Genomic DNA, 288,358 nt, shown 5'->3' with positions numbered 1-288,358 from the left:
TCAAACCCTCCTATACACGAGTAACACAAAACAGCCCTTCATCGATGCAACATCGAACATCCCCTAAACCTCCCCGAACCTCCGCTCATCAAGAGTCTCCCCCCGGCTGGTGAAAAAATAACAAAGGAAGAAAAATGTCGTCTAAAAGCGCAATCGCGATGCGATAAAAATCCTCGAAGAATAATGGAAACAACCCCATAAGAGATTCCAAGCTCTCTTCCAGCCGAATAAAGGATCCCTAGGTGCGTTTCGGCGGGCGCGCGGGGGGATACGTACGAGCCGACGCTAACGGTCCTTATTAACAATCCACGGTCGAGGATTCCGCGTAAAAACGCAGATAAAACCGAGAGGTCCGCCGGCAGACGGAGGCTCGTACGGTACGGCGATACGTTTTACGGTGACCCATAACGTTAGCGCAGCGAGGGGCGGAGATGAATTGAAGGGAAAACGCAGACGAATGCAGGGGAAACGCCACGGGACGCGGATTATGCCCCCGTAACTCCGCGTAACTGCACTCCGCGACCTTATACGTATGCTAAAGCGGACAAGGGAACGAGACGGAGAAAGTGCAAAGTAACCTTACCGCCCGCGCGACGCCCCCTCCCCGGAGGACGCAAGCCAACAGTGGCTGGGGAGGGCAACGGGGAGGAACTCCGCGGGGTTAAGCGATGAATTTCATTTTACGGGGCTGGCGCGCCGTTTCTACCGTTTCCTACGGACGATTTGCGTGACATTCATCGCCCGCGGAGTCTCTCCGGAGACTGTAAAGATCCGTGCCCGTTTCCTTCCGTGTCCTTTATTTTGATTTTCTCCACGGTTTCCCGGGCGTCCCGGGATATCTGGCCGCGATTAACGGGGCCGCTGGTGGTCACCGGTCACCCACGCTTGTTTCGTGTTTCTTTTGTTTATGCGTTTGCAGGGATGTCATTTCATTTTGAGAACTGCTCCCTCGGGCGTTGATGATAGCGGGATGTCGGTTTTCTAGGGTGTACGGGGCTGTGGAAAGGATTAGTTTCGGTGACGGATCGGAAGATATAATTTTGAGAAGAGTGTGTTGATGGTGGAATATTTGTTTTATGGTGTATGGGAATTGTGGAGATTAGTTTTGATGTGGATTGGGAAAGTGAGGAAAGTAATGTTGATGGTAGGGGTAAATTAGGTTTGGTTAATTTAATGGATTAGTTATAAGTGAAATGATGGTTAGGGTTAATTAGTATTCAGAACTTTGTTTGAATATGTTGCCTATTTTTTGTGGAAAGGATTAGTTTCGGTGACGGATTGGAAGATATAATTTTGAGAAGAGTGTGTTGATGGTGGAATGTTTATTTTATGGTGTATGGGAATTGTGGAGGAGATTAGTTTTGATGTGGGTTGGGAAAGGAGGAAAGTAATGTTGATGGTAGGGGTAAATTAGGTTTGGTTAATTTAATGGATTAGTTATAAGTGAAATGATGGTTAGGGTTAATTAGTATTTGGAAGTTTGTTTGAATATGTTGCCTATTTTTGGGTTAAGTGTTACTAATGATCGTGGAAGTGTATTGTGAATAATTTATGTTATTTATGAAATTGTTTTATGATAGGTGTTTTACTGGATATTTTTGGTAGAATTTTGTTCGGTGGAGATTTTACAGATTTCTGAAGTAATAAAAAACTAGTTGTTGGGAGTGGTTTCATGTTGGACACCCCCTATGTGGAAGCTAGATCACTATCTAATATGTATGCGCAGAGGCTACAAAGGGCAATATGAAAGAGCTGCTGCACCATAATCTCGACGTGCTTAAATTCGCTGCAGCCGCATGTGTAACTAGATAAACAACTAAGAAAAATGATGAATATTAATCTCAAGGTATTTCTGCCTTCAGAACCGCTACATCAATGTCAGATCAATGATAGTTTATTTCCTCCGACTGAATGTTCATGAATTTATTAAATAGAGTGGCTGTTTGAGCATTTTTACATCCCTCTGAAATGCAAACCACGGAAAACATAACTCTGTCATACTTCGTTTTTACAATGTACCAGCTAAAACATTTTAAATCCCACGAACATGTGTGTTATACAATTTATCAAACATGTTACCAACTAAATAAACGCGCTTGCCAAAAATGAATAATATCTATAAATATTTATTAATAATAAATCAAAGATATGTCAAATATCTATCTAATAAATTCCACTATTTACTTTTTACGAAATTCTACACCTTCACCCTTGATATTCCTCAGTCACAACATTAAATGACATTCAACAATAAATAATTCACAAAGAAATTAGATCTCTATTAACATATTCCACCAAATACCCACATTCCCAGCAAAATTAACCGTACTCACAAAAAATTAACGATTTCATAATTAAATCAAAATCCATTCAAAACTTTACACATCTAACATCACATATCCATCTAATAATCTCTACCGCTTACTGTTCACTTTTTACAAAATTCTACACCTTCACTCTATCCTGAATTAACATTCCTTAATCGCAACATTAAATGGCGTCCACCAGTCAGTACTTCACAAAGGAATTAGACCTCCATTAATATATTCCACCAAATATCCACATTCCTAACTGAATTAACCGTACTCACAAAAAATTAATAGTTTCATAATTAAATCAAAATCCATTCGCAACTTTACACATCTAACATCGCATCTAACAATCTCTACCGCTCACTTTTCACTTTTTACAAAATTCTACACCTTCGCTCTATACTGAATTAACATTCCTTAATCGCAACATTAAATGGCGGCCACCAATCAGTACTTCACAAAGAAATTAGACCTCCATTAATATATTCCACCAAATATCCACATTCCCAGCTACCGCTTACTTTTCACGTTTTACAAAATTCTACACCTTCGGTCTATCCTGAATTAACATTCCTTAATCGCAACATTAAACGACATCCACCAATCAGTAATAGCCCATTCGAATATCGACTCATTATCTGTTAAAGTGTACCAAGCCGGATCCACGCGACAATCCGGCGATTGTGTGTCAGTCGTGTTATCGGTCGCGAGTGAGAGGTCCGTGCACGCGTGCCGGAAGCCGCATAAATTTCGATTAGATAATCCGAAAGTCGCGTTCAGGGCTGCGGCACGGTCGCCTAAAATAACAGGGCGAGAGGGCGAGGCGTCCGGCGAGCCCGCAGGCTGAACTTGAGGAGAGGCGAGATCCGCCTCTAACGAGACTTCCGTGGCAAACGAGCCGGTGCTTGAAATTCATCGGCTCCGCCGATTCTGCGGGTATTATAAATAAACGTGAACGGCCGGGAACTCGGCCGAACGACAATTACGAATCGCCCGTTAATGGTGGTGGCTATTAAACTCCGTCACGCCGCGATTAATATTAATGCGCGCGCGAAAACTTTCGCGGTGGCGCGCGCGTTAACTGCGCGCGAGGCTGCGAAGCGATCCGTGGACGAAATTAATGGGGAATCTGGGTCATTTTACACCCTACTCTCTGTGCTTCCTGGCCCTTCCGACGCGACGCGACGCGTCGATCAACGCGCGAAAAGGGCGCACGTCATACGGGCTCGTAATAATGTTTAATTTGGGGAACGGCGGGCCACTTAGTCGATTATCCTGGTAATTTCACTTCGCCCCGCGCTATTAACCCTCTGAGGAATAGATACACGCGAAATCCTTTCTTTCCTTGTTAGACGTGATTCGATTGCTTTTAAAACATTCATTTATCATCTACTCATTGAAAATGTTCTTTAACCCTGATAAAATTTCGTAATTTATATCGTAGATGTCCTGTAAAAGATATTGCGATTTTTTATGTATTTCAAGAAAATCACTTGCATTATTTAATAATAAATATTGTTTATTATATTTATTATTAATACTTTTACTGAATTATCAGATGTTAATGCAAGTGATCTCCTCGAAACACTTCATGCTAAAAACAAATATTTCTTATAAAGAGTTAAGTTTGTACCGGTTTCTAAATAAATTTGATAAGTCTTCATCACATTTATTATTAATGCTTCATTAAATCCATTCAAAAACCATCACAAGGACTATATAAATCAAACCTTTCTAATCACTCCAAACTATCCGTCCAACACGCTTCCACCTCGAACAACAAACTCCAACGAACCCCTAAAAATCACGAAACCCACGGCGATTCATAATCCCCTAATAACAGCCGATATCTAATACCCATCCGAGAAGAAAAATCCTGACGCGCTAACGAGGCAATAATAAATTAGCCGTCGCTTATTGAGAGAAACGAATCAGGTACACTTCGGCGTCGGCGGGACGGCGGCTCCGCGTCGTAGATAAAAGCTGCAACGGTGGGTGGGGTAGTGAGAATAGTACGGGCGCACGGCGACGATAGTGGTTGCCATAATTTAGCCGGCGAGTTTAATAAGGCATGTCGTAGCTCAAGCCTGCCGGGCGCAAAGTGTCAATATGTCTGAGCCGCTGAGTGATATACTTCCGGCGTTCTTCGTAAAATTGAAGAGTCTCCCAGGGGCGAACCGTGCACGGGGTCCATTCGACCCTCCCACGGCCCTCCGTCTTGACACCGAACTCTCCTGCAACGTATCGGCGATCAAAGTCACGAGGCTCGTTCCCTTTTTTTTTCTTCTCCACTCCACCTATCTCTCTCTCTCTTTCTTCCCCTGGGGCGCAAGGAGATCGGGTTAACGACGCCTAAGTTGCACGGCGGATGGCGTCGCGGAAGTTTCAGGGAAATGGAGGGTAATTTTAGGATCGAACGGCCCGCCCGACGACGCGATTTTGGAAATACCGGCGCCTGTTAGCGACTGCCACCGAGGTTTCGCGGATTACGGTGTACTTTCGTTCAGCGGGGATTTCCTGGGAGCCCGATCGACTTTCTATGGGGAATTTTCTTTGATTGTACTGTTTGGCGGGGGGAGTTTACGTCGAAGCTGCACTTGTGGAGTTTGTGGTGTTTGGAGGAAACGGATTTTGGTTTCATGGGTACTGGCTTCTTTTGGTAGCGCTCTGATGGAAGTTTGATTGTTTGGATTTATCGGTGGAATGTTGGTTTGTTATTAGAGCGAGGGAAATTTGTTTTTAGTGTAAAAGGTCTTGGGAAAATGGTTGAAACGTTTTCTGAATTTTTCTGTGGGATAGTTGTGATTTATAATGTGTTAGAATTAGAGGATTGTCTGTGAGTTTTATGTAACGTAAATTAGGCAGCAACAAGTTTGTAAGAGGATGTGAAAGGTAATTTATTTTGTTGCGAGTTTTACAGGTTTCGTGGAGGAAATGAGGTAAATTAAGGGCGTGCAAGTGCATGAAGGACACGTGAAGTGTATATGTTCGAGAATCCAAGTGAATTAATTACATTTAGTAGCTGCACGGAAATGTTATGAAATTACGTAATAATGATAATGTGCACGATGTTAAAGAACTTCTAAAACGTCTAGTCTACGCGGGTAGAAAAAAAAAGAATACGTGCCTTCATATTTTGTCGGGAAATTACATGACAATTTACACCACTAAACTTTTTGTTTCGTCCACAGTGCTTGAAATTTCTCTTGACAAAGGAAAAATTGATGTAATGAATTTCCTGCGAAAATTCAGGGAAACTTTTTTACAACTCTTCAAGAGTTTTAAAGCGACGAAGAAATTCATGTAATAAACTCGGAATTAAGGGAGGTTTATTTTTGCGATATCGCAAAGAATTTATAATAGTAATTAAAACTGCGCGGCCATGTAATTCAAAGGATCTTTAAAAGACGAAAGAGAATTACACAGGCAGTTAAAATATTTTCGTTAACCGGCAAACAATTTCAAGGCAAACGTTACATTCACATCGTATCCAATTTCGGTTTTTAACGAGAATTACACTTCACAATGAAACAATTAAAACATTCCAAGTAAAACCACTTCTCTATTTCCATGCCGTATTTACTTCCCCATTCAATTCCTATAAATCACAGCCGAACATTACACTCGAATTCCATTTTCAATAAAAACAAAACAAACCTCAATATTCACGTAACAAAACAATTCCCAAAAACTCTCCCGATCCACACCAATATTCATCTTCCATCGGCGTCATCCCTCGACGCTCTCGCACACCTCAAAAAAAGAAACCTCAAACAAAAAAACACCGTCACGATGTTAAAGAATTAATTAAGACATCCGGTGAACGCGCAAAATGGCGCATAAGGGTAAACGAAATCAGCCGATCCGCAGAATGGCACTCGAGGGTCCTCTGGGAAAGAAGGAAACACGCGCTCGGCGGCAAACACGGTGGCAACGGACGGCGGAGGGTGGGGGGCGAGGGGGAAAAAAAACGAGCGAAAGGGAAAGCGCGTGCGATAATTAAACAAATATTGGATTTCCGTGTAAACCGGTAGTGGGGCGAGAGCGCCATGAATCTATATAGACATAAATTTCAAATAAACGGCGGCGCACCGCCGTTCGTATTTCTGGCGCGTTTCCGAAAACAATGAGCCCCGCAGCTGGCCTGATGCGTGCATATACCGGGCGTCCCGGGGAACAAAGACTGTCCTGTCAGCAGTCAGCTTCAATTTCGGCTGTATTACGTCCACGAAGTCGCAAGGTGGAAGGGCGACGCCCGGCCTGAACGTAAGCTGGCTGCGTCGAGGCCGTAAAGGATGAGGCTCGAACTGGATACAAAGAGGATACGGCCGACAACAATTCCCACGGAAAATTGGTAACCCGTTCCCGGAGTTGAATTCCAGTCGGATTTCTTCCACCGCCCGGCTCCGCGTAATGTCTCGCATTGTTTCGCATTGTTGCAATTGCTCCCGTTATTCAGCATTACGTAATGCGTCCCGCGCTGGCCCTTTTTTCAATTTTCTTATGCAAAACAGGCGACGGACAATTTTCCGACGAAACTTCATGACACGAGACTTTCCTCCGGTTCTCTATTTTTTTTCACTCTTCTCTTTGTTCTGTTCTTTCTCCTTTTTTTATCGCGCCAAGTTGAAACGCGGGGAGATCTTTGTATCGAGGCGAAGGAACCGTCGCGATGTTTACGGCGATTCCCGTTCACATTGATTATTCCGGGAGAAACGGAATCGCGGGAAAGTTCACTCCGCTTATTAAAGGATTTATACGGGCGGAGATTGTGCGAGAAGCGGTTTTTTTTTTCTACGGTTTTTACTTCCTTCAGCTCGTTCCTTGCACTCCCGGATTACGTAAATGCGTAAAATCCACGGTGTGTTTTATTTGTCGCTGGAGCCATTATCATTGTTTGGCCTCCCCATTGGAGCCTTCGCGTTGCATTCTGTCATTTGTTTGTATTGTCTTCGCGTCCCCCGCCGTGTGATTTTATTTTAACAACGGTTCGAGATTTATTGAAACGCCAAGGATTAATGAATTTTAATAAATCCCCGCTTTCTTTAAACCTCCGCGGACGCGAATATAAAATTATCCGCGAATGTAGAATCCATTAAACTGGTAATAATGTTGTAAGAGGGCTTCGGAATGAAATTTCATGCATTCGCGTGCATCTGCGCATAATTCGAGCTTCATTCTGAAAAATTACAAAAACTTTATATTAAAATATAATTAAGGGTGCACGGTTTACAGAAAAAATTACGTGAAAGCAAGGCGCGGCGAAGGCTTTTTAAAAATTTAACCCAATTAGCAACGTACATACTCTTTAGTATTTCAATGAAAAATATATCACATAATTTCACAGGAAATTCTAACAATGTTTAGCGAGAATCACGGGCTACCGAATCTCGTGTTATGTTTCTCGAAAAGATAAAATTCAAGGAACGACGCAGCGTCAATCCTTACAATGTCTTGTCAAATTCGTGGCGGACTTCTGGTATGCTTTAACGAATGTAAATGTCATTCTTTCGAGTTCAAATGAAACATTATTTGCATAAAATGCAATACGTATGATCTAGAGTAAATCTAGATTACCTGATTCTTTTAAAGTAAATCGAAATTATCTATCTAAATCCAGAAAATCTATACTGTATAAATACGTTATACAATGTTTTACTAGCGCATTGTCAGCGACAAATAGTTACAACGAGTGCAACTGTGAAATGGAATCGTAAGTCAAAGAGTTAAACAGTTACGACGCCTTCCGTCAAGATAAAGTGAAACACGTTCGTTTCGAATAAACTCGATTCGCCCGGTGTCGTTGGATCGCGAGGCGCGTATTCCAGTTCGTAATGAAATTCATGATGCGCCGCGTAATTTTTGCGCCATTCATCGCGCGCACTTTGATGCACGTAAGAGGATAAGACGCAGAAAACGTTCTCCGGGACGCGGGAACAATAGCGCGTCGTTTGTCTGATGAAAATTACAGAGCGATGCTCCCGAAAGAAATTACATCGCGTCGCTCTGGAAATACGACCTAAGGCCAAGCTTTTTCATAAATGAACAGCTGCATCGGTTCGGTTAAACGCGACGCTTTGATGTCTCGAAGAAACGAACGGACGAATGAAATTAAATCTAGAAAAAACAACGTGACGGGATGTTATTCTGTTCCTTTTTCTGGTCGCGGTTGATGATGTTTTGCTTGTATTAGAAATCGAAATGTGAATCGAATTACTAGTTCTGGAAACATTTGACGTGTAGAAACAGAAATGATCGTTGTAATGTTAGGAAATTGTGAAAGATTCAGTGAACGATCTTGGGGTTCTCAAATATTCAAGAGATACATTTTACACTGTTAACGCACTGTGTACTGGTAACGAGAAATGTTTTTATATAAAGACACTTAGCTGTGCAACTTTGCTAATTACCACAGCATTTAAGAAAATGTTAAACTTGATTCCAATTGATTGTTTATTTAAAACATATTGCATAAGAATATGATATTTGAATTTTTCTATATATGTGATGTAAGTTGATCTTACTGAAAATTGTCATCCACGGTTCAGCTCTCTGGAAATTAGCCGGTACGCAATATGTCAATGAATTTCTTAGAGTCCTGGTTGCACGTAGAAGTCTGAAAAGGAATTTACGTAGCATAGAAACTAGTGTGGTCAAAGGATGATGGAAAAATTCGAAATCGTAGAATGTACGTTTCATGTGAATTTCATATTTTCCATTTTCCAGTGAGTTCAAATTTTTTTACCAGCGAACTTTCCAGGATTTGAAGCTTTGAGTAATTCAAGGCTAAATATCCAATCGACGCGAGCAACGTTGAAAATTTGATATATTAATTAGCGTGGCTGGATAGATTTTGCAGGTTGACCACCTTTAATTAATGAATTCACTCGAATAACAAACAAGGGGATATTTATTTCAGCACAAAAAGCATTTCATACGTCACAGCGTAATATCGTTATTTTAATATTTAAGCGGACTTTCGTTGAAAATTGTACGTATACGCGAAATGTTATTCATTTGCACAGTTCAGTCGGGAGCCGACTTTCTCGCAGAATATTCCTCGGTTCGCCGAGGTCTTGTTTATGCTTAATATTTTCATTAAAATTTATAACGCGCAGCTTCACCGTGCCACCCAGTATGTTTAAAATAGATACGTGACGCATAAAAACTTTTGACACTTTGTATGGAGTTCGAAGGGGACGCGATGTGCATCGCCAATTTAAATTAACCGGGAAAATGGAAAAAAGGGGGGCCGGGTTCTTGTAAAACTTTGCCGAAGTAGCGTCGCTCTCGCGGAAGCTAGTCGCTGTTGTGAAATAAATACGATTTATGAATATAAATTTCGGTGGCAACGCAAACTCGGCAATTCGGTAAATCCATCCGAATGTTTTCGTTTGCGTGGATTAAAATCCCCCGTTTCGCGAACGCGTAACCGATTTTTGCACGCCGTTATCCTTTTATTTAATCAATTATACAATGTTTATTGATCCGACGTATCGCATTCCAGTTTCCCTTGAATCTCTCACTTCCCGTTTAACCGTTACCATAGAATAATTTTAGAATCAATAAAAACATCAATAATACCCATTAAACACCTCCAATTTGCACAGTATACACTTAGAACAAAATGAATCAAAACGCACATTCAATATTCTCTAAATTCCAAAATCCTACAATCAAATGAATTCAACATAGAACGAATATAAACCAGAAAATCAAATTTCAATTTAATCTCTATCTAAAATACAAAACTTACCCCTTTCAGTCACGACGTCCTCGTATAAGGACATCCTAAATAAATTCTTGGTATATTCGATAAATTGTATTGTTTGTAAACGTTGTCCTCGTACTATCACAACCATAGATTCTATTTAACAATGGCGTCCTCTTATCAAATTGTGTTATAAAATAAAACTAAAGACGCGCATTCGAGTGAACTCACGAAAAAATAATTCATAATCGAAAGGGTTGTTCCTCTACATCGAAACAAATATTATTAAAATCCTCAATCATCATTACGTCTCATGTCTTCGTACATTTGCATCAAATACAGTCACGTAAGACAAAGAAAACAAAACGTCTCCACGGAATCCAACCGAAAATTTCACATTCTTCGAGCGAACCTCGCGTCTTCGTGTTGCCACGATTTCCCCGAGATTGTCGGCGGAACTCCGTCCAACATAATGGACCACAGATTGACAGAGTAACTGAGTCCTGGGGGTTCCCATTGGTTTGCGTATTAATCTACACGCGCACGTGTATCTGCGTGTCCCCTTATCTATTCATCTATCCATTTCTCCGGCCACCCTCCGCCTCTGTCCGCCTGTCGATGACGGCTTATGCAATGTCGGAAACTGATCGGATTCATTGGGGCGGGTAATAATATTTTGCAGGGTCGAGCAGGTTCGTTCACTCTGACCCGTTCCCGTCCGTGAACAGGTCGTATCGATTAGCTCTCCACCCTGTTCCCTCCTCGCCACCCCTTCGGCCCTGTACCCGCTTTCTTCTTACCTTCCATGTGTTTTCTCGCCTAATAGTCTATCACTTTTCAACTGCACCCCGCCACTCCTTATCTCCCCTCACTTGCATTTGCTCTTGACACCTTCTCGCCTGCGCTCCCATTTTCTTCCCTACCCCGGCTTCCTCTCGTTTTCGTCCTGAGGACCACGAGCAATAAGAAAGAAATTGTACCCACGCTTCCCGTGGATCGATTGGTACCACGTTGCGCAACGCAATTATGGCGCAATGTTGTTAACCCTTTGCGCTTGGAATTTCTTTTGCACTTCTCCCTACATAACTCTGTATTGTTATATTTGAAACGGATTTTAAAGAATAGATAGTTCGTAGAGAGTAGTGTGAACGATTCTTCTTAGCAATAGTATTGAAAATAATATAATGATATAATCTATTTCAAAAATATCTTGAGGAAGGAGTACGTTTATGAAGAAAACTCGAGTCACGCTTGATATAGGAATGCAAAAGGTTGATAATTGGAGAATTGGGGCATCGTGGTCTACAACTTTCTTTGAGAATTGGGTAGCGTCTTTTTGAATTTGGGACGTGACAGGGGTGGAAGTTTTAGATTTTCTTGAGGTGGTTTTGAGGGTTTCACTTGAATAGTCTTTGGAAATTCAATGTTTTTTATTTATTTGAAAGGTAAATGTTATAGTGTAGTGAATGTTTCATTTCTTACTTTGTAGAGTTTTTATAGTGATTTTAATAGTGGAGTATTTGGGCATCACTATATTGTGGATATTTTAAGAACCCGTAACAAAGTTTCAAGTTATATACTGTTTTAGAACTACTTGTATCTGTGGTTTATTTATTGTGACGTTTTGTTGAAAGTTACACATTTATTACATGTATATCAAATTAGCGAGCCTGGCGTTAATGCGAATATTTCATCCCTTATTTCGATCTACACACGAAAAACTAACCTTAGCAAATAACGTTACGGCTCATTAAGCAAACAGTCGGGTATAAGTTAATTACGCGTATTATCATTATACCGAAATTAGGTAATGTTAATGCGAATATTGAATTTGCTAATTTGACCAGTACAATTTTAGTGCTACGATGGAATATATAATACACTAATCTACTCGAAATAGCAACAACCATTACAATAACACATGCAGTTTACAATAGAAGCAAACAAATGAAAATTTGAAAAAATTCAGAACCCAACGAACAATTACATCGATTTGAAAAAGTGCAGAATCAAAGTGCACGGAAATCTGCACAAACCACTTACACTATCCACGTTAAAGATAACAAAATAAACTAAAAGACTTGTCTATTGTTTTATCATTGTTACTTTACTATACTTTAACCTGCTCATTAACCTCGATTATACAAAAACTGAAGCATTCATTCGGCTATGCAACTTTTTAATTAAAAGTTGCCAGGTTTCTTTCTTCGTCGAGCAAGCGATTAAATATTTTTCCGCGATATTACGTGTTTCAATGAAGTGGTCCCGAGATTTAGGACCTTCCGCCAACTCCCCCGTTTGCCCAACAAAAGCAGGAAAGAAGAGTTCGACGAAAATAAATAAACAAACCCATGGAAAGTATGTGGGATAGAATATTTAATAGAAAAGCTGGAGCAACGAAGCCGCCTGGTGGAAAGCTTGATGCCTCGGTTGAAGACTGACTCGAAGGCGGTGTAGCTGTGTTCCAGGTTTAATACGATCCTACAGGAAAGTCCCCGAGAGACTTTCATTAGGGGAATTTACAGGAGGCTGCAAAAGCTGCTACTCGCCTCTCTTATTCCCCACTTCTACTAAATCACTCGCCGTAAATGTCGTGGAATTTATTACGCGCTTTGCACGGACGTGCCAGTTATAACCACGCTAGTGCGGTGTCTTTTTTCTGTTCGCTTTTTTTTCTTTTAATAAATTCGATAGAAGTTCGCAGCAACTTCCAGTGTTTTTGTTTATTAAAAAATTCTGGATATTCAAGGTACCTCGTTGCAGATTCTGTTTAATATAATATCGTTCGTAAAAATGTTATTCGAGGTACAAAATGGAATTATTAAATGGAATAAACTATAACGAAGGTATTAAGCGAGTTGTTTAATGAATATTCAATATGTATTATTTCTCACGAAATATTACTTCGTCCAGAATATTGTGTATTTTCTTGACGTCGCCATTTTTACGCGGAATTGCATTACTCCTTTGGACAGAATAATTTGTTCGATATTGAATTTGTTTATAATCGTATCGGTTATTGTTTTTCTGATATCTTTGTGTTAGTTTCATGTGTTTTCTCTTCCCTTATTTCTATGAAAGATAAAAATGGACAGTTTCCTGCGCACAATCGTTACCCCCTGGTAAAGTTGTTCGCATGGATAAACGCAGGACAGTCCAGAAAACGTCAAATAAATCAGCTCCACGATTTCGTTGCGCAATAGTTCCAAATAATGTCACGTTCACCTGTTGATCGGATTTTTCTCCTATTGTTCGCGTACGGTCGACCGCGCGATGATAATGTTAACGGAGGTATTAGTTCTAACCGCGACCGATGCGTGTCCTAATTGTTCAACTACTTAATACGCACACGTCAAGACCGATTAACAGCCGTCGGTGTTTTTAATACAGTTTTTAACACTTCGAGTGCCACGGTGTTCACGTTACCGTGACATATTGAATTTTCTGCAAGAGTAAAGATAACCCCTTCACTATTGTGAAATACGATATCGCATGATAAAGTAACGCATTGTCGGGGCCACTTGTTGTAAAATTCCAATCTGCACGATTTTAATCGGACGACGCAATTATTTAATCCGCGGTGTATATTATGGCCGTAACGGAGGTAACTGAATTATTCCCCAACAAAAACCTACGCGTTTTCTATTAATTTCTGAAAGGATAGAGAGAAATTCATGTCGAGGCATCATAATGTGCAATATATTTGACAGTCGAACAAGCGTTTCGCAGAGGAAAATATTAAAAAAATGTTCGCGCGAGTGCGTTTCATATAAAGAATAATATTCTACGTGCAAAATTGGAAACTACAAATAACGTACTGTGTATAAAAACAGATATACGAACACAGTTTCTCATTACTTATTGTTTATCATTTTCATTGATATTTGACAGAGTACTATCGAACAATTTACCCTTCCCATGGTTTTCAGTTATAAAATAAATATCGTCGAAAAATAAAATTTTCAGAATAGTAATGAATTTAAAAACAAATGAAAGTTCTTCTAAATTAGCCACAGGATTTATTAAACCATGTAATATAATGTATCAGACTTCTTATTAATGGCAATTTAATTTAGTACGACTAATTATATATTCAAAAATCATACAGTTCTCCATAATCATCGCCACCTTCGCAAAACTGTAATAATTGAATATATTTTAATTAACATGTTGAACGTCGCACGACTTCACAGCGCAAAACACACAAAAGAAATATAATATTAAATCGTTTGATCGAATTGCATTATTACCATTGCACGTTGATTTAGCTGAATGTCGTCGCATTAGGCAGCATTATTTATAATATAGAAACGTTTTCAAATAATCATCGTTTAATTGAATAAATTATACTCATTCGACTTAGCTGTAGGTCACCGGTGGCCCCGATGGCATTCAACGCGTTAACAAAATATTTATTTAACTTTGAAGTCGCATATCAGTATACTGACATATTGTTGATTTATTTCATTTTGCACTCAAGGTGGAGAATAAAATGAAATAATCGGTTACCTGCAACTTTTATACGCTCAAGCGTGAAAGTTTAACGTCACTGTAACTTGAAAGTTGCGAAATATATTCGATGAAATTATGGAAACTATTGAATACATTGTTAATTCGCATTCATACGTGGATATTTATTAATTTTGTACTGCACAGATTTTGTTATACTCGCGAACAAAAATTCGGCTCATAGGGGGTTAATTAAAAAAATAAACCATTTTCCTTCCTCTCCGAATAAACCAACATTTCATACTGCACGACGTAATAATATCGCTTCGAAAAAATTCCACGCTGCCTGATATATACTCGCCCGGATTGGTAATCATCTCCGGAACTGTTGATCCTGAATACGAGCATCCTCGAAAAACCAGTTGGCCCTTATATGGTGGGAGGACACAACGTATGAGAATAGAAGTATTAAAAAAGGAGGATGAACGAAAGAAGAGAAAAAAAGGGAGAAGAAGGGAGGAACACTTCCTGCATGCGCATCCCCCCCCTCCCGCTCACCGCCTAGGGGCACTCTCGTCGCGAATATATAGACAAGCCTGCACGATTTCTCGAGTGGGCCACCTATCGAAATACACAGTCGTTCCGCCACCCCTTTTACACGCTGCAACCTGGAGTGGTCTCTCTAAGAAAGGGTTGAAAGTATACTTTGAAGCCTTTCCCGAGCACGGAACGAAATATGGCAGGATGAACTTATGGCGTCGCTCGGGAACGGTGAATCAAAGGAATTCGTAAATTCTCGCTGTAACGTATCATCATTCGAAGTTGTTTATTCAGATTCAAGGAAATATTCCCGTGAAAATTGTAATTTTTTTGAGAACAATTATTATAGATCGACTGTGTAGATTATACTTTTTTTTGAGATTAATCTTTGGAAGAGTTGTGGTACGGATAAATTGTTTTGTAGTAATCGAGGAATAAATAGAATTATTCGAATAAGAGAGCTCATATGGAAAATACAAGTTTATTTTGTATTATGTTTCACGAATATCAAGGTTTACTCTGGAAGTAGAATGTTATTCCTTGTTCTAAATGTTTGATCGTATTACTGCTGGTAATGATGTGAAACGGAAGAAACTTCATTAAAGTTTTTCTTTTATAGAGTGTTAGAGGTTAGAGACGCTATAAATTCATGGATTCCCACGAGGGAAAAAAAATGTTGACTTCATTGAATTTCAGAGGTTAAGTGTCCCATAAATTCGTGAATTCCCATATAATGGAGAACAAATAAATTTTATGAAAATTCTAATTTTATCGAGTTTTAAAGGTTAAGAACGCCATAAATTCGTGAATTCCCACAGTCTAGTTATAGTTATATATACTTATTCAGCACACTTGATCATTCATGTGTAACGATACCCGGCCCGCGATAGTGATCGCCATAGGGAAATTTCTTTTTACATATCGCATACTGCACAAGAATATCAATTATCCGCACAACATGTAATTATATCACTATCTTGATCTTTTATTGGATAGTATAGTATTATCGTTATTTAACCCTCTATGCCCCGAATTATCATTATTACATTTTACTGCTGTCCCTGTTCGAGATATTTCAGGACTGATTAAACAACATATACACGCGAAACGTAAACGCATAGATACGCATTAGAATCGTTATATTGTGAATGCGTGCGATGGTACTTCGAATGGAATGAAATGAAATAAAACGAGGCTGAAAATAAAAATACGAGGATATTCGGTTCATTGCCGTATTTTAATGAAGGTGCCACTTTAAAGTACCCCCCGGGCATAAAGGATTAATTTATCTAATTTTAATTTAGATAAACATTATCCCACGGCGACCTCGCGTCGAACGTGTATACGTGTTTATGGTCCACGTTGCTCGTTCGCTGTAACCAGTGCATCCACGATATTCAAAGAGTTAATTAATCATTAAATTACCGTGCAATTTAATAATTAAATTTAAAATACCGCAACTGTGGACACAACTAAGCGGTACGTGTGCTGCGAACGGGATTACAATAATCTATTCGAACAAATATACGTGATATATACTGAAGCGTGCAATTGTAAATAAACAATTTCCGCTATGCACGTAGAAAAATTAGCGAATAATAGGTAAATAGAATTACATGAATAATATTACCATCAAACACCATTTCCTCTGGTAATCAGCCGTTAATTATATAAAATACACCATCATTGACATAATTCACGAGTAACAGAATTGATTTCTGGTCCATTACTGTCTCACAGATTTCGATTGACCCTTCTACTTCTCAAATACCAATATAAAAATAATATCCAATAATTATTAAACAATTCCAATTAACATACGACCCAACCACTGAATATTTTTAAAATACATTACATTATTATATTACTTTCAATATTATCAGTAAAAACGATTGTTCACACTGCTTTCTATAAACTATTCCTCACGAACGCATTTCAAATCGAACATTACAATAATACAGAGTCATCGAAAAAAAGGTGCAAAAGAAATTCGAAGCGCAAAGGGACAATCTGTTTAACAATTCAAAACAACAGATCAAACCTGTTCGTCCTCGACAGCACCTCCAAAACCGTCGAGCGGAGAAGAAACAATCGCCCAATCCCCTAAACCGGAACACCCCTTAAAATCAATTACTCAGTCCGTCGCGGAAGCGGTCGATCCGCTGCGAACAATCGATAATCCTCGAATTCCTCCCTGGGGAAGGTATTCGGAAGTAAACGTCGCGGTGCGTCCAGTCCCGTGCGATCCGACGTCGCCTGTACGCGCGGCTTTATGCAGCCGGCGGTCGAACGCGCAACGTCTCCGACGGATTTTCTCGTAAAAAGCGCCCTTAAAGGCGGGCAGCCGTGGCATTAACGAAATGTCGCTGAGAATGGGGAGAAGCCGCGGCGCAACGGCCTCGCTCGGTTTAATGTCAATCCTCAAATGTCACGTAACCGTCCGCAACGGTGTCCTTATCGTTTCGACTCTCCCGAGACTCGACGGCAGTAACGTTTCAACACGGGGCCCCCGCAATGCGTCTTCGCCCGGTCCTCCGGCACTGGCATTCGAGCGACCCTGTCCACCCGCAAGACGTTCATTTTCTTTCAGTGGGCTCGTTATTCCGCCGAGCGTACCGTTCCCGCTAATTGGATATGTATCGCCATTGTGTCGGCTTTCTCGCGCCCGGGCACCTTGGCTCTTTTCGCTGGCGTCAACGGCCCGTGGCGTCCCGGGAAATAATGCAATACTACCGTTCCGTTCTACGGACAATCTCGAGCATCTGTCTATCGGCTCGCAGTTCCGTCTGCTGGAGTTCTGTCGTGGAAAGGATCGACCGTGGGTGGTTTTTGTTGAGATGGAAGCTTATTTTCAGACGTTTCGATCGTTGGATATCGTTGGAGTAACGAGCGTGTTGATATTTAAGTAGGGTATTTTAGTGGGGAATTAGGTTGACGTAATTTTGGATTTAACCCTTTGCATTCGACAATTTTCCATTGGAAATATTCAACGTTTTCTGATATAGGCGACGTTCTTTGGAATCAACCGATAAGAAAGCTTACATGAATCAAGAAACAAAGCTGTTTTATTCCAATATTTCACATATGCTTGCATTATACAAGGATTAATATTATATGATATATGAATTTCACCGTATCACATCAAGTGGTGACTAAAGGTCACCTTCCGAATGCAAAGGGTTAATAGTAAGTTGGTTTAATTCGATTGTAAATATAGTAGGATGTTTGCTTTAGTGAATTATAGATTTGATAGGGAACTGGTTTAAGTGGTGATACATTAAATAGAAAGTTAGTTTAAGATAATACAATTAATTATAGATTGAATGGAAGATTAGTTTAGCTTGACTTCAGATTGAATTGAAAGTTAGTTTAAGCTGATATAATTGTTAATTCTAGATTCGATGGAAGGTTAGTTTAACTTAATTCTAAATTGAATTGAAGATTCGTTTGACTTAATTTTGGCTTTAAATTAGTTCAACCCTTTGTGATCATATGTCAAGATATCTTATTTTATTTTGATCACTATGAATTTTACAGTTTGGTACAATATAGAGGATAAGAATAAATTTTTAGCGAAGGAATGTCTGTGCGAGTTATCTCGTTAGGAGATAATCTCGTGGTCAGCAAATGAAATAAAGTTGTCTTTGTAGATGTCAAGTAAGTACATATGATTTAATTCGTGCCTGGTAGTAAACGTGTTAAGCCAGACGAACAGGAAACACTGTCTTCTAGTTTAATTGCTAATCGAATCTCTCTCGCTGATCAATGCGTGATTTTACTGGCCTATAAACTTTTGTTACAAAATAAACAACTACGGAGGTATTTATTGCTCTGCTTAACCTTATTAATATCTTCCTGGTCTAGCATTAAACGGGGTACTATAAGACCTTTGTATTTATTACACGTGCTACTGAATATAAACGATTATACTGCAAATCCTATTTGGTAGTCGACGTGTTAACAGTGGGACTTCCAGACAGTAAAATTAACTAGCTCCTGTTTTTTATACAAATTACAAGAGTGTGTATTTATTCAAATATCAATTTCACTTTAGAAGGCTCGTTATTAAATCAACCTAATTAATAATACCCTAGAGAAGCATACCATCCATTTTCCAAAGTAATTGCCTAGGTAATTAACAAATTAATTAACTAATCAAGTACTTTAGCACTAAAATTTAAAAACCTTCAAAGAATGAAGTTAGTCACTTTGACATATACGTGACTCTCGACTCACTCGTCTACCAAAGTACCAAAATCTATACTTTTGAAAATTAACAAAATCATATTAGTAGACCGTCAATCAAGAGTATCTAAAATTTAAAATAATTAAAACAATGGAATACATGTAAATAGTTCGCATGTTGAATAATTATGAAAACAGAAACTCACTGTTCGTTTCTTTTTTCATAATTATTAGAATAACGATATTTTAACCGGCTAAACGATCCTAGTGCAACAAACTACACAAGATCCCCTAATCGAAAACCGGCAATTCTGATCACCTGGTATTTCCCCTGGCAGCGTGGAATCAATGGACGCCTGCAAAACCATGTCAAAGATTTCCCAGGACAACAGGACGTCGATCAACAATCGCCGCTAATCAAAGAGTGCATCTAGGGCTTAAAGAGGATTATGCAACCGCCAATGAGAATCGGCGGAAGCGCGCGCGCCGGGTTCTGCGGCTAACCACGGACGCAGGCACTCGCTGTCCCGCAGATAGCGACGGTAACTTGAATTTGAATACGCGTATACCTGGTGTGTGCCCATAATCTTCGGTCGGAGAGCGATTTCGTGTGTGGATACGTAAGTAGACAGTCCGGGAAATAGATGCAGGTCATATCAGCCCTTTGAGGACGAATGTCGACATTTTGGCGACATCAAGCTTTTGTAGAAAAGAGACTTGCAAACAAATAATTTAACTCGCGCGCCGGCCCCGAATTAATGCGGAATTTATAGTCTATCGTTTAATTGATAGTTCTATATTAACGCATTGCGTAGTGGTAACGAGAAATCTCGTTTTTATATAAAGAAACTTAACTATGCAACTTCGCTAATTACCACAGCATTGAAAAAAATATAAAATTTCATTCGAATTGATTGTCTATTTAAAATATATTATATAACAATGTGATATATGAGTTTTTTTATGTATAGTGATATAAGTTGACCTCTGTGACAATTGCCATCCGTACAATTCGGTTTTCTGAAAATTAACCGGTACGCAATGTGTTAACACTAAACCTATCGAGCAGTTAAATTGAATTTTTGAGATTCTTCTATAGCAACTTCAAGGGTGGAGTTTCAGTTTGCGTATTGCTAAATCAATTTCTTGAATAATTTCTCGGAGAAACATCTATCTTTTTAATAATTGCAAAAAGAAGAAATTAGGAATGGGTCATTCTGACCCGTCTGGTAGCTTTAGTGTTAATGTAACATTTTAGATGTATATAACACAAATCCAAGGTAAAATTACAAAAACGAATTCCTTATCCTTTTTAGTAAGTTACAGATTTCGGTTTGATTGATGTTTAAAAATGTAAAATGTTAATTATTTGAACATTAACACTAAAACTACAGACGGGTGAAAATGATCCATTCCTGATTTCTTCTTTTTGCAATTATTAAAAGAATAAAAGTTATTTCTCTCTGCGATGATTAAAAAAATTGATCTAACAATACGCAAACTGAATTTTAATTCAATCAAAGCTCCGATAGATGCACTCTTGGAGTTCTTATAAAGGAATTTTGAAAAGTCAACGTAACTGCTCGGTAGTTTTAGTGTTAATAAATCTATGTGTTCTCTGTGTTTCCAATACTTAAAGATACGATATATAATTTTAGTTTCCCCTTCACCTAATCTCATAAAGTTTATCATACTTGAGTTTAGGAACTGTTTTCATTACCTTCTTTCCAACCGTCAATCCAGGTTGTTCACATTTTTCGGGAGCTCTGAAACAATGCAAATAAAATACAATTTACTACTGTAACAAATAATTCGTTTTAAGAACGATATGACTTAATTCAAAGTTTGGCGAATAATGAAGAGTCACGGTAATAACGTATCATTGAAATACAAATGAAGTTCTGGCTTAATATCAACAGTTAACATCCAATATTAATAAATACAATATCATTGAATGTAATATCATTAAATACAATATCAATCGATAAATCAAGAATAAATATGCAAGAACACAACAGATTTTTCAGCATTCAAATACAGCGCGCTGCGACCTCGGTCGCCAAAGGGTTAATCTTATTGCGGTGGAAACGAGCCCAAAGGGAGTGGCGTCAGAACGCCGTGACACGGCACTGTCAGGCCTCGGCTCCTGTCCGTGCGGATTTCGTAGACGAATTGATTTCCCGGCGACCGCCGTTCAATGCTTTCTCGATTTCGTTTTGCGCCCTTTGTCCCGTTCGATTTGCTCGATCAAATTTATTTCAATCGGGAGACGAGAGGCTGGGCCTCGGCCTGTCGCACCTGTAGCGTTTATTCCTCTTGAATTGTTGCCCCGGGAGTCTTTTATGGAAATTCTTCTTTTTTTCGGCGACCCTCTTAGCTGATATTGTTCGGGAGAGAATCGGAGACGGCGCTGGGGAATGTGGAAAGGGTTTCGGGGAGTTTCGGAGTTGACTGTGGTTCGCTAATGATTACGGGATTTTTGTGGGAACTGGAGTTTTTACAGTGATTTATATTATTTATTATTTTGGCAATGGTATCGAGTAAAACTTTCTGTGACAATTATTAATCGAATTCGATAAGTAAAGAATATTCTTTTCTAAGTGAAAACAGGATATTGGTATATTTCGGTATTACCATTCAATGTTTAGGGGAAATGTAGATTTACGAAAATTTGGATTTTTGTCGGTTTGGTAGACTAATGATTAAATACGAGAAGTGATAGAAGTAAGTATTTTTATCGAGGGAGTCGAATTTGGTTTATTATTACCTGAAATATTTGTTGAGGAGTATGAATAGGTAATTTAATGATTTTCATTTTCTTGTTTCCTCTTTTTATATATTTATAATGCAATCAACTTGTACGCGTCTATTAATTAAAATTCATACGGTTTACTCGAATCATTGAAACGTACTGCACGTTTGTAACGCGAACCGGCTCGCATTAAAAATGAATACCTTAAATTCCATCGTTGCTAATTAACCTGTAATTAGTGTTAATAAATCAAATTGCGTAAATCTTACGGTGGCTCGTATTTCGAATGAATTGTCCCGTAATTTTAATGAAGTCCGTGTTAATTTAATGATACGCGGATCGCGCACCTGCTCTTCGAATAAATAACAAATATTCTCTCTATAAACAGTGAACCGCGGCTACGCTACCTCTAAAACAAAGTAGGTACGTATGCATATCAGAATAATAAACCTAGGAGGAAGAGAATTTATTATTAAAGTATACTTTACGCTTACGTAAACGGTTAATCTTAACTTCAACTACTAAAAACCTCCAAGGATTCCACCAAGGATATCAAAGCACTTGTGAAACTAAAAGTTTACGTATAAAAGACTGCGCACTTCATTTTTACATCTTCCATTCGTGAAATTAATTATTCTATTAAATTAACTGCGTGTGTTCGTTATCTCTCGGCTTCAAGCATTTCACTCTAAATTAAAGAATTTATCGCAAGTATCCATCAGCTCACGATTTTTAATCATTTCACTTTGAATTAAAGAGTATTTAGTTCATATTTTCAACGCTTGTAGCCTATATCAAGATTTTAATATATTTAAAAAATGTCTCTTTTCGATGAAACCGATTATCGAGATAATCGGAACATTTTATTGGTAAACATTTGATTGTCACGCTATTTGCAATTTATCCGTCGCAACGTATTGAGATCTCGGCTCGATACTTCCGGTTATATCTGTCCCAGGCTCCCGATATGTCAGCCAGAGTCGGAGCTCCGTAAAATTATCGACAGTATCCGAGGAAATAAAGATGTCCCTCCAGGCGAGAGACGAAAGTTCGACTAAAAAGATCGCTCGGGTCTACGACGTCAGCGAAACGTTCGTAAAAGACGTTTTCACGGTGAATTGTGCTTTTACATGTAAAGTCTGACTCCGGATGGATGCTGCAAGAACAAGCCCTACATTTTTGCGGCACTGCAGCGGACCCCCGTCTAAGTGCACACAAATGCGACTCCGAGATAAGCGATATTTCACCAAATTCTTCGACCGTTATCGTCGTTCTTTTATCCCTGCTAACTCAGATAAAATCCGATGCACCCATTTTATTGTCTTACCTCATAGTCGAACGATAGATTGCTTTTATAAGAACAGACATTACTTTAGAAATTGCTCTATCACTGCTAAATCCTGAGACCCCTTCCGCACTCTTGGAAATCTAACGTAAAATCTGTCAAAATTATGGTCTTCGTATATCAGAAAGTCTTGCATTCTTTTCAACGTAAACATCAAACATTCAATTTCAACAATGAAATATTCAAAATATAGGTTTCTACGCTAATAGAGATAAAACTAAGTAGCATTCTACTTGAGTATATTAATCATTCACCGATAAGAAACCAAAGAACCAAGAACAAGAAACACAAAGTTCCTCGTAAAAATCAAGATGTACTTCACATACAAAATTGCATCTCAGCTTCTCTTAAAAAAATCTTTAAACATTCAATTTTAAAAATGAAAAAAAATAAAGTCAAATAGAATCATCAATCCAAACCCAAAGAACAAAGAACAAAGGACAAAAATCACAAAATTCCTAGTGACACGGTCGCAACAAACACGATCGAGAATATCAGAAATAGTCGTTAACGCGCGCGAGCAATTAATGGAGCATGAAAGCAAATAAAAAGGAAAAAATAAATTTGATGAACAACCGCGCGGCGCGGCGTGGAAACGAAAAATCCGAAATTCCATCTCGGCCCATTGGCGGCCGGGGAATTTAAGTAACAATTTCGTACACCGTAAATCTATTTTTATCAAAAATCATATTCGCGTTCGGCCGATACCGACCGACCAGGTGTTCAACGAGAAAATCGATCGGCGCGTTACGGGTTTTCGGGCGATAAAACTCGGCTGTGCGTCAATCGGTGCCAAATTTAAGCTTCGCCCGAACCATAAGCCACGCCATCTAAATCCGTTTCAGCTGTACACCGGGGTTGTTTTGGTTGGTCGATTTCGGGCCGATGTTTTGCGTCCGGCAAGTTCGACCACGCGCCGCGGAGTGCACACACGCCGCCTCTGTGATTCTTGCCGCCCCGTAGTACACGCCGGCCGCCTGCAACCCAAGCAACAAGAATCGTTAAACTAGCCCGCGCGCAGTTATGACTAGACTGCGAATTTAACGCTGGTTCGTTAAACGAGTTATTGGAATGCGCAACTAGCTTAAACTCGGGAACAGCGCCGATTCGGACGGATGTATGCGGGATGTTTGCGCGCGGCGCGGTCGAAAAGTTTCCGGAATTCCATTATTATACAAAAATGAATGGCACCGTTGGCCGTTCGCCGGCTCCCTTGATTGCGAAGAACTGAATGGAGGATTATTTGAATCAAACTATGATTTAATTGAGGCGGTGCTTCACGCTGTGTGTGCGTTTATCGTTTAACTAACTTTAGCAATTACCGGCGCACCGATAAACGGGGAAACGGCGTTCTGAAAGGGAGCTAACGCGACATTTTGGTAACAATCGTGGATGGCTTTCAGCTTATTCTTTCCATTCGACGAATTTCTCGTAAATTTTATTAAGAATATCATGTACTTTTATATTTGAGATTAACTTATTATTCAAAAACTATTTATTCAAATAATGAATTACTATAGTACCTAATACACAAGCAACAAACAATACACTACCATTTACACTTCAATATATTCCACAAAATTCATATTAAATTCTATCACATAAATCCACAATTTCCAAAATGCACAAACAAGAAGCAAATAATTCAAAGACCATTTCATTCAGTAGAATACCCTTCACGGATAACCATAGAAAATCATTATATCGTTCTAAGAACAGCGCAACAACGTGTACGGCCAGTAATGGTCCCACAAAACCTCCCGAAGCGTAGAATTTCCGCGAGTGTGATTCCCGGCCGATTCGGTGTCCAAATCCAACTGCCGAGCGCCGACCATTTCGCGCCTGCGAGCTTACACCGTAGAATTCCGGCGAGCGTTGCGGACCACGGACACGGCGCGAGCCTTGTCGCTGGAAATTCTGGCGTTCCAGCGGGTCCGAAACTATCCTGGGACGGCCGATGCCTCCGCGATGTCCATGCGAACGTCACCTACGTCTTATGTAAATGCTCGTATAATATCTGCGCGGTTATATTCATGCACGCGCCGCATACACGCCAAGTTTCCGATACACAGCCAGCGAGAGCGGGCCGGCTGCTGAATATTCAGCCGAGAGCGTCCGGCGGACATTTGAAAATAGATATTTCTCCGGAACGAAACTTAATGTCTCTTTAACAACACTGCGAAACGGCTGCCCGCCACCCTCCGCTGCGGATAGACCATTCCAGAGCTCGGCAATATGGCGACCGGCGTGTTACGTTTGACATGGAAAATTGGAAACCTTCGCAGCTACCCGCCACCGGCGCGGATCGAGCGTACAATTTCAATTCTCTTGTGTTCGCCGTTCGTTATTCTACCATGGAAAGACTAACACGGGGACGAGACGATTTTTATGAAAGCTGCAGCGTATTTCTTATGAAAATGTATCGCGTGCCGCTTTTTCCGCGGCCCGATGTGGGTCAATATTGAATGGATACCACCCCCCGTTGGGGTGGGAGATGTATATTTGGAAATATTCGAGAAGAGTTATACGTTATAATTTTTAAATGTGAAGTTTTGTAAGATTTCCACTGTACTCGGTACGTAGAGTTTAAATAATTATTGAAAGTAATGTTTTGGGTATTGTGGGGTTCTTTTACTAGTTACGGTTTCTTTATTGTAATATAGAAAGTGAGGAGAGTTGTATCAAAGATTTCCTCGAGTTTAAACAAAAATCTTGTTGAGAATGCAGTGAATTGAAACATTCGAAAGAATTGTAATATATATTTCCGTTGTCTTTTGTTTCGATTGCTATCGCCTAAAAAGTGAGAAATATATCAAAGATTTTCTCGATGCAGTTTAAACAAAAATCTTGTTGAGAATGCAGTGAATTATAGAAACATTCAAAAGAATTGTAATATATATTTCCGTTGTCTTTTGTTTCGATTACTATCGCCTAAGTGAGAATTATATCAAAGATTTTCTCGATGCAATTTAAACAAAAATCTTGTTGAGAATGCAGTGAATTATAGAAACATTCAGAAGAATTGTAACATATATTTCCGTTTTCTTTCGTTTCGATTACTATCGCCTAAAAAGCAAGGAGAACGATATCAAAGATTTAGTTTAGTTTAGAAGTACTAAAAATTCCGTTACAGGTGCAATAAATTATAGAAACATTCCGAAGGATTGCGATGCACATTTTCGTTGCCTTTTATTCTGATTGCTACACCGGCTAAAAGTTTCCTACCAAGGCATCCATACCTCTCTGATTTCAATTCCCCATTTGTCTCTTCAAGGTTGAACCATTCTTCGCCGGCTGAAATTAATCTTCCCGACTTTCGGTCTAGCCGTTATCAATACACAATACGTAATCGAGGAAGCAGATTATTACAACAGCCGCAACATCGTGTTCCATTTAATCTCGTGGCTCGATCGTCGATCTCTCATCGCGGCTCCTTTTTCGCCCACGAGGAATTATCTATCCTCATGTTTCTTTCAGCTTTAATATCACTTCATTTCGCTTCTGGCCACATCCCGGTAAAAGAACAGTATCGTAATAAAGCGATTGCACCCCTCCGAAAGGACTATGAATCGTTAATCCTCGGAATTGAGTTCTCCCACGGTGCAGGTGTGGGTAACTCTTCATGCACCGGCCTTTTTTTTCCTCCGTTTAATCAGAAACCACCGTACGTTCTTCTTGATTTACCGGGGCTGCCCAGTAAATCCACTGTTGGCTTTCGCCGTTCCCATTGTTCAATATCCTACGAAACGGCGATGAACCATTTTTTTTCACCTGCGATTATTTCGCGTAACTTCACTGTCTTCGCGACAGCACCGGAATGAAGACTAACCCTTGAAAGGTATTATCGAAGTGGGGCATGCTCAAATAAAATTCTCACCGAGCGAAGTTACATTATTGATTGCCAGATACTGTGTAGAATAATTTGACAAATGATTCGATATTAGATTACATTTTGTTACAGTATCGTAATGTAATAGATGTAACACGATATAATCTGATATTATAATATAATGCCCATTGGTATTTTAACATTGAAATATAATATAAAATACTACAATGTTATTAAACTTTATGAAATTATACTCCAATATTAACAATCTAAATAGTAATTGCAATTTCTGGTACATTCAAATGAAATATAACATATTACAATATTATCTTACCACACTACCTTATACTCCAATATTAACAATACAAATTTCCTCTGGTACTTCAACATTCAAATAAAATAACACATTACAATGTTATCACGGTAATCGTCCAATATTAATAATCTAAATACTAATAACATTATCGATACAATTTCCGCTGGTGTTTCAACATCGAAACAGACTATCACAAAATATTACAATATTATCACACCGCGTTACATTGTACTATAGCACCAACGAAAATTACAATAAAACATTTTACCACGCCATTCCCCTACAATACACGACATTCATAATGTATCTGCGTAATCACAACAATAGATAGCTGCTATTATAGTCGTAAAGCAAGCCCTTCGCCAGATAAAGTCCCCAGTTTCGAAATACCCGCAACAACGGCTGTCTGTTGTCCACGTGTACAGCCTGCGCCGTACAGTCTCAAAAGGGTGGGGAGGGGGCCGGGGAAGAAAGGAGGGGGTCGAAATGTTTATCGAAGTTATTCCGGGGACCGAACGAACCGGCTAACGTAAGCAAACTTCACCGTGAAAGGGCAGCGAAAGCTGATTATGCCTGCTGGCTTTACATCCCGACGAATTAAGACGGCCGCGCGCTGCCCGTTCCGCAGCGCCTGCTAATTACATTTTTTCATTAGTCGCCATAAGGAACGGCAGAAACGAATCAAGGTGCCGTTTGAGCGGATAGGAAATGTCCTTTCGAGAAGCGGCCGAATTAGGCCGAGTACAAATGGAAATTATTGGCCGATGGGACGAGCTGTTTTCAATTTTACCCGATACCGCGGTGTTTCGCGCAATCACGTGCGAAACGAATCAATAATGAGGCGTTAGTCGATCGAGACATTTATGCATTCTCTGTTGAATGCGTGTTAAGATATTTAATAACGCGAGGGTTTTGAATGTGTAATTGTTATCTTGAATTTTCGTTTGATTTGATTCAATGGGGGAAATAGATTTTTATTGGATTTGAATGTTTTTTATTAGTTCTGTAAGGTTTATAAGATTCTATAATAGACGAGGTGGTATTTCTCAATTTTCTATTTTATTTAGAATATATTGTTATTAATGCAATTTATTGTTATTGTCAAATTTAATAATTATTTGATGGTTTTGTTATTGCCTAGTTGAATTATTGTGATAGTAATGATAAATGGAGAAAATATTTTCAATTCGGAGGTTAACGATAAATCTAGCAATTACAGTCACTTATTTCGAATCTCTTATGAAAACTAGGACAATACGTTTCTTGAATGCGAACGCTTGCGAAATAAAAGTACCGAAGTACACCCGGTAGTTTTAGTGTCAATTTACACAGATACTTTAATTAACCTTCGCTCGGTTCGTAGTAAGTCGCTTCTGACCTATGACGTGGAAACTGGTATTCCTAAGGTTGATTGGTCAGCCGAACTGTTGAGGAAGGAAATGAATCGCGGGGCGAATCAAGTTCTGGACGGGCGGGTCTAATCAAAGATGAGGAATTCGTGAATATATAAATTCAAACTGGGGCGAAAGATATGCTGACGCGGCCACGGTATTCCAGCGTGACGAATCTGCGGCAAGAAAGCGACTTCATTCGCCCGGTTACCGTAAAAAGTTGGATAAATGGATACCGCATCGTTTGACGGAGGAAAATAAGCAGATAACGTAAGGTCTCACGTTGCCTCCATGATTCGCAAAAAATAAAGGACGTCGGATGGAAAGTTTTACCTCATACTTTTTATAATCCGGACCGGTGTCCTCGTTTCTAACGCTTTTTCTCTCCCCGTGGCAAACATTTTTTACCCATAACCTCTTCAAAAACGATAAAAAGATCAGAGTAAAACATTCTCGTGGATTTTTTAATTAAGAGATGCCCCGTCCATGAAGAAGGAAGTAGTAAAAACTCCCGTAAAACTGCAATAAGCTAATAAATAGATTTCTTGACCTACTACCCCACTTTGACCATCAAATTCCCCGATTTATATTCGTGCCACGGTTCTAAACGAGGAACCTTGTATTTTTTAATATAGATAAAATTCTCTTGCTGCTTTTAGTGAACTGTTAAAGCAATTTTGATTATTTAATCAAGGAAAATAGATATTTCGATACATATCTTTGGTAAAAAATATTCTTAACGCCATTGGGCTTTTCATTTTATCTGCATATTTTAAATGTTACCAAGAAAATAACAGTAAAATGGACAATAATGCTATTATAAATTTCTCAAAACGAAAATTATGTTCAATAAATACAAACGTAACTAAACCGAGAAGTATTAAACAATTCTAGTAATATTGATACACTTGAATAAAATCTAACTGGATAAAAAATGTTCCAAAAACCTCAGGAACGTTAAAAACATGGAGTTCAATACTTTTCACTATAAAATTCAGTTATACATTCGAATTCTGAAAAAAATCCATATCACAAACTCTACTACTAAACAATCCAACTAACATTACTACACTTAAATAAAACCTAACTGGATAAAAAACGTCCCAAAAGACCACAGCGAAATTAAAAACGCGAACTTCAATACTTTTGAATACCAAATTCAATAGTACATCCAAATCCTTAACCCTTTGAACTCTGTAGGCTCCAATATTGCAGCAGTTATAATATTAAATATTTCAATGAATCTCAAAGAAACTACCCTAAACTCATTCGATTTTCCACACATCCAAATTTCGTACTAACAAGGGAAACAAAAGATCGAAATGTTATAGCGTTTCTAGTTTTCGCTAGGAATACTTTAAAAATTAGCTGCAGTCGCCGATAGATTACAAAACAACCTAGAGTGCTAAGGGTTGAAATCCACGTTGCGAATTTAACGAAATAAAATGATCCGAAACGGAATTCGACGAACAGAATTCCTGAACTCGAAACGACCGAGGTCGGTTCGGTGCCTCGCTTAGGGAACTGCAGGCGTTATCTTTTCGGCTGCACGGCAGTTCGCGCGGCGGAATCGTCCTCCGCGGAGGCAGACGACGGCACGAGGCCGATGGCTCGCTTTTATAAAGCATTCCGGCAAATTAATGCGGAGATATCAACTTTCGAAGTTTTCGAGTGGCGGAAATGCAACCGGGTTGTCGCGGAGGGAAACACTGGGCGCGGCTGGGACCGCGCTCGCGGCTCGAACTTGGAAAGTTTGTATCTCCACATTAATTTGATGGAACGCTGCGCGTGGAATCGGGTCATTGAATTTCATCTTGAATAGTCCGGCGGCCGTAACAGGCGTCCCTTCGGCCGGCTACGGTGGAAAAAGCTCGCTAACGATGTTTAAACGACCCTCTCTACAGAAAATGTGATATTTCAAACAATCGCATTATTCATCTTACAGGCCATTTCACCGTGGACACGACTGGGAATCTCTGGCTCTTTTCGCAATACGCGGAAAAAGCGCTGTCGAAACGGGCTACGAATTTCCTGCTGACAGATTGTTTTCGCTGGTATTTAAGATTCTTTGCGAGACTCGCCGAGGAAGGACAGGATTTCATTTGTAACGGTTGAAATCTAGAGCGAATGAAATTTTTTCGATCTGCATTCGTCTGTTTTTTGGTTAGTCTTTTGCTTCGTGAATTTTTGGAATAAGAATATTATAGTTTTTTAATGTTTCTGTTTGGGAATGTTAAAAGGCTGATATACTTGGATGTATAATTTTTCTGTAATTAGTGTATGGTACTGGTTTAACGTAACGAGTGTTTGATAATGCGAACTAAATCGAAATTTCAAATTAAATTGTGTTCCACGGGAATCTATTTAAATGAGAACGGTGAGTATAATTTCGTTATTCGTATTAGAATTGTGTTAATGTATATTGTTAGACGATTAAATAGATTGTTTAGTAGTTTGAGGATCAATTGACAGGAATGAAACACTTGCCCCATTTAATCAGCGATCGCATTGAACGATTAATTAGCATACAAAGAAGAATACTTCCGATAACTTCCTGACGATCTAACTCGAACAAGATTGCGCAGCCTTTTGTGCAGTGAATCGACAAAGTAAAGATTCGTTTCATTTCGGCGAACACATGAGACAGCCCGGCAGTTTGCCAGGTCACGTATAGACATACATGTAAACGTTTAGTACGGTACCCTTGAATACCAATGCACACGTTGTGCTAGATTATTTGGTATGTGATATACGAATTCAATTCGATTTGCGATCCTAATCACGCGCAAATATTATCCTGTTTATGTTTTCGATATCTTCATTTTAACGGATTTATCAATAATTCAATATTTTTCTTGTCCGCGAATCGAGAGCTTGTAACGTTTAACACGTTCGCTACCAGCGATTATTTCGATGAGGACCTCCTCAATTGTGATATTTTATTTAATCCAATAAATATAAACAAAATATCGATAGAATGAAACTGGAACAATTTATTGAGTTCTTTAAATAACTTTAAATAACAATATCTATAAGATTAATTTCATTTGTTTAATGTAAAATATAAGATCGCGTCTTTATTGACTGTCGTTAATATTACTGGATCATTAATCATTCTAATTTATCGAAATTATTATACCCAGTTTTATTCGGATGTAAGTATAGTCGACTCCGGTCGGAGGAGCAGTTCTCATATTTGGAGCAGCCGCGTGCCTGGGAACAGGATATCCGATTAAAGTTGCGAAATGTACGCGCCAGCACCAACCGGTGTGAACTTCGCTGATCGATACACGTTTCTCGATAAAACGCAAACATTAGGTGTTCCTAATCCGTGACATTAATTTCGATAGTTGAACGCGAAGCAATGCTGCAGCTATGCTTTTGTTATTGATATCACGTTTCTCTTGTGAATAATGAATAAAAAGATGAGTTTGAAACATTTTAATACATAATTAATCAGGCTAATTGAACGGAAAAATGTTAGATTCGTTTGGGGAGTTTTTATAACTCTCTATAGAGTAGAGTTAACATTTTTTTCTTTTGCATCGAGACGGATTCAAGTTTCCCCGGGAAATCATTTGAAAAATATGGAATTTCAATAATAACGCAACCCAATCTACGTGATTTTATAATATTTCTGTTTTCATGATTTCCAATAACGATGCGCCGCTGTTCTTGGTAGCAAAATCAATTAGTTTTATGTAAGGGTAGCACGTTTCAAATTTCAAAATTAATTTTCCTTCGATCCAATGGAAATTTTAATTAAAGTCTTTGGAAAGTCAATATAGCAACATTTACTTCAGAGAGAATTAATGAAACGGTCTACGCTATTCTATGACATTTTAATTAAATACCTCCTTCGTAACGGTTTCAGATATTTTACAAAATTTCAGTTTCTAGTTCGAAGTTAAATATCGCGCGAATCGTCCTGCAGAAATTAATATTACTGGGAACATATTGCTCCCCATCCTTATTTCACATTTTGAATGAGTGTCCTGGCGCAAGTTGTTTCATTAAAATATTACGTTCATTAAATTAAGTCAGTGCCATATACTTTCACTATGTGATGTGTACAATTCTTATGCTATGTCTTTTGACACGTCACACGAACAAAATTAGCTTAAAATTGTCTTCAGATAGCGTCTGTTGTCTTCATTTTCAAATTTAAACACCAAGTCAGTACGTTTCAATGTTTTCATCGATTAATCGATAACAGTCTAATTAGAATTGATATTGGTTACCATTTGTAATTCAATTTATATTTACAACGAATAGTCACTGAAATCATTAATAAATAAATATTATTTTATAATTAAAACGAACCGCCCTACGGCTGTTGATGTATTTAATAATATTACGTATCATACATTAATTGCATAATTAAGTAGAATAATTAGTAAGTCTCACACACGGAAATTTGTAATTTACTAATTTCGTTGTAAATACTACTCGAGCAACCATCCACTTAACACGCTTGTAATTTCCCATGTATATTCTTCGCTGTTTCTTAATTATGTTTAATCCCTTTATAGTGGGATACATTAACCAGAGGTAGTACCAATTAAATTGTACAAAAGCAATTACAAAGAGAGCTACTTTGAACCGACCAGAGTATTACACGGTAACACACATGTTAATAGGAATAGTTTTCGCAGCGAACATCCCGTATTACTTTCGTATATTGCTGTATCCTCGCGAGAACTACACGGGAAGCCGTTTTTCGAATTCCGTCTGCGAAACACAGAGTCGTATGTACCTTTTATGCGAACACCGTGTTCCCGAAAATTTCTACATCCCTATTCTATAATTCATTTACTTATATGAAATTTTAAACAATAATCGATGCTTTAAGCATCAAAAACTACAATACATTGTACAACAAAAACATGTATAGATACAAATGGTGATTTCTCAATTACCAAAGTAAATATAAAACTGACAATGCACACTTTCACAAAGAACAAATAATTCTGCAATAAATACTCCTTCCCAAAAATACTCCAAAACCAAATGTTACCACTAAAACCACCAAATAAACACACTAACTTCCAATCTTCCAAAAACTCGCAAAACTGCATTTTTCAAAATATCCCTACGCTTTCGCTAACAAAATAATCAATCCAAAAAAACTCCGTCCACCAGCTCCATTAAATAAAACTCTACAGTCCCACCTACAAAACGTACACGCGACGTACAAACGTATAAACCACCAAATAATCAAACACACTAACTTCCAATCTTCCAAAAAATCACAAAACCGCATTTTTCAAAATATCCCTACGCTTTCGCCAACAAAATAATCAATCCAAAAAAACTCCGTCCACCAGCTCCATTAAATAAAACTCCACAGTCCCACCTACAAAACGTACACGCGACGTACAAACGTATAAACCACCAAATAATCAAACACACTAACTTCCAATCTTCCAAAAAATCGCGAAACCGCATTTTTCAAAATATCCCTACGCTTTCGCTAACAAAATAATCAATCTAAAATACCCCGTCCAGCAGCTCCATTAAATAAAACTCCACAGTCCCACCTACAAAACGTACATGCGACGTACAAACGTATAAACCACCAAATAATCAAACACACTAACTTCCAATCTTCCAAAAAATCGCGAAACCGCATTTTTCAAAATATCCCTACGCTTTCGCCAACAAAATAATCAATCTAAAATACCCCGTCCAGCAGCTCCATTAAATAAAACTCCACAGTCCCACCTACAAAACGTACACGCGACGTACAAACGTATAAACCACCAAATAATCAAACACACTAACTTCCAATCTTCCAAAAAATCGCGAAACCGCATTTTTCAAAATATCCCTACGCTTTCGCTAACAAAATAATCAATCTAAAATACCCCGTCCAGCAGCTCCATTAAATAAAACTCCACAGTCCCACCTACAAAACGTACATGCGACGTACAAACGTATAAACCACCAAATAATCAAACACACTAACTTCCAATCTTCCAAAAAATCGCGAAACCGCATTTTTCAAAATATCCCTACGCTTTCGCCAACAAAATAATCAATCTAAAATACCCCGTCCAGCAGCTCCATTAAATAAAACTCCACAGTCCCACCTACAAAACGTACACGCGACGTACAAACGTATAAACCACCAAATAATCAAACACACTAACTTCCAATCTTCCAAAAAATCGCGAAACCGCATTTTTCAAAATATCCCTACGCTTTCGCTAACAAAATAATCAATCTAAAATACCCCGTCCAGCAGCTCCATTAAATAAAACTCCACAGTCCCACCTACAAAACGTATATACTCTCCGTGACAAACGTCCTCCATGTTTACTCACAATTAGACAGTAGATAAGGACGTCCTACTTTCTCGACCCACCCCCGCGAAGGGGTGGAAAGTTTCCGCACGGCGATCTAGTCAGATTCGGTAAACAAGCGGGGGCGAAGAAAAAGGCCAGAGGAAAACAGGAGGAAAGGATTCGGTTTCCATGCGTTTAGTCAACGCGAGCGTTCACAACCGCGCGCGCGCGCGCGCGCCCGTATCTCGCGCCATGATTGAAGCGAGTGATGATATCATCTGCACGATACAGTGACGCGGGGAATTCCGGTCTCGTTGTTGTTGTTGCTTTATTTTTTTTTTCGTCTGTGCGCCGGTGGAAAAATAAATTCCCATTGGCCGGTCGGTCGGTTGACTCGTTGCTCATATCTGCCTCGAAAATACGTGTTCGCGCGTTACCCGGGGAAGAGGGTACCCAAAAAAAAGAAGAAAAAAGGAGAGCAAGGAAAAAGGAGAAAAAAAACTGTCGAAACGGCGTATCTGTCCCGATACCGGGCGAATTTAGTTTTCCTTGGTGCCGCGCGATGAATTCCGAATCGAAACCCCGCTGACGTTCGATCCCCGCGGTTTCTGATCGGCCGATAAGCCTCCGCTGTAAAGTGGTGAATTTCTTCCATCATTCTCCGTTTTTCTTTTTTTTTTTCCTCTTCTCCCCGGTCCCCTCCAGTTTTTCGCGACTCGGAATTTAGATGACAGCGGTTGTTGCGGACACTTTTTTCGCAGACTTTACGCCGGGGAAACGATATTCTTGACAGGCAGCGGGAAAGTTCCAGCCGATGCCGATGGTCTGAGGTTTCCTCGGAACTTTTTACGCGCGGCTCGTCGTATCTTGTTTTATGCAATAAATGTTCGGCTCGCGGGATTCTTTCCTTTCTTCTGTCACTTTGCGATGCGGCGTCGGGAACGGTGGTTGCCAGTCGGGAACGGTTTAGCGACGGATTTGGAAGTGGTGTTGAGAGAGGAGAGCTTCGATGGGAAATTATTGAACAGTTGTTTATATTAGTGTTTGAATGATTGGCTGGACGAATGTCTTGTGTGAATGTAGTGAATAGGAGGTATCAATGTACCTCGGTATTTGCGTACTATACTGCTTTGATACGTTAGTGCTTTGGTGTTTCGAATATACCCAATTTTATATTTCAATTAGTCGAAGAAAAATCTTCTGTAAGTACGGTGAACAGAAAATATCAATTTTTGGTCATTTATTATTTAGTGCCTTGGTACCTTAGTACTTCACTGCTTTAATACTTTAGTATTTCAAATATATCATATTTTACGTTTTAATTAATTAAAGAAAAATCTTCTGTAAGTATGGTGAACAGAAAATATCAATTTTTGGTAATTTATTATTTAGCGCCTTGGTACTTTAGTACTTCACTGCTTTAATACTTTAGTATTTCAAATATATCATATTTTATGTTTTAATTAATTAAAGAAAAATCTTCTGTAAATATAATGAACGGAAAACATTAGTATTTGGTAATTTATTATATAGTTCTTTAGAGCTTTACCACTTCAGCACATAGATTACACCAAACTTTATATTTTAGTTTGAATTATTATTACTAATATGTTACCATTTAATCAGATAAAAACTATACAATGATTACTTACATCGTTCCCCATATTTTTCTCAAAACACGATTCACACGACTACACTGTTCCACAAATTTCTCCTTCAAGGATTACACAATAAATACCTAGCCTAAAACATTCACCCTTTGTGTCAGTTTCCAACGAAATAAGCAGAACTATGTGGCGAGCTATAGCTTTGTCAGTCACCGTACACGGCGTAACCGTTAATTCGCTTTATTTTCTCTAAAACAATTTTCCAGCGGTAATGTACGCGAACGCTACACGCGAGGCGGGTGAACACATCAGTTGCTAGGAGACTGATTAGGGTGTTTAGATAATGAGTTTTCGGATACGGGGAGCGCCACTGTATTTTCAACTTTGGTTCTCGTAGACTGATTATCCGAAAAGCCGTTTATTGGAGCGGATTTGTCTCCCTATTAGTTCGGATACTCGACATTCTACTTCAACTTGGTAGTTCATATAATTAGAAAGACTTCGTTAGCGTCAGTTGAAAGGTAACGCCCGCGAATCCCGGAATAAAGGGTTCCACCGGGTTTACCATGAGATTATGGTGAACCGAAAGGATGGTTGAACCGCTTCAGCCGGCGTAATGGTCGACTTTAAATATCGAGCAAGGAATTTTATCATTTATTCGATATTAAGGCCGCTCGCGGCTGAGTTTTCCGTATAAGCTGGGAAACCAGTTGGATCAGCCGGCCCGGTAACTGACAACGGACATTAGCAAACTGTAACGCGTCGATCGTTATGGTTATGAAACTTGGAAATGTTTGACACATATTTCTTTGCCCTGGCCCATATTCCCGCTGAAAGATAAAACTATCCGTTGACGGCCGAAGTTGGAAACCTATTCAACGACGGGAAACCGAATATAGGAAAAAATTGTGGCGTACCGAAGTTTTAATCTATTTAGTTCTGTGATCTAATAATATTCTAGTTTTATCAGTATTTAGATTGAATAGAAATACAGTTTATTAGAATAATAAAAACATTGTGGAATGGATGTATTTGAGTAATGAATGTGTGTGCAATAGATGAATGACGCGACTGTGTGTGTGAGCGTTTTGAACGAATGTTCAAAGCGTAGGAATATTCTAGATTATATTGATTTTCTCCGTATGTTAATAATGTTCTTTTTTTAAGAATCTAGAATATTTGAAATATATGTGAAGTTAATGCATGGTGATGAAAGAATGTTCTAGAAAGTGTGAGTGAGACAAGAGCATCTGAGTATATAAATAGTGTGTGCGTTGTTTAATTTAGTTAGTGTTTTATTGTGAGCTGTGATGAAATAATTATACTGTTTCAAATAAAATTCTCTTTCTCCTATAATATATTAAATTGATAAATATTCGTATTATTATTCGTTCGAAGATTTTCATAAGTACTGAGAAACCCTTGGGTATAATGATTCTTTGACTAGAATTTAATTGAAACGTGGAATTTCAGTTTCTCGATGAAATGAATTGAAATAACGGTAAGAATTTAAAATTGCGGCACAAGGAAGTTGATATTAGATGCAAAAGGCTGTAATGAAGGTTACAATTGTTCCAACAAGTAATTCCGAGACTCAGCCGCTCTTCATGGATCGGCATTACAAATATGAAAGACACCATACTGTAATTAAACCATTCGAATACGTAATTTCTTGGATCCGCTCATTGCAACTGCGGCAGAAATTAATTTAGAACAGTTGTAACTCGAGTCACCGGAAACTCCGGCTTGAATCGCAAATTTTCAAGTTCCTCTTAAAACCTCAAGCTGTTCGCCGCTCGAACCGTGGAACGGAACTTATTTCGAGACGCACACGCTGCGTCATTAGGCGCTCCGCGTGGAAACTTCGCCTCGCATATGCTGCGCCCCTGAAATGTGTCGAAGTCATGATTGTATGCGCATTTTGAAAACGTGAAGTCGGACCGAGGAAAAATGCAAATGTCTACGGATGCACCTGGTGTAAGTCGAGAAAGTCTATCAAACATTTTAGACAAATTGTTTCGAAATACACAAAATTTCAATAAAATAGTAAAACATATAATTAGACGTTAAAATGCTTTATAAGAAAACTGTAGATTATAAATAATATATAATGTAAGGAACGATATATTATTATATACAAAAATTAAATGAATGGATTAAAAAAATCAATTTAATGAACAATAAGACAGAGTAGAATGAAATAATTATTGTCTGTATTATAATTTCTATTTGAGTACTTTCATATTGTATTTCTGAAAGGTGCAAGTCTTTTTCTTGTACGTAAATGTTGATTAAATATAATTCACTATGTGTTACCCCTTTACACTCATTTCGTTAAAAATACTTAACATGTTCGAGCTAGAAAAAGACGATATATTTTTAAATGGACTCAACGAGAAATCAAAAATAAATTGAGAAACAAAACTATTTTATCCCAATATTACACACGCCAATGCATTATGTACAGTTCAATAATAAATATCAAATTTTATAGTTTTACTGCATCAAATCAATCACCTCTCGAGTGCAAAGGGATAATACAAACATTTTTTAATCAATGTGTAAGGATGAAATATTCGAATAAGGGAATATTTCTCGCCAGATTTCCTTCTTGTTCAGAAAACGAGAAACGCGGTTGACGTGATACATCCCGTTCCTCTAGAATTTGAGACAACAGGAGAAAATAGGAAAATTCTTATACATCGTGTCGGATGCTCGTCCAGAAATTCCGATTGTTGATATGATTACCAGACAGATGCCCCGAGCGGCACTTTCGTTTCCTCGTTTCTTGTTGCGCGGATATCTTTGATCTTCTAAAGCGTTGCATCGAGCGACGCATCTCAAATGGAAGAGAACAATGCATTTAAATGGGACGATTCGGAGTGGAAGTCGTAGCTGGGTCGCGTGTACTCTCGTTCGAGCATTAGGGTCCGAAACAATCCCGGATAGTTTTCTCGCCTGCGATGCCCGGAAGAAAAGTTTTCCTTTTTTCTGGAAAGCCACTCAGAAATATTAATTCCCCGAACTCACGGTGAATTGCAGTACACAAAAATTGCATTGCCGAGGCAAACGGTTGCGAGGGGAAACAAGTCACTTAGTAAGAGTTAGAAGTTTCGAGTTACAGCTTCAGAAAATAAGATCTGGCCGTTTTATTAGAAAAATTTTAAATCTTTTGTAAATGTTCAGCATATAGAGGAATGGTTTCTTAACCCATTAAGTGATCTATTAATAGATCACTCACTCTAAATTGTTATAGACAATTTATTTGTTAATAAATAATGTATCTAATGATTAGTATAAATATGAGTTAGTATTTAGAATGAATAAATTGAATCAGACGTTATTTTCAGATAAAATTTATACTTGCACTGATTGCACTGCCGCGAGAAATTATTTATAAAATTTGAAATAACAAAGTTAAAATTTTTGCAATTTGGAATTACAAAACAAATGTTTCCAGAATAATGAAGACTATATTTATATGCACTAACATTGAATATAAAAAATGTTATGAACAATTACATTAGGTGGTCTATGAATATGCCACTGCTGTATATAGTATATTGAATATGTCAGATATTTTCCATTATTTTTCCAAGGTAGTATGGACACTCATTACTCGAAATACAAAATTTCATCCAAAAATTAAAAAACACATTCATGGGACTTAATGGGTTAAATAAATTTAATATATACTTTAAAAGATATTAAATTTCATTATTAAAATTTGTATTAATTTTGTCTAATATCTCATATAGAGAATTTAAATGAATAATACTTCTATTCGAATATCTTAATAAATTTGCGTTTTATAAATTGGCAGCATCGTTCATTCAGGTCAGCTTTCTTGTAACTGAAATCCTAAATTACAGCAGCTTGGAAAATTACTGGTGAAGTTGATTCAATGGGAGTAAATACTTAAATTGTATAAAATAGTTATGGAATTGCTGGTCGCAAGAATTACACCAGGTTTGGATATATTATACTTTAATTAAGTGGTTAATGAACGAGTGGCTTTAAGGGTAAAAAAAAAGTTGGCGAAATTTCCTGCTCGAGGTAGCCAAGGGCGGAAGAATTTCTTTCAAAGGGAGCTTGAACGTTCATTATTTTTTTCTTTAACGTCATTTCGTGTGACACTTAATTAAAGATACTTCCCCACGTAATTCTGGAAGTACCAATCGTATTCAAATTTGTTCCTTCCGAAAGAGGGTCAACAGCTTTCAATTATAAACTCGCGAGGATGAAATCAACTTAACTTTCGCGTTGAAACATTCCGCTGAGGATTTATATGAAAATTCATAAGTTAATTGACAATTACGTACAATGTCATCTGCCTTTTATTGTACACAAATTGTATAATTAATACCAATTAATACCGTTGGCAAATAGAAGAATATTTTTGACCTACATTTAGCTCGAAGCATTAATTGTTATCTCGTTTTTAAAAGAAAAAGAATCGTATCAGATCGATAAAGAGGTCAACGCAGAAATGAGGACATTTACCTAACGTTACAGACGGAAGCTACAATTGCACTTCGGTCGTGCCACATAACTGCGAAGGTGTTAATTAAATGCCCATTGAAATGTTACACTTCAAACATTTCACCAGATGGAACATCGTTCTTCGATATCGATGTAAGTAAAAATTTTAAATTAAATATAAATTATAATTATCTTCCTGCTTCTATGAGAAAAGAATCAATATTCGTTCATAATTCTGATACATAATAAATAATGTTATACTAGTGGAATATGGTTGAAAATATTTTTTCAGGAATATTCATAAATTATTGAATGAGAATAAATACTCCGAGCGTTGTTAATTAATGTAACTCTTAGTTTGCTATTATTTCGCGAAACATAATAAAGACAGCGTTGAAATAAACTTTCATCAAATGTTCATGTTACTTCCAATCCACTGGAACGTTTTATCAAGACAATAAATTTCTATTGGATATCGACCATTGGAAACTTGTCAGTGAAAACAAGAAATTGTAACATCCACAGACTAATGATAAATGTTTCCGCAGCGATCCAAGAATATTGTACTCCGAACCTAAAATAGCGAATCATAATTGGTCCGACTTCGCTGCCAGACTGCTTCAGCTGTATTCCGTCTTATCGAGTCTTATTAACTTTTCGCCTGGAATAAGGAGATATACATAGACTCTTATTCCTGCCTTCTCAACAACTAATTATTCACACATAATATCGCGCATAAGATGAAACACGAGTACATACAATCATCTGTTCACAAAAAACGAACAATAAAGTAACTCTAACCACCACTCATAAAGAAAACCATAAAACAGAAAAAATTAAAATATTTCAAAAAATCCACTTCGATTACCTAAGTCAAACCCAAACTGCTCAACATTGTCAATTCCCTACATCCTCTCTCACGCACAACTGCCAACATCGCAAACATTACAATCTTAACTCGCAGAAATGTTAACGATATTATTCACGTTTTACCGTGAATTTATAATTTATCCGGTGATACGAATGACAAGCCGTGGCACTTACGGGTTATAAATACTCGTTCGAACAAACATCCCCGTCCAAACACAAGGACACCGGGAATCCCACGGAGGAACTTCCGGCAAGGAAAGTGCGAACGGGAAACGGGGAACACGTGCGAAACGCAATGAAGTCTTTATCTAAGGAACAGTTTCCTCTCCGGCCGTGACTAATAATCGCGAAACTCGGGTTTCCCGGCGGCGACAAGCGGCGCGGACCGCGTGCAGTATCAACAAATCGACACTTCCGCCGAAAAAGCGCACGGTCGCGGCCAGATGTGGCCTCTCTCGGGCACGCGTGTGTGTATACCGGTCGCGTTTTAAACAACCGCGCACGCGAAAACTTCCTCCCGGCCAACCGGCCCGTTTTACGCCGCGCCCCGGCCACCGCGATTTTTCGACTGTGAAAACGCTTAGCCGGGCCGCGCGCCCCGGGGCGTCTCGCTCGCAATTCGCGGCCGCCGAAATGTCGCGGAAACGTCGCAATTTGCAACCCCGGAAACGGTCGCGCACCGGCAACAATCAACGCCGCGTCCCACGGGCACGATGGATATTCCTTGCGACCTTCCCGGACGCGATTTATTATACATTCCGCGAACAACGGTGATTACAGAATCGCGCGATAGAAACTGAGTTCCCTGGCGGACCGGGCTCTAGCTTACAATTAGAGCGAGCCCCTTGCCTAGGCGTCTCTAATCCTTTGGACACGGAAGCGACCAGTTTTCAGCTTTTTCTTTGTTGAGTCTTTTGACTCTGTAACCGTAGGATTTTCATGGTGGACAGTGTTATTAGGGAACGAGTAGCTTACGAACGTTTGTTGCCATTCTACTATTGTGTCATTGTTGGTATTCGATGCTCTTCCTAATAATAGTCCTTTTGCAGAAAACCTAAATTGTACTTAGAATAATCATTATAGTACGCGACTGTTTATTTTCAAAATCATTTCAGGCTTATCATTTCAACCGCAGTCTAACTACCAAGCACGGATAAACACAATGTTTAAGTATGAATTAAGTTCCTGTTTTCATATTATTTCATAATAATATAAGATAATCATTTATTGTTCATAAAATAATCATTATATTTCATAACAATCGAGTTTCCTCCTTAAAACGAAGAAAATTGATCTGCAATCTCCACGATATTCTTGAAGCGATTACCATATGAATAATTCCAAAACAGAACTAAAGCCAGTGATCCAAACTGCCAGTTCCAGCGTTAATCGAAAAAGATGATCAAGCAACCGGCGCGCTGAAACATTTCAAGCATTTCAAACGGAAACCTCCGACGCGCACGGCCGTCGTTAACGTGTCAACATTCTCGTTAATATTTTTCGCCTCGACATTTATTCCCATCGAGAGGCTGCAGCCCGGCCGCCTCCATTATTCGTCGCGCGGAGGCCAGGCGGCTGAAACAAACTATTGCTCGTTCGAGGCGGGCGCAACTTCAGCGCTGGGACGTGGAAAATACGCAGCGAGGAAGTAACCGGAAGCAGTCCCCGGTGACTCTTTCCGAGATCGGGGTTGGGTCCACGGAGGGAAACGAGCGTGTCGGGCCCGCGAGCCTCGCTCTCCCTTGGTGATCCTAAAACCGATGCACACAGTTCCATCCTCTTTTTCTCTCTTTCTCCCTCTCTCCCTCTCTCTTTGCTTCCTCTCCCATCAGTTCCCTCTTCTGCAGCTCTGCGCTGCTTCTTCTCAAGCTTTTTCCCTCCCTTAACCCCCGTCGAGTGTTTATGGATCACAGACAACACTTCGACTCGCTCGAGTTCCTTTGTCGACTTCGGCCTCGGCTCTCCTGGAATCGTAACGAGCCCGGGGCGAGCGCGTGTTGCGCCGGCATTACTTAAAACTAAAATTAGTTCCTCGAGTGCACCCTCGTGGACCGACAGCGGCGGCGGCGGCGGCGGCGGCCGCGTCCGGGAAACGCTTGGAAATTGTTACAATGTATCGGGAAAGACGGGATTGCCGGGCGAGTAGCGACGGTTCTGATGGAACTCGACGCGCAACGGAATGAATATTGTTTCCGCGAACGAAATAATTGTTTTGCGGCGGGATTCGAGGGCCCGTTGTCGCCAGCGGGGAGGTTTCAAGTGGCTGCGGACGTTCCGCCGGTTTGTTTGTTTGCGCTTTCGGCGATAATGACGACGGAGGGGTGGGGAATGTATTCGATTGGCGGAACGGGGAGAAGATGCTGGGAATTGTGTGTACAATGTTTTTCGTGTGGGTGATCGTAGATTGTGGAGGATTGTGTGGCATGAATTGTTGTGGGTACTTTTTATTTGGAAAGTTATTAAACGTACAGGGGTTGATGAAATTGAAGAACTGAATTTTGGAAAGAGATATAGTAGTTTGTTATTGTTTCTGTCGGGTAATTGAAGTAAGCTTCTTGCTCGAATGTTTTGTATTTGTAACGATTGGATTGGATCGGTTTTCAATTTATTGTTATTTTTAAAATGTAGGATTGATTGTATTCGTTCCGTCAAAGGTGAAGCAATTTCTTGAGCTTTTTGTCTCATCTTCCTTTCACTTGACACACGAACAGCTTTCCTGGTAAGAACGAGAATTTAATCAAATCCGACTGTAACTCATTAGTCGGGCGGAAGTTTCACGGATTTTGGCTCGCGGAACAGAGTGTAACATTTCTTTTAATTAATGTAATTAACATCGGCGCGAGTAAGAAAAGGGTGGAATAATATTCCTCGTGACCCTCTGCAAGAGAGGGCATCAAAACTGTACCACCTACTTTGTCATTCGCGAGCACTTTTTAATTAACCAACCTGGAATGCGGCGAATGTTATTTGTAAAATTATTCGAATTTTCTTTGCGGAATAATTAAAATTCAAGTTGCGTGATAATTAAAAAGTCTGAATGCCGAGAATTGGTCGTTGGCAACAATGATATTTTGAGTGCGCTCCATTCCTGTTGCAATTAGAAAGAAAAATGTGGAACAATTCGAATTCTGGTTGGTAAAGAATATTATCTGCTTTTGTGTTGCAGGATTTTGTAGTATTCCACCCTGAATGTGTGCAATCAACGCTGCTCTACGTACGGTGAGTTATTATTCTAAATCAAATTATTAGACCATCATATAAACTAGATATATGTAACTAGCGTGAGATAATACTGCGATAACTCACGAATTTCATTCGAGCTACAATTATTCATAAACGTTCTAAAATTGGAAAAGTAAATATGAACTTAATAACATCGTTACGAATTTGCTGGTAAATTGATAGAAATTAACATCTGTAGGAAATTACTTACACTGTATCTCCTCACAATCTTGTCAATCTCAACAAAGAAAAACAACAAAATTTCCATTACTCTCTATAATCACCGATTTCAAGCAACACAATCATTCCCATGAAAACAACCTCTACTCCGAAATTCCTATATCGAGAACCATTCACCCAAACGAACTATTTCCATCGTTCTAACCTAAAAACCTCAATCTCTTTATCAAACCAATATTTTCATAACACAAACATCCAATTCCACGTACGTCCAACATTTCGTTTCCAACGAAATCCTATCGATAGCCAAAACTAATCAACCAGCAACATAGTTGCACTCTCATCAAAGGGTGGTCGAGTGAACGGGACAGCGCGTCCTCCATTCCCGCGAAACTCGGTGGTGGCCGGGAAGAAAACAGGGAGAAAATGTGATAAAATACGGGGCACCGGAATTGCGCATTACAGGCGGGACGTTAAAAATCGATTAAAAAGTTTCGCTTGGCCAGGAAGCGGCAAGTGATAATGGCGGGTCGGAGAGGACATCGGCTCGAGTGTCGATCCTCTGGCTAACAGCGGCGAAATTCCTCGGGTTTAATCGACACCGGGGTTTCGTGCTGGTGTTCTTCTCTTACGGCGTACAAGAGGACGTAAGAAGGAAAATAACACGTGCCGGTGTACAGGGGGTTGAGAGAAAGAGAGAGAGGCTGACGGGGAGGGGAGTGGGAGCGACGGAAACCGAGAAGGGGAGTGGGGGAGTTGGTCAAGAAGCGCCTGAGGGCACTTTCGGACTCGGGAGGGTCTACCGCGAATAAACGCGACAGCGAACGTGGCTCTTCCACTCGGCACGTTTACGACGCCCGATAAAAAGAGGCAACGTGAACGGTCGATCTGATATTCGGAACATCCTTAAATGAGATCGTGACTCCCACCGCCAGCTCCTTTCGTCGAATTATACTAAAGGGGATTGCGTAATACAATTTGATGTTTTCATTGGTTCGAATAGTTGAAGGTTTGAGAATCGGTAGAGTATCATTGGTTGCGATAGATTTGTGCGTGTAGAATTGAAAATTGCGGTTGAAGAATTTCATTGCGTAGACTGTGAAGGATTGTAGTTGGTTTTGGTTTCTAGTGTTTGATTGTGATTTTGTTTTTCGTGGAGTTTTAATGATTTGAGAAATTCTTGTTGAGGGGTAATGGATAAGGTTGTTTTGATTAGTGTTTGATTAATGTGAATGTTTCTGAGTGGAAAGTATTATTGTGTAGGTTTGGTTAGGAGAAAATGGTATTTTAGGATCGATATGAGTAGATTGATTGAATGTTGTGAGATAAAGGTGGTAGTTGGTGTCCGTGTATTAATCAATATTTCTACTTAGTTCCTAATTACTATTGCTGAATAGTGGCTTTTAGCATTTTCTTAATCCTTTCATAATCTAGATGATCCATATAATCCTGCATTTCGTTTCTTAACTTCCGTGATTTTTATCTTACACCATATCTCGTCGCTAATGAGGATGCACGTGCAGTTTCAAGTTTCCTAATTATTCCGTATTTACTGGCCTCATTTAGCACTACAAACTTCAGAAAAAAGTCCTTTCGTCGCATCCTCGTGTTCTTAACTACAAATTTCCGAAACCAATCACTCTTAATAAAATACCTCAAACTTCAACAAACACATGCCTTGAAAATCAAACTAAATTCAGAAAAAGAAGTCATTCTTCTTGCCCTCATATTTTTAATTCCAAATTTCCAAAACCAATCATCCTTAATAAAATCTTCAAACTTCAACAAACACATGCCATAAAAATTAAACTAAATTCAGAAAAATAAATCCTTCTTCTCACTCTCACACTTATAATTCCAAATTTCCAAAACCAATCAACTTCAACAAAGCCCGTCAAACTTCAACAAACACATGCCTCCAAAATCCAACTAAATTAAAATAAAAAACCCTTTCCTCCCATCCTCATTTCCCATTGCACATTTTCAAAACCAACCAACTTCAACAAAATCCTTCAAACTTCAACAAACCGACGTCTCGAACAACCGACCAAAAATGCCACGAATCCCAATAAACAACCAGCGATCCGTCATTCGTTTCCGTCTTACCGTCACCCGTCACGTCGGTTCTTCAGAATTCCGTTCCGGCCTCCCCGCAGTCGTCGGGATCGGCGGGGCTGTCTGCTGGAAGAAGCGTGCCGTGACGTGGAAATGCAAATTCCGTCCATGCGGCTCGTTGAATTATTATTTTAAGTCCCGTAACGGCCATTCGCTACGGGAAAATCTCATGAAAATTAATTTATTTTAATGCACTCGGTCCACGCCGGGACTGTATCCTTCTAGGAAACGGCGAGACGCGAACCGGCCGGGGGGGTGGCGCGGGTGCTGAGAGCGAGGGGAGGGGTGGCGATGTGGCGAAAGACTGGGGAGAAACGGGCGACGTTGAACGAAAACGTAGGAGGAATCCGGGAGAAAGACGCAGACGCCAAATTAACGTTCGACTCGTGCTTCTTTGGACGCGGGGAATCCTGAATCCGGACCAGCTCGGATCTGGATAAAAGGGGTACATTTTGACCGTGCCTCATTGGACTCGTGGATCTCCTTGCACCCCGCCTTTTCGATGCGGATTTCTTGGTCCAGTATTTTGAAAGTTTACCCGCGCAACTATGGAGAGGATGGAAATCGAAGCTTAATGGCTTCTGAAATTCGTGGCCAGTTCCGATTTCAGGTATCGTATTTTTAAGGGATGTTTCTGTGTACGTTGAATACGCGGGATTAAGCGCGAGTCCTATTATTGCTGATTTTTCTGGTATCATCAAAGAGGATTTCTGTTATAAGAGAAACAATTTTTATTTATTGGGATTGGTTCTGTAGATTTTGTGTACTTTTAGGTTTATGGTGAACAGGATTATGGTGATGAAGAGCAATGCTTGAATATTTTAGATGAATTTTCGGGTATATGAAGGATTAGATGAAGCATTGTTAAATGTGGATCTTTAGAAATTTATGAATCCTTAAAATCCCCGGGGCAATGGTGAATGGATGTATATATTATAATATAGGATGACATTAACTGAACAACGCGTCAGCATATGGCTTTTATAACATCCCATTATAATAGATAATCAACCATACCGATGCTCATAAGTGGAAAGTTCGATAAGCCGTGCGTAAAGCACTAATCTTTGAACAAGGGGACCGTGTAGCATGCATAATATAATTGTATGTTTAGTTATAAATATTCATTTTAAACACGAGGACATAAAAACCTTGTAATAATTTTGAAAATAATTCTCTTCGAACTATATACTACACAAACATGAAAATACAGTAACAACTATAATAGTAATACTAAAACTATTCAAGTAATTATCAACTGTATATAACACATTAAACATTCGTTTTAAACGCAATGCGACAAAAATTTCATCAAAGATGGAAACATTGAAAACAGATTTCTCCTAAGTAAACATTACACAAACATACATAAAAAAGAATCTAAAATAACCCAAACAATCGCAAACAATAAATACCATAAATCGTGACGTCACTCGGTACAAGATTCAAACTAAACGACAGAATCGAACAGCGTTTCACGGTATATAAGACATTAAACATTAATTTTAAAATCGTCAAAAATAGAAACATTGAAAACGGATTTCTTCTAACTAAACATTACACAAACATACATAACAGAAAAGCTAAATTCATTCAAACAATCGCAAACAATAAATACCATAAATCGTGACGTCACTCGGTACAAGATTCAAACTAAACGACAGAATCGAACAGCGTTTCACGGTATATAAGACATTAATTCCAGCCAGGGGAGAGGCTCGCTCCCTCACGAACGAATCCCTGGAGCGTCTTTCTCGCAACGAGCAAGAAATCTATCCGAAATCTATATAACGGGGTGGCGCACGCACAGACGCACAACTCCGGTGTGATCCCGCGACTCGTACGAAGAACTTTACGGGACGATAATGGACAGATTTATGAGACGGCTTATCGATCCCCGAGTAAATCCAATTTTCGGGGTCGGCACTCGCGCGCGCCCGTCGCGCTGGGAACACAGGATTTCCCTTGCGGGGTGTCGTAAGGCGTGCGCCAGAACGAAAGGAAATCGTCGCGCGGAATCTCCTCGCGTTTTGCCCCGCGACTACAAATTGAAATTTGCTCTGGCGCGCCGTGGACGCCGAGAGTTTAACGATCGAAACATAAAGCGCGATTTAAGGGTGGAAAACACGGGTGCGCGTCTGTCTGCTCTTGGGGATCGGCGAACCATTGGAACGATGGACGAGGGATAAGGCGGTAGGTTGTTTGATCGTTTTAAACTCTAATCTTTGATGAAGAATAAACTATAATATTTGTGTCGCGTGTGAATTATATTGTTTTGTTTGGGTTTTATTTTGTGATTGGTAGTAGGTAACTTTTGGAAATTGAAATAATGGACGAGGGGTAAGACAATAGTTGATCATTTTAAATTTGAATCTGCGATGAGAAGTAAATTGTAATATTTGTGTCGTGTGGGAGTTTTAGTGTTTTACTTGTGTCTTACTTTGTTATCGATAATAGATCATTTTTGGAAATTGAAATAATGGACGAGGGGCAAGACAATAGTTGATCATTTTAAATTTGAATCTGCGATGAGAAGTAAATTGTAATATTTGTGTCGTGTGGGAATTATACTGTTTCATTTGTGTTGTATTTTATTATTGATAATAAGCAATTGTTAGAAATTGGAATAACGGACGAGGGGTAAGACAATAGGTTATTTGGTCGTATTTAATTTTAATCTATAATGAAAAAGTAAATTACAGTAATAATTATAATAAAAGTAACAATTAAAAGTAATCATTTTTCTCTTGCAATGATTACGTGATATTCTACTTGAACTTCAGGTTATAACCAATAGGTAATTCACAGAAATTCTATGCACCGAACATAAATTTAAAAACCATTTTCCCTATCGCATACAGTTTACAAAAACCTAAACTATCAAGAAGAAATTAAACTATCAATTCCAAAATACACCCTGAAAAAGGACACTAACGAATGAATCACAGTTAAACGTATTATCTTCCATCGGAAATCCAAAAATCGAACATCGCTCCCACAGAACATTAACACAAATCAACCATTCCTGAATCGAAACGAACAACAGCCTCTATTGCAAATCAACTAGAAACCTCTGCCGAACTATCGAACTCCTCTCTAATAATAACGAACAATTAGCGCCGCTCGGAGCACTCGAAAGAAAACCCGAAGGAACACCCACCGTTCTCATTATTCGCGCTAATTTCCCGTCGCCCTATAAAAATCGTATTGAGACCCGGTCCGTCACACCGCACGGATATTCGCAGAGCGCGTCGCAGACCGTAGAAAAAGGGGAGAAGGTGAAGAACAAGAGCGACAAGGCTACCACGACGGATCTTCATTTCCGCGAACTCAGCCCTTGGCTTTCGGACTTCTCGAGCTTTTTCGTGGTTTAAGGACAGCATTGACTCAAGAACGTCTCCTTGCTCGCCTCTCAAATCCCATCACAAAGAATACCTCCCTCTACTTTCGTTTCGCTCCCGTTGTCTCGCTCGCTCCTCGATCCTCCCTTCTTGTCCCGCCGATTCCAACCCTCTTCGTCCCGTCCTCACATTCGCCCAGGGGTTTTCCTTCTCGCTATCGTTTCTCAGGCACGTCGTCGTCGGCTAGCCTCTCTCTCCCCCTCTCTTTTTCTCATCCTCGTCATCGCTCTCTCTCTCCCCCTCTCTTTTTCTCCTTCTCTCGGTTTTTTTTCTTCTTTTTCCTTCTCGCGCAACCCCTCTTCCACAGCTCGCTGTTTCCTTTCATCGTTCGCGGTCCCATTCGACCGACGCCGAGACACGGTGAAAAAGATAGCTACCTTAAGTCGCGAGGGCTCACATCTGACGGTCGATGAATAAGGGAGTCGCTATTTAAATTGTAATTTCGACCGTGCTAAAGATACCGGGGGATTTCGACGGGAATTTTTACGAACTACCGAACTGCGCTTCCCCGCGAGGCGATTCCAGCGAAGGGAAAACTGAGGAGCGCTGCTTTTAGGTAACGATTTGTCGAGGACGGAATCGCGATCGTGCATTTTTTCTAAATTTTAATGTCTTGATTTATGGTTCCCGCGGGAACCCTGGGCGGCAAGGGACGGCACGGTGTTATTAATTTGCCGGTGGCGATGGAATTCTATTAGCATTGTAAATGTATGTTTATTCTGAAGTTTGAATATTGGTAACAGGTAAAATAGAGTTTGATTCAATGGAAATGAACAATATTTGTATGCATTTCGTTCGGTTTGAAATTATCGATACTGTAAGGTGAGGGGTTAATATTGTGCCATTAATGATCCACCGTTCGCCACGTGAAGAAATACGAATGATATTCAGTACATTTCAATCAGGGGAAATTTAAATTGATCGTGCGCCATTCGAATTTCTTCTAATTAATTTAGTTCTCGTTAAATCCATTTCGTAATGTACCACTGTACAATCATTTTTTATAAACCCCTCTGTCCAATATGAAATACCACTACACGCATTCCACAATGGAAAAACGGAAAGGCCACAGAATCAGGGCACAAAAGATTAAACAATAACACTGAAGAATTTAAACGAGCAGAAAGCCAAGCATTTCTTTCACGTTCTTCGCAGATGTTACCGGAATTCAACGGAAACGTAAAGAATATTTTACGTTCCCGTTTCTAATGAACGGTCTTGGCTTTCCCTCATCAGGCGGCGAGCAAACGCGATAGATTATTACAATTTACATACCGAACGAAATTGAAAAGACACATTTTCGCAATGCCCGTCTACTCGACTTCAAAGAAACCGTGTATACACGGAAATATATCGTACCTCCCCTTCAATCTCGAGTTCTTTCACGAAGAATAACTCTTTGTATCTATGTCATCTTCTGTCTCACCGCTCTTTGGCCCCCTCCACGCCGCCCGCCCGCCCCCCGTACTCTTTATCTCTTCCCTCTTTCTTTTCGGATCCTTATTATTCTACCTCTTTCCTTCGTCTAACGTTGAAAGAACACATTCAGAGGAGGGAATAATAGTTTTCTAGCATCGCTGAAGGTCCGCAATTAGTTCACCGTTTTGAAACGCGAACGTGACTTCTTCGAGGATCGTGTTTATTGCATTTTATTACGCGCGACCGCGCCTTTGTGGAACGGAACCACGGCGGAAAGGTATCCCGAGGTAAATTCACATTCTTACAGACAGCTCCATCCGGACAGGAATTACATCGGAATTTATTTTCCTCTGTAAAAGATTTTATTTAGTTAAACATACAATGAAGGCTGAATTAAACTTCATGGAAGTTTCCTTTTCGCTTCCGCGCGTCTGCAAGGATGTTGCAACAATGACGGACATTAAGGAGATTACAGGTAAGGGAAAGCTAGTGGATTAATGTCAAATTGGAAGCATGGTTGAATGATAGGTTCAACGTGAGATCGGTTTGGTAAATACGAGAAAAAGGGAATAGGAAATTCGAATATTATACTTACTATTTTAAATGATTAATTCGTATATCCGGAGTTCAATTCATATATTGAGAACATTGAATTTTGAAATTTTGAAATTTGAGAAGTTTAAGAGTTTGAATGTTTAAATGTTTAAATGTTTAAATGTTTAAATGTTTAATTGCTTAATTGTTTAAATGTTTAAATGTTTGAGTGTTTGAACGTTTGAATGTTTGAAAGTTTGAACGTTCCAAAGTTTAAAAGTCTAAAAGTTTAAAAATTTGAGGGTTTGAAAGTTTGAAAGTTTGAAAATTTGGAGGTTTGAAAGTTTGGAAGTTTGAAAATTTGGAGGTTTGAAAGTTTGAAAGTTTGAAGCTTTGAAAGTTTGAACGTTCCAAAGTTTGAAAGTCTAAAAGTTCAAAAATTTGAAGGTTTGAAAGTTTGAAAATATGGAGGTTTGAAAGTTTGGAAGTTTGGAAGTTTGAAAGTTTGCAAGTTTGGAAGTTTGGAAGTTTGAAAGTTTGAAGATTTGAAAGTTTGAACGTTCAAAAGTCAGAAAGTCTAAAAGTTTAAAAATTTGAAGGTTTGAAGGTTTGAAAGTTTGAAAATTTGAAAATTTGGAGGTTTGAAAGTTTGGAAGTTTGAAAGTTTGAAGGTTCGTAGGATTGAAAGTTCGAAGATTTGAAGATTTGAAGGTTTGAAAGTTAAAAGTTAAAAATTTTGAGAGTTTGACGATTTGAAAGTTTAAAATTACGAGAGTTTGGAAATTTGAAAGTTTAAAGATTTGAAATTGATGTCAATGCCTAACAAATAATACCACGGTCGCGTCCGTCGTCGACAACGAACGAAAGAGAAATGTCCAAGGAAAGGAGCGTCTATTCCTTCCGTTTGAATCGTTTGGATGCTCTTCCCTGTCCATGAATTTCTGTCCTTTATGCCGCGTACTTTCGTCGTCCGTCATTTGTCCCTTTCCTTTTATATTCTGATCCCATCTCGTCTCAAGCACCGCGGAACAAGCATGCGTATATTTAATGGTCTATTGTAAAATAATAGTCCCGCAAGAGAATGACGAAATGCGGAGAATCGGAATTTCGTTTAACTCGGTGAACAAATGGCAAACATTTTATCGTCGCTGAGGATCGTGCCCGGACAAATATGAAATAGTTTTACCAGACAGAATGTTTGTATTTTCTTTTCGCATCCTTCGGAAGAAATTCCCGCTGATCCGCCGCTTTCCTTCGACTTTTCCTACCGGTGACTCGTCCCGCATGCAGGCACAACTTTATTTAAAGACATCGGTATACGCTTTTATGACTCGCAGGTTCAGGCTAGAGGATTATCTCTTTCCTGTCACAACTCCTGGGAAATAAATTCGAACATGAGATTTAAATGAGCTTCTTTCAATTAGAAACTAGAAGCCGCGAATTAAATATCGTTTTATTAACATTAAAACGACAGTTTGAGAGCCAGTTTCCACGTACAAACATGAAAAGACATTAAATAATATTACACATTAACCGATGAAATAATTATTTTATAGATTTATAATCTGATAATATAATTATAATGTCCCTCTTATATGATTTCAACCAGCATACACCACGTATGAAATTTAAAAAATTTATTTTACGTCACTTCAATCCTAAAAAGGATTTTTCCTGGAAAAAAAACATTTTTCCACACCTCTCTAAAATTTTTCCCATCTCCATCAATTTTTAAGATATTCCATAAAATGGGTTTTTCATTTGCAACTTCAAGGGTTATTTTCGCGGCGTAAACATGGAAATGGACAGCTATTAAAAAATACCTGTCAAATATTTTTCGATGTTCCACACGCGTGCCACGTTTCATTAAAATCAGCTCGTTCGATTTGAGCGACGTCCCTTTGTTCGATAAATATTTACTCGAAACAATTCGAGCGACGCCAGAATCTGTTTGTGATCAGTTCCCATTGATTCGGTGATATCAATTTTCACCGACCTAATCGTGACGAGCGCGGTGTTATCGTAATAAATTGAGTCGGATCGGACCGTTCCGAGCGAAATCGCCGATTGATAGTCTTCGATTCGCCGGTGCCTAGTGCTCTGCGGCCGATGAATAAGGGAGGCCCGAGATTTACATTGTAAATGGCCACAATATCCGCGTGAAAGCAAACCTTCAATTAGGCTCAGTTACGGTGGTACACACGAAACACGCGGTAGACAGGCAACCCATCCTCCTGGCCACCTAATAACTCCGAAGGCAATTACGAGGACTGTTCCAGCCTTTTTCCTCCGAGGATCAAGAAATTATTCATTTAAATATTCTATCATTCGTGATTGCCTCAAGGAAACACGTGAGCTTCTAACCTTTAACGGTTCTTGGTTCTTGACGTTACTAAATTGATAGTTTCATACGAAATGTTTCTTTCGCGTGGATTATATAATATAAGCCATTCGTCGATAAAGAAAAATCACTTTAAAAATCAGTTTATCTGTAAAATTCGCACATCACTGAAATTATCGAAGCCATGATTTGATATTATTATACGCTATCAAAGTACTCTCAAAAGGCCAAATTATAATCATTTCAGTTAATGCATTATTAAGTGGAGCAACTGTTCGGTCAATATTTTATTTCGATCGATTGTATACCACTTGTGAATTTATTCATTTTTTAAATAGAATTCGCAACACTACGTCGATGATAGCTTAAAATATATATTAAGTAAGAAATAATTACATTCTGCATCTCCAATCTCATTCTATATATTTTTACCAATATTTACCGAGCCCTTCGTTGCCCAGACGAAATACATTTCTCCAAGACGAAAGATGGCTTCTGGTAATATCGGTAAACGTAATATCGGAGACCGAGTCGTGTCCGATGCGCTTTAATCACCGAAGAGGTTGGCAAACTCCCTATAAAATATTCGTGAAGCATCAATTCGTGAAAGATACTTCCAAACGGTGGAAGCCTCGTACCAGCAGGCAACCAGAATCGACACGAGATCTATCATGGCACGTGGCCATTATTGTCACACACGTGTTCGGCCGAACGGGTAACGGAACAGATTCAATCGTCGAAAATAAATTTCCGCCCGTCGTATCGGATCAATAGTAGAGCTAGTACTTCTATTCAGGCACATGAGAGTCTCGGGTACCCGAGAACCCATGATATACTAAGGTATGTAAGATACTGAGGCAAATTAATTACTTTGACGGACGAAAAGTTCTTAATGAGATACTTAGGTACCTGGAACTTGGCTATTGTACGAGATATCTTGATACTCAACTATCTCATGAGATATTCGGCTATCTGTTAAGATACTCAGGTACCTGAATACTCCGCTACCTCGCGAGATACTTGAGTACCTGTATGCTCTACTATCTCATGAGATACTCAGGTACCTGAATCCTCGGTTACCTCGTGAGATACTTGAGTACCTGAATGCTCTACTATTTCATAAGACACGCAGGTACCTGAATACGCGGCTACCTCGTGAGATACTTGAGTATCTGAATGCTCTATTATCTCATGAGATACTCGGGTACCTGAATCCTCGGTTACCTCGTGAGATACTTGAGTACCTGAATGCTCTATTATCTCATGAGATACTCAAGTACCTAAATGCTCTATTATCTCATGAGATACTCAGGTACCTGAATCCTCGGTTACCCCGTGAAATACTTAGGTACCTGAATGCTCTACTATTTCATAAGACACGCAGGTACCTGAATACGCGACTACCTCGTGAGATACTTGAGTATCTGAATGCTCTATTATCTCATGAGATACTCAAGTACCTGAATCCTCGGTTACCTCGTGAGATACTTGAGTACCTGAATGCTCTATTATCTCATGAGATACTCAAGTACCTAAATGCTCTATTATCTCATGAGATACTCAGGTACCTGAATCCTCGGTTACCTCGTGAGATACTTGAGTACCTGAATGCTCTACTATTTCATAAGACACGCAGGTACCTGAATACGCGACTACCTCGTGAGATACTTGAGTATCTGAATGCTCTATTATCTCATGAGATACTCAAGTACCTGAATCCTCGGTTACCTCGTGAGATACTTGAGTACCTGAATGCTCTATTATCTCATGAGATACTCAAGTACCTAAATGCTCTATTATCTCATGAGATACTCAGGTACCTGAATCCTCGGTTACCTCGTGAGATACTTGAGTACCTGAATGCTCTACTATTTCATAAGACACGCAGGTACCTGAATACGCGAATATCTTGTGAGATACTCGGGTACCTCAATACTCTACTATCTCATGAGATACTCAGGTACCTGAATACTCAGCTGTCTTATGAGATATTCGGGTACTAGACTATCTTACAAGTTACTCAGGTACCCAGGTGCTTGACTATCTCATAAGTTACTCAGGTACTCGGGTACTTAGACACCTTACGAGATACTCAGGCAATGTTGCTCTATTCGGGTATGCCACGGATAATTCAAATACCCGAATATTTCATAAATCCCAGCTGGAATCGATAGGCCGCGGATCGTATCGGTCGGCGCGAGCTCAACAAAGTCGGGCATTCACAAAAGGAACCGCGAGGAAACGGGAAAAGTCGAGTTAATTATCCGGTGCTTACGGGACTCTCGATGACTCGAGTGTACGCTCTGCCGCGAATTGCTCTTGCAAATGTTCGAGCCGGGGCTATTAAACCACAACGAAACGTAATTACCCGGTCGCAATAATTTCTTTGTTGGCCCGTGAAGAGGTCGCTGGGAAATTGGTTTGAAACGGTCGCAATGATGTTGTCGATACACTTTATCTTCGGTTAGGGAAACCTGCCCACCGTTCGTACGAAATTTACTTGGCGAGTTGGAAGTCACCGCCTATTTTAACCCCTCAACAATGGAATTATTGCACCTGTTTGAAGTGAATGGCCCCGGCTTCATTATCCTGCAATTATTGAAATAATAAAGGTTATTTTTATAACGAAATTGTTCCCATAACGAATAGTTCCATTTAGTGGTACAATGGAGGACATTAACTACAAAGGAATCTAATAATTCCCTCAATTATTAAACACTCATTTAAAGAGATATTTTAAAAAGAATTTTCAACATCAAAGCGTTATAAGCTCGTTCATTTTTCCTACATAGATTAAAATATTAATTACCGTAACAAACGAAGAGCTGTTTCGTCCCGTACAATCGGACAAAATATGAAATAATAAAATCATTATTATCAAACGTCGTTACTATTATTAAATGATAATTCTAGATATTTCAAAAAGAACGTTCAACATATCAAAGTATTACAATCTCATTCGTTTTCCTAAATAGATTAAAAAAACTCATTATCGTAACAAACAAGCAAGCTCTTCTACCTCGTACAGTGAAACAAACTATAAAATAATAAAATCATTGTTACCAACGCTATTACTATTACTAAATAATAATAGAGGATGAAATTCGCCCGTCCCTCTCGTCGTATCGTTTCCTTATAAACGGGTTTAGCAGCGAAAGGATAATCCTAACGCGAATGATTCGGATGCCATTGCAGCCGCCGTTTGAAAGCGAAAAGGAAAGAAAAAAATGGCACAGCGTCTCGCATTTCTGGCGGATACCGCGAGGTGAAACGCAGAAGCGGCTTGTTCGTTTCAGTCGTTCAACGTAACGCACTCCAGACGGTGGAATTCTGACGTGACGCATAATACAGAATGCATTCCATTCAAACCCGTGCAACTTCGTATGCGAGCCCGCGCGTCAGCGTGCCGCAAGCTGTCGTGCCCGGTGAAATGTAGTCTTAATGGTGTTATCCCTTGGCATACCAGATTATGATTTAGGTCATTGTCCACAAATCCGTGTTGTCATTAGCCCGGCTAATCATTTCTTTCGTCCACTCTATTACCGTGTAACACGATACGCTTATGCACCTTGATGATTCGGTTCATCTTACCATCCCGAACATACACACACAGAGAAGCCGGATTAATTGTGGATGAATTATTAAAGGTTTACTTCCAAGAGAAAGAGAGCTACCAATGAAATTTTCAACTCAATCTCGTTGTGCAAAGAATTTCAAAAGAACTCTGTTGCTCGGACGAGAACGAACTTCGCTGTGCTCGTTCCATGGATTATAGTTTCGCAGGAATTTTGGATTATTTCCGCGGTACGAAATAGTTTAAAGAACAAATCTGGCAACTGGTATAACCACTTGAGTTTTAATATAATTGGACCAGCATTGTTCATGCAAACTAAATATCTGTTTTAAATATAGGCATACCTTGAAAGGGAGTAAATGTACATAATAAATAAAAAATAGGAAACAATGTTTTCAATTGTTTTCGTATATTTCTTCGTTTTTGAATAAACGGATATTAAAATTTGATCTACTGTGTACGTGTCCACAAACACAATAAGCAGAAACGATAGACAATCAACAGACGCATTATCAAATCCCTATCAAGTACCACTCGTATCTATCCAAAATTTCGTTATTCAAATATAAACCTAAATAAAATTCTATCCTCCAATTCCCACTCAGTTTCCACGATTCGACCCACCGCTTTAAAGAATCAATACCTTTTCGCAACGGAATCGGTTAATTCCGCCCCGAAATTTACAGTTCCCCTAATTCCCGGAAGAATGTTTTAATTCGGATATATAAATCGACTCGAATTGCCGCGGGGCAATAACGTTCAAAGATATTCCGTGTCCTTCTTTTTTTATATTTTAGGGGCGTCCAGTGCTTCCAATATTTATGGGGAGGGTCTCCGTACAAATTTTTCCGGGTCGGTGTATCCGTGCGCGCCGCGGGGGTGAAAAAAGCAGGAGGGATCTGGGTCACGGGGAGCCGGCGCAATTTTTAGCGGCGGGCCCTGCATCGAATCCCATTACACGCTGAAAGCGTATAATTTTAGGCTAATGCGAAAGTCCCCGTCATCTCATTGGACCGAAAGGGCGGCGTATCCGCGCGACGGGAAGGCGCAATATGGCGCTGAAATTGTATTAACAGCGGCGTAGGTATGCCGAGTCATGCCGCGCGCCGTCCGAAGGACGTCAGAACATTTGTTATTCATGTGCCATTATACTATATTATCTTGTTCGAATCATTGTTCCGTTCGATCGGTGCGTCTCGGCTCCGTTGCACTCCACCGTTGAATCGTGAGCTTGCAATATGCAGAACAGGCGTTCTTTTAATCTGTTTCGGATTACGCGCTGCCGCGGAGAGTTTGGTTAATTGAGTGTTGACTTTTAGGTCTGTATCGCGAAGTGGAATTATCGGAATCGAGAAAATTGTAGATTTCAAGTCGCTTTGAGGGAGATTGAAGGTGGAGATTCGTGTCTGATCATTACTGGCTGAATCTACTTATCCTTGTAAGAAGGAAATAAGGTTTCTAGAAGATTCAGGAATATTCTGGGATTGAATAGAAGAATTTGTTAATTGGGGAATATAGGAAATTGTCGAAAGCAATTATTTTAAGAGAATGTAATATAATTTATATATCTTTGCTTTTGAAATATTGTACTATAAAACTATGTATTTAAGAAAATATTTCTTCAGCTTTATTTTATTGCATTTTTGAGACGACGTAGTATAATTTATATATCTTTACTTTTGAAATATTGTACCATAAAGTTATTTATTTAACAAAGGAAATTTCTTCAATTTTATTTTACTGAGCTATTTTTGAGACAACGTAATAGAATACATATAGATCTTGAAATATTGTACTATAAAGCTATTTATTTAACAAGATATTTCTTCAATTTTATTCGACTGCGCCATTTTGCAGACTCTGATTATAACCGAGGCTTGAATTTTAGAAGATTCAGATCACTGTGTTATTCTATTTCGAACAATCAAGCCCTGATAACGAGATGACTCTCCGTCCCCGATTAACGTGTTAATATTACAGCTTTGATAGCGAACAGTGTTAGCAAACACTGAGTCGGATAACAGTGTTCTCGTCGGTGCGGAGCCAGCGTTACACGGTCGATTTGCAGGAAGCGCTCGCCAACAGCCTGCAACATCAGACCCGGGGAACTTGATAAAATGTTTCGTCGGTGACTTTTTGCCCGCGGTAAGCTTTTATCAGTCCTCGAACTGTGGTCGGTAGCGAGATAACAACATCGAATTCGTCGTCGGTGCCCGGCGAACGTGTACGTGCGCCTCGTTCGTAAGAATTGGGACAGCTGCTGGTTTCATAAACAAAAGCTGATGTTTAATTGATCTCGTGTAGCACTCACTCGTCCCTTTTTCCTTAATGTTACAATAGTACAAACGTATTTTTTATTCACAGCGACGAGCATATAAATAAGACACAATCCTTGTACAACATTTTAACATGATTAAGTATTAATCTAAATTAATTTTTCAAATGAATACTATATATCATGAAATTATATTAATAGTAATTTTTTAAATTACACTCCAAAGTGCGTTAAAATGATAAAAATTGATAAAGTTCTAAACTCAATTTAAATAAATATTACTTATGGCAGTGAAATCAAGATTTATTTCATAAAGCTGAATAGATTCAGATATCAAGTTTCGTGGTTTAAATAGAGTATACCGTATTTACCAAACCAAGTACAAATTCGACTATATGTATTATTTTAGAATATCTATTTATTTGCAGTATTCTAAACTTGGTTGCATTGTAATCTCCGAGCACGAAGATTATACAGTTAACAAGAGTATTTAATTGTAGGTATTGTATGTTCCTAAAGTTTGTACTATAATATCGAATGCTCAAACTTTTAATAGTCGAAAACATTATTTCAGATAAGAAGTTCCCATAATTCTAGTAATTTTCCAGCAGCATTTTTAAGGTTCCCTTCATTTTCCATAAATCTCCCAATAATTACGAACTGGGGTGTACATAGGTGCATGTACTTATGTGCAAGTACTTACACGTATGTATATGCGCGGACACTGCGTTTCACGTGCATGCAAACCGGAAGAACTCGCGAGCCCCATGCAACGATCGATCGCAGAAGTTATGTAATGAGTCTCCGCGTGCGCTGGCTCCCTCAGGGCGACCGCCAAAATCTGGGTTATCGAGTTCCTTCCGTTGGCACGCACTTTCGACCTACACAACGGAACTTCCGGTTTTTCAGCGATTTTTTTTCCATCCCCCGCGGCATTTTCCTTTCTCTTAGCAACGATCGCCATTTTCGTGACTGCGATTTCACTACGTCGTGCAGCCCGTCAAGTCTCTCACAGAAGATTCGAGGGAAAAACCGAATTTTAAGTTTCTCCGACGCGTTTAAAAATACTTGGACAAATTGAAATAGTTTATTAGATATTTGGAAATATAGATTATTATTTCTCTGGCGATATAAACATTTCAATGTTAAACATTGAAGTTGAATTATTTGAAATTGCCAAATTTGTGACTAACGTTTCAAACTCTTTGGCGACTTTGAGTTAAATTTAAAGAATTCGAGTTTTCATATCGATCGTCGTAGAGAAATACTATGTTGAATTTATAAATAATAAGTTCTTTAAATGAATACAGTTCTGTAATAAATTCACAATTTTTATTACTACCGAGGAATTACTATGGATTCTCGCGAGCAATGTCATGAAATAAGTCATAAAACAAGGGGTAACGAGTATTCCTGCAAACAGGAAAGTCGGTTTATCCATTTTTGTCTCATGGACAATGCATTGCGCGACGTGACGACATTGCAAAAACGATCCGGCACTTGTTTCGAACGTGCAATCTTAAAATACATTATAAGTTGCGCTACTTGTTAGTTCGCGGGCAAAGCGGCGCTTGCTTGGAAAGAAGAATGCGGAAAAGTTTGATCTTTGTGCAGGGAGCACAACTTTACCCTGGAATTGATGTGCTTACTTTTGAAACATCTTATGCAATGTGTTCCACTGACTTTTCTTCGAGGTAGTTTCCTTTTTTAAACTTTCCAGTGCGAATCATTCTTTCGCGCTACCTAAATCATCGAATTCGTAATCTGTCGTCCCTTCGATAAACACTCGATCAAACATATCGAAACGTTTATTCGCTTTTCGATAAACTATAATTCAATGGGAATTCGAGAAGAAGATTTCCAAAGAATACTTATAACATTCATTCGACTTAAATGATTGTGCTCCAATTGAATTCAAACTCTGGACAATCTAGATCACGGAAAACGGTTAATCGAAGTTTTACTGTAACAGATAAATCGTATTATACGATTTTATTATTACCAATCGATTTTCGTGGAAACTATGCAAACAAAATTGCCAAGTTTTTTTCAGGAATATTCATAAAATTGATTACGTCCCAGATACATATATTGGGAAGACAGACACAGCCAGCAACTGTGGCTCAATTTGACCGGAAGTTCACGATTCCATCGAACGATATTGGTGTTCGCGTATTAATTTCGCCGCCACGAACTCGTTAAACTAGGGACGCAACGCATACTTGTATTGCTTACTTCGGATGTTATGCGGCGACATCGAAATCTGGGTTATCGAATTCTAGTTCCTGAATTTCCTGAAGGCAGTCGTGCTTCACGTCAGCAGATTTTGATAGTTTCGTCTGCATCTTTGCCAGCGGGAGATCGGAAGTGTCACAGGGTTTCAGTATTCCAATTATTTTATCAATGGCGCAGAGGCTGAACGATGCATCGTCTAACGTAACAATGATGTAAATAAATGTGACATCTTGTGCAGAAAGTTTAATGTACTTATTAGAGATGATTTACTGTTATTAATTAATCTGGATGTATAGCATCGAATTAAAAAGAGTACGACGTGGAAGCTAGGTATAATTATTTTTAAAAAAAAACGAATATTTTACGGTTAAAAAATTTGCATGATAGCCTGCCACAAAGGTTTAATTTTTCAATAAATTACATTTTTAAATTCAATTCTGCCCCGAAACTGTAACGCCCACGCCCTTCAAATTTTATTTCTGATCCGTGAGTAAATTTCAAATTCCATGAGGAAACGTGGAAATTTTTCAAACGGAACGGTTTCATTTCATACAGGGCACGTCTCTGAGCGAAATCAAAATGATCAAAGAAGCATTTTCACAATAATCAATTCACAATCTATTTATATCTTACCTACTGTCACCGTTCGATGACAAACCCTTAAACAAAGAACCACGAAACTATCACTGTAGAATTCCTCCCTTTACCTTAAATAAACCAACTACTTTCAAAATATTTCTAAACACTCAGAGTAATAACGATCATTTCGTATTTCCCAAGAAAAAAGCTTTAATAAAGTATCGTCAAATCAAAATCACTGACATCAATAATTACCGCTAATTGACATCACTATCCAATTAACCCAAGAACATTTGACAGAACCTTTCCAACAACTCTAAAACGCCAGTTAATCTATTCCGATCCTCTCGTTTAAGGATTAAACACGAAAATAAAATTTCCTCAATTAAAACGTCCACTTCCGTTGCAGAGAACCTTGCCTGATAAAAATTCCCCCTTTTTTAACTGGAACTGTAAGGCTCACTCGGAATTTTATCCCCGTCGCCGAATAAATTTCGAATTCCGCGAGAGGACGCGAGCGTTTCCCAGGCCCTTTCGGATCGAAACGGTTTCCGGCTGCGCGTCTCCGCGAGCGGGGCAAAAATGATCCGTCGGAAAACAGCCCGAGAGGAAAATCGGACTGTTTAAATTCCGTGGTCCTGATTCGCGCGCCAATTAAATTTTATTGTGATAATCTGGTCCGCCGGGCCAGCTCGGCTCGGTTCACGCGGCGCGCGCGACGCGTCTGGAAGGCCGCGGGGCTGCCACCGCTGTATCCACTTCCTCTTTCATCCAGAAATGGCCGGCTCGATTAGCGCTCGAGGGGACGAACTTTGAAAATCCGTCGAGCACGATAACTTTTCTCTTTCGACGGCGAAACTTCTCCTGCCCCCCGGTTCGCCGCGATCGAGAGAAACGCGAGAGTTGCTCGCGTCGCGAACGGCACGAGCGGGCAAGATAAAAAACTGAAAATTGCGGCCAAAGAAAAAGAAGGAACGGCGGAGTGCAGGGGAACGGGGGAGCGAGGGATCGCGGGACGCGATACATCGTTCGATTTCGAACCGTTTCGGCTCCGGAGAACCGGAAATAAGGATTTTTTGACATTTCGCGACGATCGGGGGCGAGAGTGTGAAGCAGGAATTTTTATAAAAGAGGATTTTATGAAGTGACGCTAGAACAGTGGAACATTCCTGAAAGTGACGGACTTAAATGGTTTTATTCTGTAATTATTGATGTCCTGAAGGTGTCAAATATTCGAAGCGATTTTAAAATCTAATAAATATATGAAGAAATCGAATGAGTCTATTGTTACAATTTTTAGAAGGATTGCGTGTCAGTCGTATTAAACTCTGGGTAGTTCTAGTGTTAATATACTTAAGAGAGTGTTTCTGCTTAATCTTTATTTCTTTGATCCATTGGTTTATAACGTTTAGACAAATGATAGGAATTTCGCAAATGTAAGTTACTGTGATAATCAGTTGAATTAGAAATTAAATGCGACATTTTTTATTAGAAATCGTTGACCTTTGGAATGTGGATATAAAATAAACGTAGAATCTTTTTATTAGTCAATTATTAACGAAAAAATGATTTTAGCAATTGAAGTTACGTGAGAATAGTAGGGCAAAGGACGAATCACTTGAGAAAATGTCGAGCTTGCATAAAGATCCGTAGTCAATGGATAAGTTCTAACCGGGTAGTGTATATATATATAATATTCGCGGTACGTCATTACCGACTATGAATAATGTAACGCGTGGAAACGCGTTTCGAAATCGGCGGGGTTTCCGCGGCGAATCAATTGCGCGGATATATCGTGTGCGTCGTGTTTGCAATCCGGTATATCGTGGCGCGATTAAATTGATCGCTTTAATAACGATCGTAATGGGAGCCGGTGCGGAATCATTTTTCCGTCGTGCTGGTTTGATTTTTATTTGTCCCGGGCATCTCTATGAGCTTCGTCTCATTATTTTTGAATAGGGTATCGATCCGGGGACTACTGTACTTCGGGAAACGATCGCATCGGCATCTATTTTTATTTGTTGCGCCCTTAATGCTCGAGTTTAATACTTTTGTTTGATGAAAAGTTCGAAAGGGAATTCTCGTTCTGTGTTTAAAGAGGTTGTAGGAGATGTAGTCAGCAATTATTAAATAGATTTAAGTATTTATGGGGGTCTGATAATATGGGCTGTGCGACATCTTTAATAAAGGTTTCTCGTCAATTTTTAGGGAATAAATTATATATGTAATTAATCGGTTGAGTAGAGAAGTTTTTAGAAATAATTATCTTTCGATTTCAGTTATATTATTGTTCGTTGTTTAATATAAGATGGTTATTGATTAAGTTTTAGAGTTCATCTGCGATTTTTTAGGTAATTAGTTTTCCATCTTTATTTTCTAAACACTCGTATTTTTCTTTTGAAAACACCGCACACATTTTCAGTAATTAATTTAACGGGTGTTCTGTATTCTGTGCACGTTAAGAAATTAGTCAATGACGGCTGTGATGGATCAGTATATACTTTCACGTGCCAAGCGTTAACTACAAAGTCGATTGTGTTACTCATGGTCGGCTCTCCCACTCTCATTGAAATGAGTCACGGTAGAAATAGAACCGTGGTAGCCTTGAATAATCAATTAATGTTGATCCAATTATAATACAACGAATATCAATGTTAAGCGGACCGCGCGAGCTTTTCTACGAAATTCTGTTGAACTTCTTAAACACGATCGTGTGACAAAGCTATATTTTCAATGAATAAATTTCATACGATATTAAGCACTAAAATATGCTAATGTCGCGAGCAATAAAAATATCTCGAAGGAATAAATAACGTTCGTTTATACTTCGTAAAAAGTCTTATCGTGCCAAATTCAAGAAATAAAACTCCACGGTGGAAATATAAATTGAGAAGATTTTTTATCCGCGCGGCGCGGAATTTTTAAGAAATTTTTACTATTTCGTTGCTGAATCGTGAAAAATAGTGAAAAAAGGAAGGTAGACTTAACGGTGACCCCATTTACCGGAAGCTTTGTAAAACTTTTTATATTTTTCTTTTTATTGTGCCGAGCCGGGAAAAGGCGACGAATAATAATTTTAGGTTTTACCGTCGTCCAGCAAATGAGCTTCCAGCGGAAATTTGAATAATTAAAACGCTACGATATTTATTTCCCACGGTTTAAACGTGACAATGTATCCACAGAAATGAAGCCACTGCACAACTTGGTGATACAGCTTATTCAATTTATCTATATACTTCCCCGAAAATCTTTTACATCCACTCCTAACGTTCTAATTAACACTAGAATCACCAAACGAGCTAAAATAATGCATTTTAATTTCCTTCTATAAATACCAATACCTAAAAATACCAAAAAATTCGTTTACTCCTAGAAACGTTAAAACACGAATCATCCAACTGCACTAGTATCTCTACTATCAAAAGATTCCGACCACCGACTACCCGAAACGCGACCAAACCATACACAAAAACGGAGAAACCCCATTCCTCCCCATCATTAATACCAAAACCGCTTTTTCCCCGTGGAACCAAGAATATTCCGCGGGAATATGAAACACGATCTCCAGGAATCTTCGCCGTAACCCAATTACCTTCTCCCCGATAAACTATAAAGAATATATTACTCTCGTGCCAATAAACTTCAAAATTACTGTTCCCCGCGCCCGTCCGGCCCAATAAAAGAACAATAAAAATTCCACAAAAATCTCCGGAGAAACGGGGTCGTCGGTTTTAAATCCTCCGTCCCCATTCCCCGAAAGCGTGATGGTCACCGTTCGAACAGCGAGGAAATTCTCACGAAAACCCGCGGACGGCGTTTGAACCTGGTGGGTCGCGGCGTCGCCGGTAACCGCGCCACCCGTTAGAATATCGCGAAGAAAAATGACATAAGACATCCCCGTTCCGACTCCGGGCGCCATATGACCGTCTCTGTCTCCTCCCCTCCGCCGCGTCCCGTTCGGCCGTCCTCCCCACCATCGATACCCTACTACCGTCATTCCCCGCCGCCCTCCCCCGCGCCCGGGCACCCCCGTCCCGCACCGATTCGTCCGACCGAAGAGCTACACCCCCGCACTCTCACCCACACGCGCCAACACACGTAACAGCGGCGCGCCACCAGCGAGGAAGGCTCAGTTACCTGTGTGCCACCGGGTAACTCGTCCCCCACCCCGTTGACCGTTCCCCTCGGCGCTCTTCACCTCCCCCCACCGGGATTACCGAGAACGGGCCCGGTGACCAACACTAATTGTAAGAGCGGCTCTCGGTGCATCGTCTCGAGCGGGACGTCGGCCGTTGGAAGAAAGGAAGAAGCCTCTGGAAGGACAGAGACCGGTCCGAGCGAGACGGAACGGCAGCACGCGGAGCTGGCCAGGTGGAGGAACAGCGATCGCCAGTCCAGCCGATGGTCACGGGACTTGCGAGGGGGTCGGGCGGGGGTGTGCGAGGACGAGGGGGGACAGGAGAGGCAGAGGGTAGGTGGGGGACAGTTACACGAAGGCTAGAGAGTAGAACACAAGGGAGAAGGTAGCGAGAGGAGAGCATAGTTTAGCATGGTACGACACGGCATATCCATAGACATATACACTGTGTCTATGGGCATATCGACGAGAGCCGAGCGCGGCCGAGTGGCGCCGAGCGACGCCGACTCGGACCCTGCGCGCTCAACCCAAACCCGAGGTAGCATAGTTGCATTTAAACTGCCATCCCACCGAGGTCTCTCTTCCCGTGGTAGTCCGTGTCGGGCCGGGCCAGTTGCACTCGAGGAGTGCGCGTACACCTCGGCCACGTACACCCGCACTCTCCGGGACACCCGTGTCGCACTCGGCCGCCTTGCCCACTCTCGTCGTCGGCCGCAGTTCGTCCTCGTCCCGCGTCACGGATACGTGCGTGAGCCTCGCTCGCCCGTGCGCCGGATCACTCGGCTGTCGGGGGTTGTCGCGCGACGTTAAACCGAGCAGGCTCATCGCTTATTTTTTTGCCATTCGATTTTCCTCCCGTTCGATCGCGGCAAGTGAGAACGCAATCGTTTTTCCGCGGGACGGTATCGAGGTGTTTCTTTGCTGGCAAGTGTTGGAGGACTTTCGGAGTCACCCTTGCGCCGGGTTATCGGGATTCACCGTTGAACGGATAGGCGATTGGAGATCGATCGGAAGGCTGGAGTCCAGTGGAACGTTTGATCGATTTTCTTGGTGTTCCATGTAGTCGTCCTGTCGTCGGAGCTAGGATTAAGGTTTGGAGAACGGATCAAGGACTGTCAGAGCTGCGCCGGGGATCAGCTGCTTCCGTATGGTACGGTGTTGCACCTGGTCTTCCCCGAGTGCACGTTGAGTTCCCGAGGATATTCTTTCCGGAGCCAGGACCGGGGGAATTCTGTTCTTCGGAGAGGTCGCAAATTGGTTGTCGGCGTTCCTCGTTACCTTTCGGGACGGTTCCCAGCCCGACGGTTCGTTAGCTTTTGTGCCCGACCGAGACAACGCGTCCTCGGCGACCTGACGCGCTGAAAATTTAAGGAGACCCGACGGTTTTCTTCCCTCGGCCGCCGGTTACTTGTTGACTTTCTCTTCTGAGCGGCGCGCACCTAACCCGGGCATTATGTAAATCGAATTTGAATTTCTATGATCCCCAGCCGCTGTCCTCGACCGATGCCACGGAGGACTCGCGTGTTACACTTTCGCGGACCCCCCGGATCCACCGGCGAGATTGCCCCGGCGCGGGTTGATCGATAGAACCGCTTCGATCCGCAAATTGCCCGCCTCGAACCCCGCCGATACTCTTGAGCCGCGAGTCCATCGGGATCCAGGGACGGCCGGTTCGACTTATCGATTCCGTCACAAGCGTTTCTTTCACCTCTCCGTCCAGGCCACCGGGAACACTGTTGCCGGCTGGTCGGGTTAATTACTCCGGTTAATTACCTTCGTTATATCGAGCGGCAGCTTTTCACCCGATCGAGCCGACCGGCGTCGGGGAACATTTTTTCCTGGCGAATTCCATTGTCCCGCGATTTCGCGAACTCTCGTCGGGCGAGTCGAAGATCGTTTCTTCGAAGATTGACTCTCGTTCTGCTCGGAAGCTTATTATCCTCGAGATTTCCATGGATTTCGGCATGGAAAAGGAATCCTGCGTCCGGAGGCACGCATTTTTCGCGTTCCTCGCGAGATGTCCATGCGCTGTTACTACGTGCACCATGACGGGGTCACTTTTAAAGCCGATATTGCGGAATGGCGTGATCGCCATAATGAAATTCTACGAGGTCCTGGAAGAATTTCTGGCCCGCGAGCCGGCGTGTGACCCGCTCCTTCGAGATTTCGAGGACGCCTCTGTCGAGTTACGGCGAAAGGGTATCAGGCGGACGATGAGAAAGGATCAATTGGTAACGAGTCGAGCATGTTGGCGTTCCCCTGCGAATCGGCCGCATCGAACGGCCAAATTAACGCGATGCTCCCGTTCGGCGATATCCGGTCGGTCAAGGGGTGCCAACAACGCGTTCAATATTTAACTTCTCGTTTCACTCGTATCGCACGAGGCAACGGTGCTTTCCCTTCCGCTTCATTCGGCGCACAAGCGCGAATTATCGGCTCGGGATTGAAACTTCTCGCCTCCGGACGATCGTTTTCGAATATCTCGATCCTGGATCTCAACCTGGCTAACCTAATTCGCGGATCGTTCGATTCACACCGGTACCGTTCGCGTCCTGTGAATCCAAGTGTCCATTTTCGGGCTGAACGCCGAGGACGGGAACTGGAAGTTTCAGTGCGGGATCGTTCATTCCATTTTCTTCGGATTATCTGGTGTTTCTATTCATTCGCGAATTCGGTGAGCCGCCTCGAGAGCACTGAATGCTCCATGATTACGAAGTTTGAATTCGTTAAACGACGGATTCGTAGTATTTGAGTTTTTGGAGAGGATCGCTTTAATTGGTCGATTCGAGGCACGAAGATTTCGATGGGGAGAGTGATTAAGTTCGTTCGTTAGGTTTCAAACAGTCTGTGTCGAATTATCTGTTATAAATATTTCCGGTGCATCTGTGTATCTTTAATTTATAATTGACCATGAAAATGGTAGGAATTGTTCATGGAATAGTGGTTTTTATTGGTCTCGTTTTAATCCGTGAGGATGGTTTCGTTGCATTTAGATTCATACCTTAATTACTTCCGACAACATAATTAATTAGTCTTAATTAATGGCAAGTATATATCGGAGTATACACTTGGAAGTGTAATGTATTAACTTTTATAAACGGCAGGAGTGCGTTAATTGTGGTTTTATGAATGAATACGTATTTACATGGAAAAGTACCTTTATAATTTTAGGAATCGTTGAACAGAATATTATAAATGCGTCATTTTAATTCTCCGGGAATTTTTAATTCCAATCAATATTTATAAATGTCACTCTTCGGCTCTTCCATGATCGCTGTACAAAGAGTAACTGAAATGTAGAACATTTTATTGAATATTATAATTTCCTTTAGTTTAAAAATAAGGTTCACGATTTCGGTTGCAACTTAAAATAATAAAACCATCGTGTAACGCTCAGGCGATTATTACTTCATACCTCCGGTAGAAAGATAGAGGGCGAAACCATTAGCAAGAATGGACGAGTCGAATAAATTACACCGTTCTTGAACCGGGTCATTCATCTAAGATATTTGGAAACTATTGGGTCATCCGGAAAACTCGTGTTATTCCCTCCGCGGAATCTTTATTACCCTTTTCTGCCTAAGAAATATACTCTCATTTTACTTGGCAAACAAGCTGTCTTCTAAAAACGTTCCACGCGCATCCTATATGAAACTATCCATCACCCTTTTCATTATTCACAAAATATGCAATACTTCAACCTGGAAATTTTACCTTCAGAATATTAACACCTCGAAAATGTATCATTTGTCAAAAAATATCCACGAGTCCCTTTAAGAGAAACACAAAAACATTCGCGCAACCAATAATGAAATTATTCATAAATACAATAAACCTAATTAAATAAAAACTTGCAATTATTCATAAAATAGGACATAAATCCTGACACAATTCCACGCATCGAAATCACAGGAACTTTTTAGTCCTAATTTCAACCTTTGGCTACAAAATCTTCTAAGCATTTCTCAATTAATTATTCAAACCTATTACCAAAACTGGTACATACGTATTACACGGATCTTCTTTGTCTCCTAACTCGTCCCTTGCTGACCAATCATTTAGGTTAAATCTGAAATAATATTTATTCAATATTAGAACACATTATTAATATTTTATCATCATTATTGCCTCTACCGTTATTATTCCTATTTAAAAATTACTATTAATATCCCATTCCAAAACCAAAGTAGTCCGTACAATATTTAAATACCCTAAAATTTATTATCACCGAATCCACATTGAAATGTCCATTTTGCAAGAACTTCTCGCGATATATTCTTTTCCAGAGTATATCAGGGTCGCGACTAAAAATCCAAGGCGAGCCGCGTCAAGCCACGGTCGAGCCCATTCCGTTCGGATGCAACGTATGACAAATTGTAATCGCGATCCGCAGCTTCTGTAATTACAGCTGATACTTGGTTCCGTGTCGCGGGGTCGTTACGCGCCGCCCAAAAGGTAATTTCTTACTCCGTGTAATAACACGCTCCCGTGGGCTGTGTACACACATCGGCCGCCACTTTTGTGCAACTATTACCGCAATTACTCGTCCTCCCTGTCGATCGTTCCCCGGTCAACTGTTGCACGCGAGTTATCCACCGCTCCGCGACTCGATTCGTTACCCGTTCGTATCGGTTAATTAACTGCTTAACCGCGAACGGGCACGAGGCTGCCGTTCCCTACGTAAAAATGATCATTCCTGGTCCGGCCTGATTGCTCTTGGCCAGCACCACCTATCTCTCGGCCGATAAATTTGCCGTTCCCCGGGCCACTTTCCTTTTTTCCATTGGCGAACCTTTTGCTGCTTGATTGGCAGCCCTTTGGTACCTCGGTTAGGCGGTTCAACGTGTTCATTGTCGCTTCCGTCGTGTTCGGTTGACACTGTGCTTCGTGCTGATCGGGAAGCTAATTTTCATGGTGATTCGTCGAGTGAGATTCGCTGATTGTCAGTGTGCTAAGAGGATTCGCATTCCGTACCTGATTATAGAAGGCTTTGAATTTATAATTACGACATTCTTAATGACTATGAAGAGTCTTTCGGTCAGTGTGTCAGTAAATTAATTGCTTCGTTCGTTGTTACCATTTTATGGTAGATGTATATTCGGACTGGCAATTGGTTCCTAGAGCGAAGAATCTAATTTTGGTGTATCAAATAAATTTAGACTCTACAGGAATAACGATCAATTCTAGAGTTTATCTCCTCGATTTATATATTTAGAGAGCTTGAAACGCTACTTTAATTTAGGAGCCTCCAAATGTATCCCTTCGACTCGAGGTGTGAAGTCGGTGACAGGATTCTACGGAAACCACGAATACATTCCTCAAACGTATTTCCAACAGTACTCGAAACAGGTTTCGAGTCGCGCTTACTTCAACACGAGGGGAAAGGAAAAAAAGAATTAACAACCAGCCGTCGTCGTCAAAGGATCCATTCTCCTCGGTCGAAAACCCGGGATTCGTAGTGAAATTCCGGACCACGAGGTCCCCAATTCCAGTTCCCCGCTGGAAGTTTGGGTTACTTTAAGAAAAGTGGCAAACACGAGACAGAACTTTCCCCCAATTTCCACGGCTAAAGGACTTCCCGGTGAACTCCGGGACTCCGGAGTTGTTCCCCAATTGAAGCGAAATTCCTCGTCTAATTTTAATAAGACGAAAAAACGCGGACGACGGTCTTCCCTCGGCGTGGGAAAAAGGAGGATCGTCCTTGCATTAAGTCGAATATCGGTGTCGATCGATACCCGGGCACGGGTTGAGAATTAAAGAGCGCGCTATTGTGAGAGAACATCGGAAGTAAATTCTCGCGAGTGATGGGGTAGGGGGCCTCGAGGAGAATTGATGAGGATCGATGTCGAGGAGCCGACGCGGACGGGGGACGAGGAACGTGAGCGTCGTCTTCTTGTTCAGCGAAATCGGTGAGTACGAATGAAATCACTTTTATCGGGGAATTTAAACGTCTACCGGTGCGCCGTGGATCGAGGGCTCAGACGCAACAGGGTGACATGTGCGATTCGAATGTGTACGCGTCCAGGCTTCGCTTTGAAACTGATAGACTATAAATCGCGTGCGCGAACATGGCCGAGATTACAGAACACGGAGGAATTCCGGTTAGTCGGGCTGACATAGTGATCTTTCTTCTTTTGCTAGCATTTTTCGGCAGGCTTTCGGGAAGGTTGCGTCCACTTTGTGGGTTGTTAGCTGATACAAATGATGTGGAAATGTGGAACAGTTGTATGGTGGAAGATAGTATTTTAAGGGTTGAGATGTGAAGTCTCTTTATTTTATTTTAGGAGATGGATGGTAATTAGACTTCTTTTACTTGAAACATGATGTCGAGAGATACTTTTTCTTTGCGATCCTATTTTTAAATACTTCTTTGTAAAAGTTGCAACCATTTTGTGGTTGTTAATATAAGTGATGTTTAAATGAGGAACAGTTGTATAATGGAAGGTAGTATTCACAGGGTTGAGAAATGAAGTCTCTTTATTTTATTTTAGGAAATAGATGGTAATTAGACTTCTTTTACTTGAAACATGATGTCGAGTTGAGAGATACTTTTTCATAATCCTATTTTTAAATACTTTTTTGTAAAAGTAGCATCTACTTTGTGGTTATTAATATAAATGATGTTTAAATGAGGAACAGTTGTATGGTGGAAAATACTTTTGAAAGGGTTGAGAAGTGAAACGTCCTCGTTTTATTGTAGGAGGGAGATGATAATAAAATTTTCTTTATTTAAAAAATGTTGTCGAGCTAACTTAGTTCTCTTTATTAACCTTTCTGGAAAGGTTGCTTCCAGTTTGTAATTATTAGCAGCTAAATTATATAAATGATGTGTATTCAATAAAGAAAACTCATCTGAATAAAATTTCCAAGTAAAACCTCTTTAAAATAGATTACGATTAGATTTCATTTATTTAAACAATTATGTCAACCATATAAATGTCATATCAGTGAGAATGTTAAATGTTTGTCTGCTCGAAAGTATTTCAATTAATTTTCGATGCAATTATATGACGGAAAATTATGTAACGTGCATTACAGTGGTAAAATGAAATAATCTAATGCAAATACTTCTTTCTATTTTATTTCTATAAGTTCTTCTTTTACCGCGTGTACGTGGGCACAATTGAAATACGCTTTGCCTGCGTGAAATCCAGAGTTCACTCATTTAACTTTATTAACCTTTTTACTGTAATGAGTTCTTCGCAGGCGTGTGTGATATGAATCCATAAAATTCACAGTCCACTGTTATGAAACTAAAACAGCACTTCTTTTTTAATTTCGTGTCTGCGTGAAATGCGAATTTCAATAAATGTCCTTAGCGCAATTAGTGGACTGCAGATGTTATAAAATTTACCTTTTTTTTTCTAACAAAACTCGATATCCCATCGAAATTAATTTTCTTCCGAAAGAATTTCAATTTATTTAATATAATTGAGAAATGAATGACATTTTTGTTCAAATTATTTCACTTCGTTTCGCACAATTAAATAGGCTATGAATGAATATATATATATATATATATTCGGAAATTGGTGATTAGCTGTCCGAGCATTAATTGCAGAAAGGAATTCTGTACGAATAAAAAATGAATTCTTTTAGTATTAGTTCCGTGGTACGTACTATACGCTTTATGAAAATTCGGGTTTAAAAGTCCACTGACCCACATTACACGTTCCAGCACTTTTTAACGTGCCCACCGTCCCGTATGTAGGACAAAATGGATTTAACGCGTGAGCTTATGAGCAACATATGGCACACGGATGTATTCAACTTATTCTAGGTCGTTTCTCGGAACGTGTGAACAGTTTTCCAGTTCTATTTACGGTGGCTATTAAATCTGAAGCTTCTTTAACACAGAGAACACAAAAACTGAGCTTTCAAAGTGAGGCAACTTTAAATTAACACAATGCTAATTTATTTATAAATGAAAATCCTTTTTTATTATATACCCACTTTTAATGGACAATTGAAAAATGAAAAAAAAAATATAAATATCGTGTTCCAACGAAGGAAATAGATTCTTTAAATAAATGTTTCATAATATAACATTCATCGAACAGTCTAAATTTTGCAATAATATTTTTTTCCTCTTTTAGAAAAGGAGATATTTAAATGTTATCGAGTAATATTAACTTTAATTAATTGTTTCTAATAAAAAAAATTCAATTTAGATAATAGTTTCATAGAATCAAATGTAATTTCCATTTCTATGCAGAATCGTGCAGATTAATGATTAATTATGGGAAACTGTATTGTCTCATTCCGAGAGTCATGGAAAAATTAAGATATCAGACCCCGGGGAATTAAAAGGGTGACACGTTTAACGTCATCGAGTGAGAAAAAAATACCTGTCACCTGTCTGGATTCCATGACACGAACGTGTCAAACTACACATTCCCTGATCCTCCGCAATCGCGTGCCGAGCCCGCGCTTCACGCTTAAATATTAGCTCGCGAGAAACAGGGCGTCCGGTCGATGCGTTATCGGATTTAAGCGTGACAGAATCGTGCTAAACATTAACCCTAGAACCGCCCAGCTGAAATCTTTCTCATTGTTCGCTGCTGGACGGTTAACAAAGGACTGGCAATCTTTTTAGTTGTAATCCTTTAGATATATCTTTCGAGTTCTTTAAGGTAACATTTTCATTTAGATTTCATCTTTGGTTTAATTTAATTACAAATGTAACTGTACGAATTTTCTGTATATATACAGTTAGCTATGTATTATTTAAATAAAATTTAATATATCACGGATTTTTGGACTATATTATAAATATATTTATAATATATTATATATATATTATTATATTATTCCCCGGAGTCTGATATCCTAATTTTTCCATGACTTTCGGAATGAGGCAATACAGTTTCTCATAATTAATTATTATTATATTATATATTATATTATAAATATGTTATAAATATATATTAATATTATAAAAGTAATATTCTGATGTAATGTCGTTAACATTCTTTACAATTGATATATGGATAATCATATATAAATTAAGGAACAGAACTATTTGAATGTTTCATATATTACCTGTTGCAATAAACAAAATTTAATATTGCATATTAACCTTTTTTATTTTGACGTGTCCACCCAAGTAACGATTTTCCCGTGCAATGCATTGAAATAGTGTGTGATAAATATTTGTCTGTAACATATTTAATGGCAATTAAAAAATGTAAAAACATACGATGTTCATATTTATCCAATCGATGCAATAGTATGATAGACTAATGCGGATTAACCGGTTCTTATGGAGCCGGGCCTCAGACTGGGTAAATGGACGTCCGGATAATTTAAGCGTGTATTCGACACATGTAAAATACCATTTATAAATTGTACGTCAGGTCGATAAAATTTCTTTATGATGCCATTGTGTCCATTTTAAACGTCATGTAGGTATTATTCAATAGCCCTTTTCTTCTTCTACAATGCCGCGTATTGAAATTTTTCATTTCACCTCGAAAGAAATTGCAAGACACAGAGCTGCATTGTTTCGCGATAGTTTATTTTCATTCATTGTAAGTAATACGCGACGTGTTCCAGGAAAATGGGGCTAACGTGCAGAAACAACTTTTCGCGAAAAAAATCCTTCCGTGGATATTCACCTCCGTAACGGTATTATATTTCGTTTAACCGTACATTGTGGAGTTAATATTTATTCTACCATACTGGAATTGGTCTCGCTGCAAAAAGCATTCTTCCACCTATAAAAAAAAAAAATGAAAAATTCAAAATCGGCTTTACCGAACATAAACCCCACAATACCCGACTCCATCGCGCGGACGCGAACAATGAACAACAGACGATATTGAACCTTGCTAATTGAAATTTAAAATCGTTCCGACTATTACCATCTACATTCTTAATTTAAAAACCCTTTCTTCTATAAACACCTTCGTCACGACTCATACAGCAACTTCCGCAATCGAACAAGAGCAAGGTGAACATTTGCCTTGAACTTCAACCCCGCTTCGCCATACGCAACAGAATCCTCAAACATCTAAATTCCCCGAACACCTTCGTTCCTATCCATCGCAAGATACTCCCCGGAATCCAACAATTCGCGCGACTGCAGCGACGCAACAGACCGGCAACGACTCATTCAAGACTTTCTCGCAGATGAGTCATTCCGCGGGCGCCTTATTAGAAACTAGGGTCAACGAGCGTGGATCGATCCAGCGAACGAACGATGTCCTTAATCCGGCCGTTCGAACGAACGCGCGGGATCGCGGGGCAGGCTGTTACGACGAAATTACATCACATTTGCCGGGAGGATCCCAACGATCGCGTTCCATCGCGCCCCGCCGACACTTTGGAACTCGAAATTATTTTGAACGACCGTCTTACGCGCTGCTCCACTCGCAATCTGCCGCGCGGGGAGCTAAGAATCCGCGCGCGGCCCGCCCCTATCGCGGAGTTATAACGGCGGCCGTTGCGAGGCTTCGAAACGCGAAACGGAAAGCACCTCCCGGGAAATTGAATCGACGCGCAGCGCACTGGTAAATAGATCGCCGTCTCTCTCGCTTTCTCCTCTTCGCTCGTCGTTTTGTTTTTCACCGCCCCGACGTTCCTTCCCTCTATGTCCCTCTTTTTTCGGGGGGAGGACGGACGCGGCGTCAGAGGAGGTGAATAAGGGCGAACAAAAAAGCGGACGAGACGAAGGAAATCCAATTTGTTCGGATTGCTAAATGTCTCGCCGGTTGCACGCGATGCAAACACCCCGGGTCAGCATAATCTCGGGAAAGTAGCAGAGATTAGAGGTGAAAGGCGCGATTATCCGATACCCGAGGCCCCTCTTCGTCCCCGCCGCAGGACCGTATCCTCTTTGGCAACGCGATTTTTATCGGACGACGAATTCGATTGAGTTATCGGCCGGGATCGGCCCGACGCTGGTAACGGCGATACTCCTCGATTGGGATCGATGGGAATTGAATTCACGGTTTTAGAGCTGACAAATTCTTGTGGAGCGTCGACGCTCGCCTTTTTTCCTCTCTTTTCTTTTTCTGCGGGAAATGTGAACGGTTTCGTCGGTCTTCGGAGCTTTTGTGGCGGATGACGGGGTTGGCGCGGTGGGAATTTAACGGAAGTGGTTTTAATTTGAATTGTTCGGGAAAGTAGAATGGGAATTCTCGATTTTGGGAATTGAGGATTGTCTGGGTCGAGGATTGTGTAGGCTAAGAATTTTCTAAATCGGGAACTCTATGAATTGGGAATTCTTTGAATTCGTAATTCCCTAAATTGGGAATTGTATGAATTCGTAATTCCCTAAATTCGGAATTCTATGAATTCGTAATTCCCTAAATTTGGAATTCTTTGAATTCGTAATTCCCTAAATTTGGAATTCTTTGAATTCGTAATTCCCTAAATTTGGAATTCTTTGAATTCGTAATTCCCTAAGATGGGAATCGTTTGAATTCATAACTCCTTAAATTGAGAATTCTCTGAACTAAGGACTCCAGGAATCGAGTATTCTCAGAAGTAAAGATTCTGTAAATTGAAAATTTGAATATTCAAGAACCTCTTTGTTCTACTTTTGGCTATTTGAAAGTCTTTATAGAAGAAATGATGAATATGTAACAAATTCTTGTGAGATGCACTTTCAAGCACAACGACAGAAGAATTACTTCGTTTAAGAGCAGACTAGCATTTGTTCCCTATTCACTGAATTTCTGCCTTAACGAATTTATTTAATCAGTTGGTTAATCGTTGAACGGTCGATAGCGAGTCTCGACTGACCCAATTACGTACTCGATCAGTTATCGAATTATCTTTCGGTTAGTTTCAATTTTCACAATATTCCTACCCGCGATGGAACCATATTACAAAACGATGCGATCGTATCCAGGGGAATGATTTACGTCGTGTATATTTGCCGTGGAGCGTTCGTTGCGCGAGGCTGATTCGTCCTTTTCACTTTTGTAAATGAAATCGACCCACGTACCGTCTTCATACTTCGTTTTAGATAGAACGCTCCGCCCACCACCGGCAAATATTACTTCCCTGCCGCACGGTAAACTAGATTTCTCATTTGAAGTAGAAAAATAAGATGCAGCTACGTAGACGTATCTCTACTTCCTTTTAAAAGGAACGAATGAAAGTAAATGATTCCTCGGGAACGTCTTCACAGAAATGAAAACTAAACTCGCGGAGGTCGCTTTCAAACTTTGGTTGTGAAATTCGTGATATCAGTATTTTCCAACCTTACTTTGTAGCACAATTTCATATCACTGTGACAATTATTAATATTCATTCCCATATTAATCGTAATACTTATCCTACACAAATCTTAAAACCTGCTTCCTTATAACACATAATAAGAATTCATAATTTCTAATCACGCTCTCAATTGAATTAAAGTTCGCAATACCAAAAACCTACATCACATCTAACTAAATTTCATTTCTTTAAAAATGCACCAAAAGAAATCAATAACTGCCAAGCACAAAGATACAAATTTGAAATTAACTATAACCAAATACCAAGAAACCCATTTATTCTTGCCAACTATCAACGTAACCGAAAATCCGCACACCACAAATGCAAAACCGTTTGTCGATCGCCAACCCCGAAAGTTCCGCATTAACAAACACGCGCACAGCGGTACGTTCGGCGAAATTTTCCGCCCGCAGCTGAATCATTTGGAATCGTCAGTCTCGTCTGCCAAAAAAGATACATACCAGCCAACGCATCGGAGGAAGTGGCGGGGGTGGCGGGGGTTGAAACGGCGTCAGACGCTCGTAAATTCGACGGTGCATCGAATCGCGTTCGTGGGAAGGAATGTCAGGTTCGAGATACTTTGACCCCATGACCTTAATGGTCGTACGCCATGGCGCCCACACGGGCACGCGCGACAGCGGCTCAAAAGAACGGGGGTAGAGGGATGGACCTCGCAAAAGCTGGCGCTAGCCTCGACATTTTTCTGGCGTGGATTGCCAATTGGTCCGCAGGAATTGCAGTGGAGAGAGAGAGATAGAAGGGTGGCGGACAGGGGAGCCGCTGTATAAGCCTTCGCGTGGCGTCTATAGGGTTGCAAATGGTCGGTCGTGGCTTCTTCGTCGCAACGACGGCCGACAAAAGATCTTTAGAAACGGGGGAAAAAGGAGTGGCGTCTGAATTGAATCGCCTTGTCCCTGGTCCCGTCTTCCGGCTCTGTTTTCTTCGCGCTCCAATTCATTTACTTTCATTACGGCAACGGTAGAACCGATACGGGGAACCAGGGTATCGCGCCCGCCAGCTTTTTCCTCGTAGCGGGAAACAGAATAATTGAGGTCGTGTGCGCGGCGAAAGGAAAAACCCAGAGGAGGCTATCCGTCTTCGGGAACGTCTGCGTGTAGAACAGTCGAATGTTTCGGCGAGGAAAGGATTTTATGGTTGTCGACAGTGATATGACCTCTAATTTCATGTGCGAAGGATTCATCGTGTGTAGGTGACTCTTGGAAGTTCGGTGCGTTGATGTTTGATTCTTGTGGTGGAAGGCAACGGGACATGTGATCGATTGTTAATATTTAAATAGGTTTTTCATGGGAAGTATGTAGGAACTGCTGGGTTATGATGTTGAAGATGATTTATTGATTCGTGGTTCTAATGGCTGTTTCTAATTGTGGAACATTTATTGAAGAATCCTTCGCTGGAAATTATTAATGTATTGTATACTTTTATATTGTTTTTAGAAAAATAGGTATACCAAGTTCAGGTGTTGAAAATTGAAGGATTAGGTGTTGTGAAATAACGATGAACTGAGATAAGCACATTGCTCAATTAAAGACAAGTATGTGAGACTAATAAATTTATAAAACTTGAAACTCTTCAGATTACAAGATTCCAGAAATCTATTTTCAAATGAGTCCTGTTTTATCCAAATGATTCGCAGAAAATGACAATTGAAGTCGTTTGCTCGTAGTTAGGTAACTGCATCCATCGAGTGCGCTACAATTTTTATTAATTGAGATCGATAAACGGTCCTCGAAGGTGGGACAGAAAGGATCCAGGAGATTGGTAGGTCTCGGAACGCGGAGGAACTACGTTAGGCGTAACACGCCGGAGAAGATTGGCAATTTTCGCAAAATTAAGCGAATTGAATCGAATTATGTCGAGCCGGTGACGTCAGCCTTGTAACCCGCTGAATTGGCGAGAAATGTGACTCTCTTGCGTCGTCGCTTACACATCGATGACTTTACCCGGCCTGCTTGAGTGTCCTCCGTAAGAACACTTGCTGATGAACCTTAAGCACGGCGATGATTAATTTTTTGCGGGAAATTCGCGTCTCGCGCGGGCGCGGCCGGGGATCTCGATTCGACGCCGAGCGGATTTATTTTGATGGATTTGGGTCGAGTTCATCGGGTCGATCCCACCCGCCGTAGGGGACGCCGAAACCGTGAGCTTCAATCATTCGAAGAATGCGTGACGTTAATGAATGTCAATCAGAGAAACTGTAACACCGCGATTAATATAATGAGAGGAAATGGAACCTTCGGCGCCGCGGTGCGCCCGAATTCTATTAATTCTTCGTTTTGCTCGAATTGTAATTTACGCGGCACGGGATTTGCATATAATGAAGAGACCGTACATGTATATTTGATGCAAATATAAATTTAGGCGGGCTGATTTACACGGACTAAAGTTGAACTGTTGGAAACAGCGAAATATTGAAATTAGAACGTTTCGGTGATAAATAATTAATCCTCGCGGGAGGCGCAGAAACAAACTGATTAGAATATTAGTTTATAGTATTCGAATATTATTAATTAAACATTGGAATACTAATTTATCCAAAATATTACACGTAATTCGAAAAAGATTAGAAAGACCTCTCGAACCGAAATATCGAAAACCCATCGTTTCCCTCAAGAAGAATATTCCAAATGTTATCTGAAAATACCTAAGAGCGATATTTAAAAAAAATCAAAACAAAAGATATCAGAAGTAAACTCTTAAAAAACTCAGTCACCAGAACAACCACGAACGACCTGAAACATTGCCCTCGCCCCCAGACCGCGGTACCCACTGCCCGAAAAACCCCTGCAGCCCACGAAAACAAATTCACCAACGATTTCCAGGAGGAATCCACAGGGGCTCGGCATAAAGAAGTAACTCGCAATATTCGCCGCCACTAATAATTCCGAATACTCGGTCGAATTGATTGAAAGAGGGCCGGAGCTGTATAAATTCCTCGTCCGAGGAACGCGCCGGCGAAAATCAATAACCCAATCGGACAAACTGAATCCCGAGCTGAAAATAAATTCATCAAACCCGGTGGTGGCTGGGGCTCGTGGCGGAACAAAAAAAAGAGAGAGAGAAAGAGAGAGAGAGAGAGAGAGAGAGAAAGGAAAACGGCGGGGGTAGGGAAAGAGAGAAGGAAGATGGCTGCCGCCCGCATCGCGGTGCGAAGGAACAATGGAATTCGACGCGGAGAGGCCGTTTGTTGATCGAAAAGGTCAGAACGAGCTGTCTCGGGGAAGGCGTTAATTGACTTTAAACCACGATGGTTTACAGTGTCGGCGCTGCAGAACGTTGCGGATGGCTCGGAGGGAGAGAGAGGGAAGGAGAAAGACAGACAGAAAGGGAGAGAGAGAGAGAGGGGGGCACGCTAGCGTCAGGAAGGAACCGGGGGGTGTGCGAAGTCAATTAGCATAGGCACGAAGTTTGCGGCTCCAACGCGAAGCTGCCAGGTGACGAGGGTGGCTGGCTCGAGGAAGAGCAAGGGTGCTCCCGGAAAGGGGTTCAGCGGGGTTTGGCGAGATAGGGGGCGCGAGGAGGAACGGGGAGGTAGACGGTAAAGTAGATCAACTGTCGGCGAAGAGAATGTTGCAGCCCGGAGGGCGTTCCGCGTCGGCGTCGATGACTTTATAAAGTCATCGCGGCGGGTCATGGATAATCGGACCCCGTGAAATTTGAACTGTCTAATTGGTGACACGGACGAATCGAATTATCAGTGATACACCGTGAACTGTGACTGATAAGCGACTTCTTCCCCTCGCCGGGGTATTAAGGATCTGCTGAGCTCAGTGTTTCGGGCACTAGCGTGGGTGGAGGGGTGGGCAATCTTTCAGAGTAATTGTCGGTTTAATGGTTCTTGATGGGAATTGATAGTGCGGCCGGTTGATGGATGTCTTGTTGCGCGGCGTTCTGAATTGTGAATGTAGAAATTTGATTGGATTCAGGGTAAGGGTCGATCGTGTTCGTAACGTTGCGGAGTTTGTTTGTGTTCGATTTGAGTGTTGTTCGAGCGTTGTTCGAGTGGCGGTTTGAGGATTTTGGAATGGAGGCAGCAGGATGGAAAAATTCGAGATTGGAATGGAAATCGTTTTGGTGTAATTATGCGTGTTCGGATGCGGGAAGAGTTACAGCGATGCTATGTTTGACTTTTTTTTTAATTCTGTTTGTGCGGTGCCTCTTCGTAACGCGGAACCAAGAAAGTTTTGTAATTCACATTCTTTCTAGCTCTACTGTTTTTCGAGTTACGCAGTTGAATAGCTTTTGCTCGCGAAAGTTTGAAGGGTAGTTTCATCCCTTTAGCGCGAAAGTGGGGCGCTGAAGAAAAATACGTTCTGAGTATTTTTACGAATACCTTTCGTGTGTAACGTTTTATGTGTAATTAGTATGCGACTTGAATGATGTTTTAATTCTCGTTTCGCGTAATAAAATTAATTTAATATCCCACAAATAAAGTCTTATAGACAAAATTTCATTATACATTTTCAAGGTATTTCTGCATGAGGAATCATCTCCTTGTCGGTTGTGCCACCTGTCGCGCATTCTAGAATACGCGAGCCATAAATAAAAATGTAAAAGCGGCTGAAATAATGCCGCGGCGGTTCAGTCTCTTAATTAAATTCTTTAGTACGACACCGACTGCACCAGGTGTCCACTCTACAGAAGATCACTTTTGTCTTAATAATTACTTTCCGTCAAATAATGCCAAGAAAGTAACTTTCATTGTACTGTAATTTCTAACTTAATTATTATCTTGACTTAATTAAACTGCAGAGTATTTCAATCTCTCATTTCGTAATTACATTAACAATGTGTGTTCTTAATATATTATCTTCAACTGATCCTTAATAAATTCTTTTAAACATTATATTATCATGTAATAATCCCATATGTTTCACATTTACTGTATTTAGAAGATAATATTCTGCAACAATGAAATCAATTAAGTCACTTACATAATAATGTACCTTCACAAATGGATCAACCAGAAAATCATCGATAAAAGTGACAAGTACATGCCAATGTTTCCGACAGTAAAAGCCGAGGAGTCGTTTTGCTTTACACGGAATGGAGAAAAAAATTGAAACCTCGAAGCCCGTTATATTTCATTCGCACAAAGCGACGAATTCCATTATTTCGCTGTCCCGAATTTCCGTGGAATTAAGCATCCTGGCATCGGGACGAATTCAGGGGAAATTTGTATCGCGCAGCGAACACGATAAAATTTCAGTTTCGAGCTGGAGGAACATTTCCTCGGGTAAAGCTCGCAGGAAAAAAATGTATGGCTGCCGGTATAAACCGGTTCCCCGGAAAAAACGTGAAAATTCTGTTGTGTTCCGTGTGATAGGAGATTATAAAATATAAAATGTCGGTGCACGCATCCGTGCCGCTTTTAAATTTTCATGTCATGCATAAATATGTGTGTTCAACCACCACCACCACCACCGGCGCTACCACCCTCATCACAGACAACCTCGACCCCTCTCCCCTCGGCGCAACGCATCCATATATAAATTGACTTGATAGATAGAGTCCAGTAGATGGAATATGAAATCGAAGCATAAATTACGGGAATGAATGGGAGCCGAAACAAATATCAATGGAAATACAGCGATTCATCTTTATAGATCGCGGCCCGCGGAGCTGATATGGCGAACGTGTCGCTTCGTGCGTGAATATGGCCATTGGCAGACGTTAATTCTACCGAAAATTCCAACCTGCGTTTAAATCACCGTGTACCTGGTAAACGAACAATTCGCGTTTAACGTTTCGCGAATTTCGGGCATTCACTGATCGTACGAGGAACCTTTTCATAATCTTTCGTTTCAGTTTCTATTCGTTTTATTGATGACGCAACTTGGAGATAGAAAAGATTGTGGTTTCTAATCAAGTTTCTAGTGAAGTTCGTTTCCCTTTCTACGTTAAAGGAGACAATTTTTGCATGTAAAAGTACTGTAATCCTTTTCGCCCCAATGGCTACTCTCAGTGGCTACTTAATTTAGTACATAGAATTATAAAATTTAATATTTAGTATTGAGCTTTGTATAACTCGCCAATGCGTGAAATATTGAAACAAATAGAACTTTGCTGCTTAATCTGCGTATGATTTCTCGTTCAGTCGCTTTCAGAAAATATCGTTTGTATCTAATTGGAAAATGTTCAATATTTCTAGTGACATACCGTCGCAAAGGGTTGAAAAAGTACATTATTCTCTTGTGCATTGTCATGTTTCAGTTTTCAACTCAGAATTTATTTAATGTACTAAAACGCGAAGAATTTTCAATAAAATAGTAATATAAATAACTGGTTTTTTCGTTTAAAATATTTTCAAACAAAATCTCTTACGAATTCTAAATTATTATTGAACCGACCAATTAGCATTCAATTTAGGTACTTTCATTTCGATTGTTTGTTTTTTCATCGTTGCACAGTATTTTTTTCCGTGCCGCGGGGAATGTTATACACGGCGCAATCCAATATTTCCGCGTGACGTTAACAACTATTTGGTCGGAAATTAAAAGCGCGGATCGTTCATAATAGACGAGGGATCGTTTGTTTTCCGAGCAGAGATTTGCGCTGGTCGAATCCGACGCTGAAATATCAGCAACCATTTTGCGAAGGTTTACGTCCATTTCCGGCGGTGTGTAAACACATTTCTGCACTTACAGCGCGAAGATGACGTTTACGGGAGATGCAGTTTCACCGGAAACAAGGCGAGGATGAAACCTCAACTCGCCGAGCATCGGCGTGTGTTGTGATTCAACACCTTCTTGCGTAAATACTTCCGCTGAATCTAAACACGCGAGCGCGCGCGTTAATATACACTGTGAAATTTACTAAACCTCTGCGTCTGCCGCGAAACGATTTCATAAAACATGGAATAAGTCGGTGGGAAATGGAAACGTTCGCCCATTTCCTTTAGAGATCTAGCTGCAAAAGGCGTTAGTCATCCTCTAACGTTCGTTCGTTTTATATACACTTCGTTCATGGAATAAAAGTTAGAAGATTTTCTGCGCTTATTGTTTTATCTGTACGCTCGTGCTGGATGAGAAGAGCTGACTTACGTTTGTAGTTTAACATTAGAACTATCAAATTCCTAAATTCTTCTTTTACAATTGTTGAAAAAACAATAGATCCTCTGAGAAATTTCTAAAGAAATTGTTTTAATAATACTTAAACTCAGTTCTGAATGTTCGAAGTCTTCTATAGAAGAATTATGAAAAGTCAACTTGACTATTTGATAGTTCTAACATGTTGTATTACCTTTCTTCAATGTGAAAGACGAACTAATGAATTTAAAATTATTAGAAGATGGGAATGGATGTGTTGAACTTTAGTACAGTCATTATTGATATTTTACATTCTAGTGAAGATAAGTAATATAATAGTAATTATAAAATAATGATGTGTATTATTTTTCTTTTTTATCATGGTTAATTCCTCTTGAATAATATGGAATGATATTTTAATATGTTTTTTAACAATATAATTTAACCAATAAGTTGTTAGTGCACGTGTTTTCAGAAAGTTTGAGATCGAGTATCGAGTGACACCTAAAAACGGATATCGTGTTTTAGTAAAAAGAGAATGTAACAAAAAAGGTTGTTCCTTCTTGTCATAGGAATATAATAACAGCAAAGTCAACAGTCAGGAATACATGGCTGCAAACCGCAAACCTTAAACCGCAATGTCTCGAAAGTGAAAACACGTGACTCACGTTGTTTTACCTCGAAACCACAAAAAAAGAGCGACACACGAACACGCGTCCGCAAATGCTTTACCTCTGAGGTGCGGAACGTATATTTATTGACCGTTGCAAGTTACAAATGGTTTATGTAACAAACAATTATAAAAACCTATATTTTACGAAGAATCTCAATTTAAATTGAATTGTCGAGTACACGAATAATTGTACTAAACATCTAAAAATCACGCAACACTAAAACTAAATGCACTCTCGATAATTTAATACGTAAAACCTAAATTCGCAATTACCAAAATACTGTTCGATACTCATTTAACTGCATCAAAGTGAAACACAATAACGAAATTTCTTCTTGTTACACACAAATACCATAAAACTAACAGTAAAAACAGTTTAATGAGGAAAATTATCAAACTCCTCAAAATAACTTTCTCACCATCAATCCGCTCTAAAGCGCAAAGTTAAATGCAAATGTTCCAAACTTCACTCTTGCATCCATTCACCGAGCGTACCATCGAAACCACCGAACAAAATTCTCCTCTCCGCACCTAATAAATGCGTATTCTACGACTTTCCATAATTTTCCATAATTTCCCACAGTTTTCTATCATTTCCCGCAACTTTCTACGTTTATCCACATTTTTCCAGAACTTTCCACATTCCAATTCTGCCCATCAAAGCCAGCCCTCCGCGACCGCGCCACAAGACACCCAGCTACTCCGAAGGAACCATCAAAGATGCTAGTGGCAACAAAGATTCCAAACGCAGCCGTAAGAATCCCATAAAAAAAATCTTTGTACAATACCGGTGCCGAACCGGCGTTACGGAATCCACCCTTAACCGTTTGATTCGCGCGAGAAATGGCCGACATCTCTGTCTCCGGGCTCGAGAGACGGAAGGGACGTAACGGACGTAACGTTGCCTAGAAAAATGGGGGTGCGCTGGTAGACGTGTAATACGAGCGCGGAAGACGGGGTCAAAGGTCGAGGGGTGGAAAGATGGAAAAAAAGAAGAAGAAGAAGAAGAAGAAGAAGACGAAGGGTATCGTCGAGCTCGCGGGGGACGCGGCGGGGTCATAGGGTGAGGGGTTGGCAGCGATGGCGAAGGGGGGAGGGGGGCGATGAAGATTTTACTGCCGCGGTTATGCCCGCCGGTTTGCGCAATTTCGGTGTATCTGAATTGACGTAGCAGTCGTATCTAAACGAGGCCGGATGAATCTGCGCCCTCCCCCCCTCCGGAACCCCTCTCCACAGGGGGCACGCCCCATAAAAACGTTGTAACGCTCGGTTCCGAGCGTAAGGCTCTCGCGGGAAGAAACCGGGCCGGATGAATAAAGCAGCCCGGATGAAGGATACTCTATGATCGCTGGATGTAACCGAGCAATCTTCCTCCGTCTGCCGCCCCGAGCGGTGGTGGCTGTATTTAAAGAAGTCGAAACTTGGGTGGGTTCCACTTCTTGCGATCGGAAGAGCGGTTTGCGAGGAAGTTCGGGGGATGTGTTCTTGGGAATATTGTTAATCGTATGAGGATGTGGATATAATGGTTTTAATGCGGGTCTTTGGGAAAGGTAAGATTGTTGAGAGAGATTGATAATGTTGGGATGAAATGAACGTTTGCTGGGGGATTATTGTAATTGTTGAGTGATGTGTAAGTATAATTGAGGCGATTGAGGAAGTGTTATAATTGTTGACTGATGTGTAATCATAATTGAGATAGTTGAGAGAGTGTTGTAATTGTTGATTGATGTGTAATTATAATTGAGATAGTTGAGAGGTTATTATAATTATTGACTGGTGCGTAATTGCTATTGAGATAATTGGGAAGCATTAAGGAGATCATTTAATCTAATGATTTGAACTTTGGACGTTAAAGTTGGAGCTAGTTCTTTCTTTTATGAATAGATGTTATTGGACACTGTGATTTATGTTAATTGTAATTGTGAAGAATGAATTAGTGTCAACTGTAACTTGATATCTGTGGGTTCTTAAAAAAATTTCATTGTATCGGGAAGATGTTCTTTAAAGATTCGATGAAGTCACCCACGTGGATGAAAAAGGAGGACGATTTTAATCCCTGCTAATGAATAAAATATGACGGTCATTGAATCTCGAGTGCTCTGATTTAATAGAGCTTTAAAGAGATCACGTTCGCTGAATAGTCCACCGGGACTGTTCTTTTTAAATACGACTGTTTTAATCTTCAGCGAGAATCTGACCACTTAGCCGAATCTTGAAATTAATTTACCGTCCGCCAAATGTCGGTTCTGAAAAGTCGAGTGATTGTTGACTTAATATTCGTCATAATTATTTGCCGGTTTTGTTTCATCAGCCGTGGAATGAGGATCGAAAGTACATATAAAGTGCTTCTTAAGATATTTGAAGGAGAAATTGTAATATCTCTTTCATCGATTTTTCAATTATGTCTTCTATAGTATATACAGAATACGAGCAAAAGAATATTCGCATTCAGGGAATATAAAACTGAAGGAGCCTATGATGAAACAAGCTAAATACACCTTTCCCAACGTACCAAGCAAAGTGTGCCAAAAGATAGTCTCGCTCGTAAATAAATAAAGGCCAATCCTACTGTTCCAAAGGGCTCAATAACGATAAGGCAGAGGCGAAAAGATGGAAGCCATCCTGCTGACAGGATTTAGGTTCCCATGAACAGGACTCCCCTTTTATCACCACCTTCGAGAGATGCAGCTCGCCGTTTCTCGTTCTCACCCCTCGTTCAACTGTCGAGGTCTACCTCGACACGTTGAATCGAACGAAATTCCAGTAAATTTATTATTAGACATCTGCAGAATTGATGACAGTTCGAGGCATCCGTCTTATACATTATTAAAGAAATTTTGCAAGTTTTATACTCTCCAAGGAACTCCCTGTAGTTTCTTTCAGCTCGAATCTGTTATAATAGTACTTGTACCGCAAAAACGTCGACACAACGTTGAAGAAAAAGTACAAAAATATTAATGAACATTTTCGAACAACTTGTTTCATTTCTCGTCGAACAGGTGCATCGTTATTGTCACGAATAATTTAAGCTGCTTACGCGAGTTGAAATTTACAAGTAAAACAGAAAAATGGAAAGCGAGGTTTACCGCGTGTCTGAAGCGAGACGACGAGGTTCACGCGTTGGAAGAAGCGTGCCCGTGTCAGAAATTTCAGCGACGCGCGAGACGTTTATGAAGTTCCCGCGCAATTTCAAAGTTTAATAACTTTTCACATATGTACGTGTCTCGCGCGAGCGAAGTTCATAGATCGCTCGGAGGAACAATTCGGGAAGTTCTCAGCCGTCTAGGCCGGGAACGCCTCCGCAGGCATCGAAGTCGCTAATTTTCGAGGTATTGCCGCGGTGATCCCTGTTGAACGTGAGGATCCGCGAATTGAATCTATATTGACTCGCGTTAAGTGGAATGCCGGATTCTGTACGCAAATCTAACGCGAGGTTAGCGGTCTGCTGACATTAACGTTGTCGTAACACCTCGGAGTTCGGTGGAACACATGATCAACCAATAGCATCGAGTGTCAACAATGGAGAATTAAAAATGAAAAATGCAGAATTCTAAATGACACTAGAATTTCTTAATATTAAATAAACCCAGTGAATAATATTTTAGTTGCGATGTAAAGAATGTTGAAGCACACGTTACCATTTAAAAAATACACCGACGAATCGAATATAAGATCAGATTAAAATCGAAAGACGTAATGATTTTCGAAAGCGACTACCCAGCGATAGGTAAACGTTAGCCCCTTGAACTATAATTGCATTCACAACTATTTCACTGTTTACAATTCATTGAAAAATGAAAACAATCCGCGCTTGTTCTATGTATATACACGTTTACTCTTTAGCGCCGTAATTGATATTAGAAAACTAATATTCCACTCGAACTTAGAAAGGTTAAGTGAGTCTTTACGATACAAATAATCCTTACAAAACTTCTGACAATAAATGTTCTTCGGTGTTTTCATATATTCAAGTGAAACTATTTATTTTCCAAATCATTTCAGACACTTAACACTTTCAAGATGTTAATAATCGCGAAATAGGAAAATTATTCTGGTGATACTTTAGTGCTACATTACGTACCGGCTAATTTCCAGAAAACTGAATTGTTAATGACGATTTTCAGTGAGATCAACTTATATCACTACATACAGAAAAACTCAGATACCAAATTCTTATGTAATATATTTTAAATAGATAATCAATTCGAATCAAATTTATTATTTTCTGAAACGCTGTGACAATTAGCAAAATTGCACGGCTAAGTGTCTTTACGTAAAAATGAAATTTCTCGTTGCCGGTACGCAACGTGTTAAGAAACGAACGAAAACTAATAATGCCATCGAGATACCAGCGAAGCAGACCAAAGTCAAAAAGCGAAAGCGTAACCGCCGTCGTTGCTAGCTGAACGATCAGAGGGAGCTCATTCGAATCAATAGATAAGACGCAAACTCGTGAGCTCCGGTACCCTAAACGAGTGGAATACCGTCGGGGCTGGCCCGAAACAATTAACAAGGAGGGAAGAAACTAGCGAACTCCTAAACTGACCTAACTCTGCCGAGAGTCGTTATGCGTGATTTCGATCGTGTCGCTGGAATCCTCCCTCGTCGTATCTGGCTTCGCTCGGGTCCCGGTAATTGCTGCTCCGAAACAAGCGCGATAGGAACACGGTCGGAAGACACTTCTGTCCTCCGGTTCTTTTCCGTGAAGGGTGGAGAGAGGCGGAACGAGGCTGCGGGCAATTTGAATCGTCCGTCTTGTTAGCGCCGATAGACAGAAAGAGGAATGGCGGCTGCTTCGTGGATACCGAGCTCACCGCGAGATGATACGCTCGGTTGACAGCACGTAATCGTTCGAATATTTCGAAGAATTCGTTTCTTCTATATGTATTTTCGTTTGTAGATATTTCCGAAATATTATTAAATAGGTACTATAGAACGGAATCTAAGAATTGAAGCTGCAACATTTTGAACGGAATAATTCAAGTAGTGGTTCGGTAAACTGTTTAAGAGATGAAGGTTTAAAATGGATAAAATAGAACTTGTTTCACATAATATTATAGATATATTTTATAAACATTCTGAAAGGATGTCTACTATTGAGATTTAAATTATTGACGAAATTATGACATTTTGGATTAAAGGATTCTAGTTTATTCGAGTTCCAATTAGAACCTATATCAGTCTTTTCCAATCCGTATCACGAACGGAAGCTAACTTTCTCAAACAAAACCTTAACGTTTCCTCTGTCACACTATTATCCGTTCATTTTTCTAAACTTCGAAGAACATTTCGAACAGGCGACAGTAACGGGGAGAATATTCTGAAAATATACGTATCCAGCAAGGTTTCAAACGATTATGCCGGCAAGAAGCAGCAAGAATGACACAAAGGAGCCCACGACGGCAGAGCCACAGGGTAAGGAGGTAAAAGGGTGGATGAAACGTCGGCGGTCTCGGGGTGGAAAAAGGAAGAATGGACGGACAGCCTCGCGCCGCGTGAAATTGAAGTGGATTTGTGACAAGTGGCTGCTAACGACGTGTACACAACCGATGGACGCCGGTCCGCATAGAAAATGAGACCCGGGAAACCCGGTCGAACGCGCGAACGCAGCCCCGTTGTTCGCCACGCTGGAACTGCTGGCCTGCCCATCGATATTCCCCGTTTAATCTTGCCTTCGACGAGTAATGGCGACAGTTGAATTACTCTTCCCGGCTCATCCGTCGTTTTTCTTGTTAAGAGTCGCTGCCCGGGGTGTTTTAAATGGGAACCGGAGCGACAGCGTTGATGACCGTTGCCGCGATGGCCGCCCTAACCCCAAAGGTTTTAACGTCACCGTGCTGTTATGAGAAGACGGACAGTTCGTAACGGGCAAAAATTGTCGGCGACGAGAGTTTTAGATTGTAATCGTTATGGTCCGGCAATTGAAACTTCGCCGCGTTTTTGCTCGAGCGCACTTCAGGCTTTTCAAGGGTTTTCGGGCCGGGCGTGAAACGGGGATGACGCCTCGAGGACTGTTATCGAAATACGCTGTATAACGAGATAATGAACGTGACCCGTGTTCGGTGCTTCTGGCCTAGGATTTGGGAATCACGGGAAATTCGATTGGTAGATCGAGGATCTCTATGGAAATTCCTATTCTCGGGAGTAATAGATTTGAAAGAGGAAAAATAGGAAAATCGATGGAGGAAGATTGATCATTGAGAAAGATACAAAAAAATGGTGTTATTATAGAGCGTGGATTTTCCTAACAAATATTTTAACAGCTACGCTTTGGATATTTCGTATATTTTTCGTATCGCGTGCATTCTGCGCAACTGTGCACTTTTAAATTCCCCTTAAATGTATAAAAATCAGCAGTTTTCTAATTGGGAACGCCAGCGGTTTTCAATGGAATGTTTTTTGGTAATTAGAGATTTTTGTAACGCGCCTGTCGGCTAGGCGGGATGGACGAAGGTATTTTTGGCGTGATTTTTTCCCTGTTGTTTCCATTGGCGAACGGTTCCTCGGAAGTTTGGGGATGGAATTAGAACTCCGGAATAACGAGGCAAATAGATTCCGAAGTTCAGCAACTGTACTGGATTGTCGAGAAGTATTTTGAACCCCCGTATTGTTCAGAACTTCGGACTTTGTAGCTCTGTCGGCTGTCAAACTTTAAAGTTTGGAATTTCAGTGCCCCGCGAAGACGCGATTGTGTGCACGGCGAGATTCATTGGGGTAGTTTTCAATTTTCTTAAGATTTCTTCTGCCTCTTGGTCTTGAACTTTAACAGTTTTCAACTTGCGCAACCTTCTAAATAAGTATACAGGTTGGCTCTGATTAAAATTCATTATTACCACGTTCGTTACCAGCGTCGCATATTTGCGACGATCAACGTTTCGTATTTTGTGCAGAAAAAAAGGGCAATTACATTTATGTGTATTTTCATATAATATTGTAAGGCATGATACAATATGGCGGAAGTCGTGGAAATTTTTTCTCTTGAGTATTATTTATATTCTGTAAAGACGATATGTTGTATTTAAGCAATTAACACCTACAACTTAGTTAATGTAATGAATTATCTACGTCTTTGTTTTAATGAAGTAACTTCAAATAGTCTGACTAAATAAATATATAATGATCCTAACAGTCTAACTGAATAAATATATTAAATTATTAAATGTAGTTTGAATAGTGATATATAAATTGCAATGTATTTTTTACTGAGCTAATGTATACATTCTGTTTCAGGAGGATCCATGACTCCCGAGCACAAAGCGACGCAAAACGGCACTAGCCTCCAATTACAAGTGAGTTTCGCCATTACCATTCGCGTTCAAACGTACAACAGAATCGGAAGTTAAATGAGAAAAAAAAGGAAAAGAATACTGTTTCAATTAATTGGAGAAGTTCATTCTATAACTTCCGTCAACTCCAATTATTTCAGTAGCTTCATTGATTAAAATGTTTCAGGCAAAACCATTGCAAAACAAGGGAAATATAATGACATTACCGGAAACTAAATAATTCCCCGTGGAAGAAATTTCTTTGTAAAGTACCAGATGACTTAGTTGGTTAAAAATTGCGAGTAAGCTCTAAACTAAAATTTATGAGTACAGTTTTATTGCCGTAGCTCTTAACGCGTTATATCAGGCACATTATAGCGCTTGTTCCTTTTAGGTAATATATACAGTGGCCTACACATTCTACGATCATAACGATTGCTTTCACTTGGAATATAGTAATAATCTCTTCTTCGAATTAACTCTTCGGAGCCTCGCAGCTGAGCAGGAATAAAAATCACTTAATAGAGAGAAATCGTAAAATCGGTACGCTCGACGTAAATCGACAAAATCAACTCCGATAATACGAAACACCTCGTAGTGTATTGAACGTAGAATGATACTATGCGAAATGATAACACGAGAAACAAAAGAACTCGTATACCAACAAAATAGATTTGAATTCAAAGCAACCGGCCAACTTCCGGAAGGAGTTCAAACTCTCGCGCCCGTCAATCTTGCAGCGTAAATATTTGTATGTCAATTACTCTCTTTCCTTCCACCTTCACAGAATCCAATTTGCCTCGGTCTGTTCCGAGTATATTTGCTCGTATAAGTTTGAAACACCGAGCGCCATCGCTCCGCCCCGGATAAAGCAATCCTTCGCGACGTGACACCTTTAAGGAACGCTTACGAGTTCGTGGCAAACTTTACCTTTGCTCTTTCTTCAGTTTCCTCTTCCTTCCTCGCCCGACATTGTGAAAAACCACTGGACTGTGCTCCGTGGCGCAGACCGTGAATCTGTGTACAGCGGTTGCGATGCTCGTAATCGTTCCGTTGTTAATCGTGTAAAGGGTTGATCGTCTTGAAGAAAGTATTGTTCTGTAAAGTAGAAAATTTAAAATAAAATTACAATAGGAAATTTCTCTAACGAATATTATAAAAAGCATTATACCATAGATGTGCTGTGCATTTTTTCATATGACCGGAGTGTCCAAATTACTTGAAAATAATTTTTCAGACAACTAATGCCGAATGGAAACGTTGAATGGCGTAAATAACTAGATAACAGTGTAACGTCAGCATTGCGATACCAAATAATAAGCAACTGTTCCCTTTTATCTTTGCCAGAAAGGAACAAGCAATACATTAAACTCCGAAGGTTTTCGTGACAGTCCACGTGGTAACAGACTGCAAATTGTTATCCATTTTTATGCAAGAAATATACACAACCCCCAGGTATAATTCCTTCCATAATATTTCTCAGGAAAAACTAGTTGCCATCGTAATTTTATGTTTCTCAACAATAACCTTAAAATTTTGAATTCTCCGAAAGAATGATTTATAAAAAATTTCCCCTTAACCAACCTATAACTCCGACTCTATAAATCTCTATAATTCTCTCAACGTCAGCTCTATCTTCCAGCCGAACCCACGAACGTCCGCCTAAAAAAGCCAGAACCTCCCCGAAACCTCTAAAAGCACAACCCCGGCGCAACAGTGGAATATTCCCGAAATCCCCGAGCTCGTTTGAAAAATTCATAACAATCAAAGACGAGCCCGCGCAGAGCGGCCGTCGCTCTCGGCGGAATCGTCCCGACGAATAATATTTTCCGAAGCGAGCCGGCTCGTCAAGCATCGAGCGATCGCTGGACGCCGCGTCACGTCGTTCGTTTCAATTCATCGGTCGGAAGAATGATCTCAATGGAGACCGTTTGCTCCAATTATTGGCCGCGTAATTCGTCCGTCTCGCCGGTGTTTCGCATAATTGTGCAATCGGCGCTCGATGCCTCTTCCCGAGCGGATCCTCTCGTAAATGCCCGGCCGGGAGAACAACGAATCATTGTAATCGTCGAAACGAGAACAACCGAGCGGAGCCCGCGTATAATGGCCGGCCTGTGTATCACGGTGACGACCGGCTCCTCGTTATCCTGTTGGAAGCCCGTGAATCACTCGACGTGCGAGAAATGACGAATTAGCGGCGTCGATAGACAGAGCGTTAGTCAGGAGGATCGTTAGTCACCGGCTCACACCTCCTCTGCCGTCGGTCCCGTTCCTCTTTAGTCGTTTCCCTTTTGCTCGCGTTCCCCACCATCGCCTAACGCTGCTGATCCCTTCCTTCTTCGCTCGTTCCTTTCAGACGCCGCTCGTTTCTTCCTTTTGTCCGCTGTTCCTTCCTCGCTCGACGATCCGTTCGACTTTCGAACCCGCCTCACCTTCGATCAATTACAGATCTCCTCTTTTTTTCGTTGTGTTTCGTTTATTCGCTTCGACCGGTTGACTGACACCAGAATTTCTAGCGTTTCGCGTGGTGCCGCTTATTCTTTCGTAATGAAGACGAATGACGTTCGTAATGACCGTTAATGGTTTCGCGTCAACGTTTTTGTGGTTGATATTATCTAGTTACGTAAATGTTTTTATTCGATGCCGATTCTCTTATTGCAATTGTTTTCGAGTGGTTTGACAGATTCGTTGTCCTCGGCGACTAGTGGGTTTGTTGGTATTTAATTGGTATGGGTGTCGTAGCGGTGTTGTGAACGATTTGAAAAATTGCTGGTTTTTATAGAGTTGTTTGTTTAATAAATGAATATGAAACTTTAATTGGAGAGTACTCAACGGCGTAAAAAGAACAGAGAGTATGGATGGAAGAAAATAATAGCGAACGAAAGCGTGGTTAGCTAGTGCTTCTTGCACGGTTGCTTATTGAGCAGTAAAAATGTATTTATTAATAGAAATGTTGAAATTATCATTTTAAATGTGCAATATTTTATGCTGCGGCTCTTTAACTTTTGTCGTAATGAATTACGATGTCGGTAGATAGCTGCAGACAGAGATAAGACAAGTTTATGTGATGCCGGCTGATAACCACTGACTAGCGAAGTCATGTATGCGTGAGAGCGTTGTTAAAATCGCACCTAGATCGAGGTTATTAGCAGCTGTGTAAGATGATTGTTACATTGTAGTACACACAGAACACTCGTTCATTATATTTTTCCTATCCGACTATCTATTCACAAAAACAGTTTCATTCCTCGACACAATATTGTGCATCAACGATTTAAGTTTTGAATTCGACTGATCAATCGGTGCTTGTAATTAACAAGAGAATAATCGTTAACAATCGCAATCGATAAAAATACAAAAGTACGTCTATATAGAAACTTTACCAATGAAGTTTTTGTTTTATTATCAATTATTAAACGTACTGTCTTACCACTGAATTTGTCTCTAAAACAAATCGTTCAAAACATCGTTTGAAGTTAAAGAAGCCACCACGACTGTTCATATATAGTTAACTGGTCGAAGAGCTGCCGCAATACAAACGAATCAATTTTCCAGCCGATTACCGAGACAGGATCGTTCAGTTTGAAAAGAATCTATATCCTCCGGCAGGCCACTTCCTTTCCCACTGCGCGGACCGAATGCCCGCGGCGTTTTTAGAACGTCGATGCGTTACTTAGGCCATTATTTAAGTGGCGCGCTAGGGGGACATTAAGTCGTTTGTGAAGTGCAATGCTATCACGACGTGTCCTTGGCGAACCTGTTATTGGAATTCATGGTGAGTGACACAAAAGAAGGGAAAAAAACCGTAACGACGAGCGCGACGCCTGTGTGCATTGTGTGGGAGAGTCGGTATGTACGAGAAATACAGTATACCACCTCCTGGCATAATGCGAGCCTCGCAATAGAATTACTATCGCGCTGGGCGTGCACGCGCGTCACTCTCTACCAAATTCGCTTTCTAACTTGCATCCGAACAATCGTCGATTAGTCGCACTCGAAACGCGTGACGACAATTCCCATGATTTCCTCTTAACATAGTAATCCTGTATCAGGCGTGATATTATTAGTAGTGTATAATGTAATACGATTAATTACTTTTTTGTGACTGATAATTTAGAAGTATTCATAAAAGTCAATATTTATATGACTTCTTTGGTAATAGAAATCGTTCTGTCGAGTTCCGGTCAGTCTATTTATTTCAAAGATTCTATAACTTTCTTAATTATCGGTAGAATCGTTTCGAAATTTGTTCTAAAATATTATGAGTAGTATAGGGGAATATTGAATATTTATCTAAACAAGTTGTTTCTCTGAAATTAATAATATTCTGGTTCAGATATTCTATTTGGAAAATGTGTAATTAGCTCAGCTGCTCTGTTTAAAATGGAGATAGCAAAAGCTCGTTTATCAGAGGAAGAGAAACTGGACACGTCAAAAGCCAGTTCACCAATTAGGAGCTAAAACGTTTCATTTATCCCTCCGCTTCTCGAACACCGACATTCTTTTTTTTTCCATTCGGCGTCGAAACAATACGAGACAGCGTCGCGTCGCCATTTTCCACGGTTCTCTCTCCGACTCCTTGCGTAATACGCTAGTGATTCACGAGTATTTACTGCCGCGCAGAACTGAGGTCAACATAAGCGTGACTGAACAGCAGAGCCGCCAATAATTCAAACGCGGTATCCCGATATATTTTTACGACAGATTTGCATTTAAATGGTTCGCGATAGTTGCCGACGAGCGTAATACTTTACAGTCGTCGAACATCGCCATAACGAATTCTTCGCTTTTCGGTGTTCGACAGTTCCCATGACGTTTGGACCGGCTGTCGTGAAATAGAAATGGAGGAACAATCGGCGCCAAGGTAAAAAATTAGACGAAAAAGGTTAGAAAACGAATCATCCTTTTATAATATCGTGATAGACTCGTGGAGGAGACTTCGAATATAGTTCAACGAGTTTAAATGTCAGTTTCTTTGAATCAGAATGGAGCATTATGTTTCTTGTTACTAATTTGTATGGTTCAGAGTTCATTTAGAGAAAGGAAGAGCGTGGAAATCGTTATTCTCCTAAAGTAGAGTATTGGCTTAATTAATATAAGTAGATTATTAATCATAAGTATTTTTAACGACATTAATTATGAAATTAAATTATCGGGCAAGGGATCAATGTGATAAGAGAATTATAAAAATTCAGTTCAAGGGTAAGATGGAAATTATTTAACGCTAAAACTATCGGAGCAGTCAATTGTCTCGCTCGAGAATTTTTATTTTGCAAGTATTTAAGTCACAAAAGCGTCGTTGCCGGAGATTTTTAATTAAATTCGTTTATTTGTATAGATACAATACCAGCAGACCCTTCGAATCTCAAGAAACGTGTTCTAATTTTGATAAAAGTTGGAAATGAGTCACCGTAATCGCTCGGTAATTTTAGCGTTAAAACGGTTAGGTTCGATGTGCAGATTATAATAACGTGACAGGTTAGCTGTAAACATATTATACATTCGTTGATAAATGGACGTGACATGCAATATGCGTGTCTAAATGTTATTTAATCCTTCCTTCCTCGGTTAAAATACTTAATGCCCGCTGAAAGATAATATCGTAACGCTACAGATGAATTATAGTTTGAACAACACGGAGAGAAGAATTGGGCTCACAATGGGCAGATAAGGAACTCGCAAACGGCGGGATAAAATGACTATGACTTCCGCGGAATTATAGTGCAATTAGATGGACTTCGTCAATTAAAAATACAATTCGCGTAACGAATTGCGCGAGCGGGTAGTACATACAATGCTGTGAACTCGCGTTAGATAAATATTTTACGATCGTAAGAAAATGGATACCGTGATCCTCGGTATACTCGGTGGCTTTCAAATAACAGTGTAGAGGCTTGTTAAGCCAATTGATGCCTCTCGTTCAATATCTCGTGAAAACTTTGTCGATGTCTAGTCTGCTAACCTTTATACACTCGGTGTCCATAAATATCTAGCGAAGAGAAGAAAAATCAATTTAAAAATGCGAGTATTACCATCATTGATGAAAGAACTTCAATGAAGAACTTAAAGTCTTAATCTAAATCATTAACACGTTCGTAGACGTGAATGCTATAATATTCAAATTTATAAGTCACATTATCATGCATTTAATTCTATATAGCCTTCATTTTTTCAAATTATTATGCACTTCAACCCTGAGAGTACTCCACTTACATTTCTTCTATTTTTGCAGCTCGTTAAAATGTTTGTCTACGAACGTAACTTCCATTTTAAGAATAATCCTATGCCTCAGGTATCCATCAAAATACTTACGTCACTCACTATAAAAACTCTTCACGTTTTCTCAATTAACGGATACAAAGAATAATAACAATTCAATTGAACCACCTTCCTAAGTATCGCATTTCTTTCCCTACCAATTAACCAATTCAATTCCGGCCGACCCTAGCTACATTCAAGGAGACATTTTAACTATTTCCGACTTGATACGTCATCCGGTTCCGCCGCGCCTATTTAAAGTTTTGTAGAGCTGCTGCGAGGCGTAATGCTTATTTCAGGGTTCAGTTGATCAATTCTAGCGAACGTTCAACAAGTTCCGCGCGCGGAAAAGCTGTTCGAGAAAACGTATTCGGGGTCGACGAGAGGCCAGAGGCCAGACTCGCAACTACTACACCTATCAGATCACTTAGCCAAGCTGAGGAATTCCGCCGATTGATCAATTTCCATTTGTTCTCGCCCAATTTTCTATTATTTTATTTCGTAATTCGTAACATTCTCGATTACTAATTTATTATTCGTCCATACGGTCGCAAGTAACCAATGAAAACTATAAAACGGTAAACCAGAAAGACACCTTTTGACCCCATGCGGTCGCGCCAGTCATCAATTCAACTCCCAACTGTTTATAAATGGCACGTTATCGACGGTTCGTCGAAGCGTGAAATTCAAGCAACTCGGTTAATCGTTATTACATTGTATAATTCCGTCGTCGCGTTGCGGGGATCGCGCGTCGATACAGTTGCCTCTTAAAGTGCCCTGGCGTCATGCGTCAGGCATGCGGCGCAGCCTTACAGGCCTTACACCATCGCGAGCGGACACGGAGAGCTCGTTATGTGGGCGCTTCCGGCAAGGGCATGGGACCTGATGTAATTGCATTTGACTGTCATTAGTTAAAATAACCAACGTGAGTAACGCGTTAAAAACGCACAATGGCTGCGTGCGCTCGCTGGAGGAGAAAATCGCGGCCGCCATTGTCGCTCGCGCGCCATTCGTCTCCGCGGACGCATTACTTACCGGCATAAATAAGCGCCGCGCTCCTTGTCAAAACGGAGGACCGTTTTGTCTTCATTATTGCACAATGTAATGCAACGGCGACGCGTTTCGTGAAACGGGAACAGATACGTCGCGTTCGTGTTAGGTGAATCGAGAGGGTTTCGGAGGCAACTTGCCGCTTGTTTGCGGAGAGAAATTGCGTGCGGAGAATCGGTTTGATTTTGAGATGGTTTTCAGGACGAGAGATTTCTTGGTTGATTTACAAATGATTTAGTAGATGAGATTTTTTCTTTGATTTCAGAGAGATGTTGTAGTTGAGTGATTGTTTGTTTGGTTTCAAAATAATTTTAACGATGAGATTTTTTATTTGATTTCAGAATGATTTTACGGTTGATAGATTGTTTGTTTAATTTCAAAGTGATTCGGAAGATGAAACTTTTTGTTTGATCTTAAAATAATTTTGTAGGTGAGACGTTTCGTTGGATTTAGAAAGATGTTTTGTTGTTTAAGTTGATTATATTCGTCGTCGGTGAGAATATTGATAATAAAGTGATCGCAGCGAACAGTGCTTTATATTTATTTCAAAGCTATATTTTGTTGTATAAATTTTCAATTTGAAACTACTGACAACACGATTCCACTGCATTTAATTCGGACTATTATAAAACTCCTCTCTTTAGTGGCGCACGGTACACGTCATGAAATAAACTACGTGTTTTCAGCGCAACGCGGTTATTGGAATCGAAATATTCACATACGTGACAATTTCATTGATTGTCTCTTTTTTTTTTAATGTCATTTGGTCCGAATAGCATGTGGTTTTGACAGCGGGCGGAAAACATTTTCATTAAAAGCTGAATACCGAGCTCGGAAAATTATTCCGTGAAACAGAATATAAATTGACGAGAAGACAGGTAAAATGAAACGGGACTGTTTAAACATTATTTAATTAAACGACTTTCTAACCGAGCCAAATAAGAAGAGCACGATTACTCGAACGGAATAGTATATTTAGTTTTTTCGTCTTTAAACGCGTCGCGGGAACGGTCTAAAGAGAGAAAATATGTAGCCGGGTAATAATTACGACTTCATCTTAAGTCTACTTACAATTTTGCTGCGAATGTTATTAAAAGCGGCAATATTTTCAGCCACCTAAGCCTTGTTTGCATAACAAACGGCGCGTTTCGCGAATAATTCCTTTCCTTGCACTTTCGCGTGCTTATCTTTAATGTTTTCTCCATTGTGCCGCTCTACTTCACTTTTCCCTTTCGCAAACTTTGCGTTAATTAAGCTGCGGGAAAAGTGTTGAGGGTAATTGCGTATTAACTCGAACAGCATTCCCGATTTTTCACTCGTCGCGTCTGTCGCCGTGAAATTCGCTCGGATCGATTGAAAGTTTCCTTGGAAAAGCTTCTCCAAATTGAACGTACCCGTAAACACGTAACATAACTAAATAAAAATTTTTCAAAATAATGAATCACTCGATAGTCCTTCCAATATACTCCAAATATATAACACAAAACTGTAATATCTGTAACATTATCTTAAACACAGCCTTAATCGTTCCAAATTCGAGTATGATAACCACTTTCCTCAAGAAGATGTTCCGTCTCAAATTCCGCGCAAACGAATAAATAGAAACAACCAAAGGAGAGGAAACTCGTTTCACGAATTTCACGAAAAAGCAAAGCAAAATATTTCCGACCCTTTGGAAGGGAATAAATCGAAACATGCGATCCGGGGGAAATTCGTTTCACGAATTTTACGGGAAAACAAAGCGAAGTGGATCGCTCGGCATCCTACGCGCCGAGACAGCCGGCTTTATTTAACTGTTATTAAATTTAATATTTGCAAAATTATTCCGCATAATCCATCCGGACTCTCTCGAAGCTCCCTCATCCCGCCGGAAATGTAAATCCGCGGTAGCTTCGTGCAACGGTTACCTAAAAAGGTAGAGGAAATCCTGATTGAAGAATTAAGGTCCACGGAAGTTTCGCGAGCAATTTCGCGAGGCGCATCGAGCCGCGCGGCGACGATTAGGTTAAACACTGATACAGTTAATCCGAGGCGGGGCTTAACAGGTGTTAAATGGACCCGTTTTCGAGTGTTTAATGAAATACCGTGGCTAACTAGTTAAACGCGTTAACTGTTCTCATTAGGTGACCACTTTGGTTGCTTAATCGCTTCGAAGTGGCCGATTTTCAGCCGCCCGGCAAGTTACACCGAAGTTGAACGCCGTCGGAGATATTGACAGAGGATTAGCGTCGTTATTGCGCTTCCTATAACTGGAGATAATTCGCCGGCAAATAATTATTCTGGATCTAAACGCCGCGAAAATGTATTTAACCCGCCGCCATCCGTGTCGATGTTTCCTTCCCGTGGTTGACGATCGAGCGCTTGACACAGTTAAACGGTCGAAATATTAACGCCTCGGCAGACTTCGTTACAAAATACTAGATTAAAATTCAAATTGAATTACAATTAGAACAAATATATTATATACAGAATATTAACGAAAATATTAACTCTATACCGTGTCACAGTTGTGACGAAGGCTTTGAACTGAGTTTGACGAATCTTATTTACTTCTCTCGAATATTTATTAAATATTACTTTTATCAATCGTTAACCTGTTGAATAATTCTAGTAAACTAACGATAAAACAGCTTCATCAGCTGCGAATGAAATCATACGGATTAAAAAAATACAAATAATTCAAATAAAACGAATTCCCATTATTTCAATGTTCGTCGATACGTTCAATCTACACCAGTTTCCATAATTATTGATAATTTTTCAAGCCCATAAACCGTCGCAAACGACTCGCTACACAGATCCATATTGAACTCAATTTCCAAGTAATACGTTCCCTTGCACGCCGCAAGATCAATTAAATCACTGATGCGAATCATTAACAGTTCATTCCTGTCTCCGTCCATCCGAAGTTTCGAATACGCGTTAATAACTTCGGTCACACCCTGGCAGCGAGCGCATGGGAAGAAGTACCGTTCGAATAATCGGGATCCAACTGTCCCGCTATCGAGAACAAAATCTCTAAAGCTACTTGAAACAAAGTTACAAGTTCCCGGTTGACGATAATCCGGAGGAGTCGACGAAGCAAGGTCGTTCATAATCGATATCAGAAGTTTTCCGTAATGCCCAGGGAACACTATACTCGTGGGTGTGTTTTAAGTATCCGTAAATCGAGATCCAGAAGTTCTTGCTCCTCTCGGAGTCCGCCTCTGCCCGAGATATCGCGATACGAGATACCATTTTTTTCCTCTCTCTCTCTCTCTCTCTCTCTCTCTCTCTCTCTCTCTCTCTCTCTCTCTCTCTCTCTCTCTCTCTCTCTCTCTCTCTGTCTCTCTCCCCCCCTCTCCTCAGCCTACTCTTCCACCGTAGCCCGAGTGGAATTACACGAGGCGCGTCCGTTGTGTCCTTGCAGACGACACCCACGTCGCGTTGCGAACACTTGCACTCCACACCCGATGCCTTATACCTTTTTATTATCCTCCTTCTGCACGTCGCCCGCTTTAATGCGCAGTTCACTTTTTTACCTGCAACATTTACCTACAGCGGCGTATCCGCCGCGCCGGGATGGCTAGCGCTTATTTCGACCCGGTCTAATGCTTCCGTTCCAGTTAGAGTAATTAGGCGGCTTAACGTTTAAAACATCCCTTTCGAGATTTCCTGGTTCATTGTTTGCGTGGCCCGCGTGAGAACATTTGGAAGTATTCGATGGGACTTTTTAATGGAATTATAATTGTACTTGATGTTCTGGGGACATTTTTGAGAGAAATTAACGGAGATCGATGATATGTTATTCAAGTGAGATGAAAATGTAGTTCACTGTCAATGGGATCGTTGTGAAACATTTCTGTTGTAATAGGTACGATTTCAGTTTCAGTGAGTACTGTCTTTAGTGAATTACAGTCGAATTATAGAGACGTCGCTCTAATTAAATGCTAATTTAATGGTTCATTTATTGATCCAGTTTAATTCGTAAAATATTAATATAGCAATTACTTGAATGATTTGCTAATATTAAACTGAACAACGGATGTATCTTCTTTTATTAATAATTCATCAACCAAATCGGCAACCGCTTTAATCAACGATTTACATAAAAATTCCGTTGTGTCATTACACTGAAAAAGCTCAAGAATCTTCCAATCTGTTTGGAAAAGCCATATCGAGGTCTCCATCGAACACCACCCCAAAACTCATTCCCTCGTTCCGACGACCATAAACTATTCTTAATTGCGACACACTCGGTAATGACAAGGGACTTCCTCCCAGAACAAAAAAAGAAATCGTTAACCACGCGTCCGCTGTTCCACCTACCGCGGCCTCGATTGCTGATTCCCATTCAACGATAAATAACGAAAAAGAAAAAAAACGGTGTCCCGGGCCTAGAACGGTTCCGTGAGGGCACGTGGACTGTGCAACGGCGGAATCAGACTCCTCACCTGTTCAGGACAGGTGCAAACCGGCTGAAATGATGGTGGCTGCGAGTCCTGCGCCGTGACCGGAAGAACCCGATGTGGGTTTTATTGAGGGAAAAAAAACACGGGCGATTCGGGACGAAATCCGAGCAGCTGTGTCCGTTGAGCATTTTTGACACTCGTGTGCTGTTCGTGTAATTATCGTACTGTACAATCATCTGGTAACATTGGCACGATGAACCGATTACTGATTACCATTATTATTTCAATCGTCTACATTGGTAACTAGATTTTCAATGGGTTGTTAATTAATTAGTGTTTATTGATATAATGTAGTGAATAAATAGTATCTAATGACTCAATAATATGGCAATATATTAGATGTTACTATTGGTTACTATATTACTATGATTGGTCGTTGTGATACAATAAATTCATAAATTTGAGTTACATTATAAATGATAGGGTGTTATAATATAGTAAATAGTAATATCTGTATATTACCATATCATTGTATTATTAGATACACATTTATTTATGTATACAACAGAACTTCGATCAAAAGAGTTGCTATTTTCTCTGATTCAAATTTCCTACGATCTTAATTAGTTTGGAATTCAATCATTCATACTGCAAGAATATTTAAAATATTCAATAATTTCGTCTCCGACTCGCCATTTATCTACTCGTGTAATTCAATTAGAGGTTATACCGTGTAAAAAAAACCCTGCAACGATAATGGGATATTTTTCATTCTACGTGATCCAAATGGGCTGAAATTATTTCGTAGTGAACCAGTCACTTCGCGTTATCTTAATGCCTTGACTGTTAACATTTTTACTACCGACGACTGTTCGGCCTACTGCTGGACAGTGAATAATTATGCAAATACAAATCTTTCAAAGCTAATTAACGAGAACTGCCGCTGAACAGAAACACCGCTTTTTTTCTGTTATGGATTCAGCGGGGAATTTACGAGTGTAAATTCGTTCTAGCGGAATGGATATTGCGGAGAAGTTAATCAGAAACGGGTGGGAGGAGCATGTAGGTGCCGTTTTATCCGTTGATCCGACGACATTCGTGGCGAAGTGGCGTTTAAACGAGGGAATAAAATTTTGCTTTGTAGAACGGAGACTGATTAATGTTTTCGAAGGCGTTTGAGATGAACGGATAAGATTGGAGTTCGCTGCCTCAGCGTCTGGCGGTGATGACTATGTAAGGGCGATCATAGTTTTACACGGTACGTAAAGCTAAGGGAGCCGCCGGGTCACAATGACGTTTTTAACGAGGCAATTCCGTACTGCGGCGGGAAAGGTGAACGCACGGACCTGTGTGTTGAATTTTTGAATAAATCCTTTCCAGTAGATTATTAACCCTCCGCGGGCGAAAAGTTTTCAAACGTTTAGAAACTTTTACCGGAAAAGATTGAATCACGCGTCGTTGTCTTTAATATCGGGAGAAAGGAAACCGCGTATCAATCTCTCGTTATTTGAATAATTCGATTATTCATTCGCGGCTATCGATCTTAGATGACAGCTCGAAGTTGTAATTATGACTTATTAGCGGTGACCGTAATTCTGTTCTTTATATAAAGACAGTTCAATTGAAACTATGGATACTGTTATTAGAAGGTATGGCATTATAATTAGGAACTCAATAACTCTTGCGTATCATTTCTTTTTCAATATTCTATTTGGAAGATTCGTTGAATTCAATAGAACGACACGTAGGTAATTAAGTGACTTATAAAATCGAATATTGAACAACGACTCGCTATTAATTAATTGAAGGAAGTAAAAAAGAATCTGGTTTAACCTCAGATCTACCATTACGTTAAATCATTTAACGAACACAAGCGAAAAGCATTATCTCTAAAGACAAATTGCTATCCTCGAGGAACGACAAGAAGCGAAATATAATTAAGAAACAAATTACTCGTTACAACGAATAAATTAAGGGTACACGAAACGTTATCCCCAATTAATATCGACAGTTTCACTTAAGGAAACGCTTGCACGTTGTTTCACAAGAAACGAAAGAAAAAACGATAGGGGGAAAGCGGTAAGGGGGCCGTGTAACACGGTGTAGTCGCCGGTGTTACGCGTGTTCGGTTATGCCGGCGTAAAAACGTAATTTAAATGTTCATTGGACATTAACCGGAATGAAGGAACAGTCGTAAAAAAAGGAGGAAGAAGAAGAAGAGGACGAAGAGGAGGAGGAGAAGGAGGGAAGAAGAAGCAAGGCCTGTACCGCGAGTCAATTTTCATTTAGTTTTACCTCGAAAGACGAGTTAACGATACCCGGTTTACGTACCCTTCGCGGGGATTGGCGCCGTTTATTATAGTGCAACCGGTTGTAATGGTCACCGGCGATCGATCGCAGTGCACACTGTACAAAATTATTACGTCATTATCCGCCGTTAAATCGCGATTAACTGCGCTCGCGGGGTAACTCAATTAAACGTTTCCTCGATACGGTAACCCTAATAAATATCAATTCGCTTCAATAGGGCCCCTTTTTTGCAGTTCCACTTAACGCGCCGCGGCTCGTATATCAGGCTCGTAAGGGCGTATTTAGTGTTTCAGGCATTTATTTCACTGCTCCTTTCAGTTACGGCAATCAGGGTCGGTGCAATATTTTCGAACGGACAGCATCGCCGTGCTCCTAGGCTTTATACCGTTGTAAATCGAAGTTCGAATGCCCGTGTAACCGTCGCGGTGTCAATCTACGGAGGACAGATCCTCGTGATCCTCTTGGGTATTAGGTTCAGCCCTTTGAGGACGATTGTCGTCGGTTTGGTGACGTCGGAGTATTCATGCTTCGAGCACGATGCGGTACAGGAGTTATTGAATTATTGGAACAATAGAAGATTGTTTAGCTCGCTCCGCTGAAGGTTTTGGATACTTTGGAACGTATCTTACAAAGTAATGCGAGTTTTTTAGGGTTTCCCGAATGGTTGTAGAACGAACGAGGCGGATAAATGACAAACTAACCATTGTGAGCATTCCTGAAGCGATTGTTGATTTCGTTGAGACATAACGGGGCTTTGGAAACAATCAAACGAACAATAGGTATGTTGTCAAATGGTAAAACAATGCGTTTAAAAGTTAACGAGTCGTTCCGCGCGAGTCCCGTCACAGTAATCAGTAATTCAGTTCTGAATTGAAGTCTCGAACGCGTATGGAACAACGTCGTTTGTAGAGTTTCGTAAAAAAAGGAGTGTGTTCGTAATAACTGTTCGTACTTTTCCCATTTAGAACTAATGGCGAAAAAGAGGAATTTCAAGCGTGATTTTACAGAGAACTCTGTTATTCTACGTTCGGAACTTCAGCCCTTTCGGGAAATGAAACTCCAGCAAGGGAACATATTAACTTCGAAATACAGTCTTCCAGAAATATTCAAATATTGAAAAATAATAAATTCATCAGGAAGCAGCAGAAACCATTCATAATTACAAAAATTCCTAAACTGTATCGATACTAATTATTCACACTTCAACTCAGAATCACTAACAAAGAAACTTCCTCAAACCTACTTTTACACGCCTCTCGAAATACTAAAACGTCAGAACAACCTTTCAAAGAAACCCTAAAATACAAACAACTAACACCCGAAACACAAGAAACTCAACTCAACCCTCAAAATCAAAACCTCCCCAAAACCACCGATACGCAAACCCCAAATCCCCTAACCAAAAGCCAACAAAACCCATTCCTCGACAATACCATTCAAGAAAAATCGAAAATCCCGAACGGTCGTTCGCGCGTCCCCGCGAAAAATAGTCCGCCGTAATTGTCCGCTCTCCTCCGGGTTCGTCGCTAATGGCGTAGAGAAGGAACGTAACGCGTGACGTTTTACACGACACTGTTCGTTATGACACGTTCCTTCCTCTCCATTCTGCGCGTTGCGTGGCCCGGGGCGAGGAACCGACAGTTTGACGGATCGATGACCCGGGCCGCGGCGATCGATCCGATCGGATCCGATCGGCCCGCATAGAGATTCCCGTGACAGGATTGCACGGAGGCGCAAAGGGCCCCATTATTTATGAGGGCGTAAATCAGGATCGAGCGGCGATCGGCCGAATCGATCACCCGTCAACCGCCTAACACCGGCGTTCCCTTTGTCGAGGAAACACTGACGAGCCGCCTACGTATCGCTCGCATATCGCCATCATCATCATCATCATCATCATCATCATCATCATCATCATCATGATCATCATCATCATCATGATCATCATCATCATCATCATCATCATCATCAGCATCATCAGCATCAGCATCATCCTCGTCGTCATGCTGATCGTCATCGCGAGTGTCCACGTTGCTGCTTCCTTACGCCGAAGGAAGGGGAAGAGATCCAGGGGAGAGATCAGCCAGCCAGGCTGAATTTGCATTTTTCTCGATCTCCGTTCGCCGGCGGAATCCTTCGACCCTCGAACCCGAGACTTATCTCCGGCTCCAGCCGGGAGACTTACGGCGACCCGCAGAGTTGTTCAAATAAAAGTGACATGTTTATTCGCGGGGATTGCGTAGGGTGGCTTTATGTTGCTGCCAGGGAATATACGCTGCTCAAACAGATCTGGGGGCTAAGTAAGGTATTGAGAGGTGTCCGCGGCACACCGGGACGATCCTAATGTCGCCGGAGCTGTGAACACAGCGGCCGCTGAAGACACGATGTTTAGACATTCGCGTTTGCAGGTGTATTAGAGCGTTGCGTGTGTTTGCGATGATTCCAGCGTGGACTTTGTTTCGACCTTTATGGGAGGCAGAAGTTTCTTGGTGCTGGGACTGACGCAAGTGCGAATGGGTTCTGGTCTCCTTGTTTCGAGATTATTGATTTCTTGGAAGTGTTGAGTACTATTGATTTTAACCCCTTGTCATGTAATAACGAGTGAGACTCGCGATGAAGATTTCTAGATTAATTTAACGAAAATCAATGTCGTTCATTGCCCATGGATCGAAGTAAAAAACTATTTGGTATTATCAATGTATTATCTTCAAATGAAATTTCCACTTAAGGTAGAATGGACAATTATGTTGCATTCCTTCCAAATGGATAGTAAAATGTTACACGAGCTTAGTAGAGAAAGTAAATAACACGTCAAGGGGTTAAAGAAACATAGTTTCGCCTGAATATTGTGATAAATATATGGAGATGACGAAAAGTATGTATTGTTACAATTTTTATTCCAAAAGTGACGCGAGGAAGAAAGGGTTGAGTGGAAAATTTCTTGTTTGGGATTTTGATAAGATGAGGATAGAGTAATAGTATTTTTAAATTGTTACGAATATTTGTCTGCTTTATGTTCCATACACTCGTGTTATAACTGCACAAAAACCACTGTTTGCTGATTACTGGTTGTTTGTATTGGACTTCTGATGTTGTTTCCGTACTATTTTCGTCTCGTTCAGACGCTCAGCAGCTACGCTGGATTTATGTGTAACCTTCTGTCGTCATAAATGCGTCTATAAAATTGTGATTTAATTACGTTGACGTTCGAAATAAATTATTCGGCTTTTAGTGCCGATAAAATTACTCTTCCATCTCGGAGTCGTAAATGGCGGTGATATCGGAAAAGCTGCAAAAAGCGTGGAGTTAACAGGTTCGCTTTTCCGAGCGGCCCGTATTTCAGACGTAAGATAAAGGCGTATCAGTGTTTCGCGAATTAAACGAACAGACGCGGGGGAACTTTTCGCGGGATTATATTATAGAAACGTTGAAACGTAAAGCTAGGAATACCGTCGAATGGAAAGGAAGATCGGGCTTAACCATTCATCCCGGGAGATAATTAATTTCAGGGCAATTCTCCGAGTAATAGTTATCGTCGTCGCCGGCGAAGGAGTTGTTACAAAATTCAGTTTAACGCCGTTACGGTTTTACAATTAAAAGGGCAATAATTAGCAGTAATTTGCCGCGGGATCCGCGACGCAACAAGAAACCCTTTGCCATCAACGATACCGTGGTCGCGGTCTAATTATTCGTGCTGAGCGTTGTTAATTGAATTACGCAATAAATCCCGATAATCGGGCATTAACGGGGAGTAACGGCCGAGCGATTTCTTAAGTAATAATTTCTTATGGCGTACATTGTAATTGATCGTCAGCGTGCATCGCAACCGGTTACGCCGCCATAAACGACGGTAATATCGTCGAAAAGCGCGTAAACCAGCGATCGTTAACCAGATCGTAATCCCCCGGCCAACGGAGATGGAATGAAAACTGATCCGCGATACGAAGTTTTATGGGTGTTTCTTCGTTTGAAAAAAATACATATATATACATATATATATGTGTGTGTGCGCGTGTGTATAGATGAGCATACGCAACTGATACGTAAATAAAATATTTACGCTGCGGCGGGATTAACAATTCCGTGAAACGTGAGTGGCTGCGAGTGTCCGTTTGATAATCCAGTTTTCCGTATACCTTTTTTTTTAACAAAAAAATTTGAAACGTAACAGCGCAAAATACAATTGTAGAACGAGTTCGGGCGATACGTATATTCCAACGTGTAATGGATTTATTCGAACATTGTCAGGAATTGAGTAGTGAATGAAATTTTGAAGTTAATGATCGATTTACCATTTTTCAGAATAATTGGACGATTCAGTGTTTTTCATTATTTGTTGATTTTATGTCTGGTGTTTGTATTCGTCAGTCAATTCATAAATTTAATTCGAACATAATCTTTAAACAGGTTCATTTATAAAAATTATAATATGAATTTTATAGTTTGAAAAATTGGCGATTCGACGTGACGAAAATTTCTCTTAAATGTAACGATTCTTATAGGAGTAATTTATAAAGTTTCAGCGATGTATTTCTTGTATAAAAATATTTCATTTTCCCACAAAGACTCGATGATAAATGTCTAACAAGATGGGAGCGTCCGAGAAAGCGTGAAAGACACGGTGCTAATGAATTCTCCAGAAACGAATTCTTTCGCGTGGAATCCGATTTCCATTCGACGAATAAAGCAACAATACTCTTTTTCCCTTGAGTTTCTTGCTCCAGCTTTTTCTGTAACAGCCGAACCGGAGACCAGATGCTGTGCGTACGAGAGGCCAACGCCGTAAATTATTGTTAAGTGCCGGGCAGCCTTGTGTTAAGTAACGTACACAAGCAGTCGGAATGTTCCTCTAATAAACAGTGCTCTGTGCTCGAATTCCGTGAATTCAATGCTCGTGAATCATCGTACTAACGGGGATACTCTCAAATCCATCGCGTCCACCATTTTCCCCTGCCTGCACGCTCGTATCGTCGCGGTGCCCTTGATACGCGTTTGATTTGTGAATTATTGATCGCCCCGCGAATGTTTCTACAACCATCAATTTTAATGCCACAGTTGGATTTAAACAAAAACTTGTTTACTTCATCATTGATCCCACCGATTTCTAATTAATCCAAAAACACTAAGGATTCATTCGAATCTTTATTCTGTATAGAATTCTTAGTAATCCGATACCGAATCTAATTTACATTTCCTCATATTCACTTTCCTTAAAATATCTTCCTTAAATCGACACGACCAAAATAGACTCATCAAATTAATACAAATCAAACTAGTAGTTTTCATTTAAATATTCAACTACGCACATCACCCTATTAAAACTGTATACAAGCATATATTCCCACTACTTGCTTTTTTTCCAATCGATATTCCGCCGCCCAATCAATTCGCTCTGCAATTTAACAAATCTCATAATCCACTAACCCAATTTTTTCCGGCAAATTAATGTAAATCGATATTATCCACGCAACCAGAAAACCGACGCTCTTTTCTCACCCACGTATCTCCGCGAAACGAGGCTGTTTAATATTCAAAATCTCGTGTCAATTAAATCGGACCGCGGAGGAGGAAGGTGTTCGTTAATTACCATATGACCACATCGCCCGACGCGTTCACCGATTACATCTGTCCTGGCGTAAATCAGATCTTACGTCCTCCCGCGATCAACGCGTGTGCCCATTAATAATTTAGCCTTCGCCATGTGCTTCATATTATCATCGCAGCGTTACGTGTCGCGCTGGCCTTGGCGTTTAACATCATCCACCTGAATATAACGTTCCGCCTAACGTTCGAGATAAGTCAGCAACACGACGGCTGCCGATCCTCTCGACTTATTCATATCGGTTAATTATGAATCGATGATGCCTTTCCCGCTGGCTCGGTTGAATCGGGTCACTTGTTATTAGCAGTAACATCGGCTCTTGAAAAATCATCGGCTCGCCGCGCGCCGTGATTTTTTTCCGCCGTCGATAAATCAACGGAGTGAGTCACGGCTAGCCGGTCCCCGTTCGCGAGACACGCGCGTTATCGCCTCCGCAAAGTATCAGTTAAAAACGTTTTAATCTCAATTACAAAGTTAATTACCGGCCGGCAGCCAGCCTGTCGATTGTCCACGTTCTATCGAAATTTTTATCGTGCCCGGCATCGGCTGCTCCCTTTCCCTCTGATTATCCGCCCGGCACTTTTACGGAATGGAACTGGTTTCACTTGCGCCGAGTAACACCGTGACCGTTCGCTCGACCGGCCGGCCGGCCGGTCGGTAGGAAATTAGATTTCGCGTAATTACGCCGAGTAAGTGGAGACGAGGGAATTTTGAAATAACGATCGCGATGCCGGCGTCCTCCGCTTATGGCGAAGTTCGCGGCGAGGCTATCTCTGGATCGATCGCGATTCGAACTGCCGCGGGGGAATGTCTTTTGGCAGTCGAAACTTTGATAACGTTCCCTTGTTTCACAGAGATTCGACTGTTTTCAGTTTTATTCGAGCTTACTTTGTACAGAAGTGTTTTGTTCTTGGGACATTTAGAGCTGTGGATACGTTAATTCTATGTTAAACCTCGTCTTAGCAATCGAAGTATTTGGGTTTGTTCAAACGTTAGTGTTGTTATTGCGATTTTTTGCTGTAGCACTAACGTTTAAACAAATCCAAATAGTTCTATTGCTAGTATAAGGTTTAATATGAAATTATCGTATCCACAGCTCTTCAAATTTTCTAAGAAATCTTCCTCTGATACCTTTTCGTATATTACTTTCAAAGCACGTATCAACGATCTTCAGGAAAAAGTGACAAACTATCTAGAAGAAAGATTAAAAATGGGTAATTACATAAACTCAAGTAAACATATGTTAAATGAATCTCATTTAAACTGTATAAATCTCCACAAACTTCTACCGAAACGTTCCTCCCCAAAAATCTCTCAAAATACCACTCGAATCTCCGCGAAACTACAAAACGACGTCCAATTATCACACTTCACATGCCCCGGACGCCAAACGTTCGGACAACTTGCAACACTCTCCCGTGAAACAGTTTGCGGCCACCGTGAAACGTTAGAATCATCCGTCTGGCGACAGATAGAAAAAAGGGGAAACAGAATCCGTGCTCCATTGCCGAAGAGAAAATCGCCGTCACGAAATCAATTTTTCGCGAGACGGGAATACTAAGGAGTCCAGCGGGCTCGGGGAGGAGCGGGACAGTTGCAGGTGGGAGAGCTGTCGTTCGGTTGATGTCGGGTGGCGGAATTAAAACGCCTGTTTCGGAATATTCCCGACGAGAAGCCGGAAGCCCGTGTAGCGACGGCGAACGTGACGGAACAAAGAATAGGAAGCGAGGGGGAGAAACGGGGAAAGGAACTGGAACAACGGATGGAACGGATTCGGAGTCTCTCTCGTTGTCTCTCCTTCTCTCCCGGTCGTCTCTGTCCCCCCCTCTCTCTCTCTCTCTCTCTCTCTCGCTTGCTCTCCGGTGTTCGGAGATGACGTCATAAACCTTATTTATATCCGCGCGTGTTTCAGGCGTACAGCGGTGCCGTTATTCGGGGCACACCTCGTTTCAGTTTGCGCGCGGATGCGGGCGGAAATACGTGGATACACACGCGTGCACGTTCGTGCCTGCGGTTAAACACGCACCGCGAGCGGCCGCGCGCGCAACAGCACATCCTACGCGAGAGGATTGCGTCATGCCGGCAGCTCCAGTTGTCGGGTTACGAAATCCTGGAAAATCTACGAGGGCCCTCGCGGCTCGAATCGACGATCCGCGCGATACGATCGATGGAAATGCGGTTGAATTATTTCTGTCGCGGCTCGGGAAGAATGTTCGAAGTTGCTTTGGGAGTTGTGCTCGGGCGTTTGAATTATGGCGCGTTACGCTTTGGGGATGGTTGACGTTGGTTTAAGTTTGCTGGGTTTTCTGGAATTGAAATTGGTTTTGGATGTAGTGCTCGGGACATGGTATTTTTTGGATATCTAAATGGTTGGGTAAATCGGTGCAAATAGTTGAATAAATGATTGTTGAAATAGTTGTATAAATAGTTACCTAAATAGTTACCTAAATAGTAACCTAAATAGTTACCTAAATAGTTACGTAAATAATTTGCTTAAATAGTTATATAAATAATTACCTAAATAGTTACCTAATACTTATCTAAATAGTAACCTAAATAATTGCCTAAATAGTTATATAATTAATTGCCTAAATAGTTACCTGAATTCTTACCTAAATAAATGCCCAAATAGTTATATAAATACTTATCTAATTGTATATCTAAAGAGATATTTAAATAACTATCGAAATAATGACCTAAACAGTTATCCAAATAATTATTTGAATTACTAGGCTATGCGTTAATTATTTTTAAAATTATTTAAATCTAAGTTCCAGCTGAACTGCACGTGAACGTTCGCTAATAATTTTCCAAAATAAGTACAAACTCTAACGAAAAATGATCAAAGAGAAAATTTCTCCCGGTCGGAAATAGAAAGCAAGGCAAATCCTCGAAGTGTCACGACGCAGCGAATTGTCCAGGAAAAAGCAAAAATTAAAGACTGTAGGGAATTCGGTTACGCTTTCGCGAGTCACGAGTACAGGGCAAGGCCCGGCCGGGCGGCGTCGTAATATTATGTCGGCCGACCGCGTGCGCGGTGGTTAACAGGAAACAGAGGAAATATAAAATGAATTACGGCTGTAGCCGGACACGTTTGTGTCTGCCGTCCTTTACGGTTAATACGAGAAAAATGCATATTCGTGTTTCCCGTGGACGATGTTTTAATCCTGTCCGCATCCACTTCGTCCGGCTGCAATGTAAGACAAGGTCCAGCTGCGAACGCGTGATTCAAACGTTGCGGGGGATATTAACATAATTCACTTTAACGAATGAACGTGCTCGGTTGACGCCTCGGTGTCCCCTGAGATCCTTAACTGCACGTTCGAGTCCTTTAGTATTATTTGATAACGGCTAATCGCTGAGATAAGCAAGTTTCGCGTATTACTATATAAGAATAACGTTAATCTCCAACGTCTTTTAGATAAAAAATATAATTCAGAAATATCTACAAGTGGTACCATAATATTTTATATTATTCAAATATAATTACTGAAAAACATTTCATTGTTTCCCGAGAAACTGAAAATTTAGACTCTCTGTAAGTTACCTTATGCGATACAAATTCTTCGAAGGTTTATGTAAATTAGTTTTGTCTATAACCTATTTTCCTAAATTTTACGCAACTAATAATAAGACAGGATATTACCGATACATTAATAATACAGACTTCCGACAAATTAAAGGAACAATTCAATCAACACAAATGAACCTTCGCAACTCGCTGCACCCTGCCATTACCCGAAACAAAAGGATATAATTCCGATGAATGGTAATTTCCGCGCAGTCCCAGCTCGCCGAAATGAAATGAAATTTCCCCGGGAAAGGAAAACTTGCTACCCAAGCAGAGGATTCCCGTTCTATCATCCGTGGCCACCGATACCGCATGCGAACAGCCGAAAAGCGGGACGCGGCCGTAGTGCCTTATTGGGTTCTTATGTTAAACAAAAACCATATATAATGGCACGCAACGTTCGGGCGGGGAATCGTTGGACGCACGTGTCCTTTCGGAATTTCATACGCTTCCATCCTATTATTTACGATGTAACGGAGCACGTAGTGACGCGAAGGAGAAAAAGAAAGGGACAAAGTCGGAGAGCAACGTTGGTCGAGCGCCGGGTTGGATGGAAAAGGGGGTGGCGGGGCGTGCCGGACGGGAGCGGTTAATGTAAAATCGAATTTCCCTCGGTCGGATGGAAAACAAAGTGGAGGGAACAAAGAGAATATCTTCTGCGAGGAATAATTTTGTATCGGCTACATCCGCTGGCGCAGTAGTTTCCCGATGGTTTTGAATAATTCACCGGGGACCGTTTTATTCCAGCGATATGTCATGCAATTTGTAATATTACAGAGTGAAATGTGTCTCCCCTATCCTTACTTCGACAACCTGCCGCAATTAGAGTGATACTTCGTAATTCCTATTCATCGCGAGCTGAGTATGTTCACCGGCGGGTAGCTAAACCCTTAGCACTGATGTCAACGGTGGAAAGTATTCGACTGAGGAGACCGAGCTCTTGTTGCGATGATTATTCACATATCGGGCGTGGAGAGTATTTTTATTTGCGACGAGGGCGTAGTGGAATAACAGTTGCCTCCGATAAGTGACATTTTAATGGAAATGCGTTCGTTTCTTTGTAGTGTCCCGAGGAAGGAAGTTGAACAGTTGTTCTAGGGCACATTTTAAAATCAATAGTATAATAATTTCAGTTTAGGTGATGTTTATTAATAATTGTAAATAGGAAATGTTAATCTTTGTGATGCTTAAGCGTGTGCTCTCAATATTCGCGTGTATTTTAATTGTAAATGACAGTTCGAACCGGTAACGACAGCTATCTCCGCCAGGATATTTCAAAGATGCTACAAGATATCCACATGTGCATGCGTTATGACAGTCTGGTCCAATCAACTGGGGGAAGACGATTTGCATTATATATATGTATATAATGAGATTGGCTTATTAGAAACGGTCTATCGAATCAAGCATCCGGTTGTCTGTACGAACCGTGTATGCAAATTGGAGATCTGTATGCAGCTGAACCAAGGAAATCTATTTCCAATGCGTTTCGACTGGATTCGTATCACTTACGTTATCAATAAGCTGATATAATTCGTGATTACTGTAGATGAAATAACACCAATTAAATTCGAATTTAACATCTAATTTATTCTATACTCTAAATGAGTGTTTCAGCTAATAAAGGTAATCTTATTGCATCGAAATTTCGAACTAAGTAACTTGTTACGTGTAACAAACGTGTTATTCAATGTTTAAGTAAAAAGGATTAAATGAATTACGTAGTCATTTCTACACAAGATAACAACGCTGTTCCTTTCATTGAATATCGCAGAGGATCGTCAAGCCCCATTTTGCAATTGCCGACAGAGCATCAAGGAAAACGCCGCGAGCAACACCGCGGATTGTTTGCAGATCGAAGATACGTTCTCGCTATTAATCACCTATATCAGTCACGTTCGATGGAATTTCCTCGGATAGGAATCGCTCATTTTTTATGTCGTCGCGTTTGACGGCATGAATCTTATCTCGGTAATTTGTTTGTTCGCGATGAAAAATATTCCTCGCACACTTTATTACGGAATAACTTTCTTATCTTTTGGGACTTCATTGCAAAACATCCCTTAAAGTTTTCATCTCAAACGAAGGAATCTTATTCGTTTTATTTCAGCTTCAGTTTACGTAAAAATTGTTCTATTAATTACTATATACAATCGATTCAATTAATTGCAGTGTACTCTAACAACATCCAATCTTAATTCTCTCAAAAATAAGTCCTAAATCCAACAGACGTTATTCTATCTTTTCAACCTACTCGTTATTTATCATTCGATCCTCATTTCCTCTGAACAAAGTTCCCACTCTAAAAACATCTATTCTATATCCTCGATCCACCAAGTTCGCCAACAAGTCTAAAAACATTACAAATCAGTAAACAGTAACGCAACAGGAAGCTTTCAAATAAAATATTCATAGACCATCGAAGCTCTACCCAACAAAAAAAACATTTCCCTTGAAACTCTCCTTTCAACATTCGCTTACTTGAATCTGGATTTATTTGGGAACGACGAAACCTGCCGGCCGACCCAATATTTGTTCACATAGAATCGGCCGGCTCGATACCAGTTACAGGACACCGAGCACATACGTTACATACACATTATGTACGTTACGAATCGAATGAACCCGTCTTATCAACAGAACATCCCTTCCGCCGGAGCGCGGCGCTCGGCCCGCCGAACGGAATAGAATATATCCGACAGGTAGATTACATTTTCCGGCGGTGTTTCTTGAATGCGATGAAATACCTTTGACGTTCGCGAATCAATCGGATCCGCTCGATACTTGGATTTCGTGCCGGTTGCGCGGGTAAGAGATATTTAATAAAATCCGCGGGGACAGCTCGACGAGGTCTGGAGCGATTTTTAATGGTCTCCCGGCATCATTCGCGGCACGGTCCTCGATATTTATGAGGCAGTCATAAATTTCCATAGCCACGAGAAATGATTTAAATGTAAAGTATTGTTAATATCGCTCGTGGCTCGTTAGCGGATCCAGGAATTGTATAAACAGTCGGGTAATATCCTCCGCCAGCCTGTCCATTATCATATCCGTTAATCGCGCCCGGTTGTAATAACACCGGGGATAATCGTGTTTTTCGTTTTATCTTGTTTGCGCGGACTGCTGTCGGACCCCGTCTCGCCTTTACTTCGGCTCCTGCTAATTGTATTGGTAAACAATGGCGAAGGAACTTGCGCATTAACTGGTCTAATTGTCTGTATGGTAATTGGACGTAGACTAAACCGTTTGTAAGGGTTTCCTAGTAGAACAAGAATATTCAGGTTAATCCTGGTGCCCCTGGATCTGGATTTTAGATTTTCCACTTTAGACTTTAGGCTTTGGATGTTAGATATCACTTGGATTTTGCAATTTTATTTGTACTGATTTTAGATCGATTGAATATTGTTTTCTATTTTGATCATTTGGATTTTGAACTTCAGTTTTATCGAGGTCTTTTAGGTTTTGCAAACTTTGGACTGGGATGTTGTGTTTCTCTGTACGTGAAGGTGGAATTTAAAATTGTATAAATGGAGACTTTAAACTATGAACGTTCAAGATTTTAGATATTAGATATTAAGATTTACATAAAGATACTTAGATTTTGAAATATAAATTTTATTCAGTGAAATATAAGATGAAAGACATTGAGACTTTTTTGACAGTTCTATTTACTATTCCTTGTGCACTGAACAGTTCGCTTCCTCGTAATTGAAAGTGAGTTCCCTTGAAAATAAAATTAACTATAATTACTTAAACATTAAAGTTTTCCGCCTCATTACTTTCATTTACACATTACGCATTGCATAAGCTCTCAGTTCGGTGCATTAGAACAGGTTATGTAATGTGAGAATATCTCCGGTTGTTAAACAACCTTAAATACCCGATAATTGAGAAATGTTCAAGGCCAGTCATCGTATCAAGCTTGCATGAAGCTGATAAGTGTGAAACAAAATTTTCTTCTATGTAACAACTTCACCAAAAAATATACATACAAGTATTTAAAATCTGAAGATTTAAATCATCCTCTCAACTCAAAAGCAAAAATTCAGTTAAATTAATCAAGTCTTTTCTTTTTGTTCCAGATTAAAACTGAAGTTCACCTTTCCAGTCCAAGCTGCGATTAATCCAGCCCCTGTAAGTGTCCACCAAGACCATAAATTAATTGTACTCTCATGGAAAACTAATACCGCAGTTTGACAAATAACGACAAAACGGCCAGGTTATTTATCGCTGGACATAGAGCAATCCCACGATTTTTGCAAGCGCTATTTTTTTAACGGCTCGCCGGGCTAGGAAGAGGGAGCTGAAAAAAAAAATCCGACATAATAGTCACGGTATATATTTCTCATTCTCCAAAACGCGTGTTTCAAAAGGGAAATTTACGAGCATTATAAATACGGTTCCGTGAAACGCTACGAGAGCGCAAACGTCGCTCACACTCAGCCAATTTAATTTATCCTTCCTATACATACATTTTTTCCCCATTCTCGTAACAAAAATGACTCGCTCGCCACCTGGAATTTCCGTATTTATAGCAATCGCATTTCGATGATAAATTCGCCGGCGTAATTAATGCAAATTTATTAATACGCGAATTATACCGAGACCCGCCCCCGCGCACCGCGCCCACCCCCCAAAAAGCCACTTTAATCAGATTATTCCCGACTGAAAAAAAAAAGATGGAAGGCGAATATTGAAGGAGTACCTGAGCGGATTAAAATTGAATTGTATTTTAAATTCATTTCATAATGAGCGCCGGGGTAAAGCGATCGCGGATAGAACCCGGCGACGGTCTTATTTCATTTTCCGCTTCTTTCCCGTCCCTGTGTAAGCGGTTAAAAATAAATTCTCGCATCATTTAATGCCTGCTGAAAGTGCAGTTTATCTAGTTTCGAAACTTAACCGGATTGCGTCACCGGAAAAGACCCAGGATAATTCTCTGTAAAGCACAACGCGGTTACGACACGCGCGAAGTACCATTGCCTCGAGTATTTATCTCGGGTATCGAGGCATTTTCGCGCTGCGCTGGGAAACCCGTTTATAATAGAACTCTTCCTTCCTTTGCTTTTGATTAACGTATTAATATTCTACTACCGCTTTGTTCGGTTATCTTTTCCCATTGGGTAACGCGAGACGATTCGTGAACTGTATTATTGTGGAAATCTTGTCATCAGATGTACTTAATTGCACGCCAGTTGAATTTTAATTGTTGTACAGTTTGTAATGTCCGTATAATTGCGTATTTTAACTTTTATCTCTTAATCGGCAGTATTCTTAATTAGAGTCGTTTTAAAAATTGAGTAGTAATACCAAATAGATTGGAGATTATATTAGTACCATGTAGAAAAATAATATTTTGTAATAACTGTGCGAAGTCTATGAAAATATTCATATTGCCAATCGCCGATGATGAAACGTTTAATAAAAAGTTCAACTGCTTTAATAATCTTACCATTGATCAGTATTTTTCTCGGTGCACTTTCAATTTGAATATTAAACACAACCTTTTTTGTCTTTTAATATGTCCCCTGGATTTACTTCAACTCCTACTACGACCAGTGTGGTTCAATAAAATTATGCATTTCATCTATCGCAGTTTTTCCCGCATATTGATTCAGCCCTGCTGGTAAAATCGATACGTAAATCTTATTAAAATTCATCATACTTTCCAGTTCACTAGATTTTGCATACACACGGCTACCATAAATAAATGCCAAAGTCTTAAGCAATTCGCTGTGCATAAAAATGGTTATAATACGCTTTGCCGCGCTCTAATCCGAGCGGAAATATTCAAATAATTACGAGGCCAGGCGTGGACAATAAATAATTAACGATGTCCGGGGTTCCATTATTGCGAACGGTTGCCCGGTAATCTCGATTCCTCCACGAACCTCAATTTTCCTTTCCCGAACCGAGCCGAGTGGTTTAAATTAAAGCATCGCAGGAGTAAACGCAGTTCCTCGCATTAAATTATGGAAGGGCTGTCTTCTTCTATCTAATTTTCCCGTCGCCGCGAGTTAAGCTGATGCCGGGAATTAAGCCCACCTCTATAAATTCATTGGAAGATAATTCCACTTACAGTTAACATAATTCTTGGATTTTCCTCGGCAAAGTGAGATTCGAACAATCGACTACGGTCAGCCGTTCGGTGGGTTGGGGTCATTGTCTCTCGCCGAATAGAGAGAAAGAAAGAAAGGAAAGAAAGAAAGAGAGAGAGAGAGAGAGAGAGAGAGAGAGAGAGAGTTGGTTTACTTTGAGTCTCCGCGGTGAAGTCTCCTTCTGAGGTATGTAGCCTTTGCCAGTTACTTATCAAATTTGATATTAAAATCAGCTAGACCCGCTCGTCTTTATACTTTGACTATGGTTTCTTTTCTCCTGGCGACGGGGTCGAACTTCCTGTAAGTTGCCTTCGAAGTTGTCGGTTAGAATACCGTTCTTAAGCGTCGTTACCAGGTCGAACAATAAATTTTCGATTTTAAGAAGTTCCCTTTGTTGTTATCGTTAGCCTTTAAGCGCTTTTATTGCTTGTGTTTCAGATTTAAATCTTTGCTTCTTTATACTTTAACTATCAGACTTTACTTTCAGTTTTGATGTTAAATAATTATTTTTATTATCTGGTGGTATTGATATTAACACGTTGATCACGGTCACCAATGACTGGAGCGTTTAAATTACTAGGAAACAATTACAAGGAGAAACTGGTATCGAATTGAAATGTTTAGTAACACGAGTATTAAATAATAGTATAACTTAAGAACTATAGTACCAAACCATTAATAAGTAATTCTAATACAATCTTCCATTAGAACCAAAGACTCTAAACCCTCGTGGCAATCAACGCGTTAATAACAATAGCATTAATATCAATAACCATGCTACAATTATTAATCTATTCACATGTTCAGCAAAACAAGTGTCAGTATCATCATTTCGATATCTAAAACCTTTATTTCCTTCAAAATTTCAACCCTACCAATACGCAAATTTCCATAACCAACTACAACTCACCAATACTACCTATCAGACAAAAATCTAATTCCACCCGAAACAGAATAACTCCCGAAACCTGTCGAGCGTAACACGACCACAGGTGAGCATTACGCCAAATGCATCCATCGGCTCGCATTACGGCACAAATGAACGCGGATGCGTCGAGGGAGATGCATCCGAATACAAGCGACGCGAGGAACACGTCTTCCCTCGTCGAACAGATTGAAATCACTCGGCACAAGAGAAACGAAATTTCTTTCCCAATCTTCCCTCCTCAAAGCGTCTAAACTCGGCCGCGCGGAGAGACACGCGGATACGCAAATCTTCCCCACGAACCATGTCGATTTTCTCCGTTCGCCGTGGAATATTCTCCGTTCCCTTGGAAGCTTTCAGTTTAACGCGCTCTTTGTCTTGGCTACCCGTTTCACGGTGCTCCTGGATCCGCGGGCTGTTCGCCGCGCGCGCTCGCTCGCTCGCTCGCCCGCCCGCCCGCTCGCCCGGTCGTATCGTCCTTTATTTTATCCGTCGAAGCCGGGTAACTGTCGTGCATCGATTTCACGGGACATTCTGCGCAAGTATATTGTTACTCGAGTATCAGCTTAAAGGGACTACAACTCGACGAGACAAAGCGATTGATTGTAACGCGATAGTAAGGGAAGATATAAAAGGAGAAACGAGTGGGGTATCCTTTCCTCTTCGGATGTTCCTCGACAGAGAAAGAAATCCACAAAAGAAATCCGGCGCAGTGATTACCGGCGGAGACGCACTCGAGGAATTGGAATAACGCTCGAGAAATGATATTTTTTATTCCTTTCGGGGCCGATTCTTTTTCCTTAATCCTCTACCCAGACCTCCTGGAACCGATCAGAACGCGTCCCTTCTCCTTATGCCACCCGTTCCCTCTACCCACCCCCCTGTCTCGCTCTCTTTCTGCTCGCGAGAAACGCCTACGTACTCCTCACCCCCCCTTCCTCTCGCTCGAAGAACTTTTTGCACGCGTTAAAAGCCGACTCCGCGACCCTGTTTGATACAGTAATGATCGGGTCTTCGAACGTTTGAATTGCGAGCATCAAATTACACGGTATCACGCGCCGCGAACACCTTGCAGCCAGCCCGCCGCCGGGTTATGAAGATCGTTGCGCCCTTCGATGTCGAACGCGAGATTGTTAATTGCGGAGCACGAATGTTACGCGTGAGTACGGGTTACGACCTATTGATCGCGGTTGGCTTTTTAATTGTTTAATGCGTATCGCAGTTTAAGCTTTTCGGGCGTTTCGTAGGTTTTCACTCGAAGATCGAGATAATTGGAACAACTTAGCGTGCCTTTATTTTCTCATCGATTTGAAATGTAGTAAAGAGTATAGTCAATTTTAATGTTTGGCGGCAATAGCATTTAAATAATCATAGTTGCAGCTATATTAATCTTTGAACATTCGTAATGAAAATAATATAATCCAAGAATAATTAAAAATTTAACAGATATATAAAATAATTGCAAAAATAAGAATATCAAAACCTCGAATACCACTGTTAACTATAATTACAATACAAGTCCTAAAAAGTCGCGAAATTCATCGACGTAACGATCAAACTGAAATTCCCTAAAAATCATAGATTCCAAGAAGCAAAGTAATCCCGGTTTTAATCGGAATTTCCGTGCACGGAACGCGAAAGTCTACGACTGGAGGAGATTCGAAGATAGCGGCGAGGATTTCCCTGCATTTCCCGTGCATCACGCGCGCCGTCGTCGTCGCCCTCCGAAGTGACGCGCGCAGACGTCTCCAAATTTGACGTACGTACGCGAAATATGAAAAAGTTTCGTGGAAAGGGTTAAATGGGGCAAACGCCTGCAGATCCGCCCCCCTCCCGCAGCCGGTTCTCCTTCGGCCCTTTCAGCTTTCTCATCCCAGTCGCGCGCCGAGCCCTGATATATAGCGCGTTTATCGACCGGTTCTTGTCTCGTCGCGGATTAGAAAGAACGGACCTACCGTGTTCAAGCGTGATTCCAATTCCTCGATTCTGTCTGCTAGTAATCACGGCACACCGGATTTCTTTCGGTGCCGGAACTCCCGAGCGCCGATGCAACCCGGCCATTCTTCTTTTTGCGGTTCCTCCGCATCCCGTTACGATCGATTATTTTCCCTTAGACCTTTAATCCGTAACATCGGTCAGGGTACTCGAACAACCGAGACCCCGGTCAGACGAGTTTTGATCCTATTAAGCCTCTTGGCCGAGGACTTTACGTTACGATCTTTGTAATGCGAACGACGATTTCGGAAAAGACGTTCCTTCCTTATTCTTTTGTTTTAAACGAGTTTCCGAAGACTGGAAGTGGAATTTCTTTTGGATCCTTGGTACTTTAACAACTGCTAATTCTACTATGAACTTTATTACCCAGGATTCTCTAAAATTTCTTAACTCCTTATGTATACGAGATACAAACTACTGTTTCCATTCTAAGATGCAATATTTATTTAACTGTAAGAATCATTCATCTGATTTAGGATATTAGAATTGAGTATTCAGTTTAGTATTTGTTCCGTCCCTAGTTCCTTTAATAAAGAATAGATTCCATTTTCTACAATTAACACTAGAACTACCGAGTTAAATTGGCTTTTAAAATTTCTCTATAGAAACTCCGAGAATGCATCCATAGAAACATTAATTGATTTACTATTCAATTGATCTATCGCTAAATCATTTTCCTTAGTAACTTCTCAAACGAGTGTCTATTCATTATTGAATCATTGTAAAAAGAAGAAACCAGGAATGAGTTATTCGACCGATTTGGTAGAATTAGTATCAAGAAGTTGTCTCTTGTCTCACTACGAAGGTGATCTAAAGGTAAATCAATTGTTCCGACTTCATTGATCAGGGGTCTCCGTTGAATCATTGATCAGAGTAAGTTAGACGCTGGAGAACCGCAGACACGCTTGACTGTCGATTACGTTTTCGGCTAGCCACGGCTGAGATTTCACGAGCAAAGAGCTCGCAGCGACAAAGGCTGCTCAGTCGACCGTAGGACAATCAGTCGGAACGCGTTGTATCGCAATGTTCAATGGGGACGACTGTCCCACACAGTCCTGGGTATACAAACGAGACGAACATTATCGATCCACGTACCAATGAGAAATAATGCATTCTCCGGGGAGAACAGCGTTGGGCCCCTCGATCTAAAGAAAATACGCGCGAGCCGAGAATAAACTGTTTCGCGTTCTTTCGTCGAACACGAGCAATCACGCCCCGGCCCTTTCAGGCTCGCCGGCCGTTCTCAAACGCATCCATTTGTATTTCAACCTTTCACCTGACTTCTCGGTTCGTTTAATCCGCCGCGTTCATTCAGAGTTCACTCGACGCAATTGATATTTAAATTGGAAAGGGGACGGTCCGAACCGGACTACGGGAAGATAAGCTTCGCTTCTACAGATATCCTTCGACACTTTTTACATAAATAAAGTGCCCCGAACGCGATCCACTTACGCGTAATGGCGGACGTAAGTAATTTTTATTTCGACTCCGCTTTAACGAATATTACATAGTATCCGTGCTAACGTTTTCCTCGATTGCATTCCTTGGATGAAGTATGTATCTCCTGGGGTACTAATTTGGACACAGGTCCTGCAATACTGCAGTATTTTGTAATTAACCTAACAAGTAGCAGCATCGACTCAGAATTAAATCGACAATCGAATACCAATATTAACGTATCAACTATCAAATACCTAAACAATCAACAACCACGAAACTAGCATAGTTAACTCATTCCTAATAACAACAAATATGTACAGACCCCCCGATTCACTTCTCCCAAAGCTAAACCCTCCAAACTCCATTTCCAAATACCTCATTATTCCCGAAGAAACAATATCAATCCACCATTGACCCAGTTCCATCAAACCCGTAACAACTACCGTACCCAAAGAGTCCACATCCCCAAAACAATCACTCTCCGATCGCTACCCTATACACATCGCGAGCCAATTCCGCGAGTACCAGTCTACCGCGAGTCCGAGGCGCCATAGAGGAAGAAAGCCCCGGTGGAAGGGGGTTGGAAACGTTTTCGGGACAGCGTAGAACTTTTCCGGCGTTCGAAGACAATGGCTCCCGGTACAATGCCTCGAATCGTAGGAGCTGCCGGTGATTACATAATCATAGCCTAGTAAACACGTACAATGAGAACGAATCGTTACGTGCATGCCTGCCGGCTCGTCTACTACTGCCCCCTCCATCGCCCCTCTCCCCTCCGCCTCCCACCAACGGCTTGTTCTAGGTATAGTGTCTGCGGACGAAAAATCCGACATGGTACTTCGTGGACGTTCTAATGCCGTGCCGTGGTCGGCGAGCTGAGAGGTTTTCATCGTAGGCTATCCACGCTCGTGGGAATCAGAGCTTTTTATCGGGCATAGTCTGCTCTTTCTCTCCCTCTTTCCCTTTTCCTTCTTTTGCCCCATCCCCCCCCGCCACTTGGTCCCCTTCCACCGTTCACTATGCCAGTTCCCCTCGCAGCACGAATCCTCACTGCCCCCACCATTAGCATCGACCGACTCTCTCTCCCTTTTTCTCACCTCTTTCTCTTCCTACCCTACTCTAACCTTCCACTCCATCCCTCCTCATCCTCCGGCACTCGCCCCTTCCTCGCCGGTCCTGTCCTCCACCCGGCTCTCTTTTCATCTCTCCTTCTCTTCCTCTTTCTCTCGAGGCTGGCTTTATACACGATACAGACTTTCTGCGGTATTACGTTGGTTATACAGGGTGTCCTGTCTAACGACCCTTATCCAATTCCCGCGTTTTCCGAAATGTTTTTTTGAAGCTCGCCGCGCGACTCCCCTCCCGCGGCCCCACGCGGCGCCCGTTTGTTCTCTGTTCTTCTTTGTTCGTTCGCGCGCGAATGTTCCGTGCACCCTACCTAGTAACTGGGTCCTTGTTCCTAGCGATGGCTCTATGATTCTTCGTGGTGTGTTGCGTTTTTTCTTTCTTTTTATTTTCGAGCGAGCACGCGTGTCTACCGCGTTTTCCGGTGCTTGATCTGCGCGATCCGTGAAAGGATAGCAGATTTTTTCCCTACGTTTTTCTTTGTTTTCGGGGGACATTGTTTTCGGAGTGAATGGGACACTTCGTTTGATCCTTCCTTTTTATGCGATACCTTGCTAGCTTGGATTCGATTGTGGCTTAATGTTCGCGGGTTTTGGGATTGTTCTTTGTTTTGCTTTCATTAAGTGCCTGTCGCGATTATTGCGATTGTAACGTGGAATTTATACCTTTTCATTTTCATGATACATTGCTTCTTTTATTGTCTAATTCGATTAACTTATTCGTTCAGTCGGAGTTGCTATTAATACAAACTTCGTCGCAAATAACTAAACAAAGAGACTACACCGCCAAATTGAAACTCCGCAAAACTTCAATCCATTAATATCCTACTCCATTCAACGCCGCGTACACAACCGCATTACCCAACAATCAGGCACACCGCAAACACGAACAACCAAAAGCAGGACAACACCTGTCAATCTCGAATTCCATAAAAATTTCACTCGATCGAACCGCTTCTCTCCGTTCGAGACACCCCGTATACAAGCCGGGTCGTAGCCTTCCTCTTTCTCCTTCACGACCGCCACTTTAGATCCGCTGTTCCGTCTCCCTCAGTCTCGGGTGTCGCGGCTCGTCCCTTTTCTCCCGCAACTACCGTCGTCATCGGTATTAGTTTCAGTTCGAAACTGACTAACTCCTCCGCAAGGAAAAATCTGAACAGGCGTGACTCGTCCCCCGGACTCCGGGTGTTCCATCCGGACCGGCTCTCTCCCCAGCCGCACTCCCCACCCCACCCCCGTCGTTCCACCGCACTTCCCGAAGTACGATTACGATACCTGGGAATCTGTTTATCAGTGGAAAAGCAGCGTACGTTCGCGTCGAATTGAACGCGGAGTAGCACTCGGCCGAACGAGCGACGCCGAACCGAGACGCGCTGGAAACAGACAGATTTTTTTCGACTCGAGATCTTCCTTTCCGCTCCGCGGCTCGTTTACTTTTGTCGTGCACTAGTCACCCCCTCCCCCCCTCCCCACCGTGCCGTCAACCCCTGTCTTTCTCCGTCGGAATCGCTTTTCGAGTTTACCTTCGAAGAGCTTCTTTTATCCCTCGTAAACGACGCAGACTTTGATAATGACAGAGAGAGAAAGAATGAAGGTGGGTTGGCCGGGAGGGTGGAGAAAAGCTCACCCGCCCCTCCCCCCTTTACACGGGCTTCAAGGAAATTTGTCGTTTATGAAAGCACCGGTGGCACGGGAATAACGTGGAAGATCAACCGGCCGTCGTAAAGAGGCTTCTCGAACCGAAAGGTTTCTTTACGCCGGCTCCGGATTTGCTCTGCTATTGACTTTTAAAGAAGGGATAGAAGCGATTCTTTTAATTGCGACTCGGTAACGAGGCTTCGCTGCGCCCCGTCTAGGTACGACCGATTCAACGCTGCCTACCCGTGATTCTTCGCGTCGAGGACGCTTTCAATCGCGTACGGGTTATCTTGTTGGGTAACTTCTGTGTTCGCGACCGCTGAACCGGATGGGATCCTCCCATTTAACCGGGCAGCCCTGATTTCCATCGAATTTTCACGTTCCCTTGTTTTCGTTTTCTAGCGCGCGCGAACGGGGCGAGGTTTCGACGACACTCTTGTTTTCGTCGACAGATTTATTACTGGTTCTTTAATCATTTATTTGGAATGTTCCGTTAATGAAGAGTGTGAATTGTAATCGTGTAACATATTAGTATTTATATGATTTATTTACTGTGGTTGTAGAGTTATACGACTTTCAAATTATCTTCTTATACTTTTATAAAAGCAGAGCTTCTCAATAGTCGATTTTTAACCCTTTGCACTCAAGGGGTGACTCTCAGTCACCTTTCGATTGGATATACCAAAATTCTAAAGTCTTACACAGAATGTTAATCCTCGTATAATCTATAAATATGTGAATTATTTAAATAATAACTTCGTTTCTTATGCATGTTCTCTCATTCAGTTCGTTTCAAGGAATGTCATGTATAACTGATTAGAAAATATTGAATATTTCTAGTCGAAGGCTTCCGAGCGCAAACGATTAAGTAAATCAAATTTATCGTATCTCAGAATATTTATTTAGAATATTTTATCGAGTATAATTTCCCGGGTCCGAATAGGTTCACGTTTATCGCGATCGCGAGTTTCCACGAGCAACGAAACAAACAAATAATATAATAGGGAGCAGCGAGGCGATGCCCGGCGAAGAGTTAATTAAACGAAAGAAAATCATTTACAAGCCCTCGCAATAGGATTGAAGGAAAGTTCGCGGTTCACGGTTTACGAAACAATCTCCCGGCGGGAAAAGTTCAAGCATCTGCGTATGACTTGGACGGGGCCGTAACTTGTGCACAGAGAACGCAAGGAAACTTTCTTTCCGGGCGGTGCCTTAACTTTGCTCATTTTATTTTTTCTCCCCGCCCCCGTGCCCCCCTTGAAAACCCGAAACACACACCGGAGATGGCATCAGTTCTTAATTAAAATGCAACCGTCGTACGAAATATTCGTCGGGCCAGCAGCCCTTCTCCTTACAAAACAAAAGATGGCCAGATAGAAACGCCCGCGTGCGGCGGAACGTTGAACTTAGGAGGAAGGAACGATGCCACGGCTGATTTCGGGCAACGTTGCCTCAACGTATACGCCTCGAAGGGAAAACCGGAGTTATCATGACCGGCATGACAAATGACGATCACGGAATTCCGTCCTTTATGCCGGGAACAGGCTCCCCTTTCATCTTTTTCGACAATCTTGGTCAGTCGACTTTTTAGGATGCTAATGAAACCGGAACCGAGGATCATCAATGTGGAATTCTGGGATTTGAGATCGGTTGAAAGTCACTTGAAAAACTTTTGGCTCCTATCTTCGTGAGTTTGTTAGAAACTGTTTTATACGTTTATAGTTTTTATGCTAATATTTGTGAAGTTGGATATTTTCGAATTTTCTTTAAACCGGTTAGAAAATTAAGTGATTTTATTTAGAATTTATTTTGGTAATATTTAAGAAATACCAAATTTTCGAGTTTTCTTTGGACTAGTTTGAAAATTAAATAATCTTGTTTAGAATTTATTTTGGTAATATTCAGGATGTTTCAAATCTTCGTATTTTATTGAGACTAATATGGAGTTTGAATAATTTTACTTGAAATTTATTTTGGTGGGATAATAAGGATTAGCTTCGATTAAAAATGAATAAATTCCAATTTGTCAAAGATTTCTTTGAAAGTTCATCAAGAGTTATATTATTTCCCATTCACCGTTATTTTGTGCCGCAGAATCGCGCCATTTCCTGCGAATCGCCGGTACAACGTTCCCCCGTAATCCAGTGAATTCGATAGAGAACTGCGCACTAGATTAAATTCAGAAAATACGCTTACAAGCTCGTACGTGGCGTTTAGCACGCTCAGAGTTCGTTTGCTGTGCGGAAATCTTATTTCCTCGATCCGGGTAGCCTAGAAATTGCTTTCGAAAATCGATAAAATACAATTATACGAAATACAGGCGTCCCGTGGCTCGTAAATATTAATTTGCTGAAATGCAATTTAGAGACTCACGAAAAAAAAAGATTGAAAACAGTTCTCGGTTTGTCTCCTCTAAAAAGGTTCTTATTTAAACGACATTTAAAATAACCTACACCCAATCAATTTCATTTTATCCATCAAATAGCCTTCATCACTCAATGACAAATTTCAAAAGATACTCAATCATAAATTCTCCTTTTTACACAGAGTATTTCATCAATTCCCAGAAGAATGATGTATATAAAAATCACGAAACTAGCTGACGCAATTGTTTACCATAGAAAATCGGCTTGGTCACGGAAAGTTCCCCCGTTCGAAGTTGAATCGTTTTGAATTTCGATCGGGTCCACGTGAAAAAGCGGAAGTGGAACGAGAAAAATAAACGCGAGGGAATTCCTGCTAAAAGGCGGAGGTTCATTCGAGACAGCCACTTCAAAAACCTCGTTTCAGAATCATCCCGTCATCCCTCTGTAACCGATACCGAGTGTCTTTCGAGTGACTCAGCTCTTCCGATCTCTCTCCCCGTTGTTGCCAAAATCGATCGATGTCTCGGCTGATAGGATTAAAGGGTGGAACGATCGTAAAGGAATACCGCAAACGCGTCGGTGCTCGGCCTCCGGATTCTTTTGCGCCTCCGACGCCGCCGATAACAATGATGGAGCGATACGTGAGAAGCCCTATGCGCAAACGGAACGCGCGGCGAGGGACGGGCGAACTTGGGAGTAGAAGGACGTCGCTTAAGTTAACGCGCGTCGAGGATCGACCGTATCAGCGTTATACACTGTTCGAGTTAGCGATTCGAACGTTTCGTTATCTCCGTTATTGAAATTGAATTTTAACCTCCTATGATTTATTTCTTAACTATGATCGATGCAACCACTTTATTATTAATCATTTATTAGGAAAATAAAGAATTTTGATGCTTATCGTATGTCTACGTTTACTACAAAGGTTAACGACTCATAATAGGAAAGCAATATTTAATTTATATTTGAAAAATATAAATAACACTTAGATTTCGTTTTAGTTTGAAATCTTTGTCACGAGTCTGACACGGTATTATAGGTCAAAGGGTTACCAAATATATGAACATGCATTTTCGTGAAGATAATTAACACTGAAACTATCGAGCAGTTAAATTCAGTTTTTGAAATTTCTCTATAGGAACTAAAAAAGCGTAATGAGACTTTTATTGAGTTTGATTAGAGTGACATAAGAAATGGGAATGAAGAGCTTGTTTTTCGAAATTTACCAAAAGGTTGCAATTATTAATAGTGTTACCAAAATTACGATTTTGTAAATTGAATGTAACTTAAGTTTAAAAATAGAAGAAGATAATTATCCGAAAGACTTATAATAAATCAAAAGTTCTACATTGAAAAATTGCGTAAATACGCATGCACAAACTAAAATCGGGATCTACATTATTCATAACTCAACTCAGACAAACAGCGATTCGAAAATACACGATTGCAGAAGCAGAACACGAAGTTCGAGAGAAAGCGGAGCCAACATCCGGCTCCAGAATATTTCCGGAAGGTTATGGCTATCAAATCGCGCGATCCTGCGGTTACAACGGTTCGCTGCCATCGCGTTCTTACCACCGTCGTCGTTGTTATCGCCGTCAACCCCTTCCTTTGTCTTTTATTTCCGTTTTAACGGCTCTCAGGCCAGTGGAACGATGTCACCGTCATTTTTTCCTTCGGCGTTCTAGTCTTTTTGGCTCGACCCGGTACCTGGTCGAAGATAAGTGTTTCCATTTCACCGGCGACTCGTGTCCCCGAGGCACAATTAGAGCGTTTGTTTTTGCCCCCGTAGACCGCCGCGGAAAAGTACCGTGTCCTTCGAAACTCTGCCGGAACTAATGCAGTGTCGTCTGGGACGAGTGCATCAGTTTCTTTGCCTCTTCTTCTTTGGAAAGCGTTTCCTGGGTTCGGTATTTGCCGAGAGATCGCTTTCGATTTTCCACCTTTCCGAATGATTCCTCGGAGTCGCAGAAGTAATTACTTAACCTTATAACAACGCGTCAGACTCGTGGTGAATATTTTAAACATAAATGAATATTACTCAACTCTTGAATTTAAATTGAATATTCTTCTATCGTCAATAATTATACTTCGAAGGAAATATAGACGTAGAATATGGTTAGAATTTTTCTCTTTTTCTTAATCGATTGTTAATGGGCGAATGGATCGTGGTTGAGAAATAAATCATAGGACGATGAGTTACGATGCTTTGACATTTCACTGTAATGATTTAACGACGGTTTCCTTGCTAAAGTAGGATACAATCATTTTATAATTTACACTACGAATGTCTCTTCTTTAGTTTCCAGTAATGAAATAATTACTTTAGTATCACAGTATATGTTTCCATTTATATTCGGAATTTATATGTTGTCCTTATGACTCGCACTTTATTTATGCATATCTGCTCAAAACATTCGCAAACGTTAGTTCATCAGAATTCACTTTTTACGACAAGCATAATGACTACCTGTTTACGATGTCTTCGTTTAAATATTTTGCTCATTAGCACCACTATTAGACTATAAACCGTGCAAGTGAAAAAAAAAACACACAAGAAAACGAAGAATGTGATACTACCTGCGACAAACTTAACCTTCCCCAACACCGCAACAAGAATCACCATTGAAATAATTTTATATTTCACTCGAATCCCACGAACTCCCCAATAAATAAATTACCCCCCGCCAAGACGTTCCGATAATAACACCCTGCCATAAATAACCGTGCACACCAGCAAATTTTCCAATTTTCCTATCGAGCGTGCCGACCGGACCAAATAAATTTCCATCGGGGCGAAATTTATCGGTCATGAACAGGTCGTTGCGGAGTATCGTTACGCATTATCTATCGGTCGAATAAAATTTTCTTTAGCGGCCGGCCACGACTTTAATAATGTCTAAGGCGACGCGACGCGGCTGTTTCTCTCCGCGAAGCCCGGGACGCGTCGCGTGGGACGTTACTCGACATAAAACCTGAAACTTTCTCTTAATAACTCGTAACATAAATACCCGGGGCGGCCGGGTTCGAATAGAGTGAAAACTGGCGCGTAGCGGCCTGCGAGAGGAGTGTAATTTACACCCCGCGGAAAACCGGCGTGCTCGCTTAACACTGCCGCGGGTTTTTTCGCTCTCCCATCCCTTCTGCGTCCCGCACGCAGCGACCGGCGGGGTTCCATTGCGTACGGGAAATTTATTCGAAAATATCCGGTGAATTATTTTCTCTTAAGCCGGTTCTCCTTTAAATTAGAATTAAGTTATGCGAAAAACTTCTCGCCCTCCTCCACCCCCTCGGCCCCGGAACCGGCGATATTCCAGCGGCCAGCCGAGCCGGAAAAATGTTCACGGGGCAACAGTGACAAAGTGCCGACGCAATTTAAATCCGTATGCTTCTCTAACGCCTCGTTTGTCATTGCAAAATTTCCGAGCGCCTTGGGAGGAGGTAACAGTCGCGGGTAACTGCCCGAGGGGCACCGTAGCCGCTCGGGTAATAAAACGGTGCTCCTGGAGTGCCGGGCGGAACTGAATCGCGGACCTCTGATCTCTTGCGTGTTTCGCTATTGGATCATTGGATCATCGGGAAATCTTGATGCTTCTTTGTTGGCTTTGCGTTTATCGAGGATCTCGCGTTGCTCGAGGATTCCTTTTTTTCTGGAATTGTTTAACTCGGGAAGTTTGAACTTTGGGGATTTGTTTGTTGATCTGTGGGGGATGTTCGGGGGTTTTTGTTGTGGATTGATAGCGAGATTGTTGGAAGTTATAGTGGTTTTGCTGGGGTGTAGTAAGAAATGCTTGTGATTTTTGGTTTGTGTTAGTTTGATTCTGTTGTGGAAGATGGTAGATGATAACTTTTGTGGTTTGTGATTGATGCAAATGTGTGTTAGCTGTTTGTTAGGATCTAGAAATTTCGTTGGCAGTATGAGCTCATCATATTTTACATTCAACTCATGCGAATTCTTACAATTGGCTGAATCGTAGATTCATGAGCATGTAGGTGGGTTTCCTTCGGTGATGAGGAAGAAATGAGTTAAATTCAATACTGAACTTACTTGATATTTCCGGCTGTTAGATAGATCTGAAGTGATGTCATGGATGTTTTGTCTAAGCATGTCGAGAATGTCCACTCTTTATTCCGTAATTTTCTTCTCATTGCAAAATGGAGAGATCATAAAACAACTGCATGAGAAATACAGCCTATGCTAAGTATTATTTATACACATGATATGAATAATAAATTCTGTTATCTAACAAGTATTAAAAAACGTAGTGTTCGGTTACACATGAAAATGATCAAAACTTCCTTACTCTTCTGATGCCATCAGAAAGGAAAAGTCATTTGTAAATTGCTATACATAAGTATAGTAAAAAATTCTTTACTCCATAAAGAAACATCAAAAACTATGAACTTTCAAACTTTATAAGACATATATTCACATTTCTATGAATATGTTACCTATATTTAAGGCGAAAGTACTACAATAGTTACCATCATATCTCAACATGTTTATATTTTCGAATTAAACTTACAATAAAAAAAATGTCAACATTTCAATATTTCTAAAATCAACTTACAATCTAAATTACTTCAATATCTCAATTGTTCCAAATCAAACTTACTATTAAAAACATTTTCCACGCCGCGCAATTGAAGGATTACCATAAAAGAACATCAGTATTTCAAATACCCTTAACGGTGATACTACCACAAGCTAAAACTCCTTTTTAAAGATGACGATTCCGTTCTATCAAGAACTCTCCGATGAACTTCCCACAGAGAACGTCTCTGATATTTTCCCTCTTCTCCCGTTTTCAGCCCTTCCGCGTTCGGACGCAGAAACGAAAATGGAAATTCAGTGGAAACGGAAGGAAGCACGAAGGGTGGGCAGGGTGCTTCGGGGGTGGCGCAGAAACGTCGAGAGATAAGTTTGAATCCACTTTGGGGGAGGGGTGGGAAGTGCTTAAAATTTACACGTCGCCCCCCGTTTTCGTTTTGTCCTGCTGTCTTCTTATCTGTTCCGGGCCGCGCATCTGAACGGAAAATAATGGACGCGTTTCTTGCGTTGCTGCGTTGCCCTCAACTCTCACCCTTCTTTACTGCAACGTAACGCGTGTTGTTGCGTCCCCTTGATTCCGCGCGGACCCGGATAACGGATGGCTTCGGTATGCAAGAACACGAAACTCGGCTCAAAAATCGGGAACCATTTTCTTCGCGGCGCATTGTGTCCGCGGCGAACGTTCAGCTTCGTGTTTCGACGGTGATTTATGGGCCGCCGCCACCGGCGGAACATTTTGCCCTTCCCCGCGAAACGATAATTCGATGTTTCTTTAAGATGGCTGCTCTTCTTCGATACGATTCGGAAATCGGATTCCTTGGAGATCTTTCTCGCGATGCGACTTCTTTCAGACTGTTTTATTCAGTTTCTGAAGTATTTTATTAGAGGGATTTTGAAGAAATTAATAGAAGTTAATAGAAATCAGTAGAAATTAGCAGGAGTATTGGAATTATTAGAAGTGTTGGCAGAAGTATTGGAATTATTAAAAGTTTTTTAAGAATTAGTATTCTATTGAGTTCACTTCTGTCGTAGAGAAATAAATTATGTATTTATTGTTGAAAGAATTGGATACTCATAAGTAGAAAACGGTATTTCTCTTGAATTACTCTAGAAATTTAGTGAATTCTTATCTATATACACTTTGAACTGAAAAGTGGAAAGCTACTTCCTATATGATAATAAATATTGTCAACTGTACATGATGTTTTCGTTCGTATGTTTATTAGTAATGTTCCTTTTTTTTGTTCCAGTGTCTGCACATGTCTAGAGAGATAAATTCCTGGAGATAGTATACAATACGGTCGAACATTATGGATTCTACAAGAGAAAGGTAAACAAGGAATTACTTCTTATATTCCATGTAATTTATAATTATTAAAGTAGAAAATACCAAATTTCGATTTAAGTATAGTCAGTAAGCAATTATACTACGTAGGTTGGCCAAAGAGTTTTCTTGCCTGGTTTTAAAATATACTGAAAGATGGTAGAAAGTTGTTCAACTAAGTGGGTCATACGTAGAACACGAGATGGATAAGAGAAATAACTTTTCCTTCAACTTGATAATAGTGAAATATTAAATAAATGACCAGTTTAAAATGTCTGATACGTAGAACTGATACAGGGAAAACTAGAAACGAACGAGTTTGAATTTTGGAATGCTGACATGCCTACGCAAATCTTATCAGAAATGCCTGAAAATAACTTTATGTCCATGCGAGGTACACCTACATTTCAATTCGAGTGAGTGAAACTAAATCACCGGTAACTAACAGGGTAAATTTTCGCTACACCCTGAAGGAACTAGTCGCTGGCAATGAAAGTAACGTTATTTTCCTTGAGATCCGGCAACGACTGATAGCTTCATTTAGTCTTATCGGTAATGGATTTCCCGAGACATTCACGATCCTACAAAAGGGACAAGACGTGCACGTAGCATTGTGAAAGTGCTATAAAAGTGGAGAGGAAACGGGGAACATCTCGTAATTGAACGTTCTCCCATTCGCGAGGCGATAATAAGTTTTCTTTTCAGAAGAGACTTAATTGTTCTGTTTACCAGCTTTATGTGTGACGTGGTCCAAACACAAAAAACATTTCTTTACTTGCCTTTTAGAAGAAAGAAAAATATTTGCCCAGAAATTGAAAAATTAAATGAATAGTCTATAAAGTAAGTTAATAATAGTTTTAATATTTTTAATAGCTGACATTTGAAAAATTCATTGTATAAAAATTGTATAAAATGATTTCGTATTAATCTATAATTTAATGACGAGACCGAAGAAATGATTCCTTTAAAGGAATAAGATATTTATCTCGTTATATACATGTTTCTCAATTGATCTTCGAAACGGAGTAATTATCCATAGCGTTTTCGCCAATGCAATTCGCTTCACAAAGATAATTGAACGTGATCGAATTTATGTCACCATAGCTGTATGTCATTAGAAAATATCTTGAATGCTAATCAAATCAAACGCCCAATTAAATTCAAAATCACTACGTTACGATACGATCAGACCAATAACACTGATCAAACTGTGCCCACTAAAGTTTACAGTTGCACGCGATAATAGCGTTTGCAAGATAATATTACGCATGATTTCGATCTTGAAATTGATATACGTATACGTCCTGTTTGAATAGACACATCGGTTTTGATTCCGACCGCACGTTTCATCGGTACTGATTAATTATGCGAGAACACAGAATCGAACAGGATCAAAATTCGTCGGTGTATCACGTCTGCCCATTATTATACAAACACGAAACGTCCACCAATTCGAAACTCCTTATTAAAGAATTATAATTTCTATTATTAATAAACATCATTTTCTATTCTCTTGAAAGCAATCTCTTATAAACTGTGACAATAATCACAAGACATATTTTCCATATATTCACGTTCTAGAACAAAAAGAAAAGCATTTTACTTGAAAAAAATTGGAAATAATTTAATTTCTGTGATCTTCTAAACAGTTATCAAAAAACAAATTAGAACATAGTAATACTTTTAAATATAAAAGAGCCTAGAATAAACTCAATAAAAACGAGATCCATCTTATTAGATAAAACTTTCAAATCGTAGATCAATTTTCATTCGAAATCTACCTAAAGAGAATATTTCCTATTTACCAAACGACTGTCAGAAAAGAAATCAAAATGCAGTAACACTTTGAAGACATACATCTCTTCAAAAGTACATTAAAATGAGTTCACCTCGCCAATAAGAAACAATCCCATCCTCTTCCCAACAAAATTGTTTCAGTAGAAAAACCCAATAAAATTCTAGATTCGTTCGCGATCGAGATGATCGACCATAAAGCAGTTAACGATCTAACTGACCACACGGATACAAGGAGCGCGGCCAGAGGGCCGCCGCGCCGATGACGAGGAGCGTTGATCGTGACAAAGATGCAAACGATGATGGTAGTACGGGCGAGTTGCTAGTAGGCGGAAGTGGGCTTGACCTACTTCGATCGTGACCACAAAGAAAAAAGTCTCCGGTGGTTCCCCCGGGGTCATGAGCCCCGGACGCGGGGAATTAAAACTTGTTCCTATTGGTTGCCTTAGCAGGCTGCCAACAGAAGTCACGCGTGCCCGCTGCGTGATTCCCCCCGTGTAATAATACTCTGCGTTACTCAGAAGATGCTCCCTAAATGGAATACGGCCTAATTGGTTAGTTTTCACCTAGTTTCATATCATTTTCGATATTAACATAAGTATTGTACACCGGTCCCGCATAATTCTTCAATATCGCGTTATTTTCAATGGCTATAATACAAATCCAAAGTAAAATTAAAGAACGTATTCCTTGTTCTTTTTGGTAAGTTGAAGGCTTCAGTTTGATAGATGTTTAAATATGTAAAAATAGACAAATCGGTTGACTCTATTTTTAGAGATTTTAAAAATGTCATCGTCGAAGTGGTTGATTTGATTTTTACACTTGACATAAATCTCTTTATTATTGGATTTAGTATCACAAAATAGCAGGAATTCATTTTCCCATGGAAAAATTGCAATGATTACCTCAAAGGTGTACCATTTTATTCATTTTAAATATTGAACCGATTAAGCTATACCTGTTATAACGCAATGAAATACAATTTATAACATTTACATAATTTTCTATGCAAAACAGAATTTTAAAAATCAATGTATACCATTGCATTATCTTTCTCTGTATTTTGTTTCATGGAGTTTACAAATTTGGCTAATGACAATATGTTAATTTATTATTCTTCAATACAGTTCCAAATATTTAAGATTATAAACACACATCTGGTGTGTTACATTAATCGCACATGTACACATGGCCCGTGTTTCTCGCTCTTTCCACAGGTCCCTCGTCCGTACTTAATTTCCCTGGTTGTCCGAGGACGCCTCGCCCGCTCGCCTGAGATTCTCAATCTTTTAAATGGTCCTCGCGTGTCCCCCGCACGCCCCGATCTCGACATCTTATGCAACCGATTACACCCCGAGTTAATTGATCGAACAACTCCGTTTTTTATCCCGGGTCGCCTTCGTGAATCTAAATGGAATTTCTCGAGAAACCGATCGGGACTGGAGAGGTTGTTCCCCGGTGTCGATGAAATATTTCAATCGGACGTGGGCTGGGATGACTAATGCCAGCTTCTCGGGTTTCTCGAAATTTTAGCGCCAGAATGCTTGAGATTTATTCATATGACTTCAGTTATTTCTTTTGCAGATTTTTTGCGATGTTTATCATTTTGAAACTGAAGTGGGTCTAGTCGTGGCTGTTAGCTGAATACGCAAAACATTAAATTAATGAGAGAAATCGATTTCTGAGAACGTTAAGATAGTATTGCGTATTAATTTTTTGATAAAGAATAAAAAATTTGTTCTTAATTGGGATTGTGTTCGTTACGTTAAAAGGTATCATGTTTCAAGTGAAAGAATTTCGAAAGTTCCTCTGGTAATCATTATTATAATCTACTTTAGCATTACTTGTTCAACGTCTGTCTATTGCTGACTGTTTCTACTTGTAACTGTATTTACGAACATTCGCTAAAATCTGTTATTATCAGTGTGCCACGGTAATTCCACGTAAATCACTAATTACGTGCCAATAAAGATACAATAATTTTAACCAGTACACACAGTGTCTATCTAAATGTTCGTATACTTGTTCGAACGGAAATTGATCGCTTCGCGATTCATTACATTGCCGAGAATGCAAAGGTTTCCGAAGAACGAATCGAGAAGATTAAAAACTCGCGAAGTGCATTGAAGAGCATGCGTAAATACAGCATGAAAAACACACAGCTCCACCGGAAGGTCGTCAAAGGCACCACATATCTCAAACTTTAAAAGGCCCGTTACTCTTTGCGCTCCTTTTGCGAATTATATGCCCGCTAAGCAAAGCTAATTTGTATCTTTGACGCACGCCGCGTCCCGGCGCTCTTAATTTTATTTAAGTGTTTCCAGCGTTTCGCTGCATTCAATCCGAAAGTTACACGATTCGGAAGGCTTTTCAGTCATTAATTTAATACGCAGTTACATATCCGGCAACTTTGAGCGTACAGTTATCCAGGCGCGTGAGATTGTATTTCCGTAAAATGGGAAACTGCTCGGAAAATTCCTGCACGTCGGAGCACGCCGCGTTATATTCGAGTTTAATTCCAGCGCGCAGGGGACGGGAAGACGAATATATTCGAGCTTTAAAGTGTTCGATGAATTATCGAAACAATACGGCCGGGGAAAAAGAAGTAGAAAAAGGGAATATAGAACAAGAGCGTCTCGTCGTACGTTTTCCACGACGTCGCCGGGCAATTAGATTTAGTGCTTCTTCTTCGTACCCCGTTTCCCTTTGTCTTTCCATTCTGAAACTCTTCTTTTCTCTCGCATCCTTGTACACGCACACGAATGGAACGAATGCTCACGCGACCGAATGAAAGGGCGCGCAGTTTCGTTTATTCTCATTGAAACTTTCCAAGCAAATCTCCATTTGTTCCCTGCCGTTCTTTCACCTTTTCTGCCCGGCATCATTCGTGCCATTTTGCATGTAACGGATGAATTTTCTGACTGTTACCGGGCTACGAGGCGTTTTTAATATTTCGGAACACCGTTAACACTTCCGCGGCTCGATACGATGATGACGCGCTGTCAAAAGAACGCGCGCACGCTTTCAATTTATTCGCTCGCTTTATAAGTCGCTTCTGAAGGTGACGTCGGAAACGATAAGACTTCGATTGCTTAGAACTTTGATTATTTATATTTTTTAAAATATCCATATGGAAATAAATTACTCTTATAAAGCTTCACCAAATAACGTTGAAATTCTCGTTGAAAATCTCGCTTTCGAAGAACATCAAACTCGAAGTACAAATTGAATTCAATTTTCATTTCTATCTCTAATCCCTTCCAAATCTTTCTATTCCACATTTGTGTACGTATGTTAACGACGAAAAAAGCACAACCAGAGTTAAAAGCCGTATTCAGCATTCCTAGAAAATAGAGGAAAGCAGAGGCTCCGCTTCGGTAGCTACTTTTAAACGAACTCAATTTGTTTTCAAATACATTCCGCGTCGCCGTTCCGCGAGTTGAACGTATTATTCCGGCTACCGTGGATTAAAGTTACAGGCGCGAGCGAAATTGCTTACAAAATCGCCCGAATTTCGCGGCGTGTCTCCGCGGCTGTCTGAGCGCGCAATTTGCGCGAATCATGGACACACAATAGTGAAATTTGCATTCGGAGGATGCGCGGCGTCGCGTCGCGTCGCGTCGCGTCGACTCGTACGTCCGGTTAATGCCACGGGTTTTAAATCCACTTTCTTTCCCCTTTAGCCGTCCCGAAAGTTCCGAAATTGCTGTCGGCCACAGTTCATCCTTTGTTAACGACGCATTCACCGTCCCGTTTTCGGCGGTGCGCGTTTAACGGCCGTGGAAATCCCGGACATATTAAATGATCGTGTAATTACGAATGTTTGCCGAAACCCTTCCCCTATCCGCCCGGTCTCCAACCCTTTTTGCTCGGTCGCACGGTATTCTCTTTGTCTTTGGTTTCCCGGCTCGGGTCACCTTTTTATCCGGACGAGCACCTCGCGGTGTCTGATTATGGACAGAAGAAGGGCCGGATAAAGAGACGACGATGAGTCTCGCGGTCATTCCGAACCAATTTCCCCGACGCCATTTAAATGGGACCTCTGACGCAACCCCTATGTCTGTTCCAGTACTCGTGTCTCCTCGCACCTTCCGTCGCTGATTGTAGTGACTGATTTTAAATTAGTGTCAACGATTTCAGTGATCTCTTTGAAAAGGAAGATAGGACATTTGCGTACTGGGAGAAACCATGTAATTTGAGAAACCGTTTGTCTAGGTTTTTTTCTTTTCTAAAGAGAAAAAGAAAATTTAAATAGAGAGAAACAATTTAATTTGAGGGATCATTTTACTAATTTCCGTTGACAGAAATGTAATGTGACAAAAGAAATGTAAATTTTTTTCAATTTCCAATTGACATTATTTAATAATATTCTATAAGGGTTGATTCAAAGACGAAATGAAAAGCTTGACAATTAAAGATATTTCTATGAGTTAACATTTTCTGATTTCAAACATTCACAGACTCCAGCAACTACCTCCGCGACACTCCAAATTACCTCCACTCCCAATTCTATACTTCACCCTCAATTTCAAACGAAGTCAGATCCACTCAAAGAAACCACTTTTCTCATTACAACGCATCACCCACAACTAAACTATAAACATCTCTAAATCCCCGACATCAAACCCCAGTCTACAAAGAACAAACCCAAACAAAGTCCAATTATTCAATAACAAACCTTTCCCATCATTACCACGCAGCCATAAACCTTATCAAACCTCCCATTCCAGCGCATTTCGTTAAGGTTCACCTTAAACGCATAAATTTGACCGCTCATGACAGAATGACCCGATATTTTTTACATTTCCTTCTTCCGCACCTCCCACGCAGTGCCCCCTCTGTGCGTTCCTCATTCTTTCTTCCCCCTTCCGTCGTTCTAGGCCCTCTCTCTCTCTCTCTCTCTCTCTCTCTCTCTCTCTCTCTCTCTCTCTCTCTCTCTCTCTCTCTCTCTCTCTCTCTCTCTCTCTCTCTCCTCTCCCTCGTATTCTTTCTCGGCTCCATTCTACAACCTCTTTTTTTCTCCACTTCTTTTCTCTCCTCCCTCGGATCTGACCCAGCCTACCCCTTCCACCCACCCTCTTCCTCTCATCGTGCGCGCGCGCGTTCGCTGCTGTCGTTCGTTCACGCAAGCACGCATCTCCACGCATACCAAATGAAAGCCCACACTATCCTTCCTCCGCGTTCGCCTGGCACGCTCATAATCGGTCTCGTCATCGCATGATCCCCGGCTGCATTGCTCCGAAGAAAGGCGGCTTTCACGAATGCTGCCAAACTGCCTGCGGTCGTTACCCTTTATGATGCACAAGATTCAACGATTCCGCGGTGTCTATTGATCCGGCACCAGCGACTGGCACAATCGGCCGGCCCGGCCCGGCCCGGCCCGGCTCGGCTCGGCCTCGTGGTGTCGTTAAAGTTAAGACCAATCCGATCACGCGCTCATTAAACCGATCGGTGCCACGGGATTTCCGGCGGACCCGGAGGGATAGCATAAAAATAATGACAATTGACCGGCGCGGTGCTTTTGTAGAGAATCCGCGCGCTGTTGCGCTCGGCTCCATGGGCCCAACGGTCGAACGCCTTCCACCGAGCGGTTCTCCGAACGCTGCGACACGGATCCTCAACGATTTCTCGAGTTATCGGTTTTCTTGTGATTGAACTGCAACTAGGGAACGTTACGTTTCGTTGGCTGCGATCGAAATTATTGTGATTTTGTTTGGTCTCTTTATCGGTCGTTTGTTTGTGTGGTATTAAGCGTGAATGGGAATTGTTTACACCAGTTATATTGCGATGTACATTGATGAAAGGCGAAATTGAAGGGCATACATGAATTTGTAGGATTTGCATCCTTTTAAGGTTGACGGGCTGAAGAGTCTTTTTGATTTGGCTAAAGTTGGATTTTTTATATTTTTGTTTGAATCTGTATGTACTGTTTAGAATATATTGTCGTGGCGATTTTGTATAGTTTTGAAAAATGTAAAGGTTTTAGAGTATCTTTTCGACAGAAACGGATTGTTTTGGTAATGGACAGTTTTAATATAATTCATTTGTGTTTCGTATTGTAATTAAGGAATAAGTCTTTATCAATTTCGATTCGCAAATATTTTACGTTAAATTACATTCAACGATTTTTCTGTGTTCCCTTCAGTATTGTCTGGTGAAGTTAATTCGAGTGTAATAATGTGACATTTAATGTTATTTTCTTTAATACATTATCACTGTTTAGTGACTTGGATTTAATTGTTTTACTTTCTTCAGTACGAGTTCATTTCAATAATACATTTCCAATTGACTGCGTAAAATATACAAACTGTTCGTGAAATTTTTCAGGCAAAGGTGCCTTTCGTAATTTCATAAAGGACGTATTAAATTAATAATTATTACTTTGATTGTTCAAATAAAATTTAGCTTATTGATATTCTTCTGACTCGATATTAATATTACAGGATTCAAATTAAACGTGATTTTATACCTTCGTTATTAGTACGCGCGAGAAGATATTATATAGGATACGGGTAACGTGATATAAAGTGTGCCAATTATGCGAGGTACGACTGGATCAAATCTCCTACCAAGTTGTAATACGAAACAGGGACAGGTCGAACTTTTTACGTCGTAAATTATATAACTTGATCCTGTTACATCCGATTACGCTTGTTATTACCTACATGCGATCATTTTTATTAAATATATTATTCATCGAACAAATAAATCCGATACTAATAATACATAACTCTGCTTTTTCTAACGATAGATTTCAGCTAACAATCATTAAAGAATTATTACACCCCGGTAATAAAATCAAACAATGTAATAACATTCAATCATAAACATCAGTTCTCAATAAAAGAACGTTTACTTTCGTTCTTACAATCGTCTAATCGCAAATCTGCCAGAGAAACAAAAGAATTGAACAAATTTCTAATTATTTCATCCCAACTGAATAAACATTCAGAAACGCTCTACTCCCAAATCAACCACAAAACAAGATCCGCACCTTCTCTCATCTTAAACCTATTTATACAAAATCGCAAAGGCCCTCGGGAAGAAGTATATAAGTAGTACCCGACGAAGATTAATCGAATCTTATTCACAGGAATAAGACAAAATTGCTCGATCTCCGATGAAGGGGCGAGCCCGGTCACCGGAGGAATCAGGATTTCCCCGAAACGAAACAGGAAGAAAAGGAGACGATAAATAAAACGAACGAGCGGCGCGGCCGAGCCGAAACAAATGGAAAAATCGTGGCCGGTTGATTCGCTTCGAAGGATTTCGATCAGAAGAGAGATCGGTGGAAATGGAAACGGGCGCGGCGTCGGCGAGCGACGCGCATCCGGCGCGAGAAAATACGGATTCAGTGAAACGAATCTGTTCGGTTTGATCGAGGAGATCCGCGAGGTAGGAAACCAGCTCGTTGACGTGGACATATGCAATCGGAGACACACTCAGGTGCTGCCGGCGGGACGAGCAGGCCGAACTGGCCGGCTACACGGATGTGTACGGGGTCGACGGAAAGGAGCAAGGCGAAGGAAGACGGTGGTAATGGTGAAACTATCTTGGGGTTATACTCCGGTCACTGACATCCAGCCGTAACGCTATATTCTCTTCTCCTGGACACCGGCTTTGCCCTCTGACAGGCTGCGTCTGCAGATCGTCGGACTCTCTTTCACGATACAGCTCTCGCGCTCTGCCCTCTTCCAGGCTTGCGGTACCCAAATCGGAGAGCAGTCGTATTCGTACAAACCACAGTTTTCTACTGATGTTTCCAGTGTTTTTTATTTACCGTTTTAATGTTGATCTGAAATTACTGTCAACGATTTCGGTGATCTCTTTGGAAAGAAAGACAGGGAATTTGGATATTGAGAGACGATACGATTTGAGAACCGTTCGACTAATTTTTGGAAAAGAAAAGTTTAAATGGAGAGAAACAATTTCATTTGGAGAATCATTTTACTGATTTTTTTTTTGAAAGAAATGTAATGTGAAAAGAGGAAATGTAGAAGGAATGTTGTGTTCATCAGTCATCTAATTAAATGTCACCGCATTAGGTAACATTATTTATAATATGGAAATGTTTTCAAATAATCATTGTAAGATTGAGTGAACTGTAGTAATTCGATGACAATTGACGTTTTGATTTCGATTGTTTAATGTAGTATTGAGAAATAGGAATGCAACCATTTCTTTTGTAGTTTTATTAAATTGAGGAGTGTCTTCGGAAAATGGGAATGGAAATTAAAAAAGTGCAAAATGGTAGTAAAATCATTGTGAACTTAGTATAATCATTGTGAACCATTGTTTTAATTATCTCCATACTCTATTTTAATTATCTTTTATTTTTATTTTCCGTAGAAAATTTGAGGAATTGGTTAATTATTAATCTTGTAGATATTATTTACATCAAAATGTGGGTGTTAATTTGAACGAGCTTAATTTATTTTGTTCGAAACAAGGCTGATTTTTTTATTGTTACACCCGGTGTGTACACCATCGGTGACAGTAATAGGTTAAGATCCATCGATTAATTTCAAATTGATTGATCTCTGACGAACTCCTTCCGGATACGTTTAAGTCGCTGTTAGGTGCACTTATAGGATGGCAGTTGGTTCCGTGTAGCATAAACTGTGGTAATCGGTTTAGTGGCCCACGCTCACGGACGACCAGGTATTTAGCAAAGTGCATGTAACGACGAGATTACACGCGGTTGTAACACACGACCGACGCAATACCCAAGCGATTTTTATTTAATTTCGTTGAAGCCAGCACGTATTCCGTTTACCGAGGGGATGAAGTTTTCGTCAGTGCTTATGATCTAATATTCATTTGAATGGAAGTTGGTCTCCATCCCACATTAGAGCTCACTAATGTTTTATTGTAAGTATTTATTCCGAGCGTTTCGTAGAAACTGAATATTATGTATCACATACTCCGCGAACATTAAATCCTGTGTACTGGAGTATTTAACAGAAATTAAACGCAACGAGCTAAATATAAAAATACAAGGATCGTTAAAATTCTTTTCCAAGTTCAAAAATATATAAAATGATAATTACTCGAGACATTAATGTAGATAGTTCGAAATATTTATATATATATATATATATATATATATATATATATATATATATATATATATATTATCCAATTCCTCGCAAGGTCCAATTTAATAAAAATAAATCGCAAACGAAAGGAATGAATTTTCAGCCATCAAGGGATTAAAAAATGCGAGAAAACTCACTGGTCAACCTATCGTTTCGAACTCGAAATCACACGTGATTTCATATTTCAATAAAAACGACGAAACTTCCTTTCGATTATCTAATATTTGCGGTCCGAGGCAAATCTACTGGTAAATATCACGCGGCTTTTCAATTCTGTTTCAGACGGGGCCATGAACAATGAGGCTCGAGTGTCGTCTCGAGAGAGAAAAGAACGAAAGAAAGAAAGAAAGAGTCCAAAGTAGGATGAACCGTGAACAGTCTTGATTCCTTGGTTGCCATCGCTGAGTGCAGCTCCGGAGGCTTCTCTGCGCTCTTTGCTTCTTTCTTCCTTCGATCTTCGCCCTCCGACACCCTATTTTCCTGCGGCTTCTAATGGCTCTCGAGGGTCCCTGTCTTATCGGTAACCCGTTTTCCACGGATCCGTTCTCAATGAAGAATCTGTACTTCTATTTTCCAGTGTCCTCATGGCGACACGGGGACGGAGCGATCCCGCGAACCGGGAAACGGCGGCTCCAACGTTGGAGGACATCGGGGATTCGCGGGGAACATGAACGTTACGGCCGGGCCTGACTCTTTGCTCTACCCGTACATTTTTCCTCTGGGTGAGCAAAGTTTCAGGTGTGTCCGTGGCAGTCGGTCGTCATGGATTATTACGAACCCGAATGATCGATGCTGCTTCGACGACTCTAATGGAAATCTGAATTATAGACGAGCAAGAAAGAAAGATGCGAGGAGGATAGAGGATTGGGCACGTTTCGTGTTGGCTTTGCTGGTGGACACATCAGTGAGGTTAGCTGGTAGACCCTGTCTCAGACCGGTCTTCGACGAATGGTTAACACTTTGTCTACTGGAAACGTATAAATTGGATTCGCAAGAATAGTGCTGTATGAAAAAGTAATGTCGAAAGAAATGGTTGGACTAGGTTTTCTGAGATGATATGGTAGATCAGAGCTTTAATTGCTGTGGCTATTGAGGAATGGATATTAGAGAATACTTGGGTATTGTTGATTCTTTAGAGACTATTAGTATAGATACAGTGTTGACATATTGACTGTTGAAATATCGGGAAGTTTTTGCAAAATTGAAGTACTCTGTTTGATTAAATAGAAACTGATGGAAGTAAATATGATTAGAAGTAATTAACAGTATGAATTATCTAGTTTTGATTCATTTAACGGAGAATAACTTTTAGAAATGTTCTCGAAATTTTGCATAAATGAACTGTAGAGTTCATTTTTTCTCGACATTTAGAATCTGGGCTTCGAATAAAGTAATACGAATCGCAAAAGGTTAAAAAGCTCATTTTCGATTGTTAAAAGATTAGGGACAGTGTGCATGAATTAACATATTTTCCAGCATCGTCTGCAAGAAGTATAAAATAAATACTCGGGACCGGCCAAGTAGACTCGACAGTACTCTTACGCCTGAAATTTGCTTTTTACCTGGACCTCATACTCTCTTACTTTGAGAAAATAAAGGTGAGCAAAGTTTCAGGTGTGTGAGTGCGTTGGATTCAACAAGTAAGTCTGAATAGCGAGGAATTCTGGAACAGAATGCTGAATAAAAGACGAATCGAAGGAAAAGACGAGGTCGAAGATGTAAAAAGTAACTGGAAGAAAAAATGTACATGTTCGCGAGTACCGTAAAAAGATAAAGAAATAAGAAGATAGAAAATTAGATTTTTCACTTCATAGTAGATGAGTGTGAAATACATACATTTTTACTTCAACACGTTCATCATAGTAATCCACTGATTAGTTACTGTTTACATCACAAAGAAATTGACGTAACTACTTGTAATATTGTTAAATATTGTTACAGAATAATTATAAGAAACCATGAATAAAAAACCGATTTATAGTTGCATAAGTCTGTAATATTTGATAAACCTAAATAAAAGAATTTGAGAAAAATGATATACATCCAGTGTGAACCTTCCATATCGTATGTATCGTGAGAAATGTATTCTAATACACTTGTTCGACAATTTAAACAAAAATTTGTATTAATCATAATTGCATTATTCAAATCAATTCAGTATAGTATATATTAAAATTTACATGTTGATATTTTTAGAACTATATTTATGAACATACAATCCCATTTTACTCGAGCATACTGACTGCATGTAGATAGGGATGTCTATGCTTTTTGTTTTACAATTATACCTGCAGCTATTTGAATCGTCCATGGTGCGTCAAATGGAAACTAATACATTCCGGAAAATTCATGCAACCGCGAAAGATCCGTTCAAGAAACAGTCTAAGATTAGCAGAGAAGTTTGGCAGGTCTTGGAAAGACTAATAAATCAAGTCGAGCGTTAGAATCTGGTTTCCGTCAGCGTCAGGCTTCCCTGTACGCGTATAAATCGATAACAGAGTCGTTAAAGCCAGTGTAATTGAGAGAATGTAACTTTACACTTCAAAGTCAATAAGGAACTAAAGCTACGTTCTTAAACAGCGAAATTCCTGTAACTTTGTGTGCATACTTAAAAGTTTAAATAATAATAAATACAACCGTAATGAATGAATTCAATTAAAGTATCAACATAACTTAGTTTCCCTTGCACATGTGAATCCATTAAGTGCACTATATATTATCATAAAAGTTCTTTAAATTAAACCTATATTTCAGCATATAATGCGGTACTAATTACTATTGAAACAAGATCGTATCTAGCGACAGTTCACAAGACAATGTATCATTGTTTAAATATAACGCGATTATGGCGAGCAACGAACCCGATTTTACAATCATTTTATTGGCTGGCCCTCGTAAAAGCCGTGTCCATATGGGCTTGGTTTTGACGTATGGCTTTATGCACGCAGCTTAAAATCCGTTGGATACTTCGGGGAAATCCGGGTAAGATTGCTACTTCAGCGCTAGCACCTGAGGCGGCCTCGCTGGGAAGTTCAAAGAAGTGGGGATTACTCGGTTTACCAGACCAATACGGATTTCTATAATAATGTGGTAGATAACAGCGACGCGAGCCTGAAGAAATTAATGAAACGCGATTTTAAAGAGGAAATACTGTATTCAATATTTAAGCAATCAAAAAGGATTAACCCGATTAAACTCTGTATAAAAGTGTAGACTACAGGATGAACATAAAACTGCATTATTAATTTGTTCACGTTGAACGCTATAATAAAGTATGCTCTAAATGTCTGAACTTGTAAATGAAACATACTGTTGAAACGGCGACGTTTACTGTAACCGTAACCGTAATAATTATTAACCGAAAATACGACTGGAGCAGTGTTTACGGTCATTTCAGCCGAAATTCATGAGATTCTAAACCACATTTACGATCAAGAATGAAATTCACGGGAGTTCCTCACTTTGAATTATGGTCTAGACCGAAGTCCATTTTCGTTGTTCAAGTATAAAATTCGAGAATATATCGCAATATACTACAGATGAAAATAAAACTTTTAATTCCGATGGACGAATGTCTTTCTTCAAATACAGATACCAATCGTTTATGTATTATTCCTTACTCTATAAAAATAACTTTTCATCTGTATTTAGATAAGACAGAAATTCAAAAAATATGTTTAGTGAATCTTGACAGTACAAATCGTCTACAGGTAATAAGATAATAAGATAATAATCATTTCTCTATAGACAAACAACGCGCAACGATCGTATTGGTTGCAGAGTTGATGTATCCTACGTTGCGCGTAACATTTCGACTGTTATATCCAGGGCGAAGGTGCTTAGCCGCGAAATGGCATTGCAGCCGTAAAAGATTATGAACTTTACAACCCTGTAACCGAAACTGCATTTTGGGGCAGCATTGTTGAAAGTTTCTGGTCGATAGTTGATAACGCTACAAGTTAGTTATTACCGAAAGTTTCGCCACTAAACCATCCGACGGATACTGTTGCTGGCATCGAATTTAAACTGTTAACACATCCACTAACCTATCGTACATTCGAGGTATATTATTCGCGATAAGAACGGCCCGCTTGCTATCGTGTTTTCCGTGTGCAGTTCGGTATTGGACAAGTTATGGTATCCGTTGCTACTCTTTATTGCGGTTTTCGGCCGGCTGAGATAATTGGAAAAGTTGCTATCCGCCGGCTAAATCCTTTGTGCTCCATTTTATGCAAACTGAACGGGAACCCCTAAATTGTTCATCGCTTTGGCGAAAGAAAAATTACAATTCCAGCGTTCCGTTGCGCACCTCGACTTAAATGTTCAAACGTCTGCTTTGCTAATGTTGCAAGCGTTGTTTCCTATTTAATGAATTATATAAAATAATGTTCTACGTCAAGAAAACAATATCACTAAACCGAAAAGTAGATCAAAATAAAGGAATATAACGATTTCAAAGTCAGAAACTTTTCAACCACCCTGTACAGTGAGTTAAGACGCAGACGTGAAACATGGTTGTCAACCCCTTGTCTTGCGATTTCTTACGCAATTGCGATCGTTAGAACTATTTCTAATGATTTAATCTTTTTTCTCTTGTTCTGCATCTACGTTTACTGTAAAGATTAACAGCTAAAGGAAGATGATATTTAATTTGAACGTGAAAGAATTGAATGATATTTATTACTATTAAATTCTATCCGAATCTTTCGTCACGAGTCTGCAAGGGGTTAATCAGGAAAGAATACCAATACGTCCAATACGTTCCGTGTCAGTTGAACATCGAACAGTACCAGAAATTGTGGACGGTAAGTACTGAACAACACGAGAACTTCGATTTCTCTCTCGACCCTTATTCCGGCAATAAAGTACGAAACAAACAAATCCCGGTAGAATTGTTCCAAAGGTTTCCTTTTCATTCGTCCGTGAAATTGAGCAATTTAATAAAACGCCGTTCATAACTGGCGCAGAAATTGTCACAAACAGAGGATCGTGATCGTAACTTGAGAAATAATGCCACAAATCGACCTTCGTATCGGAGCCAGTCCAACTCCCGTTTACCTTAGAGTCGGGAGAAACAACTGGTGTGCATAGGTAATCCCTGAAACGATAAACCCGAAGTGCATGTAAGTAGCATGGTCGGCTTTACGCAACACCTTGCCGCGACAAAATGGATATACCTTGCGCAATGTCTATTAATAAACTAGTCCATAGACAGACGATAATAAAAGGCGACAGTGTTGTTCGGAACAAGAATAATAAATCACGCCTCAAATTGGCAAATTTACAACAATAATAGTCGTCCATTTCTTAGGCAACACTGTCGCCTTTGTGCCGATTGCTTCTTGCGACACAGGGTGATAGAAATTGAAATCTAAACTGTTCGTAATAATTCAATTGAAATTCCTGATCTGAACGGAATTTATTGGTTCCGCGATCGAGATATTTTCCTTTCTGTTTCCTTTGATACCGAAATAATGACTTCGTGATCTCACGATTTACTCACGGAGAGGAAGAACAGAATGCTTCGTGAATCCCAGAGAGACGAGTAACAGGCTAAAACTTTCCTTAATCTATTTCAATCACTTATGTGTGAATTTGTTAAGTATCCTTACAACTATTTTTATGAAACGTATTTCGAGTCGGATAAGCTACGAGACTCGATATTAATTTCACGAAATATTGACTATAAGGTTGTTGAAAAGAAGGCGTTCATTCAAAAATGCAAAAAAAGACTCAATGATTCTCAAAAAGGAGTCACCAGTTCATTGAAAATTTGTTTACCAGATTTTGTAAATTGTTAGATGCCCCTTTAGCTAAAATATACTGTCATGTGTTGAAAAGTATATTTAAATTTAATGTTTTGTACATAGAAAGTTAATATAAAATGCTAAACACCATAGAATTTTAAGGTAACTCTTTTGAGGTCGTCATTTTGAACGTAAATACAGGTAAAAGGTTTTATGATCATTGATTCATTGCCGCTAAAATTTGAAAATACAACTAGCTCCCAAGTGTGCCAATTTACTGTCAATAAATATAACTGCATATTAATAACTAGACAAACATTTGACTGGGATTTTATCATTAAACTAGGAACATTTACATCTCCCCAAGATGTGCTGGATAGGGAATTATTATAACGAAATTCCCTATGAGAAGTGAAAATATTACTAAGTAGTGGAAAAATAGCAGCTGACATTTTACGTTTGCATTTAATAGTCTAGGGTTTTTGCGATTGGTGCATAATTGTGCAGTAGAGAGTGATGTGTAAAATCTTAAACAAAGAAATTGTTATGCGAAACGAAATAAGATCATAATAAGAACTGTAAAGGATTTAAAATAATATCTACTGTTAACGTTCGAATTCTTTTTCATCCAAAAACATAATCGCATTATTGCGCCTAATTCGTGCAATTATGTTATGAATCTGTTGATAGGAATGTCATCAGATACTATTTTGATTGAACTTTGTTAATATTTACGAAAGAATTGGTGAGTCCAAATTTCATTACAAAAAAAAGATACGGAAAACACTATTTGACATATGTCAGTTACAGATTCTATTAAGTTGTTTTCTGTGTGTAAAGGATATTATATAAAACATAATAAGTGTAATACATAATTTAATGAAACTGAACATAATATCAGTGACATACCTTTGTTTATCATCTGTCTATTATCTAAACTATTGATATTGACTTTTTTTTGTAGATAAAATCATGTTGCAGTATGATACTAATACTAAGATTGTTTTGATATTACAGCGTCATTAATTGTAGCTAGTAAAATTTATTTTGAAAGATGATTTACTTTAGATTTAAAGTGTTCAGTTTTAGTAATTTCAGTTAAACAAGTTAAATAAAATTGTTCTTTTGTATTTTCTTTGTATTTTACATTATGCAGCTTTATGCATTACATTTGTTATTGTATGCAATAATAATAATAATAATAGTTGATATTAATATATACATTAATATTAGCTTGAATTCTTAAATGTTAATATATTGAACTTCCAGGTATTCATTTTTGGGAATCATTAAATGCTGCAATTAAGCTAATGTTAACATGAATGAATTTTTCACCATGGAATCCAGTCAAGAAGAGAAGTCTCTTGTAAAAGTACAAAATTCTGAAAGTTCAAAAATATCTTTGGACTCAGAGACTCGTTTACAAAGTCTTGGCTTCATCATAAACAATGGAAAGGCTAGGTTTATGTTAGAAGATGATACACCGATATACTCGAATGCTGCATTAACCAACTTTAGTATTACTGATCCAAGTGATACATTATCTTTTGTGGTGTTGGGTAAAGATTCTATGGATTTCATTCAGGCATCTTCGATTGCATCATATGTTGATATTGAACGTAAAAGCATGTCTGTTGTATGTATCTATGACTTAGCTGAAATTAAGGAACTTTCCTACTTCAACATTTTAAATCTAGAATTTAATTTGAAAAAACTACAAATTAGTCAATTCTTAACTTCGATATGTTCATTCATACCAATTTTTATAACTAATAGAATTTAAAAGATTTGAACATTTAATAAAACAGTATCTTTTAATAAAGACCTAGAAGTATTTGTGCACATTTAGTTTTAAAACAATGTGCAATTAGGAAGCTTCCTTTCACTTATTAAATTGTAAAATTTGGGCATTTAGAAAGTTTATTTAATGTGTAGGATTATAATTCTATGATTGCGTCGTGGAATTCAGATGAGATTCATGAAAAATTAAGTGAGTTACTACAAGAGAATGGAAAACTAAAAGAAACATTAAAACAGAATAATATTGCTATGAAACAACAGTTTAACACTTTAGTCAATTGGCAAGAAGAAATTATGAAAATACATCAGAGTCACAAGAAAAAATTTGCTGAAACCAGAGAATTAATAAGTTACTTACAGAAAGAAAATAATGAATTCAAAATGAGACTGGCTACTGGGGGAATTAGTACCGAACCAGGGTATGAGGTATGTTTCATTACATTGTATCTTACTCATTGTATTTGTTAATATTATTAATTTCCTAAACAGATGCTAAGTGCAAATGAAATGCAAAGTACTAGTGACAAAAAAGAGTCATCTATTCTTGGAACAGAACTTCATGAAAAAGTATCTTCATTAACAGAAGAATTAAGTAACTCTAAACAAAAATGTGAAAAATTATCCTCTGACGTTGAGAAATTACTTAGTATATCAAATTTAGTGAGTTCTCAATTGAAGCAAGCTACTTCTACGATACAAGATCAGAGGCTCAATATAAAAAAGTTAGAGATGCAAGCTTCAATGTCAAAATCATACGATTCAAATCATTTTAATCAGTCCCTTAATTATAATATCCCTAAATGTACTGAGTTTACAAATAAACATATAAATTGTGAGAACTGTTTGATAAAAGATAAAGAAATTAACTCCTTAAAAGAATCTCTTGTTATGCTTCAACATAAATTACAACATGTAAGTATTTGGACTAATATGTACAATTTACAGTATATTGATGACACAAATATTTTAGGCTATTCTGTATGAGCCAGAAACAGTTTTGAGAGAAAAAATAGAAGATATAACACAAACTAATATGTCCACTGAATCTGTTAAGGATAAGACAGAGTCAGTAGAACAGGGCATTGAAAATAAACAGTCATTAGAAGAAAGTATGAGTTTACTTGCCAAAGAAAAGGAACGTCTGAAGGAAACAGAACAGTTATTAGACAGCCAAAAGAAAAATCTTGAAATGGAACGCAAACATTTAAATGAAGCAATGGAACTTCTACAGCAAGAAAAAATAAGTTTGAATGAAGAAAAGTCATCTCTTGATCAACAGAGTCAGTTGTATGAAAGTCATTACAAAACTGTTCTAGAAACAGAAAAAAATAAATGTGATGCAAAATGCAGTCAATTGATCAGTGAAATTGGTATTTTGCATGAAACTGTACAGAAAAAGGAATTACGTGTGAAAGAGTTAGAAGCAGAGATAAAACAACGTGTAAGTACAAATTCTTATTTTTTAATCTCTAAAAAAATAAAAAATATTAATTAGATCTATACATAGTTTAAGAATTTATAAATCATTGCTTTGAGAAAATTGCAATTTAAACATTTTTCTATTTGTGTTTCTAAAATGGCTAATCATTCTCTTTAAAAATATATAACTTTTGTATTTTTTAAATCTCTTTATATAAAAAATAATCATTCGATTTTTCAAAAAGAATACTTCTTTAAATACATTCTTTAAATTAACAGTTTTAAAGATGGATGTCATAGTATTTTTTCATTCTTAATATAGGAAGAACATATTGCCTTGCTGCGAATGCAATTAGAACTTTATGAAGAAGATTTTACAAAAGAAAAGAATCAGAAAGAACGAATATTGGCAGAAAAAGATGAACTGAATGATTCTCTACAGAGACAAACGGAACTTAATCAACAATTACTAGGAGATATTTCAACATATTTGTATAGATAATTCACTGGGACATCATCAAAATAAGAAATACTATTATTTCTCATGATTTCTTTGCAGATATACTTAATATTTCTGTTAATGTCAACATTTTTGTCCTAAATATGATAGCGCAGTCAAAAATGTACAATTTTTGAGACAACTGTTATTCAGTGTTTGAAGTAAGAATAATACAATATTCTACATTACTTCTTTTGTATAGAATAGTGTATATTATTGACAAATGAAAATGTTACCAAGTTAAGTTATAAGAAAAGATGTAAAAATTTATATGTAATAAATCCTGTAAAAAGATTGACAAATAAAATAATATTCCTAAACATTAAAGTACAAAGTAAATTAATTAAGTACATTAAAAATTTATGGTAGTACCTCCTGCACACAACTGTAAAAGGCTAACAAAGATTTCTTTAAAACTGATTTCTATAAACAAGAAATCTAACACATAATTGGGTAATTAATTTCATAATACATTTAATTTAATCAATAAATAAACAATAAATATATAAATGTATAATATATACATTTAATAAAATATTAAGTGCCATAACGGTATATAACTTACCAAATATATAGCCATTCTACCAATAATGCTTCATATTTTGTTTAAAGCATTGTCATAGTAAAACTTTGCTTTAGTATTATAGTAGAACTATACACAAAGAAATCTGTTTCTCTTTTCAATAAAAAACACATATTTTATACATTAACACTTATGAAAAATGTTTGATCAATTGTTCTGTCGCGGCACTTCCGAATAACTCAGTTAGCGCCTTTTCTTTTCCTATCTTATTGGTCTAGAGCTAGGGACCAATGAAATGGGGTTAAAATGTCATAGTGCCTTTTTCAAATAACTGGCAACACTGTCGCACCATATGGCATGTTATAACGTATCAATTTTAAACAGTATCAGTTGTACACTGTTGAGTGATTTATGGAAGCCCAATAGTTTCATTTATGCAATTTGTTTCTTAATATAATGCATTAAAATGTCAAAATTTCGACAACAATATAAAGCAAAGACTTTCGGTTTTGGGGATGCAGCTGCAGCTCGAATTGTTCGTACAGAAAACCACGAAAAGGCACGTAAAAATTCCAGGTCCAAGATTTTCACTGGAAATAGAAATATTTTAAATTCTAAATCTAATACAATACAGAATAATGGTTTGTAGAATAATTTATTGCTGTTTAATGTATTGTTATTGTCGTGATTATTCATTATGTGATTACATTTTGATTTCAGAACCAAAAGTATCTTCTGCATCAGGAAACCATACAAGTCGGTTAATAGAGTGGAAAGTAGAACGTGAGAAGTCTAAAAAGATGGAACAAATGCATAAAAAACGTCCTTTTATAGTTGGTGCTGTTCACCATAAACTTTATTCACCTTTATCTACAAATAATGTAGTTGGAAAAAAATTGAATGTACCACCCATTCCCAAAAAAGTTTCTAAAGTTACAGAAAGAAGACTAATGCTTAAAAGTCAATCTCAAAAAGTATCAAAATCTGTAGTAAAAGATTCAAAATCCTCCATAGAATGTTCAAGAGAAAAACAATCCTTTGCTCCTATAGATCAAAAAGTGAAACCATTGGAAGAACCATTACATCAAGAACCATTATTTGGTCGATCACAATGTAGAATGTCAATTAACAACTTTTGTAACAAGAATACTGAGAACATTAATACAGAAACATCTAACAAGAATTTACCTAAATCAAACTATTCTGAATTACCTAGTGAACCAGTTTTTTTTTCACCGTATGTAGTTTCTAGTCGTGGTAAAAGCAATGCCAGAACTGAACAGCAGATAAAACGTGGTTTTAGTCTTAGCCGATCATTAAGTGATGAGATTCCTACAAAGGATACTGTCATGAAAAATCTTAATATTTCAATTGAAGAGGAAGAACGAACTGCACAATATTTTCAGTTTCTTCTGAATGGAGAAGTAGATAGATTAAATGAATTATGTAATAAGTGGACATTGGTGAAAGAAGAATCAGGTATTACAGAAGATGGTCAGTATCAAATTAATCAGGCTATTGGACAAACACAATTACTCATAAATAAAAAGTTTGAAAGATTTCGTGGTTTAGTTTCCGATTGTGAAACGGGAAAAGGAGAAATGTTAGTTACCTGTAAAGATTTACAAGGTTTCTGGGATATGATGTATATGGAAGTAAAAAATTGTGATTCACGGTTTGATAAATTAGAACAATTGCGTTCAGAAGGTTGGAAAGAAGAAGAAAATGTACCTGTTATTACTAAAGTTACAAAAAAGAAAACAGCTACGAAGAAAAAAATTATGCCTAAAAAATCCAGTTCAATAAGAACTTTCCTAGCAGAAAGAAAAAAGAATATAGCAAAAGAAATAAGTAACAATAATGGCACAGAAGAGCTTAAGATCTTTGATAACAAATATAAAACTAGAAGGTTTAGTAGTTCTAATGTTAAGAAATACACCCCTGTTAAGTATGATAGAACAAAATTAAATTTGTTGCAAAAAGTACAACTGTCAGAAACAAAAAAACATAAAAGTCCTTTAACTATGATGAAAATAAGTCAGATGTGTAAAACACCAGAGGTTCAGTTAGACGATACAATTTCATATATTAATTCTGATCAAACTCCAGGGAAGAGTATACTGAAACAGCCAAAGAAGTCAAATGAGATAGGATCCTGTATAAAGACATCGCATAAAGTTAATTTTAATGATACTGTAGTTTTAAATGAAGTTCCCATGGATGAAGAAACACAAACAAAAATGGAGTTAGCTGCAGCATTAGCAAGAATAGATAGTCTTGAATTTAATAATTCAGTTGAGGAAGAATTAATACATGCAGAAAGGAAGCTTACCTTTGATGACAATAGCTTTGAAGAATATGAAGATGTATTTGATAAAAATGAGCCTTCTGGCTTGAAGATTTCAACAAAAAATACTATGAGTGTACCATCTACACATGTAGAAACTGCAACATCAATTAAAAAACCTACACCATATCATAGTTCAGCTACTCTTTCGCCAAGAAGAAGTTTGAGAAGACAAAGTGTTGTAAACGAAACAATTGCAAGTATAACACCAAATATTGTGCCATCTGAAAATGCTGTACACAATACAGACTTAAATGTGATTACAAGAAATTCACAAGAACATATTCTTGCAAGTGATGAAGAAGAAGTAGATAAACACAATGAAAGCATAAGAGTTCTAAGAAATAGAAGTATTACTTCAGTAAGTACACCAATTCTAAGGGGGAAATCTGGAAAGGTATCTACAAATATACAACAGTCAGAACATAAAGAGAATATCAATTCAAAAATTGATTTATATAATGACATTAATACCATGAGGTCAAATGAAAAAAGTGATAGAAGAAAATCGAGAAGGAATGTTAAATTTTCTGGTAAAGATGATCCTTAGTAACATATTAATTATGTTTGATGTAAATGACACTAATTTTAATAAATAGATCTTGTTACAGAAGGAAAGTGTAATAGTGAAATAGAAAAATCAGTACTTCCTATGACTCCTCATATTAAAAAGAGTAAATCCTTAGGAGTACTTAATGAAAAGAAAAAAAGTATAGGTACACAAGATACTACATCATTTGAAATAATAGGTAAATGTTATTGTTCTTTATTGTTATTTTTAATCTTTGAAGATAATTATTCATTTCAGTCTATTTCAGCTCCCGCACGCATTAGGAGGTCGCAAAACAGAACAAAATAGTTCTTGCATTATAATTGAATTATTTAGTTAAAAAAACATATTAAACTAATTTTTACTTAAAACTTATGTTTAATTAAATGTTTTTAATTATAAGGTATCTGTATGCAGTACAAAACTTTTAATTTCACTGTTTACTTTTTTGTTTGACGCTATTGCAATGTTTTTACATTTGAGACTTTCAGGCATGACTCATGTTTTCTTCGAAAAATTATTACAGCGTTGATAAACGGATTAATATTATTGATGAGTGTGATAAATCATTATTAACATTTGATATTCTAGTAATAATTCTTATTGTTGCATTTTTTATTGGTCATACGATATTATTTAAATGTTGAAGTTTGAGAAGTGTAATATTTGTATAATAAGATATAAATATAAGTTTAAATGTAATATTTATTCGTGTTTTATTTAATGCATTAAATATATGAAACTAATTTTACGTTACGTAATTAATAGAGAATATGTTTTATTTGAAAATTGTAATTGTATAGATGAATTTTTATACGAATGAAACCATTGTAAATACGTATCACGATGTTTGAATAACTATGCATTATGGATATTTTTTTAATTTTAACATTTTGTGTTAAATAAATATTTATTGAATTATTCCACATTTTAATAATTGCGTAATTTTTTCTCGGAACACGATTCATTTTGTCGGCATTATTAATCTCATTTTAATCTTCCCATTAATCATTTGTTTTTATTATTTATTGATAATGTAATTATATATTGTAAAGTGGTGATAAATTCAATATGGTGCCGATGCCAGATTGACGTTCATATCCTAAGCTTCGGGAGCAACACTCAGAAATCGAAAAATATTTTATATTCTTTTTATTGTGAATAATTTTTAGTTGCAATTTGAGTATTTGTTATTTAGCTTTTCCATGGGAGTAAAGACATTCTTTAATTATTCAAGTCATATTTTAATAAAAAATACTTCTTACTTTCTTGATACTGCAATCTACACATAGAAAATATTAATCCGAATTCATTTTTATTTGTTTTCCTCATTTGCCGAATAACAATAATTTCAACTTAGATTTTATTCACTGTGAAGAAGGTGCAATATTCAGTCTCAAACGATAAAAAATGTAAAAAGAATCTTCCATCTTACAACAGGAATAAACCTTGAAATCTACAATTATTTATTAGCAATTTATACCGTGATACTTCATAAACAGATGTATCATGTTCATTATTTACTATTTCAAATACGTCTTTTCTAATCCAACGATAAACGCGCGTAGTTTCAGAAGCCTGGCAGACCCATGAACCCTAGAACTACCATATCCATCAAAATGAAGGGTTTTAGTTTTCTAATCTTTCAATCATTAACATTTTACAAGTATTTAATATCCAAAATTCTCTTGAAAATAAATAGTTTCGCTTAAATACTACAACGAATATCCGAAGAAATCGAAAAAAATGTATTATTACAATCTTTACACGAATTACGTATCAACCCCGATAAATGCTCGGTAGCTCTGGCGTTAACCGATTAAGGGTTGATCCGTAGTAGAATATTCGTGTCTTGGACAACCGCGTTAACACCCTTTCAGCATTCCTCTCGTAGGAAATGCGGATCGGTGGCGGGCCGATAAACACCATGAAATAGAATAAAAACAGGGGGAATGGTCGGCGGGGCACAGTCGGGTTGGAGTTGCGGCACGCAAGCACAGTGAGCCCGGTGCGGAGCGGAGCGCAACTTCAGAACCGTGTGCAGTGGGTGGGAGTCGCAGCCCCCGTGAGTCAAGAGAGTGAAGAGTAACTGAAAGAACGGACTTCTACTCAGTCTGTCCGCGACCGTCCGTCAAGCAGACGTCTCCGACTCGGTCCGGTGGTCCGTCATTTACGGAGTGTCTCGTTCAGTAGTGTCACCGAGGCCTCGTAGAAGCCACATGTCGCCTATCGTGCGTTGGTTACCGGCGTCCTGATCCATCAACGATCATCGCTAACAGCAGATAGCAGCTACCATCCTCCACGTTTCCGGTCACGATCGTGTTTGACAGTTCAAACCGAGAATCGCCCGCCGTGCATGAAAGTGACTTGACCGTGCGATCAGTGGCAATAAGGTGCAAAAGATATGTGGTTCGCGAACGTCCTCGCAGGCTTTATCGGCCTGACCCTCGTCGGGTCACCACCTTGGTGTTCCGACGCCTTCAACGTGGAGACGAAGCACACCACGGTTTATCAGTTGGACAGCACATACATGTTTGGGTTCGCGGTGTCGATGTACCGGGACAAACAGGGTCGAGGCTGGTGAGTACTTTTCGATATATGCTTTCGTCTCGTGATTGACGCGTTGCTGATACGGGTTAGCTAATTTTTTTATTGGCCGAGGTTTGTTGACCAGTTGATCTGTCTTACACGTAGAAAAAGGGGAGCCGCGATAAACGGTTACTTTCGCGGAAAGTAGATTGGCAATAACGTGTTAAAACGGTGACTGGTTTTTCTTTGGACGACGGGTTTCTATTGATCCCGTGATCTATCGGTTTTATGTTTCAATTAGTTTGTGTCTTGAACATTGGAAATAACGGTTTCGAGTTCTGTTAGTTGTGTACTTATAGATTAATTAATATAGATTAGTTCATGTTTTTGTAGTCTATTCTAGATTAATTTTATTGAGTATCGTTTAAAGAAATCGTTACCCGTTCAAAGTTGCTGTATCTGGATCTTCATTTTGATAAATTTTTTTTTTGTCAAAGGAAGCGATAAAAATAAAAAGTCTTTCTACTCAATATAAATTTACATAGTCTGTGTTTTATGAAGCAACAAATTTTCTCTTTCGGAGTTTGGAGTAAAAAATTAAGATTATTGCAAGCAGTGATACACTTCTCCACATAGATCGCAATTTCCTAAATATATTGTCTTGCAATGGGAAAAAGCAGTATGAAATGTTAGGAACTGATTCGCAAATTTTATTGAAACATAAACGACAGTAGTACTCCTACGAGTTTAGGACGACCACGCTCGCCTTTTAAGTCCTCGTCCCAGAAACACACAGCAAGTAGCTTCCACCATTCCATCGCGTCGGTTGGAACTTCAATAATGAAATATCGACTTTCATCAATCTGCAATGAGCGCGAAACAATGTATATAACTTCTTTCGCAAACGCGTTTGAAATACGCGATCCGAGATCTGCAATCACGCACTTACCGGATTCCAAATACAACTCCGATGCGTTCACGATTCTGTTGGAAAAAATGGCGTCGGCGCCTTCCATTTTTCCTCGAAGATTTCTTCATTTATCTTCTACTATAATTCCTTAATTTAACCACAAGAAATCCCTTAAAGATGCTACTTGAATTTACTATACAAAAATTGCTTACAAGATTAAACCCAACTGATTCATCAGAAATAAAATGAATTACATTATTATTTTGCATGTTCCAAACTCGTTTTCCAAGATTTCTGGATTTTAACGTATTTCCCAATAACACATAAGTAAAGAATATTACAGCGAGCGTATTAAATATTCAAGGAAAACGAATAACGAAAGAAAACCCGCTGACAACAGTGCCGCATGAATCCCAATATCACCTCCATACGTTCCTCAATTATTTTTATTACCGAATGAATTGATTCTCCTATCGGGCGCGATAGTGTCCGTACATCGGCACCATAATCCTCCCCCGCAACGGGACCGTAACTCCCCAGCGAAAGAATCTAGGTCCGCTTTCATCGGTTTCCTTTCGACGGTGGCTCGCCTCCGCAGCAGGTGAAATAACAGGTGCCTGGACAAGCTTAGGTCCGTTCTCCATTAATGTCTCCTTGGGGACCAAGTGGGTTCTCCGGTTTCATTGCGCTCTCCTCGTAACCGCTCAGCCGACGATAAACTTTCGTCTGTGGGCGATAAGCGTGATCGAGCGCGCGCACCGTTTCTCTTCGTGGCCACCCTTTTTCGCGAAGTCGGCCAGGGTTTGGCGCCATCCGTCCGCGCGCGCAACGCCAGAGAGAAGTTCGTTCGTTTCCCTTCGCGAGAGCGTCTCCGTGAGTCACGCGGGCCACGAATAAACGTTTCTGCTCCAGCTCCTCCGGCGACGACGGATATAAATAATGCCGACAGAACGAGGAAACGCGGGTAATGGCATCGGTTACGTCGGCCCCGGCCGCGGAAAAGTCTGCGCGAAAGGTCGACGGGGTCCGGCCGCAGTAATTTATTCAAGACAACGGAGGCTAGGCACGAGCCGGGCCTGACAAGAGACGCGACTCTTCGTTCCTCGATCTCCGATACGAAGATCGATCTGTTCGGAGGGTCTGTGTCGCCTTCGATGCGCTATTCGATAAGAATGTAGAGGGTGCACGTCTTGTAAGGCCCATCGAGACTCGTGTATACGGCTATTGGAAAATTCTTCACGTGCGTGGAAATGTGACAGCTCTGGGAGCTGATGTGACAGATCATTTTTCTAAATCGCACTCTGCGCGAGTGGTTGGGTAACTGTACAGGGAGACTTATGAAAATGGCAACTTTGGAGATGATAGTACTCGGATGTTTTCGTATAGAAATCAATTTTAGCATCTTGCCCTACATTTACTTCTCAACTATAATCGATACAACTACTTTGTCATTGATCGTTTAGCGAAGAAAGAAAAATTCTAGGCATATTCTATGCCTACGTTTGCTTCAAAGAGTTAGGGTTGCATTTTATTGTGAAGTACACTTTGTTAATCCACGTGGGTCTGGTTTACCAGAAATTCTGAATCCCATCTGGCGAGCATCTTTTATATTTACAGAAAGTTCACATTTTGAGGCATCTGTTTACCAGACATTGCTAACGTACTGCAGACTATAGTTCAGGTGTTCAGGTATATACTTTAGAGTTTTATGGACGTAGCACAGATTTTGGCACTTTCGTAGTCCTATCGGGCCCTCTCTAGTTAGTGTTTTCAAAAAGGCAAACTGAGGGTTCATCGTATGCTAGATAAATAACTAAACAAGTCAGCTAATATTATTTCACTCACGCGTGACTGTCAAACACGTATATCTAGAAGTAAATATTTTCAAAATCTTTAACTTTTTAAGAACTAACGGCAACAATCTCTCAAGCATAGATTATGTATTAGAGTATAATATAAATTTCGATAGAGTTTCATTTAATTTTAGCGTTTATAACAATTTAAAATTTAAATACAAGTGGAGCCTTAACTAGGTTATTAAGGTCTCAATCATAAGAGTCTATATGTCTCATTCACTATTAAAAGAATCACTTTATAATTAAGTGAAAATTATAACTAGGCGAAACGAATGATAGAAGAAATGATAATCCAAAGATTACAGACAACAAAGGTGTCATGAATCACTACGGGTCGGAATGGTTTTCGGGTCGCTATATTTGGCGTTACAGAAGTCGTGAGTACAACGGGGGTGGTTTCTTCGATTTTGTTTCTTCGTTTCAGCTACTCACACCGATTCTTTGTACATTGTTTTCCCAAAGACAATGGGCGTGCGCGATAAAGGGGAAAATAAAGAATGAATCGTACTCGCGTTCGGAATATCCAAAGCCGCAGGAAGTCCGGATTACATCGTTCGTTACGAGAAACTTCGTAGGCGCTTATATTTAGGCCAGCCCGTAGAAGCTTTACGAGCGCTCGTCCTCGTTAATCTAACGCGGGGCGAACGCATCCGATCGCCATCATGGTTTCGCCGTCCTTTTCTCCCGTTAATCCTCGAAATAGAGTCTCACGGTGATATATTCGATCGAAAATCGTACGGACGAAACCCCGCAATTTATGCAGGGCCGTCGAACACAAAAGTGGTCTCCTTCGTGACAGATTTTCTTAATCCTGTATCGTGTAGCGTTTAAAAAAGACCCCTCGCACAGTGATTTAATATTCACCGGTTGCCAGTTCTTCAACTTTTTTCACCGTCTGTTTACGTTGGCAACAGAGTAGTTTTTCTTTGTCAGCGTGAATGGTCCCCGAGGTTCATTTAATTTTAGAATTAATACGCGATTCGTTGCTCGGCCTGTTTAGATATTCCTTTTCCTTCACGTTTTTCGAGCGATGAGTTAAGACGACGTATTATTTTAGCCGATGAACCGAAACGTGTCCACCTAACTGAAATCAACACGAACCCGTTGCATTAACACTAGATTTACGGACATTTATTCTACATTTTCGTATATTGTTCCTAGAACACTACCTACTCATTCGTACAGAATACAGAAATTAGAGCTTCAATGACAGAGCGGTACAACGCTTATTCGCATAATCGCATGAATCGAAATTGACTTAAACTGTCACCGAATAATGCAAAAATCCCTCAAATTGACGGTAAATCTAGTGCTAAAAGTACAGTCAATCCAAAACATACATTATCCAACACTAGAACTCTCAAACTTCATTCTTCCCCTTAACAATACAAAATAAAAATCAGTAGCAATATTTCTTCTTCATTATCGTATACTTTAAACAATTTCCAATAACATCCCACTATTCAACTTTTCAATTCTCCAGCATTGAAACAAGAAACAAAATAACTAAATCTAAATCAATTCCACCGATCCTCGATTAGAGCAAACAAGACAATTAACAGTTTCCGATTCCACCGAGCTATCAATAGAGTCTTCACTTTCCCTTTCGTCCTATGTCGGTTTTCCTATAGGCAGACGTGTCTGTGGGCAACCGGCGCGGCGCGGGGCGGAACACGTTCGACAGATTCAGAGCACGAGGTCCGCCGTGATACAGGATGTTAGGTCATCGTCTCTCCGTTACGTGGGCGGCAGCTCGCGCTCTCGCCTCGCTCTGATTAATACTCCCATAATCTCTGGCTTCGATCTGCCATTTCGCCGTTGCACCCGAGGTCTTCCTCAATGAAACCCACCTTGCCTCGTGCTCTCCGCCAATCGGACGGCCCTTCGTGGAATACGGAATCGGGATCCGGACATCTTATGCATACGGCCGATGACGGTCCCACGAAGATGCCATCTAATCCGCTGACCATATCGGTCCGTGATGCTCGAGGAGCACGCGTAATCTTCCTTATATCTGGGCCAAACCGAGACTGTCCTGCTCGTCCACGTACGTGTAACTGGATCGATGTTGTGTTAGGTCCGGAACACTCTTAGACCCGAGTTCTCTGGTTTTCGACCCCTTCCGAACGTCTTCTTCGACGCGTCCCTTACGCCTCTATGAATAGAAAGCGATTTCTAGCGGCGGCAGGGGTCGCAACTCCTTTTTCTCTTGGCGACGGGTGGAAGGAAACGGCGCGTGAAGAAGTTCAGTGGCTTTATGAGGACATTTTCGTGCTGTTATTGTTCCGACTGTGAATGGCACCGTTCGGTTCTTCTTTGATCGTTTCATTTGTAACTCGGATCACCCGAGGAGAGCGTTTTTGTTGACGTTGTATCGGTTTTGTAGAGTTAGTAATCCTTTTGCTTTCGATTTCACTGTACCTTCCCTTGAATTCATTTCGTTTGAGATTCATTCATGGAGATTATTAAAAATTGAGGAAGCAAGATAGACTTAGTATAGTGTAAATTATTCGTAGATAGAATAGAATCTTTTATTTTATAAATATAGTATAGCAAGTTGATATGTTCAAATATTAATAACGTATGAAATAAGTATTGAGAATGATCTTCACTTTTCCTAAACGGTCGATGACAGCACGATTGAAGCTATGTGGACGCAAGAACCGACACGAGAAAGGAAGTTCCGTGACTCTCCAATTCCATCTTAAATTCGTCGTAAAGCATTACTAATTGGGGATTTTCATGTCATGACGTGGTCTTATCGCGGGGAGTCGGGCGAAGATAAGGAACACATGTTTCCCGGAATCGTCGGCGAATAGTCTCCGTCACAATAGAAACGTGAACGGAGAGAGGGAAACTAGTTTCGTTTCTGCGAAGCTGCGGCCTGTCGGCGTATTCTATCTCTAATAATAATTAATTCGATCCGTAAACAAGAGAAACATGATGGAGATGAGGGTCGGTCTTTATCTCAGGCTTGTCGGTCGTTCCCGACGCGACCGGTGGATTTTATCTTTCTGTCGGCCATCTTCGGGTTGTGAAATAATTTTTATATTTAGCGGCTGCAATTCGACTCACCGGTTTCGGAGCGAGTAATCGAATCTGGGAAAAAGGCGAGTCACCTCGTGGCTGCAATGAATCGCGTCATGCCTTGACCAGCCTCTATCCTCATCGATTCTCCTCTCTCTTTTACTCCTTCGGCGCGCGGATTTACCGGGGAACGTGTCTTTTAAAGGCTCAAAACGAGACCGGCTGACTCATAATTCGGTTAGCGAGTCTCGTTCTCTCTCTCTCTCTTTCTCTCTCTCTCTCGCTACGGCGTCACGTTGAAAAATATACGGCCGTGCCACGAGAGTACAACCTGTTCGTCACGTTTAAAATTACCTTTTGTTAGTCCCTTGGCCTGAGCTGTTGCTTTCGATCGAGATCGTAGCGGTGTATCTTTACTCCGCGTGTTATTGTCCGATTTCATTTTGTAGGGAGCCAGGTAAATTTTGGAAGGCAGTTAAGCAACACTGACTTGTTGTGATGTACTGTTACAGGGGTGTACGTAAAGTGTTACGATTTTAGCTTGAAGCTTGTAGGTAACTAGTAGTGATAGCAAAATTTTCTGCCTTCTATCTAGTTAATTATTTAGTGATAATTAAATATAAAATTAAAAATACTGTCACGTTAAGGCTGTAATGTATCCAGACATTGTCTTATGGTACATTGAGTTTTGAAGATAAATGCAATGAAACTTTAATGCATTGAATCATTAAAATCGAGCTAATAATACACCTATTCTTCAAATGAGTCTATTTTGACTATTGGGTAGTTAGAAGAGGGAATTATCGTTATTAAAATATTACAAAAATGGAATAATTTTTTTTATTTTATAGATACCTACTTTCACAGGCAGAATAAGGTAAAACGCGAGTTCTTCCGCCAGTCATATGGCATTCCCACGGTCGTGTCCTTCGTAAAAATCTCTCATCCTGTAAGTGTAGACTTGGTTGTTTCGTGTTCGTTCAAAACACGTGCTTACAGAGCGTGTCGCTGGAGGAGGAAGCGAGGATTCAATTTCCCTGTTTCCGGTCGGCGAAACGGAACAAAAGCTAGGGGTGGATCGTTGCCTATCTGTTGTTCGCTTTCCGCTTTTAAGTAATTTGTGTGCAAAACACCATCTGCCTTTTCCTTTTTTTATCTCCTCCACAGTCATTGCTTATGCGTTCTCCTTGTAGCACAGCTCGGCACAATTGTACAAGGAGCTGGTTAAAATTCTGTGAACAATAGGCGAGAGTACCGACATTCCTAAGATCTCAGTTTTATCTATCGTAGCACTGAAGATAAGCCAAAAGCTTTTACAGATTCTCTCCATTAATAAATCTACGAATACCTGCCATTAACCCCTTGCCCTACTACATCGTGTCAGACTCGTGACGAAACTTTTCGACTGAATTTGACAAATCTAAATGTTACTCTTTTCGAATACAAATTAAACATTACTTTCCTATTATCAAGGCTAACCCCTGGAGTAAACATAGCCATAGAATAAACACCTTTTCTCTCCAAGAAATTATTATCGATAAAGACACTCTGTCAAGCATAGTTGCGAAAGAAATCACACAAGGGGTTAATAAATCTATAGTAATCTATTTCAAACTAAATCTACGATTAATAAAAAAGAATTCCTAGCGAAGTAAAAAAGAATCCTCCCACACATCCTAAGAATAACACATTAAATTCGCTTTCCAAGAATCAAACAAAAACTTAAGCTATCCAAAGCGAAGTATCCCCAGCAGTAAAGTACAGTACGATCATAGTAAACACAAATCATCCCACGGATCTCGTCGTCGCGTAAATTCGAGGAGCGACACGATAAATAATTCTCAGTGCGTTTTTGACCGGTGTTTCGACTCGCCCATTAAAATCAGCCGAGTCAAGTCTCAATTTCTCGAAAGTATCCCGGCGCGAGGAAGGGTCTTCCACGGTCACGGTGCAGTAAAACCGTGATATACGGCGATCGGCCGGTTAACAACGACCCGAAGAGCAGTGTAAACGAAGATTTAAACGGTAGCCGCGTGTACGATCGTCAACGGCCGTGATCCTTCAGTCGGTTTAACCGCGAGGGTCCTCCTAACTTGTAAGACAGCGCGTTATTCATCGCTTTTTATTCGGACGTCGGCCCCTTCTCCTCGACAGCCGCCCACCGGCGCATACCTGGCGCACCTTTCGATCGATTACCGATTCGCGTCGAGCCTGGCATTGATACTGATGGATCCTGACGATGCAGATTCGCCGGCTTCCTTTTTTTCCCGGTCCCACCGCCGCCGCCGCCGACGACGACGACCCGTGTCCCGTTGACGCTGGCTCCAATTAGGCTGAAAGTAACCGAATGAGATTACGACCCGGTTTCCCCTCTTGATTTATAATGATATCGAGAAATTGATGAACTGTCGGCGGTCACGGCTCGGACAGGAAGGAACGCGTAGGTTTATCGGAGAGATTTATAACGACGCGGAGTTCGCGATCTGCCTCGTTCTATCGGAAATATTTTTCATCGGCGTAATGACGTTTCTGGATCATCGGCTTTTTCGCGTGGTTTTTGTTTCGTGCTGTTTTCGGAGTATTTTATGCGCTGGAAGTTTTATGCACTCCAGGGAACAGTTTGTAATTGTTTGTGTTGCTGGATTTCATTTTTACGAGCTGATCGGCATACTTTTACTCTGTGAAAGACGTTTGTTGCTGTTTAATTAGGTAACTTTCTTCGCGATGGAATAGTTGATTTAGGATTATAATAGCTTTTGTTTGTAGAACATTTATTAAAACTAGATTTATCCAGGTTACCTAGATTCTATTTAGTTTCCTCCTCGTGAATCTTTAATTTTAAACACTTGTACGTAGTGCGATTATTTATCTAAAAATATATGCAATGAAAAACATATAGAAAAATAATAAATATTATATAAGAATAATACTATATAGTATGTAACATAAGTCGATAAATCTAGTATTCGAATGTTCTTAACTCTAAACTATTAATTTTTAAGAGATTGCCTTATATATGAGGATTTTACATTGTAAAATAAAATAATATTATACAGCATGTAATATATGTCAATAAATCTGGTATTCAAACATTCTTAACTGTAAGCTTAATTTTTAGGAGATTGTCTTACACTGTAAACTTAATTTTTAAGAGATTGTCTTACACTGTAAACTTAATTTTTAAGAGATTGTCTTACATAAGGAGGTTTTACATTGTAAAATGTTAATAACTGGGCGAAGAATGATTCAGTTTCTGTGATGATTATCGAAAATGGGCGAAGTATAGGAGGTGAGGAAGGATGACAAAGTGTTAAACTTCCCCAGGAAAAGGGAAGAAGAGGAGAAAAGGAGGCGGAGGATCGAGATAATGGGGATCGCGTGAGGCACGTGCCCGAAGCTCTGGCTGTGTCATTATCCAGAGGAGAGCCGACAGCCCGGGGCCTATTACCTTTACCTGGGCCCATGCAAACACGTGTGCAAATGCTCCTCCACACGTGCGCAACACGCCTGTGCACGGCTGCGGGGCCAGGTGATGAAGGTTCGGCGATGAAATAAAAACAGAACTTTCGCAAATGAGTTACTGCTCCGCTACCGTCTTCGCAGGCCTCTTTTGTATCTGTTTCACAGCCTTTCAATGTCCCTCGAAACTCGTTTATTATTTTTCTTCGTAGCTTGTTCTTTTATTTTATTAACGGAATTTTAAGCTATTAATCAAACATCGGGGATCTTTCGTATTGTGATTCTGTAACCTCTTCCTCTATCGTTGATAAACTTTGTCTACTTTATAGAATATTTGAGACATCAATATTGTAGAGTATAAAAATTATAATGAAACCTTCGGGATTTATGAAAATATTTATTTCTTCATTCGTGGTTAGGTTATATGGAAATGGTAAATAATATTTAACTATTCTTCTTAAAGTGGAAAATACTTAGAATAATAAACAAATCTTTCCTATCAACTCCGTTAAAAAATATACAATCTTACAGAGATCTAATAAGAAGAATAATTGTGTTGTCTCGAAAATTAAATTTCAACCTCGGCAAAGGGAAATTGCGTTGTATATTTAAAGAGGATCCCGAAATCAGGTTTGGGTCTCGTAGATCAGTTCCGAGCTTTTAATCCGCTTTTGAATACAGTTCACTCGAGCATGCGCAAACGCAATTACGCATTTGCCGAACAGTGAAAACAAGATAATTGGATCTCAGTGTCCGAGCGATTATATTCACGGTAATATTTCCACAAGCGTGTTCCAATCAGGCTAACATAGTATCGAATCGTTGTATTATGAACAAATTGATTGCCGTTAATCAGTCCATTCATGGCTGCAAAGCTCGCGAACGATGCAGTATCGACAGCGACGGCGCCACGGCTCTAAGGTGGTCGGAAATGCGCTTCTAAATCACTTAACGAGCCGTTTCAATTGCGCTCTCACGTTGTCAATGCTTAATGACTTTCACGTACGAGCTATTACGTCACTCACGTCACTAGGGTACGAGCTGCGCTACGTACGTGACGCAAAAATCTCGTGAACACACATTGCCTATCGTTTGTTTAGTCACGTTTAGCATGGAGCGTGTCCGAGAGAATAATTATCACGGGGCATCAGCCGGCGTCGATTAATTATAGGAATCGACCGGACCGCCTGTTTTCTCCGTTTAATAAATGGTGATAGTTAGCGGGGCGATTTAGCAAATGGGGAGGTAAAGCTAAATTTAGAATCGTGCGTCGGGGTTGTTTAATGAGTGGTCAGTAGGTCAAATAAATTTTTACGTGACGTTTGACATTCGACATTTGGCAGAATTTTTTATTATTATAGTCGTTAGTATTTTATAGTGCATTATCTCTTTATTTAATGAATATTACGGTTATTTAAAATTAAAAATCTTTTTCGTGAAACTGAATTAGACAAATAAGTATTGTAATAGAGGATGACCTGTAATTTTCGTAATGGAACAAATGTTCGTCATGATGGATGAACTTTCTTTTGAATTTTCCCATAGATGATGATGATGATGAAAATTTTCTCGATTTCCTGTTTTCGAAAGACCATTTGGCATTATGGCCTGTCACTAGGGAATTTCCGTGTCTATCTTCGGGTTCTTCGAAAGTCAATCTTCTGTCCACCATATGGCAGGGTTCGTTTACGCCCTGACAAAATTGCATTGTTGCCTTTTAGACACATGTTTCCTATTATGAGGACAGCACCCCCATCGACTTCGATGACAATCTACTTTCCCAGATAATATACTAAGATAACAAAAAATTCCCGTGAGAAAAACTGTTTGCAGCCAAAGAAGCCAAATTTTTTATGTACAAAGCAATTGATATTCACTGAATGATTGTTAATTAGTCGAATAACATGAAATATGATTATGTACTCTTAATACATTGTTGAAGGTAGCTTTCACATTTTTGTGGTGGCCGTTTTTTCCTTTTCCTTAACCTTTCTTTCTGTTTAAAACAATCAAAAAGTTACACTTAGTATTTTATATTTATATATAAATCATCGGGGATTGATACATTTTGTTACTCCGCAAATATACATTGTAGTAATTGAAGTCAACCAATTCCTCCCTTGTGGGTACACTACCTCAAATGAGAAGAACGTGACCCGAAGGTCGGGAAAAGCGTTTTATGGGCGTTCGCGGCAAGATTTATAGTTCCTCCTGAACTCGCCTTCTTGTTACATTGATCACTCGACGGGTCGAAGAACTTATTTTCATGTGTGTTCAGCTGATTTCGATATCCCTTTCCCACAATATAAATATGATGCTTTGGGAAAAAGTGTTATACTTCTAGCACAGAAACATTTGAAAGCAAACAAGAGAAACATAGAAATTAGATGAAAATTAACACTAAAACTACCGAGCAGTTAAATTGACTTTTTGAAATTCCTCTATAGAAACACCAAGAATTGAGACTTCAATTGATTAACAATTCAGCTTGAGTATTACTAGATCAATTTCTATAATCATTCCTCAGAGATATCTGTTACCTTTTTAATAGTTATAAACAGAAGAAATCAAGAATGGGACATTCTCAAGATGCCGACTTGTGTTTTCGTCTATTGCATTTGGTTTATCATAGTCATTTGAGAAAGAGCGGTCAACTGATACGAGATATCTGCAATCGTTTCTTCGAAATCAATAATAAAACCATGAGGAGCTTATTTGTTTAATTGGTCGAGTAGTCGATAAGCTAGATAAATGAGACCATAAAAGATGTCATACAGGAGCAACTGCAATTGCATTGTTCGTACCGCGAATGGAAATGGGTCGTCGTTTCATCGTGACCCCAGATGAAACGATGTTGATTAATTTGCTCTTTCATTAATGCGATTAAAATCAGCCAATTAAGTTGCTTGTCGAGACCCAGTTCCTTCCGTGATTGATCTCGGTGCATACGACTGCAGTTCAGTTTTATGCTCGTACATATTACGATCATTTATTTATTGGACGACTAATCGACCTCGTGGTCGCAGGATTTATTTTGCTTTTTTTTTTCAACGTTCCTCAATATTCATTTAAACGGTCGTAACTCTACGGTACACGTACAAGAATGTTTCTAGTACAATTAATATTGTACTATGATCCCTCTTGAAGCAATTAAAAGATAATTGAAAACTGTTTATTAACGACGGTGTACAATATAAAATTTAAACCTATTCTGTAACATTGCACAAAGAGATATCCAATTAATTTTTGAAAGATGCTTTGAAATACGTAAATTAGTTTTAATTTATTCGACAAATAAAATTAATCTTGTTACATTTTCCTAAATTACTAACTGCTTTTTTCTTTTCACAAAACATTCAGAAAGAATATTCAGAAAGTATTTTGAGTCAAACGAAATGAATCCTCAGTTTTATCTGGAAAAAGTAAAGGATTTAAACAAACAGCCTCTCTTAATCGACGAACAAAATTTACTCTGCATAGTCTCTTCTCGAGTCTCCTCGGAGAAGTACTAAAGCCTTCGGCACGCAGATATCTTTTATTAACAATGAGGATGACGTAAACAAGTAAACGCAGCTGTCCGATAAGGACGGTGGATGAGGAATGAACGAATTCGCACGGTTTCGTGGACGACCAACGGAACGATCGTTTGTTTCACAAACTTTGCCAAATCTGGCGCCCACATGGACCCTCTCCTGACCATTTTCGGCGATTCGTTTAGGTCTATCCAGAAAAGTCATTTAAGTCATACGCGCCGTTTGCGAGCAAAAGCCGTTTCGCGCCCACGTGTTTTTCCTTGAATTTCAAACTTTGAAGCGAACCTTTGCCGCATTGATTTCCGCCTTCAAGGTTTTCCTTCGGAATAAGAAGTTTAAGTGCTGTTGCTCTTCGAATTAATCATTAATTACCGTTTAATATATTTCTTAACAATTACATCTTCATTTTATTTGTAAAATTGTGACGAATGCAGAAAAATATTTTAATATATGGTCAAAGATATACGTGTTTTGCACGCTTTATCTGCGTTTCCGGCGAAGGGGAAGTGGCGTTATGTGACTTCCTCTTGTATACCACATGAAAACAGGCATTTCAATTTAAATTAAACAGATTTAGTGTCTTAAAACATTGTAGATATCTAATATTTGAAGTTAAATCAATTATTATATTCATGTTGTGTAAGGATATTTAATAATAACATAAGAATATTCTGTAAATCTATTTTTTATACAATTGGAAAAAATTGATCAGGTATTTCTAAAAATATCTTTATAAATGAAAAATTTCAAGGAAGATTAAAAATTTTAATTAGCTGCAATTTGGTTCGTGTCCTCTGCTCCAACAGAACGAACATAATTTCTATAATCAACGGCACGCAACGCTCGTTGTCAAAGTGAATTAACAAAAGCTGATTTCACAGTCCAGTAGTCTTTGTTTTCGCTTACACGAGCATAATCGGTGAATTGTAAAGTTGTACAAGAACAAGGCACAGTGGACCTCGATTGCTAATCGAAACTGCTGCACGGCCTTGAATTCATTCAGATACTCACGCGCTCCGCTTCGAATGCTTCGGCTGAGTCTACATCTGTGCAACAAAGTGTCGCGCACGAGCCTGAAGTCCAAATATTGAAAAAATTAGCTTTACGAGGAAACGTGTGTACCAGAAAAGATGACGCAAAAAGAAGCCGAACGCGTGACAGAAAAACTTGAAAGAGAAAAAAGTTAATCCTTCCCAAACCACTTCGTTTAATGCTCACATATTGTTCGGATGAATCCGAGTTGAAATGAATATTTCAATTCTTTGTGTTATCTTAAAGAAGTTCTTGTCTTGGCGAGTCGAAGATTGACTTCGGTGGAGAATTTGGATTTTTTAAATATATCACGTAAGATTTACGCAGTCGAAGATTTGATAGTGGATGCCATTAGTTGAGAAATGTTTTAGATTATTAGAATGAAACAGCTGCGTTCGTTAGAGATGACCTTACGCTACTGCTGGACGCAAATTATACTCGAAGAATATTCAATTGGATCTATAATTGTTCGTGACCGAGATACTGTCGAAGACTTTACGATCCTGGAAAGGAAAACCGCTTCTCGTTTGTATGGATATTCACGACACATTGTAAACGCGGAATAAATTTATGATTATCGAAGTTTTGGGGTTGCGGAGATAACGAGATTTAGACATCGACGCTGTCGATAATTAGAGAGGAATTGAAGTGAAAATCGGATAGATGAAATTCAATATTAAGTTTCGTTTTAATGGATAGATTCGCCTGCAAGGAAGACTTTCCAAGCTTTCACAAGCAATAAAATGTTGTTTTCGATGAACGAATGGATACTGAATTAAATGATTCCGACGTTAAAAGGCTTTAAAATATCATTGAAATTGACGTTGCTGAACGTTTAATGGAATTCCAGTGAAAAATCCAATTTTCTTCGGATGTTTTTAAAATTTATCAGTTCGAGTGACGAAGATTAAAAATTTGAAATGAATCGTGTTAAAATAATAGGGAAATTGAGAATATGTATAAAATATAAAAGAAGAAACAATGAGAAAACGAATAAGGAAATATTAAAAAATAAACACATTGTGATTGTAAAAATACTTTGTTCCTGTATGGTATTCATGTTTTATTATAATTGTACCTGAAATTGTATAAAAGAACATTCACTTGTGATTAATTCGGAAATATATTTGGAGTTTGAATATATTAGTTACTCAGAACTTGAATTCAAAATAAAATTGCTTGAATGTTAACTTCACGAATACACTTCGCCGCATTTGAAATCGTTCTTTCATTCCCCGTCAAAGAGAGTATTAAAATTCTGTCTTGCCCGAAGATATTTCCTGCCGATACAATCAAAAAATTACCCCTCACCCGGAAATCACTTCTTTGTCGGCACTTCATTAAAATACAATCCGCGCGTATCGATGCATTTCGATAATATTAGTATTACCATCACACTTAAGATAGGAGATGTTAATAGTTGACCATTTAACGAAATTTATCTCCGATCCGACTAGATTCAAAAAGCAAAAGAAAAGTGTAGAATAAAATGGGGCAATTAATATAAAGAATTAATGAATATTACTAATATTATTAACAACATACTATATATATATATTTGACACGAACCCCCAATTGTAGGGATGAAAAGCTCGTTAAAATTAATTTAACTTTCCACTATTTTTCCTAATGTATAATCATTAAAAAAATCCTTATATACTGAATAAATTACACAACACATGCCTTACGCCATTCATCACAATTTCCTTCAAACAAAGTTATCATTGAAAATAAAAAACAAATGAATATTTCTAACAATAAGATGTGATAACATTGACACTAAATCAATTTCTTTAACTTCTCGAAGAAACATCTACTATCTTTTTAACAACTGCAGAAAGAAGACATCAGGAGTGAGTCCCTTTGACCCATCTGGTAGTTTCGGTGTTAACTCTTTGCACTCGAGAGGCGACACTCAGCACTTAATTCGATATAGTAAAATTATAAAATCTTATATGTAAAATTGTTTTCTTAGTAGTTGATTTCGAAGAATGTCGTTTACATTGAGGAATATTGAATATTTACTGAAAAACTTTTGAGTGCAAAGGGTTAATAACACCCTAACAAGAAATTAAGCCTACGAGGCGTCACGAACGGACTCGGTAAATAGCGAGAAAACCACCCTTCGATCAGCTGGAACGGTATTTCGTCGGAGCGATCATAAATAATGCTACCTGCGTGTCACGTACTCTCGTACACACGATTTCGCTCGGAGCGATCGGAGCTTTGCTCACAGCGAAAGCCGATTGGTGTTGGTGAGGAGGTGCTCCTTATAAAGTAGCGGAGCCGCGACGTCGATACACCTCCGTTCGCCTTGCGTCATCGACAGATCGCGCGTCTCGACGCGCGCGCGTTGCGTGAACCTTGAATTTCTGTGCCGCGACGAGATCTTTCGTCGAATTTCTTCTTTTTTCTCTTCCCCCCAAGGAGAACGGTATTGTGTAAACCGTGAATGAAGATGGACAAGTCCGAAAACAGACGTCTTTCAAAAACGTGAAAACCTTTTACGCGTTGTTTGGCTTTGGTCGAGGCGTTTAATGAAATTGACTAATTCCAAAAGATAAATCGACGAAAGTCGACGAAACCCATTCTAGACTCTAGGCTCGCTGACACGAGAAAATCGTCTACGTCGATTTAGAAAGTGCGTGGATACGATGACAATTTTTTATCCCCGTTCGAGCATAAGTAGAAACGAGATTTATCTCGCAGCACGTTTATTACGGCGCTGTACAGTATAAACGCGAGATAAAGCTGTATCTTAAATACATTCCCGTGACATTTCGAGTTGGAAAAAAAATCAGCGAATGGGAATGTGTTCGTGACATGTTAGAAGCGAAACGATAGCGAACAATAGCGTGCTATTTGTCTCTGTCGTGAAAAGTAATTCGTTAATGAATTAAAAGTTTTATTTATGTTTATGTTATTGTACGTACTGCATGTGTACAGGGAAATGCGAACAAGAAATAATATACCATGTTGTTTGATAATTTTGTATTTTATATATATATATTTTTATATATTTATATATATATATAATGTAATTTTTATAATTTATATATATAATTTATTGAACAATTTTAACTGCCAAAAATTAATTAAATAAACTTAATTCAAGGGTATGTACAGGAATACACGTGTAATATTGAATTAAGTTTATTTAATTTGGTCGTGGTAATTAAAATTGCTTGCCTGCGGCACGTCTTCTGATGATGCAACGAAATTTCGAAATAATCCAGAGCTGTTGGTTTAGCAGAATTTCGTTACTCGGCGATAATGTATCCGACTTGCATGTGCATATCGTGTGGAAGGCATATTCTACCTGGTTTTAAATTTCCTAGCACGCAGAGGCTCATTACCATATGCACGTTCCCGGAGAAGATCTCGAGTTCGCTGAACTCTATACCTTAATCGGGGATTTCACTCCAAAAATCTCTTGGTAGGTCATTCCCCAGTGCGTTTGATCTTCGCATCGATAAATATCGGAACGCCGGGAGTTCAGGACTTTATCGAGGAGCAGATGACAGTATTCCTCGCATGCGAGGAGTTTTAATATCTTCTAATTTACTTTAATACGTGCATCTTACAGAATTCGAATTAATTCAAGGAACTTGTTCTGTATTTGTACAAAAATGAAAAATGAGAAATTTGTCATAGTTTCCTCTTAATCCGATGCTGAAACTATTAATAAAAAAGCAGAATTGAATTCGAAGTCTTCCAATAAAACTGTAAGTTTTTATAATTATGTAGTTATAGAATAGAGTGAATTTTTGAATTTTATCGAGGAAAATATTAAGCTCGTGTAGAGTTTAATCAAAGTTAAAAATAAATAGTTAATGTTGATAAGAAATATCATTGTAGTGATAATAAATCAATTATCGTTAATACATATTGTTATAAAATATGGTATTATAAAATATTCTTTATAATAACAATAAAAAGTGCTTCCGTTCTATTTCATTATTGTTTATAAAAAGGATTAATGCAGGAATATTCGGTTTAATCTATAGTACACGGGATTAGGATGGATTGCGCGATCTCGGATGAGATTCGATACAAGCAGGAAAGAGTGTGATTTTACTTGACTTGTCTGGCTGTATGTAATACTTTCCACGGATAGATACTAGGTACTTCCCTTTGTAGGGTCTTAAAGTATTACGTGATTTCCGGCTTGAACTACTGTGGCTGCATTACAATCATGATTCTTTACGCATGTACACGTGTTCCTGCTCGACTATGACAGTTCTAACGGAAACGAGCAAATTAAACGTGTATTTCTCTACCATCATGTACGACAATAACTGATAATCATAATTATTAATCATATTCACGTCTTGCCTTCTTTTCCATTTGATATTTCAATGAACATCCGAAATCAAAAACAACATTCTTTGATATTTAACCCTTTGTACTCGAGAGGCGACTCTTAGTCACCATTTGATACAGCAAAACTATGAATATTTAGTATTTTAAATAAAACTTTGTACTGCTACGTGAAAGATTTAAATAAAATAGCTTCGTTGTTTAAATTACCCGTGAATTATCGTTAAGTTAGTTTCAAACGATGTCGTCTATATCTCGTCGGAAAATATCGAATATTTCCAGTGAAAAACTTTCGAGTGCAAAATGTTAATAACCAGTTCTACGTACGTTATCGTAAGAATTTGATAAGATAATTAATATTTACGAATTCTTTATGACTTAATGTCTGCTTCAGTTTGCTATGACTGAGAATCCCAAGGCTAAACTAACAGCTGTCTCTTCAGCCTACTCGAAGCACGTCTTTAGCTTTATTTGATTATCACTCGCGGGCATTTCTAACCTCCATTGTTTTGCGGGACACCCACGTTCGTCACTGAAATCCTCTAGCAACCTGCACATCAGGATTGACTGAGGATTTAAACGGCAGTCAAGAATTTTTCTGTATGCCAAATGAGTAATATCTTCAATTTCGCTGCAACTGCAGTCGAAGCGAATCGAGTGTACTACTCAGTACTAGATGGGATCCTCTTTTGTGTTCACGGTGATCTTTAGGATCCTTTGTGTACTTTGAATAATGAAGAAATAATAAACGAAAAATGGAAAAATAATGAAAAAATACTTCATGATAGACGGCAGCTTCAACAATGAGACATTGTTTAATAAGAAGTTTATATAAATTGAAACCATATTCTGTAGGAAACATCGCTCTGATCTTCGAAAAGGATTCCCTGTAACGAAGCAGAGTTTATTAAATACGTTCGCAAGGAAGTTAACAATAAAGTGGGAGATCTCGATGAATTCCTATTCATTAATTATTAATTAGCATAATGCAGTCACGTTTCGTTTATTGTACGGGTAATTAATACGGATACCCTCAAGGTCACTGCACTTTATCCCCCTCCCCATCAACATCACTGCAAAATGGGTCTCTATCACGCACCACAGAGCATCTTACCGTACGTTCTCTGTTATCGTGGAAATCCTATGCGCAATCGCTCCATTTCCATCTGAAGTAATATTGTAGATTGCAACACGGGTCAAATTATTCATACGATTCTTATTATTTATAACATTTGAATACGCACCATAGATACCTCAATAAATACACTAGTAAGTCAAAAATCATTGTAGAATTTTTCTTGAATTATAAATAAATATTTATATTCTAACGATATAATATAGAGGTAATAATTTCAATTCAAAAACTTCCATTTCCGATAAGCTTATTATCCTTAAATGAGGAGAACATATTTGTAGATTCTTTTTTCCTCGTGAATCTTCAAAGGATATATTCAAGAACGTATTAAACCTTTGCACTCGAAAGATTTTTACTAGAAATATCCAACACTCTTTGGCAAAATATAGACGATGCTCGTTGCGACTAATATAATTCAATCGATGAATTAAGGGACAAAAGTATTTTACTCTGATATTTCACATAGCGATGCGTTATACAAAGTTTAGTATTAAACATCGAACTTTACGATCTTACTGTATCAAACCTGACAAGCCACCTTCCGAGCGCAAAGGGTTAAACCTTCAAAAACCATCGAACAAACCAAACCTGCAATACGCACTATTAATCATTAAATCAATTACATTAAAAACCACGCAAATCACCCAAGAATAACCACGTTCAAACAGGCATTTCGCAAACCCTATTAAAAACTCCGCTGTGCCCAACTTACAATTAGCTTCACCCATGAAAGGGTTAACGCCTATAATCACAGGGTTGGCCAGAACAAAGCCGCGTTTGCCACGAACGCGCCTAAATTCCCTCCGGTCACGGCATGCTCGCGCAACGTCCGCTTTTCTTTCACGCTGGTAGGGTAATCAACACCGTGCGAGCGCATCAATGGATCAATAAATAAATCCATCCGCCGCGGAGGGCCGTTGACGGTCTTGAAACGCACCGACAACACGGAACCCTGCCCTTTTGCGACTTCCACGGTTGGTCCCCGTAAAAATCCGGCCGCGTATCGCTCGGAAAAATCGCGGCGCGCTGTTAATCCGTCGGTGAATGAATTAGAGAGCCCGTCGCGGCGCGTAATTCAAGTTTGATCGGCGGTGCGCGGCTGGTATATCGGCATCCCTTTATTCGCGGCACGCGAGGCCGTCGTATTGACTTATATCGCGACGCGACGCCGGACAGACGCGCATTCGTAACCCCCGTATTTGGCAAAATCGGACGGCTCCATTCGCGGCGCGTTGCTCAACGCAACGGGGCCTCCGTTTCCACCTGGAATCTCGAGCTTTGATCTCTGAAAACGCGCCGGATCCCAGCTCGCGTATTCTACACGCGACAAATTTATACGCGCCGCGGAGCTCCCTTGATGCGTGGGAAGCCTCCCGAGAACGAATTCCTGGTTCGTGTACCTTTGAAATAGGGCTAGCACTCTTTTAGCCGAGAATAGGGGATGAGATACGTTTCACTGTAAACACGGTGAATTTTCAATCGACGTCGGAACCCATGAGAACTGGCGTAAACTGCTGGTATGCTTCTGTTAAACACCTGTCAAAGTGCGAACGCTTTTAACCAGGAGGTGGTGAAGGAATTTTCTGGAATGTATTTCAAAGTAGAGCTGTGGCTTATAGCTACTTTTGATGTGATTCGAGGGAGGGAGGGAATTATTTTTGTCGAAGTTTTGTTTGGAGTATCTTGATATGATATTAGAACTGCGGAGCAGTATATGCTCGTAATATGATTAATATGTAATCATCACAGTAATTGTAATATTAGATTTATACCGGTTTCTTCATGTATTTGTTATAGTGGTCGAGTGAAGCTATTTCTTTTTAAATTGTTTCGGATATTTAATAGTTTTAAGATATCAATAATCGGGAGATGAGTTGAGACTCGTCGTTTTGACGAGTGTGGTAGTTCTATTGTTAACTGTTTTTGATAAGTGACTTTCGGAAAGAGATCAAATCAGGGTAAATTAAATCGTCCTTGGTATTAGGGGAAAACGTCGAATGATACACTATTCGCAATAATATAATGAAGCAGTTTCTTGTTCGAGAAGAAGGAATTTTAGTTGCAATGTGGTTAATTGGTTCAAAATCTAATGGCCACGCTCGCCTCGAATAAGTGATTCGAGTCTCCATTAAATTTCGCGAGTCAGCCGTGTTCACGAGCTAATTTAGCAGACGCTAAATCACAGCACCTGCACGCGGTTGATGCAGCTGCAGGCTTCCATTAGCACGTAGCAAGGTCGCAGCATCCAATAAATCCAAAACCGTCGAACGTAACCGACAAGCTACCGTGTACGGTTCGCGAATAACTAGAAATTCGAATTTCAGATCTTTTATAATTGCGTTGGGAAACGTATAGGCACGCGCACGTATGTATGCGCGAATCACCGTGTAATCTTCGGGTATTTTCGCGGCTTCGTAAGTGCCTACCTGAAACCATGTAGCTGGGTTGCAACTGATACCACCTTCTGTGGACGTCATGCATATTTCCATTATTTAATGCACGCTACTGCGCATTCCATTAATTGGACGCATTCGAAACGAACGTGACGAGATACGTGTCGCTTCTTAAAGTTATTTCCCAGATTGATAATTAGACTTTAAACGAATAATTTATTATACTATTTTTAAAACCTGTCGTTCTGTATTTGTCTACAAACAAGTGCATCTGCTTTTTATAAGGAATGTTCACTTGTTTTCGCTTGTAAAGTAGATTATTAGTTTCCTTGCTAGTGAATGCAAATCCATTTCATATGAAAATACAGGACTAAGTGGATGTAAATCCGTAAGTCAAAGTACATAGCAACGTTACGGAATAAGAAATTGTTCTTTAAACATGAAGTTATTCTTTCACATTTAGTATAGTTTCACTAAAAAACAGAGTATATCTGATTATGTTTTCTGTAACTTACATAGGCTATCGTTTATACTTAAGTATTCGCATTATATAGATGAAGTATTCAGAAAATTGCATACACTTTCTCGTAGGCCCGAAGAAAGGGTTACTTCATTTTTCGATCGAATTGTACTATGGCAGCCATTAACGCAACACCAATTACCTTAACAGGCAACTCTACACTGACGTGGTGTTCAGGTCGAACGTCTTAAATAGCAGTTGCTTTCAAACCTGTCATTTTTATTGTCAGCCATCCGGATCCAGTCGCGATCGAATAAAAAGGGAAACTAAATTATTCTTCAAACTGGACCGGCATTGTAAATCAACGCGTTTCAACTTTCCCTCGATGCCGGGTTACTTGTCCTCACGTAACCCGCATCGTGTGTCGGGTCATCTTTGTCACGTACTGTCATAACTAATTCTCAAGGACTTCTTTTATCATTATTCTATGAATAAGATTATAAAATCATAGTCACTTAAATACCATAAGGAACAAAGTTACAACACATAAAAAGTACATGATATTTAATTAAAAATGGACAAGAATCAAACAAAAAATTAAGAGCAAAGCTCAACAAATAATTCCATATTACAGAGTATTAAAAATCTGAGGGTTATGAAAAAAACGCAGTTTCTAACATGCATTGCTAGCCTACTTACATTAATTAAATAGTAATTAAATATTCAAATATTGGATAACACAAAACACAGTGAAAATAAATCACTGAACCGAAGAAATATCATATATTCCATAGAAATTTCAGTGTGACATTAAGCTAGGCCCAAAGAATGCAGGAGTCTCGACTAAAGACGAAAGAAGAAGAGAGAAATCGCAGGGGCTTAGATAAAAAAATAAGAATTTCGAAAGGGACTTTATGCGAAGGAGAAAAAGGGTAACTATGGCGAGGGAAAAGAGAAAGATTCTAGGTGTTCGTATTCGTGGTATCCTGCGGGACCGGTTCGCCCCTGCACTCCCGTTCTGGTGCATGCGTCACATATCGGTGACTGCAGTTCGTCGCGATTGCAAAAAAAGAAGGGAAAGAAAAGAAAAATAGAGTGGGCGAGCTTAAGTCCTCGTCAGGCCCGACCCACGTTTGCTATTAACGCGGCGCGTCCCGCGAATCGCGCGTCTTTAAATGTATCGAATTTCGGCAGCGTTCGCTTGGTGCATCGACTGCAGAAATGAATCTCGTTCGTGCCTCCGTTGTCGATTCTGAACGTTCCCATGGAAATAATCGGGATCACACGTTTCAAGTTTTAAATAAGTATTGTAAACTAACTAGAAGAATTACTAACTAGATTCGATTATTATTCACTGGTACCTGCAATTCTTTCTATACGAAGTTTAAATGTAGATTTTTCACTCGGTTGCGTCGCCTTATGAATAATGACAAACCTTTTTAACGAATTCGGGTTAAATTTTGAGAATTTGATTAGATTATTGCTTAAATACTTTGATTGAAATCAAACTTTAAGTTTGTATGAGTATTTGTTGCTTAATTATGCCTTGAAATAGCTAATGTTCTATTTAATGTATAGTGTTGAATTATTTAGACAAATCTGAATATATTAACGGCTGCAATTTAGTTCTATACAATATTTATCAAATTTTCTATAACTGATTAAACATGGAACTTGTTCGATTGCTTTTCGTTATTTTATTGAATAAAGAATGCAATTCACTGTATGAATGAAAGGTATTGTTCAAATATTGGCAGTTACACTTTCTGTATTCGCTGGAAATCTGATACCCAAGCTTTAAAATCGTGATTCTAGTCTCTGCTTGTTAATCATCTTAACCGTGCAATTTACCATTCCCTGTCATTCATTGTTATTAAAGCTCCTACTCGGGATTCTAGCTGCGCGTTGCGTAGACTTACGGATCGCTTGCATAACTCGCATAATCGTTGCTCTTCTAGTCTTCAGTCATTTTACGCACGATTCTGAACGCGTGTGTGACTTTTACCTACATGCTCACTAGCTGCAGCCTAGGAGCCGAAGTATGCCAAGGTTGCTGTGTAAACGATGTCGTTTTTACATTTCAACCAATCACGATCGAGGTTTTCACAAAGGATTCATAGTTCCTTCCGAGCGCGTTCAAGTTCATCTTATGCCACGAGTAGTCTTGAAACGTAATAGTAAACATTTGCTCGCAGAAGTTTAGACAAACTGACGATACAATCAATAAACATTTCTGCATATTTGGTAATAAATTAAATGTAACAAATCTCTTGAAGTTTGAATCACTGAGAAATAGACTTCTTAAAATTACGTAATCCCTTTTTGTCCATTGTACCATAGAATCACTTAATTTAATTTCAATCTATGCAGATACATTTGTGTCAGCTGTAGCATATGTTGATTACATTCGCATAAGTTTCTGGAATTTTTAAATCCTATAATTCTAACTACGTTGTCATCAGTTTCTAGAATTTCTAAATCTTACAAAATCTTCTGTTTCGTTTGTGGTGATTAAACAAAGGACACTTACATAAGATATCGTTTCTATTTAAATGAAGTCCTTACCATTGTGCGAAGTAAATCGAATCAATTATCCGTTGCTTTTGTTAGAAGCGAAGAATGGACCGTTGTCCACAAGACCCGAGTCTCATTATGTGCGACGATAATGTAATAAAGCCAGTGGGCAACGATAACATAATATCAACGAGGCTTTTATTTATTTTAGTCACCGATTAAACATCGCTACGAAAGGTCTAAAACTCTTCTGGTTGTAATAACGTTCTTTCTAAAGAAGGTGTTGCAACGAGAACGAAGTAGATTCAATTATCATTCAAGTATTCACCGAGAGAAAAAAAAAGCTTTCATTCAGGAAAGTTCAAGGTAAGCTGGAATATAAGCGCAAGGTCGAGGTTTAGAAATTCCGTGGTTGTTGAGTTACTCGTTAGATCGGTCGTTTGCTTATCCGTTTAATTATCTACGAGGAATAAAACTCTTTTTACTTTTATGTCCCCCTTCCTGCTCGAACGTGTACACCTAATTCGAATGTGGGCAGCATGAACTAATCACGCTGTGGGTTTAGAGCGATTTCAAGGTGCAATCACTATGGCCGACTCTCGTTAAATGGTTATACGATCGATTACCTCACCTAGTAATTCTCTTATTGTCCGAACACACCCACGCGAATCGATTTCGCGATTAAGGAGGGTAATTTTAATTTATTAGGATGCGTCAGAGGTTTAGTCGAACGTAAACATGGTAGATGTATTTTAATTAGCTACCTCTGAGTCAAGGGAAAACGTGATTCACTAGAAATCGATGTTCGTTAATTTTTACAAAGTCTATAGAAAAATTTTACTTGGGAATGATTAATTTCAATTTAAGCTTTCGTTAATGGCCTTGAAAAAGATCTTTGCAATTGTGCTGCATCTGTGTTTTAATCTTTGAGAAGCGATTGAACACTGTAGCCTTTAATAGAACACTTTTGCCGGAGAGGAAGAGTTAAATCTTTCGCCAATAAACACAATAGTCAATATCCAAGGCGGTCATTGAATTACTTGGCCGCGTTAAGGCTTCCATTACGCTGTCGGTATTTTTAGATTCTTAATTGAACGGTGGACTAATTAACGACGAAGATAACATAATTACAGATATACACACTATCAACTATACATTAACAGACTTAATACGTACCAAAATTTTTGTGTTCGATGTTCTTCATTATGCACCGAGCGTACTTGGTACAGCTATTTTATAACTTAATTATGTAGATAAGTAGACCGCGTAGGCTCACGCCCAGTATTTCCATACCCGACATTCTGTAATTACAGATTATAGCGTAATAAATACACCGCGAAATCTTCATTTTCATGTTTCTGTTCATTGTACCATTCCCCGTATATCTTATAGATTCGAACGATCCAAGAATTCATTTTATTAACAAGAGGTAAAAGTAAACTGGCAATTACTATAAATCAGTATTTTCAATCGATAACAACGGATACTGATTTCTCTTTATTTCCTATACCCGTCTCAGGAGAAAACGAAATATTTCATCGAAAATTACGCATTTATATCAGGAATAAGAATTCAAATTTTACGTGTACGAACACAGAGAAAGTGGATTGTAATTTTGATTTCTAAATATAAACTTTATGGATCTCCCGATGTTAAAAGGATTTTTAACAACTTTCATGCGTCGTCGATAAGGTTTATAGATAATAAAAATCCGCGATCTAATTAGAGTGAAACATAAACAATACAGCATACCCGCGTTGTACGCACCGTCGAGCGTATAAAAAGTTGCGGTGGCAACTGTGTTACCTGGTTTAATAACTCCTCGGTTGATCGGATCAGTTACTGACTCTCTTGCGCCACTGTTCAAAATAGCTCGTGACCACTGACCTCGATCTCGTGAATACGTTCGCATCATCGTCTTTCCTTAACGATTCGATAATGAATCTCGAACGATGACACGATAATAACGCTGCATCCTGATCGATTATGCAATACGCTTCATTCGCCCGTTTCCTATATCAAACGGTCGCGTGAACTTTATCTCTATGATCTTCTCGATCGCGACGAGAATATATATATATATTCTTTACTGCTTCCTCGGTCTCACCTGATTTCCATGTTTCCTTTTTCAGGGGGATTGTGGGTGCACCGATGGCCGCAACCGAGCAAGAGGGTGTCTACAGAGGCGGTAAAGTTTATAGATGCGACATCGCCGCTGATAACACGTGCTGGCCGATCCGTTTCGACACGAGCAGTAAGCATTTTTATATGTATTTAAGAAAAAACCGTTACAATGATGTTTCCTTGTCTTGACTCGTATGGAAATCGGAGAGATGATAGAGGAGAGTGTTGAATAATTAATTACAGTACAGCAGAGATTTTTTTGCTTGTATTACCGATTAATCTTCATTGAATACATTTATTAAATAGTTGCGAATTTTACTCATCACTTTTCACGTTCCAATAAAAAGAGATTAACACTAGAACTACCGATCACTTAAACTGACTTTTACTTTCTCCATAAAAACCGCAAGCGTGCGTTTATTAATATTTCAATTGAGTTGTTTTTCAGTTTTGCTATTACTCAATTAGTTTCGTTGATCATTTTTCGCAGAAGTATCTATACGTCTTTAGTAATTGTAAAACAAGAGATCAGGAATAAGTTATTTTAACCCATCTGGTAGTTTTAGTGTTAAAAGCAGAATGAATATAAGTGATAAAAATAGGAAGTAAAATTTATCATCTCGTTAAAAATTTTAGTTATCCACCTTTCTAGCCATCTACTGAATATTCCATTAAAATGCTCTAAGTGTTATTAATTACTATCAAATTAGCCTCGAATCACAGTCGAATACCATCTTCCTCAGCCCCAAACGTAAGAACTCTCAAAATGTCTACAGTTAACACATTGAATGCCGCACGATTTCACAGAGCAAAATACACAAAATGGGAAAACTATGATATTAAACCATTTGCTTGAATTGCAGTCTTATCATTGCACATTGATACAGCTGAATGGCACCGCATTAGGTAGCATTATTTATGACGTAGAAATGTTTTCAGATAATCATCGTTTAATTCGATTTGCTTGGGGGTGACCGGTGACACGGTCATTCAACGCGTTAAAATCTCCGGTTTACAAATCTGTAGGTGTGAATCTCAAGAAAACCGTCGGAGCTGATCGATCGAATAATAGACTTTCGGCCGGTATCGCGGAAACAAGGACAAATTAACTGTTCCAGCCTCTCTGGACTCGATCCGATATCTGTTTTCCGGTTCTTTCCTCCACTTGCACTCTCTCGCACTTGCCGTGGGCTTCGAAAGGTACCTCAACGTAGTGTTGCTAACGAGGGCTCGTATCTCGTGTTCCGCGGGCTGCCCGCAGTCGCTGACCTACATTCCGGCTTTCCACCCGCTGTCAGAGCCCCCTGAAGAGCTTCGTAATCTCAGGAACTGCGGAGTAACCGACCGACTGGTTATAGAACATTCTATTCTCGGCGCCGTTCCACCCACCTTGCCGTTGTCCCTTCCATGTTTCAAGGCTCTCTTGGTTGCGAGCTTACGGATATCGATTTCAAATACTTTTCCTCGCGCGATTATTAACCTGTTAACTCTTAGGTAACGAGTCACTGCATCTCGTTTGACGGTGTGTGGGTGACACGACGTGGCGCTTAGAGACCGAACAGCCACGGCTGTGACGAAACTTGAAACGAAATCGACTTCGTTGAAGGAGGAACGTTGGGAGGAAGGATTATGGGTGGTTTGCGAATGTTTGTGTATTTCTATATTTATGTTCCATTTTGGGAAGTGCGATAGAGGTAGGAGATAAGGTTTTATAAAAGTTTCGTGTTACGTTTTATCTGAAGAGATTTTGCAAAAGAAACGAGTATAACTATGGCGAATGACTAAATTCATTTCGCGAGGGTACGTTGAGGTTGTTTTGTCGTGTCACTTGTATTCAGTCGAGACAGTTTTATTTTACTTTCAATCTGATTAAGCTTTCATCGTTAACACGTCGACCGCTATGAGAATTTAGAGCGTTTCGTAGGACATTATTTATCGTATTGTAACAAACACAAATGGTATTAGAAACAGTTACTAATAGTTTGGTATCATAGTTCTTAAGTTGTACTATTATTTAATTACTCAGGTCACTAAACGTTTTAATTCAACATCAGTTCTCTTCTTATAATTGTTCTCAAGTAATTTGGATGACAAGTAACTTAATTTGTAGAAATCCATATTTCCATAAATAATACTTCAGTGCTATTAATCGAACGATAAAACTCCGGAAACAATTTGTTCTATTTTTAACTGAGTCCAAACAATGCATACCTTCTTCTTCTTATCGTATATTCATCTTCCTCTCTCTCTCCATCGTATCTTAAAATATTCAATCAAAAATAGAACGCGCTCCAAGAGAGACCATAATGTCTTAATCCCAAGGGAATGAACAATGTAAGCGAAACAAATGAAGTCACGATCATGCATGAATTTCCGCGTAGACAGCCATTCAAATTAATAATCACGCGCGCGCGATACGATCTTCCGCTCGGTGCGCGCGGCGCGGCCGCGAAGCCGACGCTGACGCGCCGATGCAAATTAGTGGAATCATGCCGGCACGGATTAGACATGCTTACACACCTCGTAACGCCGGTATCTTGGCGATCGAACACGATTCCGGACCCATAATTTGCCCGCGAGAAAGTAATTGACCGCTCGGAAGGCAATCGGCAGGAAATCACCGGCGCAGCGCGCCGCCGATTTCACGTTATCTTAGCGGGAGCGTGCTGCATCGATCTCAACTGTCAGATTGAGATAAAGTGTTGATTAAGACGCGAGGATGTTTCGTTATTCGACCTATTCGTCTTCGAACTAATTATTTCCATGAATGGAGGGATAGCTTTCTGAGAGAATTCGAACGAGTTACTTTTGTCTTCGATCTAAAGAATCGAATATAGATTTGTATGTAAACGTTGTTGAAGTGCTTGACTCATTCGCTACCAGAATTTCTTTCGATAACAGTCTCCGCGGTTAGAATATTTGATTAAATGAAGCATCTCATTTTTATATAATACAAATGACAGTCGAGAAAAGAAATCTCTTCGACTTCCTGCTTATTATACCATGCATTACAATATTAAATGAAAATGCGTAAATGTAATTTACTCTTCCTTCCACGAAATATGAAACATTGATCGTATTTCGTGGAACGTTGGTAGCGAACGTGTTAATTAAATACTTTCTTAAGTTTCCCACAATATAGAGATTTTTAACTAACAATTACGTTCTTATTTGTGTGAATTGTAAAGAACACAGTTCATTTATTGTATGATAAATTCAGCATGTTATTTGAATGTTGCCATAAAATATTAATTTCTATCTTAAATCAAGAAATTCCTGTAAACTACGTCTATATATACTGAGACTAGAATATATTAGAACCGTTCTCTCTTGTGATTCGCTTGGATTGTCGACAAAAGTTCCAGTCATTTAATTATTCCGCCAGAATTGCAAAGTGTCTAGTGCTAATTCTTGTCAGTCTGAGTTGAAGAATACTATGGTCCTTCCTATTAGTTTGCACGGATGGAGGATGCTCCTATCCCCTTCTCCCTATTAACGCAGACTCGGCGGAGGCCTCCTCGCTTGATAGAGAAACGTTTTCACCGACTACATATACAAGATCATGCCCCACGCTACGTCCAATTAGCCGGCTCTCTTCCTTAGTCAACGCTGTTCGCCCGGACACTTCGCTTTGATCGATAATTAGCTTGGCTGAATGCTCGATCTTGTCTCGATCTTATCCAATTACAGTCGTATTTGATAGTCCTAGCCATTTATTACATTCACGGCTCTCGCGTACACGCTGACAGTCTCTGCCCGTTTCGACGAGAAATTTTTACAAAGAAAATTATTTTCTTGTTTGGAACGAAAATTATCCTTTCATCGTTTCCCTTCGCTTGGTTCCAACGAAACAACGGTTTACGAGGAGAATCGTGTTCTTTCGTTAATCACAGGATACCCGGTTCGTTTTGTCTATTACATGATAACGGATTTCGTTGCGGCTTACTGGAAACCAACTTCTATCAAGCATTCCTGTATTACGTAATGTATGTAATAAATATTTGATCCTATATTATTGGAAGTTCTGTCTTACTTTCTTCACTTTGTATTGAAGCTACTGTAATTAAGTTAATTGCTTCTTGTGGGAAACATTGATCTCAATTAGCGGTATTTGATAATTACTTTCTAAAGCTACCTATAATAGGATCAAGATAGTACAAAAGAATTGAAGAGTTTGAAGACTTTTTAACCTACATTAACTTAATTGAACATCTCCCTATTTTTATATACTAAAACAGAGCAAACTATATCTAATCTCCTATCATCTAAATACTCAAACTATCTCTTTAAAACTTCCAACCTCAAACACAAAATCTCGAAAGTAAATCTCCTACTATTTCCACATTTAAATAATAAAAGAAGAAAACCATAACTAATCTTTCATTATTTAAACACTCAAACTATCTCTTTAAAACCTTCAACCCCAAGTACAAACTCCCAAAAACGAATCTCCTATAATTTCCACGTGTAAGTAATAAAAAGGAAAACCTTATAGTTTACATTATTTCTATAATCTTCCATCAATCAAATACTCGAACCATCTCTTTAAAACACTCAACTCCACAAAATCTAAATACCATTAACTTCCATAAATCTCCAAGGATACAAGGGTTGAAACAGTCGCACCAAGATCGAATGGATTCCGAACCCTCGATCCCAGCAATGCGTTCAGTCGATCCGGCCGTTCCTTCTACAATATCTTCGATTCCGTTTGCGTACGAGGAAGAGACTCGGATATCTCGTACAGGTCTCGGAGGTCACTCACTTCTTCGGGTGCTCGACCGAAGAAGTCTTGAGGAACTCCTCCAGGTACACCCCACGGAGAGTGTCAGAGTGGCGCGGTGGGCCGTCTCGAGATACCGGGAACCGTGTCCGCGCAAGAAGCCGGCTCTACCTAATACAGAAAACCGTAAGGTCGTTCTACCGACGGCCCTGCCCCGCCGAACGTTCGGCATTTCTTGCAGAATGCCACCTGAGGATCCTTCGGGGAAGGTCGGTCGCGCGCGTCGTTCGATTCCGCGCGCGGTTAATTGACATCCCCCTTAATGAGTGCGGTAATCGGTGAAATAATTGGACCGCGATAAACCCGGCCGACTTTCGCCCGTGAACGATAGATAATTTCGTAATTGATCCTCATTAGGAATCGGTCGTGCGCTCGGTTTATCAGCGATTTTAATTGACAGGGGAGGTTTTCAATCCGCGCGGGCCGAACGGACGCGCACGGGGACATTTTAATGCGCGAGAGAGATCTAATTAGGGATACGGTTCCCCTGGTTTCTGGTATCGAGTGCATTCGTTATTCGAACCGAAATCCGTGTAATTATTTCATTTCGTTGTGAATTATTAGTGGCGTTTAACGGCGATTGGAGGGTATATGGGATTGAGGGTTTGGGTACTTTTGATTAACATTGTGAATACTGTTTGAACGAGGTACTGGATTTTGTAAGTACTTTTGCTGCGTGATGTTGGTAACTTATTTTTATTTCATTATACAGCAGTATATATGTATTGAAATTTTCTATTCATATTAATACGCTTCTATCGGTATTCAAATTTTTACTAATATTTCAAATTCTAAAGCTTTTGTGGAGATTTTTCATGGAATATTTTGATTCTTGTTTTTTGTCAATTATTACTGAAGTTTGAATATTTGTAAGATTAAAATGATTTGTTAGTAATACTCAGAGGTTCACAATGCTCGTCATAATGCTGTCGTGAATGGGAGACTCATCCGAACGTTGCCTTTAATAGCGCTCGCGAATTAGGGGTGGGATGCGAAGGACAACTTCCCTTTAAGGGCCACACTTGACCGATACGGCTAACGGGTTCATTCCGTTCGGAAAATCGACGAAGAAAACCGCAGGGTGCACTTGCTGGGAATTCTCTGCGGTGACACCTGCTCAGGGCTCGGTTCTTAAAGGAATACCTGGATGACGCATTGTAACCGCCATTTACTGCAGATTATTTCTGTATCGATCCGTTATATGACAATCGTAAAATTTAAGTTTCAATTCGCATATGAAATTCTATAAAGAAATATATGTCTTCATAAATTGTGAATATTCCTTGGGCATTCGTATTGATTTTTAACCGTTTGCGGACGAATGTAGGCATGTTACTGAGATCAAACTTATGTTTCGAATATCAAGTTGCGAACAAATGATTTCACTATTCGAACAGCAAGGAATCAGTACACAGTTTCCTTATTTTCTATGATTTAAGCAGTCAGTGTTTAATTCAGCAGAATCTGCAAAAGGTTTTGTATACTTTCAACAGTCTTCGTCCGCAAAGGGTTAATTCATGAAAATGGGAATTCGAAATTACATGGTTTACTTGTCTGATTGCAGGAAATAATTATGTTAGAAATCCGAGCGTCGCGGGCGGACTAAGTCAGATCGATAATAAAACACTTCAATGGTTTGGTGCAACGGTATCATCTTCCTCGGTTGATGGAGGTCCAATTTTGGTGAGTATAATTAATTGATTTATATTTAAAAAGAGAAATCCGTCGAATAAAAAATTGCAGGCTACTCTTTGCAGAATAGAATAGAGTACAATGATGTTGCGTCGGTGAATTGAAGGAATAACAATGTTCAAAACGTCTGACGAGCATAGAATTTTCTATTAATAGGGCGGTAAAGCCATACTGTACACGACAAATCTTTTAGTGCTCCTTTTTCACATCTCAAACGTATTTATAAAGGTACAAAAGCAGTCGTTACGAATAGATGAAGGGGTTTTGTGAGAAATTACAGGCGCATGTTCCCAGAAGACCGCGCCTTCTATTTCAGGAATCGAAAACAAACGGATTTCTGTTAAATTCTGTTTCCGTTCGGCCGTCTACCTCATTCTTCCTGTTTATATTACAAATTTCTATGAAAACTAACCATATAATTTATTCCAAAATTAATAAATTTGCAAAAATTGATATAGACATTCATTTAAGTTCAAACAATTATTCCTCTCATATATAAATCCTAAACATACAACTTCTTTTCCATAACAATATAGAGAAATCGATATTTACCAGAAGATTACTCACAAGCAGAACTCAAAACTATGCAAATTCACATTTCTTGTAACTAATCAACAATAACAAAACTTAAGTTAACATTCTGAAACTCTTCTATAGAATCTCCGAGAGTGCATGTATCAAGACTTTAACTCATACTTCAGTTTGCATATTGCTAAATAATTTCTGTAACATCTCAAAATGATCTTGAAAATAAATAGCTTCACTTGAATACTATAATGAATATCCGAAGAAACCGACAATAATCTATTGTTACAATTTTTATAGAGATTACATATCAATCGTATTAAATCCTCGGTAGCTCTAATGTTACTAGATTTACGGATATCTATTATACAGTTTGTTCTATCGTTCTTAGAAAAATTGATACTCCTTCATTTAGATTTCAGAAATTCAAAGTTCGAAAGTAGACAATTATATATTTGCGTAATTGCATCAATCAAAATCGACCAGAACATTTACTAATGTTTATAAAATTCAATATTAGTGAAATTAACTTCTGTAAATCTAGCGTTAAGTCAGCACGCTGAATTTTTCATTCGATCGCCACAAGATCTCTTACACACGAGCTTCACAATTTTCCTTCTCGAGCGTGGTCCCGATATCAATCTATTTCGAAGATCCGCGCCCTTCTCGGAGGGCCCGAGCCGTCCCCTCCTCCCCTGTGATGGGAAGCCGGCTTCCTATGATCCGTCGCCGCCCTTATCTTTACGTGCGTTGCACTCGGCCGCGCGCGTACACGCACTGCTAGACCTATTCCGCACGCATATGTGCATGCGGATCACGCGCGGCTGCGGTGCGCCGGGCGGGAAGATTGAACGGGGAAAGAAAAAGGAGCGAGCCGCGGAACCGACCGGGATTTTTCGACCGCGGTAACGCGCCGACGGTCCTCCGCTGTTTGTTTAGCAGTTCATAATTGGATTCAGAACGATTTTATGGCTACTTTATTGCCCTACCTGGGGGTTTTAACGCGCATTATGAATTTTTATGGTGGTAGTTGAATGGAGGAATTATTCTAAACGTACAATGAAATTCTGAGAATCAATTAGAATTATCGTCGAAATTTGTATAAGTACTGTATCATTATCGAAATTTCTTGTTTTGTATTTTATAATTTTATCTTATTGTATATTCCGGGAGTTTATGGGCAGTGATTTTTGAATGCATTAACCCTTTGCGGACGGACGTCGGCGTTTCGGTGAGATGAAATGTTCAGATCTGGAAGACTGAGTCGTGGACAAATGATCTAATTAGTGAAACAGCAAGAGATCAGCATATAGTTTTCTCTTCTTATATTAATTAATTGATATATAATTTAGCTTCATGTGTTGGTTTTGTATGTTTCTTAAGGGACCGGAGGTATAAAGTTTACTTACCGCCAAACAGTACCTAAGCGGAAAGAAGTGCGCAAAGTGACTAGCACAGTAGTTAACGTGTTAAGTGTTAATATTACAATACTAGCAGTGATAAAAGTAATAAAATGATTTGTGCCATATATGCGGCATTGGAGTGAATAAAAGTGGCATTGGTCCGTTAAGAGTTAAGTTTTGTATTGTAGAAATTACGTGTTCGTAAATGTTTGTAATTGTAAGGTTCCTTTGAAAGAATGATTCGATTAGACTCTATTTTCGTCGAATAGAATATGAATCACTGTTGAATAGATACAGTTCATAGTTTCTCCAAAACCGATTAGAGATGGAGAAATCGGGATCGTTCGGTCATCGCCGTGCAGAATGGGATCCTACAAATAAGAGGTAGCCATTTTCTATGTGAGAGACATATTAGTGACAATTATCGTTCCCATGCTCGCGTAATTTTCACATAACGAAACGTCGCCGCGACATTCCCGTCCTCCTGGCCGCGGAATTATGCGGGAATTATCTACTTACTCCAGAATGCGAGCGCACGTTCCGCAATAAATACCGCCGCAGGTTTTTCCACGATTATTCTTTCTCGCTTTCTCCAGCCTACTGCGGGCCAGCATGATACGCGAATTAAAGATAAGTAATTACTGGTGACGCGGGCACGGCAAGCTATTTTCTCGGTGGCGTCGCGCCGCGGAAGCTTCTAAGGTTTGTTTTCAACAATTTTGCAATCGCTTCAGTCTTTTTGCAAAGTTTCTTTCAATCGTCTGCGACAGCGATCGCCATTGAAATGGAATTTCTCAATGAAAACTTTAACGTCAAAGATTAAAATCGTGATAAAATAATTACAAAACTTGATATTTTGATATTAAAAACAAAAATAATGATAGAGCAATGATACAATTTGATATTGAAAAGGTATATTTTTGTAAAATCATTTTCAAGTCTTTGGAAAACCAAAAGAGCTATATTGTAAACATATTTTCTACCTGATTTCATACAGTAAAACTTTGAAATTTGATATTTAATATTATACCTTGCATAACGCAGCAATTTGAGAAATATTAAAATAAAATAGCTTTGTTCCTCAATGTATGATTTCTCTTCCAGTTAGTTTCACAAAATATCGTCTTTATCTCATCAGAAAATGTTGAAATATTTCTAGTGAAAAACTTCCAAGTGCAAAGGGTTAAAAAAGATAAATAATAGTTTTATTTTTCAAGTACCTTTATTATAATTCTTCTTCCACTGTTTCGTATTCACGATGAACTGCACGTTAAAAGTATCAATATCGTTATGTTATATTATGAGGAAATAGTCCAAGTACTAAAAATACTGGAGAACAGTGAAAAGTAAAAGCGAATCGAGATGGAATCGTATAATTCAAGTTAATTAACGAGACTATCCCGAAACGAGGGGTTGACCTCCGGTTTTCGGCACCCATCAAACTTGCCGGTGGACGTCACTTATACGTGACGAGAATAACTTCTTTGGGCTGTATCGTTTTAGCGCCATAGACGACGCGTCGAAGCATTTGGTGCGATTATGCATGAACCTCACGTATCCACCTCCGGTCGTAAAAGGAGACAGGACGGGGCTTCTACTCAGTCACACTATTAATTAACAAAAACTTGAATCTCTATATAAATACCGTTCTCCAAATTCCGATCGTCGCTGATACACGCGTGTGCGTTCAATCTCAGAAAATCGGTGATTGTTTGTTTATAAGACACGAATTCTCCTTAGATACTGAAAACAAATAAACTTGATAAAATTAAGTGTATCTAAGCGAATTTAATAGAGTAACTCTATGTATGTACACAGTATAAAGTTAAATTTTGAGAAATTCTCATTGCAAGGGAAACATTTCTATAGATTTCTCAATCAAATTTATAATAATACTGTTCGACAAATGAAGAGACAATATTTATTCTAAATTCAGTAAAAATATTTGTCAGTTATAAATAGATGCACGTTGCAACGAACAAAGTGCAAGATGTTTTTAAGAACATACCGAAGACAAATTGCGTTACTTCTTACAAAATACTACCGACAAATTGCATTCTTAATACGCTTCGTTGCAAGCATCGACAAGTAGTAACTATGGACCGATAATCACCGGAATAATATCGAAGAAGAATACAGTGTACGCTATTTCTTTCGGTCTCTGTCAATCGTGGAGCATAACCACAGAGAGACGCTGCAGGACGTCCGTTTTCTGACCAGAAGCAATTTACTCGAGTTGCATCGAGTGGCACGCAAGAACTCGTATCGTGACTGTATTAATGCACGCGTGAATACACGCTTCTGTTTGACAGGAATAACTGGCGATACCATCGTCGATCGTGCATGAAGGGAATTACGCAATTTGTTTTTAAATAGTTACGGATGAGTAACGGTTTGCAGAAAAATTCTTCCTTTGGACTTTGAGGAATTATAATTTCACGATTACTACAATACAATCTAATAGAATTTATTAAGTAGAATAAACGAGCATAACTATAGAATGTTTTCAAGATTTATCTGACGATAAAGATAAAATAATCTTACTATACTAACTAATAAATATTATACTAAATGAAAATATATATTTAGTAGAATTGTAATAATATTAGCTTGAGTTTACAGTTTTCAAAAATAATGGGTCATGCAACTGATTATTTAATGATTTTATTTTGATGAAATTATATTTTTTAAATTCTTTAACTGTTGGAATTAAATCTCGTATAGCATTATTTTGTTCCTACGCTAAATAAACTGGTCTCATATTTCCATCTACCATTGGACTGTCGTTGCAGCGTTTTTTGCAGTCATCCAATTCAGCGATGTTTCTTCGACCTCTTCTTCCTTCCTCCTCTTTCACCTCTTCTTCGTCGTACTTGTTCCCTTTCGCGATCCGCCGACGTTTCGGAGATACAGCTCCTTGATTACTGCCAGATGTTTCTCGCTTCCGACCTTTCTCTCTTTTCTCCTTTCTCCAAATAAGAGAATCGGAGCTTTTTTGCGACGTTCGGGACGATTTCTTATCCGATCGAGACGCACAATGGCGAGAGATCAACGGCTGATTTAAGACACACGAACGTTTACTTTCCGAAAAATTGTTCGCATTCTCACTGGTCCTCCTTGAACATTGCTTCTTAGATCTCGCCATCGACACAGTATATCAAATGTTCACTCTAACTGACAAATATTTAATTTCAAACCACTTATACATTCAAACTTAAAACAATTTATTTATACTCTCTTTACCTTCATCTTATACATTTCACCAAAACTTGATCCACTGAATTAATTAATCAAACCATATCTCTAATTAAAGAACTGTTCCATCGCCGCACAACTAATATAACAATCAAATCATCAACAAGCCCAACCAACTCACAAACTCTCCCAAAATAAAATAGAAAAATGTCAAAAAATAATACTCATAGAAAAATCAGTCTCTAGAAAAACAATACATCTAACCAAACAACCATAACACCCAACTAACTCAACAATCGAACTACCAAGGCCCGCAGAAACCGCCCCAAAAGAATCCAAAGAAAAACCTGCACAAAGACCACCCCAAATAAAGGACAATCGACGAAATACGACGTAACCCCGGTGATAAAGTTGCACGGTCCCCCAAGCGAAAAAGCGCAACGATTAAAAGTTAGAGCACAGGGACCTCTGGTTAGCAGCCGCGACCCCGGTGACCTATCCTGAGAGCAGAGTCTTGTACGAAATTCGCGTTCGCTTTCCGTTCGACCGCGACCTTTCTCATCGTTCGTCGACTTTAAACCCTCGGCCCGTCCCCCCCCGGCGTCGGATCGCCCTTTTTGGGGAACCCGGAGGGAAGGATTCCTCGAGGGCCCAGGGATCGATGGGGCCCGCGGCTGATCGAACGTTTGTCGGCCGGCGGAATGGAAATACCATTGTCAGAGGGAATCGACGGGACAATGTTTGAGAAATTCCCCGTGGCCGCGCGAGAGATATTGCGAGAAGCGGTTGATCATTCTGTCTCCTCCGCCGGCCTGGCGGCGCGGATTTTTTCTCGGGTGTCCTGCCCGCTCGCGGCGCGGACCGCCGACTCCTGCGCCTCGCCTTGTTCCCTTTTAATGGTGGAATTTCTTTGGCCTCTCGTTTGGGTTAGAATCATACCGCTGGCCTGTTCCCGGTGAATTAAAGGGATGTTCCCGGCGATTTATGATGGATGATTCGGCCGCGGTGGAATGGGAGCGTGCGTCCTGGGACTCCCGGAGAATAAAAGGGAATTATTTACGAACGGTTCGAACGGCGGGAGTTATTATTGGATCGTCGGATGCTTGCGGATTCCGGTTTTCAGGGATGCGTTTCGGGGATGGGTATTTCGTGTTTTGTTGTGGTTTTGCTGGGTGAAGAGTGTGTCGATTGTAATTGAGGTTTTGAGAGTCATTGGTGTTTGTGTTTTGGTGACTGTACATTTTCAAGTTAAGTATCTTTATTGGTAGGGAATTTGTTAGTTTGCGTGTATTCGGTGTAGAATGGTAATGGGAAGTTAAGTAATAATGTGGTGAGTTAATGGAAGTTAATGTTGTACTGACATGGGGCTGAAAAGTTATTAAGGGAAGCTAGAGACTTTTTGTTTTAGAATATTATAGAGATAGCAAGCTGATGTTTCACTTTGTAAGGACGAAGATTCTTCGAAATACAGGAAACCTTCAGCAGATGAAGTTAAATTATATATCGATTACTTGAATAATGGAAAAAGCTGACTACATACTGATTTCTTGCTGTTTGAGTAATTAACCCCTTGTCCTACAACGAGTGAGGCCCGTGGTGAAGATTTTCAACATAATTCAACAAATATATATTACTTAGTTAATTCGAATTCAAAATAAATATTATTCCTCTGTAATCAACTATTACACTTAAAAGGAAATATAGGAATAACACATGCTTAGAATTTTTCTCTTTCTCCAATAAATTATTCATGACAAAGTAGCCGTATCGATGAGAGTTGAGAAAGAAATCATAGGTCAAGGGGTTAAATTATGTTTCTATGTTTTACGAAGAATGTGTAATTCACCAGGAAATGTTGAAACAGACGATAATTTCAGATGTAATCGATAATATTATAATAATATAATAAAATTACGAATGAGTATCGATACGATCGGATATAAATATTCGGTGCTCTTATCTGTATGTGATTCTTTCATCTTGCTCCTGGCGAGATCCTGCTCGAGAGGAGGAGCCGAAGTAGGAGGATAATCCAACGGGCAGACAATACGCATTCCACTCGTGTGTTTTGTCGACGGGACAAATTGCAACGTCCGTTAAACGATCGCTTTATGCCCGCGGCGGCCTTTCCTACCTTTAACTCGGTTCGCATGAACCGGCTATTTTGACCGATTCTAATTACGATTAGTTGCACCGTGACGGGATCAGAATTGTATTGCACCGTGAACATTATCGCGTCAGCTGTCACTTACAGAACGGAACCGGCGACGAACGCCGATTGAATTCCGATCGAAAAATGTCGGTCAATTGAATAATCATAATACATTCAACATGGAATGCGAGAACTTCAATATAAAAGTCTCTTGATACAATCACATTTTATTCGTTGAATATTTATTTGCTAAATAAATACAGCAGAGTTTGAACTAAGCATATATTTATTAATATATATTTAACACTAACCGTGCCGGGAACAGGTCAAATGACCGGATTTAAAATTCTAGGTATTTTTATGTAACATTAATATCAATTCCTATATTGTTCGATTACCCAGGTTTTCAATTCTTGCCTTTCCTTTTGTTTCTGTTTTTACTACAAAACAGTTATCATCTAATTTGTTTATCTTCATTTCGCAGCCAGTTATTTGACTGTTTACGGCACGAAAAGTGTCGATACGGTTAGTGTTAAAGACGATTTACAAACGCTGGTCCTAGCTCGATCGTTTGTGAACTGACTCGGCAAAACGAGACGCTCGACAAGTGCAATAAAAGGGTGTCCTCAGGTAATACTGACCCTTGCGAGACAGGGGACTGCACTAACGCACTTCCTATACCATTGAAAATATATCTAATGCTTACTCTCTGCATTATTATACTAATTTTTCACTTGAAACTCCAAGAAACTAAGATATATAATGGAATCTCTGTAAAACATAGAATAGTTTCCTTTCAGCCTTAATATGATATACCCAAAGTATCTGTAACTGTCAAAGCATGTCCATTGTTATTAAAGTAAATAAACAGATTAATTTGACTTGAATAATAAGTAATTGTCCTGGCCACAAAGCATTCGAACAACAAGAATTCATTCGACTAATAATCTCAAGCAAACATCTGGCCCGAACAATGCAAACAATTTCAAACTCCGGACTGCCGTTATAATCCCCTGAAAGTGTCCCAGGTCCCCGATAGACGAGGGTTAAGTGAAAATAATCGCCGAACGTTCCGCGCGACAGAACTCAAGCGGAGGAACAAGATAACGAGTGGCTACTACCGCCGCTGCTAAGAAGGTCCATTTTGTCGTCCAGCGGCGTTTACATGGCTCCCAGTAATGTAACCCGGTCGCAGGCCATCAAACTTAACACAAGAACAGGAGGGTGCGCGATAACTCAGTGGCAGCCCGTCGCCCCGGAAATCTGCAATATGGCCGCCGTATTCGGAATCAGTCGCGGAACACCGAAAGAAACGGCGCAGCCTTGTCGCGGTCTTCCTTCTTTGTCTCTTTGACAAATACCCGCGCTTTCATTCCGTCAGGATTTTTGGTCTCGAGGCGATTTCTCGCGTTAGGTCATTCCACGGTGTATAATGGGTGATCGCTTGATGGTAGAGGTGTACGAGAACCTTAAAATATTGAGTAGGATATTTTTTTCACTTTCCAGTCGGGTTCCTGAAATTTTGAAATAAAGAATAAAATATGGAGTGAAGAGAATAACTAAATAATATTTGATTATATTTCATTGCATTTATTATTTCTTCTTTTGTACTCGAACTGAGAAACTTCCTTTTACTTAGATCCGATTTTTTGGAAATCTCTACTTGACAGCTAGGCTAAATGCAAGTCTATTTGGTTTTTATCTGTTCTGATTCAATTTTTGGTGCTAATTTGCTATTTGTCGGTATGGTTACACATTAACATTTGATATTATAAACTAAAGACTAGAATATAAAGACAGACATCACATCTCGCGACAATAAAGTTTTGAGATCACTTGATAGCTAAGCTGAGGAATGGAAGTCCAATTGGTCAGTTTTATCTATTCCCATCCGATTTCCGATGTTAATCTGTCCCTGGTCAATATAGTTACGTGAAACTAATCAGAAGTATAAACAAAGTACTCAATTAAAGACTTTTGTCACTGTACTGTTCCCTAAGCGCCAAGATATAAAGACATCTCCCGCCAATAAAATTCGATATTTTTATCTGTTCCCATCCCCTTCTCGATGTTAATTTGCCTCTGGTCAATATATTTACACGAAACCAATCAGAAGTACAAACAATGTACTCAATTAACACTAGATTTACGAAACGAGTCAATGTGACTCACATTGAATTTTATAAACAACTTTTGGTAAATACGACGATTTTGATTCATGTAGTAACGTAAATATATACTCTAATTACCTACGTTTAAACCTCTCCTTTCCAATATCTATATGAACGAATATCAATTTTTATAATTGTTGAAGTTAATGCATTGACCATGCTTGTACCGTTTTTTGGAAAACCCTACATCCTTGCAGTGATTGGTCAATTAGGGTCTGGGGCCTGCGAGTTCTCCAGGTATAGATGCATGTACTGTCGTGGCAGTCTTGTAACCACCGATTTCTACCAATAGTTTCTTCACCGTTTAATATCTCTGTATAAATATAACTATTACTCTGATATACTCTACGCGTGTATTATTTTATTCCACATAACCCCTCAACAATAATAACGATAGAACAAACTCTATATTAAATGCCGGTAAATCTCGTGTCAAAGACTTTTGTCACTTACTGTCCCCTAAGCGCCAAGACAAAGACATCTCCCACCAGTAATGTTCCAAGATCACCCGACGTTTTCATCTGTTCATCCCCTTCTCGATGTCAATCTGCTACTGGTCAACATATTTACCGATCGAAACTATAAACAAAAGACTCAGCGAACCCCCCTTGCCTCTATCCCTTCTCACTAGACATCAAGTCATATCCCAACGGTATAAATAAGGCAGTGAGTCAGAAGGTGTGCGAGGAGGTGAGTCAACCTCGACGGCCAACGAAACTGAAGCGAACGGACGGACGAAAGCGTCGTCTTCCGTGCGGGCCACCTTCGTGACGTAAATATCCGTCCGTCCGGCGTCGCTCTGTTATCCTGTCGCGGCAGCCCGCAGCTACCCGGCTCGCGGAAGGGGGTGAAGTCAGGTGAAAAATATGGCCGGCGGCCACGGACAAATTTAGCGGGGATATTTCATTCGCGTATATGCAGCTGCCGCTCTTTTTCTGCTCGGCCGACGTTTTTTCACCGGCGCGGCGCGGCGCGGCGGTCAACGCTTTTCTGCTTGAAACGGGAATCGCCGCGATGGGCGGCGAGATTTTTGGTGGGCGGCGTGTCGGCGGGACTTCTGCTTGTTCTTACAGTTTTCTTGTTGCACCGAGTTATGGATCGAATGATAATTGAGGAGATCGCTGAAAAAGGGCCTGTACACTGAAATGACGAATTGAGTACATCGCGTCGGAGATTTTGCTCGTGGTTTTTTCTGTGTGCCGTGTTTGAGTTGTTACGTAGCCATTAGGGACGGAATTTTGGATTGATGTTAAATAAACGATAACTAGTTGTAGATACTTTATCGGAAAAGGAGATATAGATTTGTGGATCCCTTTCTCAGAAACGTTCCTAAGTGTACGGTTTTCTAAAATTTTGACTATTGTGTCAACGACCTTTTTTTCAATAATTAAGTTTCGACTAGGAGTCGAATTTTATTGTATCTACACGATGTGAAAATGTTGAGAAAAGGTTATAAAAATCTTGATATTTTAATGTCGTTGAGAAAACTAATTTATTTGTATTTATGGGATTTTTATAAGTGCCGACTAGTCGATGCATTAGGGTGGCTTCTAATTCAGTATCGTGAAAGTTATTTTTAAGAATTATAAGAAAAGAAACCACGACAGACAATATAAAGGGGATTCTTGTATTTTATTAAGGATCTCTTGAACCATCTATTTCAGTGGAGTTGTAACAATGTCACAACACCGATGTTTGTGTTCTTGCGTTACGCAGAAATTTACAACGCAACATCGCCCGCACAGTGCTAAACTGCTAGTATATTTCCATCACGAAAGATTATATTACTGGACGGTATATAAAGTTTTACGAGTCACTTTACTCTGCAACCTCACCGTCCTTCTGTACCATTACACCATTTACCAGAATTATCCGACTCGCCAGACGTCTAATAGACAGATTCCTAGTGATCATCTCCACCGGTAGCAAACGTATTACTTTACTTAACCTCTTTTGCGACAATGTCTGGCAGCGAAGATTTCCGGCTGAATTTAATAAACGTGAATATTACCCAGACCTCATTAATCACAGGCAAACTAGCCTGCGGTAAACAAACTCCATCAATCTGAAGCTCTACTCAAATTCTCGAGAAACAAAGGATACAATACCAATAATAATTAATCTTTTTCCTTCCTTCTATCATAACCCTTTGCACTAGCCAATATTTTTCATTATAAATATTTAATATTTCCTGATATTTATAATCGCATTTAAACTTTTGCACTTCCAGCAATTTTTAATACGACATTTCAGCAACTCCGAATCATTTTTCTATGAGCTACCAGTTACTTCAGGAGTATTTACAATACAAACGCGTCTTTGTGAAAGATTGAAGATCCTGCTTTGTCATTAAAAAAGACGCGTATCCATTTTGGAGTTATGTTTCATTAAAAACGGAGTCAGCAACTTCAACGGAGTGCAAAGGGTTAAAACTACCATAAAGAAAAATTCATATACCTCATCCAAAATGTAATATTGAAACTCTTAATTGCATAATTTTCTTACGTTGAATCCAATGTCAACCGAAAGTTCCCTCTCGACTGAAAAGTATTGAATCCTGCTACAATCATCCTCCCATCGATCGCATCGCATCAATATTACGTTCTCAAACGTGCGCGATTAAGTAATCAAGGAAAGGATAGAAAATCAATCGTAAAGCGCGTAATTTTACGGCTTAATCGTGCGGGGACGCGTTGATCCCGTCCATTTAATAAATCGCGACAATATCTCCGGCGTTTAATAAGTTTACGGGAGCATAAAAACACACCACTCCCTTACAATATATTAATCCCAAGGAGCAAGTCGACGGGGGCCCGTAACGGGTCGATTTTACGGCAAATTACAGCCTCAAATGAGCTCACCGTTCGCCGGATCTTAATCCGATTTGTCATACTTCCTCGTAACGGGCAATTTAACGCATAATCTCCGCCGTCGCGAGAAAGGAACGCAAGGGTTGAGCGGATTAACGCGAATCGGCGGGCTCGCGCAAAGAGCCACGTGGAAAGTGGCGCACACGTCGAAAGGAGGAAAGGACAAACAAAAAAAAGAAAAGAAATGGGACATCGGGGAGTTGCCTCGGAACGGGCTGGTAATGGCCGATCGTAAAACGTCACGCGTTCATCCGCCGTAACAAACCTCGAGACATTTTATTTATCGCCGCGCGGCGCGGGGAATTAATGACGAAACTGCGGTAGACCGTTCGGACGCAAGAAAAATGAAAAATCTCCGCGGAACTGACGCGTGATTTAAAGCGTGGCCAATAAACGCGTAATTAGGCTCGGTAATTAGAGGCCTCGATCGCTGAAAAAACTCCTTCGTTGACACGCGAGCTACGACCGGCTGCGACGCTTCGTTCACGCGACCATAATTTCGGTGACGTTCCTGATCGATTTTAACGTTGTTCGTTTTACTATTAATTGATCAGCGATTTCGACTTTCTGTTTTATTGGCGCATCCGCAGCCGCTGACGCAACGCCGATGTTTTATCTCTTGTACTTAGAATGGCATTATCGTTCGGGTTTACGATTACTGCGAAATATAGATTGATGCGGCTTGGCGCGTATCTTATCGTATCGGAAGTAAGTTTTATTGATATTTTTGTTATGGAGCTTTATGTTCGAGTTTGATAGTAGCCACCGAGTAAGTTTGTTGCTTGATTTTACCTTATGTGAAATTACTTTGTGACTTCTGAAAAATATCTCCGATGGAACTTGGATCCATGTGTTCTGCAATTTATCTAAAGATATTACAAATTATAAAATTCCAAAGTAACTAGCACGTATTTAATATCTCCATTGCAGAAGCCACTACCGTCCGCGTCTCCGCATTAATAATCCCTCTTAGAAATTAGCACCTATACGAATTCTGCAAATCACCTAAAAACATACTCGACAAATTCCACAATTCCAAGTTAACTAACACTTACTATTCACCGAAAAAAGAACCACTACTATCCACGTCTCGACTTCGTTGCCTCCGAAACGTAACCATCGCCCACCCCGAAAGTGTCACGTTGCACACACCATCGATTCCTCAAAGTCGCACCTAAATGGGCGGGCAGGTTCCCCGAAAACCGTGGCCGATTCCACGGAAGTCGTTCCATATATCGGTTCCCTTAAAATACGGCTGATCTATCCGTGTCGGTTAGCTCGGGGTGCAGCCGACCCAAGATGACCTCATTTTCGCTTAAGAATAACTTACGTCGGCCGGGTCGTTCGCTCCCGTGAACGATACACACTTACGAACACACGCTCACGGAATACACACGAGCGAGTAGCATGGGCCCGCTTTCTTTCCCCGTCGAAAAATTTATCGGCCACTTTTAAGACGGCAGGGGTGAAAAGGTAAAGCGAAGCGGGGACATTGAAACGCAATCCCTCGATAAAGGAATCCATATTTCGCCGTTCGCGAAGCAAGTATCGCTGGCCGGGCTCTCAGCCCGGTTACAATGGAAATGCATTAAGCATTACGGGGAATATTGCAATCGATAAAATAGTGGTATATTGTTTTAATTTACGGTGGCCGTTCCGCGGTGTGAGATACGGCCCTACCGTTATGGCGCCGCTTGTCAGCGCACTCTTCGAGCGCCGGGAATTTCCTGCGTGCACACGTGCGTTACACGTTTCCGAACAATAAAGGTCAAACGCGCGGGGTGGGAGGGGGGAAGAGTTTACGGGCGGCCAGGCCAGTTTCCTTCGTTCACTCGTAAACTTTGACGGAATCGTAAAGACACACGGGTGCTGCTACCGCGTTTTCCCGGGAAAAACCGGGGATTTATTTTCGAACAATATGGAGGCCCTTGGAAATCGATAGGGTTGTCCTTGGGCCTCTCGGTGGCCCGGAAAATCCGTGGGTCAAGTGGCTGTCGAGGCACACGAGGGATTAGGAACGATCATTTTTTATGGCTCGGAGAACGGAATGGTAAAATGTACTGCAAGGGAGCTCAGCTGAGGACGCGATTAATCGTTTGCGGTTGAATGTAATGGCGACTTCGAGCTTCGATGTAAAATCTGAAGCTGCGAATGAATCGTTTAATTATGATTACGAGATACTGATACGTGATTTCTTTCTTTTCTAGTGATTGAGACTTCGATGCATAATTCTGTCTTTCGTGGAAAGAGTTTTCAGTAGAACAGTTCTCGAGTTGAATTTGTGGATAATAACAGTTATTTAGAACTACTTACGCTGTGTTACAGAGTGTCGAGTCGTATTTTATTTTCGACGAGATAAATGCTATCTGGGGGAACATAAAATAAGAGAAGGAACCAATGTGGCTTATCTAAAATAATGAACGGTTATATAACTGTCAGCTTCCGATTTTATTGTTTCACTTTTTATCGTTAAACGCACGATTTGTCTCGAACACGAGACTAAGAGTATAAAAAGTGGTCTCTTGATTGAATGCTAATTCATTATATTAAAAAGATTTCTCTTATACCGTGGCTTTGCTTATTATAACTGAAAAAGAGAAACTTTCAATTATATTCGAATATACAGTTTAATTTGTCGGATGATTTAAGTTTCCAATTATTTCAATTTTATGAAGACACTATGGGTCGAATCGGAATTTCAATGGAACCGATCGCAGATTAATTACGAGCAATTTTTTCTGGAATACCTGCATCCCGGTTAACTTCCTCGTTCGTCTGTCACTTTTATCTCCATACAATAAAATCGGTCGTAACCCGCGTCGTTTGTATTCCGAGGCAGCGTTGAAAAATCAAAAAGAAATCGGTTCGAGCGACGGTTGCAATACGAGTCGAAAAAAAAACTTGTACACTCGCGCCGAAACGCCACGAAGAGGTCGGCTGAAGACATTAAAGGAACTGTACCATTAGTCAGGTTTAAGTTCTTTCGAGTGGTACTTTTAATGAAGAGCGAACGCGGGTATGGTTCGTCGCAATCACCGCCGGAGAATATGGTCATCTCCCGGACGATTATTATTCGATTTCTTTCGGGCCGTTCGCTCCTCTTTTCTCCGTGCAATTAAAGGAACTTTCCGTGGCCGAAACGTAGCGATTCCGTTCCTTAGCGAGCGAAGAAAACGCGCCGCAAACGTGTCATTATCTGGCTTTAAAGTCTTCCGGGACGTACGACGGCGAGCAAATTGCACGCGGACACACAAAACTCGACCGTTAAAGTCGAGCAAAACGGCTGAACCGCGAGCCGAACGATTGACCCGTGAACACCTCGTGCTTCGTTTGAATAGGGAATAGGATCGATAGTCGTTGCCTGTCGAAAGATTGAAAAAGGGTGGAGGTGAACAGTAACGAGTGAACTGCAGATCTTTATGCATTTATGGGAAGTCTGAAAATACCCGATGGCATAGGATACATGTAATTTGAACAAATATATAAAGTATCTGAAACGTAGTGTTTTTCATAGTGTTCGTTAGGGAAAACGATTTTCTATCGAGATTCTGTTGTTTTAATTAGTCTAATTATGAGATATCAGAATTGTACTTTTCCAGTATGAAGTTATGTATCTATTGTCGTTTTTAATTTTCTAAAAACTCCAAAGAAAAGCTTCCAATTTAAATAAACTGTTTTCATCTACCAGGAACAAATATTTCAAACGCGAAAGATCATTTCAGAAGCCAATATTTAATAAATTAAAAATTTTATTCTTACAAAATGCTGTAAACGGTAACCGTGCTAGCTCGTTGCCTATCGTAACCCACAAATAACTAGCTGCAGAATAAAAAATGAAGAAATTAGATAATAAATTTTTAGCGGAAGCAGAGACAAAAGGAAAGACGAAAATTGCAGACCCGATTAATCGGGTAATATAAAAATTGATATGCAGTTAACTGAACGAAAGAATTTTAAATACGATCATTTGACTGGTTCCCGGTACGGTTAGTGTTAACATACATTTTCGTGCCGAACGAGTATCAACAGCCATCGTGAGAGGAACGAAATGATTCTCATCGAGATCGTTATACTTCGTGTTTCATAAATGAAAAATGAAATAAAACTGTTGTGCCTATCTCGTGTACGCCTCTTTGCTCTTTCCAGCGTTCTCCGGCGCGTAATCATCATCATCGCGTCGATCATCTGTCGATTCTTTAATATCACGATCGAGATACATCTGGTACCTCGTGTCAAGATACAAGATCGATTTACTTAAACCGGCTCGGTCACGATCGATCCGCGGGCAGCTGTAACCCGTGGTAATCCTGGCTTCCCTCTTCATTTACTCTTCCTTAACGTTCTCCTTCTCCGTCCGTCGCTCGGCTCAACGAGGCGCATTCAAAGGGTTCACTAAGAACTGCTTTATTTGGAACGTCCGATAACTAAACTCATTCTTGTATTTCTTTGCGGCTGTCCGACGCTATTATGCCTTTCGATTCGGGGATATTTCCATCCCCGTCTTCCCGTTTCTTTTCACAGCTGTTTCGTCTGTCGATTCTTGTTCTCCTTCGTTTGTGACGGACCTGGATGTTACATTACATCTCGTGGTTCAGTTTACTTTTTAACACTAGAACTACCGCGCAAGTCAGAATGACTGGTTTCGGTTTTCTTACATTATTAATATCTTAAATGCATTGAATATTCGGAATAATTTTGAAAATAAATAGTTTCGCTTAAATACTATGATCGATGTATGAAGAAACTGAAAATAATCTTTTCTTATCATTTTTAGAGGGATTACGTGTCAATTATATTAAATACTCGGTAGTTCTAGTGTTAAAGAAATCGTGGTCACTGAAGAGATACATAAGAGGGAGAAAATTGAAATGAAGTTGATGTTATGAAGAATTTAAGCTTTTGTAGTAAAACATAGAATTCTAACTGGTCTTTTTCGTAAATTAGGGTGTAATAGTGTGGTTTTACATTAATTTTGGAAGATTAGTTACTTGGACTGGAACTTTTAAGTTAAAGTGATACAACAAGTATGATCGAATGAGAAATTTAAGGTCAACAATGAATAGTGATTTAAAGTTAAAAGAAATTGACTTTCTTGCACCGTCTAAAATGGAAATCTCACAGAAAGATGACACACGAATTGAGTCATTATTGCTTATTTCCTGATGAAGCGTAAACCCGCAAAGGCGACATGATTCTACATTTCAAACTGACTTGTTACTCGAGTCAATACTAATTTCGAAGCCCTTCCGTTCGAGAACGCAATGAAGGTCTCTTGTAGATCCACGGGTGATTGAATTAAAGTGGCGTAATGGATAAATTGCACTCTAGATTGACGCACGATCTTCTTTTTTTACGTTGCTCCTGTTAATTCTTCTTCGAAGGGAGGATGTTCGCAGAGCTTTCTGCAGAAGAACGAAACAGAATGAACAAATCTAAACTTACTGATTGAACTAAAAATTATAATACTACACAGTGACACTGAAAAATATTCTAATATTTCCTTACTTAATTAACGAAGAAGTACAATTACGAATAAGGCAAACAGACAACTCTAATACCAATAATTTAAGGTAACTCCATCCGAAATCTCATTTAGATTGTCAAATATCTATACTTTACACTATTTTCAGTTATATACTAAATCTTCTATAGTAGCCTATTTCACTACACTACAACTACCGAGCACTCAAACTGACTTTTGAAAATGTTATAAAAACTACAAACGTGGATTTATTAAGATTTGTATTCTTTTAAATTTCAGCTTAGGTATTACTTAAACAGCTTCTTTAGTAACTTCTCAAAGATATTCGTATCTCTTCAGTAATCGCAAAAGAAAAATCAAGGAATGGGTCATTTTAACCCATTCGATAGTGTTAACTATATGTTCCTCTCGTATACATTCACTTTCATAAATACATATCTTCTAGTAGGAATCAATGATATTCATACTATAATAATTATTTTTTTAAAAATGACCCATCCACCCAAACTTTCCCTATAATAGATGTCCGCATCGTCTAACTCTTACACCAGTTCAACCGTATTGTATTCGCGATTATTTCATTGAACAGGAATTATCGTTGACCATGGCCACCCATAGCAGATCTTTCAGCTGAGACAAGCAATGGCGGCCAATTTGAACGGTCACGATAAATCAAACGCGAACAGGACGACGCTCTGCCTTAAATGCAGATTGCGCTTATATGCAGATTCACGGGAGAGAACAAACGCGTCGCATCGTCGCGTACGCGGCCCGGTAACATTTTAATCGGTTTTCAAGGCTAGCTCCGTGTAAACGAGCCCTAACGAGCGGGACGCTGATTCCGCATGCACGCGGATCGTGTGTACTGCTGCCGGGGCACGCAACATTGCATTATTAATTGCGAGCCAATTAAGGCGCGTTACAACGTTACATCGTTTTACCACGCGAGTCGGATGCTGCGCGCGACCGTGCGTCCGTTGAAAATCGAGCCGAGAAAGCGGCAGACATCATTGATTAATGCGCGTCGAAAAAAAAACAACAGGTCTCCGGGACGGAAACTGTGGTTTAACATGAATATTATACTGACAACTGACCTGACGACTTCGAATTACTTAATATAAACCTGGGAACACGTAAACTTGAAATGTACGAGCTGCTAAATGTATTAGGTTGATATAAATTGGAAAACAGAGATGGAGATTGTTTCTGTTTCAACCGTTTGCACTCGGAAGTTTTTCGCTAGAAACATTTTAACATTTTCCGATGAGATAACGACGATATTTTGTGCAACTTACTGGAAGAGGATTTATTACATTGAGGAATAAAGCTATTTTATTTCAATATTTCTCAAATTGATGCATTATAAAGAGTATAATATTAAATATCAAATTTTACTCGAGTGCAAAGGGTTAACTCGGTATATACTGGTACTGGCATTTTCGAAACTGTAATTGCGATAGTAGTAAAGCAGATGAAGATGACTGAAGTGGCACGAAGCATTCAAAGAGGCTAATATCTAACGTGAAGAGTACAAATTCTCTAATATAAATGAAAGAAGAGACAAACTTGGACTCTTGAATGCTAGCTTCGAAATGTCTCACTCCAATAAGAATGTAAAGAGTAAAAATAAAAATTGTTTCTGATTGTACCTAGCAACTATATTGCAATCTTCGATGCTGAGAATAGCAACAAGATAGACGAAGGAAACGATCGAAGCGACGGAAAGAATTGAAAAAAAAACCAAGCCTAATGATCATCTAAGTGTTGCTCGTATCTTCTACAATGGGTTTCAAGGATTATTCAGAAATTGTCTACAAGGTTTTCACACAGACTCCATCCTTCGGGATGAAAAGATGTCTGGATGCAATACGCCTTCAGTGTCGCTCGAAGACGTATCCTCCATTGAACAAAATCAATCCTGACACAAGGTTCTCGTGCGCACAATAATCGGCGTATTACGTCAATCATCTGTACTTGACCAGGCAGCCACTCTGGCAGCTGATGACCTTAATAACACTTCGCATAAATATATGCACACGACGACGTACTTTGTGTCTCATCGACCGTGGAACCGCGTTTCAGAATTTCCACGAAACACGTCACGCGCGGTCTCATTACTGGCCGTGCGCCGTGGATCCTCGGCGTACAATAAATTAAATTAATCATAGAATTCGCGGAAACTTCACGGAGACGCTGAATCTTGTCTCGCCGCCGAGATTCGTGACTCACGACGTGCCAATCTTGTTAGGGTTAAATGTGCGCCCGGTTTTCGCGAAGAACCGTACTCATTACACTCCGTGAATTGTCTTTGTACCCGAGGTGAAATACGTTCCATTGAAACCACTGAAGCTTTCCGCTTCAGTAAACCCATAAGTTATACGAAGAAGTAGTAATTTAATCAAAAGTTGAATTTCCACTTGAATTTTACTTGAAAAGAGAGTCTGAAGTGTAAGTTTAGATTTTCTGGAAAGAAGAATAACATAATTGAGAATCCTAAATTCGATACCTTCTTCCTTAGACCTTCCAATCGTTTTTGTAAAACAATCAAACGATTATAAATAAGAAGTTTAAATATTTCCATTTCTTTTATATTATGAATATTGTAACTAATCAACTATTTTTAACCAATTCTTTGAATATATGTCTAATCAATAGCTTCTTCAAATATTGAAATAATTGCACAATTTTTGGAATTTTCTTCCAATCGTTTTTGTAAAACGATCAAACGATTATAAATAAGAAGTTTAAATATTTCCATTTCTTTTATATTATGAATATTGTAACTAATCAACTATTTTTAAGCAATTCTTTGAATACATGTCTAATGAACAGCTTCTTCAAATATTGAAGTAATTCCACAACTCAGCCTCCAGAAATTCTCATGCTTCACGCATGGATCCATCGCAATTTCAGTTTAAACTTCGAATATGTCGTGTAATGTTACACTAGTCTCAAAGTTGATGTCACGTTTCCAAGCGGAGCGTATACATAATTGCAATCTCGGTCGGAGGATCTCGGAGGAGATCGAACAGATCGAGCTCGTAACGAGTCGATGGTTACGACCAATTGCGATGGAACGGTTGTTAACGATGCGAACTCATCGATGGTGACTTTTAAACAGTTCCCTGTTTTATATGTTCGCAGGCGTGTGCCCCCAGGTACATCTGGTTCTCGGTGTCCCAGTCGAAGCATGATCACGATGACAATCGGTGGAGCAAGGAATCGACGGCCGGAAATCGACGGGAACCTGTCGGCACCTGTTGGGTCGTTAGCGACAGCTTCAAGGAATCGCAGGAATTTTCACCCTGCCGGACAAGTGAGTTTCTTGTTATTTTCTCCTTTGCGTTTCTTTTTAGAACAGAAATAAGACCTCGCGAACTTCGACGGATTTAGAGCAGTTAGAGATGATTTATTCCTCCGTGCATTTCCGGTTTACAATCTCCTATTTATCAGCGGGATATCCAACAGTAAACGTAATGTGTTCTCAATTTTCTTAAACATGAAGTTAACACGTTCGCTACCAGAGTCACGTATTTGTGACGGGCACAATCTTACATTTTACGTAAAGCAAATGAAATTAATCTTATAGATACTGTTATTTAAAGTTATAAGCTAGGCATTATATTTAGGAACTCAATATCTCGTTCCAGTTTCATTTTTTCGATATTTTGTTTAGAACATTTATTAGATTGAATGAAATATTAAATTGAGGAGGTCCTCATCGAGATAAATGCTGGTAGCAAACGTGTTAATATAAGAATTAGAAATTCTTTCGCGTGCCCATTCTCAACGATAGAAAAGATAAAGTCTCTCAACGTCAAAGTTGAATAAGCAAAATTCGTCTCGAAAAAAATATCATTAACCCCTTACGGTAAAATGACGAGTATAGCTTATCATTTGTCTTCCGTGACAAATCGTGCGACTAAAATTACAGGCAACACGTTTTCACATGCATAAAAGTGCAGTTCATAATTGAGAATAAATTGAGAATAAATTCAGATAATATTTAGTAGTACGTTGCTAGATTACTTTTAATTAATACTCTTTTAATTAACAAAATGTGCGAATCATAAAATGAAACATGTTCTCTTTAATAAAAACAAAGTACTCCTATCATGCATAACTTCGTGATTAAATCATACCGGAAAAGGTTAATGGGTTTACGAAGAAAAGCCTAACGTGAGAAATCATTTTGATCTGTAATCGAGTTAAAATACTTCAAACCATTCAAAACACTATGATCTATAATGAATAATCTCATATTTAACACTAAAACTACCGGTCAAAATGACCCACTCTTAATTATTTTTGCAATTATTAATAACAAATGCTTCTCTGAGAAACGATCGCAGAAGTCGATTCAGTAATACGCGAACTGTATTATGAATCAATTGAAGTCTCAATAGAAGAATTCTTGAAGTGTCTATAAAGAAATTCCCAAAAGTCAATTTATCTGCTCGGTAGTTTCAGTGATTCGCACGAAAATCGATCGCGAACAATGAAATTCGCCATTGCACGATGATAATAACAAACTCCTCAACTCCGTTTGTACGCAGCCCGTTCTTTTGGCACTCGAATCGAAACCGTGTTCCCAGAATTTATAGAGTACGCCCGGTCCCGTCCCCGTTCCCGAATTAGCTCGGTTTACGTGAAAAAGGGAGAACGAAATCGGGAAAACATCTTTGTGACTCCGGCTACGCTCCGCGCGAGTGCTATAAACAGTTGTAAACAGTTGACCCGGGGGTACTCGGTCGTGTTCTCTTCCGACGAGTGTCCCGAGGATAAGCGGTGTCGTTTCTCGAGAGGTAAATCGCTCGTCCCTCGAGGAATCCCGAGGGGCAAATTTCCTCCGAGGACGTCGAGGATCCGCCGCGACATGTGGCCGTGTCCTCAAACTATGGCGGCCATAAATACGCCCGGTAACAGGATATTTCCTGGCGTCCGTGTAGGTCTGCCTTTTAATGACAAAAGACATATCGATTTTCGTCGGCCCAGCGAACGGGTGCTGGTTCTTATAATGATTTAGGGAGCTACGTGGTCAGATCCACCTGTCTCGGTGTCTTGATTCGATTATCGAGCAGGGAAACGTGCGTGATGTTCGGATTGCGGTCTTAACACGTTGCGCGCCGGCACCACGATAATGCGGGATTTTTAGATATTTATAAGACAAATCCAAAGTAAAATTGCAAAATCGAATTCCTCATTCTTTTTCGTAAGTCAGAAATTTCGGCTCGATTGATGTTTAAAAATGTATCAGTATAATCACCGACGCTCGCGTTTTTAGAAATTTAGCCGGCGTATAATGTGTTAAAGGATTATTATTGAGTTTTAACCCTTTGCACTCGACGATCTTGTTGCCACGTGTACACCTAATTTTTTAATGAAGCATTGACTGAATTTTTTACCGGATTGAAATATTAAGCGATACCATTATTTTAATGTTTAATTGCATTATATTAGAGTTAGCATTAAATATAAAATTTTGCAATTTTGCTGCGTCAGATTATAATCATGTTTGTAATTGTTCGTTTAAATTTGGACCTCAAGATGTTATAAATGTAATTTGAGAATTTTGACATTTAGAAATGTTGAGGTATTGATATTGAAAATGTAGTAGGAATTATTTATTTTTTTGCGATAGAGGTAAATCTTGGAATAATTATTAATTGGGTATTCGATGAAATAGGTGTCACTTCTTTCGCTTCCTAATAAAAAAACATTACGCGGATCCCACGTGTAGGTTAGGAAAGTGTATGACGCAGAGGAGGATGAGTGTTTTTTCTGAATCATCAAATTCATTCATTAATTCGTTACGACAACGATTACGCCATATCTTTATTCTACGCGCATGATCGAATGCTACAGTGTTCCATGGATTCTTATTTTCACGTATAATGACGAAAACATATTCATTTTTCTTATAATTACTTTAAAATTCATTAAAGAAACAAGTCATCGACATTTTTCAACGACAGCAACCTCTGCTCAATCGTTAAGTGTTCAACCAGAAGTACATTTTCTTCTTTTCCTGGCGATAATGACGCCCCAAGATAAGTTGCCTCAGAATGCAGTGCATTTTTGTGTTATCTGGTACTTATCACCACTGAAACAGACTTACAGCGCAGATTTCAGCTGTTATTTATGTGTAGGGCAGTATCGTGCGTCTCCCACGTTGCTTAGATGTTTCGGATGTCTTTCCGGTCGATCATATTTTGTTCAACCGTTTCTTCTAACCCAAACTGTTACCTTTGACTTTCGATCTCCAACAAACGAAGTTCCTTTATTCCTCCAAGTTACATATACAGAAATGTTCAAAGAAGAATTTCGAAAGAGATATTCTTCAGAAAAGGGTATAACGTTTCCAGAAACGAACGACGTTTAAGAATGTTCGCTGATAATAACACTCGTTGCATCCGGCACTCAGTCGATGATCACAGAAACATCCTTTTCCTGTAACTAAAGTGTCCCCAAACTTACGCTGAAGCATTTGTTGAAACACAAAGCTTGCATGCGCAGGGACGGAAAGTGCATTCCAGGCTAATGCATTTCCTGCAGAGCGAAGCATCCAGTATTCCTTGCGAATTGCATTTTTCCATCGAAGTAACTCTTATTATTTTGATTCCAATGAATTTATCTTCGATGGGAATGCAATTATGCAAGAAGATACAGACCTATTTAACACCCTGCCATGATATTCCTTTCTTAATCCAACAACAGCTACCTTATTATTAATTTAGAAAATAAAAATGAAATCTTATTGTTACATAGTTTTATACAATACGAAATATTAGAAGTAGTTAAAACGATCAGATAAACGCGGCTACGATCCATCATAAAATCGTGATATCTACACGGAAACGATTCGAGGCGTCGACGTGTGAGATCATCGTCCAGAAATTCCGCAACGAGACCGGGCAATTAAACAATTTGTAGGAACCCAACGTTTGCCGCCGCTTTTCCCAAGAATCGCAGCGGCGTTTTAACATTAGATCGCTTTGTGAAGAGCCTCGTTGTTAAAGTCACATAACTTCTCATCGAAAATTCTTCCGTTTATCAATTTACGCATCTACATTCCGATTCTATTCGCTAAATCGAATCGAGCATTATATCTATCATTCGAATGGAAATTAAATGAATATTTCCATACCTGACTTCGCGCAAGATATTCGAATACTGTGCAAACATCGTGAGCTTCCGAGTGAATCCGGCAACGAGAAACGAATTCCTCATCGGTACACAAATAATGACGATTCCAGTCGTTCGATTACGTGAAAAATCTGAAGTATTACGAACGAAGGAAATTCACTTGTGCGGACAGTTCGAATCGACGTTTTGAGATATTCCAACAATCCGATAATTAGCGTGGAATTGAATTGTCGAGAGGTATCGAGGCGTTCAGTGCTGTGGGAATGGCACCGAGCCAGCATTTAATTTTGAATCCAACTATAGCCGTAACCTCGCTTGATTGCTCTTTAGTATCGCGTTGTTCATTGTTGCCTTTTCTGGAGAGAATTGCCGTGCACGTTCCTCTGCTTGCTTATCTGTCTTCGAGTAACCGGCATCCATTTGTCGGCGTTTACAATGTCATAAGTATAATTTCCTTCACGGAACGCAGCGTATACTCGGCTACACAGCTGCGCGTTTGCGGCCGCTCCATTCTCGTTCACGTCCTTCGATGTCGCGAATTACTCAGTGGCGGAGTGCTTGATTTTTAATTGACTCGGTCTTCGCCGATTTTGAATTATTTATGACCAGTCGAATTGTTTATTCGATTCTTCTCTATCGAACACTGTTGCAACTGTAAGATCGTACGCGTAAACGGAATGTTACATTTTTGTAATTGTTATTGTTTCATTTACTATGCCGTGGAAGGAGAGTTAATTGTTAAGTGGTACTTGAAATTTAATCGATTTATGGTTACTGTACTTTTTAGTCTTGGAACGAAGGTTTCTTTTATAATGAAAGTAACAAGAGTTTCTTTAGGTTTTTCGTTGTTTCAAGTGTAATTGATTAGAATGTTTAATTATTTATACGGTGTTAGTTATAGAACAATTTAAGAAGAATTTATACGCAAAAAATAATAATGTATGTATAGAGGTAGATGAGATGAAAAATTGTGCGTCATTGCACATGCAACGTTCTGTGTAATATTATTGCACATTTCGTTGGACAGTTCGTGTCTCACCTGCACAAAAGATACAGCACGGAAGACCTGCGACTACGTAACTCTTATTTCTGTGCACTTACGTTATAACTCCGCCCGTTGAAAAAAAAAAAACACTTAGTGACACCTATGTACATTAGCATAAACGTGCAGTTGCCACTTTTTCCTCGAGTCCACTTCCTGTTCAAACAGACCCATTACTTCAAAACTGTTAACATTGAATGTTTTGGAAGCAATTTACTAACTCTGGCGAATGAATAGCTAATAGGATTCGCAGTCATTGGTAATGAAAATAGCAATGAATTCACAGTCAACGAGTAAAGTAATATTGATATTATCATTACTGGATACTTCGTAGGCTAACATAGTAACTAAATGATCAAAATATTCTAATTAAACGTTGCATATTAACTGTAAATTTAGAAATATGATACTCTACTATTATCACAAAACAATTTGTTTAAAATCCCTTCTATGTAAATTTCGAATCTATTGTCATTATCAACAGAACCGAAGATATTTATTCAATCTGATTATCAACAATATCACACTTAAACCTTTTCTCATCTAATTAAAAACAATGCACATATCTCCTACAACTATGTTTTCTAAAAAAATCTTTTATATATATTACATAAAATCAATGTACCAATTAAAAGATTTCTTCATCTAATTAAAAACAATGCACATATTTCCTACAATTACATTTTATAAAAAAATCTTATATATATATTACATAAAATCAATGTACCAATTAAAAGATTTCTTCATCCAATTAAAAACAATGCACACATTTCCTACAAATACATTCTCTAAAAGATCTTATATACGTTACATAAAATCAATGTATCAATTAAAAGATTTTTTCATCTAATTAAAAACAACGCACACATTTCCCGCAGTTACATTTTCTAAAAGATCTTGTCTGCGTATTTCGTAAAATCGATTTACTAATTAAGGTGATTTCTCAATTTTTTCCCCGCGTACGTAAATAAAGAGTACACTGTTCCCCGTCGACTGACACCGCGAAATATCGACCAGTCGGCTAATGGCCGGTAAAGTGTTAACTACGCTACAAGGAGAGGAAAAAACGGAGCACGGTGTTAGCCGATACTAAAAAGAGGTTTTAGAACCATCCCGGAGGTCCTACGGTACACGGCCGGCGATTTACGATTCACACTTTGTCCACTACCTTCGATGCGTCGAGCCGGTGATTACGCGGACGAAACCAGAACGAGTCTCATCCAGGCTTCTCGAAACCGCGATTCCGCGGAAATCAGGCTGTTATTACGGTGTGCAGTTTCCAGTACTTCCATTTAAACGGCTGTCGTATTTGTCTAGATTTGGTATCGAACGTCCAACGTTTCTTCTTACGTCAACCAGGAAGTAGACTTTTTTCCAGACAATTTAGAGAAGACATATCTACTCGCAATTACGTTTTTCGTTCTATAATAAAACATTCCATTATTCTACTAAATTGCATTACGAACCTTGCGTTGTATTCATATTTACGCATTGCTAAGAAACAATGAATATGTTTTTAACACGCTGACTGCCACGAGAATTTAGACCGTTTTGTTATGGCAAGATTTATTCCTTTATAATAGAGGACAATAGTATTAGAAATAATTATTTATGTTTTAGTATTATACTACTTGTATTACACTATTATCTAACTTCCTGTGTTACTGGATATTTTAATTCAATATCAATTTTCCTATTGTAATTGTCTTCAAGCAATTTGGAGGCTCCGCTCACCGGTGACCAGTGGCAGTGAACGTGTTAAATGAATTACCTTCAAATTACAATTTCTACTCCATAAACTTCATTACAATTTCTACTCGATAAACTTCATTAAAATTGATTTCCCAAAGAAAATGAATATTCAACAAACCCACAATATAAATTCAACAACGTAACCCCTAATGAAGCAAAAGATCCTTCCCAATTCTCATTCTCAAGTATCAATGCGTCAAATCGTAAATTCAAACAAACACCCGTGGACTCTACATTACACTGTTATTATTATTTTATTATTTTCGCCATACACGCCATCACGCGTTTACACTTCGCTCGCACGACATCGACATATCTGACAATAAACATGTCTCCGGGATAGCGAGCCGAACGACGGCGCAACAACACCGTCGAGTGAAAGTGGCAATGAATTGCGGTAACTGTATTCCTCGACGAAAGCCGCCCACCCGTCAAAGCCGCCGGTGGGCCTCTCCACCGGGGGGGTGGGGGGGTGGTGGGGGTGAAAAAAATCGTAATTAGAAGGCGCCATTGCCTCCGGCCACCGACTCAACACCGTTCCAACGAGGCCAATTAGTACTTGATCTTGCTTGAATTACGATCGTGTTACCGATCTCGCCGCCTTCGCGCTGCCACAGTATCTCTTCTTGCCGCGGATTCATTAAAACGTATCGTGGCCGGCCGTCGACGACCATTATTCGCGGCGGCCCAATGAAAATTACGAGTAGTTTGTCCCGGAACGAAGTATTGGGGGCTGGAATGCCGGCGACAAGGCCTCAGAGTACCGTCGCGCAATAAGGATCATTCGTTTTTATTGCGATTTTATTGTGACGTGCCGACCGCGCGGAATTGCTCGTAAAAGATTGCCCGTACTTTCTAGCAATCTTGTCATTTCCTGCGATTCTTTTTTCAGGGGCTATTGTTGATTGTCTTCTCCGTGAGAAAATTCCGTTTTCGAGGAGCCTCGTGCGAATGGTCCTTGGATTGAGCTGTGGCGTTAGAGAGTTTTTAACCGAATGTGTTTTGATTAAGGTTTGGAGTACGATGTATAATATTGGTATAATAATTGTGTACTCTTGTTGTTGAATTGATTTACTTGGTTATTGAAGTATTCGAAGATCGTGGTATTAAAGTAGACGTGGCGTTTGTTTGATAGTGCATGTGTCTTCAAATTTGGGAAATTTTAGTTAAACGAACTTTGATTTTGAGTTTTTGAATATTGCTTTGAAGAGATTTGTAATTTTTAAGCGATTTTTATAAAGCTTGAGGGAAGAGTATTGATTGGTGAAAGTTTTGAAACGATCTCCGAAGTTTTCACAGAAAAAAACTAGGTTCGATAGGGAATACTTAATCGCTCATCGTCACACCCATACTGTTACGTGGAATCAGAACTACAGTAGCTCCATTCATTCCCTGTTACTCCATTAAGGGTCGCGTGCACCGGGCAAACGCTTTCACCGCATCGTTCTAACTTCCTCCTTTTAAAATCGCATCGCTGCGTTTAAAAGGAATTATCGATTTGTAAGAGAGTGTATCGTGAATATTATTAACCTCCTTCGAATTACATTCATAACAGTATATCAATTATACAAAGATCACACTGAGTACTTTTATAAACAAATTTGTACACTTTAAAGTGGAAATTGTAAAAAAATACAATTCTATGAAATCTTTTATAATATCATTGCAATTAACGATTATAAAATGTCATTAGTTATAAACGTTACAATTTGGAGCTGCAGTCCACAGTTACATAGCTGGATAAATTAAAGTATTAATTATTTATTCAATATTCTCATAAATAAAAAGTTCTGTTATACTTTATCCAAGAAGAATATTAATTTCGTAAACATAGAACACATATGAATGTTAAGTATTAATTATTTATTCAATATTCTCATAAATAAAAAATTCTGTTATACTTTATCCAAGAAGAATATTAATTTCGTAAACATAGAACACATATAAATGTTAAGTATTAATTATTTATTCAATATTCTCATAAATAAAAGATTCCGTTATACTTTATCCAAGAAGAATATTAATTTCGTAAACACAGAGCACGTATACATGTTAAGTATTAATTATTTATTCAATATTCTCATAAATAAAAAATTCTGTTACACTTTATCCAAGAAGAATATTAATTTTGCGAACACAGAGCACGTATTTGATAACACTAATCGTTTTCCACATCGAGCAGCGTTCCTTACGTGAAAACATTTCCTTGGCACTTGTCCTGGGTCCAAGTTCGAGTGCAAAGCACTCTCTTACCGACGAGAATAGCACCCTCGCACAGCATCGAGACACGAAGGATTATAAATAGATCGACCGGAGACGATATCGCCCAATCGAACCTGTCCTTTGTCGCTTCACACATTACAGGCTCCCTCAGCAGCCCCCTCGCAAACATGGCCGCCCCTTCAACGCTGGAAATCTAATCCAGGATTAGATCTAATCTAGTCAAGGGTCACTTGATTTGTTGTAGAACATGCTTACGACTCAATAAAATGTTCTAGGTGTAGACATCTCGGCGGAACGTTCACATAATCACAAAATGGCGCTGAAATCGTGATCCTTAACACTAATCATACAGATACTCTTCCTACCGTAAATAACTAGTTACAACATAGAGATAAACAAATTAGATGATACATTTTTGTTTAGTAGAAACAGAAACAAAAGGAAGAATGAAAATTGAAAAACCATTGATATAAAATTAAATGAACAAAAGAGAACGCAGAATTTTAAACCCAGTCATTTGACCGGTACAGTTAGTGTTAAATAATATTCCTGTATATTAAATCTCCTAATGTAACAAATTAATATTAATGTATTTCAATCATCAACGTATTAATCATTGGTTATAACATCCAGTTCCCATTAATCTTACGTTAAATAATCATAAACATTAAATAATACAAAGTAGAAAACGACGTTACTTATGGCGATACCGAATAATTTACGAAATATAATTAATATGAATATTTTAAATGACTCGTCGCTGAATCGTTTCATGCACACTTTATAAAATTTATTCCGCGTGCAACGGAAAGTTCAAAGATTCAAAGTCCACCTTCGGCAACAAAGATCGCATTCGCATTCGCAACGGCGCTTATCGCAGATGCGTTTTACGTCTCCTTTCTTCGGTGCCCTGCGCGGCCGGATCGTCGTCGACGACCGATTGATGTAATTGCGTGACTGGCAGCTCGTCCAAAGCGACCGATCGGCCGTCAGGACCCCTTCGTCGCTGTTTATAACGTATGTATGCGCATACGTGGCCATGTAGGAGAAGCCGTGGCGCGCGGCTATTCCACCGGATATTCTCCCATACACGCTCCGTTTTCTTGCTGAGTACGCGCTGTTGCGCGTTGCGTCGCGTCGAGCCCGAATAACGCGGATACCGTTTGTTTTCATTAATTATTAATCCCTTAACCCTCTGTCGCGCGCATTTTAGCGAGAAGTTAAAATATATATGGATGTTATTCTATTTAAATGCGGTGTGGCGATATAAATAAATAAATAAGGAAATGTTATTTATTGCATTTTATCACTGTTGCCATATGGGAACTTCGTGTATATGCAGATGAAAATAAAACAGAATGTTTATTTTGTGAAAGTTTAAGCTTTTGGTTGGAAATGGAATGCGATAGATTAACCAATGATTTATTTCATTGGTGTATAAAGAATTACTCTGTCATTAATGATTTACCCGAGACAAAGGAGAATTCGATGTTCATTTATATGATGTTTAATTTCAAGTGTAGTAATTGAGAAGTGTGGTTGATGAAGTAATTTCAATTTGTGATATTTCTCAGGAATGTTGTATGGCGAATCGACTAATGATACGTGGAATGCAGGACAAATAGATAATGGCTATGAAAGATTTAATATTTTGCACGTATTATAATTTGGTTGAAGATTTTTGTATATTTCAGTAGAATTGAAAGTTTAATGGATATAATATAAGAATAAGATTTTCGGTTTATTTGGGTCTTAATAGAAACATACATTTTATTTGAAATAGATGCAAGTACTTGATTAATTGCTCCATCAGATTTCAACTGCAATGTTACCATCATTGAATTTTGTAGCGGTTTCTATGTTACTGTGATTTATAGATGGCTGCATGCCACAAGCCGGCTGTTCTGTGTACAATTTTTTTTAACTCGTCACCGCACAGCTACTCTAACCAAAAGAGCAACGACTCTGGCACATGACTTAAAGACTACCACTAACGTTCTACTATAATCTGGGTCATTCCAGTCACGTGTAAAACTCATTTCTCCCTGTAGAATCATTTCCCAGTAGACGTGTTTCGTATTGCGATGATATATGTATTTAATTATCATCTTCTTTGCACTAAACAGAAAACGTAGAAAGACATGCCGTTTTGGAAAGCATATCTGTCTATCATAGAAATCAGTGAAATAATTTATAATTATATTTTGTACATTTAACAAATACTTCATTCTATCTTCCAAAATGCTCTATCATCATTAGATTGCAGAATTGTGTACGCTTACAATATTAAAACCCTTAAAAAGTTAGAAATGTAATATTATATACGTTCCGCTACACTTCGATCCAATTTTCAACGTATTAAAAAATTCCAAGAGACCAAAAACTATATTTAATTTCAATTTCTTTCATAAAAGTTTTCTCTGAACTTCCTCGGTCTAACCCTTCGCAGTCTCAAAGCTTTTCACTAGAAATATAGAATATTTTCCAATCTAACTTTGATATTCCTTGAATCTACTGAGAAAACATAAACACGTAAACAAAGAAATAAGCTATTGTATTCCAATGTTTCATATACCGATGCATTGTACAAAATTGAATATCATACATAAGACTTTCCAATTTTATTATATCAAATCCAGAGTCACCTCTCGAGTGCAAAGGGCTAATATCTATTCGCACAGTAGCACTGACCCAACCCCTTCAATAAATACTCCACAACGCATAGTTAACGCTGACAACAAATTACACCGACGATCGAGCGTAACCGTAACGAGCCTCATGGAGAATCCCTCGCGGAATACCACGATCGAGTAGTTTTGTTGCTTCTTCGTACCGATAGCGACCGATTGTCGGTTAATGGCAGCGACTCGTCGCGATTGCCTACGTTGGCGCAGCTTTGACGAGGCGCGCGCGGCTTATTGACGCTAATGCCGAGTGTCAGGCCGAGATTAATCTTTCCGGCGGTGGTCACATTCGCGCGATCAATCTTGCTCGCGAGGTTCCGCGGGAATGTGAAAGTACCATTCCGTTTCCTCCGCGGGAACTTTTTCTTCCTCGGCGAGCGATGATCCGCGAGAAATTCGAATGACACACATTCGATGATATCGGACCGTTGAAAAATGATTGCATCGATTGTCAATGGGAACGCGACGCGCGAGAGGTTCCACCGAGGATTGAAAACAGTTATATCGGCTTCGGCTCTTCGTACAGTTACGAGGAACCGAAATAAGTCGTAACTGTTACTCGGGACGTCGGTTTTAAAATGGTTATGGAACTGTTATTTTCTGGTCCTTCGTCTCTGTTCTTCAAAATTGGTTCGGAAATTGAATAAAATTAGGTTTTGATAAAATTAGAAATTGTAGAGGTTCCGAAAATAACTGAAACTGTTATATGAAGTAAGTCATAATTTATATTCGGTATAACAGTTCTGAGTTATATTGGCTCTAAAACGGTTATAGACCTGTTCTTTTCCGGTTGTCATTTCGGTTCTTCATTACTGTCTCAAGAACCGAACAATAATAGTCATCCTTTTAGCTACTATATGCAACTGTGGTGTCTATCGTGTATATCATCTGTTCGAACGGTGCACTATAGCGGTTCAATTCTTTCTCTGTCATTGATAGCTATATACATTATAGTCTAACCTAACGTAATTGCACAGTAGAAAATTCTCAGTCTGAAATCGCAATGCCACATTTACGATATGCAGCCGTATCAAACCTTACCGTAGCTAAAAGGTTATTAACATTTCGATCACTAGTTTTATCGAAGCTGTCAATTTTTGAAACAGTTTTGAAAAATCGAGATGAACGACCAAAATAACAATTCTATAACCTTTTCAGAACCGATATAATATAATACCACTTCTTTCGAATCTCCATAAACTGTTCTATTCGGAACCGATTTATAACAGTTCCGAACGGTTTCTTTCGGAACCTTTTCAGTCCCTGGATTCTACCGAATGATTTCGACTTTATCGCGGTCGTCCGGGATATCTGAGATTCGAAAGGGGACAAAAGGATAAAGAAAGAAGGAAATTGGTACGTGCGGGTAGCCCGTGGCTGCATTTCTGCATTCTCATCGCGCGCATTGATGTACAGCGATGGGCGTAAAAGAACTTCCGCACGGCTCGGGACTACACGATAAAGTGGCTGGCACGTGAAACGAAACTAAAACCTCTCTCTCCCGGCGACGTCTTTTACTTCCTGCGTGGCGTCGCCTGGGTTACGAACCCCTTTCGAGTCTCTCCCGCGAGTAATCGCGTTTGACATTTCGAGAAGTAAACCGTTCGCTGTAATTGTTCGGTTTTCCTCGGCTTAATTGGTCGGTGAAACTATTGAAGAATGGGCTGTTGGAAACCGGTGGTTGGAATTGTTCAGGTGATTAGACAAGAACTGAAGAAATAGTAGCTCTCTTTATTTTTTAAATGAACACGCAATCAGAAAATATATTTAATTGAAATTCCAATTGAATGCGTAAGAAGAAAATAAATAAAAATCTTTATAACCCTTTCAGTCATGGCGTCCTCATATAACGTACTAAAGCTTGGTGTATCTAAATTCGGTAAATTTTATTGTTTGCAACCGTCCTATTATCACAACCATAGATTCTATTCAACAATGGTGTCGACCTCTCTTATTAAATTTTGTTATAAAATAAAACTAAAGTCGCACTTTCAAGTGGACTCAGGAAAAAATCGTGACCGAAAGGGTTAAATTGTGGTATTATAGTGTGAATTATTTATTGATACATCTGATGCAAACATAAGCAAGTTAAGATGGTTGAATTTTGATGAATGCAACAGTACATCATTTAATTTAGCAAGTAGGATTCGAAATTATCTAGTTGTCAGATTCGAACGGTACTGAATCGAAGCTATAATCAGAGGTAATATATTACATTTCCAAAGAGAATAGAAACGACTGGCAGCAAAATGAAAGTGTTGATCAGTTGCGAAGTTAAATTAGATAGTGTGACGAACAGCCCGGGGAAATGGTTTTCTCATTTTTTCACCAGTTCCATACGCGAACTCGGTGCGACGAAGAGGCACGGATATTTCTACGATTTGAGGAGGACATTCCTGCGGGAAGAATCGCGAGACGCCAAGCGGAAATTGCCAGAAGAACGGCTATAATAACCCCTGCCTTTTTCTCGATGACACGTAATTGCCGCTTCAGCACGTGAATTAGGATCAGCCGCGGATAAAACGGTTTGTCAAACCTCGCACACGCGTGTCCGCCGGACGCGACGTTTCAACTGGTTTGGAACAAGGGAAAAACGGGAAATTATAGGAAATCACGAGCTACGAGGAAGCAATAAAAATCGTAATCGTGGGACGCGGTGCCAGATGCGGCTGAGAAAAGGTAGAAACTGGTGGTCGTGAAAAAGTCACTCGAGTCGAATGAATTATTTATCGAAACGCCTGAATACTATGCCACGCATTATTGTTTTAGTTGCGATAAAATGTCGTAGGTATGAATTGTTTTGTAACAAAAACCGTCTACCTTGAAATTCTTTCTTGTTCTTGCAACTTGTTACATATAAATTTGTGTTTTTCTTGTAATGGAATAGAACATAAGAAACTATGCACAAATATTAGATTTCTACTTGTTAAAGTGTCATACTATAATTTTGCAAAAGATATAACCTATTCATTAACACTGGAACTACTCGAAGGGTCAAAATGGTTCCTAAATTATTTCACAATTATTGACAAAATAATAGATACATCTCTAAGAAATTTCTAAGGAAATTGTTTAGTAAAACCCAAACTAAGTTATGAGTGATCGAAATCTCGATATGTATACCCTTAGCGTTTCTATAGACAAATTTTGAAGAGTCAAGTACTGCTCGGTAGTTCTAGTGTTAAGAAGAATTAGAAAATTGCGTAATAATTCATTGGAAATTTATAAATTCAATTCAAATGATATTTTATTAGATTAAAAAAAGTATCGCAGTACCTCTGATCTGAGGAGAACCGCCGAAACGAGACGATCAAATTTATATTGACCCCCAATTGTGATTTAATCGGATTTAATCAAATGAAAAGTTCGAAGCGCAACTGGGCTACAATTGAATTTACATTCAATTTGAATCGTGCACTGTCGAGGCGAAATTCCGTGTAAGTTACACGCGTGGCTCGAAAGAGAAACTGATGGATCGGCTTGCTCGATCCCGCGAGGAAAACGTACTGCGAAGGCGTCACGGCGGAAGATCGATCTGGGATTAATGATGCATGCACGTATTCCTCGGAGTTGTGCGAGAGTGCGTGGCAATGGGCCTTTAAAGCGATGCCTACGAGACTTCCTATTCGATAGCCCGACAAACGACCCCCGTGTCACTTACATCTGCAAGTAGTGGTGGCTCTTCGAGTCGTTCGAGTAGGTTCGAACACGTGTTACTTTCCAAATATTTAATTTCCAGATTTTCGAGATGTCCATAAGTCAATATGAAGTACGAAACGATGAAAATCGTGAGAATTTTCATTGCAATTTTATTTTGAATCTATTTTACTGTAATTTGTACATTTCTGATTGTTCTTTTCTTTCTGGATAGGGTGGCTTTAGAAAAATGTTAGTTTTAGGTAAGAACCGAGGCTGAATTCTTTGAAACAGATTTTGGATTTGCAAAAGGATTTGAATTGGGTGTTGAATGTGATCGAATGTTTCGAATACCGATCGTTGATTCGAACGCGCTCGAGCAACTTGAAGACCCATCGCTATTGCATACGAGACGTCTTACAAATGCGTACACGTAAAATATTCCACCTTTTCTCAAGGAAACACGACTTTCTCGATCGAACTGCAATTTCTCTTTCGGGCACTTTGAGTGTTCGATGAACCCCGTAGGAAATCGTAAGCTTTCAATTAAATTTATTTCGTTTAATATTTGTCTATGAAATATCGATGTCGACTCTTTTTTAACTTGAATTTAAAAGTATTATTAACATTAAATTTTTTAAATAAACTGTCTCTAATATATTCCTCTCTGTCAATAAATTTTAAATAAAAGATATTAATGTTTAAAGCTATTAAATATAAGATAAAAATAGTTCTATATGTTTATGAAGCGTGAATTGCACATTAAAACTGATTTTCAAGTCTTAATGTCCATTTTAAATGATCTGATTTCGTCTGTTGGGGTAGTAATTGCAAGGTCACTTTAGTTCTTTAAACTCATTCGATGTCAATCATGCTTTATTTACTTAATAATCTAATTACAAGTTGAAATGCGACGAAGATTAAGGGCCTCGGTGACCACTCAATTATCAAGGGCACCCGGTACATGGTCAAGGGGCCATTCGAACGAAACGACCGAGATATGACGTCTCTGTTTCGAATAGCGAAGGACGACACGGAATAATTGCGTGTTTCCGTTTCAGAGCACTGGGGATACCACAGGCAGGGTTCGTGTCAAGCTGGTTTGGGCGCCGCCATATCCAAGGTAAGATTCGACGAAAATTTTACTGACTTTCGTTCCATTTGTTTATATAGAGCAAATAACAAACACCGTACATTTTAAACTGAAATCTGTAAATTTTAAAAATAACAATTTTTACTGCAAAAACGATTTTTCGCAGTGATTGCTCTTTGAACTTTCTTGCAACTTGTAGACTCAACAAAATTTGGCTCGTTTCATATGGTACTAAGAAAATTAATTTCATGAATGTCGTGGCAGTCAATGTGTTAAAATTTGAAAATTCTATAAACCCAAGAATTAAAATCCCCTATACCTTCACTAGAAATTTCAACTTTCAAAATTCCATGCACACAGGAACTAAAATTCTCTAACCCTTCACTAGAAACATCAAACTTCAAAATTCTTTAAAAACCAACCACTAAAACCCTCAACACCCTCCCTAAAAACATCAAACTTCAAAATTCCACCAACCGAACAACTAAAACCCTCCACACCATCCCCAAAACCGTCAAACTTCAAAGTTCCTTAAAACCCAACAACTAAAATCCTCAACATCCTCCCTAAAATTATCAAACTTCAAAATTCCACCAACTCGACAATAAAATCCCTCCACACCATCCCTAAGCACATCAAACTTCAAAGTTCCTTAAAACCCAACAACTAAAATCCTCAATACCCTTCCTAAACACATCAAACTTCAGAATTCCACCAACCGAACAACTAAAACCCTCCACTCCATCCCAAAACCGTCAAACTTCAAAATTCCTTAAAACCCAGCAACTGAAACCCTCGACGCGATCACTGGGAGCGTTCCAAAAGCCACCGATCGCCGCGCGAAACGAAGCGAACAGAAGAGCCATGGGGCTGGGAAGGGGTGAGATTAAAATTCAGGCTTGAACTATTGAAGTCAACGAGAGAGGCGAAACACAAGCTACGGTTCGTACGGTCTAACTGTGTTTATACACCCGGGGGATATAAATACGGTAACCCCACGTGTCCTGGCGGGTGCCGGGTTCTGAAAGAGTTAAGAGACGATGCGAGGGGTCGGCGAGAGCCGAATATGGCCAGGAATGTGAATTCCTACCTTACGCACCTCCGACCGGGGCATTCGTATTCGTGGTGCATGCGAGGAGGCATAGAAGCAATCGGCGGCCCTCTCGTATACGATTGTCTTGTCGAAAGCTCGATTTTCTGGCCGTCGCGTCGCGTCCCGTCCCGTCCCGTCCCGTCGGCAAATCCCGGGGCCCGATCGGGCCTTCAGGTACCTTACGTAGGCGTCGACCAACTCCTTTTTTTCCCCGCTCGATTTCTTTGAGATACATCTCGACCCGCGCACACCTAAAGGCCGTGCGACGTTTGTTGCACCTGCACGATCTACCGTTTGATACCTTCTTCGAGCGGCTCCCTCGCCGGCGCGATAAGTATCAGGGGCAATGGGTACAAATTCGAAATTGGTATGTTAGTGTTTTATTCACGTGACCCTCGCCGGGGAAGAAAGGGTGTACGTGAAGCGTATGAGGAATGGGTTTCGGGACCAGGCGATTTCGTTGGCCAGCCGATTCTTTTGTCGAGGATGAGTCAATCTTCTGTTCGAGGTGTTGGTTCTGGGAACACTGAGTTTTAAGGGATAACCGAGTGCAGCGATAGAAGAGAATTAACCGCTTGCCTTATAATGACGTGCAGATTCGTGATGAAAATTTCAAACCGAATTCAACGGTGTCTTCATCTAAGTGTTTTTAATTTGTAACATAAATTAAATATATGTCTATTATTAATCTCTAACCTTTAGAGTAAATGTAGACACAAAATAAACATAACATTCGTTTCCTTTTCTACTATTAATGACAAAGTTGTTTTATCAAACACAATTGAGAAGTAAATCGTAAGGCAAGAGGTTAAATAACAGTTATTTGGTAACTCAATGAACGATTATATTTGTAGGATAGAAACTAACGTTTAAGTTTCATTTCTTTATAAACCATTTATGTGTTGAATGTTTATTTTTCTAACTTTGTATGAAACAATGTTTCCCAAGTTTTTCCTAAGTAATTCCGAAGATCTTCTATTGTTTTCTTGTTGGTTTGCAATAGTTTCCTGAGAACGAGCTTGTCATGCTTTATTCAGCCAGCATCGCGCGCTGTGTTACGTAGAGGAAAAATCCGGTAAAGTTGAATATACTATTCAGATGACAATTTCACCGATCTCTAAGCAGAGGTTCCCCAGGCTCGCCTCAATCCGCGGCGAGAGCAGCGTTATCGCGGAGCGGGACAGCTTCGATTGCCGGCAAAGAAATAGTGGGACAATTCCGCGGCCACTCAGCCGGCTATCTTGCCATGGATGTATAATTCAGAATTGTCCGGCTATATGGCAGATGTTTAATGCATGCTCCGGACCGTGGCCGGTTCTAGCTTCGCCATCGGCATTCAATGTTAATACCCCACCCCCACACCCGAAACGGTCAATCGTGACTTTACCCACGGGTCCGTGAAACGACGCGGACCGCAATGATTTTAGGCAAATTCGATTCTTGCTCGCGCCCCGCTTCGATTTCGACCTCGCTCCATCTTTACCCTCTGCTCTCAAAGTCGACGCCGCCCTCTTGGGACAATCGTCGGTCGCTAGTAAATTCTAATGGGACTCTCAACTTCGGACGAAGATATTTATTCTTCTTCATTTGAATGTACATTTTGGATATCTATGAAAACATTCGTTTTTCTAATGTAACTGGAAACCATAGTTAAATATAAGATTTGCTCGTTGTATTGAGAATTTGAATAAACATTGAAATTAATTGATATTAACCCTTTGCACTCGAGAGGTGACTCTCACACACCGTTTGATTTCATATAGTAAAAGTATAAAATTTGATATTTAATATTATACTTTGTATAACACATCAATTTGAGAAATATTGAAATAACTAATTTACTTTTGGGAACTTGTTTCAGCTTGTTATCTATGTTAGGGTATTTTTTGGCAGTAAGTGAACTTGAAATACTTCCGGTCCGTTAAGGGTTGATACCTAATGCTTGTAGATTCCTATTACTTCAATCACTATTGAATTTTTCATTAGATTTCTAAGAATTATGTAAGATAATCTTAGAGATGCAGCAGTCAAACGTTGGTCGCCTGCATTTTATCTTACAATTGTTCCCTTACGATTTACAACGTGTTGTCTTACAATTATCTTATGACAAAAATAATTTGAACAGTGTAGATTTTATCGATGTTAATAGTTTCCGTTTTGGAAACAATATTTCAGTATTAGGTAAATTTTCTTGCTACTTAGCGCGAAACATCCTCCAATCCTCAGGGTTTTTCTCGTGAAACAGATCGAGGCAGTCTGTTCACCGATTGAATTACTAGGGGATTCCCCTCGTGCACTAAATCTCGAGGTCAGTGATTTAGGAGGCTCCCCGACGCCATTGAGTATGCAATCGACCATCGATCTTCGCGTTAAACCGCCGCACTCGGTATCTACCTCTGTTGTGCCTGGTACCGCGCGTTATCCTTCGATCTACAAAGGATCTAGTCAAGATCGATTGATACCCGGCCGATACCGATCTATACAACTCGGCCGCGCATCGATCCTCGATCGGCGGACGCGTATCGCGTATTTATCGGGCCGAAAATAACTCTGGGGAGGTCCTCTCGTGAAATCTCAATGTTCAAACGGAATTCCTGGTTCGCGACGCTGTTTCCGATCGAGGCCGATAGAGATTTATCTGTCATCGGGGGATTATTCTCGATCCTTCCTGCACACGGACAGCGTGGAAAGTAATGGCCATCGGAGATTTGTATGAACACCGTTCCTTCACTAGATCGTGAGATATATTCTCAGAAATCAAATAATCGGGACAACAATGTTGAGGTTCTGGTTAATCAACTTGATTAGTTTCTAAAAGAATTTTCTAAAAGATTTTTTTCTAGAAAAAGCTACCTTCTCTTTGTTGGAATTTCTATATATTTCGAAATATCATAAAAACAAAGGAAAACAAATTATTCTGTTAACGCTACAACTACCGAACGGGTCGAAATCATCCATTTCAGATTTCTCCTTTTCGCGATTATTAAAAAAATAGCAGATGCTTGACTGGGAGTTATCAAAGAAATTGATTTGGCAATATGCAAATTCAATAATGAATCAATTAAACCCTCAATAGATGCACTCTGGAAGTTTCTATAGAGAAATATCAAAAAGTCAATTTCAATGCTCGGTAGTTCTAATGTTAAATACAAAAGTGTAACTCAAGAAGAAATTTGTAGATTTCCAAGCTTTCCGTTTTTTCAACTTCAAAGCTCAAGTATTCAGCTGCAAGCTCTCTGTTTAAATGTTTCTTTTAACATTGCCTCAAACAGGGTCGAAACTACCTACCCTCTTGCGCTCTGAACCTCTCTCAGCCGCCCCCAAACACTCGTAGAACAATACGAGCCCAACACAGGGACTTCCACTCTACTTTCGAGTTATCACGCTTGAAAGAGACTCCGCATTTGCGATTCAGAAAAACTACTTCCGCCTGAACGGTACTTTCGATTTCCTCTTACGAGGCCGGCAGCTGGCCGCTTGTCTGTCATCGGGAACCGTTTCTTGTCGGCCGTTCGCGTAGCCTCTGTCTGCGCTGCGTTCGGTATGCACTTCATCGACGAGGGCTCTCACTTGCATGATACCGATCCGAATGCGTGCAAGGTGGTCAAGCTATTCTTCGAGTTTCGGTTTCAGCAACTCTGCGGTCGTTGATCGAATATTATTAAAACTTCATGGAAACAGGATAAATTACTCTTTCCTCTCTGCACGACCTCTGATTAGTTAAAATTTCTTAGAGTTCAGTTGAAACTTTAAAGCCACTTTCGTATACACATTCTCTACAATATAACCCTTAATTCGAGAGGCGCCTTTCAATCGCCATTTGATTTGGTACAAGAAAATTATAAAATTAAAAATAAAAAATGTTAAATTTCGTCACTTAACATATGCAAGGTATTTCTTTATGTCGGTTATAAACAATATCATTGATATTTCAACAGAAAATAATGAATACTTGTTGAGAAAAGTATTCTCGAGTGCAAAAGGTTAATAAACAGTCAATTTCCAGGTAATTAAATTTAAAGTACAATTCACGTCTTGATCGTGGCTTATTGAAAATTCTTGTTATTACGACATCCACGTCATACTTCTACTATTTAAACAACTAAGAATAACAGCAGTCTATCCTGAAAAAAGAAAACCTTTTCTAAAATATTCTTGGGCAAATGAAAACGTTAATATAAAAATATTATTAACAGTACCGATTATCGTTGACTATTAACATTAGCAATCGCGGGTCCTTTTTTTCTCAGCCACTTAATTCACTATCATCCCGATCCTCTCATTTATTTATAGTGCACGCTCATCGACTTCTTCAGAAGCCACTGAAGTCATCCAAGAACTTATTGGCCACCCCAATACGCGCATATAGAAACGGCCGGTGGCATAAATTTCACCGTGCCCCCATACATATTTGAGCAACCGGTTATATTTCAATCTCGTATGGCCGTTTCCTCCCCCTCGCGATCGGCGCCGGAATACAACTCATGCCGGTCGTGTTTCGTGTAGACGGACCGGTGCCCGGCCGCCATTGTCTCGGTTGCAAATTTTTCGCGTGTAGAAGCACCGAGCCAGCGCTACTCCGTAGGGGGTACATCGTGTCGGTTTCTCCTGTTGCGCACGTTCCGGCCCGCTTCTGTGTCCGGCCGTGTTGTACGAGTTCGCTCGACAAATGCACGTATTTGCTCGGCTACCGATTCACTAATATCCCCGCATGTTGGAGCTGTTGCCGAGGGGGTTGCAAAATTCACTGGGAACGCGATCGCTTCCCTGCGAATCAGCGGACAGGAGTTTCTCGACTGTCGAACGAACTTTTGGATTTTCGTCGGCATGTTTGTTGTATATTCTGTAATGAGTCTATATATGTAGTAAATACCATGAGTATGTTGTTAATTTCAAAAGTGAAGATATAGATTATCATCTTGATACTATGATATAAAGTGTAGTATTATACAATTACCGATCACTAGTTAACACTGGAACTACCAAGCACCTAAACCATCTTAAAATGTCTTTATAAAAGCTAAAAGTGTGAATTTATTAAGATTTCAATTGGCTTACGTTTAGGTATTACCAAATCAGCTTCATTAATCATTTCTTAAAGAAGTATCTATACCTTTGCATTTGTAAAAGAAGCAGTTAGGTCACTTTGACTCACCTGGTAGCTCTAGCGTTAAAGTATTACATAAAGCTAGAAAACTTCACGTGAGACGATAAATACAATAGAATTCGCAAACAAAAAGAGACGAATCAGATGCCATCACAATTTCCAATGAACAAGTAACTGTAACCTCTCAAGATCACTGAAAGCAACAAGAATCCGTATACCTAATTTCCCATATAAATATTTATTCCAACCAAATCGAAAGCCGAACAGATTTCGGTTACGCCGGGGACGATCAATCACGGTGTTCGCGGCGAAACGAGTCGCCGAGGATGATTCCCGGGATCCAGAGGGGCTCAGTGGATGGCGCCGGAACACGGTAGTCACGGTTATTGCACCCGTGGATCGGGCCATTGGGCGTGCACGTGACTCGGTCGCACGTTTGACATTGTTGGCCGACGGAGGAGGATCCATTGTTCGCTCACCGTGCGAATCGCCCGGTGGATCGGCGAGCCGGCCCACAAATAATAACTTTTCTGCGCTGGTATAAACAAAAGCGGCCCCTAAAATGCACCGGACTGGCGCCACTCTCCCGGCGGCGCACACGGAACCGCGTCCCCCGCCCCGTTCGATGCGCTGACGTAACCGAGATGTTTCGCGGATAGCGTCAGTACGTTTGTGTCATAGACTCCGGCGTCCGTAGGCACCGGCAGGAAATTAATGGAGGCACGGCCCCGGCGTGCACGTGTTTACCGCGGAACAATGTTGACATATGCAGAACGCGATGTTCTCGGAGGATTTTTCCTCCCTCGCCCGTGGAGGACTGGGACACTTTGTTTTGATGCAGGGTGTTCATAGGCGCACGTGTGCAGTCGCGTTTAAGTGGAAATATCCTTGGCGTTTGTGGGAAATGAATGGATTCGGAAGTTCCGTTCGTCGACGTTGGTACTCACGCTCTTTGCGCTTGACGGTATCTCAAATATTCAGTATTTTCTGTGAAATATCGATGATATTGTTTGTAGAACAATTCTGCATGAATTTTAGAACCAGTTTTACTGGTTCGTTTATTCGTACTGTGTACAATATTTAATATTGTCATTTGAAATTTAATATTGAATTTGGTGTTTTCGCTTTGAATATAATGGCGACTCTCGAGGGTAAATGGGTAGAACTGCGTTCGTTCGGAATGTAACGTTTGTAGAAGAGGTAGATACCGTTGATGCATAGCCTTTTTTTTTGTGTTTGCGGTTACTGGAGAGGAAGATTGCAACGAGAATGTTGCGTAGGTAGAAGTCGTTTAGTTGCAAGGTTGTATACAGTGGAAAGCTTTTAAGTATCAAAAGTAATGGCCTCATTAGGGGCTGCGAAAATTAATTTACGTTTCTTTCTCGCATGCAAACGGATCTAATTATAGAAATCTGCGCCGTGATGGTCATAGACTGCGAGAAGGAAGCACCTAATGCAAATGCAGTGACTCAACAGCATAAAGTCCGAGATCCGGCAGAATTACAGCGCAAAGCGCGTCGTTTGTAACAAGACAGCGCTTACAAGTATCGTCTGCGCGGGTCCTAATGGAGCAAAGATTACTTATCGGGGGGCAGTGAAAATGCATTCCTATTATTCTTCCTAGACCCTACGTTACATTCTCAACGCACACGCGCGAGTCACGCTGCGGCCGTTTCACTGATCCTTATTTCCTAAATGCACGTGTGAAATTTGTGCTTCTACGAGTTGCTCCAGTTCCTTTATAAATTGGTTATTCTAATAGTTTTCGTGGCGTAAGTTTTTACAATTATTAGAACAATTTACAAATTGGTATATGAAAACTATTATAAAATTCAATTGCATATATTTAATTAAAATATATCTAAGCTATTACAAAATACAATTGCACACGTTCAATTTAAGAATATATATATCTAAGTTACAAAATTCAATTGCACATGTTTAATTTGACACTAGGTTTACACGTTGAATGTTACAAACATTTCTTCGCAAACCTACGTCGGTTTCGGTTGATACAAAAATATCTATCCCAACAGTATCTTTAAATCCCTAATTGCCAAGATTTAAACGACCAAACATCATTCTCTAGAAACAGTAGCATAAACCATACAATAAACGCCCGTGAACCTAGTATTAAAAATAGACACACTATCGATCAAAACCGTGACATCGGTTAAAAGAATAATATTAAAAGAACTTCCATTCCATGTAAACAACTGTTATCAGGGGACTTTTGTCTATTCCAAAGGAACATGCGCGTATGTATATTAATCAAATACAAAGATACATAATTTCTATGATTTCATTTTATACATTCCTCAGACATGTATGTTACACATCAAGCGGTCTTAAACTTTTGACCGACAGTGTATATCTGAGCACGCGTGGACATGAACTCCGGAACTTGAGTACGAGCAGGGTTATCTGGTTCGCGTAGCCCGAATTAGAACTCGGGAAACGATGGCACCGTGCGGCAGCTATACCCTTTGTCGCGTCGACGTCGCACGCGCGTGTTCGCGACGCGTATATACGCGTAACCCCGCCGCGGAAAGAGATAGTCCCGGGTGGAGAGGGAAAAAGGGCACTCGCGACACGGCAGCGGCGAACAGCAACAGCAACAGCAACGGCAGGAGAGTCTCAGGTGGCCATTTAAGGCACGAACATTTCGTTCTGTCACCGTGTTCCGTGTTCAGCGTCGAGCAGCGTTGCGAGGAGGCCACCTACGCGCCGGTGGTCCTCCTCCCTTAGCGGTCGCATTGTTTTATAAATGGCCGCCATTTCTCATGATAAGCAGAGTAAAACGAAACTAGACACGGACCTTTCGCCGGAACGGAACCAGGGAATCCGACCGGTGCCGTCACATTTTCGCGTCTCGCCCTTTCCGCTTTCGCTGTCCGCTTGTCCCGCTTCGAGATTCTTTCCTGGTTGCTCCGAACTTCTTCATCTTTGTAAACTATATCGCTGTGGTCTCCTTTCTTTGTTGTTTGATCATTTCCTTGAGTTTATATTTCATTTTTGTTAATATTGTCGTAGGAGTTTGTTCATTTGAGTTTGCTGGGGAGCAATATGGTTTGGATGATGATTCATCAGTTCGTTCTACCACCATTTTCTAATTTTCTAATTCATACACTGATGCTTTATATTATTTCTATTATGACTTTTATTTAGGCTCTTGAATATGCTACAAATTTCACAAGAATTTCTATACTAAATTTAGCTTTTAGGCCAATTATAAGGTATCATATCCCTTTTCTTTCAAATCACTGTTGCCATTAACTAAAAATGCAATGCCTCGATCAAAACAATTCCGAACAAATCTCAATGCCGTTAACAAGTTCAACTCAGCTAAATTCCTATCAAAGTATACAGTCACAGTAACAGTCTGTTTAACAATCGAATTAGTAGCAATTTCACCCCCCGATCCTATACATTCTCTAGCATCGTAATTCCGCATGCGCGCCGGTACATTCGAATGGCCGTCATTAAATAATTTAGATCTCCGCTTCCATTGCCGGTTGCATCTCAACGAGGTCCTCTGGCGCATTGAACCACCAATCATCTCGTGCGCGACGGTAACTCTGCCGTCCTCCCCGTCACGCGCTCGCCGCGTTTCCGTGCATCTCGTTCCGTTCCCCGTTCGATCCCCGGAATCCCCGTCCTTTATTCTCTATGCGACCGCGTGGGCGTTGGACTGCATCGGCGAGGTGCACCTACGCGCCGACATTGTCCCGCGATTAACACTTTGATCCCGGCGATATTTAAGCGGGGCCTTGAATGGTGGCGACCCCTGCGGCAGGGGTCAACGCGGCCGGCACCGCGAAAGGTCGCGGACGCGTGATTCTATACGAGATACTGGGACTAACTAGGGATTCGTACTCGGGTCTAGTGTTTCACCGATTTTTCGCTGCAGCATGCACGCCGAGAATTCACTACCCCCGAGACGCATCGTTGCCGGCTCCTTCCCCCTTGTTCTGGTTTTTTCGACGGATTCCTGGAACCGCCTTCAACCAGTCCCTCGCTGCGCGGGTCATCGCGATTCACGGTGCGTCAGGGGCTGGACCGTGATTAAGTTAACTAGGGATTTCGCAGTGATGTTTCTATGGGAAAATTCGATGCATTTATTGTAAACATCGATGCGTACGACTGAATATGTTTTAAATTTTTACGTTTGACGAAGGTTTTGGATGAGTTTGAATTTAGAAATTATTAAAACTTTAAACATTGATATTGAGCGCTGTGACTACCGGATCCGTCAAAATGGCGGGTTTCAGTGTTCTTATTTCGCAGTTAGTGATATTTGAAAAATATTAAATGCGAGAAAGGATCTTAGAGGTAAATAGTTTCGGCAGCATACTATGTCAAATGCACAAAGAAACTGAAATTATTAGAATTTTGTTGATTACTTATTAATCATATTAAACGCTCGGTTCTACTATTAAATGTACCGTTACAATCTTCATTGAATTCAGATTAATAAGGTTCATTATTTATTAGAAACAATCCTTCACACGGATCGTAAAAATAATAAGATCCCAATTTCACTGGAGTCTCACGTTGCAGAAAGTGGCGATAAAAAGTTCCTTATAAAAACCCATCACAAAGTGCATTTTCCCAGTGCATTATCGAGCGAGCGATCTCGAAATTGTAATCGCGAAAAAAGTCGTTTTCCTGCCTCGATCCCGGCCTTGTCGATCTCATTCATATTGCATGACATTATCGTGGATCGTGCCTCTTCGAGCGTTCAGCTTCTTACGATCATTCACGTAGACCGTTGATTAATATGTACGCGGGACACAATCTTTACTACTGCTCCGCCGCCGTTAGATAAGGATGTGGGAGGCTTACCGTTACACCGTGTAAAACGTAAACGCATTGCGTGCCGGCTAGCCGGCTTTACAAGCTTTCGACCTCGGTAAATACGCCGCTAACGAGGCCTGCCTCCGTCGCCGGGGCCCTCGGTGGAATATTAACTTTCAATAAGCGACGCTAATAATTTAATGATGTACACGAGGTAATACGGGATAATTGTTACTTTGATTGATGCTCGGTTGTTAACGAGGCCGTTTATGGCGGCCGAAACGAGAAAAAGGCAATCGACGATTTCCTTAAATAAAAGGCTTCGGACACTTCACTTTGGATACTCGTGTTGGATACGTGTTAATACATCGGATTAATAATATTGTATTAACAATGCACATGAAATTTCAAGCGAAATTCATTTTTAATGAATATTTATCTAAGGTAATCGAGTGATAATAAATTCTTGTTTGAATAATGTATTTGAGCAATTAGTTGATGTATAATATATTATACTTGTTTAATTTATTAGTATCGTATGTTAATTGTTTCGTGGTATCACGTTGTTTCATTTGTTTGGTATATAATGCATTTGTGTTTATTATTCGGAGAATGCAATTTTATTTGAATAATATATTTTTTCTCATCTTGTTAATTGAATAAATGTTTGTTTTATTGTAACGTACTGTTAGTTGTGTTGAAATAATATTGTACAATCCACTGAAGCGAACCAACGAGTTCGATATGAATTTTTAGTAGCCGCGGGCGTCAGCAAGGAAACGGACCCACCCACGAAAATTTTTCTATAATTCGCAAGATAATGGCGAAGATAGGGGACGGCTTGTGCACAAGCTAGCGATACGATAAATCGGGCTGCAGTACGTACGCTAGCTGTAAATTTATACGCTCGTGCGTGCACCGTAGACACAACTGCGTCACGCATGTTAAACACTCTTTTGCGGTGGGTCTCGTGATAGGGGCTTCTTGGTACGATCTCTTTGTGTTTGCGAAAAAGTCACTTTATCAACAGAAGATAATCTATCTGCCTTATAACTTGTAGAAAATTCTTCCAAAGAATTTCGTTACGAACGTTCTTAAGAGTACTCTTCAGCTGTGTCTGACTTGAATTATTATAACAGTGTACAATTCTCAAACTAAACTAGAGTAAGCTGTGATCCAAATGTGGGGACGTGTTTTTTAGATCATTTAAACTAATATTAATCATCATTTCAATAAGCTAATAAAAAATAACTCTATTAGTAATACGAATACTATACATTAATATGCCATGGATACCATGAGGGTCACTGATTCGATTAAACGATGATTATTTGAAAACATTTCTATATTATAAGTAATACCACTTAATGCACATTCGACAATTCAAACCTGCAATAATAACAACGTAATTCAATCACATAAGTTGACATTACATTATTTTCATTTTCTATATTTGTCTCATCATCATGCGACATTCAATGTGTTAACTGTTGTAGAAAATGTTAATGAAAATTTAGCGTTTTGATATTTTTAGAAACTGCCAGAACACATAATAAAGTACAAAGAAATGCTTCGTCAATTCTAAGTCGTTTAAATTGATCGTAACGAATGTATATCTGTAAAGCTTATTATTTAAAATAGAACATGACGAGGCGTGCGTCATATGGGAAATGCAGGCGTTATTTTAAGCATAATCGGTAAATAGGTGTGATTAAAAACTACTAAATTTCAAGCGGCAAACTTGGATCAACTCGAGAAACCTGTCGTAACATCGCGGTCGGTGATAAAACGCCACACTTGAGCCACGTTTACACACGGTCTTCGATACTCTGCCATACTTAATCGGTGCATTGAGCTGCTCGAGTGCCACTCGAAATCATCGACATACCTATCGCGGCTGAACCTTCCTATCGACTGTTCCCATGCACGGAACATGGAACTTTCACGCAGGTTTTACTCGTCCGGCGCACGCAGGCTTATACTACTTACGACAGCCGAGCGCAAACGCACGAGAACAATGTTAATCATGTTATAAGTTACTGCTAGAATGCACATCTCTTGCATTCGTGACAGACACGAACGACTGAAACACGATAACAGAAATATTTTAATAAGGATCGATGAAATTCTAACTTTATTTTTACATTTCTCAATGAAGGAACTTATTTTTCCTTTCATTCTGATTCTGGTGATGAAATGTATGTATTATGATTTAAATGAACTTTTATAGAACAGTATAATTTATTCCTAATAAAAGAATTCTCTTTTGAATAATTGTGTACATTTTTTATTACATATGATTATGAGTATAATCGTAAACTCCTTGATTTTTCTCATTTTGATAGAACTTAATAACCTTAGTTAATTCAATTAAATAATTCTAATCAAAGAAACTATTAAATTCTTCTGCAAGCTGAGATTATTAATCATTTTAGTAAACAAATACGTTCTGACCATTTCGTAATTCGACTGAAATTTAAAAAGTTTCATTGATTTCTTCAATCAGCTAATATTAACATACCGATATGCATAGCACTTTAAGTGATTTACGTAGACAGTTTTATTTCTTCTAAAGAAGTGTAGAGAATTATCTACCTCTCGAATAAGTAAGTCACTAATTGTAAGTATCAAAAGGAAGTTAAATAAATTTCCCTGATAAGGGCGATCAACTAAAGTGCTTCGCACCGTTCGTCACTTGACATCGACTGATCCCCCTAATGGCATACCTTTCTATTTGTTTCAGAACGGTGAGAGACTCTTCATCGGGGCGCCAGGAAGTTGGTACTGGCAAGGTAAGCTTCTTTCTCGAATCGTCGTCCCCAGAGATCGATTTAAGCAACTATTAGGAGGACCAGCAAGAAATTTGTTACTTTTAATCTCAAAAGAAAGCTTTACTATTTAATATACATTTTTAAATATTAATCCAAAAAGTACAATTGAAGAATATATCATTAGACGAGAAACTGCCCAAAAGGAAACAGAGAATCATACCTTAAATCAGTATTCAAAAATTTATATAAAATAATGAAACTATCTATTGAAACTAAAAATAATCAATTTCTTCCCTGTCCTCCTAATATTATCCGATAAAAATCGTCTGAAACCGACGATACAATGAAATTATTCACTTATACGATAAATCTTACGAAAATGTACAGCCACTTATTAATTGGATTCCAACGATCACAGTCTAAAGCCACTATTGCTGATCTATTAGGTCCAAGGGTTAACGCTAATTCAAATTCCGCGCTGAATAATCAAAATTACAATTCGAGAGGGTTTCTAAATTCTGCCCAGAATAATCGGCTTACTTTAAATCTCGATCGATTTACCTCGGTTCTATTGGCCTTCACTAATCAGACAACGTAAAGTCACTTTCTTTACTAATGAAGAGACGATAGCTTTGATAACGCCTGGGAAAGAACGGAAAAACCATCCGGTACGACGCGACCACCCGGGCTCTGCGGATTATTTTAGAGTGATCTTTAGGAAACGTTAAACAATTACAGGTCAGATATACTCGATCAGCACCGCTATGAGGTTGAAGTTCGTAGAGACGATGTTGTTCACCCCCGAAGCAGAGGCATCAGGTACCGCGTATTTGGAGGCGTTCCTAATCAAACGACGACAGTGGACGCTGTCGTTTTAAACCAGCCCCCTTAAACCTCTAATCAGCTGCCAAACTGTTAACAAATGTCGCTTGATGCTCAAAATACAATTTTTCCGACGGCGTTCATTAGACCTGATGTTCTGGGGGACGCTAATCTAAAGACCTCGCAGAAAACTGATTTAGAAATGTTCACACTTACGCTCGGAAGTATTAATAGATCAATTATTCAGAATAAATTAGAAATCTTAAATTCTTTTTAGATTCCAGATGAAAGAAACTATTGTGTATAAAAAGATAAATCAAAAAGATAATACAATATTAACTCTTTTGTTCTGGGAAATCTCTCAAAATATAACTAATAGATTGCTATATAATTTATAAACATACAATAGAATTTTAAGCATACTGTTATAAAAAGTCTTTCAAAACATAATCAACGTATTATCTAATTTCCATTTTAGCAATTGACACTAGAACTACCGAGCAGTGAAATTGCCTTTTCGAAATTTCTCTGTACAAACCCCAATAGTGCAACTATTCAGACTTCAATTTGCAATTTAGTTTGCGTATTGCTAAATCAATTTCCCTAGTAATTTCTTAGAGGAGCATGTGTTATTTATTCAATAACTGGAGATAATGAAATCAGGAATGGGCCATTTCGACCCGTCCAATAATTCCAGTATTAAATTCACAGATACATAAATTCAGACAATCACTTGCAGTCTAGATAATACACAAAACGATGCAACGCGAAATGTGAAATACAGAATCAGTTTTTAACGAGGAATAACGGTTTAATGTTCCCTGGAGGACATCGGTCAGCGTCGATGCTGTTCAGAACCAGTTGAAAAAGACACCAGTATTCGCAATCGTGCGTTTACACTTGCTTGGCAGTGGCCCCAATTAATTTCCATTAATTACTCGGTCATCCGGCTTCTACCACCTGTTTCACCGCGATTAACACGACGCCTGTGATTAATAATATTCGGTTTAAACCACGGCGAACTGCCTGGCCCGAGATTGTCACGCACACGAAAATGGACGCTTCATTCCTTCCTCGTGGCTGCGATTGCGCGCTCGGCAGTTCGAGGGCCGCCGCGTCTCTCCGCCCCTCCCCCGTCAGTGATTAATATCCGATTGACGATTAATGCACCGTGTGACATTAGTACTTATTAATTACCGCCAGGTGAGTCGAGGGTGGCCATTATTTAACAGGTGCAGGCCCGCTTTCTACAGCTTCGCGCGGCAGCGTAACGCGAGGCACAGCTACTTAATGCCTCTAATGGACTCCGGAGTCCGTTTGACTGCTGCTATTTAGTTGACAGTGCGCCTTGACGACACGGACGATGTTCCGGTCGTCGTTCGTTAAAACGAACTGTGCTTAGAAGCTAGATTAATTCATAATGTTAAACGGCTTACGATTTACATGTGTGAACTTTCCACGCGTTTTCTGACTGCGATTGTCGTTTTCGTTTTGCTTAGAGGTTTGATTGGCTATCTTGGATTGTAACACGTGAAATGTCCTGTTTGTTTCTAAGTCTAGTGTGATTGTTTGTTTAGGTGATTCGAAGAGTGCAATGATTAAAGTAAATCTTTTTAAATTAATTCTAATGTAATTGTCTCTTTGGGTAATTTGAAATTGTAATGATTGAATTAAGTATTTTTAAGTGAATTTTAATTCTCTCTGTTTAGGTAATTCGAAGGTTGTAATGATTAAACTAAATCTCTTTAAATTCATTGTAATATAGTTGTCTGTTTATATAATTTCAAAGCTGTGATGTATTAATTCAATTTTTGTATTACGATATTTTACCTGTTTTATATTAATTGACAAAAGTAATTTCTTTCTTTCCTTTGGAAGTTTCTTTTAAAATTGACAAAGTTTCAGTCGTCTGGCAGATAACATATCAGAGATCGCGGTAAGCAAATAACGTCGACAGTGGATCACCATTCACCGTCACATTTTTCGCGTGCGAACATAGTTTCGGCATAGGTCTAAGATTCATCAATGTCTAGCTTTTGAGACATTGGTCATCGGTTATCGTGCAGGGTCCATTTATCATCTTGTCGCTTGCCAATCAAAGAGTAGTTTGTTAGTACGACTTTCAAACAAAATAATCCACTTTAGTTTATTGTTTCCTGTTCAATATTATTAGTCACTTTGCCTGAGGTCATTATTCTATATACATTATCCTATAGAAATCTCAAAAAATACTCTTATCTGCAAAAAGTAAATCTTCAAGAGGACATTTCATATATTACAACCTGTTTATTGGAGTTTGCATTGTAATGTTACATTTTGTTATACTGCAAGTATAAACCTCATGGATTATTGGAACTCATGTATCCAAAACATTGTAAACATATTTTTTATTGTATCTCAACAACGAATACGAATTATATCTAATTGAACGTTTAGATACCAAATCACATATAATTTTCTGCAATTACGAAGAACACGACTAGTAACATATATTTCACTCAATAACGCGAAAATTAGTTCACAAGAATACAAAAAATTGAATACTTATATAACAATCAGTTCTTATATCACGTTTATGATTTGTTTTCCAATGAATTCCATTAATATCCATGCTTCAGGTTTTCAATTCCACACGAATTACACTTCACACACAACCTATACAGCAACTGAGTTTGGTGTTTGTCGTTGCAGTCCTGTCCGATGATTGTGAAATACCCTTTGATCGTAGTCAACAACGAAAACGTGTTCGGAAAACTATGTGTTGAAAGTCGCTGTCCGCTCCGCCGATTTTCTCAACCGTCTTTCGCTTTACAGGCCAAGTGTTTTCACAGCCGTTGAACAGCCGCTCGAGAATAATGTTCACCAAGGAAGGTCCGGCGAAGGAGGACGATAGCTACATGGGTTATTCCGTCACGACCGGGGACTTTATTGGAAATGGCGACAGCGGCACGGCTGTCGGCGTGCCTCGTGGCTCCGATCTGCTCGGCAAAGTATGCTCATGAAATATTAACACGTAATCGCGAGGAAAAGAACGAACGATTGAAATTAATTCCTCTAGTGAAAGTAACCCGTCACGAACAAATTTATTGCTTCCTCGGAAAAAAGATTGCGGCTCCACAATATCGATCCCTTGGTAGCAATTTAAGAACGATGTCGACAAGTTGGATACCTAGACCTGAACATGTTCAGCGGGGGATTTCATGAATTTAAAGCTGCTATATACTTATGGAATTATTTCTCATTGATTTTTCTGTTCGCCAGGTAGATTATGGAAGTTGGGTCTTTTAAGATTTAGTTGCGATAAATGTTGTAAGGGTTTGATATAGGCTATTCCTTAGGTAATTTATTTGAATGTAACATAAGTTAACCCTTTGCATTCGGAAACTTTTCACTGGAAACATTCGTCACTTTCCGATGAGACATCGACGACACTATTTGAAACGAACTAATGAGGAAACATACGTCAATTAAGGAACGAAGCTATTTTATAGAAATATTTCAGATATTGATGCATTATATGAAAGCTTAATATTATGGATGACACTTTGTAATTTTGTTACATCAAATGAAATGGTGACTGAGAGTCACCTCTCGAGTGCGAAGGGTTAATGTTAAGGTGTTCGAGATTTTTGTGAAGTTTGGGGAAAGTTGAAAGTTGTTGATTGATAATAATGTCTGGTCGCAGGTGATCCTTTTCACTTCGAACATGACGAATCCTCGTAACATTAGTGGCGAACAAATGGGAGCTTACTTCGGTTATGCGGTGGCTTCCGGTGATATCGACGGCGATGGGTTAGACGATCTTATAGTCGGCGCGCCTATGTACACCGTGCCAGATAACCCGGAAATGACCATCGAGACCGGAAGGGTGTACGTGATCTACCAAGGCGCCGGACCTGAAAAATTCCGCAAAGTTGATTCCAGGTATTTCGCAATTATCAGTAACTCAGAATAAAAAATGATTTACACACTTGTATTAAAAAACATCATAAAAAGTAAAGCTAGGCTACTCAATTTGCACTACAAAATTAGATAACATACAAAAATAAATGAATTTTCTTTATATTATTTTTAATTGTATATTATACAGTCAACACAATTTTCAAAATTATAAACTCTATACTTGCCAAACCCAAAAATAAAGGAATAAACTTTAAAAAGTTCTCAAATAAAGAATTTAATAAGAAATGCCTAGTACAGTTTTAAAAATTATAAACTCCACACTTCTCTAATGCAAAAATAAAAGAATAAACCTGAAAAAGTTCTAAAATAAAAAATGTAATAACAAATGCCTCAGTACAGCACTCGGAACTATTGAACTATGCCGATAATTGCTTGTCGTTATCCAGAGATGGGGAGAGCAACCGTGGACGATTCGGTTTGTCGCTGTCTTCACTGGGTGATATTGACCGTGACGGTTACGGCGACTTCGCCGTGGGTGCTCCTTACGGTGGTCTTCATACCGACAGCGGTGCTGTCTACATCTACCATGGATCCGCGACTGGTGTCTTAGAAAAGTATTCGCAAGTGATCTACGCCGAAGAGCTGAAGCTGCCTGCGCATTTGAAGACTTTCGGATTTTCCGTGTCCGGTGGCCTCGACCTCGACGGGAACCATTACCCCGATCTGATAGTCGGTGCCTATGAGTCGAGCACAGCGGTGTTCTTCAGATCTCGTCCGGTCATCAAAATGGATTCGTACGTGACGTTCGATCAGGAATCGAAATTGATCTCGTTGGACGACAAGAACTGCAGGCTATCGGATAGCAGCAGGGTCACCTGCTTCCCTTTGAGGGCTTGCTTCAAGTATAGCGGCGAGGGAGTGTTGACCAGCCACACTTTCAATATTCAGTACGTCCTGGACGTGAAGAAGACGAAGAATCCTAGGCTATTCTTCTTGGAACTGGAAGGCAGGAACATGATGAACCGAACGATCACGGTAGATCGGGATCGTCAGTTCTGTCGCACGGTTCAGGTTAGTATAGATATGCTGGTGATTTGAATATTTCTGTATTCATGTTTCGGGATGGACGTCAGTTTGGATAACAGAACACTTAGGGCCGGGGGACGTATGATCGTTAGATTATGGACGCTATTGACGACGGTCTTGAATTGATTTTTACGAAGCAGTACCTTTTTAAAGCCTGCTCGATTTATCGGGAATATCTGTTGATACAAATGAAATATTATTGTAGTGGAGATTAATCATTGCTTTGAATACAAACCCTTAACACTGGGACTACTGAAGAGTCAAATTGAATTTTTTAAAGTTCTGTGTAGAGACTTGAAGAGTGTGACTATTCAGATTTCTATCGATCTGCAATTCGTGCGTTATTCAATCAACTTTGTTAACAGTTCCTCAGAGAAGGATCTGTTACCTGTTTGATAATAGCACAAGTAGGCGTCAGGAATGAGTCATTTTGAGTCATTCCGTAGTTCTAGTGTTCAGTATCAATGTATATTAACACTAGAACTACCAAAAGGGTCAAAATAACACATTCCTTAATTTTTTCTTTTTCAATTACTGAAGAGGTAGGACTACTTCGAGAAATTACTCAAGAAACTGATTAAGTGATACCTAAGCCGAAATTTAAACCAATTCGAATCTTAATAAATCCACGTTTGTAGTTTTTATAATGAAATTTTCAAAAGTCAGTTTAAGTGCTCAGTGGTTTTAGTGTTAAGTCTGTCCATGTCATTTCTATACTGAAACTATCCCCGTTATCCACAGGTGTACGTAGCACCAAACATTCGTGACAAGTTGACATCACTAGATGCCGAGATGCGAATGAGCCTTGACGAAGAACGTATCGGTGATATCAGACAACGCGACCCACGACTTCCTCTGCGCCCTGTCCTCGGATCGACGACATCCAGGAAAGATTCTCTATCCATCAGGAAGAATTGTGGTCCTGACAATGTGTGCATACCGGATCTTCAGATGAACGTGTCGTCCAACGTTCTCAAGTATCTTCTGGGATCTGGGAAACGTCTGGAACTGGATGTCCTGGTGCAGAACATGGGCGAAGACGCGTTCGAATCGACGTACAATCTGAAACTGCCAACTGGAATAGATTACATAAAGGTAGAGAAGATCGAGACAATGGGGGTGCCTGTGCAGTGTTCAGCGCCGAAACAATCGAACAACAATACGCTTCGCTGCGACATTGGCAATCCACTGCAGAAGAATGGATTGGTGAAGTTCAAGGTTCTGCTGCAACCTGTCACTTCCCATGGAATGAAGCCTATCTATGAATTCGAGATGGACGTGAACACCACCAATCCAGAGAATCCAATGACAGTCGAGGACAACGTGTACACATTAAGGTTGCCTATCTGGATCGAGACCGATCTGCGGGTGGACGGTGAGAGCAAACCGAAGGAGCTATATTACGATCCTGGCAATTACACCAGCGAAACGAACGCTACCACGGAAATGGAGTTTGGCCCAGCCATGACACACAATTACACTATTCGTAACCTTGGCCCGTCGGATGTTATCGAGGCGGAAGTGTTCCTCATTTGGCCCGCGCAAACGCTGGCCGGAAATGAGCTACTGTACCTGCTGGAACAGCCGGAAACCTCGGGACCTATCGCCTGCGAGAGCGCGAACGCGAATTATCTTAGCTTGAAGGTGAGTAGTGGTCCACGAGACCGTGGCGAGAAACGTTGGCAGAATAATTAGGGGTAAATATTAAACAAGTGAGACGAATAGTTAAAAAAATACTAGATTTGAAGGGTATTCTTAATAAGTACAAAGATTGATTTCTTTAGCAGGTAATTGATGTTAATAATAAAAAATCATTTCCAGTTGGACCAACGCAAAAGATTCTACTCGCAGCATGCAGATCCTTCAGGCGTGATCTTGGACGAATCGCAGTCAGGCAGAACTATAAACGTCCAAAGAGGATTCGATGCGCAAAGCAACAGAATGAACCAAACAGAAGAAGCCGACATCAACAGCGGAGACAGTTCGAGTATCCAGAAAACTCGTCACTCGTCCTCGTCTTCGTCGAACGTTGTTGCCAGCGAAACTAGGAGGATACAATTATCAACGACCGGAGAGAAGCCGGACGTCTTGGTGCAGACGTACACTCAAAACAACTCTGGCACTAGTTCCATCAGCAGTGGCAATCTATCCGGTGGCAACAGGGGCATGGTCTTCCACACAGAATCCGGTGGTTACGCGGAGTCCGGTACTCTGGGCGGTGGTTTCCGCAACACCGACGACGCCAGTTTGGACTCTAGGGTTCCCAACCTGGAAACACACCACGGGAGTAGAATAAATCACTCGGAGACGATTGAAACTCGCTGGGGTGAGACGAGCGCCTCTGGAGGCCGCGCTGTTTCCGGCTCACTCAATCCCGATCTGATCCAAAGCGAGGAGTACCAGGAATCGTTGAGGCGGCAGATGGAACAGCGTCGTCTGGAGCAAGAGAAGCAAAATAAAGGGCAGCAGGAACACCGATCGCAACTGTGGAAAGAGGAAGAGGAACGTATCGCTATGAAGCAACAGCGAGAGGATTGGGAACGTTTGGTCTACCAGAGAAAGCAGGAAGAGAAGCGGAGAGAGCAAGAGGAAGAAGAGCGAAGAAGGCAAGAAGAAGAGCGAAGGAGACAGCAGGAAGAGGAGGAAGCGCGAAGAAGTTTGAAAGAGGAAGAGATCCGAAGACGCGAGGAAGAGCGACGACGATTGACGGAAGAGGAGTACAAACTGAAGCAGGAAAGGCGATACGGCATTTCCGCAGGTACGGAAGGCGGATTAATCACCGGCGATCGAGAGGAAACCGTTCGAGGTGGCGAGTTCGGATTCCAGCTGCGTAACATCAGCTCTACACAGGAATTGGAGTCCTTGTTCGGGTCTTTATCGAAGTCGTCTAGTTACGCGTTATACAACAGACAGGGCAGGAATTATGTCCAGTTCACGGCCAGGTTCAGGACTTCCGCCGATAGGAAAGAATACATTGAGTTCCAGGATGGTTCCATGTTCCCTCTTCAGGATCGGTACGGGGACACTAGTTACGTATCCGAATCTACCGAACCTCGGGAAAGTCGGTTCTTAAAAATGGAGGGCGAGCTGTTGGTTGACTCACATGGGAAAGGCTTCATCGTTTTGAAAGACAGTCGCAGGTTCCCTCTGCAAGGTTCCTTCACTTACACCGAAGAACGTACCTACACCTCAGGCGATCCTCGCGAAGGACTTCAGAACAGAGGTTCCAGTGATTATGAGTCGAGGGGCTACAGCAGGTCCTGGAACGAGGATTCCGAGCAGACTGGAGACGTCGATTATGAGGCGAGATACACGAGTACTCATGAAGAGAAGAGAACAGAGGACAGACGAGTAACCAGCAGGATTCATGGAAGAGACAATCGCGAGACATTCGATGAGACTAATACGCAGAGCTCGAACGCTGGTAGCAGATTCAAGCGTGAAAGCGATATGATGGAAGTGGAAGAGTTTAAGAGGTTGCAGAGGCTACATAGACGTACCAGAGACTTGGAGAAGGATCTTATAGCGGAGGAGAGTGAATTCGATGAGAACGATGAGGATGAAAATGATCCCAGGACCCATGGACCCGTCAGTCCATGCGATACCTCGAAGTGTGTCATGTTAAGGTGCGTCGTGGGTCCAATGAAAAAGGACCAGGAAGTCTGGATCGGTGCTAGGTATAGGGTAGACGCAAGGACCTTGAAGAAAGTGGCCACGCAGGAGAAGGTGAAGGTCTCCACCAAGCTGGTGGCACGTGTCACTAAGCAGCCGTTCATCGGTGCACCTGCCGAACAGGTGATCAAAAGTCGTGAAATTAAAACGAACGTCGAACCGAGCACGACACCATCTGCGCCGGATTTCATTCCTCTGTGGGTTGTGGTTCTCTCTGCTTGCGCTGGAACGATCATCCTGTTGCTGCTTATTTACCTGCTGCACAAGGTTTGTATACGTGAATTATGTATCGATATTATGTACGAGAAAGGAGATCTGATAGAAACGTTACGGTTCTTTCATGTAAATTAAACGTAATAACAGCTTCGATGCGGTAGGCTTGAAAAATTTACGACTGATTAACGAATGATTAAGTTTTTAAATAGAAAAAATATTTAACGGTACCATTAATGTTTGTTATTAGTGCGGATTCTTCAAGAGGAACAGGCCATCAGATGCGCCAGAGAGGCAACCTTTGAACAGGAACGGTCATTTCCACGGGGACGATCACTGAAGCATGAATCGAGGATGGATCAGTGGGAATCCTCGGGATACGAAAAGTGTCGAACGATAATTGATGAATCGAACGAAGCGCCACGAAGTGCCTTTGACTGCTAACCCGTCGAAGGAGCGGGAACACGCATTCGTTGGGTCACACGGAGCTGTAACACAGTTCTGCCGCGTGTACGAAATAATTTTCACTAACGATCGCGGATATCTCTATCTCCAGGACGTTACAGAAACTGGTAGAGTGAATTAGAAAGGTTCTGGAGCGATTCTGCGACCATTTTACTGCCACTGAATACTCCTTCCAGCTCCTGCAGCTCGACCATGCAAGTTTCTAGTCAGGAGACATTTTCTTTTTTATTTTATTGTTCTCTTTCCTCTTTAACCTGTAATATTTACTTAAGCCTCCCGTTCGTCGATAAATGCGTCGATAAATACGTGTAAGTGAACTCGACGATCGTATCGTCCTAATACGCACAGTAGAACAAACGTTTCTCGAGAACAGAAAGTCAATGTTCACCAGAATATCTTCCTACTTGCGAAGAGTGGATAGAAGATCCTCTTCGTCTGCTTTTGAAACGAAAAGTTCGTTGATCGAAACTCTCCGAGTAGAGAAATGGAAAAGAGAATGTTATTTTTAACCCCCATTCGATAAGAAGCTTGTACAAATGATAATTAAGTTTCAGACGTTTTGAAAACGAAATGAAGAAGAGGTGCAATTTTTACTGAATGATATCGGAGTAGTTCAAATTTTTATTATAATGTTAATCCACAGGGTGTGACATGATATGTTGTAAATTGTGAATGTAGACTCTATTTAACTCTGTAATGTGTAACTGTTGGACACCATCGATTTGAATTCAGAAACTTTTAAAAAGTTATTAAAATGCTACATATACTGCTGTTAAAGATAACCAATCATCTTTCATACAAATCATTTCATTTCATATCTAAATATGCAAACAGAGTCAAGTAAAGAATACATTTCTATGAATACCTTTCCTATAAATTGCAAAACACCCTGTACAAGAGAGCGTACCATGAACGTGTTGCAACAGAACTTCAAGTTCTTTCCCCTGACTTTATAATATTTATTTACGATAGTTCATCGATACCACGAAAGCAATAACGGTGAGCAAAGATACAACATAATTAATATAAAACAGAATGGACAAAAATAAGATGACAAACATAAAGTCTAATATTTTCGCAAACCTTACTGATAGAATATCCGAAACTGCAATCAATGAAGTTCGTTTTTTAACGTGTGGGCGTACAGTCGGCCCGAATATTTTAACATCATGAAGAATTAAATATTGACAGATCTCATTTGTTGCCTACATCGGTAACCGATTTGTACTTTTTTTTTCTTTTTAGTAAGGAAATGGACTCGAGAACGGGAATATCTAATTATTTATTAAATTTCTACATTATACGATGTACATGTAACGTATGATAGAGGACCGTAACGTGAACGGTGTCTCACCTGTGTATGTGTGTACAATCTTGTAAATTATTAATTGTATTACTAAAACTATTCAGATGGAAAATAGCTAACGCAATAATAATTATATAGAAAATAAAAGAAGAAATTCCTGAGAAATGCGGGAAGGTAGAACTGACTTGTATATACAGACTTAAGATGTAATGTTAAAAACAAAAAATATATATATAAATATAAATAATGTTATTAATACTAATGTTGGTGTTTTCTTTACCATCATACAATTTAGAAACTCTGTATGGTTATTACAAAGGACCGGTTTCATTTAAGATATTTTATAATGTAAAAGCGGATTTCTATTAAACAATTTAATACATGTTTATTTTGATCCTAGAAAGTAAAAGAAAGGGATAATGGTAAGAGATATTTAAATATACACATAAATACCTAGTTATATTTGGTGGCGTCACCTAACGGAGCAACCTAGTACTATTTGGTTAAACGTTTGAGAGATTTCGTACTATAAGATAAGGAAGTGTTACTATTCTGTGTTATCAATGAAATATTTAATACATATTTAATACTGAACAATTAATTATAACATTTAGGTTCATTATATAAAGAAAACATTTAACTCTGCTCCGAATTCTGAAAAGGAAAAACAAAATCCTAAAATAAATATTCCTAAAGAAACCCCTTGAACCCTTTCAAGAAACTCGTCATAAATCAAAATGCAGATAGATGTAATTTTATATATACATTGGACTCTAATTGATATTTCATTTTTATTTCAGCTTATTTGTGTATATAGTTCAATCGCGCATTTTTTAAATTGTGTATACTTGATGCATTGTGAGTTTCATTTCATAATGTAGTTTATATAATTATTGTTAGAAATTTAGTTCCCTTTTCAGATAGGTATCACCATAGGACATTATAAGCTCATTAGAATCTTCAGCCTATACACATATAGGCGTACATTAGATTACCTTGTATAGTTAGATAGGAAATTTATGGGGATAAGTTTTAATAACACAAATATTCATGAAAAGTTAAAATCGTATACAAATAAGAAAAATAAATGACAAAGCATAAAAAAACAAAGGGCATACATAAGTAAACAAAATAATAAATTAATACTTAATAATAATCAATTATTAAATAATGCTAGTTCTTATTATTACTAATTTAGCATTATTAAATGTATATAAAAACAGGAAACGTAATTTATTTTTCAATAGGATTATTTATTGAAAAATCACAATGACGTTGTGTACACAAAACAAATGCATGATTACTATTAACCATAGTATGCTATTGATCACTTTACATCACCTGTACGAATCGCGTTTCCATCGAAACCAACGTGTAAGTTTCATCGTGTACAAATAATACGAAAATTCTTCCAGATATAAAAAAATAGATACTTCGATAATCTCGTTTCATTCGATAGATTTTGACAGTATTTTTTCTCTCGTCTTTTTTTTTTGATATTGATAAAATTTATATAAAAATAATCTATGAGTACAATCATTTTGTAAAATATAGTATTATTTTGGTATTATTTTTGTTTTTTTTCATTTCGCGAGCTTTGTAGAAAAGGACCGTGTAGAAAACACTTCCGGTTGCTTTAGCTCACAGAATAAAGTAAAATAGTTTACATATATATATGTACATATATATGTATTCGAGAACAGAAATTCCATCCAGACGGAAGTAAATATTATAAAAATTGTATTTTTGCTTTTTCTCTCGCTCTCCCTTTCGCGCGCGTCATTGATAGTTGAACAGTACAAAAGTCGTCAATACTTTAGAAAAGATACGTATAAAAGGAAACTTTGAAACGTTACCTTCATATCGATTCTCCAACAAGAATTATTGTTAGAAAATTATCGATTATGTACACGTATCTGTAATATGGTTACTGAACAGGATGGATTGCGTTGCCTTTAGATTAAAACATGTTGCGAAATTAAAATAAATATCAATACATAATCGAGCAGTGTGGGATTGATATTGCTCTTCAAAATGATAATGTGCTATTGGACAATATTTACAAATTCGCAGTGATGCGGTGTATAAGTTTCACTTCCTGAAATTATAATCAACAAGAATTCCATACCTTCGGTTCCCTTAATGATTTACATGATCGACTCGATGAAAATTGGCCAAATATCTGACTTGCATAAGAAGATTCAAATATGCTTATATATAATGAACGATTTCGACAAACTGGTATTATAAAAAGAGAATGTAATTGTACCCGTAATCAGAACTTTTTGCGACATCATCGCCACACTTGACCCACGACTGCTCTTTCTACCTTAGACACATCCGAAACTGAGAAGCGCATAATTTCGCCGCAAAATGGCACCTTGCCACGCTGCTTAAAAATGAATTAAACGATGTTTCACGAGGCACAATTTTTAAATTATTTACACCATGCTTCGGAATCATCATCTAAACTTCATTGTCGTTGCCCAAAGCGACGAAATCATGTACCTCTTCATGGGGGTCATCCTCGTATCAGCTATCCGGCACCTAAAGTAGTAAATGTGTAGAAGGTTGCGGCGAGCGAGTTAATTTAAAATATTGTATTTTATCCATCGTTCTTACCTTCCATTGTAACTGATTGCCAACGTTGTAAAGTTCTTTCAATGATTCGGCTAATTTTCCAGAATTTTCTAATTCTTCGTATTTGCGGTATAATTCAAGAGCCGCACGGGCGTCCTCCGTTGAATCGTGTGTTTCAGATTGAATTTTTTTGCCCAAAAAATGCCACGTTAAAAATCGTAATGATACCATACGATGATGAGGCAAATGAAACAGTAAAACAGTATCTACTACCTGTTCCGGTGGTACAACTAAGTTTATTACTCTGCAATAATAAATGAGGAAATGAATTACTCCTTTTAGACACGCTTTTATAAAATTGAAATAATCCTATAAACTGATCACCTAAAATCATTCTTTAAACCGTGTCCAACGAATATTATTCCATTGTCAACTAAGAAACGTAGCTTCTTATAAGTCGATTTAAGAGTAGTTAAATGTTTACTGCTGAAATTAGCATCCAAATCACCCGGTTGAATGCCACTGAATTTTGTTAGATAATCAACCACTTGCTCTTGGGTACTTATGTAGTCGTCTATGAAGGGAGTTCCTTCCAAAGGACCATGTCTATTTGAAAAATTAGATATGTTATATCAGTCAGTATTAAATAGCAAACAACACTTTATTACAACTGTAGGAAGGTATACATAGAAAATTTTAATGAAAGAATCAATAATTAAACGTATAATTTTATATTACGCATACATATTCCAATTAGTGATACAGAATTATACATACCCACGTATACAAGTAATTCGTGCAACAGACATGTGACTCGGTTTTATAGTTGACATTTTCCCATCACTGCGAAGTTCAGATTCTTCCTGATTTAAAGTAACAAATTCTGCATCAATTCCGACCAGTTCTCCTGAAAAAGGAATAATTCCATTTACAATTGCAGTCTTAGAAAGTCTTTCTCGCGAGTTCATCTTCTTTTTAACCTTTCTTTGGCATTTCATCGGATGTTAAAGGAGTAAATGTGATGCCTCTTGTTCCCCCACTGCGAGCAATGCATTTATCTTCTCCAAATACATCATATGTAAGAGGACTAACTAAGGGTGCAGGTTCAGGTGCTGGCACAGCTGTGTAATGAAGTACGCAAGGAACTTTCCAATCTAGATTAAACCAAACTGCTTCTTGAGGGGTCACTGCTGATATGCTGCAGAAATTTATTAATATATTATAATTTGTTCATAAATATATAGAATAAACTTCTCCACTTACCAAAAATCATTTAAAATATACCACTGTGACACTGCACTACCAGCTGATCTTTCATGATAATTTGGTCCGACTCGTAGCAAGGCAACAATGTTCCGTCTGTCTTCGTTACTTTTATCATCGATGTAACAAATAACAGCGCTAAGACTATATTCCATTTTGCTCACTTTGTTTAAACTTTCATTAATCTTATTTGTGCTTCCGCCATCTCCATTGTCTGGTACTGGGGTAACATGATTTTCCAATACTTTCGTTTCCGATTCCGTCGCACAACCTTCTAAATCTTGTTGCATTTTATCGTCACTCTGACCATTTTCTACTACCGTTTCTTCGCTAGGCTTAGTACTTTCATTAGAATTATTCTTTGGATTGCTAATCTTCTCTACATTAAGTTCACCGCTACTTTTCAAAGAAATTTCTATATTGTGTGGTATCCATGAATGTGAATAATACAAGTGACTAGGTGGAGTTGCAACAGGTGTTGTAGTTGGTATAGGGGGTGTTACAGGAGATGTTGATACGTTTTCTACGAAAAGGATTTAATATTTGCAGTCTAAGATTTGATAATGGTATTTTTAAATTAAATAAGCGTACCTGAATCTCTACCCATATGCCTAAATCTACAACCAGTACGGGTGCAATTGTTACCGTATCGACAAGGTTTCACAGTGATAGGAACGGGACTTGAAGATGGACTACTTTCCTTTCCACTTAACACTTTTTGAACGACAATATCCATTTGTGTTTGCCAAAATGATTTATCCTAAAAAAATTTTAGTTTAAACAATTTGCACCTATACAGTTATACTGTATACATTATTATATTCTACAAGTTACAGTCATTAAGGATATTCAGTCTCATATAAATCTTCTATCAGAAATTTTTGTAAGGAAACTATACAAATTTCTTAAAATGTGTATAGAAAATTCTCCAGATTAAACAAGCATCAAATTTCTATGACTGCTACTGGTAGAAAAACACTGTTTCTGCTAATTTTAAAATGTATGTACAAGTTTGTGTTTTTTGTACCTGTTGTGTATCTAAACCACAGTTCAGTGCCAATATTTGAGGTAGTTTAGTCAATTGTCGAGATTGGAGAGTGGGTGTAAATTTTTGACAACTGTCACACCATGCAGGTGTAATTTTCTCGGGTCTTAAACTGCGGGCAAGAACATTTGTAAACGGAACCTCCTCTGCTACAAAAGGTAAAAGATCACTCGTTTAATGCACGAGAAAGGTATTGACACGCATGGGATACGCATAGCTTAGATATTGTCTTACAAGGATGTGTTAATTCTGGATAAACTAAGTTACACAGCAACATGATGGAATGTTTTGTAGCTTCTTGCCCACATTTGAGACAACGATGTATGTGCGTTTGTTCTGACCCAAACAGACGACTGATCTCTGTCTCTTCGTCCCGTACTTCATTTTCTTCAATAGATTTTTTGTTGTTCTTGTCTAACCGCAATAAAGATTAATTTAAAATATGACTGAATTGACCTTGATGTTTAGTCACTTATGTATCATTACTACAAATATGTTAGAAATATTTTTTCTTTTATTTCAGAGCTTGTTTAGCAGTGTCTTAATGAATATCATATATTATTTATGTACAATAGAATTTCCTTAATGTAGGTTTAATAACTCAGAGCAAATATTGATTATATGTATTTAACTATGCTTATAAGGGACAATCTGCATTTTAAGATTTTACTAGTTTCATTTCGAATAATGTTCTTTAAAAACACATTAAGTAGAACAGCATCTCTGATACATGTAAAATGCAAAACTTAAAGTTACTTCGAATTTAAAAGCACTGCTTATACTTATTTTTAGAAATAGATCATGCAATCGCGGAAAGCAATGTCTTCTGTCCTATAAAAAAAAGGAGTCGAATGAAATATGTAAAAAATCGCACAGAACAAGCAATGGGAAAACTCTATTTCCATGTAGCATAATCAAAAATAAAAGAGATGCAATATCCTAAGAATATAGCAAAAAATGCATGTATGTTTTAAATAAAATAGTCATGTGTGGAAAAGTGCTAGTGTAAAAAAAGTTGAACATAATTGCCATTTAATATTCTTGGGATATATTGCCGAGTAAGTGGAAACGTATGGTTGGATACAAAATGAAAAATAAACACAAAGAGTGCCCAATGTGAAGGTTACACGTGAATTGTGTTTACCTTTCGATGTGATCCACATATATTTACCATCCTCCTCTTGCTTCCTCCTCTTTTTTCTTTCTTCGTCATGACTTCTATACCGTGAACCAATATCCTGTAAAATGCTAGGAAAATCTTGTTCATTATAAACAAATGGTGAACACTTGGGGCCAGCTTTAAGACGAGCTGCTTCCTCTTCCTCCTGTTGTCGTTTCTTTGTTTCCAGGATTTCATAATGAATTTGATGTAGAATAAATCGATTCCAACTCTGAAATGGAAATCAAAGTAATTATTAAGTATTTGAAAATTTCAATATACTCCTCTCTGTAAAAAAAAATAGAGTATCTTCTCAAACACCACATTAGTTAATTAAACAATCTTATATCATACTTGTATCAGCCGTATCAAGTTAGTTTTCCTTTTAGTTTCTGGATGTAGATCACTCAATATAAGTCCTAATGCCGCTGCTTCAGGAACCGTCCTAAAAGCTCTGAGAAAATTTGCAGCCTGGCAAGGCAACCCTCTAGATGTGTCCAACATATGAAATAAGAATCCTAGTTCGCAGGAAAGGCAGAACTCTCTTTGGCATGAATGCGAAAGTAATGCTATCCTCACAGGTTCGCAATAGTAAAGTAACTGAAAAACATAGATGCAGAATATTTCCTATTCAGGAAAAAAAAAACTTTTAGAAGCTGTCTTACCTGTAACATAGCATTGCAGTAACTGTTGGGAAGTGTGGCTTCCAGACCGCAAAAGCTGGTACGATTATACTGATCGAAATCAAATTCATCGTAACCAAGACGTGAATATTTCACCTCTATTTTACGATAGCGTTTAGGTATCGCCACAAATGTGCAGTCATCTGTTTTAGATCGTGAGTCCCCCGCGAATAGCTTTGCGACTACGCCACGTCGTTTTTCCAAATTGTAAGGTATCTGCAAAAGAGGTATTATTTATTTTTCTTCAATTAGTCGATTGTTTTTTTTTTTTTGGGATAGCTTATACGCGAATTTTTAGTACGAATTGGGTGAATGCTCGTTTACAGTAAATGGTACAAAATTCGACACATCATTAATAACATAATTGGGACCGTGAAAAAATAAATAATACCTATTGAACACGCGTGGGACCGAGCCAATAAGTTAGGCTTACGTGTGTGTCTTACAATCTTTATTTCAATCAAATACAACTTCGATTATACATTCTTTGAGAAATATATTCTATAAACAATAAGCGTAATAAGATTATTGAGCACAAACCATTAAGCGGGAACGAACAAAATGCATCAGTTACAAACATACTGTGCTTAAAGGCGGGATTAAAGGCAGCAGAACTTTTCCACGCTGACTTATAAAATACAGAGCCGTGAAGTGTAAACATCGATATGAAATATTGATATTTCCTTTCTTTTTTAAAGCAGTTTTTAATGCTGTTTTCTTTCAATGGTCGCTAAGTGTAACAATAAAATATCTTGTATTTTAGTTGCACTTTATAATACCCTATGTGGCAAAGTAATAATTATGCACATATTCATTTTTTGTTATTTTCAAATAGATCCAAATTCAAATTATGCTAGAATCAGATCTATGCAGTACATAATTAATACATCAATATTGTAAATTACCTAGTGCGCTTGTATATGCAATAATGTAGAAGCACATTCATTTCCTTTCTAAATTGGCACATTGTTGATATCTTTATGAATAAATAAAATTTTTTTGGAAGAAATTAAGGCAACTGCAATCACTGCTCCTTAATAACTGTATTCTTATACAGTCATCAAAGTGCTATTACTATAAAAGAACTTAAAACTTGATATTGCTTTGCTTGTTTAACCGATACTTAACGAATTTAAAAACAGTCGAAATAAATTAGTTTTCGGAAACTCTTATGATCCCATCAAGGAAGATTAAAGACTTATAGATTATACACTTCATAATAAGAACTTAGTTTTATATTTGTATCACTTCAGTGATCAAAATGAGATCAAGTATAACGAATTGTTAGATTTATTTTTTATAATATTTTTTCTGAAGATATGAAGATTTAAAGAAAAAAATATACGATCTAAGAGAAAATAAAGAATGTTTTAAAATTATATTAGTACATGTATTTACCGTCTTATTAAGGTTTGTTTCTCTCGTACATTATAGTAGAGGAAATTATTAGAATACTAGTTGGACTAGTTTACGAAAATATATCACGTTTCTTTAACGTTATTTATGGACTACAATATTTATCACGAAACGCTTCAGTCTTAATCACGTTATATTATTCTGGTTCCTCTACAAAATTAACAGCTTCAATCACATTGAGCTTCATTTCTTGTCGTAAGTAATGCATTGCTCTGATTTATTGCATTGGTTTAATACTGAGATTATACCACCAAAGCCATAATGAAGTTAATAGATTATACCTCTTAGGTATTCATGTAGTTAATATTGTCTTGCAAAACTGATTGAATTAATACATCACATGTATTGAGATATATGGAATGCATATTAATAATTAATTATAACTACACATTCCATATATATGTATATATATATAAAAACAATATTCTCTGAGAACAACTTAAACAATTCAAATGTAAAGATCAATAGATACTCACAACCTTCAACAGTAATAATTTGTTGTTTTGTATCTTTTTGTCTATAATATAACTAGTGATAAAAAGTCTAAACATCAAGAATATAACACATAACTTATTTTATATAATTATAAGTGGAAATCACGGGAAAACACTCGAATGAAGGGAAAACAGGAACTTTGGAATTCAGGAAAGTTTTAGGAAAGCTGGAGAAGAATACTGTAGTAGAGTGGGTGAATATTGTTTCCTCACTTGATTTCTGCGAAACGCCTGAGGATTTGGAGCATAACCTATTGTTCCTTGCATTTTCATTGTGCGTAGAATTTCAGGGTCAATTGGTGGTGTCTTCCTGCGAAAGCAAGGAACAAAATATTTAATAGGTTTCATATGTGTATTAATTATGTATTATAAATATTATATCGCATATTTTAATCTTAAGTCTTTAAAATGATACTATGTTTGATTCTATTTGAGCATTATCAGATACAGTGGTACATTGACTTACGAACCTAATTCGTTGCAATCCGAAGTTGGGAGTACGAAAAATGTTCGTATTTAGAGAAGTTAAGGTACCACTGTACATGGATACAATTTAACATGGTTAATTAGAGTAACATACCTATAAACTTTTTTTAAATATTCATCTGACCAATCACTCAATAACAGGTGCCCAGTATATACAATAGGTATTGTACTTAGTGGTGTAACATCATCATCAAATGCTATGGATTGAATTGACTCAACTGGGTCAGCAAATTCTGTTGGTCTAAAGAAATCAAAGTATGGCTTTTTACTATGTTTTTTAAATATCATGTAACTTTTTTTATCCATATTTTTATATAACTACTAACCGAGAAAATGTATTGAACTGAGGTTCTGGTGTATTTGTAGACATAAGATGTATAGAACCTGCTGAATCTCCAAAACAAAGGCATTGGGATGTGGAGGACACATCAAAGGATAAAATCATAGCACCACCAGTAGCAACCTACAGATATAAGGAGATATGTAAAAATATAACAGCGAGTTGTCATCTAAAGAAAATTTTGCAGACATTTACCTGATATAAACATGTCATAGATGGTTGTACATTTGCATAGATAGTATCAAGAAGTTGCATTTGTCCCAATGGCGATACAACAGCTAAACGACTTGAATAACTGGGTAGGAACTTTAATAAAAGAGGGTATACCAGAGTAGTAACAGGACTTAATGCTCGCATTTGTCTCAGATCATATGCCATTAAGAAACGATCTACTGAGAGGCCCTGACGACTAAAGCCATAATACAATTGACAAACCATACTACTCTTTAATCAAATCTTTTGATTAGACTGTGTCTTACCTATTACTAAAACCACAGGTAACAAGATAATTCCCTTGAACATCAAAATCACTAAGAGATCCGCTATGCGTATCGAAGGTATGTTCTACTGATAACGTATTCGGATCCCTGAGATCAATTCTTCCAGCAGGATTACCAGCACATATAAGTCTACTATGCTGCCTTAAAATTGCGCAACCACTTTCCCCTACGTTTACCTATAAGTATAATAAAATAGTGATACATAAAAATGCAGAGACATAATTGTATTTAGTATACTTTTTTTAACACTCACTACACCAGTCTCTTTCCCTCTAGTAAGATTAAAATCAATTATTTTATCCTGATGTCCCCCCATTAGTAATCTTGTTGGAGAAATTTGAAGCATACACTGCATGTCTATCATATTTGATGACCTATAAAATTATTTAAAACTTATTAAAAGTCTGTTTAATTGCATGTACAATACATAGTATGAGTATAACATACGTGTGAGTAAATATTGGTATGCCTCTCCGTAATTGACATCTTAACAAGCTTTGGGTCAAAATTAAAATTCCCTCATCTAAGGGATGGATATGTCGAACTTCTTGTGTTGCATGTACTTGAAATGAGGTATATTTTTGTAACCCAGCCCCATAGTAAGACGTTACATGACCCTATAAGGTTTTATAATTGATAATCATTGCTTTTATACTTACTACTTACGTTATTTATTAACATGTTCACGACCATGTGTCACATATATGTAACACAACGATTTGTTTGAAGAGTAAAATGCTTTGTTTATTTTATATATTATGTTTTAAATGTTTAAAAATTATATGAATAACATATAATGTGAAACAGTTGTAAGAAAGATGATCTATGGTAAAGGTATTTAAAATGTGACCATGGTTGCTAACATGCTAAGCTACATTCATCTGTAATAACTGTTATACCCCTTGATTCCCCATCCACATAAGTTCTTCGATAGTGTCAAAAGTAGCAGTTGAAACTCCAAACCTATCCCCCCCATCGGCAAGTAAGGTTCGAGTTTCATGAAACTCAGCCCCAGCAAAATCCTCTCCAAATTGTTCTGTTGCTGGTACATATTCCTCGGTGGATAATACATAATTTGTTTCTTCCCCTGTAAGGAAATATGTAAAAGTTGAGCATGAAAATCCATGCTGTTACATATCAATCATACATTTCGATAAAACTTGCAGTGACATTTTACTGCTACAGATAGGTTAATATTAAAGTCAACAATCTTATCACTGTTCATAACAACTTTCATATTTTTTTAAATTGTCAAACCAAATTGCATTATGAGATAAATAATAATATATTCGATTTTCGAATTACATAAAATTCTAGAATATGTCATTCAATGAACAGCTGACCTATATCAGCTCAAACACCTGAAAACAATAGAAAGTAAGATAACAGTCAATAACAGTTTGTTGAATCAGCAGATAACAATTTACAAGACCAAAGGTAACACATTACTGATGCACATATATTTTCTTGACATTGTATGAATATTTTTTTCTCAAAGTAAAAGTCAAACGTACAAAATAAAATTTCATATAATACGAAAACAGCATCCAAATCCTAGCATCAACATTTCTTATCAAAAATAATCTTTGCAATGAAAATTAAATCTGTAAAAAAATATATACAGGAATAAAAGCAAAGAGTACTTCCAGTATAAAGCGTATGCCGCGTGATATTTTAAGTACTGATTAATTCATAGTTATTACAATACCCGACACTCAGAATATTTCACGTATCTATTTCGAATTTTATTCATGTCTGGCAGCAGGACACCAGATTGCGCACCATGGTCTGAGCGTCGAGTGTTACGAAGCGAATAGGTTTCGCGCCTTGCTGAGTCTTCGAGTTTACAGTTGGGTAGACCACAGTTTGGCATGATGCTGACTTTCTGGCGCCTTTGCGAGAAAGAAAGACAGTTCGAATAGGTGCAAAAAGTACTCACAAAGCAGTTCTTGCTCGTCTCCGCCGCTCTCGGCCGTGGCCTCTACGGACGGGTCGTAGTGGCCCAGAACCGGGTAGTCCATAATATTCCCGTCTTCAGGCTGTTCGTTTTTCAAAACATCGAATTGCCATCGGCGCGAAGATAGCCGTAGAATTGCCGTTTCAACGATCGTTCTCTTTTCATAGCACGCTTTCAGCACGCACACGCACGCAGCCACGCACCTTAGTCGCCTTGGCAACTGTGCAACAAGCGAAACACTTAGCCACCGATATTCCCGGTTTCAACGGCACTGAACAATCGAAACGATTCAAATTGAGCGCAGCATAACGGTTTTAGAACTGCTTTATCACGATACGCGGACTGGTTCACTCATTGAGACACCTTTAATTCATGATTCCACTTTTCTGCGCGTTTCACCCGTGTAAGGTTGTATGATGGCCTTGAAGGTGGCGACATCTGCTATTGCCGCGTCGAGCAGTTACGCCAATGGCAAGGACGCGAAACTCACTAGATCGCATTGTTTTTTTTTCTGGTTGCACTGGGTAACGTAGGCGCGAAACGGACTGACGATTGGAGAAAAATGAAGTTCAATTTGGTTCAGTTGAAGTAAATATGTAAGTTTCTGTGAATTTTAGTCGTTTGTGCTCGAATTAAACATGCAGCAGCCAAGATGCAGCTGTAAATATTATATGTAAGTGCTTTTATCGTATTTTATAATGAATTCTGAGCTTGTAGAGAATAATAGAATTTATTTATTGAACACCAATATATGTACATATGTATATATTTCACGAGTTATATTAAACAGTTTGCATATCACGTGAGAAAAGATTAGAATCACAGAAGTGTCGGAGAGAGGTACAGGTGTTTCTTTTCTTTTTTAGAAAATACGTTGAAAATCATTTGTAATTTTGTCGAAAATACATTCATCTATTAATACTTTCACGTAATCTGTGCGTTGTATTACGATTTCGTACGCAAAAAGATGCAAATAAGCAAGGACGTTTAGTTCCCTTCCATTTCCAGTCTCAAACAGATTTTGCGGTCTTCTGTGCGCACAAACGTCTTCTGCTAGCCGCGTCACCTAAGAAAATAAGAATGATTATTTAAATATAATAATTCTTTATTCATTCAATATTAACACGTTGACTGTCATGGTGGTCACCGATAACCGGAGCTTCCAAATTACTGAAGAACAATTACAACAAAAAACATGATTTTAAATAAAGTATTTAGTAACATAAGTAGCTAGACCATAGCGTAATATTACTACTGCAATACTAAATCATTAATAATTATTTTTAATATCGTTTGCCTTCGTTATTAAAGAATACATATTAATATTCAAAACGCTAGAAATTCTTATGGTAGTCAACATGTTAAATGATATTTTTTTTGGTAAATGAAAGTGTACAGAATATAACTAAAACACTTTAGTTATTAGTTGAGTTTCAGTTTTTCGAATATTTAATTACGTTTGAATCGAACAATACAACGTAAAATTCGTTTTCATTTTGTAATTTCAAATATAAATGAGTTTTGCCTGTTTTTATAAATCATTCAGAGAACCAGGGAAAACTATTGAAATAAAAAGTGCTGTATTAAAATTACCTTATGGATAATTGTAAATGTGTAGAACTGTGAAGGTATATAAGTGAGTTTGTTGCGTAGCTATAAGCATCAGAGGAGTTTCATTGTTAATGCAAAATTTTCTAGTAAATTGCTGGAGTTGTAAAATATAAACTGGAAGAATTAACGTCTCTTGTGGGAGTCCTTTTGGTTGGTGAGCTTCCCAAATAGCAAGAATTGTTTAGAAAGTCGTGGACACGTGAGCGTTGTGCGATGCGTGAGACCTACTTAAAAAATAATATTACTATTCTTAGACATGCATAATACATATTATATTTCATTAACATACCCTTCAGTCTAGGACGCATACCCTGTTAGTGTTAACGCGAATGAAGTTTCAAATAATTCAATAGATTGGTTTGACTGAAACGAACACAGAGTCTCCAATTAATATTTAGCTATCGCCTGTTACTAATAATAGAAAATCAACTTTTCTGCATGTATAAAATCGACAAAGAATCACTTGTAGCCTCTTGTCGTGTAAACGTGCCGCTGTCACCGTTTTCAAATAAAAATTGTCAATTTTGAAATAATGATGATTTTATGCGGTGCAATCTAATGGTTCTTCGGCTAAGGCAATTGTAGATTTCAGTCGAGTCGGAAGATGTTACCTTAATGTCGTCGAATCAGGCGTGTGCGATGATGAAGTGCATTAATGAGAACTCCGATTTCTTCCTCGGCCTCTGCCGACTGGCGTCTTGACATCCGATTAGTCGGAGTACCACTAACCGAGCCAGCAGTTTGCTTGGCCGGTTGCGACGGAAATGAGGATCGGCGAATAAGCGGCGGCGGTCTTGCACCTATGGGAATTTGATTCAGCCATTTTATGCATTATACTTTTATAGCCTGTCCAAGCCGATCTAATTATATGCTACCTAATAAGCGTAAAGCGGATCGATGCATGCCTTGCATTTCAAAAGACCTCTGACTGTTCATTGGTTGTCTCGGAATAAAGCCTCTCTGCATGGGGATTTCGATCGTGGAAGCATTTCTTGAACTGGCAATACCTGCCTTAGACGAGTCCTTAGGCGGTTTTTAAAAATATGCACATGTACGTATACTCGTGTTTGTTGGTTTTTCGCAGACACAGAATGAAATATTGTGTTTTAGTTTTATTTATTATAACTGTGTGTGTGTATCTTTTTTTGTCATTATCGGCGGACGTGAAATCAATCAGTGTAAAGCCTCGTTACGTATCGTGTTTTTTTTTTTTTACAAAAATATAACGTTTCTAAACGAGCAAGATACTTAATAACGTGCTAACCCCTATACACACAACGTTACTATACAAACAACAGTATAATTCTCGTATAATTCTGATCTATGATTATAGTTATAACATTTCTATATTTTCTATCTCACTTTCGTTCACGTGTACTCCGAAACGAATTATTCTAAACGGACTCCGAAAGCGCCTATCCTCGTTCGCATCTATATTTCATCGTTCAACGGAACTTTACGTTTCTCGACAAAAAAAAAAGGACTCTCTCTTTCGTTATGCGAATCTACACTGATTGGATTTGCAAACCACGGAAATTAGGATTCGTTAAAATCGTTATTTACTCTTCGATCTGGATCAAAATTAAGGTAAGAAACTAGTGCGGTCGCCGCTGTAATACCTTGTCTCTAGCGAAACGTATTCGCAATACTTCGACTAGAGCAGCTATCGCCGATATCAGAAGCATCGTCACGAGAATATGCCCCGCCACTGGAACCGATTTCGAGCGACGATCTTTGCCACTATCTTCCGTGCATTCTGTCAAGTTCTTTTCAACGGTCTCCTTCGAGACCTCCGTTACTTCGCTTTTATTTCCGTTCGACTTGCTCGCCTCTTCGACGTCGTTTCTCGTCGCATCGTCGTCCGCGCTGGACGGCGTGTACGTGCAATTCGTGTCGTAATCGCAGTGGAAAACCGACAGCAGCACCTCGTTGTAGTCTAATTTCGGACAGCGTTTCAGCTTCCGATGATCCACCGGGATCACCGCCGTCTGGAAGCTCGTCGCGTTCATGGTACCCGTGTCGTTGCCGTCGATAGATTGGTTCCGGCTGTAGTACGTTGTGTTCAGCAACAGTCGCAGAGGTAAAAACAACAGTACACCGAAGATCGTCAGCATCACTAGGATGCTGATGTTGATGCCCAGCGAGATGTGTATCTCGTGAGTCTTCAGTGAACGCTCCGCACTTTCCACGTGCATGACCGACTCCTCGGGCACCGGCAGTTGCTCGATGGACCTCGACCTCTCGTTGTCCTCCATTTCCGAATCCTTCGACTCTTGTCCGCCGGAGAATGGAATTAACCGTGATATACCTTTCCCTATCTTTCGTTCAGACGCAACTGTTGCACATTCTGTTGTGACTGCAGTTCCGAGTGGACCTGGACGCTCGACTGATATTGATTTCCAGGTGGAGGCAGCCACGTACGCGCAAGCCCTTGCAGTGCCTCTTTCGTCGAGGAATCCAGACGTGGCGGTAATTAGGTGTCGTTTAAACGGAAGCTGTCGTGTAACAGTTAACGCCTACGACGGAACCCTTGTCACCGTGTAATCGATAGTCTTTGATGTAGCTATCGACGGTAGACTATAAGCGGCGTTTAAAAGTTGCGTCTTCTAGAAGAGAAACACATAGCTTTACAAATATAGTCACGTTTCATATGAATAATTATATACTAGACATTTCAATGGAGAATACAAAAGATGTTACATGCTTGGAACAATTTTTCTTATTTTATTACGGTTAGAATAGACTCGATTTAGCTATCAATGCTACTTCTACCCTCATCAGCTACCAAAGGAACAAGACTACACTTCTCCATCAAAAACTTAGGCCGTTTCTACATAATAATTCGAGTCACGGATAGATATTAATTAACGATCTGCAACGGCGGTAGTGTCACGGAAACGAGTATTACTACAAAACAGTGTATCACAAGCAATCCAACCATAAATTTACCCGGAAAACGTAAACCCCAAGACTGGGGCCTGCGCACGCTCGCTGCGCAGACATAGCTCGAAAGCGGCTCGCGGCGCACGAGTCGATTCATCGGTGTTTGCGGGGTCTTCTTCGGTTTCCCGTCGAAGGGAAGCAACGCGGTGTCCGCTGGCAGGGCGAAGGGGAACGGCTCGAAATGGGCTGGTTCTCTCTAGCGTGTGCATACATAAATAATATTAGACAATATCGAATTAAAATTCGCATCTTTCTGCGAGCAACAATGGGTCGTGGTGTCCCAACAAAGGGAATGCCCGCCGCAGAGGCGGCGGCGGGGCCCGGTGGTGGTGGCAGCATCGGCGGCGGCATTTATAAAAGTAATAAAACAGTCGAACAACAACTCTCTGAAGTGAGCTGCGCGCGCGCGCGCTCCCGTAAGCGAGAAAGAGAGAGCAAGAAAGGTAGAGGAAGGTGGAAAGGGCTGAAGCGAGCGGGGGTATACTACGGGAAGGTGAAAAGAGGAGGGCGAAAGGAGGGTACAGAAAAACAGACCAAAAGAGAGAGATGAAGCGCAGGAGAACAGCGACCCGACCCGACCGACCGGTAGCCCAGCCAGCGCACGTATATCTTGCTCTGCTACACCGCACGCCGATTCTTCGAGGTTCTCATTGATGAATTCGTTCTCTTAGAAAACGGATACCCGCGATTTCTCATCCCCCACCTTCCGATCTCCCACGGATCATCCGGTAGCTGAATCCCGGTGAAAAACTGCCGCTAACAAATCGCGACATCTCGCGTTGATCATTATTCATGCAGGCCCGTCTTTTAGCCCGGTCGCTAATAAGACGGAAAGGCTACCGGTACATGAACTCGGACGGCCGCTAGCCGAGAGATAAGTCCGTGGTCGGATACTTAATTAGCCCGATTATTAATCCATCACGTCGGTGCGCGTATAATACCCCGTTAAACCCGTTCGTTTCGTTCCACCGGTATATCGAATTGCCGTCGGAAGATCCGTTTCGCGAATATCGCCCGGCGTTAATTTAATCTGAATACCAGTCCTGTCCGGGGGGAAGAATCTGCGCTGCCTCGATTGAGAAAACCAGTTCTCTAAACGAACCGTAATGATTATTAGCCGTCGGGCATACATCGAAAAAAACGATGATGTCGAAGGGTACGGGCCGCGCGAGGGGCCTGCAGAGGACACGCAGGTGCAGCCGGCCGATTATTGGCAAGTTTTGCGCGAAAGATGAGCGGAGGTTGAGAGCCAGGGTATGTAGAGCAGATGCTGGCCGTGGCAGTGGTGGCGGGGTGCGTGATTTTTCACCGCCGACAGCTCCTCCTTCGAGAACCGCGCATTCCACCTCCTTCCTTCTCCTTCGACCCCCTCTCGATCCCTCGCCGTCGGTCCCCTTCATCCTTCACTCTTCGTTCGCATCGCAACGCTCTCTGACCGTCTCTCTCTCTTTCTCTCTCTCTCTCTTTTTCTCCCTTTCTCTATCTCTACCCTTTCTCTTCATCTTTCTCCCTTTCTCTTGTTCACCCTCCAATCCCCGGCTTCCTTCTTCTCCGTCCTCCTCTGTACCCTCGGTGGCGAACATCGGCAACGTATGCCGCGGACACGCCACTGGACACCAGTTGCACGATCTTAGATTTGCTGATCTCGCATCCCGAGTGCACCGACACACGGATGCGCTCGGCGCACCGCACGATACGACGTAGGCACGCCTGCCAGTGCCTCCTTCTGCCCGTTCGCGTGTGTAACCCGCCAGCGTGCACGTTCACGCACGCGATACACAAAGGGCCGGGCGGGCCTCGATGCTCGTGACCGTTCCGAGAAATGATTTTCAATAATCGGCCAACGAGGAAAATACGAAAGGCGTGCCCGTGGAAGCTCCGTGTCACGACGGCTCGGTAATTTTGATTGATTCCCCGCGTGCCGCGTTCTGCCTGATCACCGCCGCGCTATCGCTTCACGATTGGATCGCGTCGCGCGGCTCGTTACATCGTTAACGCTGGAAACGTGTTTCGTCGGTTATGTTCGTTGTCGTGAGGGCTGTTTGTCGATATTTCGATTTACGATTTAATTCGCGTTTTCAGCGGGTAGCTTTCAATGACTAGCGCCTGCCTTTATGTTACCAGCGGCGTCGAGCTGTAGATATGGATTGCTGTTAGGTCTAGAGTACTCGGAGGTTTTGTTCAGGAAAGAGTAACTTGTTTTGGGATGAAAATCGAATTTCTGATTGAACTATCTTCTACAAATGTCTAACGCCACTTCGCTTGCTCCTTTTTACCACCAGATGTCCGCACTCTGGCGTTTCTTCTGCCCACGAATCTCTTCGTTTTACCTTTCTAATTCCTACTGATAGTAATCTCGTTTCTTTCACGCGTGTCACGGTAACGCCAATTTTTCCAGCGTTATTAGCGGTGTTTATTGCTCTTATTCAGTTTGGAATTATACTTATACTATGCTAAAATGAAAGATTTATATATCGATGTCGCAAAAACTGGGGATATGAAAGTTTAGTTTATTAGGTCTTCGAATCTGGAGAGTAGTCTTATAGTAGCCGTTAATGTTTAGCTGTCATGTCCAACACGGTCCTCCCGCGAGAAAAATATAACAACGTAGAGCTGTCGTTTAAATTAATACGCGTGTAATAAATCAAATTTTTCGACGACACGAGAGATTAACATTGATCGACACTAATGAATCGTATTCATTTCTGTGATGTCGTAATTTCCTTGAAAAGACATCAGATATTTTAAAGCTAATTCCAGCAATGTTATCGCTTAACGATCTGAAAACCTCTCTACCATAAAAGCGCATCTCTCATTCTCGAGATTCCTTAAACTTTCTCACCGGAATTTCCATATGATTCACAGCTCTTCAATTTATTCTACGCAACATCAACATTTCACTCCTAATTTTCCCGTTCGGCTCGACGGAACGCGAAAAACAATCCGCCCGGTCGCGTTACACCCCACCGATCCCACACAAACGGCGATAACATCTTAATCGCCGTCACTTTCTACTCGCCTCTGAAAAGAGAAGTCCACGGCACGGATCGACAATAGGGAACAGAAAATATTTCCAAGCCAGGGCCCACGGTTCATTAGATTCGCGCTCCCTTGTCTCCGTTTACCATCTTTTTCCCAAGTAATCCCGCGTGTTACCGATTTCCAGCGAGCCGTGGATCGGTCGGGCAGTCCCGCAGCGGGCTCGTTACGCTTGTAATTTACATTTGCTAGTCGGAGCGGTACAACATAGTTCGAATCGGCCGTTGAATAGAATCAACACTCGCGCAAGACCGTTCCCGCGGAACAAGTGATTTACGCAAGCGGCGCGGCGCGGCGCACAGCCGTGGCCCGTCCGTCCAGCCGGGGAGGGAGCATAGAAAGCGAAATCGACTTGTAAATCGGAGTGCCATTATGCAGATAGCGAGATGCACGGGTGAACGACGGGGAGAAAAAGCGCGCGCGCTGGTATCGCCGGAGTCCAGGGTCCGGTCTAGGGGATTTACAATCGAGGGAGATCGGAAATCACTGGCCGAGAGCCCGGGCATTAGCCATCGGACGCATCGCAGGCGCGAACGCGGCTAATTGGCTTAGCACGAGCCGCCTTGCTGCCGAGGATACCGGTAACTCCGGGCAGAGCCTTGAAGCTGTGGCACCGAAATTTCCATCGAAAGCGTTTATAAAATATATAGACGCGGATGGGACGGACGGGACGACCGGTAAGACGGTCGCGTCTTGGTCCGGTGTTCGGCAGAGGGAGAAGGTGGACGGGTAGGGGACAAGGGACGAGGTAAGCATCGCAATTACGCAAATTGCGGCTCTGTTCTCGCCTCCTCCGGGCTTACCGGCCGCGGAAGGGCATCAAGACGAACAGCACGGGTTGAAGGATGGTGTTACAAGGAATGCTCAACGTTCGCACGTACCCGTGCCGCGAACACGTACACGCGGAGACGGCTCGCGCTCCGGTGGTTCTCGGCCGTTCGATCGGGCCCGAGCGAGCAATTTGAATGAACGACACGAACGGCGAGTTTGTTGTCGGCTGATCCGAAAGGGCTACCGAGTTCCCGGTCCGTCGCGCGCTGATCGTGTCCCGGCGTGGCGAAGAGGATCGTCCGTCCGGCATGAAACCTCACTCCGGAACGAGAGGAATCGCTTTAAGAGCGATGAAAAATGCTGTTTATATCGGGGAAACTGGTTGAACGGCGCTCGGCACACCGATGGCCGGCCACTAGCGCGTGCCTGCTGCGGTCTTATTAGCGCTGATCAGCCTCGCGATAAATTTATGTGCCGGCCAAGATATATATGCCGCGAGGCACCGTCACCGGCGGACGAAGAAAGACAAAAAAAAGACGGAGTAGGAAGGGAAAAGAAAGAACGACCGCCGGTTACGCGCGGATCCCCGTAGCTTTCTGCCTCGATTCTCTCTCCGGCGTCCGTGTCCAGGCGGTTTTTGCGTCGCGCCGCCGCCGCGCGCGCACGCTTGACAGTACGCCTAACAGAGATCGACAGAAAATCTATCAGGCTTTCAGTGAAACCCGGCGGATACGCACCGCGGCTGGAATTTCTAATGCCGGCGTGCGCGCGCGCGTCAGCTATGCCCGGCACGACGATTGGCGAGAAATCGTTTTATGCTTTGTAACGTCGTTTTTGCGAAGAACGAATCTGTCCTGTCGCTGTCCGTTCCTCTTCCTGTTCCCCTCGTTCGCGCGCGAACGCGCGCGCGCCATCGCTTGCTCCCGTCACGCGACGGGAACACCCTTTTTCGCGGGTGTCGCGTTGGCTGTTCGAACGTTTTAAAAATGCCAAGTAATCTCGCAGTCCCTTGGTCCCGGATTTTGATTTTTCAAATGAGATTTTATAGATATTTGCGTTCTAAACTACTGGGTAATGAATAGGAAATTCTCATGAGATTGATTTTTTAGATTAACCGTACGCTATTTATTGACATGTTCCGCTAAATTTACGAGATCGCGCTTTCACGCTGCACGGACCACCAACGGTTCACGTCACGCATTTTATTGTTCGTTCATGAAATATGACTTCTAACGTTTGCGAGGCAGCGAGCATTAGCGTTGGCAACGAGAAAGCGTGAAACATAATCTACGCTGGAAAGGAGAAACATATAATTCTCGTGACAAATTATCGAGACGATTTGAGCGGAAAATTCGATGTGATACGGGGATAACTCGCCCAGCACTGAATCTCTTAACGCTCTCGCATTGCCTTGTTCGGAAGCGAAAATGGCAGCGCGGATTAATGAATCGCGGACGGCCGAAAAAAATGATCCGCGTCGATTAGCAGCGAGGCGGACGTATCGGGCGAAAGAGTATCAGCTGCGGCGGGATTTAAAAGCTTCCAGAAACAGCCGCGCGAGACTTTGTTAATTGGCCGGCGCGCAGTCTAAATAACGAAGAAATTTTCTGATTACATATATCGCCAGGGCAAAACCTACTCGTCGTTAAAGATTAACATTCGTTCGTTATCCAAATGAAATTATGCAGAACAGTGGCCGGGCGTAATTATGCCGACGCTTCCCAGCATCCTTGTTACGCGGACCGTTCCCATTTTATGGGACGGCCGTTCCGCCGTTCAAAAGCGAAAGGAAAAAAATCTTCATAATCCCGATTGATATTAATGTCCAGCGGGACAGGAAAGGTCTGTTTTAAGCGCCAGAGAAGCCCGGGGTCGCGTAGAGAGCCGAGCGCAAGCGTGAAGCTGCTCACCAGGGGCGTATTAACGGCGGTGCCATAAGGCGGGCATTTATTTCTCTATCGGCGGCATCCGTTGGAAGCGTCGAGAGACCACGGTCGGGTAGAAAACGATGGAAATTTATACGGGGCCGATAATTAGCGAGCCGAATCGACTCCTCGGTAGGAGTACCTCAGCGGCCGCGGTAATCGCCGTAATTTATGCCCGCTCCTGAGGATATAAGCTCGTTGAGATAGTCCAGGAGCGTAAAAAGCCGCACGGCGAAAATGTCGCCCAATTAACGGCGAATTGGAGCGGCCGTGGGGATCGCGTGTATACACGCGTCGTTCTCGATCGTTCCGATGTGTTCGTGCCGTTCACCCTCCTGCGCGTGTTCCCTCTCACCGGGAGCCACGCACCTTCTACAGGGTGAGCCGGCCGCGAACGCAGCGAAATCCCTATAAATTAACGTGCGCCAGTGATCCATCCTCGCCTGTAATTTCCATTCCTTAAACATCGTTCACCGGAGAGTCTTTCGAAGAAAGTTTCATCGCGCGCACGCGGCGTGAGCGGTTCAGAAGAAGAGGGGGAGAGAGGCTCGCCGCGAGGTGGAGAGGACACGGTATCGGTTTCACGGGAAATGGTCAAATAAAATAGATACCCACCGTGTATATAAATACACACGAATATTCTTGAACATTCTTACGCGCGAGCCAGGTATACACACGGCCGGGGACGCGACGGAAAGCGTGTGGTACCGCTTAACGAGTCGCTCCCCGCGCAAAAGCTGCCGCCGCTCCGCCATTAGCGGAACGGGCAAGTGAACCGGGCTTAAATAGCGCGACCGTTCTCAACCGGACGCGAGCGAGCGGGCGAGAGAGCGAGCGAGCAGGCGAGCAGGCCCGGCATTCCCTTTTGAACTTTGAGCCACTTTTACGATTTTATTATTGGCTCTTACGTTCGCGATATTTATGCGACGTCGCGCGATATTTTCCACGGCGCAACGCGTCGACTTTAATGGCGACCGCCTTCTACCGGCCGCGCGCACCGTGGACGACCCTCTTAGGGGCGATGCATTGCGCGGTGCACTAATAACGCTTCGACCGAGCGGAACTTAATTAGGAGGCTACAAACAACGACGGGGAACGGCCGGGCAACTCTTACGACCGTGTCGTTTACCATCCGGGAATACTGGACGTTTCCAATTCCACTGGATTCCGTGCACGCATTCGCTCGATAATTTAGCTGTCTGCCTTTTTTCGCCATTGATTAAACCGCGGCCGAACGAACGAAACTGAATACGGTTTCTGTACGAAGCGTTTCCCTTCTTGTCCTTCCCCCCCTCCAGCCCCATTTTTTCGTCTTTTTAATCGAATTAGGTCGCTGTGCGTGTTATTCGACGTTACAGGGGAATCGAGTACAGCGATTCGTCGAGCGAGAACGTCTCAGGATCCTCGCGGTAATGACGCTCGCGCGCGTTTCATTTCCATTAATTAATCGTAAGGTTTTACAATGATTTCGTGTAGATTTATCTGAGAAGTTTTGGGGATTCTCTTTTGAAGCGTCGATATGTAGTCGATTTTGAATTATCTGTGCGGGTATTAAAGCGTTAGTTAATGTAGTATTGTCCTCAATAGTTTCTCTATGATTTTAGTAACTGTGGAATAAGGAAATTTGAATTAGACATCTTTCTTGGTTCTGGTAGATCTTGTAGTTCCAGTGCTAAGGTAGTGCCAGATATTTTCTGATATTAGATGATTGGAATTTTTCTGGTTCTCGTATCAAGAGTAATTTGAGCTTTAAAGGCTGCAAATGATGCAGGTGAATCTCGCCGGTCGATTCGGTCTTAAACTTTTGAATGGTGCAGCAAATAGGGATTGATGAAGATACGAACTCCTGTCAAAGAGGCATCCATTAATCGAATGGCAGGCCATACGAAGAGCTCGATAATCTTTCACGTCTATCGGATGTTAATGACCCTAATAAATGTAACCGGGGCAAGCAGAGGAGCATTGACATTTGAGGTGCATCGTTATATCTACGCATCTCCGTTGGTCATTCCGGTTAATATTTATTTATGCATCTCAACCGGCCCAGCCTCAAACTCGTTTGGCGACGCAGGTTTGAAAGGTTCAATGAAGCTTCCTGAAGACACCTGTGGATCTTCGACGTCAACTTACGTACCATCATATTTATTAATAAGTCACGCTTCAATGAGAATTTCAATCAAAGTCTTCAGAATATGTTGCAAGCAATAATAAAATAATTTCTAATTCAACCTATATAACGTTAGAACATCAAAACGAAAGTACCTATGTGAAAGCAAAGTTTCGTACATAATACTTAAAAAGATTTACTCTGCATAGAATTATTTTCCTTACGATCTTTCTGTTCCTAAGCAATTGCCATTATATACTTCAAGATACCTTTCTTAACACAAGTTTACTTCATCTTCAATTCGTTTTAGATCATTGACGTATCGCAAGCGATTTGGTAAAAATGTCAAGTTGACTCACAGTACAGTATTCCAATCAATAGCATCGGTATAAATTATTTTAACCTTTCAAAAATATCGTTCTCGTAAATATAAAAATAGGATCAAGTTTTTCAATTACAATTCAAACGTTTCCTCCTCGAGGTCGTAGTAAAAGTTCCCTCCTGTAAAGCTTCGGCACCAGTATTGATTATTGCCAACCGCTTCATCGCACACCATTACGTAACCGTTCAAACGCTTTCTTTATAGAGATCTTATCGTTCGTGTGTTGCCTATGGTTTCCACGAGCAGCGTCCATATATGCAAAGAACGAATACGTACGTTCTATTTGTTCTCCCGTACACGTGTGCGTCCGATTCTCTCGACGGTGAGGCTCGAAAGCAGCTGCGGAAGGGACCGTTAGGAGTCGATAACGATATTCAAGCAGTTTAAAGGAGGCCTGGCACTCGTTGCGTGCCGATCGTGTCCATTTTACTAGGCGCGAACGACAGCCTTTTCTCCGATCGGCCATCACCCGGACAACGCCTCGCATGTTCCCGACAGCGAAGCCAATGAGTACTAAAGTACTTGATTTTCGAATTCACTACTTGGCAGTGTTCACAGCAGGACACTGTACGCGTACTTGTCTCTAGCCGAGTCGACGACGCTTTCAAACAAGATTATTTAGCTTCGCGAGCTCCTGCTAGATAGCTAATTTAAACCGCTAGAAATAAATCTTCGGATTTTTCTTGCTTCGGAATGGGATGTTACCATTTCCTGATTTATTTCGACTCGTTAAGGGATCCTCGCGAATGGTTTGCCTTTCTTTTTGCGGCGGAAATTGTTGGACGAGTGTTGGGTTTCTGATCGAGTTACTGCTGTCTTGGCTCTTGAAAGTAATTAATTGCATTGTAACTGAGAGTAAACATTTTTCTTTGTTGTTTATTTTTTTCGGCTGTTCAGATTTCATCGTTTGCTAGTTAATAAATTTAAAATTTAGATTCTTTTTAAACACTATTTAAATCTTTTTAAGAGATCAGTACGTTCCTGCTTATTTAAGTAAATAGAATAATGAAATTTCATTGAAAGGAATGAACTGGTTTGTTGTTTGTTTAAACTAATTTGAAACTGTCAGGATTGACCCAACGATACTGTAAAGAGTTCTGACGTTTGTTGATCACTATGTTTCGAGTTAACATCTCACCATAGACTCTCGATTGAAATTATTCGCGTCCTTTCGATGCAACCGACCACTGAGATTGCAAAAGGACCCGATAGGGAATGGAACACTGCAACGCATACAATAGCCACGCTTTACGATTCGATCTATTGCTACCTTCATTCGAAACGCGAAAACGTGGAAGTTGTTCTTGCCGCCATTCCGCATGGCTGCCCATAGCTATGCCACCACTACTACTATCCGGTCAACCATTTTGGACGACAATAGACGCGAGATGACTTAAATCGATGAATACATAATACAGATCCTGGAATCTGCAGATTTAAACTTATAAAACCTAGTACACTATTTCATTACAGTAATTAAAACCACATTCTACAAGACGAGTTCTTATATCAATTAATCCTAGAAAAATAAAAGAGGTTACAAATTTTCTTTTATTTAT

The 288,358-nt window shown here is 39.7% G+C and overlaps 5 protein-coding genes and 2 long non-coding RNA genes across 48 annotated transcripts; 4 read left to right on the top strand and 3 right to left on the bottom strand.

Annotated features, from left to right (window-relative positions):
* The first annotated feature begins 68,653 nt into the window (after positions 1-68,653).
* On the top strand, positions 68,654-152,920 carry LOC116428552 (uncharacterized). 11 transcript variants are annotated; one of them, XR_012998570.1, is made up of 9 exons: positions 68,654-73,998; positions 95,267-95,325; positions 95,489-95,603; positions 95,696-95,844; positions 122,566-122,617; positions 139,872-139,951; positions 151,120-151,575; positions 151,666-151,746; positions 152,314-152,913. It is a non-coding gene; the product is annotated as an uncharacterized LOC116428552 (long non-coding RNA). The 11 variants fall into 11 exon arrangements; XR_012998581.1 differs by lacking the exons at positions 95,489-95,603; positions 95,696-95,844 and having other exon boundaries at positions 151,120-151,559; positions 152,314-152,919; XR_012998571.1 differs by having other exon boundaries at positions 151,120-152,918.
* A 4,104-nt stretch (positions 152,921-157,024) lies between these two features.
* On the top strand, positions 157,025-160,614 carry LOC116428520 (uncharacterized). Of its 4 annotated transcripts, none has more exons than XM_031980221.2 (6): positions 157,025-157,329; positions 157,854-158,220; positions 158,520-158,810; positions 158,874-159,296; positions 159,355-159,825; positions 160,126-160,613. In XM_031980221.2, the coding sequence occupies exons 2-6, from the start codon at positions 157,903-157,905 to the stop codon at positions 160,303-160,305; spliced, it is 1,683 nt and encodes a 560-aa protein (XP_031836081.2). In that variant the 5' UTR covers positions 157,025-157,329; positions 157,854-157,902; the 3' UTR covers positions 160,306-160,613. The 4 variants fall into 4 exon arrangements, with proteins under 4 accessions (XP_031836081.2, XP_031836083.2, XP_031836085.2 ...); XM_031980223.2 differs by lacking the exon at positions 157,025-157,329 and adding an exon at positions 157,334-157,414 and having other exon boundaries at positions 160,126-160,614; XM_031980225.2 differs by lacking the exon at positions 157,025-157,329 and adding an exon at positions 157,337-157,383 and having other exon boundaries at positions 160,126-160,614.
* Positions 160,615-161,179: 565 nt separating this feature from the next.
* LOC116428519 (uncharacterized) lies at positions 161,180-164,659 on the top strand. 3 transcript variants are annotated; one of them, XM_031980219.2, is made up of 4 exons: positions 161,180-161,466; positions 161,546-163,705; positions 163,784-163,921; positions 163,991-164,659. In XM_031980219.2, exons 1-4 carry the CDS (start codon positions 161,292-161,294, stop codon positions 164,029-164,031), a joined length of 2,514 nt encoding a protein of 837 aa, XP_031836079.2. In that variant the 5' UTR covers positions 161,180-161,291; the 3' UTR covers positions 164,032-164,659. The 3 variants fall into 3 exon arrangements, with proteins under 3 accessions (XP_031836079.2, XP_031836078.2, XP_031836080.2); XM_031980218.2 differs by having other exon boundaries at positions 163,772-163,921; XM_031980220.2 differs by having other exon boundaries at positions 161,234-161,384; positions 163,772-163,921.
* A 1,048-nt stretch (positions 164,660-165,707) lies between these two features.
* On the top strand, positions 165,708-262,360 carry if (integrin subunit alpha inflated). 2 transcript variants are annotated; one of them, XM_031980286.2, is made up of 13 exons: positions 165,708-166,302; positions 193,023-193,144; positions 199,362-199,480; positions 220,432-220,603; positions 236,832-236,893; positions 250,604-250,652; positions 251,370-251,450; positions 254,268-254,443; positions 255,139-255,377; positions 255,803-256,427; positions 257,184-258,086; positions 258,264-260,381; positions 260,578-262,360. In XM_031980286.2, the coding sequence occupies exons 1-13, from the start codon at positions 166,127-166,129 to the stop codon at positions 260,665-260,667; spliced, it is 4,932 nt and encodes a 1,643-aa protein (XP_031836146.2). In that variant the 5' UTR covers positions 165,708-166,126; the 3' UTR covers positions 260,668-262,360. The 2 variants fall into 2 exon arrangements, with proteins under 2 accessions (XP_031836146.2, XP_031836147.2); XM_031980287.2 differs by lacking the exon at positions 251,370-251,450.
* On the bottom strand, positions 207,310-209,489 carry LOC143175263 (uncharacterized). 2 transcript variants are annotated; one of them, XR_013000008.1, is made up of 3 exons: positions 209,389-209,481; positions 209,103-209,248; positions 207,310-208,278 (listed from the first exon to the last, which is right to left on the bottom strand). It is a non-coding gene; the product is annotated as an uncharacterized LOC143175263 (long non-coding RNA). The 2 variants fall into 2 exon arrangements; XR_013000009.1 differs by lacking the exon at positions 209,103-209,248 and having other exon boundaries at positions 209,389-209,489.
* Positions 262,361-263,330: 970 nt separating the features above from the next.
* Positions 263,331-274,449, bottom strand: PAN2 (PAN2-PAN3 deadenylation complex catalytic subunit PAN2). Of its 6 annotated transcripts, XM_031980355.2 has the most exons (22): positions 273,492-273,506; positions 273,370-273,425; positions 272,964-273,151; positions 272,512-272,681; positions 272,318-272,438; positions 272,044-272,240; positions 271,760-271,973; positions 271,551-271,687; positions 271,319-271,465; positions 270,952-271,048; positions 268,811-269,044; positions 268,500-268,745; positions 268,131-268,377; positions 267,221-267,400; positions 266,969-267,135; positions 266,533-266,701; positions 265,942-266,464; positions 265,659-265,876; positions 265,456-265,585; positions 265,063-265,284; positions 264,721-264,982; positions 263,331-264,645 (listed from the first exon to the last, which is right to left on the bottom strand). In XM_031980355.2, exons 2-22 carry the CDS (start codon positions 273,389-273,391, stop codon positions 264,631-264,633), a joined length of 3,906 nt encoding a protein of 1,301 aa, XP_031836215.1. In that variant the 5' UTR covers positions 273,392-273,425; positions 273,492-273,506; the 3' UTR covers positions 263,331-264,630. The 6 variants fall into 6 exon arrangements, with proteins under 6 accessions (XP_031836215.1, XP_031836209.1, XP_031836212.1 ...); XM_031980349.2 differs by lacking the exons at positions 273,370-273,425; positions 273,492-273,506 and adding an exon at positions 274,004-274,449; XM_031980352.2 differs by lacking the exons at positions 273,370-273,425; positions 273,492-273,506 and adding an exon at positions 274,004-274,449 and having other exon boundaries at positions 268,158-268,377.
* A 330-nt stretch (positions 274,450-274,779) lies between these two features.
* Positions 274,780-278,696, bottom strand: LOC116428517 (uncharacterized). Of its 20 annotated transcripts, none has more exons than XR_012998668.1 (7): positions 278,582-278,696; positions 277,252-278,238; positions 276,508-276,655; positions 276,244-276,432; positions 275,922-275,995; positions 275,615-275,856; positions 274,780-275,087 (listed from the first exon to the last, which is right to left on the bottom strand). XR_012998668.1 is itself a non-coding variant. In XM_076367906.1 (5 exons), exons 2-4 carry the CDS (start codon positions 277,885-277,887, stop codon positions 276,245-276,247), a joined length of 972 nt encoding a protein of 323 aa, XP_076224021.1. In that variant the 5' UTR covers positions 277,888-278,238; positions 278,333-278,613; the 3' UTR covers positions 274,780-275,087; position 276,244. The 20 variants fall into 20 exon arrangements, 2 of the variants coding, with proteins under 2 accessions (XP_076224021.1, XP_076224027.1); XR_012998674.1 differs by having other exon boundaries at positions 275,615-275,859; positions 275,943-275,995; positions 278,333-278,613; XR_012998672.1 differs by having other exon boundaries at positions 275,943-275,995; positions 278,333-278,613.
* Positions 278,697-288,358: the final 9,662 nt, after the last annotated feature.

This window comes from Nomia melanderi, chromosome 1 (genome assembly GCF_051020985.1).
Source record: "Nomia melanderi isolate GNS246 chromosome 1, iyNomMela1, whole genome shotgun sequence".
NCBI lineage: Eukaryota > Metazoa > Arthropoda > Insecta > Hymenoptera > Halictidae > Nomia > Nomia melanderi.
This window is presented reverse-complemented; position numbering and strand designations above follow the sequence as displayed.

Excerpts from the sequence above, each read along its gene's own strand:
- LOC116428520 (XM_031980223.2), top strand. The coding sequence starts at position 157,903 with ATGAATGAATTTTTCACCATGGAATCCAGTCAAGAAGAGAAGTCTCTT. Across the intron at positions 158,811-158,873 it reads GTACCGAACCAGGGTATGAG|ATGCTAAGTGCAAATGAAAT; the intron begins GTATGTTTCATT and ends TTTCCTAAACAG. Across the intron at positions 159,297-159,354 it reads TTCAACATAAATTACAACAT|GCTATTCTGTATGAGCCAGA; the intron begins GTAAGTATTTGG and ends CAAATATTTTAG.
- LOC116428517 (XM_076367906.1), bottom strand. The coding sequence starts at position 277,887 with ATGGAGGACAACGAGAGGTCGAGGTCCATCGAGCAACTGCCGGTGCCC. Across the intron at positions 276,656-277,251 it reads TACGTTTCGCTAGAGACAAG|GACTCGTCTAAGGCAGGTAT; the intron begins GTATTACAGCGG and ends AAACCGCCTAAG. Across the intron at positions 276,433-276,507 it reads ATCCGCTTTACGCTTATTAG|GTGCAAGACCGCCGCCGCTT; the intron begins GTAGCATATAAT and ends AAATTCCCATAG.
- if (XM_031980286.2), top strand. The coding sequence starts at position 166,127 with ATGTGGTTCGCGAACGTCCTCGCAGGCTTTATCGGCCTGACCCTCGTC. Across the intron at positions 236,894-250,603 it reads TGGGCGCCGCCATATCCAAG|AACGGTGAGAGACTCTTCAT; the intron begins GTAAGATTCGAC and ends TATTTGTTTCAG. Across the intron at positions 256,428-257,183 it reads AGTTCTGTCGCACGGTTCAG|GTGTACGTAGCACCAAACAT; the intron begins GTTAGTATAGAT and ends CGTTATCCACAG.
- LOC116428519 (XM_031980218.2), top strand. The coding sequence starts at position 161,292 with ATGTCAAAATTTCGACAACAATATAAAGCAAAGACTTTCGGTTTTGGG. Across the intron at positions 163,706-163,771 it reads AAGGAATGTTAAATTTTCTG|ATCTTGTTACAGAAGGAAAG; the intron begins GTAAAGATGATC and ends TTTAATAAATAG. Across the intron at positions 163,922-163,990 it reads TACATCATTTGAAATAATAG|CTCCCGCACGCATTAGGAGG; the intron begins GTAAATGTTATT and ends AGTCTATTTCAG.
- PAN2 (XM_031980349.2), bottom strand. The coding sequence starts at position 274,085 with ATGGACTACCCGGTTCTGGGCCACTACGACCCGTCCGTAGAGGCCACG. Across the intron at positions 272,241-272,317 it reads GAGGGAAAGAGACTGGTGTA|GTAAACGTAGGGGAAAGTGG; the intron begins GTGAGTGTTAAA and ends TTATACTTATAG. Across the intron at positions 271,974-272,043 it reads ACCTGTGGTTTTAGTAATAG|TCGTCAGGGCCTCTCAGTAG; the intron begins GTAAGACACAGT and ends TTATGGCTTTAG.